Source organism: Podarcis pityusensis (genome assembly GCF_964106645.2).
Source record: "Podarcis pityusensis genome assembly, chromosome: Z".
Lineage (NCBI taxonomy): Eukaryota > Metazoa > Chordata > Lepidosauria > Squamata > Lacertidae > Podarcis > Podarcis pityusensis.
This window is the reverse complement of record NC_138044.1, coordinates 3,842,839-4,095,095: the sequence shown is the minus strand read 5'-3', so window position 1 is coordinate 4,095,095 and position 252,257 is coordinate 3,842,839. Positions and strand designations below refer to the sequence as shown.

Below are 252,257 nucleotides of genomic sequence, written 5' to 3'. Positions count from 1 at the left end.
TCAGCTCAGTCCAGTGGTACCTGGCGCCCAGGTGGGCAAAAGGCAGGTAGCCCAACAGAAAGGGGAACCAGAGCTAACGACAGGCAGAGCCAACTCATTCTAGTTCTGCAAGGGCAACACAGAGCCTAGAGAGAAAGAAGCTGAGTGGAGCAGCCACCCTCTGGGTAGCTGTAGATAAGAAGGAAAGGAGATGGGGTCTGGCTGAGGACAGGCATGAGGTTGATGGGGCAGTGCCCCTTTCACCCTGATGGACCAGCCTCCACTGATCTCATCCCTTCCCATTCACATCCTTACTCTGCAACTACCCTGTCCCAGAAACCGTACACTCCTCCCCACACTCATTTTTTCATCTGGTGGTACAGCTCTCATGTGGTAGCCCAGCCATTGTCCACAACTGTAGTTTTTAAATAGTACCCCTCCACATATAGGACACGGGTGGCACTGTGGGTTAAACCACAGAGCCTAGGACTTGCTGATCAGAAGGTCGGCGGTTCAAATCCCCGCAACGGGGTGAACTCCCATTGCTCGGTCCCTGCTCCTGCCAACCTAGCAGTTCAAAAGCACGGCAAAGTGCAAGTAGATAAATAGGTACTGCTCCGGCGGGAAGGTAAACGGCGTTTCCGTGCGCAGCTCTGGTTCGCCAGAAGCGGCTTAGTCATGCTCGCCACATGACCCGGAAGCTGTGTGCCGGCTCCCTCGGCCAATAAAGCGAGATGAGCGCCGCAACCCCAGAGTCGACCACGACTGGACCTAATGGTCAGGGGTCCCTTTACCTTTATCTTTACCCCTCCACACACCACAGCATTTATCCAAAAGCTAAAATAGGACCAGGGACCAGGAAATCAGAAGTGTCAGAAATCAACGGGGACATATGGGCTGCTTCCACAAAAGGACATTTATTGTGGAATAGCTACCCTTCGTTTGCTCACTTTTTATGGGGCATCTGCAGTGCCATCAAAGCATGCTTCGCCCAAATCTGACTTTTTAAAACACAGTGGATCAGTTCAGTCATGGACGTAGCCAAGGGGGCGCAGGGGGGCAGCTCCCCCCCAATCATTAAAATCAATACAAATTGAGGTTCTCCCCCCCTAATGAAAGCTTGCCCCCCCCCAACAAAAAATCCTGGCTATGTCCATGAGCTAGAAAGGTGCCAGTACTCACCATGAAGTTATTACAATGAATGCCACACATTTTAACAACAGCAAAAAGTGGTGCTGTTGCTGCTTACCCCTGAAAAAACACACTGGAACAGCTGTGCAAATGCACCAGGTATAGATAATTCATTGCACAACTACAGTGGTACCTCGGGTTACATATGCTTCAGGTTACGTATGCTTCAGGTTACAGACTCCGCTAACCCAGAAATAGTGGTTCAGGTTAAGAACTTTGCTTCAGGATGAGAACAGAAATCGTGCTCCGGCGGCACGGCTGCAGCAGGAGGCCCCATTAGCTAAAGTGGTGTTTCAGGTTAAGAACGGACCTCCGGAACGAATTAAGTACTTAACCCGAGGTACCACTGTACTCAGTAGCATTCCTGGCTGGTTATGGCCTGGATACAATTTGCAAAAGCCATTCCCTTCTGAATGGTATGCCTCTCCTCTCAAGGAACCAACTCTATCATGTTAACCTTTCCCTTTCCAAATATCAATGCCTTTATAACAATTTATTTCCTCCCATTTCTCTGAGGTAAGAAAGGTTATAATCTAAGGTGCAGTGAGGACTGAAGGTATTTAATCCTTTCACTACCCATAATGCTCCCAATTTTAATCCCCACAACAATTGGAACTGGGGGGAAAGGGAACTGCCCAATTGACTACAAGATGTGGTTTAGGTTTCAGAAGCCTAGGAGCACAGTTGTGATTCCAGTTCTCAGAAGCAACAATTTGGTGCTTCTGAGTCACCCATGTGTAGAAGCAGGTCCTGTGGCAGCAACTTTTCCCACTCAGCTGGTCTCTTTTGTATTTGGCATGCAGAGAGCTTGTTTCCTCAGAGTTTGGACTGGGGCAGCTTCTCCCTGCTGCCACCTTTTGATCAGAAAGCCAACAATAACCTTGATGACCTCCTTATCACACAGCAATATCTTTTTATTTGTGCATGCATGGTGTCCGTGCAGCGTGTCCACCCAGCGAGGGCAATGTGGCAATCTCATATTTTTACAAAGTGAGGAAGGGTAGCAAAGTCATCTTACCCGTAGGAAAACAGCTGTTGCTCTGTCCAGCTTAGTACTGTCCACACACAGGGGCAATGGCTCTCCAGGGTTTCAGACAGGAGTCCCTATCAGACCTAAATAGAGATGCTTGGGATGAAACCCTTGTCCTCCAACATACTGCTCCTCCACATGACACAGCAGATCAGAGAGCGCAAAGGAAGATGCATTCGTACCTTGGAAGTCAAACAGAATCCATTCCAGAAGTCCGTTCAACTTCCAAAATGTTCGGAAATCCAGGCGCAACTTCCTCCCCCCCCCCTAGTTTTTTTTAAATTGATTTTCACACTTATAAAAGAGGGGGGAAAAGAAAAATGTTACAATACACAAAAAACAAAGAAAAACACATAAAAATGAATTTTAACTTCCAAATCTTAATTTCATTACATTGATAACTGACTTCCTTGAATCCCCTCTAATTGAATTTCATTATATCACCTATTTAGCAGTTCTCCAAATTCATATTTCTAATAATATTAACTTCTTTCATTTACTAACTTCTACTCCTTTATTGATATTCTAATCCTTAATATTTATTAATAACATATTCATATTCTACCCCTAAGCCTAATTATTACTTCCGATAAATTTCTCTTTATCTTATATTACAATATAACCAAATATTCTTTAAAGTTCTTCCAATCCTCTTGTGTCTCCTCTTCTTTCTGGTCGCGGATTCTTCCAGTCAGGTCAGCCAGCTCCAAAAAGTCCATCATCTTCATCTGCCATTCTTCTATTGTTGGTATCTCTTGCGATTTCCAATTTTTGGCTTATAAAAGTCTTGCTGCTGTAGTGGCATACAAAAACAGTCTAACATCTTTTTTGGGCAATTCCAGTCCTATTATTCCAGGTAGAAAGGCTTCTGGTTTTTTAATAAATGTATTTTTCAACATTTTTTTCAACTCATTATATATCTTTTCCCAGAAGTCTTTCACTTTAGGACATTTCCACCACATATGATAGAAAGTACCTTCTTTTTCTTTACATTTCCAACATAAATTACCATTTGTATGATACCTCTTTTCTAATTTCACCGGGATTAAGTACCATTTATACATCATTTTCATAATATTTTCTTTTAATACAGTACATGAAGTAAACTTAACCCCTTTCTTCCACAGCCTTTCCCAATCTTCCAACATTATATTGTGTCCAACTTCTCTTGCCCAATCAATCATCACAGATTTAACTTGTTCGTCCTTTGTATGCCATTCTAACAACAAATTATACATTTTGGAGAGATTTTTAACATTAGCGAACCAAGGCGCAACTTCCGATTGGCTGCAGGAAGCTCCTGCAGCCAAATGGAACCCACAGAACCCAAAGAATGTTTGCAAACTGAAACACTCACTTCCAGGTTTGCGGCGTTCAGGAGCCAAAACGTTTGAGTTGCAAGGCATTTGACTTCCGAGGTACGACTGTACTGCTGAATGCAAATCCTAGATAGGCTTGTTCACCAGTTTGTGTTTAGGGTACTATCATACCCTGTAACCTGCCTTAAGCAATAATGCTCTCATGTGATTTAGCACCTATTTTTACCCAGCTGTAGATTGTACCAGTACTATAAGCTACTTGATAGCTGAAGGGTACTGGGAAGGAAGGCAAGCTATCGCTGGTCTTTGTTTTTGTCTTTTGCCCATTTCGAAGCCGATTTAAAAATGCTGGGAAGTGGCAGCAGCTATCAAGAGAGGTTGCACAGGGTAATTAAACGACACTGATTTGTGTGTTTGTATGTCACACTGATGCACAGGTCCTTGGATCTCAAATTCTGGAAGGATAGATAAGATCGAAATGATGATCTTCCATTCCTAGGCCACCCATCCTTTGAGTCACGCTTCCCTGCAGTTCTCAAAGCAAATCATGTTTGTAAAATGTGCATATTGGGGAAAACTCTATAATGAAATGCACATATTAGCAGTAGCGGAGCTTCATTCTCCAGCAACAGCAGCGGAGAGCAGGCGGGGACGTGGCTGGTGCACATCCTGGGGGGGGTGGCACACTGCCTGCAGGGTGTGGCACGTGTCCTGGGGGTGTGGCGTGCCACCTGCAGGGGCATGGCACCCAGCGCGGGGGGGGGGAGCAGCCACAATGGCACCCCACTGGAATCATGGTGCCAGGGGCGGTGTGCTCCCCTCCGCCAGTGCATATTAGTGAGTATAACATACAAAAATGCATTCTGTTAGGGGAAATTGCTTACCAACAATGTTTGTGTTAGGGGAAGCTGCGTACAAAAACTTGTATATTGCAAGGAAGCCATGCTAAAATGCAGGTGATTTTTCTGTGAGGATTGGGGGGGGGGGGCGGAATTGCAATCTGATGTGGAAATGTGCAGAGCTGAACTGAAGAATGAGAATATAAAAAAATGGGGAAATGTGAGAAACCAGAATTGGCAGATTTTTGTCTGTCCCTTTGTTGAACTCCCTCCCTTTTGGCACAGCCATGTATTTACATATTCCCCACTTGATTTCATGTATAACACCTGCTGTCAGGGCTGGCCCAAGAGATTTTGGCACCTGAGGCGAACCACAAAATGGGTGTCCTGCCCACCAGGGAAGAAGGGGTCAGTGAAGATCTACATCTGGAACAAGTGGGGAGGAATCAAATTCCTTTCCTGAAAGCTGAAGTGGGAATCAAAAGCCATTACTGGGGGGGTGGGGGTGAGGGCACTTTGAATCACTTGGTGGGAGGAGACCCCAGAGGGCAACTCCTACCACTTCCTTCCTCAGGGTGAGGAGACCAGCAGCACCTATTCGCCAAGAGGCTGTTGTGCAGGTGGCATTTGAGGGAGAAGCAAGCTGCGAAAGAGGCGCAGTGCCAAGGTGTGTGCTGCAGCCATCACAGTGGCAGCAGGCAATGCATTCCTGGGAGGCCAGATCTGCCCCTGTGGATCCTGCCGCCTGAGGTGGTTATCTCACTTTGCCTCATAGGTGGGCTGGCCCTGCCTGCTTAGGGCAGGTGAGCGTGGCTTCACCAAAACGGTATTGTGGGCTTAATGGGAAGGCCTGGTGCGTTATGTTAGGCCCATTGGCTGGTGGTTCCCCACTGCTTAGTGTTACAGAACAAGAAGATTGGTAGCTAATCCCATTGTCCCATGTATTCATGTATTTCTAAAATCTTAGGCACATACAAATCACCATGATTTATCAAAAAGCTGCTGCCTCTTGTATACACAACTGTTTCCTAGCCTTACAGAACCATCATAGAATTAGGGGCCCAAGTTCCCCTAAAGAGTAGCTACTTTTTGTCTTGGGGTTCATTTAGACTGCCCAGGTAGTCAGATGTGCTTCTCTCTTTTTTTCTTCTATTGGTCACATGTTTGGGTTGATAAAGTAGTATTCAAGCTTTCTATTCATACAGAGCTTTGCATTAGGAGATATCACTTGGCTTGATGAAGAGTTGCATACAATGCAAAAGCCTGCAGCAAAGAAATAACTGCAAAATGCGGACACTTGCAGCTTCCCCTAGGACCAAATAAGTGACTGTTGTGTCTAATGGCTTCTCACTGACAATCATACAACAGGATAATTTTAGAGTCCTGCTGCTTTTGACTACATTTGCAGACAAGAAGCACGATCAGCATGGACAATCAGGACAATAATTTGGCCAAGTCTTTCTTCCTCAAGCTTGAACAGCACTATTAGTTTATGGCCAATTGGCTCCACAAGACTTCCTATAAAAAGACTGAAGAAAAGCCCTGCTGGATGAGTCCAAGATGGGTCAAGCATATGTTTTGCACAGTGATCTATCAGGTGCCTGTGGGAAGCCCATAGGCAGGACGTGATAAAGGACATAGACCTTTAAAATGCATTGCACACTGAAGATGGCATTTGTTTGGATTTGAAGTTCCACGTTGGACCTCTGTGGGCTGAGATATCTGACACTGGCCAGCACTCTTTCAGTCATTCTTCCTTTGGCTAAGTTTGGTCAAAATTTATTGTGCCAGGTCCGGTTAAATGTTTGTAGAAGCATCTTGACTCGCATGTGCTGACTGCCAAGTAAAGAACTGCACATCAAACCAGCAAGGGTGGAAGTTTTGTAATGATTTGTATGGAAATAAATACTGCTACATCTTTGTCTTTTCTCCTTTTCTCTGTTACCAGTTTTAAGACTAAAATTAATCCATCTTAGGCTGCAATCTTAAATGCATTCACAAGCCCCACTGAGACTAAGCCCCACTGAGCACCATGGGGCTGGCTTCTGAATAAGCATACTGTATGAAGGATCACACTGGGGCTGCAACCCATGCACACTTAATTGGAAGGTTCACCCAGTGGCTGATTCTTGAGCTGATTTCTTCATCTCTGAAATGAGACAGTCAATATCAGCCGTCTCCAGCATTTTCATACAGGGGACTCACTCAGACATGCATTTGGGGGCCCATCTCTTAATTTTTCTAACCAATTCAGTTCAATATAAGTTTATTGTTCTAGCCAAAGGCCATGATAAACCTGCAGCAACAGTACTAATAAACAATACATACACCCATCATATAAGCCAACATCCATGATGTAAGAGAGAAGGTGATTTAAAACTAAACCTGTGAAGCACCACAATAACGCATAGTGATTTTATCTAACTCTTTCCCTGTTTTTTTTGTTTTTTGCAGCCAGTGCTGCACTCTGTATTAGAAAGTTATTGTCACTCAAAAGAAACCAAACAATTTATGCTGGGTTTCACCTGCTTGCTTTTGTGAATAATGTTTTCAGAAAGTGATCTCTTGGATCTCTATTTGAGGAGCAGGCTAACAGATAACGAGTAATGTCTTCCACCTGAGGTTGACCACAAACACCACCTTGCGGGACCTTGTTGCAGTAGCTGTCCAAGTCCGTGGTGGCCATCCCTTTGAAATGCAGCTCAGTAAAGGCATTTCTTAAGGAAGCTGGTGAGTTTGATCAGATAACTAGCCGAAAAATGCTCTGCTCTTGGGAGTGGATAAAGGCAAAGGTAAAGGGAGCCCTGACCATTAGGTCCAGTCGCGGATGACTCTGGGGCTGCAGCGCTCATCTCGCTTTATTGGCCGAGGGAGCCGGTGTACAGCTTCCGGGTCATGTGGCCAGTATGACTAAGCCGCTTCTGGCGAACCAGAGCAGCGAACGGAAACGCCGTTTACCTTCCCGCCGGAGCAGTACCTATTTATCTACTTGCACTTTGATGTGCTTTTGAACTGCTAGGTGGGCAGGAGCAGGGACCGAGCAACGGGAGCTCACCCCGTCATTGCGGGGGTTCGAACCACTGACCTTCTGATTGGCAAGTCCTAGGCTCTGGTTTAACCCACAGCGCCACCCGCATCCCTCGGGAGTGGATACTAAGGGGGAAATTCAGTATTTCTAATAAGTTGCAGGTCCGTTCTGGATTCTATCAAGATCCAATCCCTTAGCTGACATGTATTCAAGGTAAATGCAGAGTTCAGTTCTGGAAAATAATTATAGTCTAAAACAGCTTGACAAGCTGCTTTTCAGCACTGGTTCTCACCCAATTCCCTATAGCACAGCACAGGAAAACACTCAATTGGTATAACAGGAATTATTCTAATATACTATGAGTGCAATCAGTTCTTGCCTTAATTGTTGGCCACCTGCAGTAACACTTTTGGACAGCTTCCATCAGCTGCCCTCCCTTATTGCAATAGAACTTCATCAATGCTCCTGTTTTCTGTGTTTTGACTTTCACTGCCTCCATACAACCTTTTCAAGAGAGGGATTCACTAAAGAGCACACACAGATATCTAAATGAATGAGTTTGTTCTACAGCTTGCTGATCTAAGCACCATTTATACTTAGGACTGTGCCTGCCGAAAGTCATAATCTTGGCCCTAGAGTAATTTATAGATAGGCTTTCCTGTTTACAGTATGTGCTGAACACCTCCAAGAGATTTTTGAGGTCCAATTGCGAAAGAGAAGAGCAACGCATCATCTGCATGCATCAAGATTGAGATCTCTCTGTTCCCAATTACTGGAGAGGGGGAGCTTGCATTGCCTAAATATGGCACCAAGTCATTAATATATAAAAGTTAAAAAGAGTGGGAGTCAGAATGCAACCTCTGAAAGGCCTCAGCCATACCAACATTTAAACATACTCTGACCCTCATTTCAGTATTGCTGTATAGTTATTAGATCAATAGCAGAAATCTGCAGTCAACACTGGCAAATGACTGCAATTGCCAGTCAAAACAGTCTGTTTTGATTAAAAGAGGCAAACACAGAAAGATAAAAAAGGCTACATAAAGATTACTCTTAATGTTTTTAGACTATTTCCCTATACTATAGTTCAGAATTTGATCAATGTTACTGTGTCCTTTTCTGAACCTCACTTGTTTTCATGAATAACATTATTTTGCCACTAGTCTGATAACTTTTGAAGAAGATACCACGCATATAGTTTTGAAGAGATGTCTAACAAGCCAAGCAACCAATAGTTTTTGCCAGTGTTATAAATAAACCAGCCATGGTAGGCCTCCGCCATTATATGTATTCCTTACAAAGGAAGCCTTAAAGGTAAAGGTGAAGGAACCCCTGACCATTAGGTCCAGTCGTGGCCGACTCTGGGGTTGTGGCGCTCATCACGCTTTATTGGCCGAGGGAGATGGCGTACAACTTCCGGGTCATGTGGCCAGCATGACTAAGCCGCTTCTGGTGAACCAGAGCAACGCACGGAAACGCCATTTACCTTCCCGCCGGAGCGGTACCTATTTATCTACTTGCACTTTGATGTGCTTTCGAACTGCTAGGTTGGCAGGAGCAGGGACCAAGCAACAGGAGCTCACCCCGTTGCGGGGATTCGAACCTCCAACCTTCTGATTGGCAAGTCCTAGGCTCTGTGGTTTAACCAACAGCGCCACCCGCGTCCCCAGAGGAAGCCTTATTTTATAGTAAATAAGTGCCATGAACTCATTACAGGAGACTGGTTGCCGTTCAGGTAAGTTGATCAATATACTGTTGATACAAGCAGTTGCCCAAATTGAGCACCAAATATATTGGATAAATATTTAACCGAATCAGAGGCAGGAACTGAGGTTTCCTGTGATGATCTCATTTCTTTTCTTTTTTTATATACATTTTTATTGATTTTTTTAACATATCAGTTCCAACTGTCATTCAACATATCTTCACATCTTATACAGTATTTTTTACTTCTGTCAACACCTTTAATGATTTTCTGTTCTTTATCACTTATTCTGAATTTCTGAATTTCCTATTACATTTAATTGTCCTTAACTAATACAGTGGTACCTCGGGTTACATACGCTTCAGGTTACAGACTCTGCTAACCCAGAAATAGTGCTTCAGGTAAGGACTTTGCTTCAGGATGAGAACAGAAATCGTGCTCCGGCGGCACGGCGGCAGCAGGAGGCCCCATTAGCTAAAGTGGTGCTTCAGGTTAAGAACAGTTTCAGGTTTAATTAGGAAAGCACTTTTTAATGTTTGGTCTAGATGTCAGGATCTTTTGATAAGAAAAACACCCAAATGGATTTCACCAACTGAAGCGCAGGCACAAAAAAAGCTTAATATGGAAAATGAGTGGTTGAGATACCCAGATTTATTGGTTGAAGACGGGGAGGGATTTATGTTAAAATCATTTGAACAAATCAAAGATAAATTGGCTTCAATATTACCAAATTAATGAATTATTTAAGATTGATAAGAAAAAAGGTTTTGCAATTGAAAAAACCAAACTGGAAATGGAGTTGTTAGATACTAATGTTAAAAATCTGTCTAAAATGTATAGTTTGTTATTGGAGTAGCATACAAAAGATGAGCAAGTAAAATCGGTTATGATTGATTGGGCACAAGATGTGGGACATAATATAATGATGGAGGACTGGGAGAGACTTTGGAAGAAAGGGGTTAAGTTTACTGCATGTACAATGTTAAAGGAAAATATTATGAAAATGATGTATAGGTGGTACTTAACCCGTTAAACTGGCGAAGATCTACCACAATTGTGATAATTTATGCTGGAAATGTAAAGAAAAGGAAGGTACTTTCTATCATATGTGGTGGACTTGCTCCAAGGTAAAAGACCTCTGGGAAAAAAATTATAATGAATTAAAAAAAATGATGAAATATACATTTATGAAGAAACCAGAAGCCTTTCTCCTTGGAATAATAGGTTCTGAACTGCCCAAAAAAGATGTAAAAGTATTTTTGTATGCCACAACTGCTACACGGATTTTATTAGCCAAAAAATGGAAAACACAAGAACTACCAACGGTAGAAGAATGGCAGATGAAGATGATGGAGTTTATGGAGCTGGCTTATCTCACCGGGAGAATCCGCGATCAGAAAGAAGAGGAACATCAAGAAGACTGGAAGAAATATAAAGATTATTTGAATAAATATTGTAATATTAAAGATATGTAACCACCTGAAAGAAACAATTAGGCCTAGGATTAAAATGGAATTAAATTTATAAATAAGAAAATGTACGATAAGGAAAGCTATGTAATATGATCAGGACTGTGATATTGTCTTTTGAAACTCTGATATTGGAAACTGCTACATATAATTACTAAGAAATTTGGATGGAAGAAATTCGAGGAAGTCAAATACCATGTTTATGAAGATGGATGGTACTTAATTTTAATTAATTAAGTGGTAATACGTTGTATGTATCTTTTTTCTTTTTTCTCTTTTTTCCTATTTTTTGTTTGTCTTTCAGATAATTCATATATTTTGTTTGTCTTTCAGATAATCATATATTTTTTGTTTGTCTTTCAGATAATTCATATATTTACTCCAGTGTTCTAAGAATCTCTGATCCTGCAGGTTTCGAATCCTTCCTGTTAATTTATCTAGTTCTGCAGAACTAGATGTAATGATCTCATTTCATTGAAATCCCAGGACACCAGTTCCCAGAATTTGTTTTCTCTCTGCTCCATTACTGCTAGTTCCAATTCCTGCCACTCGGTTTTTGTATTTTCAGCTTAATTGTTTTTGAGCAGACTCTTCTATTCCAACCTACATTTGATGGATTCACTGTGAGACCATTTCAGTCTTTCACCTTCTACTTACGCTCACAGATTCGGTTGTATGTATGCATTTTATTAGAGCACACAGGGTCATTGATATTGGAATGTGGTCACTTTCTGGTCATTGTAACCCTTCAAAAGTGTCCACAAAAGTGACCATGGAATTTTATTCCAATACATGACTATGGCAGTGAGACTTTTATACACACAAAGATGGAAAGATTCATCTTTACCAACAATGGAAGAATTGTTGTTAATAATTGTTGGATATAGCTGAGATGGCAAAATTGACATGTTTAATCAAAGACACAGTTGCTGTTTACTAAAGGTTGGAAACTTATAGACTTCTTGCATGAAAAAGAAAATGGTAGTTGGGTTTGAAGACTGAAGATAATGTTGGGTTATAGAAAATGGTTTTGTTAGGTGTAATAGTGGAGTGGTGAATTGAATAATGTTTACAAATAGTGGATAGATGAGGAATCAGAAGTTATTGATTTTCCTTTCTTCTTTTTCCAATCATCTCTTCTTTCTCTCTTTCTCCTCATTTCTCTATTTTCCTTTTATTACTTTTTTTGTTGTTGCAGTTTGTGCTTATACCTAGGTTAACTTTTTACCTTTGACAAAAAATATAATTAACAATAATTTATGTATAGCTTTTTCTAAATTCCAATAAATCTATTATTTAAAAAAGTGTTCACAAAAGTGAATAATGAATGAGAGATTATAATGCAGTTAATAGCACTTCCACTGTATTTGTTCAAATAAGAATACGGACCCTTAGCAATGCCTACAGGTCTCCCATGAAGGATATATTCCTTCACAAATTCCAACAATTTCAGGCCCTGTGCATTATATTTCTTGTTCAAAGAACAAAGAGAGGTTAGGAAAATATCTTCCAAATCTAAGCGTAAAGGTAGCAAGAGACTCTCTGGCAGTTGCTTAACAGCTGGCTGACTAGAAGAGTTATAATCCTGTAAATTGGCGGCAGGCGAGCAAGCATTTTACAAACAGGGAGCCATTGAAGAAAATGCCCATTCTATCATTGAGGAGCCACACGAAGAAGGGCTTCAGAGCAGAGCCGTCTTTCCCATAGGCCTTAGTGGTGTGTCGCACCAGGGTGCCAGCCTCTCAGGGGCGCCTCAGCAAGTGGAGCAGCAGCGCGGCTTTGCTGGTGGCCTTCCCTTTCCCTGCACACCCACCAGCTGCGCCCCACCAACCATAAGGCTGGTGGGCGTGCGGCTTCCCTCCCAAGCCTCTGCGGGGATCACTCTCCTTCCGAGGAGGCTTGGGAGGGAAGCTGTGCTCTCCTCCCGTGGAGGTTTGGGAGGGGCACATTTTCACTCCCAAGCCTCTGCGGGGATCGCTCTCCCGCAGCAGCATGGGGGAGAGTTGCACCCCCCCCCCATGGCTGGCAGTGCACGGCTACGGCCACCCCAACACTACCCGTGGTAATTTGGGGGTGCTGGGCAGATATTTGCACTCTGGCACCGCATCTGCTAAAGATGGCCCTGCTTCAGAGAATGATCTTAGGGTCCAGGTAGGCAGGGGTGTAGTGGGGGGGGGCCGGGGGGCACTGCCCTGGCACATTTTTGAGAGGGAGTGCGACCAGGCGCCTGGCTCCTCGTTCCCAGCAGCAGAGCGTACACTCCGCTGCTGCAGGTTGGTTCATATGGAAAGAGGCAGTCCTGGAGGTATTGTGGTCCTGAGCCATTTAAGGCTTTGTAGGTCAATACCAGCACTTTGAGTTGGGCCTGGGAACCAATTAGCAGTCAGTACAATTGGGCCAGCATCAGGGTTATATGCTCAAGCCATTCTGCCCTGGTGAGCGGCCACTGAGTTCTGCACCAGCTGAAGTTTCCGAACCATCTTCAGAGGCAGTCTTACATAAAGCATTGCAGTAATCTAATCTAGGAGTTACCAGAGCATAGATGAAAGTAGACTGTCCCTGTCAAGGTAAGGGTGCACCTGGGCCACCAGCAGAAGCTGATGGAAAGCAGGCCATGTTGTGGAGGCCACCTGAGATCCAGGAGTACCATGGGCATAGCCAGGATTTTTTTTGGAGGGGGCAGGCCTTTTGTTGTTGGGGGGAGGGCAGAACCTCAGTTTGCTATGGCTACGTCCATGAGTACCACCGCTAAGCGACATACCTGCTCCTTCAGACGGAGTGTAACGCCATCGAGAGCAGGCCACCTCACAGCCTATCCAGATGAAACCAAACGCATCCTTGCCTTCTCTTAGCAGCACCAGCAGCACACCCACCTAGCCTTTGGCTTCCCTAGACGCTGCAATAGTTTGCCCCCCCCCCCCGGCGCGTCCCACTCTGTCTACCCTCCCACCCTCGGGGGATTCCACCAAGGACCAGGCGCTGTTCCAGCGCCATCTGCTCGACGGCACGCGCGCTGCGCAGCCTCCTGCCTCCAGTCCCCCGGCGGAGGAGTGGCCGCTCATCGCCGCAGCAAGTAGACCCGGTTGGAGGAGGAAGAAGGCGGGAGGGAGGGAAAAGAGGCAGCGGCTGGCTGGACGGACGGACCCACGAACAGGGTGGCTGTTGCTTGTCGCCGGCGCCTGCCCAGCTCAGAGACACTGCCATCGCCATGAGCGAAACAGCCGACGCCCGCGACTACGTCTCCCGCCGGGAGATCCCGCAGCTTTTTGAGGTGAGCCAGCCACTGGGATCGCCTGTGCGCTCCTTCTCTGCTGGTCTCCTTTCGGGGTGGCGTTCCCGGGGTAGCCTTGCCACCTGTTTGCCATGTGCGCGGTCGCAGCTGAAGAAGAGCGCGTCCACCACCTCCTCCTCTGAGCATGCACAAAACGCCCCTTTGCCTCGTGGTCGGGACAGGAGGGAGGCGGGCGGGCAGCTCGCCCGGTTCTCCGCTGATTTGAACGCCAGGGCTGGGTCCCCTGGAATCTGGCCACAAAAGGTAGACCTGTCGGGGGCTCAACTGAGGGCAGTGTTCAGGAAGGCTTGTTTCCGCACCCTGACAAATGATAGCCCCCAAATTAAGTCCCCGCTGGCGAGTTAAAAATTGGGTGGGAAGATTGTGCCCCATAAGCATGTCCAGAGCAACTCATGCCTCATGTTAGCCGTCGTCCCTGTTTTGTAATGGGCTAAGAGCTGGGAAAGCAGAGTTCAAATCTTTTCTTGGCCAGCCATGAAACTTCCAGAGTGACCTTTTGCCAGTCACAGCCTCTCAGCCTAACCTACCCACAGCATAGCTGTCAACTTTCCCCTTTTCTTGCGAGGAATCCTATTCGGAATAAGGGAATTTCTCTTAGAGAAAGGGAAACGTTGACAGCTATGCCCCACAGGGAGGTTGTTGTGAATAAAATGGGGAGGTTGGTAACCACGTAAACCACCCTGAGGTCCTGGGAGGGGGTGGGGGATATAAATGTAATACATAAAAAGACCCAGGAGTGATGTGTCCCATGTATTAATATGAAGAACAAGCAAGTATCTTAGCATGTGGCAAGTGCTAACGCTCCACTATGCATTTGAGGTTACAACACGACGGCTTCTGGGTCAAGAGAACCTAGCATGCGTCACCTCTGAGAAATCATTGAGCAGCATGGAAAATTCCCTTTGGCAGAGGAGAGTGAGGGATAATGCCCCACCCCCATGCCCTCAGGTGTTTGTTTCTTGACCACCTTTGCATGGAGAAGATATGTGCCTGCTTGATGCCTCGACAGCTTAGCAACCTAGCTGGCATTAACCTGTATTGATTGCTAAATGAATTGACTCAATTATTGCCCTCTTGAAAGGGAGCCTATGTGATCAAGCTGTTAAGCTGCCATTATTGTGAGACCCAGGGAGCTGTTTTTAATAAACAAGGCAGAAATCAACGTCCAGAGGGAAGTACCTTTGTTGTGAGGAACTTTCTTCATATGGCTGGTTTTGTATTTGGCTCCTTGTCACAGTCAATCAGGTCCCCGCAGAGCCAGTAATTAAAGAGGAAATGTGAGGCTCCAATCCAAAACACAGTTCCCAGGGGTGTAAGCACAGCTGAGGAACTTACAGAATGCTTTTCTTATACAGTGGTACCTGTACATACACTTCAGGATACAGACTCCACTAACCCAGAAATAAGAACTTTGCTTCAGGATGAGAACAGAAATCGTGCTCCGGCGGCGCGGTGGCAGCGGGAGGCCCCATTAGCTAAAGTGGTGCTTCAGGTTAAGAACAGTTTCAGGTTAAGAACGGACCTCCAGAACGAATTAAGTACTTAACCCGGGGTACCACCATATGTGTTGACTTGCACAAGTGCTGGTGCCCCATAAAAAAAATTCCCATAGCATTTAATAGGGAAAGACATTAGCTTTGCATGCAGGAGGTCCAAAGTTTAACCCCTGGCATCTCCAGGTAGGGCAGGGGAAAACCTTTGTCTAAAGTCCTTTTGACTTCAAAGGGGCTTACTCTCAGGTATAGGACTGCAGCCTTGCTTATTGTGGCTAGCAGCCACTGACAAATCCCATTGTGCAAATGTATCAAATCCCCTTGGGAAGCCGCAAGCCAATTCACATCATGGGGCAACAGATTTTACAATGCAGGATTGGTGCCAGCATATTGCTCTGCTTTCCTTTGGACCACCTCAGTGAAGCCAAGAGGAAGGTCTTGCCATCTGGGTCTTGCCTAAGTCCGCACACACTGCCCAGGGAGGCCACTTTAGTTTTGCCAACACAGTGGCTTGACTTCACTTGGAGGCACACTCCATTGTCTCTCACAACAGACGGATGACGACAACAACAACAACAACAGCAACAACAACAATGGGGAACTTTTTTTCAATCTGAGGGCCTTGTTGTCTTCTTCTGATGGGTAGAAGGCACTGGCCAGTGGTGGAAGGGCCAGAGACAAGAGTTGGCAGAGCAAGGAATGTAAATATTACGTTAGTCTGGTAGGCTTCTTTTCACACAATCTCACAACCAGGGGCGTAGGAAGGGGTGTGCTGGGTGTGTGGTCTGCCCCGGGTGTCTTGCCTAAGGGGGTGACAAAATGGCACACCACGGGGGGGGGCACTTACTGCGGGGTCTGACCTGCAGTGCACCCGAGCCACGCGTCTCTCCTGCGAGTGACACAGTGACTTGGGCCCCCGTGCTGCCCAAAATGGCAGCGTGGGGCTTGCGTCCGCCAGGCGGACTCTGTGGGCGGATCGCCACCCCACCCCCATGGGCAGATCGCCCCGCCCTCACCACCCTGGGTTACGGAGCAGCTAGCTACACCCCCTGTTCACAGCACCCTGCTCTGCCATACATCCAGGCAAGCATTCAACAACACCTAAGAGGGAGCAGTCATGAGTGTGGCTGGGGAGAGGCTGTAGCAAGGGGGATATCTCAAGGGCCAAACAAAAAGACTTTGGCCCCTGGATCTCAGGTTCCCTCCTCCAATGCCCCTGTTATAATGGATGATGTGATTATGTATCCCCCTTTCCACTGCTCTGTAGTAATTCAAGGTGTGTTTACACCATTGTAGCATCCCAACACAGTAACTGTCTCCATGGCTAAACCCTGGATTCCTCTTTCCCAGACACACCTCTTACCAGAGCATACAAAGTGAGGGACGGGACCATTTTATTCTGAGGCAAGGGTGAGGAACCTTTTTTCTGTAGAGGACTACATTCCCATCCACCCCTGCAGGGGTAAAACAGCAAAAGGAACCATAAGTTTTTGGCTCCATTCTTGTTTCCACATTAATTAGTCTGTGTCATTTAAATAAGCCACATGCATTCATATTTCTATATGGCTTGGGACATGTACTTAAATGCAACTTCCGTCATTAATTATGGGTTGCAAAATGTATTTAAATGCATGTTAAATACATTTAATGTGGGACGGTGGTTAAGAGTGTCACACTAGGACCTGGGAGAGATCAGGGTTTGAACCCCCACTTGGCCATGAAGCTCACTGGGTACAATCATGGGCAAGTCACTGCCTTTCAACCTAGCCTACCTCACAGGGTTGTTGTAGGGTTTAAATGAGGAGGGGGAGCACCGTGTAGGCCACCTTGAGCTCCTAGGAGAAAACATGGGACATAAATGCAATAAAATAATACTAACTAAAAATATTTTATCATAAGACGTAGTTTTAATTTCAAGTTGGTTCAAGGTGATAAACATCAGATACAGTAGAGGCTTTGGTAATACAGCGCCCTGAGCAAGGACAAAATTTGGCACACACACACCCCCAAAAAATATTTCCTTTCTCCCCACAATAATTTATTTTGGTACTGTTACTTTTTTAATGGACATCCTTGGTAGGTACCCATATAAATAGAGGTGGTATTATTATTAATAATAGTAGTATCAGCATCATTTTGTGCCCCCTCAGCTTCACACCTTGTGCAAGAGAACCAGCCAGCACCTCCAGCGCTGACATAGGGTTAGCAAGACAGCCCCAGCAGAGAAAAAACACAGTATGTGTGGACCTAGACTGTGCCAGTTATTTATTTATTTATTTATATTCCAGTACATGCATTTATAAATGTAATTTATCCTTAAAAAAGAAAGAAAGGTATATTGGTACCTCCCCCCCCCCCTTTTTTTTGGCGCTGAAATCAGCATTGCAAAATCTGGAGAAGTGGGAAATCCAAAGGATAAGTATACTGTACTCCAATCTTCAGTCTGTGAATTAGGCTGCAACCCAAACTCCATCCACAGATTTGTATGACTTTATGGAGTGGCCGGGCTGCTGCCACATCCACAGACACATGGTGGCTGTGGCAGAAGTGGGGAAACGCAGGGATCGGGTCTTGATCAGGCCCAGCGCCGTCACACAGCAATGGTGGGGCCAACTCAGGATCCGATGGATCCCCTTGGGGGCTCCCACTGGCCACTGCTGGGGAGAATCCTGCCTGTTTGGCATGCAGATGGGGAACTCTGCTCTCACTGTGGCCTCACCCCATCAGTAGCAGCTGGTGGGAGGCCTGCTTAGGTGGCACAGCTGGGAGGGGGGACACTACGGGTGTGTTGGATTGCCCTGTTCATTTGGAACATGCACATTGGGTCAGTTTGTTTACAAATGTATATGCAATTGTCCACTATTCCTACCTGCACACATATTTTGGAATCATAAATCTACAGCCTTGATTTTGATTTTTTAAGATTATTTTTTTTTGAATGACCAGTTGCAACTCACTTCAGTTCATTTCAAAGAATCACAACCTCCACAAATAATAATAATAATAATAATAATAATAATAATAATAATAATAATAATTTATTATTTATACCCCTCCCATCTGGCTGGGCTTCCCCAGCCACTCTGGGCGACTTTCAACAAAATATTAAAATACAGTAATGCATCAAACATTAAAAGCTTCTCTAAACAGGGCTGCCTTCAGATGTCATCTAAAAGTCTGGTAGTTGTTGTTCTCTTTGACATCTGAATCATAGAATCATAGAATCATAGAGTTGGAAGAGACCACAAGGGCCATCGAGTCCAACCCCCTGCCAAGCAGGAAACACCATCAGAGCACTCCTGACATATGGTTGTCAAGCCTCTGCTTAAAGACCTCCAAAGAAGGAGACTCCACCACACTCCTTGGCAGCAAATTCCACTGTCGAACAGCTCTTACTGTCAGGAAGTTCTTCCTAATGTTTAGGTGGAATCTTCTTTCTTGTAGTTTGGATCCATTGCTCCGTGTCCGCTTCTCTGGAGCAGCAGAAAACAACCTTTCTCCCTCCTCTATGTGACATCCTTTTATATATTTGAACATGGCTATCATATCACCCCTTAACCTCCTCTTCTCCAGGCTAAACATGCCCAGCTCTCTTAGCCGTTCCTCATAAGGCATCGTTTCCAGGCCTTTGACCATTTTGGTTGCCCTCCTCTGGACACGTTCCAGTTTGTCAATGTCCTTCTTGAACTGTGGTGCCCAGAACTGGACACAGTACTCCAGGTGAGGTCTGACCAGAGCAGAATACAGTGGCACTATTACTTCCCTTGATCTAGATGCTATACTCCTATTGATGCAGCCCAGAATTGCATTGGCTTTTTTAGCTGCCGCGTCACACTGTTGGCTCATGTCAAGTTTGTGGTCAACCAAGACTCCTAGATCCTTTTCACATGTACTGCTCTCAAGCCAGGTGTCCCCCATCTTGTATTTGTGCCTCTCATTTTTTTTTGCCCAAGTGCAATACTTTACATTTCTCCCTGTTAAAATTCATCTTGTTTGTTTTGGCCCAGTTCTCTAATCTGTCAAGGTCGTTTTGAAGTGTGATCCTGTCCTCTGGGGTGTTAGCCACCCCTCCCAATTTGGTGTCATCTGCAAATTTGATCAGGATGCCCTTGAGTCCATCATCCAAGTCGTTGATAAAGATGTTGAATAAGACATAAAGATGTTGAATAAGATGTTGACATAAAGATGTTGAATAAGATGTTGAATCTGATGGGAGGGTGTTCCACAGGGTGGGTGCCACTACCGAGAAGGCCCTCTGCCTGGTTCCCTGTAACTTGGCTTCTCGCAGTGAGGGAACCGCCAGAAGGCCCTCGGCGCTGGACCTCAGTGTCCGGGTAGAATGATGGGGGTGGAGACGCTCCTTCAGATATACTGGACCGAGGCTGTTTAGGGCTTTATCTGTTGTTGCAATGCAATGCAGAAGACATCTAATTAAAGAGCATTGGAAAACATTGTCCTGCCCACTTTTGCCCTCTACTGGCATGTGGCCTTTGGAAGGTTGCATGGAAGAGAACATCAGCATGGTGCTCTCTGAGTGTGGTTGGACTCCAGCTCCCATCAGCCCCAGCTACTATGGCCAGAGGTCAGGAATGGTGGGAGCTGGAAGCCTGGAGCATCTGGAGGGCACCAGGTTGGAGGCCCTGATGTACACCATTCTAAGCTCATGGTGGGGCCAGAGGCACAAGTGGGAGGAGCAATGGAGGTGACCCTTATGGCAGAGCCTCCATTCCAGCTACGCTAAAGTCAGAATCATAGAACTGTAGAGCTGGAAGAGACTATGAGGGTCATCTAGTCCAACCCCCTGCAATGCAGGAATCTTTTGCCCAACATGGGGCTCAAACCCAAACTCCTGAGATTGTGCGTCTCAGGCTCTGCCAACTGAGCTACCCCAGCTCAGAGGTTTCTGCACACACCTCTCTCCACCCAGAAAAGCCTAGAGGCATTACCACAATTCAAGGACAATTTCCAGCCGGACAATAGCACTTGAGGAGAGTGCCAATGAGAAGGGTGGTCTGGGGAGAGTTCTGAGAGCTACACAGAGGGTGGGCCACATCTGGGCTCCAAGAAGTCTCTGTCCCTGGTGCTCATGAATATCCAAACAAGCTGACAGTTTTCTGTAGAAAACTAGTTGCTCCTAGAGATAACAGACCTGAAAATAATCTATTCTCCTGTTTTCGCGCCCCTCCCCCCGCCGGAGTTTCCAGTTTCTATTGAGCCGAAATCTGTTGGTGTCACATTTGCAAATGATTCCCAACCCAGTATTAGCAGTTTTACAGTGGGGTTTCTCCTTTGGAACTCCCTTGGTTTTCAAATCTGTTGCAAAACATCGAGGGAGAATGTAATGTTCTCGCTTCCTTACCTACATACCCAGCTTCTGAGTGTTATTACCGTTAATGTTTGATTTCTGACTGCTACATAAAGGTTAGCCAAACCAGGCACTGATCAATGTAACAAGATTACATTTGGCACCACAGTGTTGGTGGTGAGCTTTAAAGCCCTAAACGGCGTCGGCCCAGTATACCTGAAGGAGGCGTCTCCACCCCCATCGCTCAGCCTGGACACGGAGGTCCTCCTCAGAGGGTCCTCTGGTGGTTCCTTCACTGTGAGAAGCGAAGTTACAGGGAACCAGACAGAGGGCCTTCTCGGTAGTGGCACCCGCCCTGTAGAACACCCTCCTATCAGATGTCAAGGAGATAAAGAACTACATAACTTTTAGAAGACATCTGAAGGCAGTCCTGTATCAGGTAGTTTTATTATGTTTTTATTTTATTATGTTTTTATATCATGGGTAGGCAGACTAAGGCCCGGGGCTGGATCCAGCCTAATAGCCTTCTAAATCCGACCCGTGGATGGTCCAGGAATCAGCGTGTTTTTACATGAGTATAATGTGTGCTTTTATTTAAAATGCATCTCTGGGTTATTTGTGGGGCATAGGAATTTGTTTAGGTTTTTTTCCAATATATAGTCTGGGCCCCCATAATGTGTGAGGGACAGTGGACCATCCCCCTGCTGAAAAAGTTTGCTGACCCCTGTGGAATCCCCTCCCCAGAGAGGTGCACCTGGTATCTTCATTGTTATCTTTCATCAGATGCTTTTTAAAGTTTAACATTTTACCATGTCTTGATGTATGCTGGAAGCCGTCCAGAGTGGCAACCCAGTCAGATGGGCAGGGTAAATAATAATAAGAATAAGAATAAGAATAAGAATAATAATACTTAAGACACACCACTTTATCTAGGACAAGAGGAATATTGTCTTTTTATATTGTGACCTGCCCTAGACCCTAATGACAAATGGGTGGGTATGTCGACTTCCTGGGAGGAAGTTTAGGTTGTGGGGACTAAGTCATTTAGGGCTTTAAACTTATGTGAGCACCTTGAACTGGGCCTGAAAATGAATTAGCAACCAGTGCTGCTGTTTTAGACCAGGGGTTTTGTGCGTTCTAAACAGAGTGAGTTGTAATTGTTACTTTCTCATTTGCTTCACCTGCTTGAGCCAGGTGAATGTGATGTGCGAGTGACTGGCCAGCTAGTGCTACTAGCCCCTGGGCCATAACTTTCTGCTATGACTTGGAGCTGGTGAGGTCAAAACATAGATCTGGGAAGAGCATTGAGACTTGGCCATGTACTCCCCCACCCCTTCTGAAATACAGATAATTTTATTTTATTTTTATAATTTTTTTTTATTAAAGTTTTAAACAACAAAAAAAAGAAAAACAACACACACAAAAAACAATACAAAACTTAACAATATAAACACAAAACAATTAAAAACAAACTCTCTTTTTCATTTCCAATTTTAAGTTACTTATTTTCTGGACTTCCTCATACCTCCCTCTTTTGTATTCCAGTCCACATTATTTGTCCAGCAGTTTCTTTTCCACTTTTTTAATCCCAATCTTTAATTTAATAAAATGTTAAAATATATAACTTCAACTTTTTTAAACCTAATCCTTGATCTTAATATCATATAACTTTAAAGTTTTCCCTTTTAAAATCAAATTTCCATTTCTTTAAACTTCTTTAATCTTAATCTTTAATCTTAATCTATCCTTAACTTTAACCTGTACAGCTGGAAACCACTTATTTTCAGTCCAACATCACTCTAACATTCCTTAATTTTGCAGTGTTTCTGAAGATAGTCTTTGAATTTCTTCCAGTCTTCCTCCATCGACTCTTCTCCCTGGTCACGGATTCTACCAGTCATTTCCGCCAATTCCATATAGTCCATAAGTTTCAGCTGCCATTCCTCCAGCGTGGGAAGTTCTTGTGTCTTCCAATACTTTGCGATGAGTATTCTTGCTGCTGTTGTTGCATACATAAAGAAAGTTCTATCCTTTTTTAACACCATTTGGCCGACTATGCCCAGGAGAAAGGCCTCTGGTTTCTTAGGGAAGGTATACTTAAATACCTTTTTTAATTCATTATATATCATTTCCCAGAAAACCTTAATCTTTGGTCACGTCCACCAAAGGTGAAAAAATGTACCTTCAGTTTCTTTACATTTCCAACATTTGTTATCGGGCAAGTGATAAACTTTCGCAAGCTTGACTGGGGTTATGTACCACCTGTATATCATTTTCATAATATTCTCTCTTAAGGCATTACATGCTGTAAATTTCATACCTGTGGTCCATAACTGTTCCCAGTCAGCAAACATAATGTTATGTCCAACGTCCTGTGCCCATTTAATCATAGCCGATTTTACCGTTTCATCTTGAGTATTCCATTTCAGCAGCAAGTTATACATTCTTGACAAATTCTTAGTCTTGGGTTCTAACAGTTCTGTTTCTAATTTGGATCTTTCCACCTGGAAGCCAATTTTCCTGTCCAATTTAAATACCTCCATTATTTGATAATAATGAAGCCAGTCTCGCACTTTGTTTTTTAGTTTTCCAAAACTCTGCAATTTCAGTCTATCTCCGTCTTGTTCCAAAATTTCCCAATATTTCGGCCATTTGACCTCCATATTGACCTTTTTCAAGGCTTTCGCTTCCATTGGTGACAGCCACCTTGGGGTTTTATTTTCTAACAAATCCTTATATCTTATCCAAACATTAAACAGCGCTTTCCTGACAATGTGGTTTTTAAATGCTTTATGTGCTTTGACCTTACCATACCATAAATATGCATGCCATCCAAATACATTATTAAATCCTTCTAGATCCAAAATGTCAGTGTTTTCAAGAAGTAGCCATTCTTTCAACCAGCAAAAGGCTGCTGATTCATAGTACAGTTTAAGGTCTGGCAGGGCAAATCCACCTCTTTCCTTTGCATCCGTTAGTATTTTAAATTTTATTCTGGGTTTCTTGCCCTGCCAGACAAATTTAGAAATATCTTTCTGCCACTTCTTGAAACAATCCATTTTGTCCACGATCTGCAAAGTTTGAAACAAAAACAACATTCTGGGCAGTACATTCATCTTTATCGCAGCAATACGACCTAGCAGTGAAAGCTTCAAATTTGACCAAATTTCTAAATCTTTTTTCACTTCTGACCAACATTTTTCATAGTTATCTTTAAATAAATTCCCATTTTTTGCTGTCATGTTAATCCCCAGGTATTTAACTTTCTTAACCACTGTTAAACCTGTCTCATTCTGAAACCTCTCTCTTTCAAACGGTGTTAAATTTTTCTCTAGAACCTTGGTTTTTGACTTGTTCAATTTAAATCCTGCCACTTGACCAAATTCTTGAATCAGTTCTAAAACCCTTTTAGTACTAGATTCTGGCTCCTGTAACGTCAATACTAAGTCATCTGCAAATGCTCTCAATTTATAGTGTTTAGTTCCGACCTGTATACCTTTAACCATCTGGTCCCTTCTAATCATATTCAACAGAACCTCCAGGACTGAGATAAAAAGAAGTGGGGAAATTGGGCAACCTTGTCGTGTCCCTTTTTCAATTTTAAGTTCTTCCGTCACAACATTATTTACAATTAGTTTAGCCTTTTGTTCTGAATAAATTGCACTTATACCATTCTCAAAACCTTGGCCTACCCCCATACCCTGTAGATTCTTCTTCATAAAATTCCAAGAAATATTGTCAAAAGCTTTCTCCGCGTCTACAAATATCAACACTGCTTTAGTGTTTATATTCACTTCTAATTTTTCCAAGATATCAATTATATTCCTCAAATTATCAGACAAATGTCTTCCTGGGAGAAAGCCCGCTTGGTCTTTATGAATCTCTTCCAACAGCACTTTTTAAAATCTCTTCGCCAAAATATCTGCAAAAATTTTGTAATCCACATTAAGTAATGATATAGGGCGGTAGTTCTTAAGTTGTGTCTTTTCAGTCTCTGTTTTTGGTACAAGTGTAATATATGCTTCTTTCCACGACTCTGGTGCCCTCTTCCCCTCCATTATTTCGTTGCAGACCTCTTTCAATGGTTGAATTAACCATTCTTTTAAAGATCTGTAGTATCTAGAGGTCAAGCTGTCTGGTCCTGGAGATTTACCCAATTGCATATTTTGAATGGCACCTTCTATTTCCTGTTCAGTTATTCTGTCATTCAAAATTAGTCTATTTTCTTGAGATATTTTTTGTAGTCCATTTGTTTTCAAAAATTGGTCTAAATCTGTTTCTTTCACTGGCCCTTGAGTATATAGTCTTTTAAAATACTTCTGGAAACACCTTCTAATCTCCGCAGGGTTCTGTATATTCCTTCCTTCCACTTCTAAATTCGTAATCGTATTTAGTTTTTGTCTCTTTTTCATTTGCCATGCCAACAATTTACCACATTTATTGGCCGATTCAAAAGTCTTTTGTCTCTGAAATACAGATAATTTTAACCTGTGCTTTCCTCCCCCACTTCTGCTTCTCCACAGAGCATGTTAACGGGCCTCATGTACTACCGACCAGAAGACCCGGTTAGTTATCTGGAGCACTGCTTGCAGAAAGTCCGGGAGCTGGGTGGACCCAAGATGGTGCAATGGGATACATTCATCACTCAGGAACGACGGGCCATGCACAGCAATGGCAGCAGTGGGCAAGGCAAGAAAACCTTCTTCTGCACAGGTTTGGATGCCCCCTCATTGAACGGCATGTTTAAGAGCTTAGGTCAGAAGTCACCAACCTTTGTGGGCACATTTGAATTTTTGATGCATGCTGTGGGTGCCACCCTGAATTGGTGTTTCTCTCCCCTTTCCCTGGATCCTCCTACTGAAGGGGAAGGATGGAAGTGCAAGTGTGCTTTCTCTCTCTCAATCTCTCTTTGCTTCTCTAAAGCATCTAGCTAAAAGTCTAATCCAGTAGGATTTATCTGAGCCTTAAACAGGAACACAGGAAGCTGCCTTATGCAGAGTTGGACCAATGGTCCATTTAATCTGCACTGATGGGCAGTGGCTCTCCAGGACCTCAGAGGAGATCTTTCTCAACCGTACCTGGAAATGCCAGCGGGTACTGAACCTGGGACTTTGTATGCAAAGCGTGTGTTCTACCACTGAGTTGTGGCCCTTTTCGTATAAAGCTGGAGGAAGTGGAAAAGAGCATCTCTTGCAACTTCATCCAACTTCAACAGTGGCTGGGAGTAGAATTCAGAGGCTGCATGGGCACCTGGGGAAGGCACCTCAAGGACACCATCGAACCCATGGATTCCATGTTGGCAACCCCTGTAATTTGCAATGACATTCTGATTTATTTTTATCCTTGCAGGACTAGGCTTGGCACCATACAACCAGTACCAGCACCTACCACCCATTGAAAGCCAGTTCTCCATTGAGAGTGACTCAGATATGACAGAATTCACAGGCCTGATCCAAGAATATGATGTATTTGTCCCTGGTCAACCTCGTCCTAAGATCATATTTGTAATAGGTGAGAAGTTAACTGGGATGAGGAAGAACGGTTCTTCGGTGGGAAGAGGGGCAAATGCTTGCTTGGAGACTTGGGTAAATTCTTTTATCTACTTGCACTGGTGTGCTTTTGAACTGCTACATTGGCAGAAACTGAGACAGAGCAATGGGAGTTCACCACTGTCAAGCAGATTTGCACCAACGACCTTCTGATCGGCAAGCCCAAGAGGTTCATTGGTTTAGACCACAGTGCCACCCGTGTCCCTAATGGACTGTACCGCCACAGGGTACAAGGAGAGGAGTGTGTATATATGTGTGTGCGTATATGGTGGGAACAGTCATTAATATGCAGATGATACCCAGCTCTACCTCTCTTTTAAATCGGAACCAGTGAGGGCAGTGAAGGTCCTGCGTGAGTGTTTGGAGGCGGTTGGAGGATGGATGGTGGCTAACAGATTGAGGTTGACTCCTGACAAGACACAAGTACTGTTCTTGGGGGACAGGGGGTGGGCTGGTGTGGAGTACTCCCTGGTCCTGAATGTAACTGTGCCTCTGAAGGACCAGGTGTGCAGCCTGAGAGTCATTTTGGACTCACAGCTGTCCATGGAGGTGCAGGTCAATTCTGTGTCCAGGGCAGCTGTCTACCAGCTCCATTTGGTACACAGGCTGAGACCCTACCTGCCTGTGGACTGTCTTGCCAGAGTGGTGCATGCTCTAGTTATCTTCCACTTGGACTACTGCCATGCGCTCTAAGTGGGGCTACCTTTGAAGGTGACTTGGAAACTGCAAATAATCCAGAATGCGGTAGCTAGACTGGTGACTGGGAGTGGCCGCTGGGACCATATAACACCGGTCTGAGAGACCTGCATTGGCTCCCAGTAAGTTTCCGAGCACAATTCAAAGTGTTGGTGCTGACCTTTAAAGCCCTAAATGGCCTCAGTGCTGTATACCTGAAGGAGTGTCTCCACCCCCATCTTTCATCCCAAACAGCTCCATCTCCGAGGGCCTTTTGGCAGTTCCCTCACTGCGAGACATGAGGTTACAGGGAACCAGGCAGAGGGCCTTCTCAGTAATGGTGTCTGCCCTGTGGAACGCCCTCCCATCAGATGTCAAGGAAATATGCAACTATCCTACTTTAAAAAGACATCTGAAGGCAGCCCTGTTTAGGGAAGTTTTTAATGTTTAATGTTTAATGTTTAATGCTGTATTGTGTCTTTAAGATTTGATTGGGAGCCGCCCAGAGTGGCTTGGGAAACCCAGTCAGATGGGTGGGGTATAAATAATAAATATTATTATTGTTCTTATTATTATTATTTCTCCAGAGCAGCCTTCTCCAATGTTGGATCTCCAAATGTTGTTGCACCACGTACCTCACCCTCCTCAGCCAGCATTGCTAGAGATTAGGAGTGTTGGAAGTTATAGTCCAACAACAAATAAGGACCCAGAGTTGGGGGAGTCTGTTCTAAAGCTTAGACCCATTTGTAGTTATTTTGGTGCACTTGATCAATTTCTTGGCTGCCCTGGAAGACCTGCCTTATAGGCCTTTTTCCACCTGGCCTGGGGGGGGGGGGTTCATTTTGGCCCTGACTGACTCCAGCTGCAGAAGCTGCGGTTGCTGAACGGGCTCATGGTCTGGGTTATTGCTTAGGGGGATATGTTTTTGTTTTTGTTTTGTTTTTTGCTGCTGTTACTGATTTTACTTTCTGTATATTTATTTTTAGATCTCATGTGGATATGGTTCCATTTGGTTGTGTACTTTGTGATGTGTTTTGGTTGTTATTGTTTATGGTTACAGCACCTGAAAAGGTTCTCTACTCCTTGCTCTACATGCATTGTTCAGCTGTCTTTTTGGATTGCAGGGGGCCCTGGGAGTGGGAAGGGGACTCAGAGCAATAGGATTGCCTCCCATTTTGGATTCACCTGCATCTCCGTTGGTGAGATCCTGCGCAAGCAGATGATTCATCATGCCAACAGCGACAGGAAGTGGGAGCTGATCGCCAAGATCATCGCCAATGGGGAGCTGGCCCCACCGGTAAGAATGATTGGCTTTCAGAATTTTAGCAACCAAAGTTGTTTCAAGACTTTCAGAGGTGGATTCAAGTCACTGAAATGTATAGGATAAGCAGCTGACTAACAGGAAGACATACAGATCAGGATGAATTCAGGGTGAATGCTAATCACTGTATAATTGCCCCACAAATCACAAATCAGAACTAACACTGAAGTCAAGACCAGACATAAGTGTAAGCTTTCTATAAGCAAATTTGGATGAATCTTCTATAAGTTTTGGAAAGTGCTTTGTCCATCTGGTTGTCCATCTGTTCTTGAGATATCAATCACCAACTTGGCACGGGGGTTCCTGAGCTGGGGGGCAGCAATCTTCCTCGATGTTTAGATGCCAGCCACCATTTTGAATCAAGATGGTGGACCAAAATGTCATTTTGATATGACTAAGTCCATTTTTGGCATAGGTTTGGCCATAGGCACCAAGTCCAAGGGCCCTGGGTGCCATGGCTTCCACAAAGTGTGGCATGGCCACGTGTGCATGCTGCGGGGCTTGGGCACAGTACATCATCAACGCCCCCGGCATGTGCGCGCTACTTCGCCATACCCCGCTATGTGCATGAGTGAAGTTGGCACACTGGGGATGTGATGATGTAGAGCACACCCCCAGTGATGATGCATGGCCCCAGGCACCTACAGTCACAAGTTGGCACCAGTAGGCTTGACTGTCTCTAAAGATAATAATTAAACTTGCTTGGAAGGGTGGAAGGGAAGATGGTGTCTTTTGAGAAAGAGGATTTTTTGGGGGTAGAATTTATCTCCCTCCCATTGCAATTGCTGGAGCAGCAGCAGGAAAGGAAATGAGTGGATGAGGGAGAAGGAAGGGCTTTGGAGGTGAGAAGGCAGATTTGCATTCTTTTCTGGCTCAGATTAAAAACTTTAGTCTGTGATGCTCAGTGTGTAATTGACTGGAACACTGGGAGTCACCGAGATTCATCTGTTTCCCAGCCAGGGCTTACAGAAACTTGGCAACTTCACCGTTTTAAAAAGGTGCTCACTTTTTGTTATTTCCCTGTTCATCTTGCTTACGCACAAGCAAGGAGCTGAGAGCCTCAGCCTTCCCAGTGATGCCTCTCTTTGCCTTTCAGGAAACAACAATCGAGGAGCTGAAGCAACAATTTATAAAGCAGCCAGATGCGAAAGGCTTTGTGGTGGATGGCTTCCCCCGAGACATTGGCCAGGTGTTAACGTTTGAGGAGCAGGTAGGAGACAAACCAGGCAGAGTGAAAGAAACTCTGGGAAAGCCATTGCCAGTCATTGCAGAGGATACTGAGCTAGATGGACCAAAGTGGAGGAACATAGAGGAGAAAATGAAGAGAAGGGAAACATTGAGAAAAAGGATGAAACCAGTGTCAATTTGTAGTGCTCCAGACATACCCTGGGCAGCGAAGAGGGTGAGAGGATGGCCGCCATGTTTAAAGCCTGACACTTGTCTCCCTTCTCTGGCAGATCGGCTCCCCAGATCTTGTCGTCTTCCTGGCCTGCCCCAGCCAGAAGCTCCGGCAGAGGCTAGAGAAGCGTGCCCAGGAGCAAGGCCGCCTGGACGACAACCCCCATGCCATTGGGCGCAGGCTGGAGACATTCAAGCAGAATGTGCCACTGATAGTGAAGTATTACCAGGAAAAGGGAACCATTGTCCGGGTAAGGACCTTCCTGAACTGAGTTGGTGGGGATGCTCTAAGGCGTTGGGAAAGAGAATTTGCTTTCATCAGGACTGGAGACAGAGCAGAAATTAATTTCAGTTGGCATTTGAAGGCGAGCTGAACTAACTCACACTTTCTGAAGCAATACACAAACTGCAGCACAGACTTCCTTCAAAATTTGCACTTTTCTGAATTTTTCAATGCACTTCCTCCAGCCAAGTAATGCATACAAAAATACATATACTAGTATAAAGCATGCATAAAATGCATATATTGATGGAAATAATGTACAAAATCCACTATACAAGGGAAGATTTCTTTGCAGAAATGTTTTATTAGAGAAAATAGCTTACCAAAAAAAATATTCATTACATTTGTATGCCATCCTTCATCCAAAGGTCACAGGTGATTCACAACATAAAAATACAAAACAAGAACACAAAATACATAATAAAACAAAAACAAGCCCAAAACATTCGTTCTCCCCAAAACACATTTTGGAGGCCATGGAATTGGCCGAATGCCTGGTTATAGAGAAACATTCTTGCCTGGCACATAAAGATATGTAAAGAAGGTGCAAGCCAAACTTTGCTGAGCAGAGCATTCCAGACTGCAGAAAAGGCCCCTTCTTGTGTTGCCACCCTCTGGACCTCTCATGGAGGAGGCACACAAAGAAGGGCCTCAGAAGATGATCTCAGGGTCTGGGCAGGTTCCTTTGGAGAGAGGCGGTCCTTGAGGTAATTGTGTCCCTGAGCCGTTTAATGCTTTATAGGTCAAAACCAGCACTTTGAATTGGGCCTGGAAACTAAGTGGCAGCGAGTGCAGTTGGGCCAGGATTGGCATTGTACGCTCAAAACATTTTGTCCCGGTGGACAACTTGGCTGCTGAAGCCCTACGTACAACACATTGCAGTCATCTAGCCTAGAGGTTACCAGAGCATACGCAACAAGAGTTAGGCTATCCCTGTCCAGATGGGGGCGTAGCTGGGCCACCAGCCAAAGCTGACGGGAGGCACTCTGCACCCTGAGGCCACCGACAGTGAAGGATCTGGGAGTACCCCCAAGCTACGAACCTGCTCCTTCAGAGGGAGTGTAACCTCATCAAGAGCAGGCGATCTCCCAGCCATCCGGTCTAGGGAACCACACACCAACAGTGCCTCAAGTCTTATCTGAATTGTGTGTCAGTCTGTTGACTCTCATCCAGTTCATTACCAAGGCAAGGCAAAGGCTGATGATGAAAAGGCTGCACTAAAAAGCTGATAAATTTTCATGGGGCCTTGTTTTTCAAAACCATTGCAAACTGATGTGGAAACAGGGAGAACTGAACTTAAGGTTGGAAAAATGAGAAACTGAGAGGAGGCTTTTTCACACGTTGTTATTTGTACAGTTTAGCTATTGTTTACATAGGTATATAGACTATTAATCTCTCTAGTGTAACCTGTGAACACCCACAGAGAAAGAGGGAGAGCATAGGATGGGGGGCAGAGTGAGGAGAGAAGCAGAAACAGGCTACAGATCTAAGAAGCAGCAATTCCTACTGTGCGCAAGAAATGGATGAATGTCTCTGCTTGGAAGAGGCATTTCCTCGAGACAGCAGGGAAGGTATCTTCTTAGATCACGGATAGGCAAATCTGCAGCCCTCTAGATGTTATTGGACTCCCATCCACCCCTGCCACCATGGCCAATAGACAGGGATGATGGGAGATGTAGTCCAGCTCCATTGGAGGGCAGCCGCTGCGATCAAGGGTGGCATCACACATCTATGCCCTGTCAGAAGCAGCTGGCCTAGACATACCGTATTTTTCCGTCTATAAGATGCCCCCATGTATTAGGCAGCCCCTATTTTTGGGGACTCAGATTTAAGAAAAGGGGGGATGTATCTGTGCATAAGACACCCCCTAATTTTTGACATTATTTTAAAGGGGGGGAAACTAGTCTTATACATGGAAAAATATGGTATCTTTGGCCTGATCCCTTAAGGTGCACCTCGCTTCATCCTGATGGGGGCCTCTCAAAATGAACACAGCAGGCCCTGTGCTCCTCCTTTGTAACCAGCCTGAGAAAGATTTAACAGCACCTCCCTCCCCCTGCTTTCCCTTTCCAGTTTGCTGCAGACAGAGAGGAGGAGGAGATTTTTGCAGACATTGGCTCCTGTGTTCAGCAGCGGCTGCACTTGGAAAGAATGGAGTTTCCAGGTGAGAGCGGGGGGGGGGGCACCTGTTTCATCAGGGTGGGGGGTCTGAAAGGTAAGGGTAACAGCACTCTGCAAAAAAAAACTTGAGTCAAGCCTGTGATTGCATGGTTGCCTTAGGGGGCAGAGCTTCCTTCTATCCAGGGCTTGCCCCCCCCCGATACTTCCAGGTGGGAGAGGGGCCTAGGTACGAGGGTCCTAGGCCGTGAAGGGGCAGAGGCAGAGCTGTGGCCTTCAGCTGTAGCCTTCAACAGCCTCCCCTCCGTGCACATAGGCAGGGCTTTCATGCCCATGAAATTAACAGAGAGATGCCTCTCATCACCTCTAGTTTGTCCCTGAGTTCTGGTGTGAGTGGGGGAGACAACACCATCAGAGAACCTGCAGAAGGGTGGGAGATGAGAGGAGATTGACCCCAACTCATAATCTCATCCCCACAATAACCCTGTGAGGTAGATTAGGCTGAGAGGCAGTGACTGGCCCAAGTTCATCCAATGAGCTTCATGACCAAGTGAGGGATTTGAACCCTGGTCTCCCAGGTCCTGGGACACAGGAGTTGCTGTGGGTTAAACCACAAAGCCTAGGACTTGCTGATCAGAAGGTCGGCGGTTTGAATCCCTGCGACGGGGTGAGCTCCCGTTGCTCGGTCCCTGCTCCTGCCCACCTAGCAGTTTGAAAGCACGTCAAAGTGCAAGTAGATAAATAGGTACCACTCCGACGGGAAGGTAAACGGCGTTTCCATGCGCTGCTCTGCTTCGCCAGAAGCGGCTTAGTCATGCTGGCCACATGACCCGGAAGCTGTACGCCGGCTCCCTCGGCCAATAAAGCGAGACGAGCGCCGCAACCCCAGAGTCGGTCACAACTGGACCTAATGGTCAGGGGTCCCTTTACCTTTTACCTCCCAGGTCCTCGGCTGATACCACACTTGTACGTGGGTGTAGCCAGTATTTGGGGGGGGGCTGAACCTCAGATTTGTACTGATTTGTATTGATGGGGGGGGCAACCACCCACCCCCTTGGCTACTGCCCGTGCACTTGTAGGCTGAGAATGAGTTGCTTTGCAGTGAGTAGGGCGTCTACTATAAATGTTTGCCTAATTTTACTCCAGCTGCAGAGTTTAAATATTTTCCTGGTCCTATACACAGTGTCCACTCTGGATGCCCGTTGCTGGGAATGGCAACGGGGTGGCGCTGCTGTGCTTCTGTGCCCTGCTTGCGGTCTTCCCCAGAGGAATTGGGTTGGCCATTTGGAAACAGGATGATGAACCAACAGAACCGTTGGCCTGATCCAACAGGGCTCTTCTCATATGAAGCTTCAGGTTGCCAGGGGACAATGGTGGACAAATTTCAAGGACTAGCTGTACAAAGACCCATGTAGCTTCTTGCTTTCCAGTATCCCAAAACGATGGCAGCTGAGACTGAGACTTGCTTTTACCACCTGGGAGGATTCTGTCAGCATCCTGGTGTGTTGTGTTGCTCCCCCTGCCACCCACCACCACATGGAACCTTCCAGGCATCTTTTGTTTCCTGTTTTCTGTCTCTTGATTCAGAGTCTCCGCTGCTGGCGTCGTTGGACAATCTGTTTAGCCCCAGCCAAGACTCTCCGAAGGAAGAACAGAACTGGGGGCAGGTAAGGTTGCAGCAGTGGCATGTCATAGGCCTGGGCTCTTGGCAGAAAGCCTCCCAACTTGCTTCCAGAGCTGAGGCTGGATTGGAGCTCCACTTCCTCTTTTCTGGGTCAAAAACAGGAACGGGAAGGGGTGGGAAGCGGGACTTCACAACGGGAAAACAGCAGAGTCAGTGGCCCAGGAGGTCAAAAACTGGCATTGGTCAACTACTGGCTGACAGTTAACCCCTGTCCATTAAGCAGAAAGTAAAGTACTGGATGCAACCAGAGGCTGCTTTTATTTTATTTTGCTTGGTTTGCTTGCTTGCAGGATTTATATACCACTTTTCAGGTGGACCTCGACAAAGTGGTTTACATAAGATTACTCTTATTTTTGGGAGGTGGGGGATGAGTTTCAAAAGAATGGGAAAGGCAACATGCTTGTTTAGAAAAAGCTATTACTGCTGCTTCTCCCCTCAGAGCAAAATGGTCCTTCAAATGCCCCTGTGGAGCAGGGAGGGGAGTTGTATCCAGTGTTAATCCTACTCAGAGTAGACCCATTTAATTTGCCTAAGTTAGTCATCCATCCATTTTGAGATGGGCCCATTAGCCCATCTAGTTCACAGTTTTTCAGGGTTTCAGATGGGGGACGTTCCCACTCCCACCTGGAGGTGCCAAGGATTGAGGACCTTTGTGAAATGTTGCCTGGTGATTGGTGCCTTTGCCCCATTGCTTCTTGAAACATTTCCCTGATCTTTTTTGTGTGGGGACCTGATTTACTATGCTCTCTTTTTCCATAAGACCCAGCTCCTATGAACACATATAGCTGCCTACATTGCACCCATCGGTCCATTTACCCTCATACTATCTGCTCTGATGGCAGCAGCTTTCTGAGGTTTACCCCCAGCCTCACCTGGAAATGTCAGTATTTGAACCCCTGACCTTCACCATGCAAAGAGTAAACTCCTACCACTGAGCTACAGCCCTTGCCCTCATAATGGTTTCCATCTTTCATCATCTGACCCCTGTTAAAGGTGTAGGGGGCTGATGGAAATCGATTTCAACCTCATTTGGAGGGTCCCAGTTTACAAACTGTGTGGGGCAGCTTTGAGAGACTTGTGGCCCCCTGGACTGCAGCTCCCATCGTCCCTGACCATTGGTCATGCTGGCTGGGACTAGTGGGAGGTGGAGTCCAACAATATCTGGAAGGCCATAGGTTCGCCATCCCTGCACTAGTACTATAGGAAGCTGCCTCTGAGAAGTTCATTTGTTCAGACAGCCTTTACCCAGACTGGCATCTTCCCAGGGTCCCAGAGACAGATGCGTCTTCCTCCGTCCCCTCCTACCTTCGCTACTCTGGGCTCACAACTGGGAAAAACAACAAATATTGCATGCAACGCAGGGGCTCTACCTTTGACCCATGATATGTCTAGCCCAGGACGTTGTGTGCTGATCAACAGTGGCTCTCTTTGCTAGCTCTGGTGTGTGAGATTTCCAGCCCCCACTCCAAACAGGAGATGCTGGGGACTGAACTTGGGCCCTTCTGTATACAAAGCAGGTGTCCTGCTACTGAGATATGGCTCATCTTCCTCCACCACCAGCAGTGTCTTCCCAGAAGCAGCCAGGCCACATGCCCTTCACTCCTCCATTGACATTCCTTTGCTTTCCATTATCCTTCACTCCTCTTTGCCCCACCCCCTGCACCTGCATAATGTAGTTTGGAAGGGCAAATCTGTCCATTTTGGTTTCTGGGTTGGATGGGAGAATCTGTTAACTCTGGTTTCTCATTTTTCCCAATCTTAATTCCAGTTCTCCGCATAAGTTTCTGTTTTTGTTTGTTTGTTTGAAAAAGACCTTTCTTCATTAGCATTTTGGTACTAATTTCTCCTAAGATAAAGATTTCTGATAACAGTTTTGAAGACCATACATTTTTCATGCACCTATTCCTCATATAATGCTTTTTTTTTTTTTTTGCAAGCTACTTTGCACAAAGACAAACCCATTTCTACACACTTTTACCCAGTTATATGAAGTTTTACGCACATGACTTGGCAGTTGGAAAGCCACCTGTCAGTTACCTGACATCATAATGGCATCAGGCAACTGACAGGTGGGATGTTCCACTCACCTGTCAAAGTTAGCCCACGGAGGTCGGGACAGGTAGCAAAAAAGGCTCCCTTACCCATAACATAAAATAGTTATAAAGATTGTCAATAAAACCAAACAAATCGAAGTGTAAATAAAGATCCAGGATCTCTAGTGAAGAGGATCTCAGACAGCATTCTTTTTTTAAAAAGACAACACCCCAAAGCCCAGATAGATATAATAACACATTAATTTGATAATGGTTCCCCCCCCATACCTTTCTTGTCATTGTGATGACATAGAAAACTCAGGGAGAGCTTCGCTTCCTTATCTGCTTATCCCTTTCGCTATCCTGCACCTTCTTGCGGTTTCCTTGCTACTCTTTTTGTGTGCCCCCCCATAGCTGTCAACTTCCAGATTTGAAAATAAGGGATCAGCAGCCTCGAAAATAAGGGATCAGCAGCCTCACCTGTCCTGGGGACAGTCTACGGGATAGCTAACAATCCGGGATAGCAGCGGGAAGTGGCGCGCTGGAATAAGGAATTTCCCGCAAAAAAAGGGGAAGGTTGACAGCTATGCCCCCCCCCCCCCATGATCCCCATAGCATTTCTATGCAGCTCAGGTCTCCGGGCATCGGGTGTCCTCCGTCGCCAACCGTGTCAGGCAGCGAGAGTGTGTGTCCCCCCCCCCCTGCTCCCAGCATGCCACGCGCCTGGCAGCCGTGTATATAGGGTGGTAAAAATAGCTGGATATCCCATGCAGGGGCAGGCTTCTGGCGAGAAAGAGCCCTCGTCTTCCTCGACCCCCCTTTCTTGTCCCCCTGCACCCCAGCGCTGAGAGGTACGTATGGATCTTTTGTTGGGGCAGGGCGTCTGGGGGAAAGGACACACCGCCACACACACACACGCAACCGCTTAATGCAGCCAGGGAAAGCACGCTGCAATTCTTGTTTTTATTGTTTTCATTCATTGGGTACCACCCGGCAGAACGAGGAAGCAGGACAGATATTTTCATTATGTTGCTCATGGTCTCTGTCGTCGTCGTTAGGGATTCAGTAGAAGGGTACAACCCTGGCTTGGCTGCTTTTGCAGCTCAGTGTTCTTGCAGACAAGTAACAATGGAACAATGCAGTGCTGTGCGCTTTTCAGAATTTGATCCCTCTGGCTGGTTTGTCAGTCGTGCGTGTTGCTGTTGTGGTGGCGCTGGTGTGTGTAATACACACACCCATGTCTTGCTTGGGTTGTGCGTCTGGGATAATCAGGAATCTCCCCTGTTAATTCGCTCAAGGTCAGTGTTCCTTCCATCTTGCATCGCTGGGATATCCACCCCACCCCCCACAAAGTCATGCCATTAAGAGAAATCGCAGTGTGTGTATGCGCTCCCCGCCCCCCCCCCCCATGGCCAGCCTCACACCTCCAGCCACAGGGAGATCCCTGTGAAAGGCACGTTCTGTTTTTTTTTACCGGAGTCTGGCTGGAAATGTTGAATCGCTTTGCTAGTTGCTAAGAAACTTCGGGCGGGGGGGGGGGGAGAGCTGCAGCCAGTGTTGGCAGCTTATTGAAATGCTAGACTGAAAAGAGCCAGCAAGAGTGGGAGGAAAGAAAGTGGGGTGCTTTGCAAGCTGGGAACCTGCAGGTGAGCATGGGCTGAAATTTCTGTTTACATAACTATAACAGGTATGTGGAGTTTTGCTGTTCAGGATGTGCAAATGCACTTGAGGTGTGCGTTTGTACAAGAAAGCTTGACTGGTTGCAATAAGTCAACAGGAGAGCAGTTGCTTTGCACGCAGAAGCTCCAGAGTTTATATCCTGTCGTCTCCGACTGAAAGGACAGGAGAAGGCTCCCTGGTCCAGGTCCTTGCAAAACAGCTGCCTCTTGGAGGATACCAAGATGGCAGAGGCTGGTCCATTAGGCTGAACAAGGTACTGCTGCATCAACCTCAGTCTGTTGTCAGCCACCTGCTTTCTTACTTACATCCTCATCATTATTCAGCTGAGGGGGTAGCCCTGCCTGCCAGCTTCTTCCTTCTCAGAGTTGCTCCTTGTAGAACACAGCAGGGAGAATGGGAACAAAACCAAAATTAGTTGGCTCCTCCAGCTATTGGATGTGGTACCACTTACTGTTGGCCTTGTCTTCTGCCCTACCGGCCCCAGTGCACACTAGTGGCAACCATATGCTTCTGGGCTACATCACTCATCATCCCGGACCATCGACCATGGTGGGAGCTGGTGTTATCTTGTCAGTCCCCAGGATAGAGGGTGCTGGGGTGGGCAGACAAACAGCCTGAGCTGGTGTAGGGCAGCTCTCTGTGTCCATAATGTAGCTGAGTAGTAGAGCACCTGCTTTGCAGTTCCCATCATCTGCAGCTGGAAGGACCCAGGAGCAACAGGTGGAAAACCCTGCCCACCCCAGACCTTGGAGACCTGCTGCAAATCAGAGTCCATAGTCAACGCTGCTTCCAGGATTAGGTGAACAAAGAGTTCGACCTTGGATATGGCAGCTGGCTATGGTTAAAGCTGCATCTGAGATAAACAAATAATAGCTTGAAAGAAGAAAAGTGCTGAATTGTTTTCTGATGGTGCGCTCATGTGTCGTAGCATCATGTTAGAAATATGCTTTCCTCCTGGGTGTGTGGAAAAAGGGAAGCTTTTAATGTTTAATAGACTATGGTATTTTAATATTCTGTTGGAAGCCGCCCAGAGTGGCTGGGGAAACCCAGCCAGATGGGCGGGGTATAAATAATAAATTATTATTATTATATTATTATTGCCACCTGTAGAGTGGTTGTTGTTTTAAAAATAGTGTGTGTGTGTGTACAAACACACACATATATATGCCTTTCATACAACTAAATTCCACTAAGTAGTCATGTCCATCAATTTCAGTGGGTCTCCTCCAAAGAGAACCAACTTTGGATCCAGCCATTTCAAATTAAGGTGCCAAAGGCTTGGCATGACAGGCTGTTGCAACCAAACCGAAACCTTTTTGGGGGAAAGCAAGAAGCTAGTGGTGAAACTCATTGCTGAGAAGAGAGGTGTGTGTGTGTGTGTGTGTGTGTGTGTGTGTGTAAAATTCCTGACTGCTGCACAAAATCCACCCAAGGCTGATTTAAGTGCATGAATCAAGGAAGAACTTCCTTGCCACAGCATTTTGTTTAGTGGTGGGCTGGCCCATTATAGCCAGTCCATAGGAGTCAACTCCCAGGGGCCGACAGGGCTTTGTCCCGACCTAAAATATTTGAGGGGGCTGGCCCCCCCAAAGTTGATGGGTATTGCCATTCAAATGGCATGCGTACAACACATCATGTGATAGATTATACAGGTCAGGGCTTACCCCCCCCCCCAATATTTTGTTCAATATTGGCACCTCTGAACCAGTCTAAGATGATCTGGCTCTTTTGAAGCCTAAGGGCATCATCCCCTTGTGGGCAGGACCAAAGCCAAAGTGGGTGGAGCAACCAATATGACTCTTAAACTTTGTACTGTAGGCTGTGCTCCACCCACTCCAAAGTCAGGTGTTTGTACGCACATTCAAAGATGGGCATCACCACCCTGGCAGGCAAGAGGCACTGTCAGCGTTCAAGGACATATTGCAACTAATCAAAAACACTCAGGGAAGGTGCAGAGCAGGACCTGTGAGGAATGTAGCCGCTGGGGTGGGGGCATGACTTGGCTGGAGTCCTAAGGGCCAAATACAGCGGCCTGGAAGGCTAAATTTGCTTTCCTCCCCACCCCCCATGCTTGAGGCTCCTCACCCCTGATGTAAGCTTTGAACATTAGGTGTCAGTTGTTAGACTCCTCTAGTCATCAAGGTGTCTTGGAGCATGTGTCCCAAATAACAGCTTTCCAGCTCACCTGAAGGTAGCCGTTGTGGGGATTTGGAAAGCATGTGAATCAAGGCACTGCAAAGTACTCTAAGGCACTTGCAAGCCCCCTATGTTTTTTTTTGGGGGGGGGGGTTAGGAAGGGCCATTTAGAGGTCTCAGTTTTTATGGAAATTTTGAGGTGACATACATTTTGGAGTCTGACTGTCAACTCCAGCCAGCATGGTTGTATGATGCTGGGGATAGCTCAGTTGGTAGAGCATGAGACTCTTATTCCCAAGGTTGTGGGTTCAAAGACCCACTTTGGGCAAAAGATTCACGCAGTGCAGGGAACCTCATGGTCTGTTCCAACTATAATTCTATGTAAAGGTGTTGTAGGCCAAAATATCTGAAGAACATCAGCTTGTGCAAGGCAATTGCATCTGACAAATCCAACTCCCTGCGAGCCAATTTGTGGATATTACCAAGCATATGTTATATTATATAATATATAATATCAGAGTGTTATTCTGAACCTACCATTGGGTTAGCGGTGGGTGCTTATAACAAAGTCAAGCACACTTCTGAGGATAGGCAGAGTTCCCGCTCCTCACCATGGAGATGGTCTCCAAGCAATTATGGGAATAATGATCCAGAGCTACCTTGTAAGGTTTACCAAGATGCGGTTGGCCCATAACTCAGTTACAGAGCTGTGTAGGCAAAGGGCCTCAGGTTCCTTCCCAGTTAAAAAGAACCAGCCGATGGGAAGGCTCTGTGCTTGTGGTTCTGATCACCTGATGCCACTGTACCCCACTATTGGGTAGATGAACAAGCAGGTGGGCTGACACTTGGACAATAAGTTTGCTAGTAGTGTGCACAGCAGGGGTAGCCAATGTGGAAAGATGGGAGTTGTAGTCCCAACAACTTATGGAGGGCACTACATTGGCAACCCCGGATAATAGAGGAGGAGGATATTCCAAATGACTCTGTTTAAATGTGTTCAGGTTACAGATGGGTAGCCGTGTTGGTCTGCCATAGTCGAAATAAAAAAATTCCTTCCTGTAGCACCTTAAAGACCAACTAAGTTAGTTCTTGGTATAAGCTTTCGTGTGCATGCACACTTCTTCAGATACACAGTATCTGTGTATCTGAAGAAGTGTGCATGCACACGAAAGCTTATACCAAGAACTAACTTAGTTGGTCTTTAAGGTGCTACAGGAAGGAATTTTTTTGTTTAAATGTGGTTAAACATGGCTTTGAAGGCGAATGAGGCAAATTCATGGAAGATGCTCAATTTATCTGTGGCCATTTAATCACGATGGCTTTATGAAGTTTCCATGTCCAGAACCAGTATATCATTCAATATCAACCCCATGGGGTGGGAAGGGGTGCTCTAGGGAGAGAAATTCCCTAGAGAGAATGTGGAGAGAAAATGGTGAGTGAAGTGAACAGGGGTGCTGCCCCATGTACGGTATTTATATATATGTTTTGTGTTGTTTATTGTCTGATTATTGCCTGTCACTTTGTTGCTTATAGTTTCTTCGTTTATTTGACACTGCCTGTGTCTCACTCTGTGTGTGATTGATACACACACACACACACACACACACACCTCGCATGTTGTTTATAATTTGTGGTGTTCTTTTTCCTGCCCTGCTATTTGTATCAATGAAGAGCTTAATTAACTAATATTTAGATATGCTTTTCCATTCATTTTTTTTTTAATGTGGAAATGAGACTGAACACATTGTGAATGAGCACATGCAGAATTGACATGGGCCAGATATAGATAGATCCATCCATCCATCCATCCATCCATCCATCCATCCATATGCACAGGTCATTTTTAACTTTAGAAAAACCTCCACTTTGCTGTACAATACCAGTGTGTCTTCTCCATTGCAAGGATGTGACCCCTCTGAGATTTATTATGGGTGCCCCATACTTAGAACTCTGAAGCCAGCAAAACCTCAAGGTCATCTGCCCTTATTAGGTGTGTCTGTTGCGGTGTGTAACTGGACCCCACTCCGTCCCTCTTCAGTCAGACCAGTGAGGTGGGTCGCAGTGATCTTTGCAAAGAACCACAGGTCTATTTTCAGTGCCTGCTCCTTTGGGACTCTTCCCAAAAGCAAGGCTGTTACTTTGGTGCAGGAATGAGGTGTGGCCACGTGTTTGCCAGCAAAACTATCTATTGTATAGTGTTCCCCCTCAGGGCATTCCCATTTTACAGATAGAGGACTGAGGCCAGAAATATTAGTGACTTGCAGAGCTAGGGACTGAAGTCAGACTTCCTAGACAGAAGGGGTTTTTTGGGAGGCTGGGTGCAACAGGGCTCCTGGAACGCTCTGGCTTATGCTTCATAAACACTGTTTGTGTTTCTATGAAAGAGAGTACGTATTTTAACCCCTGGGGGGAGAGACATTTGAATCATTGCCCCCATCGTACCATTTCCCCAGTGGTAATCAGTGCCTGAAGCTGCTATTTAATTACAGTTTTCAAATCCCGTGTCTTACCCTGAATGCAAACAAAACAGAGACAAGCTAATAAGAGAGCAGAGCCTTAGCAGGAAGGCATTGTCAGACACCGTGCTTTTTAGAGACAGGAGTTTTAATTTTTGTTGCTGCATGAGGTATTTGTTCTCCAAATCATAAAGTGTATCCCTGGAATACAGGAAGACAGAGAGGGAGAAGGGACTGTGAATGATGGCCCCTAATAATAATAATAATAATAATAATAATAATAATAATTTATTATTTATACCCGGCCCATCTGGCTGGGTTTCCCCAGCCACTCTGGGTGGCTTCCAACAGAATATTAAAATACAATAACCTATTAAACATTAAAAGCTTCCCTAAACAGGGCTGCCTTCAGATGTCTTCTAAAAGTTGTTGTTCTTCTCTTTGACATCTGGTGGGAGGGCGTTCCACAGGTCCGGTGCCACTACCGAGAAGGCCCTCTGCCTGGTTTCCTGTAACTTGGCTTCTCGCAGTTAGGGAACCACCAGAAGGCCCTCGGCGCTGGATCTCAGTGTCCAGGCTGAATGATGGGGGTGGAGACGTTCCTTCAGGTAAACTGGACTGAGGCCGTTTAGTGCTTTAAAGGTCAGCACCAACACTTTGAATTGTGCTCAGAAACATACTTACCCTTTTGGCTCCTATCTATTGCTAGAGTTGCCAAACCTTAATCTTGTTAATCACTAGGATGCCTTATTAAAAGGGTGGGGGGAAGCTTGTCATGAGTTGCTAGCTTTTGCTGTTCCTCAGGGCTTTGTCCCTTGCCCCCAACAATGGGAGCATGCGACAGATGTGCATAAAATTATGCGTGGTTTGGAGAAAGTAGATAGGGGTACATTTTTCTCCCTCCCTCATAATACTAGAACCTGGGAACAAATAATGAAGCTATAATGTTGGTGGAAGATTCAGGACAGAGAAAAAGAAGAGAAACTCTTCATAGGTTGCCTAGTTTAACTATGAAATTCACTCCCACAAGATGCACTATGACCACCATCTAGAATAGTATTAGAAGCAGATTATTCTAAGACTCCCTGGAAAAGACCCTGATGCTGGGAAAGATGGAGGGCACAAGGAGAAGGGGACGACAGAGGACAAGATGGTTGGACAGTGTTCTCGAAGATACCAGCATGAGTTTGACCAAGCTGTGGGAGGCAGTGGAAGACAGGAGGGCCTGGCGTGCTCTGGTCCATGGTGTCACAAAGAGTTGGACACGACTAAATGACTAAACAACAACAGAGGAATTCTCATAGGGGAATCAACAGAGGAATTCTCATAGGTGTATCAATTGCTACCAGCCATAATGGCTGTGTTCTGCCTCCACTGTTGGAGAGCGCTGTTGCATAACCTCCAATGTGATGCTGCCCAAATCTGGGACATCATCTTCCAGGTCTGAAATCCTGCGTGATGCACGAGACCCGCACAAAATCACAGATGTGAAAAAAGTCATGGCACCCAAAAACACACATTTTGGGGCAGTGAACGAGACCCCCAAATTCCTACTTTTTTGGGGGGTGAGATCTTGGCCAGAAATCATGCGAAAGCAGGGCACCCAAAATGGCTGCCTTGCTCACCTGGGAAAAAATGGGAAGTCCCGGTTTTTCCGGGGCAGTTGATGGGTATGCTGTTGTGTTCAGGTCCTGCTATTGGGGTTCACCTTGTAGCATCTGGTTGGCCACTTTGGGAACAGGGTGTTTGACTAGCAGGCCCTGGACTTGATTCAGAAGGCTTTTCTTGTGCTCTGAATATAGACATTAAAACTGTGAATTGTGTGGGGTGGATGCAGAAAAGGAGTGTGCCGTCAGTGGCGATCGGCTCATTGCTACCAACCGTGAACTGCATTTTAGGCAGGGATGAACTCCACTTGGAAACTCCATTCAGGAGCTCCTGAATGGAACCAATCCCAGCACCAAATTTTAAAAAGTGACAAATGCAGCATGCTAAGGAACAATCAGAAATGCTGTTAAAGGCTTGTCTACACTTACTTTTCCCCCTTTCTGGGCACAGTCCACACTGTAAAGCACTGTGTCCATGAGCTCTTCTTCTTCTTTTCCCTTGCATTTCCTCCATGAAAACCTGCTCTTTAACAGTGAATCAGAACAAATGACAATTTGGATTTTCTGTGGATTGCTGCTTGTTCCAGTTCAACGGTAAAGAATGGGTTTCCATGGGGAAAGCGCCATGGGGGGGAGCACTCTGATGCAGTGCTTTACAGCACAGACGTGTGCTTAGAAACACAGCACAAAAGGAAGTTGGGTGAGGCCTAAGTCCCCAGGTAATTACTTTCAAGCTGCATATTTACCTGCCCTACCTACTACCCCTGATGTCATGTATGATGCCAGTTATAGGGCAGGTGAGAGTGGCTTGGGGGAAATGGCCTCATGGGCCAAATGAAGTAACCCTTGCAAATAGGCAAATGATGGTGAGAAGTGCAAAACAAATATTTGCTTTTAATAATAATAATAATAATAATAATAATAATAATAATAATAATTTATTATTTATACCCCGCCAATCTGGCTGAGTTTCCCCAGCCACTCTGGGCGGCTTCCAACAGAATATTAAAATACAATAGTCTATTAAACATTAAAAGCTTCCCTAAACAGGGCTGCCTTCAGATGTCTTCTAAAAGTTGTTGTTGTTTGTCTCTTTGACATCTGGTGGGAGGGCGTTCCACAGGGCGGGCGCCACTACTGAGAAGGCCCTCTGCCTGGCTCCCTGTAACTTGGCTTCTCGCAGCGAGGGAACTGCCAGAAGGCCCTCAGAGCTGGACCTCAGTGTCCGGGCAGAACGATGGGGGTGGAGACGCTCCTTCATGTTTCGGGAAGACAACACACACGTGGGGTCAAAAGAGCTTGCTAGTTGCAGCTAGACTTGTTACTGCACCAAATTGCAAGTACTGTGTGCCATTTTCCATAGATTGTTGGTGCAGTAAGCTTTGGAATGCAGCAGAAAAGCTTCCCTATCAAAAATGTGTGATCAAAGGGGCTAACCAAACCAGAAATGTATTAGGCTGTATCTTTATTTATTATTCCATGTGGGGGAGAGCAAATAGAATACAATGAGCTCCCCCCTCCTCGAAATAGTGACAGTGGGCAAAGACCACAAATAGAAATTGTTGGGGTTAATGTCTAGGTTCGGACTTGTGGAGCCAGCATTATAATTTGCAGTTGTTGATGTCAGCAGAAAAGAATTGGGAAAGGGTATTCTCTTGCTGTCTTCAAAAGGGCAGATGCAAACCACATATTTTAACCACATGCAAAGCACATTTAAAGCCCATGACTGTCCCAAAGAATCATGGGGACGGTAGTTTTCCCCTCACAGAGTTATAGTTCCCAGCACCCTTACGGTGTGGATCTGCCCTTTGTAACAAAAGAGGGGGAAGTGCAATGCTGTTTTGTTGCTGAGCTGTTTTCTGTTTATACTTTTGCACCAGAAAGTTTCTTAATTAAAAAAGAACAGAGCAGGGACGTAGCATGGGGGGGGAGGGGGCATAGCTCTGGGTGCATGATTTTTAGGGGGCATGAGCCAGGTACCCCCACACAAGGATTCCTGTCCCGTCCTGTGAGCCCCAGAGCCTGGCCTGGCTGGCCTGGCCTTCGCGTCCCTGGCCCCCTTACTGAATGGCCACCTGGCCAGTGTTGGGGTGGGGATTTGCCTGCCCAGGGCCACATTGACTGGGCATACTCCTCCCTGCATGGGTGGCCAGGGCTGAGCTGGTACATGGGCTCCGTGCGCCCTCTGGCCCCCATGCACCCATGCACCCATGCCCAGAAGCAGGCGAGGGTTGGTCTAGTGGAGGGGATTCTGTTGGCCCTGAGCATCCTGCCCCTGCCATGCGCCAAAAAAGGATGCAACACTGCTGGTGTGGGAGCAGGGGAGGTTTTTGGCAGTGCTTTGTGGTATGTGTCTCTATTTTCATCTGTTGGAGGGGAGGCATTCATGGTCCTGGGGACTTGAGCTTGTGGTGTAATCCAAGCTGTCCTCCCTCCATTAAATATGAAGCAATTGCAGCTGCTCTCCAAGGCAACCACAGCAAGGCTTCAGGTTAAGAGACGCCACAGTAACGTATCCCAGCTTTTTCTCCAAAGAGCTCAGAGCAGCCACCATCACACACATTTTTATTTTGTCATTACAGTAGCCTTGTAGGCTAGCCTAGGCTGGGGGGTGGCAATTGAGTCTTCCAGTGGGCTTCATGGGGATTTGGAACTGAGTCTGTCCAGGTCTTAAGTCCAACACATACACACAAACACACTCAAACCCCCATGCTCTTCAAAGATTTTTTTGGACTACAAAGTTAATCAACCCTATCCAACATGGCCAATGGTCAGAGATGGTGGGCACTGTGGTCCAGCCACAAGTCCCACATCCCTGTTTATGCACATGCTGTTTTAGAGGTTAGGACTCTGATTGGCAGCCACTCTCCATGGTATTACCAGGAGTGAGGACCCTGTGCTCCTTCTGGTGTCTGACTATAGCCCCCATCATCCCTGCCACGTTGCCCAGGGCAGATGGGAGTTTGAGCCCAACCACGGCTGGAGAGCCACAAGTTCCCCACACCTTTCTTAGGCATTGGTCTTTCCCACTCCCTCAACCTCAGAGCCTATTAAATAAAGATGCTAAGGGTTTGAACTTGATACCAGTTACCTGGGAAACTGCTTCACAGCAGGTCAAACTATTTGTCCACCCAGCCCAGCATGTTCTACTCCAGGGGCAGCTAACCCGTGACCCTCCAGATGTTGCTGTGCTCCAGCTCTCACCAACTGCGGAACAAAATGTTCCCTGCTCCTCTCTTATGTCGCCTTGCTTTCTGTCTCTTTCTGCTTTCCACCTGTGGAACTGAATGTCTGCCTTTATCTTCTCTGTTTGGCTGGCTCTGCTTTGCTCTCCGTCTCCTGGCGACTGACGGTGGCAGCACCGCCGCCAGGTAATTGTTGCCACGGGAACTCCATCCTAAGGCATCTGCAATCCCCACTGTGGTGCAACCGTTTCCCCTTCCCTGCTTCTCCTAGATATGTTTGTGTAGGGCGGTTGTGTTCTCTCAGAAGCTGCAACCAGACCGGTGGGTGTCTTGCCTGTTTGCCTTTCAAAGCTGGCCACCGTTGTTGGAGACATGCCGCTTTGGGTTTGCTCCTCTGAGGCAGGAAGTCTTCACATGTCCCAGGCTAGGATCTTTAGTCCTGGATCTTTGGTGGGGTGGAAGACGGCATGTGTCAGAGCAGTGTTTCTCAAACTTGGGTCTCCAGCGGTTGTTGGACTACAACTCCCATCATCCCTGACCACTGGTCCTGCTAAGTAAGGATGATGGGGGTTGTAGTCCAACAACAGCTGGAGACCCAAGAAGAACCTCTGGGGCATCAACTGTCTTCTCCAGCTCTGGCCTCTCATCTGATGCAGAGCCAGCAAATGGTTATTTGGGTTGACGCACCAAGTCCCATGAGTGTGTTTGTGTAGGCAATCTGTAATAGGACAGCTTCTTCCCCCACCGCAGGAGTGAGGAACCTCAGGCCCAAAGGATGAATGTGGTCCTTCACTTCTGGTCCTCGTAGCTCTTCCGGATCGCATCCCCTGTCTCTGCCAGCCACACCTCTCACTGGGCCTGCTTAGCGCTGAGAACAGCCAGGCCTGGCTGGAGGGTGTCTTTGTACTCCAGTCGTGCCTCTGGATGGACGATAGGGAGGGAGGCATGGATGGGTGCAGAAACCAACCTATGTCCAAAAGTAAAATTGATATCAGTTGCTCTGCTCATTTTGCCTCTGGCCTTGCCAACCACTGGCACGTGGCCCCTGGAAGGTTGCCTAGAAAGAAGTGTGGCCCTTGGGATGAAAAATGTTCCCCTGCCCAACCACCTGTGCTGTTGATGTGGTACTTTCTTCTCTCCCTCCCTCCCCTCCATTTATCTCGCAGGAGAACAGAGAAAGAGTGAAGGAGGTTGCTCAGTAAGGGAAAAGGTTAAGAAGCAAAGCAGCAGCATCTTGATGTTTTGCAGACTAGGCCAAGCTGGGAGCTGACTGAAATTTTGCTCCCCTCAGTTGCGAAAGCGGAGACTGAAGCTTCCCCAAGGATCTCAACCAAGTGCTTTTGGGGTGGCCTTTGCCAAGCTCTGCAGCCTTCAGCCTAACTGAGCCCTTTGTTGTTGTCTTTTTTAATTTTAATTTTTTAATTCCAGGCAGAAGAACTCTTTGTCCCAGAATTTTTCAGGATGGCAGCTGGTAAGTGAATCCTCTTACTCTTTCCCTGACTTAGTCTGCCTTATTGCTCTTTCAGCCCAATTCACAGACCAGCCCACACAAACTGGATTTGAGGGGGTAGGTCTCTGAGTTTAGCTCTCTGAATACCAGTTGCTGGCAATTGCAACTGTGGAGGAGAGTGCTCTTGTGCTCAGGTCCTTTTTGGGGGGCTTCCCGTTGTTGGCCACTCTGATAGTAGGATCCTACACTAGGCGGGCCACTGGCCTGATCCAGTGGGCTCTATTATTATCCTTCAGGTCTTCTTATCCAACCTCCCTCTCTGTCCAGCTACAAGACGTTATGTCCACCAACTTGGTTTTAGAAAGGGGTTGAGAGGAGAGTAAGAGGAACAACTGAGGAACGAGGACTGAGCTTGATTGAGGCGAGCAAGAGGGTCGTAACAGAGGTGCATAAGATTCTGCATAGTGTGGAGAGGGAGAGGGAGTTTCTCTCTCGCTTTCTTACAATGCTAGGACTCAGGGCCAACCAGTGAAGTTGAATGTTGGGCTCTTCAGGACAAACAGAAGGAAGCAGCGCATGAACGATGATGTAGCAATGGCTGCAAAACTTGGATGGGGTTAGAGCAATTCATGGAGGATAAGGCTAGTAACGACAGCTATCCATGGTAGCTGTGTTTTCCCTCCACTGTTGGAGGCAGTAAGCTTCTGAACACCAATTGCTGGGAATCACAAGTGGAGAGGATGCTATTGCACTTGAGTTGCTGCTTGAGTGCTTCCCAGAAGGGGGATCCGGATGGCCCCCGTGAGAACAGGATGTAGGACTACATGAGACCCCTTTGGCCTGACTCAGCTTCAGGTCTGCAATGGAGCCCATCAACACCTGTTATGCCCACCCCACCCCATCTTTCATGGTACCCGCAAACAGCACCAGGTGACCAAGAGCTGCGATGTAATAATAATAATAATAATAATAATAATAATAATAATAATTTATTATTTGTACCCCGCCCATCTGGCTGGTTTTCCCCAGCCACTCTGGGCGGCTTCCAACAAAGATGAAAAATACACTAAAATGTCACATATTAAAAACTTCCCTGAACAGGGCTGCCTTCAGATGTCTTCTGAATGTCAGGTAGTTGTTTATCGCTTTGACATCTGATGGGAGGGCGTTCCACAGGGCGGGCGCCACTACCGAGAAGGCCCTCTGCCTGGTTCTGGTTCCCTGTAACTTGGCCTCTCGCAGTGAGGGAACCGCCAGAAGGCCCTCGGAGCTGGACCTCAGTGTCCGGGCAGAACGATGGGGGTGGAGACGCTCCTTCAGATATACTGGACCGAGGCCGTTTAGGGCTTTAAAGGTCAGCACCAACACTTTGAATTGTGCTCGGGAATGTACTGGGAGCCAATGTAGGTCTTTCACGACTGGTGTTATATGGTCTCGGCGGCCGCTCCCAGTCACCAGTCTAGCTGCCGCATTCTGGATTAGTTGTAGTTTCCGGGTCACCTTCAAAGGTAGCCCCACATAGAGCGCATTGCAGTAGTCCAAGCGGGAGATAACCAGAGCATGCACCACTCTGGCGAGACAGTCTGCAGGCAGATAGGGTCTCAGCCTACGTACCAGATGGAGCTGGTAAACAGCTGCCCTGGATACAGATTTGACCTGTGCCTCCATGGACAGCTGTGAGTCCAAAATGACTCCCAGGCTGCGCACCTGGTCCTTCAGGGGCACAGTTACCCCATTCAGGACCAGGGAATCCTCCACACATGCCCGCCTCCTGTCCCCCAAGAACAGTACTTCTGTCTTGTCAGGATTCAACCTCAATCTGTTAGCCGCCATCCATCCTCCAACCGCCTCCAGACACTCACACAAGACCTTCACCGCCTTCACTGGTTCTGATTTAAAAGAGAGGTAGAGCTGGGTATCATCCGCATACTGATGAACACCCGGCCCAAATCCCCTGATTATCTCTCCCAGTGGCTGCATGTAAATGTTGAAAAGCATGGGGGAGAGGACAGAACCCTGAGGCACCCCACAAGTGAGAGCCCAGGGGTCTGAACACTCATCCCCCCCCACCACTTTCTGAACACGGCCCAGGAGGAAGGAGAGGAACCACTGGATGACAGTGCCCCCAGCTCCCAGCCCCTCAAGACGGTCCAGAAGGGTGTTATGGTCGATGGTATCAAACGCCGCTGAGAGATCCAGCAGAACTAGGAAACAGCTCTCACCTTTGTCCCTAGCCCGCTGGAGATCATCAACCAGTGCGACCAAGGCAGTTTCAGTCCCATGATGAGGCCTGAATCCCGACTGGAAGGGATCCAAATGGTCCGCTTCTTCCAGGCGTGCCTGGAGTTGTTCAGCAGCCACTCGCTCAATCACCTTGCCCAAGAATGGAAGATTTGAGACTGGGCGATAATTGGCCATCGTGGCCGCATCTAAAGATGGTTTTTTAAGAAGCGGTTTAATAACCGCCTCTTTCAGCGGGTCTGGGAAGGCTCCGTCACAGAGGGAAGCATTCACCACCCCACGAAGCCCATCGCCCAGTCCTTCCCGGCTAGCTTTTATAAGCCAGGATGGGCAAGGATCCAGGAGACAGGTGGTTGGCTTCACTCATCCAAGCAGCCTGTCCACATCCTCGGAGGTAACAGGTTGGAATTGATCCCACGCAACTTGACTAGACAGGACTCTAGCACTCTCCCGCCCTGGCCCTGCTCCCACGGTGGAGTCTACTTCTTCCCGAATCTGAGCGATTTTATCTGCAAAAAACTTTGCAAAATCATTGCAGGAGATCATGTGGCCCGTACTGGGCCCAGATGTCGCAGGTGGTTCCGCTAAATTGTGAATCACCTGAAAAAGTCTCCTGCTGCTGTTTTCTGCAGATGCAATAGAGGCGGCGAAGAAAGTCTTCTTCGCCGTCGCTATCGCCACTTGGTAGGCTCGACGTTGAGCTCTAACCTGTGTCCGGTCAGATTCGGAATGAGTTATCCGCCACCGGCGCTCTAGCCGTCTCAACGATTGTTTCATTGCCCTCAGATCCGTGGAAAACCATGGGGCTGTCCGGGCTCCATGCAATCGGAGAGGGCGCTTCGGAGCCAAACAGTCAATAGCCCTGGTTAACTCCACATTCCAGCGGGCCACCAGGGAATCGGCTGAAAGGCCATCAACATGGGATAAAACATCTCCTACCACTCTCTGGAAATCATTTGGATCCATTAAGTGGCGGGGGCTGACCATCCGAATTGGTCCCACCTCCCTGCAGAGGGAATGGGTCGCAGAGAAGTCCAGTTGCACCAGGAAGTGATCTGACCATGGCACTTCTTTCGTTTCGCTTTTACTTAGTGTCAGATCACCAACATCCATAGAGGTGAACACCAGGTCTAAGGCATGCCTGTGGCTATGGGTTGGGCCAGACTTATTCAGGGACAGCCCCATGGCGGCCATGCTTTCCACGAAGTCCCGAGCGGCCCCTTGTAAGGTCGTGTCGGCATGGATGTTAAAATCCCCTAGGACAACCAAGCTAGGTGTCTCCAGGAGAACATCCGCCACAACCTGAAGCAGCTCGGGCAGGGAATCCTTGGTGCAGCGGGGAGGTCGGTACACCAAAAGGAATCCTGTACTGCCCCTATTGCCCAACTTCCAGAACATGCACTCGGAAAACTGGGTCTTCTCAATAGGACGCCTGGTGCAAACTAATGACTTTCTAAAAATCACTGCAACTCCCCCTCCCCGCCCACATGACCTGGGTTGCTGTGCGTAAGAGAAACCTGGTGGACAAGCAGCGGCAAGGACAGGCCCATCTGCTTCATCCAACCAAGTCTCTGTCACACATGCCAGGTCAAGTCCTCCATCCATGATCAAGTCATGGATGGCAGTGGTCTTATGAATCATTGACCTGGCATTGCACAGCAGCACCTTCAGGTCATGTGGGTATCCCTTGCTGATTCTAGTATCCGTCCGGTCAGGACCAGACCCGGAGGCAGGGATAGTCCTCAGACAACGACTAAACCTGCCTCCTCTGTAATGACATGGTCTGGTCTTAGCGTAACTCCTCCTCCTACCCGTGATCACTGAGATCGGTTGTCCCAGTGCATCCCCCCCTGTGGAACATGCCCCAGCCATTTTGTTGGCTGGGACCCACTCCCCGGCAGCCCTGACCCCTCCCCTTAAGAACAAAATAACACCTTAAAAAACAACAACAATAAAACAATACAAACAAAAAACAGTAAAAATTACAAAAACATAAAATCAAACAAATTCCCAGGCCCAATAAACATCCATCCCACCCCCACTTACAAAAAATTCAAAAGAAATTTTTTTAAAACATTTTAAAAGCACTCTGCACCCCTCCAGCAGTAACAGCAACTGTCCTAGTGAGGCCCATCAGGCCCCGCCCTGGGCCAGGTGGTAAGTGGCAGGAAGGAGCAGGGCCCTCAGACACTCACACAGGAGAGTCCTCCTGGGCAGCAGAGCGCAGCAGTCCTTACACAGGACTCTCCTGTGTGAGTGTCTGAGGGCCCTGCTCTTGCCGCTTACCACCTACCTGGCCTGGGGCGGGGCCTGAAGCCTCATAAGGACTGCTGCGCTCTGCTGCCCAGGAGGACTCTCCTGTGTTTAAAAAAAAAAAAAAAATGTTTTAAAAAATTGTCTTTTGAATTTTTTGTAAGTGGGGGTGGGATGGATGTTTATTGGGCCTGGGAATTTGTTTGATTTTATGTTTTTGTAATTTTTACTGTTTTTTGTTTGTATTGTTTTATTGTTGTTGTTTTTTAAGGTGTTATTTTGTTCTAAAGGGGAGGGGTCAGGGCTGCCGGGGAGTGGGTCCCAGCCAACAAAATGGCTGGGGCATGTTCCACGGGGGGGATGCACTGGGACAACCGATCTCAGTGATCACGGGTAGGAGGAGGAGTTACGCTAAGACCAGACCATGTCATTACAGATGTAAATTTTGCACAACATCCCATTGCGATGTTACATCAGAGGCACTGTCAGGAATCCAATGGTGGATTGGATTTGGTGGTGGACACATTTGGGCTGCACTGCTACCACACTCTGCCTCCCATACACCAGCCAGCCCTGGTGCCCCCCCCCCCACAGAAGGGTCCCCTTTGCCGTGGGATCCCCTCAAACCTGGAGTCGACTCTCATGCCTTCTGATTGGCCTTACATGTCATTTGAATAGTGATAGGACACATTTTGAAGTCCAAATACACTGTATTCCATCTTGCCAGTAGGTGCATGCCTTGCAGCGTTACTCTAGCTGCATTATGTGAGTGTCAGTGGAGGCTGGTGCATCAAGGCGAAAGGGGCATCACCCTACTCATCTCAGCTTTCCCTCGGCCAGCCTCCACCTGCCTGCCTGCCTTCTTTCTTACAACCAGGGGGTGTCTGTGCCTGCCAGATTGCTCCACTGCTGCCTTAGTCTCTGCAAGCTCAGCCATCTGATCTGCACCATGTGGGCTGAGAGTAGCATTGTTTTTGCATGCTTTTGTCATGTCTTCAAATACAATTGGCTGTATTAGCCTGTCTGTTTTTTAATGAATGAATGAATGAATGGAAACCTGGTTTGCTGACAAAAGTGAGTTCACTGCACAAACTTAGGGCTCATCCACAGTTCTGCTTTCCCCACCGCTTTCCCCTAGAAAAACTCAAATCTTTACTACAGAATTGGTGCAAATGTCTACTGGGTTTTCTCCAGATTGACATTTGCTTTTATTTAGCAATAAGGAGCAGGTATCCTGGGGGAAAGCAGAAGGGCAAAGGCTAAACCACACGGGACAAGAGGAAAGCAATGTCTCACCCACACTTCCACTTGTCCTGTGCACAGAAAGTGTGGGTCTGACTGGTTTTCCTGAGGTGGTCAGCCTGTGTCTGGGCTTTGCCGCTTCAGGAGGAGGCTCACAGGTCTGAAAGTTTCTCTATAGATATCAGTTCTTGGGCAGAGGCTCTCTCCTGGCTTTTGCATCTGAGATCCTCTTAAACAGAGATTGTACTGAGGACCCTCCATAGGAAAAGCAGCTGCTCTGTTCTGAGCTGCAGCCGCTACTAGCCATGTCCACATGTCATGATGAGCAAGGGCTGCTGGTTCCTGGTGTGCTGGTCTCGGCTGTCCAACCACACCTGGTGTGCTTCTCCTCTGCTACATGTCAGAGAAGCAACCCAGGAAGCCGCAGTTAAGTTTGGCTTCCCACAATGTCCAAACGCAGCGTCAAGGTTTGCTCCTCCCTGACAAGCTAGTGCTGCTAGCAAGCCTTAAAACTACTGGCTCATAAATCCTAGCTCATTAGGGGCAAGCAAAGAATGGCTGGTAAATTGCCTTGTTTATTTCTCCCTCTTGTGCTAGAGGAGGAGTAAGGTCAGCGGGGGGTGGTCCATTGGGACAAGAAGGCCCCTTCCCCATTGAACTCAGCTGGTCCTCAGCTGCTCATCTTCCTTTTTGCAACCAGTCCAGGGGGTGGCACTCACTGACCTCTTCCCCATTAGTGTTTCCTTTGTATATCTCAACAGGGAGGAGGATTGGAGCAAAATTAGAACTAGTCAGCTCTGTCTGCCATTGGCTCTGGCACCACCTACTGTTGGTTTCCCTGTCTTCCGCCCCACCAGTCCCAAGGGTCACTATCCTGCCTTGGGAATGACAGCATGCCCATAATCTACAACAGACCATGATAATCAGACAACTTTGTCCTTTCTTAGCTGCAAACGTGGCTTTCCTTGGAACACCCCTTCTGCGTTTTAGGTCGGTCTGCAGTACGGAAACCAGAACATAAACATCTCTGGTTCAGGCACATCAAAAGATTTCCCCAAGCCACACATGTCCCCAAGTAGGCAGTTGTAATTCTAGAAAGCTGTAATTAAAGGAGACCTCACCCTGCTGCTTGCTGATGATGCCCTGAGCTGTGGACTGCTCCAAAACCAACCCTCTTTATTTTTAGCTCTGCTGCCTTCGCTGTCAGTTAGGTTTTCACCCATCCATTGCAGCCTTCCAAGGGCCACGTGCAAACAGTGGACGGGGCCAGAGTCTAGTTTCTAGACTCCCCCACCCCACCCCCTTCTCTAACTTCTGCCCAGGCAAGGAATGGGCGCAATCAGAGATTTGGGACACATCCCAGGCAGGCAAAAGTAGGGCCAGTGAAGGACGTGGCCTGGGAAGTTCTGAGGGCCAGATAAGTAAGCCCAGAGGGCCACAATTCGCCCTGAGCCTGAGGTTCTCCACCACTGCCCTAAAATGCAAGAGATGGGGGTGAAACTGCCTGCACCCTCACAAAAACCATTACTGACTTCAGGAGGAATATAAAACAATTCCTGTACTCTGAAATCATTGGCTTGAAGGAATGTGGTTGTTTCTTAAGTGTTTCTAGAAAATTCTTCATTATATTGTTATTGCTGCCATAGGTTCCTTCAGGAGGAAGGATGCCATATAAAGGAATAAATTAAATTAAATTCAAATTAAACTTTCAGTAGTTTGAAATTTGGCTCAAGCCCAGCAAGGGACATGCAAAATCCCATCTTGATGTGGATTTGTGGCCTAGTGCCCCAAATGCCAACACTCTTGCAGTGTTGTGCTTCTAAAACACAAATCCAGACTTAATTCTGTGCATGCAGGCAGATTTGTACATCCAGGTCAGGCAGCAGGTTGGACACTGTTGGTGCCAGCAAGAGCTGCAGACTAGAAATAATACCATTCCCATAATTCCACATGCATTTTTTATTATTAAAAAAAGCACAGAAAATATGAACAGATGATAAAAAGAACAGATTCCTGAAATGTTGATGACTCCACATTTTGATAACGTGGAAATTAACAGCTGGGTACATGGGCATAACCAGGATTTATTGGAGTTGGGGCAGGACACCCCCCTGTCATCATCCTCTGTCTGGCTCAATCTAGCAGATTTGGAATGAAATGTCTCAACATCAATTGTTTTAAATTACTTTCATTTGACCCCAAGAGCTCAGAAAAATTAGTCAAAATCTTTCTACAATTTCTACTTATTAGTTAAGTATTTTTATTTATTTACTTGATTATGCCCATGGCTGGGTAAGTGCAGTCATGACAATTGTGAGAGAACATTCTTACTTTACATGCCCTGAAGGACTCTTTTTCATTCTTACTTCACATCTGAGACCTGGGGCTTACGAAAGGACTGGGCTCAGGAGTTCTCACTCCTCCTGCTCCAGCCCTAAAAAGGGTGTATGTGAGGAAAAAAATATCCTCTGCACCAACGCATTTTAAGTTAGGAGTTGGGGTCAGTCTGCGGGCAAGATTACCCTTTTAAAGGGGCTTTTTTTCCAGCAGCAGCTCAGGGGAACTCAGTTCTGGCACCTCTCAGTGAGCACCACTGCCATTCTAAGAGAACAAGGGAGGTGAGTTCCGGCACCTCTTTTTCTAGGAAAAATAGCATTGGCTACATCCAGTGTGACATTGTGGATATTCTGGGCTTTAGGGCTACAGAGACGCAAGTTCAAATCCCCACTGAGCCAAAAAAACTCACAGAGGCTAGTCATTCTCTCTAAGTCTGGACCTACCTCACAGGGCTGTTGTGAGGATACACTGGGAGGACAGAGGAAAAACCGTGTGCGCTGCCCTGAGTTCTTTGGAGAAAAGACAGCATGAAAATTAGAACATCAGAATAGCATCTTGTTTTCCACTGTGGACAACCAAATGCATCTGGGAAGCCCTGTTCTTGCTCTGGTTCCCCAACAAGCTGGTTTTCAGAAGCATGCTGCCTCTAGGTGTGATTCCTGCATTTCAGGGGGTTGGAATAGATGACCCTTGGTGTTCCCTTCCCCCCCTACGGTTCTATAATTCTGTAATGATGGAAGGAGGCCTGTATCACCCACCTTTCAGCTTCACTGAGTTGACTTCACAGGGTTCTGGCATTATGAGAGAGGGAGAAGAAGCTCTGGACCACGAGCAATTCTGTATAGCTCTATCATGCCTCACTCTTACTAGTGTGGTATAGCAGGTATGACTAGGACCTGGGAGACCTGGGTTCAAATCTCCGCTCACTGGGTCGCCTTGGGCCAGTCACTTACGGTACTCTCAACCTATCCTACCTTGCCGGGTTGTTGTGAGGTGAAATTAGAACTTTGTATGCCACCTGGAGCTCCTTGGAGGAAAGGAGGGATATAAATGCAACAAAACAAACAAGCACCAAGCCCCTAACCATCGAAACCTGTCCTTGAGGGGGAGTTTCTCCAGCTCTCTTTGCTCAGTCTCATACCATCTTACCTTATTACTAATTTTAGCAAGAGCCTCTCTTGGATTCTGAGTGCAGATTGGAGTTGAAAAAGATTCATAGTGAGACGGCCTCCTCCATTTAGATTGTTTTATTTTTAGATTTAAATTATATCCAGATTTTAAGACTGTCCGCTGTAACTGGCACTTTAGCGGGCTGTGAATGTAACGGGTCCTACTTGTGTTGGTTTCTGCTGTAGAAGTTCTGTTTCCTACTACCCCAAACAAATCAAGCTTCCCACAGCTAGTGCCGCTGGGGGTTTAGACTATAAAGAATCCGCTCTCCCCATATTTCTGGATTTTATTTTGCCTCACCTCAAGTTGCTTCCTCTTCCTGTAACTGGAATACATCTGATAAATTTTTCAAATGAGTTCAAGATTCCTCCAGCTTCTCTCAAGAGTCAAATTTGAATTGTGCTGAGGAGAGGCACTCAAAGCAACAGATCATCTTACACTAACATGGAGCAGTGCATAAGGTCCCTTCGAACTCTATGATCCTATGACTCTATGATTGTATGACTCTGGGTCCTCCTGGGCTGGATCCAGGCTCTGTTTGCAAAAAGGAGCACATCTGGAATCCTCCACCCGTATTGGATTCTTGGCCCCCTGCAGATGCTGCATGAAACAATTGAGCTCTGGCATCTACTGGGCCTTAGCAACGGTCTCCCTGGCAACCTGTGTTGGACTCTGAGCCACAAGGCCTCCCTAAAAAGCCCAGACTAAGCCCAGCCCAGTCCCAGCTGTGGAGGGCAGGGTGCCCAGAGGCTCATGGACAAAAAATGTACTAAGCAGGAAAAGAGAGGCTTTCTGGGGGGCGGGAACAAGGAGGAAGGACAGGACGGGAATCAAAGCAGCAAAAAGGAGCTACCAGTTTTGGAGGGAAGATGGGTGCCCAGTGCTCATGTGTGGAAGATCCCATAGTTAAAGCTGGCAAAGGTAATCCTGGGAGGGAAGGCAGCGATCTTTGCATCTGACGGCCTTGGGGCTTGTCTGAAATCCTTTGAAAGCTGGAAGCTGGCTTCTGTTCACATTGCCCAAAAGCAAAGGCTGAGCGCCTTCCATTTGGCAAAGGGCTGGGGTGGAGAGCAGCAGCAATAGCACGTGTGTGTGTGTGTGTGTGTGTGTGTGTGTGTGTGTGTGTCAGCACTTGCTTTCTGCTGAATATCTCTCCCTGGGCGGGCATCTGGTAAATGTCCACAAGTGCTTGCCTCCCAGAGCTTAACGTTGTCTTGTTCCTTCTTTTCCCCCTCCCAGAAAAATTGAAAAACCACAAGATCATCTTTGTAGTTGGTAAGTATAGGAGAAGTTGCTGGTCAGCCTGATGCAGAAATAGATCTCTCATCCAGCTCATAGATTTCCAAACAAACAGGAACAGGAACATTAATAAAAGTGAGGAACTTACCACTGAAGGGTTGGCTGGGGTATATTAAGGAAGGATCTGGGGCATGGGTAGGCAAATTAAGGCCTGCAGGCCGGATCTGGCCCAATTGCCTTCTAAATCCGGCCCGCGGACGGTCCAGGAATCAGCTTGTTTTTACATGAGTAGAATGTGTCCTTTTATTTAAATTGTATCTCTGGGTGATTTGTGGGGCCTGCCTGGTGTTTTTACATGAGTAGAATATGTGCTTTTATTTAAAATGCATATCTGGGTTATTTGTGGGGCACAGAAATTTGTTCATTTTCCCCCCCCCCAAAAAAAATATAGTCTGGCCCCCCACAAGGTCTGAGGGACAGTGGACTGGCCCCCTGCTGTAACATGATCTGGGGCATGTTAAAATCCCAAGGAAGAGTAACAACAATAACAAGCATAGGATTCCTGGTGCCCCCCCCCCCCAGCTGTTCAGGCTTCCATCCTTCCAGGGATCCTCAGCCTACCTCTCCCCAGTAGGCAGTCACAGTTGGAGTAGGTGTAGGGGAGTTTGCATTTAAAGGTGAACCTGTCTGACCCACACTTTCAGAAACAGTACCACGAAACGAAACGCAGCAGAGCTTTAAAACTCATTATTACCCAAGTTTTGCAATGCAGTTCTCCTGCCAAGTAATGTGTTACAAAAATGCACTTACACTCTGGGTTGGGGGTGGGCGTCCATTAAATTGCGTATATTAATGAAAGTAACATAGAGATGTGCATTATGCTAGGGGGAATTGCTTTGCAAAATAGCATTTATTTTGAAAATTTGCATACAAAAATGAGTTTATGAGGAGAAATTCACACAACAATGCTGATGAATTTTCATGAGGTTCTTTTTTTTTTCCTTTGCAAACTGATGTGGCCATGTGGCAAACTGAACTTAAGACTGGAAAAAGAGAAGCAGGGAGGAGGATGGGGGTATATAATTAGTTGGTTCTGCCTGTCTTTGGCTCTGCTTGCACCTGCCATTCCCTCCACCTCATCCGTCCCAGTGGGTACCAGGTGCCACTGCCTGAGAAGGTTTCATGATCTACCACTCCCTCCCTCAGCCATTTCTCTTCCTAGACTCTGTGGCGGAAATGTCCTGTGTTGTGTTGCAGGCGGGCCTGGCTCAGGAAAGGGGACACAGTGCGAGAGGATTGTTCAGAAGTATGGTTACACCCACCTATCCACTGGCGACCTCCTGAGAGCAGAGGTCAGCTCTGGCTCAGACAGGGGGAAGAAACTGTCGGCCATCATGGAGAAGGGAGAGTTAGTCCCACTGGTGAGTTTATGGTGGGAATAAATGGGGTTTGTTCTGACAGGGCCCGGCCTTCAATGCTCTTCTTCGAATTGTAGAGTTGGAAGGGACACCAATGTTCTCTTCCAACCCTCTGCAGTGATCTCCACTAAAGCATCCCTCTGCTTAAAAACCTCCAAAGAAGGAGAGTCCACAATCTCCTTTCTTGAAACTTGAAGCCCTTGGTTTGGGTCCTACCCTCCAGAGCAGGAGAAAGCAAGCTTCCTTCATCTTCCATGTGGCAGCGCATTAGATATTTGAAGATGGCTATCATATCTCTTCTCAATCTCCTCTTTACCAGGCTAAACATACCCAATTTCCCTCTTTTTTCTACCTAGTTAAGATCTTCCCTCTACCAGTCTGCCACCTTTCTTTTCCAATTAAACTGTTTTTATTGTGTTATATATACATATGTAATAACAAACCCATAACATAACATTCCCCATAACATAACATTTGCCTCCACCACCACCTCCAAAGCAGATATCAGGTTATACAGTAACATAATTGATTCTTATTCATCCATACAAATTATCCCAACGTCCTTGCCCTACCCAGCCACTCTGGGCAGCTTCCAACACATATAAAAACATGATATAACATCAAACTTTAAACACTTCCTGATACAGGGATGCTTTCAGGTGTCTTCTAAAAGTTGTGTAGTTCTTTATTTCCTTGACATCTGATGGGTGGGCGTTCCACAGGGTGGGTGCCACTACCAAGAACGCAGTGAGGGAACTGCCAGAAAGCCCTTGGAGCTAGATCTCAGGGTCCGGGCTGAACAATGCTATACATTCCTCCAGGTATATAGGGTTGAAGACTTTTAGGGCTTTAAAGATCAGCACCAACACTTGGAATTGTGCTCAGAAATCTACTGGGAGCCAGTGTAGATCCTTTAGGACAGGTATTATATGGTTCCAGTAGCCACTCCCAGTCACCAGTCTAGCTGCCACACTCTGGATTAGTTATAGTTTCCAAGTCACCTTCAAAGGTAGTGCACGTAGAGTGCATTACAGTATTCTTCTTCTTTGGCAATCACTCGTAGTTGAGTAAGATTGTCTTCCCTGAACATGGTCTTAAAGTGACTGTGGAGGCTAATTCTGGATCCACACCTCCTTCCTCAGTGGAGACATAGGTTTCCAGGCGGGAGTTGATCAAGGTGAGGGTTTGCCAAATGTGCCTTCCTCTTAGCACATTTCCCCCTTTCGTCCTGAGTTTGGGTGTCTTCAAAGTCCATGACACCTTTGGTAAAGGCTGTTCTCCAATTCGAGCGCTTGTGATAAATGGCCACCATATTGCATAAAATTTGCCCAGTTTTACTGTTCCATTTGTCACTTTTAAGTTATGAGTTATTTTCTCAATGGTCGTTGATTGCAAAACATTTTTACACCATCAGGTGTAAGGCCTTCCAGATTTGAGCTATAGGTAGCTGAGCAACCATTTAAAGAACAGTCAATAATTCCTTGGTCTCTATATCAGTGTTTATATCAGCTCCACCACCTGTTGAAGTAGAAGGTCCCTTGCAAATGACTCCATGCCTTATGACGGGAGCTGCCTTAAAGAATACTTGCATAAAGCCACCTTTTTTTTACTTGAGATCCCTCCAACCCATTTGTCCTCTCCTCTTATTGAAAGGAAGTCTGTATGCAACTGAAATGAATCACAGAATCATAAAGTTGGAAGGGACCTCAGAGGCCATTGACTCTGGCGCCACCTACTGTTGCCATCCTGCTTTGCCAGTCATAATGGGTACTAGCCACTGCTGGGGCACCTCTAGGTCTCCTGATCACAGGCCCCCACAGTTTGCAGAGTGCTCCTGTGGTGTTAATTTCATGGCATTTCCCTTCTCTGCTCACAGGACACCGTCCTGGACATGCTGAGGGATGCCATGGTGGCCAAGGCAGACACCTCCAAGGGTTACCTGATTGATGGCTACCCCCGGGAAGTGAAGCAGGGCGAGGAGTTCGAGAAGAAGGTAAGAGTGGAGTGGGTGGGATGAGTTTGGGAAGGGCTGAACCGGAGGATGATTGACCCAACCAGAGTGGGGTGGATGGAAAGAGAGACTCTTTATTCTGGTTGGAACCCTAAACATTCAGGATTATGAAGAGGAATGGTGTGGGGAGGTGTTTGCTACGGATTCTGATTTGAACCTACCTGGTTTCCCCTTTCTGAAATGACATGCAAACTGAAATCCAGCTATCCTTCAACTTTTGCACTTTTCCAGGCATTGCAATGCAGTTTTCCAGCCCAAGAGTGTGTACAGTGTTGTGTGTATTTGGGGAAAGCGAGCTTCCCTCTTGTGCATCAGTGGTGATGGTTTGGAAGCAGTATTATTTTGAGCATTTCCTGCCTGGGATTCCCTGAGACAGCACAAGATGGCAGCATTGTTCCCCTAGCCTGGTCTAAGCTTGGCAAATAACTGCTGGTTTATTCTACATTCCTAGAAGCCTGGGCAGATAAGACTTGAGCACAGATTGAAAAAACCTGGACAAGGTGACGAGTAGCTTGGTGTCCAAGCCACTCTCCCCAGGTGGAGCTCCCAGATTCAATCTCCTGCCATTTCCGGTGTTCTGGACTGTGACCTGAAAGACCAGGGTTCAAATTCCCACTCGACCATGAAGCTCATGGCGTGAACTTGGGCCATTCATTGCCTCTTATCCCAACCTACCTTACAAAGTTGTTGTGAGGATTAAATGAGGGTGGAGAACCACGTATGGAACTTTGAGTTAGACCAGGCCCTGAGGAGCCTGGAGCCTTCCAGATGTTGCTTAGCTGCTGTGCTGGCTAGGACTGGAGAATTTAGGCCGGCCCAGTTATCATTTCCTTCTTCTCTTCCTCTCCCCCACCCCACTCCCTGACCCCTCCATGTTGCCTCTCTGCTCAGATTGCACCCCCAACATTGCTGCTCTATGTGGACGCTGGCAAGGAAACAATGGTGAAGCGCCTGCTGAAGCGCGGAGAGACGAGCGGACGGGTCGACGACAACGAGGAGACAATCAAGAAGCGGCTGGAGACGTACTACAAGGCCACTGAGCCTGTCATTGCCTTCTATGAGAAAAGGGGCATTGTCCGTAAGGTATGTCCCATCGTCCACCCATCTGTCTCCCTCCGCTCCCAAGGACATAGGATGCAGGAGAGCAGAAAGCAACTAAGTGTTGCAAAATGGCCGCTGCTTCTCCACCGCTTCTCACTCATGGGTGATGAACTTGGATTGTCCAAATAATTTTTCTGGGGGTGGAATGATTTGTTTGTTCAACAGTTCCAGCTTGAGGAGGCACCATGAGCTGCAATGGCATCTTTTTCTCTTTTATTTTCTTTTTTTTTAGCTCAGAAACAGCAGAGCTTCTCTCTGTTTCTCTCTGTCTCTGTCTCTCTTTGGGCAACTTGGCCACCAATTTGCTTTCCCTGGTACAGGATTTCCAGTAGCCATTTCCAGTAGCCAGGGGTAGGGAGGGTGGGAGTTTTCCATGTTCCACAATACTCCCCTTTCCCATGAAAGACAGAAGCTAGAATTAAATAAAATGGATGCAGGCTGGCTTGATTTGCATCATTTTTGCAGGTTGCAGCTTTTTAAGGGAGTGGGGGTGGTATGGGTATATGGAACCCCTGATCTGGGCCCCAGTTTGTGCTTATTTAGGCTTAGTAAACCTCTAGACCAGGCATAAGCAAACTGCAGCCCTCCATTTGTTTGGGACTACAATTCCCATCATCCTTAGCTAACAGGACCGGTGGTCAGGGATGATGGGAATTGTAGTCCCAAAACATCTGGAGGGCTGAGTTTGCCTATGCCTGCTCTAGACTGTCAGTATTTTGTGAGGGAGATTCAAGCAGGTTTATATTAGACAGTCCTCACATCATTCTGCTTTGTCAGTGGTCCTGCAACACTTCCCGCAAGGTTACTGCATTATTTGAACATTATTTGAGCACGACAAAAGTGGGACAAAAAATAATAATGAACTGGACCATTTGTGCTATGAAAAGTTACAGGATTTCAGCAGGAAGTTGCAGGATATTCACTGTATGGAAACAAAGCAGCGTGTGCACCCCGAAATGTCTGCAGGTACAAACAGCATTGAAAGCCTGATGCCATCACAAGCACAAATAATCCCGAATGAGCAATAGAAAGGGTTTTTTTCTGTCTAACTACAGAGCAAGCTTTGTGCAAGCCAATCAGGATGGATGCTGAATAAACGGGTTTTCTGGAGGAGCCCTTCCTTTCAGCAGGGGGCGGTGAGGTTCTGGTTCATTTTAAAGTGAGGGCGAGGGGGAGTTCAGTCACAACATGGGATGCTTCACTGTGTCTCTTGAAGATGTCCTGGCTTCATTCATAACTCCAAAGGAAGTGTCTACCAGGCCTCCAGATGCTTGGCATAGCAAGGCAGTGAGTAATCCACAGGCCCCACGGGACGGAAGAGGGGGCGCCAGGCTGATGGAGACAGTGTGAGGATTTAGGGGCAGAAGTGGACAGAGAAGAGAGGAAGCTGTGCTTGGGCGGGGAGGAAGGTGACTCCCAAGATTCATAGCACTTTGGCACAGAGAGCTCTGGTTGCGTTTGGTGCCTTGTGCTGGAATCCTCCCTGAGAAGAGCAGCTCAAGGAGATGTCCGGCGTCTTGCTAGTGTTATTTATTACATTTGTTAGTTGCTTTATACAGAAAGCAATGAGAATGAAATAAAATGCAAACAGGCAAGTTTAGCGAGAAGCCAGATTCAAAACATGGCTTATGCCAAAGAATCAAGGGGGGTGTCGTTTGTTTTGGGGGCTGAGGGTTGTTAGGAGGCCCCCTCACAGAGCTGGAAATCCCCTGCACTGTTAACAAACTACACTTCCCAGAATTCTTTGGAGGAAGCCATGACTGTTGAAAGTGACATAAGAACACCTTGAATATTTTTTTAAAAAATTTTTTTATTGGTTTTAGAAATATTTTCATGCATGACATCATATAAACAAAGATAAATAAGACATTTGGCTTCCTGTGACTTCCCTCCTCCCCGACCGATGGCTTTCAAACCTATTCTCTATATACTGCATTTTCCTGTATTTCTTATTACTATTAAATCATAATCTTTTATGGATACTTACTTAGCTACAATGGGACGCGGGTGGCGCTGTGGGTTAAACCACAGAGCCTAGGACTTGCTGATCAGAAGGTCGATGGTTTGAATCCCCGTGACGGGGTGAGCTCCCGTTGCTCGGTCCCAGCTCCTGCCCACCTAGCAGTTCGAAAGCACGGCAAAGTGCAAGTAGATAAATAGGTACCGCTCCAGCGGGAAGGTAAACAGCGTTTCCGTGTGCTGCTCTGGTTTGCCAGAAGCGGCTTAGTCATGCTGGCCACATGACCCGGAAGCTGTACGCCGGCTCCCTCAGCCAATAAAGCGAGATGTGCGCCGCAACCCCAGAGTCGGTCACAACTGGACCTAATGGTCAGGGGTCCCTTTACCTTACTTAGCTACAGTAAATAACAAGTGATAATTTTAACCTTTGCAAAACTTCCAGTAACCCTACTAGCAATGTTAGTTCTTTACAGTTGTCTTTCAAATATAACATAAATTTATTCCAGTCTTTCAGAAAAGTCTGATCCTTATGGTTCCGAAATTTTCCCGTCAGTTTCGCCAATTTGGCATAGTCCAGTAATTTCATCTGCCACTCTTCTTTCGTTGGGAAATCTTCCTCTTTCCATCTTTGGGCTAATAACATACTCGCTACAGTTGTTTCATATAAGAACAATGTTTTATCCTGCTTATGTATTTCTCTACCTACTATACGTAATAGGAAGGCTTCTGGTTTTTTTGTAAACGTATATTTCTACTTTGAATATTTAGAAGGCTTGAGGTAAGCAATGCAAGGCAAGAAAGGTCTTAAATATCCTTTCTTTTTCTTTTTTTTAATTAATTTTTTATTAGTTTTCACATTTCTATATATCTTTACATTAACCATTTCACATATCCAAAAATAAAAATAAATAAAAGGTTCCTTTGAACCATCAGACTTCCCTCCCTCCATGGGTTCTTACTATAATACAAAATTATCTTCATCCTTTTAAATTATCCAACTACTAATTGTTCCATTAAAAAAAACCATATAATAATTTTCACATTACAAGCATCTTTACATTCCTGCCAGTGATTTTAAATGTTTACAGTGGTCCTTTAGATAGTGTAAAATTTTATTCCAGTCTTTTTCAAATACTTGTTCTTCCTGGTTTTGGATCTTTCCTGTCAATTTCACCATCTCCGCATAGTTCATCAGTTTCATCTGCCATTCTTGTTTCAATGGTACCTCTTCTTTTTTCCAATTGTGGGCTAGCAATACTCTCCCTGGTGTTGTTGCATACATAAATAGTTGTTTATCTTCTCTAGGTATCTCTTCACCTACTATATTTAACGAAAAGGTCTCTCATTTTTTTAACAAATGTCTTTTTAAACATGCCACCCAAAACTGTTGTCATAACTTTCCAGATCTATTAAATCCGTATTTTTCAACAATATCCAATCCCGTAGCAAGCAAAGACAGAAAACCTTATAATGTAAGATCTGGCAGGGAGAAGCCACCTCTTATATTTAAGTTATATATTAAAAACTTATATTTTATTCTTGGCTTCTTCCCTTTCCAGATAAATCTAGATACTACTTTTTGCCATTCCCTGAAGTGTCCCACCCCGCTCACCACAGGGATTGATTGAAATAAAAACAACATTTTCGGTAGCACATTTATTTTCACAGCAGAATTCCTTCCCCAAAATGATAATTTCATCCTTCCTCACACCTCCAAATCCCTCTTTATTTCTTTCCACATAGGTATGTAATTGTCCTTAAATATATAATTTTGGCAGTTAACCATACCCCTAAATATTTGGTCTTTGGGATTTATTTATGCGATCTGTTGAAGCTTTTCTTTCAATTGTACAGTCATATTTTTTGATCAACATTTTCGTTTTTACTTTATTAAGTCTGAAACCAGCTACTTGTCCAAATTCCTGAATTCTTTCCAGTGCTTTTGGTACAGTGGATAAAGTATCTTCTACTGTTATTACTAAATCATCTGTAAAGGCTTTCAATTTATATTCTTTCTGCCCCACCCTGATTCCTTTTACACCTTCATCTGATCTTATAGCTCTCGACAGAACTTCTAAAACAGTAATAAATAATAATGGTGACAAAGAACATCTCTGTCTCATTCCCTTTGTAACTTCACATTTTTTCAGTTATAACATTGTTAACAATCAGCATGGCTTTCTGTTCGGAGTATATAGCTCCTAGACCTGTAAGGAAGGATTGCCCTACATCCATCATCTCTAAGTTCTTTTTCATAAAATTCCAGGAAATATTGCCAAAGGCCTTTTCTGCATCAATAAACATCAATGCCGCTTGCTTATCATTCCTGGTCTCCAAATATTCTATTACACCTATTATATTCCTTATATTATCTTTCATTTGTTGACCAGGAAGAAAACCCGCTTGATCATTACGAATAATGCCTTTTAATACATCTTTTAATTTATTTGCTAATATGTTAGCAAAAAGTTTATAATGATTGTTCAGTAGTGAAATTGGCCTGTAATTTTTAACCAGAAGTAGATCAATGTCTTGTTTTGGAATTAATGAAATGTAGGTAGGCATCCATTCATGAATTTGGTAGTTTTCCTTTATTCATTATATTATTCATAACATCCTTCAATGGTAACGCTAGCTGATTATTTCGTTTTTTATAATATTTCGCAGTAAGTTCATCTGGGCCTGGCAATTTGCCTAATTTGGAATGTCCTATTGCTGATTGTACCTCCATCATTGTAATTGGTGCATTCAACTGATCCTTCTTTTCTTTTGGAATCTTGGTAGTTTATTCTCCTTAGATAGTCCTTGATTTTTTTCTAAGTCTTCTTTTCCAGCCGTATACAAGTCCTGGTAAAATCTTCAAAAAAAAATTCCTAAAGGGGCTAAATATCCTTTCAAGCTGCTACTCTGATCAAAATTATAGTCCTCCGATGCTACTTTAAAAAGTGTGTGTGTGTGTGTGTGTGAGAGAGAGAGAGAGAGAGAGAGAAGCAGTGAGAAACTTAGCTTTAAAAAGAATTTTGGAAAGATGGCTTTACAAGAGGTTTAGACAAATTCATGGGGAATAAGTCTATCAACGGCTACAGAGGCAGTATGCCTCTGAACACGAGTTGATGGGAGTCCGAGGAGGGAAGAGCAGTGTTGCACTCTGGCCCTGACTTCTTGTTGGGATTTTGTTGGCCACTGTCAGAACAGGATGATAGACCAGAGGGGCCTGTGGGCTGATCCAGCATCCAGATCTCTTGAGCAGCATATCATTTTTTGACTACACTCCCAGGACACATGGGCAGCATGAAACCGGGGCTTATGCTTGCTCTCTACTAAAAAGAACTGTTATTATTATTAAAATGGAAATTCTACACATATGCACCTCCCTACCTCCAAAGCTGCAACCTTTACAAATCATGCAAATCAAGATAACATGGATCCATTTATTTAATTCTGCTTCTGGTTTTCATGGACAAAAGCAGAGAGCATGGCAGTCAACCTTTGGCCACTGGAAATTCTGCTCAGAGCCTCCTCTGGCTTCTGAGACACCCGTAAACCATTTCAAGTGTTGAAGCTTACTTTTGCATCCTTAAGGGCTAGAAACGTTAAATTTTAAAAAGCAAGGGCAAAAGCTGGACTTCTTCAACTATTACCATACTGTTCAGAGGAAACGCAGCCCCACTGCCCAAGTTTAGTCATTATCTGAAGAGTATCCCTGCCTCCAGGTCTGGTCCTGACCAGAAGGATGCAGGTATCAACAAGGGTGTCCCACATGACCTTAAGGTGCTGCTGTGCAATGCCAGGTCAAAGATTCATAAGACCACTGCCATCCATAATTTGAACATGGATGGAAGAGTTGACCCGGCATGTGTAACAGAAAATTGGTTGGATATGGCAGGTGCTCTTGCTCCTTCTTGTTTACCAGATTTTTCTTATGTACAGCAGCCCAGAGCATGTGAGCAGGGAGAGGGGTTGCAGTGATTTTTAGGAAGTCATTAGTTATCATCAGGTGTTCTATTAGGGAGAGAGACCCAGTTTTCTGAGTTCATGTCTAGAAATTGGGCAATAGGAGCAGTACAGCATTCCTATTGGTGGACCTACGTCCCTGCTGTACCCACTGGCAGAGGAAGAGGAGTGCGGGGGGGGGGGACATGTTCCAACACCGCCCCCCTGGTGCTGGAACATGAAGCTCCGCCACTGGCTAGACTAAGGATTCCCTGCCTGAGCTGCTTTGTGTCGTGACAAATGTTCTCCTGGGTACACCAGGAGCACTACCTGGTGCAACCAGCCTTCTCTGCTACCCCCTCTGCAGGGAGGTGGGACCGATTCAAATGGTCCTCCCCCACTACTTAAAGGATCCAAATGGTTTCCAGAGAGCAATAGGAGATGTATTATCCCATGTTGATGGCCTTTTAGCTGATTCCCTGGTGGCCCGCTGGAATGCGGAGTTAACCAGGACTATCAATTGTCTGGCTCCAAAGCGCCCTCTCTGATTGCATGGGGCAAGGACAGCCCCGTGGTTTCCCCCGGAGCTGAGGACGATGAAACCATTGCTGAGACAGCTACAGCGTCTGTGGCAGAAAACTTATTCTCAATCGGACCAGACACTGGTTAGAGCTCAACGTCGAGCCTACCAGGTGGTGATAGCGACACAAAGAGGACCTTCTTCGCCGCCTCTGTTGCATCTGCAGGAAACAGCAGCAGGAGACTCTTTCAGGTGGTTTGCAAACTAACAGAACCACCTCCACCATCGGGGCCTGGTCAGGATCCCAAGATCTCTTGCAATGATTTTGCGAAGTTTTTTGCAGATAAAATCGCTCAGATTTGGAAAGAGGTAGACTGCATGATGGTAGCAGGGTCAGGGTGGAAAAGTGCCAGAGCTCTGTCTAGTTAGGTTGTATGGGATCAACTTCAACCTGTTACCTCTGAGGACATGGACAGGCTGCTTAGACAAGTGAAACTGACCACCTGTCTCCTTGATGGGGAGGACCCTCTTTTCCTTCACCCCAGTTCAGCCCTGCTTGTGACACCCTGACAATTTCCCTTATTTAAATTTTTAATAGTTTTCTTCTTTGTCTGTCACCTCCCCGCCATTTGCTATGTAACATCTAGCCTTATGAATTGTTCTGGAGGACATGAACACTTGCGTGCTATTTTGGGACTTTTTAATGATGGTCCTGATAGAGGTATTGTCTGAAGGTGGGTTTTGAATCTTTTCTTATGGACCCACCTGGTGGCTGGCTTCCTTTGCTTTTTGGGCACACGCACAGACGTTGCACATGAATCTGTATTGGAGATTTAGTGATGCACACATGCTGTCCTGTGCACTGGCAAAACACCCCTTCCTACAATTCTCTGTGCCAGGGATGGAGCACCTCCAGATATTGTGGTGCATGTTCTAGTTATCTCCCGCTTCGACTACTGCAACGCGCTCTACGTGGGGCTACCTTTGAAGGTGACCCGGAAACTGCAGAATGCGGCAGCTAGACTGGTGACTGGGAGTGGCCGCCGGGACCACATAACACTGGTTCTGAGAGATCTGCATTGGCTCCCAGTACGTTTCCGAGCACGATTCAAAGTGTTAAGGCAGCCCTGTTCAGGGAAGTTTTTAATATGTAACGCTGTACTGTTTTTAACACTTGATTGGGAGCCGCCCAGAGTGGCTGGGGAAACTCAACCAGATGGGCGGGGTATAAATGAAAAGGTAAAGGTAAAGGTACCCCTGCCCGTACGGGCCAGTCGTGTCCGACTCTAGGGTTGTGTGCCCATCTCACTTAAGAGGCCGGGGGCCAGTGCTGTCCGGAGACACTTCTGGGTCACGTGGCCAGCGTGACGAAGCTGCACTGGCGAGCCAGCACCAGCGCAGCACACGGAAACGCCGTTTACCTTCCCACTATAAAGCGGTACCTATTTATCTACTTGCACTTAGGGGTGCTTTCGAACTGCTAGGTGGGCAGGAGCTGGGACCGAAAGACGGGAGCTCACCCCGCTGCGGGGATTCGAACCGCCGACCATGCGATCGGCAAGCCCTAGGCGCTGAGGTTTTACCCACAGCGCCACCCGCGTCCCTTAGGGTATAAATAATAAATAATAAATTGTTGTTGTTGTTGGACTCCAGTTCCTATCATCTCTGCCCATTGGCCATGGCAGTGGGGGTTGATGGGAGTTAGTGTCCTGCAACATCTGGAGGGGGCACAGGTGTTTTCTACTTGTAGTCTATACAAATGCATCAAGCAGTTTAATTTTTATAGGGTTCTTGCCATGACCAGGATGCCAAAAATAAAATAAAAATCAAAGTGGGTTGGTGGGCTCCACTTTATTCTTTACCTGCCCTCCACCCTAAGGTCCCAAGGCAGGTTACAGTATTAAAAAGCAATACTGAAAACAGTTTAAAACAATTTTCACCATCACAAAATTAAGGTGGGTGCATAGTAGAATGGCTTAGAATTGCTGGCGATGCTGTCAGCTGTGCGGTGGGGGTGGTGTTAAGGTTTTGCTCAAAGTGTGATGATAGTGTTTTGTACTAGCGGCAAGGCTTTGGCTGCCCCAAATTGCTAAATGCAGCTCCCTTCTCTCCTCAGCTTAATGCCGAAGGCTCAGTGGACGAAGTGTTCCAACAGGTCTGCACTCACCTGGATGCCCTGAAGTAAAAGCGCAGGCAAGAGCACCTGTTGGTCTCCACCCCCCCTCCCCCACCCCCACAGTTCCCTCCTCTCTCACTCTCTTCCCCACCACCAGTGAATCTCCGTTCCTGATGCCTCTCCCCCTTCCCACTCAATCTTGCCTCAGATCCTTGCAGAGGAGCCCCGTCTTTGCCTCCCCACGTGAGCCTCTCTAGTCCCCCTCCTCTCGCCTGCTTCATCTCCGATTTCATCTCAGGGGTTGTGACAGCGGAAGTGGTGTTATCCTGTTTTCGTGGACGGAGCCTCGTTGGAGGAAATTTCAAGGACATTATGTTTGGCTCCCTAACCTTCTCTCCAAAGTAAAGTTCACTTTCATGAGCTGAGATGTTATTTTTTTATCTTTTACCCCCTTCCCCCTTCTCCTTCTTTAACAGGAAAAGCTCTCATGTTATGTTCAGAGGTTGATTAAGGGCAGGAAACTGCATGTTTATCCCACTGCAGAGTATTCAGAGAAGGAGATCTTATTTTCTCTGGATGAGTGGCATGTAAAATGAGGCTGCAAAGGGGACGTTCTCTGATCCTAGTAATTCAGTGGAATGCCAGAGAAAAGCTAAGGCTGGGTCATGATCTTTTAAAAACCCAGAGCCTGCTTTGAAAATGCAGCTAGAGTTTCACCCTATAATGCAGGATAACAGCATCTGTCTGTTGCAAATATAAACACAAATATTAGTCAAAATAATTTGTCACATGGAAGCTGTTACATAAGAACTTAAAGTGCTTGGCTTGCAAGTGGATGGTTATAACACGCTTTCTACCTAAGTGGATGGTTATAACACGCTTTCTACCTATTGTTTGAGATAACCATCTTTAGTGAAGACCAACACTTTATAATTCTCTGAAATGATTGGCTGATGTTACTCATCAATGGCAGGAGAGGTGCTGCTGATAATTGGGAATCTCTCTCCACCCTTTGAAATGTAACCCAATAAATCACTTTGTAAAAATATGTAATTAGGGGAAACTGCGTACAAAATGTGTGTATTGGGATAAATTTGCACTAAAATGCTGATGAATTTTTGATGGGAGCTTTAATTTAAAAACTTGCAAACTGATGTGTTGTGAAAATGAATTTGCAATGTGGTAGAGGCAGGGAATGAGAACCCAGGAGAACCAAAAGTGGCAGATTTCCCCATCCCTATTTAGTTTGTGGATCATCCTCTGAATGCCGTAATTCTGCTTCTACAAGGAAAGCTGCTCCACCCCAGGGCAAGAAACCCCTGTGATTTTTCTGTGGTTACTTGATATCAGGGCTTTTTTCCAGCTATAACTTACCAGAACTCAGTTCCAGCACCTCTCAGGTGGGCACCATTGCCATTCTAAGAGAACATGTTGAGTTCTGGCACCTCTTTTTTTAGAAAAATAGCACTGCTTGTGCTATAACATGGCATGGTGGCATAGAGGAAGGGGGTGTGGTCAGATACTTAAAGGACTTTTGCACAGGCCCATGATGGAAACTGGCACAAATTTCCCCATACACACTTGTATACGGATAGACACTTCTGGGAAATTAAGTTGGTTAGCTTGGTAACCTGCTACTCTATGAGCAAAGCTTTTTTTTAAGTTTTAAAGGTGGGAATGGGGACAGGGGACCCACTGCCTGGGGTTTGGGGACCCCTGGGCCATCTCCTAACAATGCCCCTGCCCAGAAACACAACCACAAATAAGAGACCCAGTTTTTCAGTGGAAGAAAGGTGGTCTTTTTCCTCTAGTACAATGGGAGGCTTTTAACGGCTTCGTGGGCTGCAAGTGAGATCCTTGTGACCAAATTCCCCTCTGTTCCCCACTCTCCAAACTGTACACCTAGAAAAGCAGCACATCATGAGGGAAAACTTTGTTCTGTGTACAATGGGGGTTGGAGGTCAGGCCCCATTCCTTCAAGTAAGCCCCCACCTAGAGTCTGAAGTGGTTTATCTAAGACTCCAGTTGAAGACTGCTGGGTTTCTAAAAACATAATCACAGAAAAATTAAGGGGATCTTGTGTTACCCATCTCAACAGAAAACTAATTTGCAGTGAGATTTCTTCCTTTGAAAGAAGGAGACAAACAGGCATGTAAACTTTCATCCTAGAGTGGGCTATGAAAGGAGGTGGCTGGAGGCCAGACGACCCCATGTCCCCATTTAATCCCTTACCACTTCATTCCCTTAGCAGCCATAAACTACAAATTGACAGCTTCTATGTGCCTTTTTCTTTGGTCTGCTGGTGAAAATATTTGAGTAGGAGCCCATCTCTGCCAGTCTCCCTTATTTCTCTGTCTCTGTGGAGCAGGAATGGGGGACTTGCTGGAGCCCACCTCTCATCAGCCCCAGGCAGCAAGGATGATGGGACTTGTAGTCCAGCAGTATCTAGAGAGCCACAGGTTTCCTGTGTGAGCTGTAGGGAGACTTTGAATCAAGAGTTCTTCAGCCTTGGGCCCCCAATAATGCTGGATTGCAGCTCCCATCTGCCCCAGCCAGCTTTCACCCATGGTCAGGGATTGTGGGAGTTGTAGTTCAACAACATTTGGGGACCTAAGGTTGAAGAACATGGCTCTACATCGCAGGTGGAGCCTCTGGCCGTCTTTATATTACTGAACTACAACTTCTGATATCCCTGCCCATTGGCCATGATGGCCTGGGCTGATTGAGAGTTTGAGTCCATCTGGAGGGTTGAAGGCCTCCCATCCCAGCTCCCTATGCTTCAGGGAGAGAGAGATTTGGGAGTGGGGAGGGGTGGGACACAACCGAAGCCCGGGATGGTGTACCTGAACTCGGGTGGGATTTTGTAATGTGAACACTGTGCCTCATTTTCTTTCTCTCTGATTACTGGAGCACTCCAAACTCACAGATAGCATTTCGCATGCACCCAGATGCGTTATAACGGTATCCAGTTCTTTTGTACAATGATTTCTAATATTTATATAAGTGGGGAGAGGGGGGAAGCCCCCTTGCATCCCACCCAGAGTCTTAAAGGCCCTCTGTCCGCAGGCCTAATGTCCGAATGTATTTATCATATCATTATTAAAGAGTAAAAAGAATGGCAACCATGTAACGTGTGTGCGCGCATTATGTCATCGCCAACCTTTCTGGCATTTCCTCTCTTGGTTGGAACTACTGGCCACAAAGGCTCTGTTCTCCCCCCACCGTCAGACACAGTCTGCCTCTGAACACCCGCTGTTGGGAATCACAGGTGGAGAGTGCCCTGTTTGGCACAGGCCCTGCTTGTGGGCGTCCCTTAATGGGTATCTGAGGAGACATCATAGAAGCATCTAAAGTGATGCATGGTGTTGAAGAAAGTGGGCATTTTCCTCCTCCACTCCTAATACTGGGCCTCCAGGATCTCCAGTGAAACTGTAATCTTGGGAGATTCAGGACACAAAATGAAGCACTTCTTCACACAGTGCATAAAAGTATGGAATTTGTGGTGATGGCCACCAACTTGGATGACTTCAATGAAGGATTAGACAAATTCATGGAGGATACGGCTATGAGTGGTTACTAGCCATGGTGACTATCTTCTATCTCCACTGCAATATGTCTCTGAATCCCACTTGCTGTGAATCAAAGGGGGTGAGAGAACGGTTGCGCTCAGGTCCGTTCTTTCAGGCTTCCCATTGCAGCATCAGTTGGGCCACTGTGAGAACGGGATGCTGAGCTAGATGCACCCTTTGCCTGATCCAGCAGGGTTCTTCTTATGCCTCCTCACCAGTGTGGTGTAGTGGTTAAGAGCGGTAGTCTCGTAATCTGGGGAACTGGGTTCGCTTCCCTGCTCCTCCACATGCAGCTGCTGGGTGACCTTGGGCCAGTCACACTTCTCTGAAGTCTCTCAGCCCCACTCAGCTCACAGAGTGTTTGTTGTGGGGGAGGAAGGGAAAGGAGATTGTTGGCCACTTTGAGACTCCTTCGGGTAGTGATAAAGCGGGATATCAAATCCAAACTCTTCTTCTTCTCACCTTCTCATTTCAGGAATAGGGTTATGCCCTGAAACAGTCAATGAATCTTCTAAAACTTGCACTGTGTGAAGCAGTTGCCTTAGGCGGCAGATGGGTGTGGTGGCAGCCATTCCCCCTGAATCCCCTTTAGCTATCATGCTCTGCTACTCTGGTGCCTCAGGATGGTGCAGGATGTTGTCCCATTGCCAGAGTTGAGATGAGATTCAGCTATGAGTCTTGTCAGATTCTGTAAGTGGAATATGGAGTGGGCGGCCATCTTGCCCTTTGCCTCAGGCACCAAATTTGCTGGGCCAGGCCGGCCTCATTGTGGCCATTAGCCAATTGGATCCGTCAGAGGATACTTTTCTGAACCTCCCAGGAAGGTTGCTCAAAGCAAGTCCCGAGTGCGAGAAGAACCGACCTCCTCATCGAATGCAGGCTGCTGAAGAAAAGGATGACAATGTGTGGTTGGGAGCTGTAGGGCTTTGGGGAGAAACTGGAGTTACCATGGAGGCCGGTGGTTGTATAATGAAGATTGCACACTGTATTGTAGTTGGAGTTAGAGAGACGCCGGACGGGGAAGGAAGCTGACTGTAAAAACATGCTCAGATGTCGAAGTCATCAAATGAGGTCGAGGAGCCTGAGGTGATAAACAGGAACAGGCTGTGCGTCTGTAGCAAGGAAAGAGAGCCTCTCCCCTCCAGCCAGTGAAGCCTCAGTGGGAGATGGCGCGTGCCTGGAATGTTGGGAGGGGGAAGGATATGACAGCCCTCTCCCTCCACACACACATTCCTCACCCCACATTTCAACAGGCGCTGGAAACACATCTCCTTGGGGCAGCCATCAGAGACGAGCCAAAGGGGCAGGCTTGGAAGGTGGGGGGGAGGGGGGGTTTCCTCGCACAGGGATCACCATCACTCTTATTAGGCCAGTCGGCACATTTTTATTTTGGGGAGTGATAGTAGCAAGTGCCAGTCCCTTTGGTGACTTCTACAGTTGCCAGTCTTTCCCCATCTCTTTGCCACCTGGTGCAGATGAACGACAGAAGGCCCCTACAACAAGCGCAGCACATACGTTGGAACCCCCCCCCCCCAATCCAGCCAGGTATGTTTTAGTGGCCCAGTGTGCCTGCAAAATCAGGAAGAAAAGAAGCCCCCAAATGTACTACTTTGTTCCTGAACTTCTGAAGCTGCAAGTGCTGCAATGTGAGCTGCCCTGGGGGAGTTCGGTTGGCGGGGACAAGAGGCAGAGCCTTTTCAGTTATGGCCCCCAGATTACAAAATGAACTCCCTGGAGTGGTGCATTGAGCCCCCACATTGCCCACTTCTTCTTTTATTTTATGTTTATTTATTGCAAATCTTATTGAAAACAATTACCAAACCCAAAGTGTTTGTATTCTAAGACAAATACATATGCTAAGTCTTGTATGCAGGGGCATCAAAACAATTTTGGAAAATCTTTTATGTGACAGGTTAAGCTCACATCCACAGGATATACAGACAATTCCCCATTTGCACACGATCAGCACACATGTGGCCACTGACACACAAACCATTTTTGGTGATGAAAGGGGGTGGGGCGGAACAGTGTGGGGTGGAACGGGACAGAACAGACTAGCACACTTTCCACTGATGTGGAACATGAGCAGGGATTCTGCTATGCCTCAAATGAAAGCATTAATGTACTTTCTGCATAGTGGCTGCTTTTTATTAAGTGTACAATAAACAAAACTAATGAAGCACCCCAACATTTCAAAGAAAGGAAGGAAAACAATTTAGCATGGTCACATATAAGGTAAGGAGATTATAGGGAGAATTGTTCAAAAAGTGGTACTGTAGCATTCCAAGACAAGACATAAACAATGGATCAAAAACTCACATGATCAAAAACAGCGCTGGATGAAATCATATTTAGATGGAATTTGCCATTCTTGTGACTGTTGTTAAAATAAGCTACAAAAAACCCACCAGACATCCACAAAGTCTGCTTCCCCACTGACAACCTGGAGTTGGTGGGTCAGTTTTCCTGATGTGCCTATGAATAAGGCTTTTAAAAACCAGCTCATAATAGAGTGCTTTGGGTTATATTTACTTTTTCATAGTAAAATTATAAAATGGTTGGGAGCAAAAGAGGCCCCACCACACAGTAGACGTGCGATGTCAGCTTCCCAGAAGGTGGATCACTGCTGATTCCTGGAAGGGAGAGAACATGTAGTATGGTGGCAAGGAGGACACCTGGAACAAATGCACCAGTATGTAAACTGGATTGGCTGTGTTTGCACCACGCTGACCTCCTTGCCCTTCTCCTTTCTGGGAAGCAAGAGCAACCCACCTGCCAGGAAGCTGGAGTAGTGACTCTACCCGAACCTCTTCTGAGTCTAAGCCCAGAATACAGTGATACCTCAGGTTAAGAACTTAATTCGTTCTGGAGGTCCGTTCTTAACCTGAAATAGTTCTTAACCTGAGGTACCACTTTAGCTAATGGGGCCTCCTGCTGCCGCCACACCGCCATCGCGCAATTTCTGTTCTCATCCTGAAGCAAAGTTCTTAACCCGAGGTACTATTTCTGGGTTAGCGGAGTCTGTAACCTGAAGCATCTGTAACCCAAGGTACCACTGTAATAGAATTGTAGAGCCGGAAGGGATCTAGTCCAACTCCATGCAATTGGCATTTGCATTGGGAGGGAAGGTTATAAATTCTTAGTGCATTTAATTTATTTCATCATCATTTTATTTACAAGCTATCTTTCCGTGGTTAAAACTATGCTCAAGGTGGCTTACAATATGAAAAATGAGAACTGAATCGACCCACCTTTTTCTTCTCATATGCGACAACTGAATGCAGCGCTGTATCTTCAGTAGCTTCTTGGTATTTGATCCCTCCTCTGTGTCTGTGTTTTATTTTTCTACTTTCACATTTATTTTTATTTACCATACCCATCATTTTTATTGCATTGTGTATGTGTTTATGCCAATCAACTTTTAATTTAAAAATATGAAAGAACTGCAACATAACAAAAGTAGTAACAAATTATAAAAAGCACATTAAAAAGACACAACCAAATTGATCGATTTCCACATAAATCATTAGATCTTAAAACAAAGATACAATAATAATATCAACAGCAGCAATAAACCCCCCTATAAAATACCCCAGTCTTAGAGTCTGTTCATCAGCCTCAGCTTTTGCAGCTGGAGTCAGTCAGGGTCCCACCCCCCCAGGCCAGGTGGGAAAGGCCAGCAAGGGGGGGGGGCAGGTCTTCTGGGGCTCCCAGCCAATACCTTTAACAAAAGAAAAATTGTGCCACTTAGTTGTAAGTAAAACTGCTAAGCAGTGAACAAATTAATAAATATAGCAGTTTTCCCCAGTGTTCTGACCTGAGGAGAGGGAGGAAAGTGAGATGGTGGTTGCAAGCCATGCCCTGAGGTTCGGGAGGAAGTGGGATAATGTAATTTCACGACTGACACCAGGGCTTAAACCTGTGGTTCCCACAAGGGGCAATTTGATTTTTAAGGGGGGCAATTCGAGAATGAGTTATTAACAGTGAATTTGCATTTCTTATGGTTCTAGGGGCCTCGTATACAGTATATAAATATATATTGTGACATACACATTTTTAAAATTAAAATCAGAATGTACACGGCGGTCAGCTGGTGACAATGGAGAGATTATCTAAACAGAAAATACACTGGGTGCATTCAGGGAGAGTAGCGCTCCAGGGTGGGGTGTGCACCAGGATTTTAGAGATGCTTAGGTGGGGCATGGCCAAAAAAAGATTGGTAACCACTGGCTTAAACGGAATGGTTTGCTCCTCTCACCAACACCTCCAGCCAGATTGCACCCTTCAGTGACCTCTTCAGCATATCCTTCCCCCTCTCTTGCCAGCTGGCTGAGCCAAGGAGGAAAGAGAAGGTGCTCAAAGGAACCAGTGCCTGAAAACATGATTGCCATCAAGGGAGTCCAGGAACTTCCAAGCACCTAGAGAGGCTGTTTTTTACCTCTCCAAGAAAAACAAAAACAGGGTATCCAGGAAATTCTTAGCACGATGTTAGCAAGCTCAACGGGAGATGGGGAAAGAAGCGAAGAGCTGGTTCTGGCAAGTGCGTTTAAGTGGCTGTTTTTACTCACCTCCAAAATATTTTACCTCCCCTGCTTTTCTAGCCACAATGGTTGTGGTCAGAAGCAACAGAGACCTCTGAATGCTGTTTGCTGTTTCCTATAAATGTGGTTTGGTTTGGAACCATGCATCTGATGAGCTTATGCCATAAAAGAGGGTGTTAGGAACCTATGGCACTCCATTTGTTGCTGGACTCCAACTCCCATAATCCCTGGCCATTGGCCACCAACCACTAACCGTACCTCTTATGCTGATGGGATGGGCCTGAGAGAAGGTGCTCATCTGAAGAGCCTATATACAGCGGTACCTCAGGTTACAGATGCTTCAGGTTACAGATGCTTCAGGTTACAGATTCCGCTAACCCAGAAATAGTACCTCGGGTTCAGAAATTTGCCCCAGGATGAGAACAGAAATTGTGCAGTGGCGGCGCAGCAGGAGGCCCCATTACCTAAAGTGGTGCTTCAGGTTAAGAACAGTTTCAGGTTAAGAATGGACCTCCAGAACGAATTAAGTTCTTAACCCAAGGTACCACTGTAGTCTGGGTCCAAGCCCAGCACTTTGAATTGTGCCTGGAAATGGACTGGTAGCCAGTGAAGTTGTTTTAGCAGGTGAATCACATCCTCCTTGTAAGCGGCCCCAGTCAGCAGTCTGGCTGCAACGTTATGGACCAGCTGCAGTTTCCAAACCGTTTTCAAAGGCAGCCCTACATGGAGCGGATTGCAGTAGTGTAACCCAGATGTAACTAAGGCATGCATCACTGTGGCCAGATACTGTAGTGGCGGGGGCAGGGGGCGGGGAGGGATTTGCTTGCAAATCTCTGTGCAGAAGATTCCTACTTTGCAGGGGGTTGGGACTAAATCAGGGGTTGGCAAGGTTTACTTTGCCTGGGCCAGTTCCAGCAGAGATCCTTCCATGGGCCAGATTGCACTCGCACCCACAATTTCTGGCGTCTGCGCAGACACGACTTCCGCCGTCTGTGTCTGCACAGACGTGATTTCTGGCATCTGCACAGAGGTGATTTCCGGCATCTGAGCATGCGCAGACATGATTTCTGACACCGTAGAAGTGAGTCCCCGCGCCATGCCGGTTTAGTGCAGCGTGTGGGGAAATGTCTGTGCGTGTTATGGAGCGAATGCCTACGGATGGCGGGGGGATCTGCTGCAGTCGTGAGCAGAGGATCCATGGTTCCCCTTCCTTCCCTCCTCTGTGGCTCGCTTTGAAACAGCAAAGCGGGAGAGGAGCCGCTTACACAGGTGTAAGCAGCTCCTGTCTGATTGGCTGCTTTAAAGCAACCATGCTCTCTGTCCCTCTCTCCTCCCCACTTTGCTCGCTAAATAGCAGCAAAGCTTTTCAGCGAGCCGAGCCGGGGAGGAGGGAGAGAAGCAGAGCCTGCTTGTTTTAAAGGAGCAAAGCGGGAGAGGAGAGGAGCCTTCTTCCCTTATACCCCTCTCCTGCATTATTAGCAGCATCCTTCTCCACATACCCCACATGTGTTCCTTCTCCCCTTAAACCCCTCTCCTGCATTATTAGCAGCATCCTTCTCCACACACGCCATGCGTGCTCCTTATCCCTTGAGTGCTTTTCCTTCCCTCCCCACTTAAAACGTGGTTACAAAGCACGGATCCACATGGATCCTCAGGATTTTTGCATTGGGCTACCCCAAACTCACCATCAGATCACATGTCTGTGGCTGCAGCATGAACCATAAAAATCATACATCCACTGTTTCGTTTAAAATATTTTTTTCCCTTGTTTTCCTCCTCTAAAAACTACGTGCGTGTTATGGTCAGGTGCATGTTATAGAGCGAAAAATACGGTATATATGGGAATGATGCGGTCTTTAGAAAAAAATCACAGGGCCTGGAAGAATGAAAAATAGTGAGAGATTGAAAATTTAATGGACATCTCTTTCCAGCACAAGCTCTATGTCAGGGGCGTCTTGAAGCTTGAATAGGGTGAGATACAGTTTTAATACTAATTTCTCATGTTTGGATGAGTGCATTTTTTGCACAGCGAACACTTGTGAAGTGGGACCTACATGACCATGCAATTTTTTACATGTTACTTGGCTGGAGAAATGCGCTGCGAAATTCAGACAAGTGCAAATCTCAAGGGGGTGGGGGCTGTGTTCTGGTTAATGTATTGTTTCAGAAAGTGCAAATTAGGTAGACTCGCCTTTAATTGTGAACCAAATAAAATTTCTTCCCCATCCCAAGTGGGGGTGGAACAGAATGGGATGGCATTTTGATGAGGATAACATCAGCATCAGAAGAAGAAACCCCTACCTCACATGCATGAACTGTGCCCAAGGTGGCTGCGTGTGCTAGAAAGCTCAGTGGTGGTGGGACCCCAACCATCGCACCCAGCTTAATTTGCCCAGAAGTAAATAAGTATCCTGGGTTCTGCCCTGAGTTTTCCAAGTACCTACCAGCACCCCGGCCATCAGCAGAAGCCGTGGGCCCTTGAGATCAATGGCTGGCCCAGGATCAAAGGCGAAAGGCCATTGTGAATAATACACAGGTTTACAGGCCTGTCAGATGCTCCTGAAATATTCGTGGAGCCCCAGAGACAGGAAAGGAGTCAAGAAGCATCAAGCACTATAGACACAAATAATAAACTAGAGGGGTTCAGGAATTCAACCAAAACAACATACAAAGAGGCCTCAATACAAAAGAGGCTCTGGCTGTTGTACACCCAGTTGGTTAATAACTTTAATAGTTGCACAGAAAATGGAATTTGCAAAACTGCACGTCCTGAAATTCACTCTCCTATAAGAATGGGGGCGGGGGGGGGGAGGGAAGGCTGTTCTGCTTTGCATCTGTTCACCCTACAACAGGGATGGAGAAGCAGTGTCCCTCCATGTGTTACTTGACCCCTACTCCCATCAGCCCTGCTGCCAGTGGTCAAGCCCGATTTTCTAGCTAATCTCCAGTGGAAAAAAAATCACCCTCATTCCCACAAGTTTTCCGAATACTTTATGTCCACCTTGGTGTTCACTTCGCAGTCTCTTTTCCTAAGAAAGAGAGGAAGAAACAGAGGAGTCCATGGGGAAGTCGGGGAGGCCAGTGGATCCAGCTCCAGTGATAGGCAGAGCCCAGGGCCAATGACAGGAGGAGCCAACTAATTCCAATTTTGTCCCTATCCTCCTCCCTGTTAGGGATGAATGGACTTGCCAATATCAGTTCCCTCCTTTTCTCATATTTATTAACCTCGAATTCAGTTCTCCACATTTCTCTAGCAATTTTCTATATGTTTCTTTTAAAAAGAAAAGATCCTCATTAAAAGTTGTCAGCATTTTAGTCTGAATTTCTGCATGCAATTTTGTCTGATATGCACATTTTTTCAAAGTGCTTTCCTTCAAGAACCTGTGCATTTTTACGTGCGCTTCCCCCCTAGTGTATGCAATCTTGTACACATCGCCTGACTGGAGAACTGGATTGCAAAATTTGAGGAAGTGCAGATTTTGAATGACAGCTGCCTTGCAGTTCAGTTTTGTTTCAGAATGTGTGGATTCGATAGGTTCAGCTTTAAATCATAGAATCATAGAATCATAGAGTTGGAAGAGACCACAAGGGCCATCGAGTCCAACCCCCTGCCAAGCAGGAAACACCATCAGAGCACTCCTGACATATGGTTGTCAAGCCTCTGCTTAAAGACCTCCAAAGAAGGAGACTCCACCACACTCCTTGGCAGCAAATTCCACTGTCGAACAGCTCTTACTGTCAGGAAGTTCTTCCTAATGTTTAGGTGGAATCTTCTTTCTTGTAGTTTGGATCCATTGCTCCATGTCCGCTTCTCTGGAGCAGCAGAAAACAACCTTTCTCCCTCCTCTATGTGACATCCTTTTATATGGATGACTTTCTCCCTAATCCATACCCCCCCCCCAACATTTTGGGAGGGTAATTTGGGGCACCCCAGCTGAGACCATCCCCTGCCCCCTCCATGTCACCAACCCTCCCCCACCCCACCTACCTTTCCACAGTAGTCCTCCTCCACCACCGCCTCGGGAGAAGCGGCACAGCTTGCACTGACCTTTCAGCAGGTTGCGCTGGGCCTGCACCCTATTGGGAGAAGCAGCGTGGCCCAGTGAGGCTTGCCAGAAGTCCAGCCCAGCCTGCACGGCATCTCCCGACACAGCACAGACCCAAGCGGCCTGGGGAAGGTCGCACTGGCCTGCACTGCGTCTCCTGATGTGGCACAGACTGGATATGCCTCTGCCTCCTCCTCCTCGGCACTGCAGATGAACTTCTGGAAGACGAGGTCAGGGTAAGTTTCCCTTCCATTTTTTGGTCCTGTTTGTGTACATGCGCCACAGCAGAAACTAAAATATGCCTGTATCATGCTCCCTCACTCTGGTGCAACCAGCGGGGTGGGAGGCGGGGACCAAAATTGGGACATTTGGGATTAGGAGGAGAAGCAGGGGCATCTTCTGCCAATTTGGGATGTCCCAAATAATTAGGGAGACTTGAGAGGTCTGCTTAACCCTTCTCCCTGCTGAATTGTACAAGGGGCAACCCTGAGTCTAAGGAGGAGGGCAATGCCACCCCCATGGACTGGTTTTAAGTAGGAGGTCAGTCAGGTGGGGGCAGGCTGAGGGTAGAATGAGGATGGTAGGGCAGTGCCCTGTTTGCACAAATGGGTCAGACCCCACTGGTCAGAGAAACAATGTGCCTGCTTCTGTCTCCTTGTTTCTGACTTCTCGCCCTAATTTAATTCCTTGCTCCAGATACCTTGCAAACAAGGCTTGGGCCATATTCACACCACACATTTAAAGTGCTGTGATACCACGTTAACAGCCACAGCTTCCCCCAAGGGCTTCTGGGAGTGGTTTAAACACTCAATTTCTCTTTCCAGAGAACTCTGGGATTTGTCCCATGGACTGCAAGAAGATCAAACCTATCCATTCTGAAGGAAATCAGCCCTGAGTGCTCCCTGGAAGGACAGATCCTGAAGCTGAGGCTCCAAGACTTGCGCCACCTCATGAGAAGAGAAGACTCCCTGGAAAAGACCCTGATGTTGGGAAAGATGGAGGGCACAAGGAGAAGGGGACGACAGAGGACGAGATGGTTGGATGGTGTTCTTGAAGCCACCAGCATGAGTTTGACCAAACTGTGGGAGGCAGTGGAAGACAGGAGTGCCTGGAGTGCTCTGGTCCATGGGGTCACGAAGAGTCGGACACGACTAAGCGACTAAACAACAGAGGGGGTCTCCTTGCAATTCTCAGCACCCTTAACAAACTGCAGCTCCCACTTCTCCTTAGGGCAAGCAGTGACCAAGAGCTGTGAATGTCTGGTGTGAATGTGCCCCCCCCCACCCCACAACCAGGTCAAGTCTTGATCCCCAGGCAGTCCAAAAGGTGAAGACTCTGGGTTGCTTCTCTGTAGGAAGGGGGGGGGGAGAGAGACCACATCCGAGGGTCTCCCTCTGTCAGTGAGCGATCAGCTGCTGTGTTTCGCCCCCCACCCCCCGCATCGTTTGAAGAACTTCAAAGAGAGAAAGAGAGGGAGGCGGGGGAGTGGGTGGGAGAGAGAGCCAGCAGCATTTCCTATTTGCTGTTTTGGCAGAGACGAGTTCTTGGCAAGCCTCCCTCCAAAGGGAGTCGATTTCCTGCCTCGCTTGGTCATCAAGGCTGAGCCGAGCCAGTTCCAAACATTCAAGCAGTGGGAGCTCCGAGGAGGCGCAGCGAGAGTCTCTGTGACAAAGGCATCTCGATTCCAACCCGTTTCCCTGCTGCCTCTGCCGACCCCACTGGAAACCAGGACCAAGGCTGGATTGGAGAAGGGCAGAGCTGAGCCGCCTGCTTCTCGCGTGTCCGGTCACCAAGTACCACAGCCCTGCGGACAGCGGCCCTCCATCACCCCTGCTCCTAGACACGGGCTAAGAGGAGTGAGCGAAGAGGAGAAGAAGCAAGGAGTCCAGGCGCTATGGAGACGGGACGGTGTCTGGCGGTCCTCCTTCTGACCTGGAGCGTTGTGACAGCAGGAGCGAGTAAGTGGCTCTCTTTGGCGGTGCTGAGGGGGAGACAGGTGGGAAGATCTGCTGCCGCAACTTCATAAACCAACAGGTTCTTGGGTTGCTGCCTTAACTTTGCTGGTTTGCGTAAAACTGGGGAAATAATTATTTAGGGAGAGATTTGGGGGACGACTCCAAAGTGAACGTAGGAAGCTTCTTCATACCGAGTTGAAACATAGGTTGACTTAGCTCAGTGTTTTGTTTCAGGCTGGGGACACGAGCAGCTCCACTTCTGTGTGCCATTGAACTACATCCCTTTCCCTTAGTTATCAGCCGGATAACTGTAAAGCAGGGTGGGATGGGGGGGGGGTAGAATGACCATATGACCTATTCCACAGAGGGTAGCCCTCTGCCTGAAGGACTGCTTGGTCCAAGTCTGGCTTAAAGTTAGAAAAATAAAGAAGAAGGGAATCTTCCAAGGAGGAGCTTAGGAGAAGAGGGCGAGTGCCCAGAACTTCCAGCCTTTTCTCTCAAAGGGCAAGAGGGTGCCGGTCAGAAACGGACAAATCTGTCTATTTTGGTGTCTGTTAGTTTTGCATTCTTCCCATCTTAAATCTAGTCCTCCATATTTCTGTGGTAATTTCTGGTTTTGCTTTTGTGTTTTAATTAAAAAGGTCACCAGAATTCTAATGTGAATTTCTCCTAATAAACTTTCTCTTGTATACCGTTTTGACATACTTTAATGCTAGCAGTTTCTCCTGTTAAAAGGCATGTTCTGTATGTTTTTTCTACACTTTTCATGCATGCACACTTTCTTTAATATATTCTTTTTGGCACATGGTGTTTGGTTGCATCACAGAATTCAGAGAAGTGTGAATTTCTAAAGATAACTGTGTTTCGGTTTGCATGTTGGACGGAGAAGTGCATATTAGGTAGTTTCTCATGAAAATGCAAACAAATTTGAATTTATCCCTCTCAGTCCTAGTGGATATACAGAGAGCCAGTAGAAATTGGCCCCATTCAGAAGTCTCCATGACAGTATATGGAGCATGGTTTATTCTGTTTATTGTTTACAAATTCATAATCTGCTTCACAGCCAAAGGTCATCAAAACAGGATACAATAAGAAAAAACTGAAAGGTTACAGGCCCAGTCAACTAAAAGCAATAAAACTGTCAAATAAAAGACTGTCTCTGCAATTGTACGATTTATATTCCATTTAAAAACTGGATCATATTTTACAGAGAACCTTTTAAAATAAAAATGTTTTCAGTAGCGGCCTAAATACTAAGACACATGGTGCTTGCCAAATTTTGGTTGGTAACATAATTTAGAGGGCTGGAGGTGCAACACTAAAAGCCCAGGCTCTAGTGCATGCTAAGTGTGCGTCTCTGGTGCACCATGTGATGCTCTCAGAAGTGGTCCATCAGAGGAAAACAGTTGCCAGGCAGGGATACTCAGGGTGACTTGGTTCCAAGTTGTTTAGAGCTTTATATACCAAAATTCTGAACTGAGCCAGGTAGGATATTGGTAGTTAAGAAACAGGGCTATGGAGAAGGGGACAGCTGCCTCTATAAATTCTCAGACCCCATAAAAAAGATGTTTTGGGATGTTTCCCACCCTTCTCAGTTACTTGCAACCCTCTCCTAAAAGGTGATGACTTGGAAGTCAATCACACGGAGAGTGGACGCTTCTTTCAGTCCTTGCAAAGAATTGCATTGCTGGATGCTTGGACCGATAAGACGAAAATGGGAAACTCTGTGGCTCACGGCTCGGTGCATAAGCCCCTGCTTTTCATGCATGAAGTCCTGGGTTCAAAGCCCACTATCTCCCGTATGATACAGTGGCAGGAGTGCTGAACTAGGGCTTGGGAGACCAGAGTTCAAATCCCCACTCAGTCATGAATTTCACTGAGTGGACTCTTCTTCGTTGGTCATCTAGTCCAACCCCGGTAATGCAGGAATCCTTTTGCCCCATTTGGGGCTTGAACCCATGACCCTGTGTTAAATGTCTCCTGTTCTACTGACTGAGCTATCTGCATCATTTGGCAAAGAGAAAGGTCAATAAGCTAATACATAATATACCAACTCAAGAAATTTCAATACAGCTGTTGTGGATTCTGACAACCACATAGGTGCTGCTCCTAAGCATCCTGTTTATTGAACACTCATCCGGATTTGTTTGTGGGGAGATTAGGTAGCAGTGTGTTACCCCACACTAAGGAGTGGGGATAAATTTGATTCAGTGCATTTAAAAGTGAATCCACCCAATTTGCAGTTTCCAAAAGAAGATGAGAATGGAAATTCTCAATTATCTTAATTTTACAATGCGGCGCTCCATCCAAACAATGTTTACAAAAATGTATAAATTAGGGGGAAGTGTGCATAAAAAGGTTTTTGTTTTTTTTAAAGCATACAAAAAATTATTTTATTAGGGGAAATTGCAAAAAATTGTACATCAGTCAAAACTGCACACAAACATGTTTATTAGGAGAAATCTGCACTAAAATATTGACCAATTTTCATGAGGCCTTTATAAAAATCGCGAAGTGCTGGAGAAATGTGGCCAACTGAATTTAAAGATGAAACATGGACAGAATCAAACCTGACAGATCCATACATCCCTACCCACATATTTTCAAGTGCATTTCCCCATCACTTTGGTCTAACCTTTTCGGGGGCAGCAAACTTGTTGTGCAAGGCCCCCAAAACAACTATAATTTCACAAACTGAATTTGCTGAAATTTGATGGATACCTGCACAAAAAGAGCCACACTCTGAAAGCAGCCTAAATGAGAATTAGACCATTTCCTGGAGCAAACAGCTGTCAATGGCTACTAGCTATGATGATTACTATTTGCCATGGGGAAAGTTGCTGTTGCTCTCAGATCCTGCTTACGGTGGGGCACCTTGCTGGCCACTGTGAGAACTAGTGAGGTTGAATTAGATAGGCCACTGGCTTGATCTATTAGAACTATGCTTATGAGCTGCATACTATTATTGTATCCACATGGACATAGGAATTAATCAATAGTTTCTGCCAGAAGAATGGGGAACATGTGGTCCTTCAGGTATCAGATCCCATTAAATGGTGAGAGATGATGAAAGTCAGAGTCCATAGATTATTAGAATTATGCATCTAGTGCATCATAAGGTCTTCAGTTCAGTTCATTTATCCCCTGCTGCTGGGGCTCCTCTGCAACAAGCAGAAATGTTGCATGCAGGGGCACCCTCTGGGAAGGAGGGGGCCGAGCCCCCCCCCCCCCCAATTTTCAAGGAGAGGGCTGGTCCCCCTCAATATTCCATGGCCTGCCAGGCCTTGTTGGGCCTTCTTGCAGTTAGCAGAAGGCTGCATCAAAGTGAGATTGCACCAGCCTGCACAGCATCTCCTAATGCTGCAGGTACTGGCAAAGCCTAGCAGAAGGATGCACCAGGCTGCGCAATGTTTGGACATGAGTGTGACATCACATGTGCACACTGGGGCCCCCTTCAACCTTGGGGGCAACCTGGCACCTGTGATTGCATGTCAGCTGCCCTTGTTGCTGCATGCTGAAGAAACCTTGACTTGCTGAATTTTGGCTTATCACACAGTACTTAAAAGCATCAGAGCTCTTGTTGGAGAAGAGCAAGGGTTGGCTACTCAAGGAAATCTAGGGAAGAGGGGCATTGTGCTCAAATGTATAGGGAAGTGTCACTATGGAGGACCATGTTCTGGGTATGCAGACTGCTGCAGGCTCAATCCAGTGCATCTCTCATTTAAATGATTGCCAGAGCCATTGAAGACTGCTTCCAGTTACAGTCAACAAGACTGAACAAGTTACAGGTAGGTAGCTGTGTTGGTCTGCCGTAGTCGAAACAAAATTAAAAAATTCCTTCCAGTAGCACCTTAGAGACCAACTAAGTTTGTTATTCGTATGAGGTTTTGTGTACATGCACACTTCTTCAAATACAGTGGTACCTCGGGTTAAGAACTTAATTCGTTCCAGAAGTCACCAGACCCTTATACAGTAGTACCTCGGGTTACAGACGCTTCAGGTTACAGACTCTGCTAACCCAGAAATAGTACCTCGGGTTAAGAACTTTGCTTCAGGATGAGAACAGAAATTGCGCGGCGGCAGCAGAAGGCCCCATTAGCTAAAGTGGTACCTCAGGTTAAGAACAGTTCCAGGTTAAGAATGGACCTCCAGAACGACTTAATTTCTTAACCCGAGGTACCACTGTATATAGTGAAAGGGTGGGGAGGGGTATTACTCAGAAGGGTGGTGGGAATGGGTGAATGGCTGATAGGTGTGGTAAACCTGTTAACGACTGTTAACGACTGCAATTGGTCTTACAGGAAAAAGCAATGGGTGAGATGGCTAAAAACAGCTTTATCATGTATAATGAGATAAGAATCCAATGTCTCTATTCAGACCAGATCTCTCCATGGTTTTAAGTTTGGTAATAAGTTGCAATTCAGCAACTTCTCTTTCCAGTCTCTTTCTGAAATTCTTTTGTAATACTGAGCAAGGAAGACAAATAGTCTGGCTTAATATAAAACCACTTTGCATGTTCCCATCAGCTCCAGTAAAAAACCATCCCATGGAGGCTGAACCCTATGGGCACATGAGTTGCTGCCTTGCCAACTTCAGTCTGCCCCCAGACAGCCCTCACCCTCTGCCTTCCAGGGGACAGCAGGAGCTGTCAATTTCCCCATACTCCAGGCATGCCCAAAGTCCGTTTCGGGGGCCTAACCCAGGCCACCGGCCGATTGAATTCAGCCCCTGTGGCAGTATATGTCCTGGGGTAAAATCCTAAAAAAAAATATCTCAGCAACTCTGGTCGGCCCTCACGCATGTTCACTTCATCAGATCTGGCCCTCTTTGAAAAAAGTTTGGGCACCCCTACTCAATCTCAAGGAGGGATGGGGGAGAAGGCAGTGACAGAGTGTTCCCTGCCAGTGCCCAGGGCGAGTGTGTGTGTGCCAGGGCACACGGGGCACACCGTGGGGGTGGGGCATGCTGCTGGAGTAACCTTTGAGGGGCATAGTCACGGTGCCCTGTGAGCCCAGGGTCACTTTGAGCGGCACTCGCAGGGCGCCATGAGCTGTTGTGTCCATCTCAGGCATCCTCCACCTGGAGGGAAGCTGCGAACGACACAACAGGTCGTGACATCCTGCACCCCCCCCAAAAAACCTATACCTGGGGTGAGAGCTCCCCCAGCCCCCACCATGCTACGCCTCTGGGAGGTCAATCCAGTTCACTTTTAAAGCCAAGTCTAGCAAATTCACACTTCCCAAAACAATACACAGCATGTGTGCTGGTGAAACCACAGCTTGGTTTCCAAAGAGTTGAGGGTAGGAGCAGGGTGTTTAAATTACTTTCTGAGGAGGATCACTATTCACTGAACAAGGCCTCACTCTACAGTGGTACCTCGGGTTACATATGCTTCAGGTTATATACGCTTCAGGTTACAGACTCCGCTAACCCAGAAATATTACCTCAGGTTAAGAACTTTGCTTCAGGATGAGAAATCATGCAGGATGAGAACAGAAATCATGCAGTGGTACAGATATGTGGCCCTCAGGCTAAGAAAGGATTCCCACTCTCGTACACCGGGACAACTGGAGTGAATGCAAATCAAGCAATCCTAAAACAGCCCATTAAGATAAGCCAGTGGTCATCCCCATATTATACATGGGTGGCTGAACTGGAGAGATTAAAATTGGGACTCTTGCCCAACCCACATAAGAGGCCTTGTCCAGTGAATGGTGATCCTCCCCAGAAAGTGATTTAAATGCCCTGCTCCTGCCCTCAACTATCTGACCTTTCATTCTTTGGAAACCAAGCTGTGGTTTCACCAGCACACATGCTGCCTGGTGAGGAAGGGAAGAAGAGGTTCTGCTCACAGGAAATAGTTTAAAGTTTTGGGGCTAGGAAAGCACCCAGGGTGCAAAAGAGAGAGAGAGAGAGAGAAGAGAAACTGCAAAGTTGCAGATTTTTCTTCACTTTCTGAAGGAGGAGGGGGAAGAATGGAGGAAGTGGAGCAAAGGGGAAACCACAGGGATTCCTTCTTGAAGTGTTTAGAAAGTTGAGGCGGTGAAAAATCAGCCAAGTAGTGCAAGAGCAAAGATAAACTGGGAGGGGATCTGGACTGTGAAAAGTGAGAGGCACAGCTTGTTCCCATCCATTCCTATTCCCTATAAATAATACCCCCCCAACACACACACATCCACAGAACTGGGTTAAGCACCCACAGAAAATGGCAAGGGGCAGGTGGGAACTGTACCCCAAACCATTAAAAAAGGAGACTGGGAATGAAACTTCCCGACTAGATGTTGTTTGCACCAACTGCTAGAGTAGGTGAGGGAATCTCGTTTTCAGCCAAGGGGCCACATTCCTTCCTGGGCTGCATTCCAGGGACCACATGTCTGTGATTGGCAGGGGCTTACATTTAACACATAGTGCAAACAATTTAAACAAATAAAAGTGCGTGAAGCAACTAACATGAACTTTACCTTTGTGAAGTAGACTGGTTCCTACACACACTCACATTTCCCTCTCTGCCCTCTTTCTGACTGCCAGATTCTGGGAATCACTCAGGTCCTACTTCACATCAAACTCTTTAATGTAGCCTTCCCCAACCTGGTGTCTTCCAGAAGTTTTGGAGTACAACTCCCATCAGCTCAAAACCGACAGAAATATTCATATTTGGGCAATGGCTCCTTTAGCTTTCGCTGAGCACAATGATGAAGTTGCTTATGCTCAGATCTTGTGTGGCAAAGTCCTCTTGTGAAACCTTAGATCTGAACTACCTTACCGTTAGGGATGTGGGTGGCACTGTGGGTTAAACCACAGAGCCTAGGACTTGCCGATCAGAAGGTCAGCGGTTCAAATCCCTGCAACGGGATGAGCTCCCGTTGCTCGGTCCCTGCTCCTGCCAACCTAGCAGTTCGAAAGCACTTCAAAGTGTAAGTAGATAAATAGGTACCGCTACAGTGGGAAGGTAAACAGCATTTCCGTGTGCTGCTCTGGTTTGCCAGAAGCAGCTTAGTCATGCTGGCCACATGACCCAGAAACTATACGCCGGCTCCCTTGGCCAATAAAGCGAGATGAGCGCCGCAACCCCAGAGTTGTCCGCAATTGGACCTAACAGTCAGGGGTCCCTTTACCTTACCATTAGGACAGTAAACCAAACTTAGTCAACAGCAAATGAGTTTACACTTGACAGAGCTTTTAACTGCATGTAATTGGGAGGTGTTTATTTAACCATTTAATAACAATGCTTCAGAAAACCCATGACTAGTTCCAAAAGTTTATACTAACTTCGGGCTCACTTACAAGAATGTGTTTTATAGATGCATAATATTGTACATTGTGGTGTGTATATGGGAATGCAGGTTTCCATAAAGTATTTTTGTGTATCTCCTGGGAAATAAATTTTAAAGGGGGTGGGGGAAGAAACCACACCGAGGATAAAAGCAGAGGGTTAGGCAGCAGGTATTGAGGGGATGCTCATCAAATTTGCAGATGACCCCAAACTGTGAGGGGTAGCCTATGCTGCCGAAGACAGAATCAGAATTCAAAATGACCTTAACAGATTGTAGAACTGGGCCCGAACTAACAAAATGAGTTTTAATGGGGACAAATGTAAGGTTCTGCACTTAGGCAGGAAGAACCAGATGCACAAAATAAGATGGGGGGGGGGGCACCAGGCTTACTTTCACAGTACCTGTGAAAAGGATCCGGGGGTCTTGGTGGACCACAAGCTTAACATGAGTCAACAGTGTGATGCAGCAGCCAAAAAAAGCTGACGCTGTGCATCAACAGAAGTATAGTGTCCAGATCAAGGGAAGTACCGTATTTTTCGCTCTATAAGACACACTTTTCCCCTCCTAAAAAGTAAGGGGAAATGTGTGTGCGTCTTATGGAGTGAATGCAGGCTGCGCAGCTATCCCAGAAGCCAGAACAGCAAGAGGGATCGTGAAAGCGCAGTGATCCCTCTTGCTGTTCTGACTTCGCTTCGCTGGAGAGGTGCTGCGCAGAGAGGGAGAGAATATTTTTTTCCTTGTTCTCCTCTAAAACTAGGTACATCTTATGGTCGGGTGCATCTTATAGAGTGAAAAATACTGTAATAGCACTACTCTACTCTGCCTTGGTCAGACCACACCTCGAATACTGTGTCCAGTTCTGGGCACCACAATTTAAGAAGGATGTTGACAAGCTGGAACGTGTGCAGAGAAGGGCAACCAAGATGATCAAGGGTCTGGAAACCAAGCCATATGAGGAGCGGTTGAAGGAGCTGGGTATGTTTAAAAGAGGGGACAGAGAGGAGATCTTTCATCTTCAAATATCTCATGGTCACATGGAAGATGAAGCAAGCTTTTTTATCTTGCTCTAGAGCAGGGGTAGTCAACCTTTTTATACCTACCGCCCACTAACGCATCTTTCTTGATGGTAAAATTTCTTTACCGCCCACCAGTGCTCGATGGAAGGAGGATTCAGCTTGTGCCGTAGAACCCCCTACTGCCCACCTAGAATCCTGAAACGCCCACTAGTGGGCCATAGGGACCAGGTTGACAACCCCTGCTCTAGAGGATAGGACGTGATCCAATGGATTCAAATTATAAGAAAGGAGATTCCGACTAAACATCAGAAAAAACTGTTCCACAGTGGAATGGTCTCCTTTGGGGGGTTGTGTGCTCTCCTTCCTTGGAGGTTTTTAAGCAGAGGTTGGGTGGCCATCTGTCAGGGATGCTTTAGCTGAGATTCCTGCATTGCAGGGGGTTGGAATGGATGACCCTCGGGGTCCCTTCCAACACTACAATTCTATGATTCTATGAACCCACTGCCAGAAAGCCTTCTCTGACGAAGGCCCACGCGGATCGCCTCTTTTGCTGAGCCATGCAAGGCATTAGTACCTCCCAAATTGGCATGAATAGGCCACATCTCCTGTGTGGGAACTTTTTTTACGCCAAAGGCAGACCGCTTTGGTTAATCTTCAGACGTGAGTGGTTGGTGCCGCTCTCCTGTTTGCCGCCGCGGAGCCGATCTAATCTCTTTGCTTTTGTGTGTGTGGGTCCAACAGAGATCTCGGGCCATGAATTAACATAAACAGATAAAGCTTTTGTCTGCGTGGCGCACTGCTCAGCCTTGAGGCTTCGCGGCCTTGTCCCGGCAGCATTTTCCTAGACAGGCAGTGCGGTGCAGGACCCAGAAAAGGGAAGGGTGACGCAGCCTGTAGAGCCCAGATAAGCGACTGTTTGTCTTCCTCTGGATGCTGCCGGGAGTGGGGTTGGCCTAGGTTGGTACACTGAGGAAATATGGGACAATAGGTGGGGTAGAGGACACAGCGTCATGGAAGCAGCCTGGGCCATGACCTTAGAGTAAGGGACTCGCAGGAATCTGTCCTGTGCTGGCTTGGCTTCTCCTTCATCCTGCTGTGTGCATTTGTCTTCTCAGGAGTCAGGTGTCATTTGTTGCCATTTGCCCCCCACCCACCGCATTTTGTATACATTATGCATCTCCATCAAGTGGAGTCAGGAAACTGGGATTTGACACCCTGTGAGAACACACTGAATTGTGAGTGGTGCGCCTGCATCTAAACCGTACAGCATGGAAAATATCTGTTTACTGCATTGTCCATTTAAAGGTAAAGAGTCATGGCCGACTCTGGGATTGCGGCGCTCATCTCGCTTTATTGGCCGAGGGAGCCGGTGTACAGCTTCCGGGTCATGTGGCCAGCATAACTAAGCCGCTTCTGGCAAATCAGAGCAGTGGACAGAAACGCTGTTTACCTTCCCGCCGGAGCGGTACCTATTTATATACTTGCACTTTGACGTGCTTTTGAACTGCTAGGTTGGCAGGAGCATGGACTGAGCAATGGGAGCTCACCCCATCATAGGGATTCGAACTGCCGACCTTCTGATCGGCAAGTCGTAGCCTCTGTGGTTTAACCCACAGTGCCACCCGCGTCCCAATTGTTTGTTTACACCTTGTTAAATAGGCACTATCAGGGAAATGTCTTTGCAGAGGCTGGGCAGCCAGCTGCCAGGGAGGGTGCTGTAGAATCGTGCACTGCAAGGTCTGCACTGAGCTCTGAGCTGGGCTCACGGGTGCCAACTTGAATAAAATATGCATAATCGATCACAAGATACAGCTTACACACACCATTTGAATGGCAATGCCAATCAATGTTGGGGGAGACACCTCAAATATTTTATTGGGGGGGGCCCAAAGTGACCTCGGCCCCAGGGAGTTGGTTCCTATGGCAGGGCTAGATGAACCTCCATTGCGCCAACTAAGATTCCCACATGTTTTGCAGAAGCAGATCCCATTCCAGTCCCCATATTGGGGAAGGCCACAATAGTCCAGAATTGGGGACTATTATTATTATTATTATTATTATTATTATTATTATTATTCATTACTGATACAATGGTACCTCTGGATCCAGAAGCGAACGCAACCCGTGTCCGTGCGTCTGCGCATGCGCGGGTCGCGATTCGCCGCTTCTGCGCATGCGCGTGACGTCATTTTGACCATCTGCGCTTGCACGAGCGGTAAAACCCAGAAGTAACGCGCTCCGTTACTTTTGGGTCGCCGCAGAACGCAACCCAAAAATACTTATCCCGAAGCTACTTCAACCCGAGGTATGACTATATTATTAATTACATTTCTATACCAGGGCAGTTTAGAATATAAAAGCACAAAACTGCATACATTCATGCCTGAGCATTTTTGCCAGCTTGCAATTTTGCCCTCGAAATCTGGTAACGCCACTTGCTTGCTTGCCTGGATGGAGGACAGAGAGGGGTGTGTGAGTGTGTGCAGGAACTTTTGCGACAAAGGTAAAATAAGCATTCCTTCCTCCACCTGCTTTTGCCTCTTGCCCCACCCAACCCTGGCACATGGCCCTCAGAAGGTTTCCCAGACTGGAATGCGGCCCTCAGGTTGAGGAAAAGGTTCCCAGCCCCTGGAGTAGTCTAACTGGAAGCGCTTGTGACCTCTGTGATAGCGGCCTTTGGAAAACTACCGTATTTTTCGCTCTATAGGACGCACCTGACCATAGGATGCACCTTGTTTTAGAGAGGGAGAACAAGGGGGGAAAAATTCTCTCCCTCTTTGCGCAGCACCCCTTCAGCAAAACGGCAGGAGAAATGGAGCCCCTTCCATTTCTCCTCCTGCTTTGCTGAAGGGGCGCTGCATAGAGAGGGAAGGCAGCGCAGCACCTCTCCAACAAAGTGAAGCCAGGAGAGCCAGAGGGACCGATCCCTCTGGCTCTCCTGGCTTCAGCGAAAGCAACCTGAAGCCTCCAGAGAGCAGCGGGAACTCCGGAGGCTTCAGACAGCTATCCCTGAAGCCTGGAGAGCGAGAGGTCGGTGCGCACGACCCCTCTCGCTCTCCAGGCTTCAGCGAAAGCAACGCGAAGCTTCCAGAGTGAGGCAGAAGCGCTCCCTCTACACTTCGGGGGCTTCTCATTGCTATCGCTGAAGCCAAGGAGCCTGCATTCGCCCCATAAGACGCACACACATTTCCCCTTAATTTTTGGAGGGGGAAAAGTGTGTCTTAAAGAGCGAAAAATACGGTATTTTATTTTCCTTGTGCTGAAACATTGCACTGGGGAATAATAACAAGATGGCAGGCCCCCATTTCAAGGGTGGGACAACCCAGAACTGAACACAAGGGAGTGGGATGGAGGTTAGAATAATAAAAAAGAGAGAGATTATTTGCACAACCAAACCTCTCCTGAAAACCTCTCTCTTCATGCTTCTCCTCTAGCCCACATGCATTCTTGGATTAACGTGCCATTCTGCTAATTGCCAGATTCCAAGCTATAATCGAGAGAGTCTTCATGCCCTTCCAATGTGATCAGCTACTTGTAATTAAGATTAGTATGGGTGGGATTGGTAACCTGTGGCCCTTCAGATGTTGTTGGGGCTCATCAGCCCCTGCCAGCATAAATTTATTAAAGCATGGTATTTATTCAAGGGAAAGGCTGTAGCCCAGTGGTAGAGAATCTGCTTTGCATGCAGAAGGTTCAGTCCCTTGCATCTTCAGGTAGAGATAGCAGAGACTCTGGTCTGAAAGCGTGGAGAGCCACAACCTGTCAGCATAGACCAGGGATGGGGAAACTGTGGCTGTCCAGACATTGCTGGACTCCAACTCCCATCAGCCCTTACTAGCATGACCAATGATTATGGGAGTCCAGCAAACAGCTCAGGACCACTGTTTCCCTCCCCTGTTAGCAGATGAGTTCTGAAGGGTTGTGCCAAATCAACTTGGGAATTAAGACACATTTGTGGATGTTAAAGCTATCAGTGGCTGCTAGTCATGATGGCTGTGTTACCACCAGTATCAGAGGTGGTGTGCCTCTGAGTCCCAGCAGATGGGCATCACAAATGTGAGAGTGCCATTGTGCTGGTGCCCTGCTGGCAGGCTTTCCAGAGGCATCTCATAGATCACTGTGAGAAGAGGATGCTGAACTAGAGATACCTTTGGTCTGATCAAACAGCCAGGCTCTTCTGCAGAAAGTGGGTTTGAGGAAAGGATTTGAAAGAAGAGTGGGAGGTGGCATCTTGATGCAAATTTCAGAGGACCACACTAGGAGCCTTATTACTTATAAGGCCCAGGACCTCCCTACGCACTACCCAGGCTTGGGACCCAGAGAGGTCACTTTGGTGCTGCTGACGCAGTGGTTTGACTTCATCCCTGGAGGTGCACTCCATTGTTCCTTGAGACAGAGGAGTGCCAACATCCCACCTTACCTCTAAGGAGCTTAAGGTAGAACACATGGCCTGTCCCTTCTTCATTTCATCCTCACAGTGACCCTGTGATGTAGCTTAGGCTGACAGTTTGGTGACTGGCCCTAGGTCACCTGGTGAGCTTCATGGCTGAGTGAGGATTGAAACCCTGGTCTCCCAGTTCCTAGTGCAAAATGCTAACCACTACACCCCACTGTTCTCTATGGGAAAATCAGAAGAGCCTGTTGCATTGGGCCAATGACCCATCTAGTCCAGCATCCTATTCTCACAATGGGCGGAAAGCATACGTGACCAGTAGCCATCAGTAGCCCTCTCCTCCATGAATTTGTCTAAATCCTCTTTTAAAGCCATCTATGTTAGGGTTGCCATATGTCTGGATTTTCCCAGGCATAACCAGGATTTCAAAGGTGGAATTGATGTCTGGGGAAATTTTTCCAAAGGCGGTGCTTTGTCCAAGTCAATTGAAATACGGCAAACCTGCATAGAATCATAGAATGGTAGAGATGGAAGGGGCCATAAGAGTCATCTAGTCCAACCCCCTGCAATTCAGGAATCTTTTGTCCAGTGTGAGATTGGAACCCAGGACCCTGAAATTAAGAGTCTGATGTTCTACCGACTGAGCTATGTCATCCAGCTATTCAAGTTGCTAGTTAAGCACTGACATGTAAAGGTTCTTTTCCCAGCAGCACATTTGGCTACTGAACAGAAGCCATGACCTTCTGTTGCCATTATCTTGATAAACTCACAGAGAACTGTTTTTTGAGGAATAACTCAAATAAGCAATTTAGGAGCTTTCCAATTTCCTCCTCTCAGCCCACCACAGTCCTCCCCCAGTCCTTCCCAGTCTGAGAATTAGTGGAATGGGGCCCTCCCTTGAGAAAGTTAACTTCCTCACTTGTTTCAATGGTTTGTCTGGGGCATCATGTGATTTCAAGCAGGGGTGAGTTGGGACAGGAAGTCTCCCATGCTAGGTTTCATTCAGCTCATGTGACAATTGAGGGGAAGTTTCTATTTTTATTTAAAAAAAAAAAAAAAACTTAAGCAGAAAGATACAGCCCACTACAAATCAGTGTTCTATGAGACGAGCAGAGAGATCCTGAGGTGAATTTCTCTCTGCTATTATTTGGATAGAAATAACAGATAGAAAGGCAGATGTTGCTAATTTCCCCACATTCCTTGCTTCCCCCAGGAATGAAAGGTCCTAGGGGTCTGCTGCAATGTTTAGCTGACAGAACAGCATGAACTTATCGTGACTTTGTAATATTTACTTTATTACCCAATATATAAGCAGAGCATTTGGGAAATAAATAAATACTCCTCCATCAAGCAGCAAATCCACCAACAATTGTTTAAGAGCATTATAAAGCATTGGTCTTCAGGTGAGCTCAGTATTTACAACAGGGGTAGCTAATGTGCTTCTCTGCAAATGTTGTCGGACTCTACCACCCATTGTCACTCACTATTGGCCATTTGGAGAACAATAGCTGGCAGTGGCTCTCCATGGTTGCAGGCTGGTGTCTCTCCCAACCCTACCTGGAGATAGATGCTTAGGGCTGAACCTGGAGCCTTCTGCATGCACTGGGACAGAATCCTTCTCCCAGAATAGCATTCTGGTTGTGGAAGGCATAGCTGTCAACTTTCAGATTTGAAAATAAGGGATCAGCAGCCTCACCTGTCCTGGGGACAGTCTTGTTGTTATTGTTTAGTCGTTTAGTCATGTCCGACTCTTCGTGACCCATGGACCAGAGAACGCCAGGCACTCCTGTCTTCCACTGCCTCCCGCAGTTTAGTCAAACTCATGCTGGTAGCTTCGAGAACACTATCCAACCATCTTGTCCTCTGTTGTTCCCTTCTCCTTGTGCCCTCCATCTTTCCCAACATCAGGGTCTTTTCCAGGGAGTCTTTTCTTCGGGATATCTAACAATCTGGGATAGCAGCGGGAAACGGCACTGGATTAAGGGAATTACCTGCAAAAAAAGGGAAGGTTGACAGCTATGGTGGAAGGGGAATTGTTGACATTCACATGACAAACTCATTTTGTATGGATGAAAATGCACTTAGTTGTTACAACTCCTTACTTTGCACATGCTCAGAAGAAATGTTCCCTTTATTGCTTCCCTGTGCTATTCCAGTGCTATATTCGGACCTTAAATGCCTAGGGTGAGCTTGATTATCAACATTCCTTCCACTGATAGAAATACAAGCGACTGACTGTAAGATGTAGTCTTCATTCGAAGAATCGTGACTAAACCACTTCATTAAGAGCAAAGTGTAACACACATACGAAGCCCATTAGAAATTCTTCAAACTTCCCCCAGGTCTAGTCTCTTATGCTCTCCAGCTGTCTGTAAAACAGGGACTGGAAGTGCTCTAGACCATGGCAAACTGGAACACAATGAGCATGGACTTGATTATACTGACATTACACTAATGAGGTTTCAGTTTCTTATTTTCTCTGGTTTAGATTCAGGTCTTTGCATTTCTACACCAATAAAATAAATCCTCATAAATATGTCAGCATTCTTGTGTTAATTTCTCTTGATAAACACATCTTAGCAAGCTATTTCCCTTTTTATAAGGTAATTTATTTATGTCATCTTCACACATATATGCATTATATCCTCTTTCCCCTAATATACATATGTTGTACAGTGTTGGAGAACTGCAAAATCTGCAGAAGTGAATTTTGAGAGGGAGCACTTTACATTCATGTAATGGTTCAAGTCAAATGAAATAGGTGATTTCTCATTAAAATGCTAGCTGAATCAGTTTTCTTTCTGATCCCTTTATTACATTGACCCTGGTTCTTTTTTCTTCCCTTCCTAGGCTCAGTGGATGACCCAGGCTGCACCCTTAAACCAGTCAGGAATGACCAACGGGTCAAAATGCTCTACACAACTAGCAGGGTTATGAGCGGTTGTGTGGGCCGTGGGCCCAGAGACACCAACATGGAAGTCCACATTCTTAACCTGAAGTACAGCATCTCACAGGTGAGCAGCTCATACAGCAGACAAATGCCCCCTTCTTTCTTGGGAGAGTTCCTGCTTCTAGAGATGTGGGATTATGTGGCACCTGTAGTAGTGCCAATTCTGCTTATTAAAGTGGTCAAGTGGGCACATGTGGGGTAAGGCGATCTCTCAGATAAGCTGGTTCCAAGTTGTTAAGGGCTTTATGTACTAATAGTAGCCCTTTGAACTTGACCTGGTAGCAAATTGGCAATGAGCACAGCTGTTGTATGCTGACAAGGCCTCACTCCCGTCAGCAACTGTGCTGCAACATTCTGCACTAACTGCAGCTTCCAGATCGAGTGTGAGGGAAGCCCCACACAGAGCACAGTGCAGAAATCCAGGCTTGAAGTAACCGGTGCATGAACTACGGTGGCAATTTTTATGTAAGCTGCCTCAGTAAGCTTCAAATGAATTAATAATAATAATAATAATAATAATAATAATAATAATAATAATATTTATACTCCATCCATCTGGCTGGGTTAGTTTTATTAATCTGCATCCAGATCTCTCAACCTCTTGAAAACTGATAATAGCAGTGAGGTCAGGTGATGGAGGTGTTCTTTTTCCCATCTTCAGTGTTACTGTCACCACAACCCTGTGAGTTACGGATTACCACAATCGAAATTGTTTGTTTGCATGCTACTTTTCTATGGCAAGCCATGCTTGAAACCGGTCACAGCATCAGAATTATTTATTTTTCTTTGTTTCATTCTCTTTACATTCTTCCTACAAAATATCTTGAAGCAATTTAAGAACAAAAGCATAAATGTTAAAAACAATTAACAACAATTTTGTATACAAAACAATTTAAACATTTTAATGTATAAAAGCAATTGTATTCTGTCTGTCTGTCCATCCAGCCTCCAGATTTATTGCTGGTGTAATTAATTGACTAAAAATTCATACAACGTGGCTGAAACCCTATCCCAGTTTACGTGGGAATAAGCTCAGTGGGATTTACTTCATGTAGACATGTATAGGATTGCACTGTTTTCTGGAATCAAGTTACAGCTCTAGTTAGTCACCATTATACACAGGATCCCCCAGAACAGCCACTTAAGCACCAGTCTCTTCCCCCCCCCAAAAAAAGAGGACAAGAGTATGTGGTTTTGCATAAAATGTGCCTATGTTGTATATATGCATGGATCCACATTTAGAAAGCATTTATATCATTTATATAAATAAATGCATCTCACTCTGGTAGGGAAGTCTGGGTTGACCTGCTCTGTTTGCTAAAAAAAAAAAAAAGGCTGGTTGTGGATGGGCAATTTCAAGGTTCTTAAACTTTACACTGGATATATTTATTCGCTGTTTACATGTATATCGCACCCTACTTCCAAGGTGGCATGTGTGGTTATCCCACTTGCCCGTTCATCCTCACAATGACCCGGTTTAGGTAGGTTAGGTTGAAAAAAAGTGACTTGCCCAAGATCACCCTCTGCCTCCTGGTTTCCTTCTGATCTCCTACTCCATCTCCAGTTAATGGTCTGCGCTGGCGGTTAAAATGAAATTTACAGATTTTTCAGAGAGCCGGAATCTTGTAAATTTCTCTTTGCAGCTGCTCAGGCCTTCAGCAATTGCCAGACAGGCAGCTTCTGAGGAGGAAAGGGAAGTATTGTGAGTGTGTGTGAGCCCTTCACACCATCAGGCCACAGCTGCTTCGGAAAACACAACAGATGCGGTCACGGATTTCCCAGGCCAACCCTGGCAGTTCCCCTTTTAAATCTGGAATGAACAGATCCAGAAACAGGCAGGATTCCCTTTGACTTCAAAACCTTCAACTGAAAAGCAACCTGTGTGGTGGCAGAACACACTGGGCACGGGGGGGGGGGGGGGCACAGGGATGGACAAGTGCCTCCCTGAACATTTACTGACTTACTTGTTTACAGTGTTTATAACCCATCCTGCAGCAGCTGAAAAAATCTGGTTCTAATGAAACTGCAAAAAAGGCATGGCAAATAAGGAAAAAAGAGAATGGTTGGGAAGAGTGAAATGCAAGCTTGAGCACAAGTTAATTTAGGTTACAGTTCTTAGAGTTGCAGCCTATATCAGTGGCGGTTCTGGCTGCCTTGCCCTTGATAAATAGCAGCTCTCTTACCCCCCCCCTAAAAAAAACCAACAAATTTAGGAGCAGAGCTGGTGACAATTGCTCAGGCCAGGAGGAGAGATCAGCTCCTGCCTCACACCATACATTTAAAGCACTGGGATGTCACTTTAAACCAGAGGTCGGCAACCACAAGAGGCCCATGCGGGTTGTTTAACTGGCCCATGCACCCCCGCCACCCGCTCAGGGACCCCCGCTGCCCGCTCAGTCAGCTCTCCTGCAGCCAATGGTAAACTGCGCACGCCTCCTCCGCACCGGAAGGAGCGCTGGAAATAGCGTTTGCACATGCGTGCGTGCACGCGTGTACTCCAGCCCGTCATGGGACCATGAACTGACCCAAGTCACAAAAACTTTGCTGACCCCTGCTTTAAACTGTGCTGGCTTCCCCCAAAGAACTCTGGGAGCTGTAGTTCATTAAGGGTGCAGGGAGTTGTTAGTAGGAACCCCTATTCCTCTCACAGGACTCCAGTTTCCAAAGCTCCTTGTGAAGAGGCATCAGTTGTTAATTTACTCTGGAATGTCACCGTGTGATGAGGATGGGGGGTGTCCTCCAAAAACACCTCAAATCCCTTAAATTACTGCTCTCAGAATTCTTGGGAGTTGGGAACCATGGCTGTTTAAATTGCTGTCATAGCACCTTAAATGTGTGGTGTGAATGAGGCCTGAGGCCTGATGGTAGATAAAATCCTCTCAGGAGGGGGCTTTCCCTCCTCCCTCAAAATATTGTGCATGATGCGGAGAAAGTGAATAGAGAAACATTTCCGCCCCCCCTCGCTCAGAATACTAGAACTTGAATGAAGCTGAATGTTGGAGGATTCAGCACAGAAAACAAAGAAGAAAAATTCTCACTGTGCATAGTGAAATTTGGGGATTCACTCCCACAAGAAATAGAGGTGGTCTCCAATTTGGATGGCTTTAAAAGAGGATTGGACAAATCTGTGGAGGACATCAACGACTGCTATGGAAATAGATGTTAACAGAGGAAATTGCTTGCAAAAATGGTATGTCAGGAAGAGCTGTATATAACAACATGCATATCGGGAGAAAGGCACACTAAAGTGCTCACATTTTTATGAGGACTTTTTGTTTCAGTTTAATATTCATTCTTTCATTCATTCATTCATTTATATTCTACCTTTCCTCTAAGGAGCACAAGGTGGTACACATAATCCCCCCCCCCCCCATTTTATCCTCACAACAACTTTGTCTGAGCATGAGTGACCGACTGAAGGACACTCAGCGAGCTTTGTGACCAAGAGGGGATTTGAATCCTGGTCTCCTGGGTCTTAGTCGAACACCCCAACCACTACAGCACACCATCTCTCTTGTGGGGGTGCTAAGTGTGATTCATTAACACCCCAAGCCTCTAAACAAAAGGTTGAGGGGCTATTATAGTGCTAGGGTGGCAACTAAACTTTGTACAAGACAGCTACAATATTTGTAGTCGGCATCAGAGATTTCTGTCCCACTTGAGGAAAGTGAGGAGCTGGGCCTCTGAGGTCCCTCACTGCATATCACACAGAAACAAAGACAAATCTGCTTTGATACAGGCAAGGACACACAGAATTGTTGGTTTCCTCTTCAAGCTTTGTGTTTGAAGCCTGGGTGTGATGCTTACCCCCTATATTAACTGCAGTGAGAGGGAGACAGGTTGGTGAGAACCTGAGGTCCTCTGTGCTTTTCCTGCAAATGCTTTCTCTAGGTTGCATGAGGTGCATACAAAGTTCAGCAGCATCACATGTGCTGGTTTGCTTGCTGTTTCATAGATGGCAGCACTTTTCTTTTAACTTGCAGCCACTTAAGAGGCAGAAAAGTCTCCCATGTTAAAATTTCTCTGTGACTACCGTCCAAGCACGAGGGAGAACTGCATGGGCTGCTTTGGATTTCCTGGAAATTTCCATTGCATTCATTTACAGTGCTGAAGAGGCAGCACCCATGTTGGCACTGACCTGTGATAGGGCCTTCTTGGTGGCTGCTCCCTGTTTGTGGAACGCTTTCCCATTGAGGTGTGTCTGGCCCCGCTTGTGTTACCATTCTGCAGAAAGACATGGAAGGTCACTTCTGAAATGGGCTTGAGGCAAACCATATGTACCCATTTTCATCCAGTGTGGCGTAGCGGTTAAGAGCGTCAGACTAGAGACCAAGGTTCAAATCCCCCACTCGGTCACGAAGTTCGCTGGGTGACCTTGGGCCAGCCATTGTCTTTCTGAGCCTAAACTACCCCTACAGGGTTGATTGTGGGCATTAAATGAGGAGGGGGAGAAGAACCACATGTGCTGCTCATTTTGCGCTCCTAGGAGAAAAATGTGGGACATAAATGCAACAATAAATAAACGCAATATCATATTTCCCTGCATTCTCTTCCCTCGGCCATTAAACAAGCCACCAGCCTTTGGCGACATGGACGGACAGGCCCGGAAGTGGCTGAGGCCTAGATGCGGAGGAAATGATATTCACCCTATCCTGCCAGTAAATAGGATGGGAGCAAAAATCCCCCTCCTGTGTTTACAAAGGGGTTGGTGGGAGGGTGGTTGCGTAGCAGCTGGCCCCTGATGTCACAGCTGTGGCATCCAGACAACTGGCTCCCAGCCCCGACCGAGCGTCAGGGGAGGGTAGGCCAGGGCGGGCGGTCAGGCTCCAGCCCGAAAAGAATTACTGGAAGCCGGTTTCTATAAGCAGATCCCAGTGCTCGAGCAGGCAGGAGAAAGCCTGCCGCCATTCTGGGGGGGAGAGAAAACAATGGCTTCTGAAAAAGGGCAGGGGGCTAAAAATAGATGCGGGCCTCTGCCAAGGCAGGACGGCGGAGACTCGAGGGGTCCTGTGGCCGCCCCCACAGAGCCGTGTTTATTCATTAGCTCATGCCACTGCTATGGAGCTGAATGTGTTGAGAGAGAGAGAGCACTTGGGTCTCTCTCTGGTCGTGTTTTTTGTTTTGATTTTTCCTGTGCTCCCGCCACCCACAAGCCTCCTACAAATTTCGGAGAGAACTGCTTTGGTAGCAGTGGGCCGGGCAGATCAGTCCAAGGCTACATGTGCCGCTGAGGTCACTGGCCTCCAGGTCTGACCTGAGGTTTCCAGGTTTGCCTAGACCTGTCCAAGTACGGGGAAGGCTGAATCTCCAGGTGTGTAAGAGTGATGGTGAGGAAAAGAAGACGAAGACGAAGACGACTGGCAGGATCTGGCTACAAATTATAGCATAGGCAATCTTGTAGGGTTGGAGTGTCTGCCCTCCTTCACACCCCTCTCCCAATTAACCTCCACCTCTAGGTCCCCACCCCACCATATCAACTGGGGCTGCCCCCATGTCTCAGGTCTGGGCCCTGAAATTGCAGAGTCTAGCATGCTCCTGACCTGGCAATCCTATGTACTGGGAGAGAGAGGGGGTCTCTTCTGGAGTTAGGACAGTAATGACCAGAAATAAAGAAGCAATGCTTCTCAAAGCTATTTATTGATTTCATTTGCATTCCTCCTTTTGTATGTTCATCCTTACTGTGAGATAGGCTAAAGTGAGAAACTGAGTGGCCCACAGTTACCCAGTGAGCTTCCTAGCCAAGTAGGGATTTGAACCCTGGTCTCCCACAGGTCCTAGTCCAACATTCTAGCCATTACACCACATCGGCTCTCCCTATTGGGGAAAAACTGGTAACCAGGTAACTTCTGTGCCTGTTCAGTCAGCTGTCCAGGTGGGCAACTTCAAGGTCTCCGCTGCATGCCCTTGTTTCAGGATCCTCTGCTTCATCACCTTAAAAGAACTCCTGGCCCCTAACACAAACTAAATTTTTACCTTGCCTATACTCCACAATGTCAGAATTACACAGGGGACATGTCCCGCCACCATCCTTGGCCTTCTCTGGTGCCACCAGGCAGCAGCTCCCACTGAGCTCCTGGGATGGATATATTCACTTTTATTTCTTTTGCAAAATTTATATTATTATATATTTGTTTGTTTGTTTATACCCAGTGTTTTTTTTCAGGGGGTACGCAGGGGTACGCATACCCCTAAACATTTTGTGAATCTTTGTACTTATGTCCATTTACTGTATTTATTTTCCCTGATTTGAACTATAAAATTGTGATTTTATTGAGTCAACATGAGAGTACCCCTGAACATTTTAAAAGAAAAAAAGCACTGTTTAAACCCCATCTTTTCCCCTGATGGGACTCAAGGAATCTTACAGATAAAAACAAGAACCTCTAAAAACATAGAAAAACAACAACCATATTAATAGATTTAAAACTTTATGCATATATAAAATCAGTTTAAAACAGATAAAGAATTACAATAAATGCAACACGGCATCAGCCCTTTCATCCAAAGCCATCAATTCCCAAAGGGCTGTTGGAATAGGAAGGTCTTCACTTGCCGGCAGAAGCACAGCAAGGAGGGAGCCAGTCTGGCTTCTCTAGGGATGGAGTTCCATAGTCTGGGAGCAGTCACCACTGAGAAGGCCCTCTCCCGCGTCCACACCAAGTGTGCCTATGAGGGTGGAAGGACCGAGAGAAGGGCCTCTCTTGAAGATCTAAAAAACCAGGCAGGTTCATATGAGTGAATACAGTCTTTCAGACAGCCTGGACCTAACCTGTGTAGGACTTTATAGGTCATAACCAGCACTTTGAACGGTGCCCGGAAAAATACCAATAGCCAATGGAGCATTTCTAGCAAGGGAGTCGTATGCTCCCTATAACCACTTGATATATGTCACTTGATTGTAAAAATATCAACCCTCAAATTGGTGTAGAACAAGAATAAAACAATAAAATCATTGTGTTTCTGACTGCCATCACACTCTGCCTCTTTCTCCCAGTCCAATGTCTCTTGGAGGTTCTTGCCACTCCAAACCTACCCCACATCTTAACATTTTATTTTACAAATTTATACCCCACACTTTCATAACTATACAGGGAGGCAGAGCACAACATATAAAAGGATAAAATCAACCAATGATCCTTGAAAACATCATTGAAACATCAGCAAATATTGATGGATAAAAAGAAGAAAAAAATCACGTTGTACAAGCCTGTCTAATAAAAGAGGTTTTCAAGAAACCTCTGGCAGAAGGGAGAGATCCTGCCAAGCCTTTGCTGGTTCCACAGGGCAGAGCCTGCAACACTAAAGACTACCGCTTGGGCAGGAATCTCTTCACCTGTCTTGAAACACTTGACTGATGATCCTCCTTTCCATTTCTCTGCCAGATGCCCTTGATCCAGTTCAGCGTCAATGTGTCAGCAGCAAAAGGAGGCCGGAAGGTGGTTTTTGTGGTGAACTCCAACAAGCACTCCGTTCTGAATGTAAATACAGGGGATCACCGCCTTGCCTTCGTCACGGTGAGTACCTGGGCTGAGCCACATCCTGCAGACCTTGTATAATCTACATCAGGGTGGGGAGCCATTTTCAAGCATGAAAGGAGGGGGTAAAGCAAGACCAGAGAGTGGGGTGGCCTGGGGAGAGACCTGGAGGTCAGGCAGAGAGACCTGAAGGGTTTTTGGGCCTGATGTATAAGAAGTGTGGTGATAGGCTGGAAGGGAAAGAGTGAGAGGTGATGCTCTTCCATTGCTTTGCCCTTTCAATCTTTCCCTCATTCTCGACTGGGACTTGGCAGCCAGTAGCTTGACCCACCTGGAATAACTGGGTACATGGCTTCATATGCTGTGACAGGCTCCAGAGGAGTCTGTGACCTTCTGTCTTCTTCTCCACAGCTGAAAGAAATCTCCCAAATTCCAGTTCTGTAAGGATAGTGATAAGCTACAGAAGATGGAGGGAGGGTATTAATCCTGGGGTGGTGTCTTTCTTTATCTTAGCAGTTGAGAGAAGGGGAAGGTATGTGGATTCCAGAAACTGAAGAAGACCAGTCAAATTTGTACGCTAGCAAAGGACCCTCAGCAAACAAGATCCTTGGTCATGAGTTAATCAGGGCAGGGCAGCAGGGGCCTAGGAAACACACTGCATTTTGCAGGGGGGGGGGGGACAGTTACATTTCAGGTGCTTTGAGTGTACATCAGAAACCTTTAAGTGTAGGTGTAACAATAACTTTTTCAATAATGCATATTACACAAGTTTTGCTCTCATCAGGGAGACATAGACCCTCCTGGCCCTGCTTTACTCTCCAGGTGGCTGGGAGTGGTGGGGGCCATAGACCAAAACATCTCGAGGGCACCAGGCTGGCAAAGGCTGCTGAAAAAAAAAGCAAAATCAATGGGATTGAGCACATGGCTCTGTCACGTGAAGCTTTGCCAATGAGCAGGAACACATATGTGTACTGGGGAAAACACAGTAGAAGAGTTTGGATTTGATATCCCACCTTTCACTCCCTTTAAGGAGTTTCAAAGCGGCTAACATTCTCCTTTCCCTTCCTCCCCCACAACAAACACTCTGTGAGGTGAGTGAGGCTGAGAGACTTCAGAGAAGTGTGACCGGCCCAAGGTCACCCAGCAGCCGCATGTGGAGGAGCGGAGACTCGAACCGGGTTCCCCAGATTACGAGACTACTGCTCTTAACCACTACATTACACAGAATCGCAATATAATGTGTGGTCTTGTCAACACTACTCATTTTGATGGGGGCAGTGTTTCCTCAACAGACACATGAGCATCCAGGGCAGCCCTTTCCAACTCAGTGACCTCCAGATGTTTTAGACTACAATCCCATTGGTTGCAGTCCAAAATATCTGGAGGCCACCATGTTGGAAAAGTCTGGAATAGGAAGGAGAAGCAAATGGACTGGGGGAGTCAAAAGCTGTGGCAAACTTCATATTCCAGTTCCAGGTTTAGAAATTATCCTTGTCAAAAGTGGAGTTCAAGGGGAATGGGAAGCAGGACTGGGGTAACATGGGAACTGAATGGTGGCATCCAGTGAAGCTGGATATCGGGAAATTTGAGACATATGAAAGGAGGCATGTCTTCATGGGGCATGTAGTCAGGCTGTGGAATTTGTTCCCACACAATGTGACAATGGCCACCAACTTGGTGAGAAGAATCCACTGAGGTTATGGCCACCAATGGCTACTAGTCATGATGAACATAAGGCTAACGTGCTGGATCAGGTCAGTGCCCCATCTAGTCCAGCTTCCTGTTCTCTCAGCAACTAGCCAGATGCCCTCTGGTCCCCAACAATTGATATTCAGAAGCATTTCTGCCTACAACTGGAAGCATAGTCCTCATGGCTCAGGTCTTGCTTGTGGGATTCTCACTGCGGCATCAGGTTAGCCAACTGAGAGGAGAAGATGCTGAACCAGACAAGTTTTTGTTCTGATCCAGCAGGGCTCTCCATTTGTTCTTAACCAGAGGAGCAATAAAGGAAAGCACTTTGACCACAACTCCCACTATCCCTGCTTATGGGCTATGCTTATGGGCTATGCTGGCCAGGGATTATGGGAGTTGGGAGTCCAAGAATATCTGTCGGACCACTGGTTCCCATTGATGAGCTGGAGCACGATGCTTGCTCCTGGGTATGTCAGTCCATAGGGTCAGTGGACTATTGACTGACAGATTGCTTGATTGTATTTATACCCCAGCATTCACAACAGCCCCAACCTATCTCACCCAAAGGAGTGGGTGAAGGAACCTCATATCAAGGTACCATAAAATATAAACACATACACACTCATATACCAGGCAAGCAAGAGTCATTATTGGTTTACAATTGCACAGGCTGCTCAGGTATTCTGGGAGAGGTTTGTAGAAGCATGCATACAAGCAGGAAGGGACTGCAATGTCAGTGGCACTGAATCAGGATGGCTGCTCAACACTGGCTGCAAAAAGTGTTCCCCATTGCACAGCATGCGCCAGCCTGCTCTTGCCATTGGGATGCAGAGTAGTGCATGCAGGCATCTCAAAAAACCCATGCAGGCTTACATAGTGCTATCCTGGATGTGCCGTTAACGCCGTTACCACAGGCACCTTTTTAGTGACTTAGTTACCAAACAGCTAGATGCAGGTTGACTAGCGCATGGGCCTCATGCTTGGAACAGACCAAGGATCAGTCTCAGCACACAGAAGCATAAGAAGAGCCCTGCTGGATCAGACCAGAGGCCCATCTAGTGGAGTATTCCATTCCTATAGTGGCCAGCCAGGTCCCTGTGGGAAGTCCCAAGGAGGACATAAGCACAACAGCTACATCTTAGCTCCTGCATCAGACACAGTGTACCAGATGCTGGCATGGCTGGGTGAATGTTACGCTTGATTACCTTATCCTCCATGGATTTGTCTAGTCCTATTTTTAGAGCCGTCCAAGTTGGTGGCCATAAAGACACCTTGGGGAAGCGAATAAATGTCAAGAACTTATCTGTCTGCCGCCACTGTGTGAAAAAGGACTACCTTGCGCATGTCCTGGATATCCTACACTTTTGCATTATTGGAAGACCTTGAAGGATTCCAGTACTGTATTTAGGAGAGAGGGAGGGAAACCTCTCCCTTTCCCTCTCCACTCCATGCCAAATTTTGTGCCCCTTTGTCATGTCACAACCCATGACTTTGCAAGGCCCCCACTTCCTCTGCCCATGGATCTCTCTGCCGGGAGACTCTGTGACGCAGATAACCTGGGGAAAATCTCCCATTTCCTCTGGCTGTTTGGCATAGGGTCAGGGATGGTGCTTGGCTCCAGCCAGCTCAGCCGAGCCTGTGAGCTTTGTTAGCAAAATAAAACCCTTTTCCTATTTGTGTCTAATAATAAAAAAGGGCTGACAATGGAGGCGGGATGGGGGAGGGCAGTGGCGCGAGAGGCACAATCAGATGCAGTGCGGCACCATTAGTTCAAGCTGGAGGGCAGGCCGCCACCCCCCACCCCCCGCTGCCACTGCACTGCCTTCTTGGACGTTCCATTCCGTGCCCTGTATGGGGTCAGGAGGGAGATGGAGGTGTGCAAGGCAGCTCTTAGTCACCTTTTCTCTCTCCATTCCTTGCATTGTTGGCTGGCAAAAGGGAACCTTTAGGCTGTGACAAATTGGGTGGGGGGATGAGCCACCATCTCCTGGAAAATCCCAAAGCCAGGCCAAACTAGCTTCCTGATGAGACACCCCTTCCAAAATACTGGTTTTTGAAAAGTCTGAAAGATTGAGAAGAGTTGTGTTGGTTTTTCTTTTTAAGAAAAGAAAGAAAACACACTTTTTGGAGTCTTAGTAAGTAATCTGGTTACAGGTAGGTCACAATCTGGTTACAGGTAGGTAGCCGTGTTGGTCTGCCATAGTCGAAACAAAATAAAAAAATTCCTTCCAGTAGCACCTTAGAGACCAACTAAGTTTGTTATTGGTATGAGCTTTCGTGTGCATGCACACTTCTTCAGATACCAATAACAAACTTAGTTGGTCTCTAAGGTGCGACTGGAAGGAATTTTTTTATTTTGTTTCGATCAGTTTCTCAGTTTTCCTATCTTAAATCCAGTAACCCCCATCCCACATTCTGCAGTAATTGGCAGTAATTGGCAACTGGGGGGGGGGGGGGAACCCTGTGAAAATGCACCAGCTTTTTAGTGCGCCCTGGTGTGAGAAGGACGCAACAGCTGACGACACCCTGGCAGTCCTGGCGGCTGGCTGGGCATTGTGAGGAATGCACCCCACAAAAAATTCTGCTCAGGGTGACAGCCCCCCAGCCTCCCCCCCCCCCGTGCTATACCTCTGAGTCTGATTTGTACTAATATCAGCCAAGGGAGGGCAAAGTCAGCCATGCAAACCCCATCCCATGTTTTCATCTTTCTTAACAAACGGGATTTAAAAGTAAAATAAAATGGAAATTCCCAAATATGTTGCTCTTTCTAATGTTGGTTGTGCAGCTATTCCTTCAAAGAATTCCTTTTGAGCCTGGCCAACCTCACAGGATTGATTGTTTGACGCCTGACTCTTTTCAGCTTTCAAGGCAGACAACAATAGGTTATAAAATTCCTTTGATCGTGGGGGGAGATTAGCTGTCAGCTTCTGCCTGACCTCTCTGACTTGTTCTTTCCTCTCTGTGCTGAGAAGGTGACTGGGGGGTCACAGAGAGCCTTTGTGTCATTCCTTTTCCGTAACCTACATGGGGATAGAAAGTGTAAAAATAAATTCTGAAAATTGTAGCTGACAGAAGTAACTGCACAGTTATTGGTGTGCCAAAAATCATTTCCTGTTTCCTTCTTGGATGCCCAAAAGTGTAAGTGCCATCTCATAAACAGCTTAGAACTGCAGTACCTCAAAGACCACCTCTCCCGATCTGAGCCAACCCAGACCCAGTGATTATCATCTGAGGCCTTTCTTCGTGTGCCTCCCCCACAAGGCATGCAGAGGGTGGCAATATGAGAACAGGCCTTTTCTGTGGTGGCCCCCCATTGTGGGATGCTCTTCCCAGGGAGCTTTGCCTGGTGCATCCATTCCATATCTTTAGGTGCTAGGCAAAAGATTTCCTCTTCTCACAGGCCTGTGGGACTTTGGGGTTATTATTTTATGTATTTTTGTGTTTTCATATTTTAAACTGCCCTGCGATCCCCAGATGAAGGGCTGTATAGAAATTTAATAAATAAAAATAAATAAAATAAATGTTACAGGCATCATCATGGAGCAGTGACCAAACACCCACTGTAATGACATTACAGCCTCCAGTCTTTCTCTGATAAAAAAGCAGGGATGTCCCTGAGCTAGGAAGGCATGTTGGAAGATTCAGGACAGATAAAAGAAAGGACTATGGAACTCCCTCCCACCATAAGCATTGATGGCCACTAAACCAGATGGCTTCAAAAGAGGATTAGTCAAGTTCATGCACGAAAAGGCTATCCTCTGCCTCCACAGTTGGTGGTAGAAATGCTTCCGTATCCCAGTTGCTGCAAACCACAGTGCCCTTGTGTTTAGACCCTGCTTTTGGGTTTCCCACAGGCATCTGCTTGACCACAGTAAGAACAGAATGCTGGACTACATGGGCTACTGGCCTGATCCAGCAGGATCTTCTCGTGCTCTTATGTGCCCCCCCTCCCATGTCCAAGGAGGTTGTCTAGAAGGGATGTAGCACTCAGGTTGAAAACGGTTGCCCTACCCTGCTGTATTTAAATACTACACCTCCACACAGAGACAATTGGTGTTTCTGGAAGTGAAGAAAATTTAAACAGGGCTCATGTGCAATGCACGTGGGTTCAAAGTGTACAATCACTTGCAAAATGTGTGCAGTTAAATTATGAAATTTGCTGCCCTTATTTGAGCATGATGTCTTCACATGGAGATCCAATGATGTCGAAGTAGGTGCTGCAGGTGAGGTTGGGAGGAAGGCACCCATAGGTTGTCACTCCTGCTCCTCCCTATGTAAGTGGAGCAGTTAGGGATGGGGGAGAAATTTTGTTTGGTTTGCATTTTAATGCAAACTAACAAATTGATAGTTCACAAAACAGTGTGCAAACCAACATGTACCTACCTGTCAAAACTCCCCCTTTGCAAATTTTGTGATGCAACTTTCCAACCAAAAAATGAGTACAAACATGAATTTATTAATGGGAAGTGTGCACAAAAATACATTTAATCATGAAAATAACATTTAAAATGCATTATATTAGGGGGTATAGCTTGCAAAAATGAAGGCTGGAAAAAAGGAGAAACTGAGAAGAAACCAGAAATGACTGATTTGTCCACTGCTCCGAGTGACTGGGCAATATATCACCTCATCCAGCTCCCTGTCTCCTGACCGCGTGGAACTCCCCTTTTAATAATAGAAAAGTGAGGCCAAAGTTGCAAGACCCAATACTGTCCAAGGACTATCTCTCAATGTTGTGCTTGAATCCAGACATGAAATACATGGAGGATTTATAGAGTGCAACTCTCATTGCCAAGAGGAAACACTAGGGCCCCTTTTTCAGCCAGAACTCGATGGAACTCAATTCTAGCATCTCTCAGGTCTCCATTGCTATTATAAGAAAATGAGGGAGGTGTTCATGGTGAGCTCCAGCATCTATTTTCTATAAAAATAGCACAGGGAACACTCTGCCTGATTTTATTCTGCTGTACATTTCTTTTCCAGGATGTGCATAAACTCACGGTCATGGGGTCCAACAAAGAAATCAACAAAACCGATTTGCCTTCCTCCAATGCAGAGATCCTAAATTGGGCCAAAACCTATTATGGGGGTGTCAGCACCTTTGTAGAATTGGAAGACCCTCAGAAGATTAACTTTCAAGTCAACAGAGGTCAGTTCTGTTAAGATGGTGTTTCTTAAGTCAAAGTGTAGCAGGAGTCCTCCCTATAGAGCACCCTTCCTCAATCTGTGGTCCTCCGCATGTTGTTGGACTACAACTCCCATCAATTGCTGGCTGAGGCCGATGAGAGTTATAGTTCAAAACATCTGGAAAACACCAGGTTGGTGAGGAATGCTATAGAGCCACAATGACTTGCTAAGGGGACCTTACCCCACCTGATCCAAATCATTTGCATGCAGTTACTAATGATGTGGGTGGCGCTGTGGGTTAAACCACAGAGCCTAGGGCTTGCCAATCAGAAGGTCGGCAGTTCGAATCCCCATGACGGGGTGAGCTCCCATTTCTCTGTCCCAGCTCTTGCCAACCTAGCAGTTCGAAAGCACATCAAAGTGCAAGTAGATAAATAGGTACCACTCCCGCAGGAAGGTAAATGGCATTTCTGTGCAGTGCTTTAGTTTCACCAGAAGTGGCTTAGTCATGCTGGCCACATGACCCGGAAAAACTGTTTGTGGACAGACGCCGGCTCCCTTGGCCTATAGAGCGAGATGAGCGCTGCAACCCCAGAGTTGTCCACGACTGGACCTAATGGTCAGGGGTCCCTTTACCTTTACCTTTTACTAATGAATTAAATTGAGTTCAATTGATGTTTTAATTGATTAGATCTGCATGAATTTGGATTTGACTAAAAACACTGAATGAAAAATGGGCCATATATGGGTGGCTTTACATCCACTTTGCAAATCACAATCTATCAGAAGACAGCCCTGTAGTTGAAGGGCTCTTCTCTTTGAAGCACTGACCAAGAGAAAGCAGGAGTGGTCCTGAAGTTGCCTATCCAGAGTGAACACCTGAACAGAAAAGTCAGTAGGCACACTAGTCACCTGATCGGTCTTTCCCACCAGGGTGAGATGTATTGTGCTTCTTCTTATAGTCATTTTTCTAAAATTCCATCAGTGCATTTAAATCAGCACATCCAAATTTTATGCAGACCTGTATCCTCTTTTTCTTAGTGAATGATTTCCTCTTTTTTGTTGATACATAAACAGTCAAATCATTGTATGTGTTTTTCTCTTATTGAGCATCAGCCATCTCCTGCTCTTTCTGCCTGAGCAAGTTTCCCACAATTGTTCTTTTGTCTCCTTCAGAGCCCAGCACCTCTGAGGAATGTGTACCTGAGAGCTATTTTGATGCTGAGCCGTACCTAGAGGCTGAGTTTGGCTCTGATAATACCAAGAGCTGTCTGGATTCCACCGTACACCCTGGAAGAGAGGCCCACATCATGTGGCTCCAGCAGAGTCCTCCAGACTCTGGGTAATTTGGTTGCATGGATCTAACTTCTGACTTGCGAGTAAATTATGCAAATAATAATGTTCACATTTCCACCAGTTTTGTCCTGCAATATTCTTGTGTGGCCTATGACATTTTTGGCAATGATCAGGCTGCAAAAATGGGTAAGGAAGAAGGCTTGAGTTGATAGTACAGGTCCACAATGTATAGCCATTTAAGAGACTTACCACAATAAACATTTGGTGCTTCCTGACGCTCCCCAAAAAGAAAGAAACTGTAAAGAGGAAAGATTGGTGTTAATATATGTTGGCAAGGAGGCACAGACTTGAAAAATTGGAGGGAACAGATAAGCCGATAGATATGGGAAATATTATATTCAACTCAGTAGAAAAAATAAGGACACACCCACCTTAATAGAAGTACATAAGTCTTGATAATGATCAAAAGGTTGGCCAGCCCAAGCCTGAGGTTCCCTAACTTTGAACATTAGGAATTAGATAAATTAACCTTAACAATTATAAAGGGAAGGAAACTTAGCCTTTTAGATCAGAATTCATAGTGATACACAGAAAGATCTGCCTCAATAGATACTGGAAGGTTGATAACCTTAATGAAAAAGAAAGAGCAATCAACCTTATAGGTGGGCTTTAATCAATTTTGATAAATCAGCTTAATAGCGAGGTAGCATTAGTAAAGGTAGGGAAGAAGAAAAGTCTATTCATATTCTGATCCATGGTCAACTGGGAGACTAATGGACAATTTCTGGTGTCTACCAGTTGTGGAAATTTTTGCAAAGAGGCCTTGACTAAGCTGTATCACAGTCCTGTCTTAAGCAAAAGGTGCATATTCAGGATCACTGAACACAGATTAGCTATGCCTGTTGAACCATTAGAGATCGTGAGTATTGCTTTGCCTTTGTAAATTTAAAACACACCAGGGGACCATGAGAAGTCTTGTTGAAAATAACAACAGAGCAGACTAGACAAGACCAAAGCCAGCCTTCCTCTGATGTTAATGCCTTACATGATGCAGGTGACAAACACAGGTTGAATAGCAAGGCGGGTGTCATGTTGGTGATTAACATGCTATTCCAGTCTGGTCTACCAAAGGGGGATCTGCTAGGTGTTGCATGGGCTGTTAAAAAGAAATACCTTGCTCAACAATGAGCCCTTATCATTTATCCTTGGGTTTGTTCTCCAGCACACAGGCTGTGGATCTGAACATCAACGTGACATGCAATAATGGAAAACCAGCTAAGGAGCTGACCACGCTACTAGTGCTTAAAAGCCATGAGAGGATGTTTTGGAACATTGATCAGATGCCTGAATATGTGAAATTCATGGTAAGAGTGGGAGAGAAATGCCCTCTGGCTGCTGAAGTTATGGGCTTAGAACTTCATGATTACTATTATTCATAAACGCAAAGCTAGATGTGTTGATCCAGACAAAAAGGGCATGAAGGGGGACATTCAGCTCCTGGGCCTGAGATTTTCCACCTCTGCCTTACATATAAGAAGACCATTCTGCTTCTCACAGTGGCCAATGAGAGGGTTATGGGGAGTCCACAAGTAGGGCATGAAGGCCTCTGCTATTGAAGCTCCCTGCAGGAACTTGTATTCAGAGGCAGACAGAGTGGTGCAAGGGTGAAACATCTGCCAGTCACACCAAACTGATTAGGGCTGGCCCAACACTTTTCAGCCCCTGAGGCAAACCCCAAAATGGCATCTCCCCTCCCCACCAGGGAAGAATGGGGTCAAGGAAGACCAATATCAGGAACAAGGGTGGAAGGAAGGAAGGAAAGAAGGAAGGAAGGAAGGAAGACATTGAGAGATGCTGCCCTGGTGGACCCTGCTGCCTGAGGCGGTTGCCTCATGGACATTGTAGCCAATGCTACAATAATGGGCATTGGTAAAAAGGTAAAGGGACCCCTGACCTTTAGGTCCAGTCACGGATGACTCTGGGGTTACAGCGCTCATCTCGCTTTATTGGCCAAGGGAGCAGGCATACAGCTTCTGGGTCATGTGGCCAGCATGACTAAGCCGCTTCTGGCGAACCAGAGCAGCACACGGAAATGCCGTTTGCCTTCCCGCTGGAGTGGTACCTATTCATCTACTTGCACTTTGACGTGCTTTCGAACTGCTAGGTGGGCAGGAGCTGGGACTGGACAATGGGAGCTCACCCCATCGCGGGGATTCGAACCGCCGACCTTCTGATCGGCAAGCCCTAGGCTCTGTGGTTTAGACCACAGCGCCAGCAACATTGGTAGTCATGTGCTAAAGAAACAAAATTCTTAGACACTGTTTTTCAGGAGAGGAACAACATCATAGGTAAAACTGTTACAATTCCCCAGCTATCATCACAGAATATATTCACAGAGGAAAATGAAGACGTACTCTTCTTTAATCTAAGAGGGCCTACATTACTGGTAGTGAGGATTCTGATGGCATGTTAGTGGAACGGCCAAAGGGATTCCCCAAGTTGCTCTCAAATTAAAGACTCACTCAAAAGCTTGCATATTACGTTGAAAGAAACACACTTTCACTGTGGACTGGTACAACTTTATTGTAAGAACCACAAGCCAAGCAACAACAGGAAAGTACAGGAAGCGTACATAATGATTTGGGCTATATCACTGCAAAAGGACTATTTTGTCAGAACTTGGTATTGCAATATCCCCATCTGTTAAACTTACCTTGAAGACTTTTTTTAAAATGAGATTTACAATATGTCATGAAGTCCGATCACACCCTGCAGTTCTGTATGTGACTACACATTTGATTTTGATTATGTTAAGTTTTCAAAATTTTGCTAAAGAATAAATAAGCAGAAGAAGAAAAGAGGCATGGCTAACTTAGCTCCATTCATTTCAGTAAGTTTACTTACTTGAACATGGTTGGAGATAATACTTCTGTTGGGCAACTGTGTGTACTACCATGAATGGAAACATACTCTGAAGAGGGTCCTTGTTAAACTCTCATTTCTTTTTCTCCTGTAGGTGTCAGGAAAATACTCCATTAAGAAAATAACCAAGGAGCCAATTAATGGTACTGTCCTCCCGGACAGCAAAGAAGGCTTGATCAAAGAAGCCCGTGACAAGGACTTCGCCTTCATCGCTTCTTACACAGAAATTCCAGCTGCCAAAAGCATCACCCTTGAGCTGGTCAGGGATTGTGGTGGTGAGTTTGCCCAGTTTCAAGTTGGCTACATCAGACCTAAGCATGTTGGTGGCACTTGGCTGGAACAGAGCCAGTGCAGTAAAAACCTTGCAGGATCATTTTCTGAGGGTTCCAGGTCCTACTACAGGATACTATTCATCTCTAGCATTAATAGAGAGCATGGGACTCTTAATCTCAGGGTTGTGGGTTCAAGCCCCACAATGGACAAAAAAATCCTGCGTTGCAGGGGGTTGGACTAGATGACCCTCATGGTCCTTCCAACTCTACAATTCTATGATTCACAAGCCTTCCCTCAAAAATCCTTACGCCTTAGGAACATAAAGATAAGGGTAAAAGTACCGCTGACCATTAGGTCCAGTCTCAGGCGATTCTGGGGTTACCGCGCTCATCTCACTTTATTGGCTGAGGGAGCCGTCGTTTGTCCACAGACAGTTCTTCCGGGTCATGTGGCCAGCATGACTAAGCTGCTTCTGGTGAAACCAGAGCAGCGCACGGAAACGCCGTTTACCTTCCCACTGGAGTGGTACCTATTTTTCTACATGCACTTTTTGGTGTGCTTTCAAACTGCTAGGTTGGCAAGAGCTGGGACAGAGCAACGGGAGCTCACCCCGTCACGGGGAATCAAACCGCCGACCTTCTGATTGGCAAGCCCAAGGCTCAGTGGTTTAGACCACAGCGCCACCCGCGTCCCTTAGGAACATAGGAAGCTGCTTTACACTGAGTGGTCCACCTCTGTCAATGTTTACACTCACTGTCAGTGGCAGTTAAAGGTTTGAGACAGGGTTTCCCCCCAGCCCTGTTTGAATATTGAACCTGGGACCCCTGGCCTCCCCTGAACTATGGCCTCCCCTCCCCTTTCCTTAAAGCTCAAAGTAGCAAAACAATCACCATCCTGTGAAACAAAAGCCCTATCCAGGCATTCACTACCTCATGTGATTAGAATCGCAGGAGTTAGACCAGGGGTGCCAATGTGGTGTGTTCCAGATATTGCTGGACTACAACTCCTATCAGCCCACGTCCCTATGGCCAATGGTCTGGGATGATGGGAGCTGCAGTCCAAGCACACATGGAGGACAACAGGGTGGCTATTCCTGAGTTAGACATGCTCAACATGTTCCCTTGGTCACATTAAAAAAAGCCACCCCTCACATAGAACTATAGATTATGATTGATTGATTGATTTATTGATTGATTACAGTTATACGCTGGCCTTCATCCAAAGACACAGGGTGGTTTACAGGATAAAAATGCAAAATGAAAACACAAAATATGTATCACAATAAGAACAAAAATCAAACAAACCAATACCTCCCCCCCCCAAGTTTGTTTAAGTAGCCAGAGGCCTGAGAGAAGGGGAATGTTTTTGCCTGGTTCCTTAAGATATGTAGAGAAGATGTCAAGCGAACCCCCCTGGGGAGAGCATCCCAAAAACAGGGAGCCACTACAGAAAAGGCCCATTCTCATGTTGCCACCCTCTGGACCTCTTGTGGAGTAGACACACAAAGAACGGCCTCAGGTGATTACTACTTCAGAGTCTGGGTTGGTTCATATGGAGAGAGGTGGTTAGAGAGGTATTGCGGTTCTAAGCTGTTTAGGGCTTTGTATGTCAAAAACAACGCTTTGAATTAGGGCCCAGAAACAGAGGAATCCAATCCACATTTTTTGGAGGAAAGGTGTGATGGATGGATATATATATATATATATATATCCACCTAGTTCAGGTGTGGGGACCCTTTAGATTGTGGCTAATGGATGAGCACTTTCAATATCCATAGCACTCTGCGGCATTCTGGGTTTTAAATTATTGATGCAGTGTTTTGCAAGTTTAAATATTCTATAACTTTCTTTGAGGTGTTTTGTAAAAAATGATGACCAAATATAATAAATAACTGGCACTTTATTTAGAAGGAAAGAAAACTGAGGTGACGACAGCACCACACAGCAAGATTTCAGGACCGTCCAAGGTGGTTCAAGCGCTGATGCAACTTTGGCCTCCATGGAAGTGCACAGAGAACGCCATTGAGGTAGCATTGCCCAAGTCGCTCTTGCAGGTGAGGAGATTTTCTGCTCATGTTGTGCCCTTCCAAAACCTATAAGCAATTTCCCTTAATATAATGCATTTTTGAATATTATTTTCACTGATATATCCATTTTTATGGGCACTTTCCTCTAATATATACATATTCGTACACCCTGGTTGGTTGGAAAACTACATCATAAAATTTGGAGAAGTGTTAATTTTGAAGGACAGCTGTGATTTTGGTTCACATGTTAGTATAAGAATTAGGTTAGAATTAGGTTGTTTCTTACATAATGCTTGCAAAAACATCTATATTAATAAAAACTGCGTGGAAATTTTATTAGGAAAAATTTGCACTAATTTGAGTCTGAGTTTTCATGTAGATTTACTGCAGATTGCTGCATAAATATGGAGAACTTAATTTAATTTTAATTTTTAGAAGAAGTAAAATCCTATAGACCATTACCCTAAATTAACCAGAATAATTTTTCTTTTCATATATCCTGGCCTCCTGGTTGAGAGGGGTGATTTCAAGTATTATTCATTCCAATCAAATGGGATTTATTCCTAAAAGGCGTATTTCTAACCCTGTATACTGACATTTTAATATTATTTTGCAGCTATGAAAGCAGGGTGCCCACTTGTAATATTCTTCCTAGATACTTATAAGGATTTTGACTGCATTGAGTGAGGATGCATTATGAAACCCTTAGACATCTATAAACTGGGTATCACATTTATTTTGGGTATTTCTAAATTATACACAAAAAAGTATGCTTTAGTCCAAACAAATTCATTTTCAGCGGTATCTATGGAAATCTGTGCTCTGGCTTCAAATGTTACTTTGTTTTTACTTTTTATTTTCTACACCTCTTATTCATCATTTATGGTTTTGGTTTTGCGATCTTATTAAAATTGAATATATCATATGAGATTTAGTACTGCCTCCACGGGGTCATTGCTGTACTTTCATGTTTGTTTAGTTTGTATTTATGTTTATGTCTAATAGAAGCATAAGAAAAAGAGATAGAATTCAATATAAGACTTGGAAAAATGAGAAACAAGGAGAAAACGAAACTGACAAATTTGTGTATGAGTTAGGTATGTAAGTGCACTTAGCCAAAATAACATTTGCTGGTTTTTTTTAACCCCACAGAAGACACAACTTAACATCACTGAGATGACTTTGGAGGACCCTGCCTGCAGAGCAACTGACAACGTGACTCATTTTGTCCTAAAAAGCATCATAGAAGATTGCTCTACCAACTTAGAAGGGGGCATTCATGCCAAAAATCAGGTCAGCACAGAAGCTTGCAGGATTCTCTAATGGCCTTTGGGTACCATCTTCCTGTTCAGTTTGCTTGCCACATTTTTTGATCCTGCCCTTCCTCCAAATATTTCATGGGACACTGCCCAGCACACATACACTTTTATCTAGCAACTACCCTTTGAGGTAGATTAAGCTGAAAGACAATGACCAGCCCAAGGTCACACAGTGAGGGATTCCCCCAGCAAGGTGTATGGTTGGTTTTCAGACACATGCTTGTGTGAGCATGTGGATTTGCACCACTGCTGCATTTTAAAATTGTATTTATTTAACTTAATCATGCTTTTATCTAAAGTAGCCTTTCTCAGCTTTGGGTCTCCAGTTGTTGTTGGAATACAGTTCCCATCAGCCCTGAACATTGGGCAATACTGGCTGGGGCTGATGGAAGTTGTTGTCCAACAACATCTTGGGACCCAAGGTTAGGAAAGGCTGGTGTAAAGACTCTCGATTATATGGAGACTAATAATATATATAAAGGGGGAAATTGAACTGGGGTCTCCCTAGACCAGCACTCTAACCAAGGGGTAGTCAATGTGTTGATGTTGGATTACAGCCATGCCAGCTGGAGCTGATGAGTTGGAGTCTAACAACGCTGCCTGCTGTAAGGCACTCCATTTTTCTCTTCCTCCCCTATTTCAGAAATGGCAGCAGCAAGGAGTTGGGATAAGTACCGTATTTTTTGCTCTATAAGACTCACTTTTTCCCTCCTAAAAAGTAAGGGGAAGTGTGTGTGTGTCTAACGGAGCGAATGCAGGCTGCGCAGCTATCCCGGAAGCCAGAACAGCAAGAGGGATTGCTGCTTTCGCTGCACAGCGATCCCTCTTGCTGTTCTGGCTTCTGAGATTCAGAATATTTTTTTTCTTGTTTTCCTCCTCCAAAAACTAGGTGCGTCTTATGGTCTGGTGCGTCTTACAGAGCGAAAAATACGGTACCAGTGAACTTTGCATGCCCATCCCCTCCAAAGTGCTCCCAACCTCTCCCAGTTTCATGGCCTACAAAATGTTGAAGGGCTATAACTTGGACAGCTGCTGCAAAGCAGATGTTCTACCACTGCGTTACAGTTTCCTGTGTTCCTGTGCCACCAACTGAACTTTATTGCTGAGTAATGAACTCAAGCAAGGTCTCTGCAGTCTGTCTGCAGCACCCCACCCTCCTTGCCATGAGCTCTAAAGCAAAGCCATCCAACAACATCTGCATCCATGGACTAATAGTTTACTTAACATTTCTTTTTCATTGTCCCATCAGCTGGTCCTGACCCTGGCTTCGCATCCAGATAAAATTATGGTAAGAAATACATTCCTGCTGAAAACCATCATCTTTTGTATTGTGCTATTGTGAAAAGATTGTTTTCTATTTCAGTAAGGCTGCAACTTTTAGTCAGTTAATTGGCTAGATTAAGTCTAAACCTTTTGATTGATCAACAACAGGTTCCCAATTAACCAGGCAGTGGAACTGTTCTTAAAAAAATGACAATTGTTTTTTAAATTCTAAGCTTGCAATTTATTCATGACTGGCTTAGTTATAAACTGTTGTTTTGTACTGCCATTTTCCCAGTCGAGAAGGATACTCCAAAGACAGCCTTTGAAATATTTCCTTTCCTTGTGAGTCTGTTTCTCTGTGAGGAAAAAGCATTGGAAACATACGGTGTTTTTGAAATCTCTTAGTTATTTACAAATAGGCATGTTTCTTATCTCTATGGCCCCAATATTTTGCAGGTCCTGGAAACTCATGGGCCATTTTGAGGAGCATAAAAAGTTTACTTAAAAATTGATACACCACCATATGAGGAACATCCCCCACAAAGTCAGCACCAGATTTAGGGCAGTGTGGGCCAAGGGGGTGCAAAACAGCAGCAGCAACAACAACAACATATATTTATACAGTGGTACCTACTCAAAGTCAGGCCCCGGTTAGATGGGCAGTTGAATTGCCAGAACCATAATGTAATGCACTTGAGAGCCTGTGCAGAACGGAAGGCGAGAGGGAGGAGGGCATGTAAATAAGCCATGGGGGGCAAATTTTGCCCTTGCTTAGGGCATCATATTACCAAAGTCTGTTCCCATCAAAGTTGCTTGCAATTGCCAATAAAAACCCTCCCATTGTCAGTAAAATGTCAAAATACATAACCCAATGCACTTAAACAATAAAATTGCATGCAAACATTCACAAGAGAGAATAATTTAAATTTACAACGTATGATATACTGCATACTTAGAAAGCCTCTGAAGTATGTTGAAAGCACAACCTTGTTTTGGGGTGGCCCCATTTTGCTTCCCTATCCAAGTTTGATATTAGAGAAAATGATGTGTTAATATGGGACCTGTCTGTTGCCCCTTTATCTTCTCTCATAGGTGCCATTTCAATGTGATCTCCCAGAGAAGCTCTTTCTCCATCTTTATCAAACACCTGACTTCAGCTCACCATCCACCACTGTGGTAGAAGTTAACAAAGTCACCTACGTCCAGGTACTGCTGATCCTGTACATTGGGATAAGGAATAAATTTAATATTTAAAGGCAACCCTGAACACTTTTGGGATTTCTTCTGAGTAGACATGGATAGGATTGATCTCTCCAAGTATTATTGAAGGTGGCCACGATGACTATGTGATTGAGATAACTGTGACATTAAATTACAGCTCCTGCAGATTCTTCCCCCCTTGGCCTCAGAATTCCAGTAATGTCCACTTTATAAAGTTTCAAAAAGCTGTAAAAAAACTTTCAGTCAAAAGCTGAGCTGCTTTATAGTGTCATCAAAAACCCTTGTGGGGGAGGGGGAATTACATAGTCCTGAGCTATATGGTCCAACTCCCGCAATGAAGGTATGGGAATGAAGAGTAAAGCAGCTGAGTCATTTAAATCCCAGTTCCAGATTCTCAATTCAAGGGCCAGGTTTGAACACATTCTGCCTTTTCTCTGCCTCCCTTCTCTATAGGTGTCGTTCCAGACAGCTGATGGGAACTCTCCACTTCGACTCCAGGACTGTTACCTGCAAATCCCTGACCAAGCAGCCCCACAGATGCTGATCCGCAGTGGCATGCCAAAAAGTTATTCTGTGGAGATCTTGAATTCCCCCAACACAAAGACCAACCGCTTTAGTTTCATCTACAAGGCTGAAGAACAACAACGTTCAACTTTGTCAGCCACACTCTTTTGCCAAGCAGATCGGGAGAACCAGGTCAATATTTTTATTATTTATTTATTTATTTAATTTTTATTTGCAACATAACATAACCCCCCCACTCCCCCAATACAGAAATCCACCCTCATTAAACGTGAACATAACATACAATAAGCATAGCATACAACGACCAGATAAAAGACTTCCTTTATCCTGTATCTGGCCTCCTCATTTACTTCTTGTAAGCTGTTTCCTTTATGAATAATTATTAAGATTTTTCTAATTATAACTTAAATATCCACAAAGATCAGAAAATATTCCTCTATGCCACAGGAGTGGCAAGGATCCTAATTGCTAAAAACTGGGGAAAAGAAACTGTGCCAACAAAAAAGGAATAGCAAGACAAACTGTTAGAGTAAATTGAACTGGCTAGATTAACAGAGGCAATTAGAGATAACCCTTTGGCCTACTCAGTGAAATGTTCTCTAAGGAAAGCAGAACCGCTGTGTGTTAAATGAGCTAAATATTCGCCTCGTTTTAAAGCTCTCCCCCACCTCCATTATTTTTCTCTTCTAGCATGGCTCCTATAATGCTTCCATAAAGGTGATGCTCAAGAATCTTGCCTCTCTATCTCACGGTGAGTTAATTGACCCTTATATTTAATATAAAAGGAACTAGGCTATATAGACTCAGATCAGGACCATCAGGCTAGAGTTGTGCCTGTTATGAGTACAACATTTACGTTGCTTATGGTGCCTTGTGTTTTCTCCATGCTTCACACGCAGGATTCACAGCTCATTATAAAGTACCTGTTAACCATCTAACATAAGGATAGTCAATGTGGTGGCCTTCAGAAATTTTGGACTGCAATTCTCATCATCCCTGACCATCAGCCATGCTGACTGGTGCTGATGGGAGCTGGAGTGCCATCTGGAGGACACCCCATTGGCTACCCCTGGTCTAACAGAACATTTGGGTCCATCAACAAGGATGTGGAACCTGTAGCCCATCAGATGTTGTTGGACTACAACTCCCATTGTCCTTGACTTTTGGCTGTGCTAGCTGGTGCTGACAGAACCAGGTGTAGTCAACAACACTGGGGGTGGGGCACAGATTCCCCATCCCTGCTGTTAAGGGATCTTGCATGTGATCATCACACCATTGCTTAGTACTTGATTGATTGGTGGCAGCTGCGTGGAATGGAATACACAGTGCTTCTTTTTCTGGGGGTTTGCAGGGGTACTAAACATTTTGTGAATCTAACGGGAGAAGAAACTAAAATTTTAATAGTTTCTTCTCTAGTGTGGTGAATCGTCAGTTCCGTTGCTACCCCCGATGGCGGCATCATTTCCTGTCACGGTTTTTCCTGAGTCTCAGATGGAATGAGAGTACCCCTAAACAATTTAATTTTTTAGGGGGGGGGGAAACACTGGGAATACATATCCCAGAATGCCAACCTTTAAGTTGGTGGGAAACCTAACTCTGCACATTCTCAGAGGTACAGTCCCTAGGCCCATTTCCTGCTTCCTCCCAGCAACGAAAACATTTTTTCCTATATAGTATCAGCAGAAATTACTCTATAAATGCTTTGAGGCGCTGCATGGTTGATTTTTTTTGGGAACCATGCAGAGTTTGTTTCTCAACAAAACTATGCTGCGAAACATCCTGTGAGCCGAAAGAAAGCTCCCGCTCAGAGCAGACTCAATGAAATGAATAACTTGGGCTCCTTAATTTCCATGGGTCTGCTCTGGGCAGGACTTGGCTGAATGCAACTCACACAGCCTGGATTCTTTCCTAGAGATTCCGAGCTTGCCATGTCAGTTTGAGCGCAGAGTTGGCCAAAGTCCCTGCCATTTCCCTCTGAGAAGCTGGCCGCCTATCTTCCCTCATTCGTAGCATTTCCCTTCACTCCCTATGCCCCCCCCCACACTTTAGGAAGCATTTCCTGTCACTCTGCCCCCCCTCGCACAATTATGGCTTGCTGCCACTGCTACAGCCGTGTGGTGCTTGTGTCTCCATGGTAGCAGCTGGGTAGGAGCCACAGATGGCGACTAGGCTGCACGCTCCGGAAGGTGTGTGCCATGACCTTTGTATAAGTGAAATTCTGGCAGCGGGGGGAGGGGGGAGGGGGCGCAGAAAGAGGAAGCGAAGTTGGGATATGAGTTAGAACCAACGTAAACGGACATGATAAGGGAGAGGAATGCACACAGCTGATGGCACTGGGGAATCAGTTATTTGATGCATCCCAGTGACAGCACAAGACAAAGAATGTTATCTCCCCCTTTCCTGTCCTCAAGATACAGCTTGATGGCTCTTGCCTGCTCACAACATGCAAAATACACAGTTTTTCATCCAGAAGTCTGTGCAATTTCAGATAAAGAAGACACATGGTAGGCAGAGAAGGGTGAAGGAACTGGATGTAGCCATAAGGGTATGCAAGAGATAAGGCGTCTCTTTGCACAGAGCGAGGCCAGCCCACTGCCGTCTGATCCAAATTTAGTGGGAGCTGCCTCCATTCTTGTTGTCCAGACATTTCCCCCACATGAGACAGGGAGGGAAGAAGAAAGATTTCACAAGCAAGAGTAGCAACTAACACACCAGGAGCCAGTGACTCACCAGGTGCTTCTGGGAAGCCTGCCTATGGAACCTGATCACAACAGCACTCTCCCTGCTTGCCATTTCCAGCAGCTGCCATTCAGGGCATTCAGTCACACCCTGGGCTTGTCTAGTCTCCTTTAAAGCTGTCCACGTGAGTGGGTGTCACTACCTCTTGTGGGAACAAATTCAGTTCCTTTTCTCTGCTGTGAATCTTCTGTAATTTGGCTTCATTGGATGTTACCCAGTTCTGGTGTTATAGAATGGGGTGGGTTCGTGGGAGGCTTCTTATGTACACCATGCATATTTTTATACACCTCTATCACTCTATCCCGCCTTACTCACCTTTTTTCTAAACTAACCACCCCCCACCCCCAAAAAATAATGTTACAACTTCACCACATAGGAGAGTTGGCTCCATCACTTTGATCATTTGGGCTGCCCTTTCTGGCCCAAAACTAGCTCTACAATATCTATGATGAGGTGCATGATCCACACATAGCGTTTCAAGTGTGTTTGCAGCACAGACTAATTGGAACTGCCCTAGGAACTTAATTTATATGCCAAGTTGTAGTAGTTTATATGCCAAGTTGAAGCCTAAGTCTACCTTGAGGTTGAGATGGAAATGCAGGTATCTAGATTAAAACAGACTAGTATGTCTCATGTAATATTTCAATAGCAAACTACATCTTAAGGGCAGGGGAGTAAGGCTTTGCATCCAACGTTAGGCATACTAAGAGAAGATTCATTGAAAAATTAAAGGGCATGACTAACTTTGGTCTAATGCCTTCAGTGAATCAGAGTGGAGTAAGCTTGGATATAATCCATTATATGGACATGTCTAAGGCCACATCCACACCACACATTTATAACACCATCATAACATTTTAAACAGTCATAGGTAAAGGTAGAGAGACCCCTGACCGTTAGGTCCAGTCACAGACGACTCTGGGGTTGTGGCGTTCATCTTGCTTTATTGGCCGAGGGAGCCAGCGTACAGCTTCCGGGTCATGTGGCCAGCATGACTAAGCCGCTTCTGGCGAGCCAGGTCAGTGCACGGAAATGCTGTTTACTTTCCTGCTAGAGCAGTACCTATTTATCTACTTGCACTTTGACGTGCTTTCGAACTGCTAGGTTGGCAGGAGCTGGGACTGAGCAATGGGAGCTCACCCCATTGCGGGGATTCGAACCGCCCACCTTCTGATCAGCAAGCCCTAGGCTCTGTGGTTTAGACCACAGCGCCACCCACATCCCATAGCTTCACCCAAATAATTCTGGGATGTGTAGTTTGTTAAGGATGATGATATTTGTTAGGAGACTCCTATTCCCACCACAGAGTTACAATTCTCCGGGAATTGTAGCTCTGGGAGCAGATATTTAACAAACAACAGCTTCCAGAATTCTTTGAGGGAAGAAGTAATTATTTAAATGCATGGCGTATCTTAGGTTCATTTTGATGGTCACTTTCAGACTGCAAGTGTTTTTTGGGGGGAGGGGGGCTTCAACTGCATATAGAAATTTAGGTTTGTCCAATTAAAGTGGTTTAAAGTGCTCTGTCAGCCTAGCAGAACAAATGCACTTAAAAAAAACAACAACTGCACATATATTCTCCAGTTAGAAAAGTGAAGGGAAAATGAATTAACAAGCGTAGGGTGAATGAATGATTAACAGGAAGATGTATATATGCAATGCAAGCAAATCAAAGTGAATGCTCAGTAAAAACCATGTAGAGACTACCCTCCCCATAAGTTTTATTCAAGCAAATCAGGATAAATGATCGATAAACAGGTCATCTCAAGGAACCAGGTAGATACAACCCTATCAACTAGAATTTTTGCATTCCTTGGCCAGAACAGCAGAAGGCAGGAAACAGGTTTAATTTCTACCAAGTTACCAAGCAGAATATTGTCTGTATGTTTTTACATATATCTCCCTAAGGGAAAAGGCTGCAGATTTCCAAAAAACAAAGAAAGAAAATACACAAAACAATCAGGGAACATGTCTGAAGCTGCCAGGCCCCCCTAGCCCTGGCAATGTATTTATGCTCTCCAAAGTAGCTGGACAGTTAAAACTTGTGCGTTTTCAGTTTGAATGTAGATGCTCAAGTGTTTCTGTCACAAAACTCTCTCAGGACAGCCTCTCTCTCATCCTGCTTTTCCTGCCTTGCTGCCCCTGACACCACTGAAGCCTTGTGGAAGTAATTTCTGCCAGTGATTGCATGACAGGGTGAAGTGTGTCCCTCCTTGCTTACTGTCCTTTGTCAGGCAGAATTGATTGAATTACTGGCCTCATCCAAAAATTGATGGATTCTGGTCATCCTGCTACCTTAAATCTTCTCCTTCCTGCCTCTGTTTTGCACGTCTCCCTCAGGACGGGAAAATAACAAAGCAAGGAAAAGCTTTTGACACGAACCCAGCCCCAGTGGGGACTCACCCGGCACATCACACACGTCTGCCATGCTTTCATTAGACCCTCAGTCTCTTGCTTTGTTTGTGTATGTGCTTTTTTACAACTTTATCTAGAAGCCTTGAGTGTCAGATTGGCTTTTGAGGCAGGAGAGGAGCCTTGGCGGAGGCAGCATTCACACACGAATTCTCAGCTATGGTTTGTTTGACTAGGCACCAATTGTTTCACAAATGAGCTTGCTTCGTTTTCCAGCTACTCTTGCTTCATGCATCTGTAGCTTGGAAAGCATCTGGGATGAAGTAGTCCAATCATGATTAAACAAGGGTTTTGGTTTGGACATTACAGCAAGCCACGGTTAGCGTTGCCATATTTCAAAAAGTGAAAATCCGGGCACAAAGTTGTTGAACTTTTTTGGCAAAATCACCAAAGAAATTCACCATTTTCGAACTATTTCTAAGGGAAATCGCAAAAAAACCCCCCACTGTCAGCATAGGTTTCCAGATGTCCAGATTTTCCCACACATTTTGCCGATTTCCGCCCAGACACTGCTTCTGACTGCAGTATTCCGGGTATGTCCAGGAAATTCCAGACATATGGCAACCCTAGCCATGGTTTGTAAGCCACTGATAAATCCAACTAAAGTAGATTGAGATTGGGTAGGGAAGAGGAAGAGAACAGTCATTCTACTTATGCAGTGCTATAATACCATGGCTTCACATCATGGTTTGTTTCCAAAGAAACAAACTTTGGTTGGTCTACTCTACTCGAATGGATTTGAGTATCAAAGCACACTAAATAAACCATGGCTTAACGTTGGCTTAACCAGGTCATAATTTCTTCAGGACCTTGAACACCTACCAGACCTCTTTCCAAGGGGTCTGGCAAAGCAGCCAGAAAAACAAATGATGACTAGCTCTTTAGATGAGATTTTTTAAGGCGAAATAAATCTCCTTTGAAAACCATTTATAAGAAGCAAGTCATCTAGTTACACACACACACACAGAGAGAGAGAGAGAGAGAGCGCAAATAGAAATATATTGCTTGTACTGAAGTGTTATTTACAGAGATGGCCATATCATGGCAAAGTAAACAGGGTGTTGTTGTTGTTTAGTCGTGTCCGACTCTTCGTGACCCCATGGACCAGAGCACGCCAGGCACTCCTGTCTTCCACTGCCTCCCGCAGTTTGGTCAGACTCATGTTTGTAGCTTCGAGCACACTGTCCAACCATCTCGTCCTCTGTCATCCCATTCTCCTTGCGCCCTCCATCTTTCCCAACATCAGGTCTTTTCCAGGGAGTCTTCTCTTCTCATGAGGTGGCCAAAGTCTTGGAGCCTCAGCTTCAGGATCTGTCCTTCCAGGGAGCACTCAGGGCTGATTTCCTTCAGAATGGATACATTTGATCTTCTTGCAGTCCATGGGACTCTCAAGAGTCCCCTCCAGCACCATAATTCAAAAGCATCAATTCTTCGGTGGTCAGACTTCTTTATGGTCCAGCTCTCACTTCCATACTGCACTACTGGGAAAACCATAGCATAGGGTGGCCATATGCAAAAGAGGGCAGGGCTACTGCCTCTTGGCTAGTTGTTCAGAAGAGAGAATTTCACATTTTGCCTTGGCAAACTCAGTGGCTATTTGCCATGGTTGCAAATGTTCCGTTTCCAAAGTCGGAGGCAGTGTGCCTTTGAATACCAAGCGCTGCGAAACACAAGAGGCATTTGGTTGGCCACTGTGGAAACACAATGCTGGATTAGGTGGGCCTTTGACCTGATCCAGCAGCCAAATTCTTCTTAGGTTCTTAACTTGCTAGAACTTTCTAATTGTCCTTCCCTGCAAATTTGTTTCACTGCTATGCCATTCTTTATGCAAATCTGCAATTCAGGTTGCTTCCAACCTATTTACTGAACGTACATCCTGATTTGATTACATGAAGTTTGCAGGGAGGTTAAAGGACATCGACAATTTGCTGAGCATACATTCTCATTTGTTTGCGGGGAATTTATCAAGCCATTGTTTTCTCACATTTTTCTCTTGCTTTCCTTGGGCCAAAAGTCCAGGACTAATTGCACAATCTGGATTTGCTGGTTTGTGATTCAGTCCCGCTCACAAGATGGCAACAGCCTAGAAATAGTCTCACCTGTAACTAGCTTTTTAAAATGTTTTGCCACCTTGCATTTGGTTATGTCCTAGGGCCAAAGTTCTCAAATGTGAGCAAAATTGAACAATACATGGTTATGGGTGAAATGGCAATAAAAATCTACAGTGACTGCAGGAGTCAGTGGAGGGCAGGGTGGAATTAGTCTAGATTAAGAAATGCAAAACACAGCTGTGTGGGATAGTTGAATTACTAAAACATTTTTTCCCCATAAAAAATAATATTCTGGTCAATACTTAATGTTCTGTTGTTTCAAGCTCAGCAGATAATAATGGCTGGGAGGGAGAACATTTTTAATTAACACCCAGTGGTGAGGAAGAGCAAGGCTACCCTTAACCCCACCTGGGCCCACTTGACTGTTTTGATCAGTGGAACTGGCACTACTACAAGTGCCACACAATATCCTTTCAGCATTTGTAAGAACTCAATTGCTTAGTGTGGTAGCACATATACTACGGAACTCCCTGCCTCTTGAGATCAAGCAGGAGCTTTCATTGTCCTCTTTTTGGCACCTGCTAAAAACATTTTTCTTTAGACAAGGCTACCCAGATGCTTAAAAATGCTGGCATGAGTTTTAATCTGTTTTAGTATTTTAACTTCTTTTTATGTTTTAATGTATCGTAAACTTTTCCTGATTCTATCTTTTTCTGAACCGCTTTGAGGTTTTTTGCGACCAGGTGGTGATATAAATTTCATGAAGTAAATGAATAAGTAAGGCTGCTGCATGCATGCAATGGCAAAGCCCTAATTGTTGCTTTCCTCCTGTGCAAATCAAGGCCTGGGGATCGGAACTGTGCTGGGAATAACTTTCGGTGCCTTTTTAATCGGAGTCATGCTCACCGCAACGCTGTGGTACATCTACTCTCACACTCGTAAGTACAGGTACCTCTAAGCCACTCCAGTCTTTCTGGTCCATATTTGGGGTTCGATTGAGGTGGGAGGCTCCCCTGAAGTGAAAAGCAAGCGGCCAAAAGCATACAAAGACCATTTGTATGTACATGCATGATTTGAAATTAAGGGGTGAGAGCCATATGCTCAGCCAGGCCATAGATCCATCTAGATCAGTGTTGTCTGCACTGACAGGCAGCAGCTGTCCAGGGTTTTAGACAGGGGAGATTCCCATCCTTACCTGGAGATGCCAGGGGAATGAATCTGGGACTTTCTGCCTGTAAAGCAGGTTCTCTGCCACTCAGCTACAGCTCTTCCCTTAATAAATTAAGGTTACAGTTCTCATTGTTGAGAATAAAGGTCTGGTTTAATTTAAAATATAGCTGCCTTATGCAGAGTTAAACCATTGGTTTGATCTAGCTCAGGATTCACTACACAGCAGCTGTCCTAGGTTTCTGACACAGGGCATTTCCAGCCCTCCTTGGAAATACCAGGGATTATACCTGGGCATAGCTGTCCACTTTTCCCTTTTCTTGCAAGGAATCCTATTCGGAATAAGGGAATTTCCCTTTAAAAAAGGGAAACGTTGACAGCTATGTACCTGGGACCTTCTGTAATCGAAACATGCTCTACCAATGAGCCATGTCAAATAACAGCTGGCCTTTATTATCTTTGCTCTCTCACATTCCTTCGCTCCTTTCCCACCATTCCTCCAAGTACAGTAACATCTTGTTGGAACCCAGAACGATTTCTTAATCTCTGTAAAAGAGCCAAGAGAAATCATGAAATGTTTGTCTTCCTTTTCAATTAGCTGGGCCAAGATCTCCCCGCCTTCTTGGGAAAAGGAGGCCTTAGACAACAAGGGGGATTAATCTCTGCATTGCGAGGGTGATGGCTGGTCCAAATAAGGAAGTGCCACCATGTGTTTTCTGTTCCCTTGTCAACCCCTAGTCAGGCCAGCTGTAGAGCATCCCTTTCACACCCCATCCCTCTTAACATGTTTCGCAACTTTGTGATTGAATTCCAGGTCCGATGGCCAAGATGCAACCGGTCTCAGCAAACCCCCCAGCCTCAGAGAGCAGCAGCACCAACCACAGCATCGGCAGCACTCAGAGCACCCCCTGTTCCACCAGCAGCATGGCATAGCGGGCCCCCAGACGAAGGACTGGGCACAACTGACTCTCGACACCTCCTTGTGGGCAGTGTCAGAACAGCGGACAAGTTGAACTCCTCTGGGTCAGGCACAGGAAAAGCCTTTATGAAAAGAGCTGAAAACAAGCAAAGAGGTTTCATGGTTTCCCCCCTCCCCATCCCAAAGCTCCTAATACTCAGGGGTGACTATTTTCAGCCAGCACTTTAAACCAACTCCTTGGACAGCCATCAAGATCTCCAAGAGAAGCAGAGCAATCACACAAGTAAAGACATCTGACCTGTACCTCCTGTGGCGTGAGAGTAGCCAGCCTCTGGCTGCAAAGGTTGCAAGCCTATCCCAGGAGAACCAGTGTCTACCCAGAACCATACAGTGTGAGCAAGTTGATCAATAAACAGAATGTAGCATGCCTTTGGTTTTAGAAGCTGGTTGTTCGTTCAATACCTGTGATTAAGGGGCTGAGAAATTTGGGCAAGGAAGCTGTTGGCTCATCGTCAACTTGGGGTCCGGGTGGAGACACTTCTTAATAGCTTCCAAAAATAAAAGGTAAGACTAGACAGGAACCAGTTTCTGAACAGGCTTCAGGGAGGGCTACCATTGTTGTTTAAGCTACCACCTCTGCCCATAATCTCAAATTGCATACAAGTGCGAAACTGGGAGTGTTACACATCCGCAAGACTCAGTATAAGAACCTTCTGAGAAAATGAGGGACAAGTAGAGCCAGTAAATTTGTCCCACCATCTTCTGATGAGGAAGTAGGTGGAGAGAAAAAGTTTGGACCAAAAAGGGAGAGGGAGGTAGCACTGCCTTTTACCAAAACAAAGGGCAAGGAGTCCGGACCCTTTCTATTCCAAAATATAGATATAGATATAAATATAAATAATTATACATAGAATATGTTTTGTAATCATGTATACAAGGAAATAATGCTGTGTCTAATCACTTATGGATATGTTTTATGATATTGAGATGTGGGGCAATTTGTGAAAAGACTTCTGTAACATTTTCCTGAGCTGAGTGCTTGACCCAATACAGGTCAGAAATCGGAAGAAAAGCAGCCCAGTACATTTAGACTGACAGGCAGAAGCTTCATCGGGATGTGCAGAGTGGGGAGGACATCAAACAGGCTTAGCTTCACCAGCACGGGAAGAAGGCTGTGGGTAGGAGGAGCTTTGCACAAATTGAACTGCAGAGTTATGGATGAACAGTTGCTGCAAGGCTGCAGTCCTAGGAACATTGGAAGCTGCTGCATACCAGGTCAGACCAGGGACAATCTAGCTCAGTCTAAAATGACAGGCAGCTGCTCTCCAGTCCTACCTGGAGATGCCGGGGTCTTTCTGCATTCAAAGCAGGTGCTCTGCCACTCAGCTGTGGGAATTTATTGGCCAGTGGAACCTGACCTCGATATCCCCCCCCCCCCCAATTCACATTTCTCCAAATGCAGTCCTCAAGCCCTGTAATTTGTAGAAAGAGGCATACATTAGGGTAGAAAGTGCACTAGAAAGCATATACAGTACTAGGGAAAATAACCTACAGAAGTATATTCAGTTAGGGGGAAATGTTTTGCAAAAATGTGTATATTTGGAGAAATTCACACTAAAATGCTGATGGGGATTTCATGGCCTTTTTTATATTAAAAAAAAATGCAGACATGTTGAAATGTGGATAACTGAGCTTCAGAGTGGGGTTGGAGGGGGAGCACAGAGAGAAAACAGAACTGTCAGATTTGCCCTGCAGGCGTGTGCTCTGTTGTTAGCATGCCTCCTGGGCCACATACACAGAGGAGGGCTGCTTAGAGCACAGAAGACAAGCCCAAGAGACATTGTGAGACCTTCTGCAGGGTGGTCAAAGGAAGCCCCTTCCTCAGCAACCCAGGCAGCATCAAGGCCAGTTATTCCACCAATGAAGGGGTCTATCTGTGTTTTGGTCTGTAAATATTTCTGTGTAGAACAAACCTGTAAGCTCAGTGATTGTATAAATATATATTACATGTTGAATTTGAGTTGTCACAGATCATCTTTATCTGCGGAGCACCTGTGCCATTAATTTGCCTAAGCCTCAAATAGAAACATTTCTAAAGATGGATTACGCCGTATAGATTTCCATGCTTTTTCACTTCGCTTCGCTTTCAGTTCCTATGTCAGTTTCCCATCTCATCCAAATATCTTTTGTGTTTCCTACAAAGCTGTCTAATATCATAGCATATATCATTGAAACTGCCCCTTTTGTGTCATGGCTAGGTCTATTACATAGCAAGTCAAAAGGTGTCAATGGTCTCAAGCCCTCACCCCTTCATTCCAGATACTTTGCAAAAGTGCATAGTTGGAACCAGAACTATTTTATGCCTTTCATCTTTGGCACCATGGCTAGATTTACACCGATATAAAAGACTCTGAAAATGCTCTGCAAAAAAAACCATTGTAAAGCTCACAATTGAAAATATAATTGAGTTGCGATTTCAGCTCTACAGCACCATCTGGTGTCACAGTGTCATAAGGCATTTATAACGCTGTATTTTGACTAATGTAGGTGAGTCCCAGGTCCTCTATTAAAATTGCTTTACCTTTTACAAACAGACCTCTACTTCTATAGAAAACTTTTTTTTCAAGATCTACAAATTGGTTATATTTGCGTGTATAAATAAGGGCTGATCTAGCAGAGGCAGCAGTGGTGATGGAGCCAATACTGAGTTCCAAGTCCACCAATGCCATCGATGATACTTTTAAAAATGGGTTGCCTGCGTTTTCTCGTTCCATGTAAGACAGCTCACCTCTAGGAAATTTCCCTTAAAATTATCTTTTGGTGACATGGGACCACCACATGCCTTGCAAAGATAAATTCTTTAAGCTCACCATTATGTTGGAAAGACTCTGGAGAATGAGGTTCCTATTTTCATGTTTGGTGGAGTGTACTGTGGTCCACACATTGTGCAAAAAAGTTTTTATCTGACCTCCAAAATCACAAAACAGTCTATCCCTCCTAATTTGGCACTTGCCTTATCATCACTAGACTTGACCCCCAATACTACTCTTAAAGCTAAATAATTAATTTCCTTTCTGTTCACAGCAACTAGACTAGTTGTTGCCCAACGACAGAAGGAAACCTCCAATATACCCATAGAAGCTTTGGTTATTAACATCTGGAGCACTGCTCTATCAAAACACCTCACATACCATAGATTTGTAATCAAGAGCATCTTCAAAAAAGATAACTTTGATGCAATCTGATCTCCCTTTTTCTCTTTTATTGAAGAGGAACAGGATATTTTAATGCCAGCATCACCGCAGAGGTGTCTGTGGAGGGGATGTATTGATTGAAAATGTCTAGCCAGCCAGAACGGAAGTTGGGTTCCTAGTGCAGATATTCAGCAAATAAATGTTATTAATTTAATTAAAAGGCAAAAAAATAATAGGAACATTTCTGTCTGCCTTCCATAGTGGGTGTCCCTTACGCCAGGGTGATCCAGGAGCCTGGATTCTGTTCTGGAAATTGTAATCAAACAGCAGGATTCTCTGACCAGGCAAAGCCATAGCTGTGGGTGAAGCCTCCTAGCCTCTGTGTGTGTGCCAAACTGGGTATTTCACCTGGGTGAAATAAGCCTAGTTTCACCCCTGGGCCAGGTTTCCTATCTCATTGCTCACTGGATGGCCTCGATCCCCGCCATTCACACACACTCTCTCCACTTAATCACAATAATGTACCTCACAGGGCTGCCACGAGGATTAAATGGGGAGGAGAACCTTGTGTGATACCCTGAACTCCTTGGAGGAAAAGTGGGACATGCATGTAATAAGTAATATAAATAACATTTATCTGACTAGGGATGCAACAAGGCCCTGACTTCCATTCTGGCCCATGTCCATTCATGCAGTGCCGTTTCCATTCTGCCACACTTCTAACAAAAACTGTCCACTGAGGCAGAATTTTACACAATTCATTCCACTATTCCACACCACTGGTCTCAATGCAAAGCAAGTATAATGCAAATGGGGTGGATGTGTCTCCATTTATGTATCACTTTCGGACTGAAAAACAACAAGCAATGAATGCTAATAATATTTGCTAGACTGATTTCCATCCTGTCTGGGAGACTCAGGAATCAAGAAGATAATGACTTTAAAAGAGAATGGGAGAAATTCATAACTTGGGAGACCATTGTAAACGAAACCATTGTAGCTGGACTTTAAAAATAACTTGTAAAGAAACGAAATATATGGATAATTTAGAGAGATGAAAACTGTGGAGAACGTAATGATATGTAGTCTTAGGGAAATTATTTTAAGGACTCATGCAGGGAACGGGGGGAAGTCACAAGATTCATAGAATCTCATATATGGATATGTTAAAAGTTTTTTCTTGCTTATTATTTTAAATTTGTTCTTGTAAAAACTAATAAAAATATTTTAAAAGAAAGAAAAAAGATTGATTTCCACCCTGGACATGGGACAAGTAAACACTGAGAACGTCTACTTCTGTAGCTCAGTCTGTAGAGCCTGAGAGTCTTAATCTCATGGTTATGGGCTCAAGCCCCACATTGGGCAAAAAGATTCCTGCATTGCAGGGGGTTGAGCTAGATGACCCTCAAAATCCCTTCTAACTCTCCAATTCTATGATTCAATTATTCTCAGAAATCTTTACCTCTGACTGGCAGTCAATCTCCAGGGTCTCAGGCAGAGAATCACCTGCAACCAGGAATTCCAGACTGAACCTGGGACCTTCCAGATGTAAGACGGGCCCCCTTTCTGGAAGCCAATGGGGTGATGTTATTATCGAGATGTGGTCATTGAGAACATGTCTTTGCACAGACAGCCCTTCAGATGTTTGAAGTGTATGCTCATGCTTTCATACACACCAGAAGAATCACAGCAACACCTAGTGACCATTCAAAGCTTTGCAAGTTGAAGTGCATTTAAAACTGCTGGCTGTTCCAGTCCAGGAAGTGGTGGAAGGAAACACAGCCGAGTTTTAATAAACTGAAGCAGCACAGTTAATAATGGTGGCATATCTTGTGGGTTGGTTATAAGTTCATGTGTTATTTCTTTTCCTCATGCAAAGTGGGTGAAACTCTAAACACAAAACCTCTTTGCAATGATGTCTCCTTGCATCTCCTTCCCCAACTGCACAGCAGAGAGCGGGTAGGTTAAGGCTGGCTAAGTGCTGCTTTCCCAGGGCATCCTAGGGAGAACATAATAGTGAAGCTGACTCCTATAGCCAGAGATTGAATCTTCTGCTCACCAGCTGGTGACAGGAGGGTTCAATCCTTCTCAGTTTGACTGTCTATGTGTCCCTTAAGGGAACAGTCACATGCAGCCAAAGTTCAGTGCAGGGCTGTTCAAAAGCCCTAACAAACAGCCCATTGCTCTTCTCGCCCGACACCTTGTCTCCCAACAGCCCTGGATTGCTCTGCATAGGCCAACATGGGGCTCTCTACACTGGACTCAGGTGAAGGCAGGATCCCGCCTCCTCCCCTGGAATCAGTGCAATTCAGTTCAGGATTCAGGCTTTGGCCAGACCTAGTGCACAGCCCTAGGAAGGCTGTGTGGACTTGAACTTGGGAAATCCAGGTGAATGGCTTGGGGCCAAACAAACATGCTCACCTTAAACTACCTAACATGTACACAACCTTCAGAGCCACCAGAGTTGTAGAAGGCAGAGATATATATGGGGGTGGGGGAGAGAATGATCATCTAAGGGGTCACCACAACTGGGCGCTGGCTGCCTGTCCCCATATCCAAATAGCCTGGATAGTCTTGGCAAGAATCTCCTTGGGCTGTTTATGGCCAAGTCAGCGAATGGCAGAACAACAGCTACCCAGGACTTGGTCCTGGAGGAACATGCTGACCTGGCTTGTATTACAGAGACCTGGCTGCATGAAACAGAGCAGGGGCGTTAATGTCTCTCTCAGCTTTGCCCAACAGGGTTCTTTGTACAGCAGTAGCCAAGATCTGGAGGGGGGAAAGTGGTGGAGTTGCAATCGTCTATCGTGATTGCATCCCCCTGACCAGGTGTCCTCTGCCACAGCCTGCTGGGTTCAAGAGTTTATCTGAAGACAGGTGGTCAGGACAGAATAAGAGATCCTGTTGGGTGTAACACCCACTCCATTGCTCAACAGTTTCCTTTCCTGAGCTAGCCAGGGTGGCCTGGGAGTTAGTGCTGGAGCCCCTCTGGCTTGTTACGCTGGGGGGTGGGTTTTAACATTCAATGAGGCTCCCCTGTCAGGAGTGGCTCAGGACTTCATGTCTGCCATGACAATCATGGGTCTTTCCCAAGTAATTTCTGACCCTGCTCATGGTACAGGGCACGTTCTGGACTTGGGTTTTGGTGACCTGATGAGTGGAGACACTCTCTTTAGTTCCGTTGTCCTGTCAGATCTCACGGTACTCCAAGGGCAGAGAAATAGACACAAACTGCAGAGTTCTAGTATGTCAGTTCTTTATTCAAAGCACCTGTTCCTGACTCGACATATGTCTGGCAGAAACAACATCTTTTGTTATTCCAAGACACACACACAAAGTCAGGTTTTTTTGTTTGTATAAAGGAACAAACAAGTCAAGAATCTTGAAAAACAGTTACAAGATTTAAAATGAAATCAGGGGGGGAAATCCAGTTTTAAAAGAAAAGTGTTTCTTAAGAACTATCCATTTAAGTTTCCCTCCCCTTTAGGTGGGGTTGGGGAAGAGGGGTGGAAAGCTCTGTGTTTGTATTGGGAAGCAGTACAATTACTAAAAAAGCAGGTGATCACTACCTGTAATGTGCTCTATGAAGGTCGAGAGATAACTGGACCACCACCTTCAGCAAGAATTCAGAACAAGGTTGAATTTCGGTTAGAACTAGTTTGAGTCTTTCTAGAATGCACACAGCTAAAAGGAGGGAAGAGACTTGCTTGGTCGTAAAGTAACAAAGGATGTGAGCAGTGAGCAGATCATGCTGATCAGGACAGATGCCCAAACCTGCTGCTCATGGCACTGGACCCGTTGTATTGGCTGAGTGGATCCCAGACAACAAGGACCACCAGGGGAAAATGCTCTAAGAACTCTGAAGTGCAGTACCATGGACAAAAGCGGGATAAATAAATCTCATACCCAGCTCCTGCAACTCTAGCAGGTGGTGCTTTCTGCTGCATATTTGGCTCCACGAGAGCAGGGATGGGGAAACAGAGGCAAGGCATGAATGTTAACATCAAAAGGTGGGGATGTTCTCCAGAAGGATCCGCTAGAAAAAATCTGGAGGATTATTGCTAGTTCTCAGGGGGTGGGGTTTACTAATTACTAATTTCTCATATAATTGTGCCCATTAATTTCAACAAGTCTACTTCAAGTAGGACTAATATTGAATATAACTCGTTTGTTTCGTATCACAAGCAGAGAGTAACCATTTTGGAAGAGCCCCCACTGCCACACTGAGAAGTCTGCTTTGTGTCCCCCCCCCTTCTGCTTCTGCTACCACCCCAAGAGTTCCCCAGTGGCATATTTATTCTCAACCTGCAGGCAGATGTCAAAATCACGCAGATTCCAAACAGATGTGCATAGCCATCCATCCAGCAAGGGACGGGACCTGCAGCCAGATCATAAGACTCGGGAATGCAGGAGGGACTTGACTGAAAGGCCTCCATCGAAAGCATTCCCATGCAAGAGAAGCTAAGACACCAGGGAGAAGGTGGCAAACTTCTCTCTGACAAAGAGATACTTGGCAGCAAGAAGGTCACTGAATATTCAAGGGTGGTACAACCCGAAGATTTTCAAATATGAATCAAATATTATTATTTTTTGAAGTCAAAGTCTGCTTGGAGCAGTGACCCCCTCCCTGAAACCGCTTTGCACACAATAGATTCCAGTGCCCCACTCCCCAGAAAAAAATTCTGGGCCCTTTCCTTTTTGTTCGCTGTGTGCAATTTGATGGCAGGTGGAAAGTGGTCCTCCATATGTTGCTAGACTACAAATGCCAGGATCCCTGACCCACTGGGCATGCAGGATGGAGCGGATGAAGGCTGTGAATCCAACCAGCACCAGGAGAGCCAAAAGGCCCCCACCCTGCTCCCTTTCCAGTGCAATCAGAGAAAGTACAAAGACTGCAGCTGTGCCTCTGAAACCAAGCAACAGTAAATGGCTTGCAGCGTTGACAGCATAAAACCTCTCATTTCAAACACTTAGCCCTGCTCTCCAAGAGGCGTTATTTTAAAAAGATGATGAAGAAAAAGGTTGCTCCGTCAAATCATCAGGCAGTCATTGCTCTGCACTTTGTGGCTGGACAGCACACACACAGGAGCACAGTGGTTGCTCTCCTCCCACTCCAACCCAAAGAGACAGGCACTTGTATATCCAGCACACCCTCTGGGAAGCCATCTCTGGCCATCTCATGATCCCCAGCCCTTTAACTGCCAACATCAACTGCATGGGTCAGGGTAGCCTCCCATATGGACCAGGATTTGGGGGTGTGATGTGCAGATGCACCTAACTCTGTACAAGTCAACCACTTGGGCCTCACAGCCTGCTCTCTGGGGGACACTGAATGGCTTTCCCAGAAGCCAACGGCAAGGTCAGGAGTTCCTCGCTCAAGAGGAATTGTTTAAAACCGAAAAAACCGACACAGTGTTTCAAAACCGTACCAAAATGCTGAGTTGATGCCCAGTACTCCAGAAGGAGAGATGATGAGGTGGTGAAGGAAAGAGGCTAGCAGTAAGATTCTTTTCAAAAGGCACATTGCAAGAGTCACCAGTCAAAGGCTACCAGCCATGCATTTGACTTGGTCAGACCAGTAGAGATGACAACAAAGAGCCAGCAAACCAGTGAGAACTCACACTGTGCTTGGCCCAGGATGGTGGCTGGGGGGCAGGCAGGTGAGCTCTGCTTTGTAGTGGATGGGGGCTTCGTCTGCAGCAGCCACACACAAAGAAGCAAGCAGGGGGTGAGGGAAGAGAGGAAGATTTCCAAATTGGGGAGAAAGAAGAGGAATCTCCTTCTCTGGGTGGTGGGCTGGTGGCCATTTCCCCCACCTGTAGAACTTCAGTGCTGGGGTGGGGTGGGAATTCTGGCATCTAGAATGTTGCTGGAGGAGGCATCTTCTTTGCATAGCATGTCTGACCAGGAGGATTCCATATTGCTCAGGTGTCAAGCCATGTTCCTCAGGAAAAAATTTTTAAGGAGGAATTAGAGGTTCCATGGACTCAGGAGGCAGCCCGCCATCTGCATGCTGCAGTGAAATCAGTGTGAAGGCGTGATCCAGCTTCCCAATGGCATTTCAAGTAGGCAGCAAACCCAGGCCTCAAGAGAGGGGTGTCCAACAGCACCCTCTACTCTGAAAGAGATGGGTTGAGCAGCTTTAAGACACCGCCCACCAGGTGCAAGCTCCCCGTCACCAGGACCTGGATGGTGGCCGCTTCCTTGAGCAAGACAGCCCCGCTGCTGGCTGCGGGGTGAGGGTGGAGCCCCCGGGACGCTGGAGGCTGGAAGTGAGGGTCCCTGCCTTGGGTGATCCACTGCAAGGCCTTGGAAATGCAAGGGAAGACCAAGGAGTTGGCGTTGAGTGGGCGTGCTGAGGGTGGGAAGAAGAGCTGGGGGCCGTGCAGGGGGGCCTGCTTCAGCCACCCAGCCACCCCTTCCACTTCTGGCGAGGCAGACAGCCAGGGGTCCGTGCCCTCTTTTGCTTCCATCAGGCGGTTCCAGTGGCTCTGGTTCTGCAGGCAACGGGTCAGGACATTCTCCAGGGTGACATTGAAGTTCTGCTGATCTGTAAGGCCAAACACAAGAACCATTTTGAAAAAATAGGAAGGAGGTGGAGTCACAGGGATGCCAGGGCCACCCACCCGCCCAGCCCCACACGAACGCGGCTTCGGGGCAGCCTCCCTTGGACGGTTGGCCAAAGTAGTACAGTAGTACCTTGGTTTACAGATGCTTCAGGTTACATATGCTTCAAGTTACAGACTCCGCTAACCCAGAAATAGTACCTCGGGTTAAGAACTTTGCTTCAGGGTGAGAACAGAAATCGTGCTCTGGCGGCGCGGTGGCAGCAGGAGGCCCCATTAGCTAAAGTGGTGCTTCAGGTTAAGAACAGTTTCAGGTTAAGAACAGACCTCCGGAACAAATTAAGTTCTTAACCCGAGGTACCACTGTATAGTGATTAGAGTACTGGATTAGGACCTGGGAGAGACTAGAGTTCACATCCCTACTAGGCCGTGAAGCTCACTGGGTGCGACCTTGTGGGGCAGTCACTGCCTCTCAGCCTCGCCTACCTCACGGGGCTGTTGTTCAGATTGAAAGGGGGTAACCATGAGGCCACCTGGGGCCGCTTGGAGAAAAAGGTGGGGTGCAATAAATAACTAAATAAATTCTCACGTCACCTTCCCTACATGGGCCAGCACTGACTGGTGGGCGGAACCACTTGCCTGTCAATCACCTGACTTAGCAATGGGACCTGGCGACCTTTCACCTGCACAGGGCTCTTCAAGCACCAGTGGTCAGCAGCGCCTGCTTCCGGTAGGGAGCTATACCTCCACCTGTTCCTGAACTGGACGTCATATGATGTGAGGGTCTTTGACAGGTGGGCATGGCTTGGGTGAAATAGCCTTGGATAGGCCAAACAAGGAGGCATGGTGGGTTTCATTGGCCCAGGAGATTCCCCCCCCCAACAGAAACTGAGGTGAGCTCTTATTTATGGGGAAGGGCCATAGCTCAGTGGCACAGCATGTGCACTGCATGCCACAAGGTCTCAAGTTCAGCCAACCCTGGCATGGAAGGTTCAAGTAGCTGGTGTCTCTGTCCAAGACCCTGGAGAGCTGCTGCCAAACAGAGTATGGGCTAGACAGACAAATGGCCAGCTCTAAAGGCTCGTGTGTGTGTGTGTGTGTGTGTGTGTTTCGGGCAGCACAGATGGTCCCCCACCTAAATTTTATCTTCTCAGCAGCCAGCAAGTTAGGCTCAAAGATAGCAACTGGCCTAAAGAGCTTCGTGGCTGAGTAGGGTTTCGAACCCTGGTCTCAAAGCCTTTGGCATTTCTAGCCACTACAGCACACTCTGCACGGGCAAAGGTACAGCACTCCACAAGTTGCTCTGTGGCACCTGAAACCTTTCAGCGCAGCCCCATCTTTTACCTGCCCCACACCTGGATGTCACTGCCTGTCTAAGGCAGCTGGGTGTGGCCTTGCTGGCGAAATGCAGAGGGCTGAGGGGCAGTATTTGGCCTACAGGCCAAAGGTCCACCACCACTGCCCTGCGGATCAGTAAGGATAGGACCCACTGCTTAGCCTGAAGAAAACAAGGTAACCCATTTCTCTCTCAGACAGGTCACTTTTCCCATCCTAGATTTCCTAGACAGACTGATTATATTTCTATAATCCCAAAGTGGCTTACAAACAATAAATATAACAACATGCTAGAATGTAATAGAACATCACAAATACAGCGTAAATCATATACCATAATAAACAAGCCATCGGCAAAACAATTACAATCTATAAAACACTGTTAACAAAGCAACAACTAAAAAAATAAGTAAATTAAAGCAAAAGTCATATTGTATGATTCCCAAATCAATACAGCATTTATAATCTATAAAACCCTGCACACTTAAGCTAATGAAAACCAATGAGGGGCATTTGCAGTTATTTAAATAGGAGTGGGAGAGAGATTATAATTATAGCCAGAATTCAGAGCAAAGAAGGTCTACCTTTGGCCCTCCAGATGTCCCTGGAGTACAACTCCCATCAGCTCCTGGCCAGGGGTGATAGGAGCTGCACCTCAACATTTAGAATCATAGAGTTGGAAGGGAGCCAAGGGTCATCTAGTCCAACCCCCTGCAATGCAGGGGCCAAAGGTCCCCACAACTGATCTAGCCCAACTCCATGTGGCCATATTTCACCTGTGATTTACCAACCCTGCCCTGTGACCAACCTGCATTTCCCACGGTGGACACTTCGGTGAAATTGGGGCAGAAAACGGCATAGTCAAACTGGCAAGGCTGAAAATGTAAGAGGAATAAAGATTATAAAAGCAGCCACTGTACTGATTCACACCTGCAGGGGAGAAAGCAAAAGTTGAGTCTGGCTTGGACTGTACAGACAGCATGTCTTATGTCTCAGTGAACCCCAGTACAGTATAAACAAAGCAGGGATAGGGAAACTGTGGCCCTCCAGAGGTTGCTGAATGCCAACCGCCAGAAGCAGCTTAGTCATGCTGGCCACCTGACACGGAAAAACTGTCTGCAGACAAATGCCAGCTCCCTCGGCCTATAGAGCGAGATGAGCGCCGCAACCCCAGAGTCGTCTGCGACTGGACTTAACTGTCAGGGGCCCTTTACCTTTACCTTTAAATAAAGATAGAAGCATTTCAGTTGAAACACTCAGAAGCCAGTTATGATGGCCAGGAGGAAGTTCCACACATGAGGGGGACGCCTCTTATAAGGCCCCGTCTCTGGTGCAGCCTTCACCAGCCTTGATTTACAACTCCTATCAGCCCCAAAACATCTCAAGGGCACCAGCTTGGCAAAGGCTGCATTGGCATTTTCAAATCTAGCTGATTGGCCAGAAAGCAGAGCCTCTAAAGCGGTACGTCGGGTTGAGGAAACCCCATTTGTGGAATGTTTTCCTCAAGGAGTCGTGGCTGGGGGCACACTTTATGTCCTTTTGCCACCAGGGAAGCATACACCGTACAGTGGTGCCCCGCAAGACGAATGCCTCGCAAGACGGAAAACTCGCTAGACAAAAGGGTTTTCCGTTTTTCGATGCGCTTCGCAAGACAAATTTCCCTATGGGCTTGCTTCGCAAGACGAAAACGTCTTGCGAGTTTGTTTCCTTTTTCGTAAAACCGTTAATACCCAGGGTGCATTGCTTGAAGAGGTGCAGTTGCGACTTGACCTCGAGGAGCAACACATTGCACGCGGTGTGGTAGCCTTTTCTGAGGTTTTTGAGGACTTTGCTGATTTTTGAAGCTTTTCCAAAACTTCTTTTGCAGCTGTTTGGTAAGTTAAACCTTTTAAAACTTTTTTGGGGGGTTTTGGATTTTGGGTTGGGGTGTTTGGAATTCAAGGACTTGGTGTTGGGGAGAGGTTTGCAAGAATCTGGGAGCTTGTGTGGTTTTTTTCTGCATTTTTATGATTTTTTGTGACCATTGGGGCACTCTGCTGTTTTTTTAAAAAAAAATTCTGGGTTTGAATTTCTGTGTGGTGGGTGGCTGGGGGAACAGTTGAGGAGGGGTTTGCAAGAATCTGGGAGCTTCTGTGGGTTTTTTTGAATTTTTATGATTTTCTGTGACCATTGGGGCACTCTGCTTTTTTTTTTAAAAAAAATCTGGGTTTGAATTTCTGTGTGGTGGGTGGCTGGGGGAACAGTTGGGGAGGGATTTGCAAGAATCTGGGAGCTTGTGTGGGTTTTTTTTGAATTTTTATGATTTTCTGTGACCATTGGGCCATGTTGTTTTTTTTTAAAAAAAAATTCTGAGTTTGAATTTCTGTGTGGTGGGTGGCTGGGGGGACAGTTGAGGAGGGGTTTGCAACAGTTGGGGAGGGGTTTGCAATTTCTGTGTGGTGGGTGGGTGGCTGGGGGAACAGTTGAGGTTTTTGAAGACTTTGGTGATTTTTAAAGCTTTTCCAAAACTTCTTTTGCAGCCATTTGAGGATTTTGAAGACTTTGGTGATTTGTAGCCATTTCGTAAGTTAAAGTTTTAAAACTTTTTTGGGGGTTTTTGGATTTTGGGTTGGGTGCTTGGAATTCAAGGACTTGGTTCTGGGTTTGAATTCCTGTGTGGTGGGTGGCTGGGTGCTTTTGAATTTTTTGGGTGTGCATCACTGATTTTTTTTCTTTTTTCTGAGTTTACGAAGCTAGGAGCTGTGCTGCCATGGGACCCAAGAAGACTGCTGCTGCAGAGGCCGGCGAGAGGAAGAAGGAGAAGGTAACGCTGGAAATGAAGAAGGAGATCATCCGGAAGCACGATGGTGGAATGCGTGTGACAGACCTCGCCAGGGAGTACGGCAGGAACCCATCGACCATCGGCACCATCCTGAAGATGAGGGAGAAGATCCTTGCGACTGATGCAGCCAAGGGAGTCACCAGGATCGTGAAGAACCGCCCAGCTGTTCTGGAGGAGGTCGAGAAGTTGCTCCTCATCTGGTTAGAAGAGAAGCAGTGTGCAGGGGACACAGTGACTGAGGCCGTGATTTGTAAGAAGGCCAAGGCCTTGCACGCAGACCTCATCTGGGAACAGCCAGGAACCTCAGGCGAGCCAGAATTCTTCAAGGCAAGCAGAGGTTGGTTTGACCGGTTCAAGATGAGATCTGGAATCCACAGCGTGGTCAGGCATGGAGAGGCTGCCAGTTCTGATGTTCCTGCGGCTGAAGACTTTGCCTTGGAGTTCCTGGAGGTTGTGAAGACGGAGGGCTACGTTCCACAGCAGGTCTTCAACTGCGACGAGACCGGGCTGTTTTGGAAGAGGATGCCCAAAAGGACTTTCATCACTCAGGAGGAGGCCAAGTTGCCTGGCCACAAGCCCATGAAAGACCGTCTGACCCTGCTCTTCTGTGCCAACGCAAGTGGCGACCTAAAGATCAAGCCCCTGCTGGTGTACCACTCGGAGAACCCACGGGCCTTCAAGAAACACAAGGTCGACAAGGAGCGGCTGAGTGTCATGTGGCGATCCAACAGCAAGGCTTGGGTCACACGTGTGCTGTTTGTGGACTGGGTCAATCTTGCTTTTGGCCCTGCTGTCAAACAGTACCTGCTGGACAACGACCTGCCGCTGAAGGCTTTGCTTCTGATGGACAATGCTCCTGCTCATCCTAAAGGCCTTGAGGAGGACTTGTTGGAGGAGTTCAGCTTCATCAACATCATGTTCCTGCCGCCTAACACCACGCCACTGCTCCAGCCGATGGATCAGCAGGTCATCGCCAATTTCAAAAAACGCTACACCAAGGAGCTTTTCAGGCGATGCTTCGAGGTGACTGATTGCACCACCATCACCCTGCGGGAATTCTGGAAGGACCACTTCGACATTGTCACCTGCTTGAAGATGATCACCACGGCCTGGAAAGGGATCAGCCAGAGAAATTTGAATTGCGCTTGGCGCAGCCTGTGGCCGGACTGTGTGGCACCAAGTGACTCTGATGCACCAGAGTCAACAGTGGTGCAGGACATTGTTGCCTTGGGGAGGACCATGGGCCTGGAGGTCACAGAGGAGGATGTCAGCGAGCTGGTGGAGGAGCACGACCACGAGCTGACCACCCAGGAGCTGGTCGAACTGCAGGCAGAGGCTGCACAGGAGGAGGAAGGAGGAGGAGGAAGCAACTGAGGAATGGCTGTCCTCCAAAGAACTGAGGGACATTTGCCTGAAGTGGAAGGATGTGCAGGCTTTTGCAGAGCGGAACCACCCTGACAAGCACGTGACACGTGACCTTGCGAACACTTTTGATACGAGGGTCATGTCGTCTTTCAGGGAGCTGCTGAAAAGGCGGATGAAGCAGCAGACCATGGACAGGTTCTTAAGCAAGAAGCAAAGAGTGGAAGAGGAACCTTCTTCGAGTGGTCCCCCAGAGTCTTAGAAAATGTAATGTACACTATGTTGATTTTTAAATGTTTTTTCTGTCATGTTTATAAACTTAATTTATTGTTCCTTCAATTTTTGAAATGCTCTTTACAGTATGTGTGACTTTAAAGAGCACTTAATAAACTCTTGTTGTACCAAATTTGGCTTTGTTTGGACTTTTTTTGACCATAGGAATGCATTAATTGGATTTCAATGCATTCCTATGGGATTTCGTGCTCCGCAGGACGAAAAATTCGCTAGACGAAAAAACTCGCGGAACGAATTAATTTCGTCTTGCGAGGCACCACTGTACTGTATTATTTCCCAGGCCATTCAAAGTGTCAGCAGAGGTCTTACATTTATTCTGCACATAAGTTTATGAATTTCATTTTCCCCTGCTGCTTTAATGGCTGCTGACCTTTGTTTCTAAATTCTATTCCAAATCATTTAATATTACTATTATTATTTTTGTAATGGTTTGATGGTTGTCCTGAAAGCCATGTTAAAGCAGAGCTAGGTCCTTCCCCCCTCCCTTCTTTTAAGGGGGAGGGAAGCAAACAAGAAAACTCACCAGCAGCAGCTTAAGCAGAGCGGCAGTATCACGGTCGCCTGTCACGTTGAAGAGGAGCACCCGGACTTCAGAACCGCTGCAAATGCAAGGAAAGAGTCAGGTCTCATTATCTATTCACCACCACCCCAGCTCAGTGGAAGACAGACAGACAGACACACACACACACACACACACAGAAGACCAGAAGATCTCACAAGGTATAGGGACGGCCACCAACTTGTTTAAAAGAGGATCAGACAAATTTATTCAGGATAAGGCTATTCTAAGCAGTAGAGGCTCAGAATGGAAAGAGACCCCAGCCAAACCCTCGCTTACTCTGCAGGCTTCTCCTCATTCAGGGCAGCTTTGCGAAACCAGCGGACGCAAGCCTGTATACTGCTGGTGGTGTGGGCCCCATCGATGTACCACGTCACAGGACCGTGGCGCAGCACCTGGTTTCGACCGAGCCACACGGCTTCCTGTAGCCCTGGAGAGCAAAAGAGACGGAGGTGATGGCTAAGCAGGAACAATGCCCTGTACAACAAGACCTGCACAGGCCTTTGTTTTTGTCTACGGCTACGTTCACATCTCCCCCATTTCCCCCGAGGAAAGGAGTAAATGATGAGACAGAAAAATAAATTACCGTATTTTTCACTCTATAAGACGCACCAGACCGCAAGACGCACCTAGTTTTTGGAGGAGGAAAACAAGAAAAAAAATATTCTGCATCTCAGAAGCCAGAACAACAAGAGGGATCGCTGCACAGTGAAAGCAGCAATCCCTCTTGCTGTTCTGGCTTTTGGGATAGCTGCGCAGCCTGCACTCGCTCCATAAGACGCACACACATTTCCCCTTACTTTTTAGGAGGGAAAAAGTGAGTCTTATAGAGCAAAAAATACAGTAAAAACCCCAGCCTTTCACTCCAGAGAGTACCCAAAGCCATTTGCTACCAGTGCAATAACAAAACACTAAGTAATAAAAAAAGTATAAATTACACATCCATAAAACATTAGTAAAATATTAACAATCACAGAAATCAGGGTGCTAAAAATCAGGGAATGTACTAGTGAATAGATATGTTTCCAACAGAGGCTGGAAGCACCAAAAAGGTTTGTGGCGCATGAGCTCCTGAGAGGAAGTGGTTTCATAGCAAAGGTGAAGAGTCTTTGCTGCCTCAGCCTGGACTGGTCCATGTCAGCTGACATAGAGTTAGTTTCTTACATGTTTTCCTTCATAACATTAGGACCAGAAAATGAGCTTTAAAAGTCAACCAGCCAGTCACACACAAAATACAAAATCCTTTCAAACATCTGTGTCTGTGTCTGTGTGTGGATAACCTGTGGTCCTTCAGATGTTGTTGAACTACAACAGCCATCATCCCTGAGCATTGGCCATGCTGGTTGGGCCTGATAAGAGTTGGGAATCCAAAAAATCTGGAGGGGCTGCAAGTTCGCCACTGTGGCGCTAACTGCGGATGCTGGAGACTAGGAAAAGCACGTACTCTGCACTCTTCCTCCTTTGTCTAATGTGGGAACTGACTGAACAGCAGCAGAACACACCAAGATAGGAATCGCCACCTCAAAAGCATGCATTGTTGGTTTCCTCAAGTTCTGTGGGAAGGTAAGCCATAATTCTTGCTGAGACCTTGCCTTGAGCAATTAAATATTTTTGAATTAATTTTTTTCGTATCACGCCTTGCCTTCCGCATCCATTTGCATGGGAGCTGCCTCCTTTGAGGTCATTGACAGGAAAGCCAAGGAGGCTAAACGTGTCTACATATTTTTACTTTATGTGAAAGCAAAATGTTCATACTGGGTCAAACTACTGCTTGCCAAAAGTCAGGGGTGATAGCAGTTTGGTCCATTTCAGCTGAGCCACGCCCAGTTTCCCTACACCCAACAGAATAGTTGACATTAAGTGTGGGGCACGTAAAAAACCTGGTTCAGCTGGAAGGAGTTTTGCAGGAACCGCTAAGCAGATGATCTGCAGTGTCCACAAAGTCCCATTCAAAGTGCTCCGCAAGACAGGCATTCGTTCATTCCTTTTATTTCTATACCACTTTTCCAAACACAAAAATCATGCTCAGCGGCCTACAACAAAGAAACAACCACTACAAAAAACAATTTCGTAACAACAAAGCAACATACAAAATACAAAGAAATACATTTCAATACTATAAATATTTTTTTAAATGATATTTATTGAAAATTTTTTAGAATTACAGAAAAAAACAGAGCAGAAAAAGAAAAAACAAAAAACAAAGAGAAAACAAACCACATCAAACAATACAAATTCAAAAAACAAAAATACACCACAAACAGATAAAAATAAATCCATCATTCTCAAATCCTCAAATTTCATTACCTTCTTTCTTTGACCTCCTCCTCCTCCCTTTTTTTGTATCCTAGTTAATAATTATCGCAGCAAATCCTTTCCATATTTCATAATATTCTGTCATTGCATTACCTTAATCTATTTTCATCTTGTCTTATAGAAAACCTTAAAACTTAAAACTTAAATCTTATTTTTACCAACTTCTCATAACCATAATATTCTTACCTAATTCTTTAAACATTTTTGCTAGAGCCAAGTAATTTCGTTCCAACATTTTTCTAACATTCATCAATTTTATAAAACAATCCTAGTAATAAAAAAAGAAATAAAAACAATCCAATCTTCATCCAGCGTCCCTTCCTCCTGGTCCGGGTTTTGTCAGTCCTTTTTATCCCATCGATCTAGCGCATTAACCTGGTAACCTTATAGCCGAGGCCCTTAAGTCTCTTCCATGTCCCTTCCACAGCTCTTCTTCATATTCTCCTTTCACTCGTGGGAACTCCAGCTTGGTAATGTTTTTGACCCTTTTCAACAAATCAGCCCCTTTTCCATAGTCCAGACTAAACTCCATGTGGTATTTAAAAACATGTTTCAGAATCCCTCCAAAATTGAGAGCCCCCACAGCTCCAAACATCTCATGGCCCATTGCCAGACTCGGAAAGTCCAAACATCCCTGCATAGGGGGGTCTATCCAACCCCCCATTTCCAAATCAGGCCAAATTTTATCTTTCCAGATCTGGCTTTTTCCAAGTTCATTTGTCAAATCCAAAAGCTCATGTTCCTGCAGGGCCGCAGCTCCCTCCATCTCTGGCGCCCAAGATTCAGCAATATCCTCTTCTCTCATCTGTTCTGTCAGGACACACTCCTGATTTAATTCCTGGGTGGGCTCCATGTAGTTTCCCACTGCCTGTTCAAAAATTCTGACCGCATTAGTCATCAAATCCGTCTTCTCATTTAACTGTTCCAGTAGGGCATTTGTTTTACAGAGAGCACACAACAGAGCTTCTGAATACATTGTCCTACAAGGTCACAAGTCTATTCCCACGATTGTAATCTGTGACAGCTGCAAGCTCCCGAGAATTAGTTACAGTTTCACAGTCTCCCTCTAGGGGGAAAACTTCTATTTGTTCTTGCAACAAAGTTTCCTTTTTGAGATATTTTGTCAATATTTGTTCCTTTAAAATACGAAAGGAAACAATGGAATCACTATGTTTCTCTTCTTTTAGCTATCTGTCAAAAACGTTTGTCTCTGGTCAATGAGCTCCAAACGTCAGTCCGGACACCCCGCTCCAGGATCAGGACGGTGGAAAGTTACTTTACTTTAAACTCACTTCTGCAGGTTTAAACAGTCCGAAAAAGATCCCCCTTCTTCTCCTGCTGCCGAAGGGGGGTTCAACAATTTTAAATGATGAAAGCAATCCTTTAGAAGCAATTTTCTGAGCTCTAGTTTACGTTGTCTTTGCTTTATTCTGTCTACAAAGAAACGGAAGGCTGACTTCCTGTTTAGACCTTCCCGTTTCAGTACCAAATTGAAGTAAATTTTAAAGTCCCATTCCTTTCTGCTCGCAAGTCCTTATTTAAAGTCCAATTGTTCAAAGTTTAAGTACTCACGGGTGCTTATTTTAGAAGTCAAATTGTCCCAGGAAAAAGGAGCGCTCTCCGGCAACGGCTATGCGGCTTCACTCCACGGAAATAGCAGTTGACTCACAGCACCGCACCACTTCCCCCTCTTCGCTTCTGAGCCCGTTAGTGGGTTCCTTTGCGGGTTGGGGGGGCGCTAAGGGTGCCCGCCGAGTCCCATGGTCACAGGCTTCATCCGCCTGTGATTTTTAAAAGGGTCCCCGCTTCGCCGTAGCGGAAAAGACCCGTTTCGCGTGGAGCTAGTCCCTCCAGTTCAGAGGGAGTCCACCATTGCCGATGGTGCCACCCCGGAAGTCTCCCAATACTATAAATATAACAAGATTACTTAAAGAACAGTGCTTTGAAAATGGAACAGCAAGACCTTCAGAGGCAGAGGGAGAGATCATCTGATGTCACTGTGCGGTCAGATGATTTGGGCTCTGCTCACTTGCCAGACTTGGTCCATGAGGGCTGGTGGAGATAACAACCCAGCTACCAGTTCCCTGGGCTAAGGCCCACCACAATGTAGGTTCTTTTCCATAGCATCATAAGGTGAACATAGTCTGCAGACTATGCAGCTAACAGGGCCTTTTCTATTAGCAATTCATTCTTCTTGCACTCTACTAATTTCAGGATAATCCAGAGTTTTGACAAGCTAAGAGAAGGCGCAGTTAGTAGCTGGTGCAGGCATGGGCAAACTCAGGCCCTGCAGACTACAAATTGGGACTACAATTCCCATCATCCCTCACTAACAGGACCAGTGGTCAGGGATGATGGGAATTGTAGTCCCAAACATCTGGAGGGACCGAGTTTGCCTATGCCCAAGCTAGTGAGTCTTCAAAAGCAGATCTGTGCTGCAAATGACCCCCTTCCAAGCCTACCTCCTTGGCATGGAGAGAGAAGGAAAGTCAACTGGGCTGTAACCCAGCTAGATTCTTCTCAGAGTAGACCCACTGAAATTAACGTTACCAAGTTAGCCATGCTCATCTGTTTCAATGGGTCCACTCTGAGGAGGACAACCCAATGCATGCAGAAAGTATTCTTAGAAGCTGGTCCATAGTGGTGGAACTGCCCTTTTCTTGGGAGACACAGCAAGGCCCCAACCAGGACAACTTCTGGAAGCAGGCACAATGTTTCCCTGGCTTCTGATGTTCCCAGAATACAGCAAGTGGAATGGTGGATTTAATCCCTGCCACAGATTTTGATTTCAGCACGGGTCTGGCATCAGCACACAGCGCTCTGCGGCAGCTGACAGGGCCCCAGGTGCTGAAAGTGAGCCCGATGCTGATGCCTGCCCAGTGACCATCTTCTTTGGAGGGGGCAGTGTATGGGTCCAGTAGCTGTTGCCTTAATTTCCCACAAACTTTGGAGCCAGGCTCCATGAGGATCATTGTGGAAAGTTAGAACAGTGGTTCCAGGACCCAGTCGTTTGGGCACTGCCTCCTCGGTCAGCTGGGCAAAACCCACTAAAGTAGCAAAGAGTTCACTAGAGGGAATTTTGCCCTGTACACCCTCATGCCTGAAGCCAGACCTGTTTTAGCATATTCCTGCCACCATTCCTTGAGTACAAAAGTCTGGATCACGCAGTGTAGAGGTTGTTTCTTACATGTTTTCCTTCATAACATTAGGACCAGAAAATGAGCTTTAAAAGTCAACCAGCCAGTCACACACAAAATACAAAATCCTTTAAAACATCTGTGTCTGTGTGTGAATAACCTGTGGTCTTCCAGATGGTGTTGAACAGCCATCATCCCTGAGTACTGGCCATGCTGGTTGGGCCGGGTGAGAGTTGGGAATCCAACAACATCAGGAGGGGCTACAAGTTTGCCACCGTGGCGCTAACTGCGGATGCTGGAGACTGGGAAAAGCACGTACTCGGCACTCCTTCTCCTTTGTCTAATGTGGGAACTGACGGAACAGAAGCAGAACACACCAAGATAGAATCGCCACCTTAAATACATGCATTGTTGGTTTCCTCAAGTTCTGTGGGAAGGTAAGCCATAATTCTTGCTGCGACCTTGCCTTGAGCAATTAAATATTTTTGAATTCATTCTTTTCGTATCACGCCTTGCCTTCCGCATCCATTTGCGTGGGAGCTGCCTCCTTTGAGGTCATTGACAGGAAAGCCAAGGAGGCTAAACGTGTCTACATATTTTTACTTTATGCGAAAGCAAAATGTTCACACTGGGTCCAACTATCGCTTGCCAAAAGTCAAAGGCAACAGCAGTGTGTGGGAAAACAGCCAAGAGAAAGGCCCGCGACCCCCTTTTTTAGAGCATTGGAGGAGCTAAGAGAGAAGGAGAACCTCACCTTGCAGCATGGCTTCTGCTGGCTTGAAGACAGGGGCCAATGGTGGAGATCTCTTTGCCGGCAGCTCTGAGCTCAACCAGGGGGCCTTCAGCTCACCAATATCTGTCCAGACACAGAAAAAGCCACCCTCTTCTCTGTTAGTGAACACTTAAGTGTTTGCTGCAATCCTAATTTTTTAAAATTCATTTATTTATATCCCAAAGCCTTCAGCACAAACACGCTAATGAGAAAGACAAAAACAGCAATCAAAGGCAGCAGATGAGGCTATCACTAAATTAATAGAGTTTATATCTTGAGCCCCATTTAAGTCACTGTTAAAAAGTTATTTTTAAAAATCAGCAAGGAGGAGGTCTTTGAGAGGCACAAAACTCTACAAAAACTCCAGACTTTCGCACTCTAGCTCTCAGAACCAGTGAAGGCAGTGAAAGTCCTGTGTGAGTGTCTGGAGGCGGATGGATGGCAGCTGATTGAGGTTGAATCCTGACAAACAGAAGTACTGTTTTGGGGCGACAAGGGGCGAGCAAGTGTGGAGGACTCCCTGATCCTGAACGGGGTAACTGTGCCCCTGAAGGACCAGGTGTACAGCCTAGGAGTCATCTTGGACTCACAGCTGTCCATGGAGGCGTAAGTCAATTCTGTGTCCAGGGCAGCTGTCTACCAGCTCCATCTGATATGCTGGCTGAGACCTTACCTGCCTGTGGACAGTCTCACCAGAGTGGTGCATGCTCTAGTTTTTAATGTCTGACATTTTATTATGCTTTTAATCTTCTGTTGGGAGCCACCCAGAGTGGCTGGGGAAACCCAGCCAGATGGGTGGGGTATAAATAATAAATTATTATTATTATTATTATTATTATTATTATTATTATTATTATCATCATCATCATATCAAACTTAGCCACTTTAAAGCGTTTGTGATTAAGGTAGGACCTAAATCTTTAAAATTAAAGGCATTACCTTTATAACAACCTTGCAAAGCGGACTGGTATCAGTTCGCTCTCTTCCCAACTATAGCCCCAAGGAAAGTTAGTTTCCTACACATCCAGCTATCCTCACATGTGGATGGTGCCAGTCCCAATAACCAACCAATGTGAGACCACGTGCTCTGGGGAGGCAGGCTAATGTATTGCCAAATGTCTCTACTTGCTGGACCAAACTGGGCTTAAGACCCTGACCCAGCCCCCCCACATGGCTTTTAAAAGACTGAATTCTAAAGTATTATTTCATACAGCCTATTTTTTTTGTGCTGTAAGTGAACTGCATTTTTAAAAATTATTTTTATTTCAAAATTAAAACACAACAATGTCAAGATAATAAGTCAAACTTACACATAACTGAGTTATGTAACTGAGTTATGTAAGTTATGTGTAAGGGGCTGCCTTATTCGGGTGAGACCGCTTGCCCATCCTGCCCTGTATGTAGTCAGCATTTACTGACAGTGGCTCTCAAGGGTTTCAAGCAGAGAATTATTTCCCAGCCTTACCTGGAGATGACAGGGATCGAGCCTGTGATCTTCCGCATGCCCAGACACTGAAGAACAGAAGCAGTGATGGGTGGTGTCTGTTAGAGCTGGTAGGGTGGAAGGCAGGGAGACAAACAGCAGGTGGCGCCACAGCCAACTAGTCTTAGTTTGTCCCCATTCTCCTTCTGCTCCGTTCTACAAGGTGCAACACTGAGACTAAAGGGGAGGAGGCTTGCCGTCAGCACCAACCCCTGGCCTCAATGAGAGTAGGAAGGCAAGCAGATAGGTGCTGGCAGAGAGCAGACTAAGATTGTGGGTCGTGGCCCTGCTTGCCCAGCCTCCAGTGGCCAGAAGAGAAGCATACACTCTGGTGTCTAAGGACAGCTGAGGAGCCTGGTTGCTGGATCAGGCCACAGATCCATCTACTCCAGCACCCAGTTCTCCCAGTGGCCAACCAGATGCTTCAATGCGAAGTCTACGAGTGGAGCCAGAACACAAGAACGCTTTCTCCACTTGCAATCTCTAGTAACCAGGGGTCACTGGGAGGCTATGTGCCCTTCGCTCCCAGGAGGAATAAGACCAACCAATGGCCACCACTCCAAAAGGAGAAGCTCACTTGCCCCCTCCCTATCTGAAAAAAACACTCAGCTCCAACTGCCCCCAGGGACTGTAGGAGCAAGCCTGGGCAGTGTGTATGGAGGTCCTGGGATGCCCAGACGACAAGAACCCCCCTCGGCCTTGCTGATATGGTCCAAAGGAAAGGAAAGCATATGGCCCCCACTTGGCTGCAGAGTGTTGCCAAAAGGAGGTGTACAAGGTGCCATCCAACCATCTTATGGACTCTACTCTGAATTTGTGTAGGGTTTACTCCTTAGCCTTTTCTTCTCCTGAAGATGTCCCGCAAGGCTGTGGAAGTTTAGGGTCAGAGATTTCCTCTTCCTATATGGGCTACCTTCCCAGGCTGATGAGCCCCATCTCACTTCTCTCTACAGCATGTACAGAAACCGCCTTCTTGACCGTTGGACCTACCCATCCGCTCAATCTGCTAGGGCCTGTCTTCGCATGCAGGTGATAGACAAGTCCCTAACTCACTGAGGGCTTGAGACCCATCAGCTACCCTCACCACTGTAGGAGCAAGTCAAAGTAAAGGACTCTCTGGCCCATTGACTAATGCAACAAGAGCCACCAACTGCTTTTACAACCAAGAACAACACAACATGATGGTTTCTACAAAGACTTAGCACAGGCCTCGGTCCAGTATACCTGAAGGAGCGTCTCCACCCCCATCATTCTGCCCGGACACTGAGGTCCAGCGCCAAGGGCCTTCTGGCAGTTCCCTCGCTGCGAGAAGCCAAGTTACAGGGAACCAGGCAGAGGGCCTTCTCAGTAGTGGCACCTTCCCTGTGGAACGCCCTCTCACCAGATGTCAAAGAGAAAAACAACTATCAGACCTTTAGAAGACATCTGAAGGCAGCCCTCTTTAGGGAAGCTTTTAATGTTTATTAGGTTATTGTATTTTAATATTTTGTTGGAAGCTGCCCTGAGTGGCTGGGGAAACCCAGCCAGATGGGCAGGGTATAAATAATAATAATAATAATAATAATAATAATAATAATTCTCTATCTTCCATGCAGGCAAGCGAGAGACATTATCAGAGTCCAAGAACACATTCCAGCATGGCAAGAGTAATCTTTCAAAGAGGCTGCAAGGTAGGGCTTGCAAGACATGTAGCTGGGGATGGGATGTGTCCCAGAAAGACTGCTGAGGGCCAGACAGAAGGCCTGGAGGGCCACATTCTGCTCCCAGGCCTGTGGATCCCCACCCTTGCTTTGCTGCTATGTACAGAGTCAATTCAGACACGACAGTGGAGTTGTATACTTTTCCAACATTGTAGCATGACATATTCTCACGGCTACTCCATCTTATACCTGAGCATTCCAGTTATGGATTGGAAGTTGTTCTGAGGGGCACAGCCCCGCCCCGCCCCCAAAAGTGAAAAATGATCCTTCCACTCACCCAGATACCCCTGCTGTCCAAGCCACATGTGAGAGAGCTGGAGGGCCAAGGCAGCGTTGGAGCGCTGGTGGTCACCTGCCAATCCCAGTGGAAGAGGCTTCCCATCCTCTTCGAAGGCATCCAGGTCAGGGCACAGGTACAGCTGGCACTGCATAATAATAATAATGATTTATTATTTATACCCCACCCATCTGGCTGGGTTTCCCCAGCCACTCTGGGCGGCTTCCAACAGAATATTAAAATACAATAGTCTATTCAACATTAAAAGCTTCCCTAAACAGGGCTGCAGAAGACAAAGGCTTCTACCCTCCGGTTATCCACTCCACGCCAGCCGTCCCAACCAGTCACGTAGGAAACTGGACTGCCCACGTGGATAACACCCAACATGAACCAGTGGCTTTTAACCCTAACTTCGCGTTGCCCCTGCTGCAAACATGCACTGTCCCATTGCTGAACTGGTGTTGTTGTCATTAAGCTTCTAGGTGTTCACCTGAAATCTACCTGTCCTCCCCTGGGTGATACCAGAAACAAGATCTTTCCCTATTCCAAACATGGCAGTCCTTCACTAACCTGGTTCCCTTGTTGTTTTGGGCTAAAGCTGGCTGGGGCTGGTGCGGGTTGTGGTCCAAAACATCTGGAGGACACCAGGGCTGGTGAAGGCAGCTGCACAGGAAGAGGGCTCACCTCCATGTTTACCTCAGTTTTCTCTTCTCCAAGCTAAAAGTGTCCACTCCCTTGGGCATTTCTTCATGGAACTAGGTTTCCATATCCTACCCCCTTTTCAAACACCAGGAGGGACTCATGTTCTGAGAAGGAGGCTAAGGACATAAGGGTGTGTTTTGTGTGACTTCTTACCGAGCTCTTCTCAGCTCTCTCTCTCAGGACATCTAAGGGCCGCTCTGGCTGAGGAACAGTGAAGGCCGGCACTCCAGGCTGAAAAGCAAGCCGAGAAAGAATAAATCAGCAGCCTCAGCACACTAGAAAAAGGGACACACACAGTTTCTGCTCCCAAATGCAGCCTGGCCATATTCCACCAAGTTGCACAGTGCGCCAAAGCTGAGCAGGAGGTGCCAACATACATGCTGTGTGGGCTGCTTGAGTGAGTGGGAAGTCAGGTTCTGTTCCATCAGGGATAGGAAACATTTTTCAGCTCAAGGGCCACCTTTCCTTCTGGACAACCCTCCCGAGGGCCACATGCCAGGGGTGCACAACAGGCTAGCTTACGCACACACTTGCAGAGCCCTCTCTGTCCTCCATCTATCCACAGAAGCAAAAGGAATTATGAGAGTTTAGGGATATATTCCAGCCAGGGAAAAACATTCTGCGGGCAAAGCAGGTTCAGTGGAGGTGAGTGGCCAGGGAAGCATTCAAAGGTTCAGACTCAAGAGGTGTGAATGGTGTGAAAGTGGCCTCAAACAATTAGAAAGTTCAAATGTGAAACATCAGTTTATGTGTGTGTGTGGATAGAAAGAAAGATAGATAGATAGATAGATAGATAGATAGATAGATGATATGGCAATAGACAGACGATAGATAAAGGTAAAGGTACCCCTGCCCGTACGGGCCAGTCATGACCGACTCTATGGTTTGCGCGCTCATCTCGCTCTAGAGGCCGGGAGCCGGCGCTGTCCAAAGACACTTCCGGGTCACATGGCCAGCGTGACGAAGCTGCTCTGGCGAGCCAGCACCGCACACGGAAACGCCGTTTACCTTCCCGCTAGGTAAGCGGTCCCTATTTATCTACTTGCACTTAAGAGTGCTTTCGAACTGCTAGGTGGGCAGGAGCTGGGACCGAACGGCGGGAGCTCACCCCGCCGCGGGGATTCGAACCGCTGACCATGCGATCGGCAAGTCCTAGGTGCTGAGGTTTTACCCACAGCGCCACCCGCGTCCCCTCAGACGATAGATACATCACCATTATTATTATTATTATTATTATTATTATTACCCCGCCCATCTGGCTGAGTTTCCCCAGCCACTCTGGACGGCTCCCAACCGAATATTAAAAACACAATATTTCCATAGGATTCAAAGGATAAGAAAAAGAGAAATGGACATATGTGCAAACAATGTGGCATAAGTACAGTTTATAATTTTAAAAAAATTACAAAATATGCATGAATCCAAATTACAAAAAACCTTTCACATTACACAAAATGAATATAAACACACAACCCCACATATACAATGACTCTCCTTACAATCACTACATCTCTCCATCCACTCAATTCTCATTCCGATAAAACACTCCAACATTGAAACAAGGAATAGCTAACCAATAATCTTGTACGGAAAAATAGGCCCACTAAATAAAAGCAACCCCACAGCAGCAGACCCCTCCGCATCCATTTCCTGCCCTACGTTTCACCTGAGGTAATAAAGACGTCTCACCTAAGGACATTAAGGCCTTACCTTGAAGATGCCTCCCTTCTGCCAGGCAATCTTCTCAATGGTGTCACCCAAGATGCTGGTGTGGTCGATACCCAGAGAGGAAACCCCACACACAACCGGCTTCCTACAAGGAAGAGAAGGTGTGAGAAAGACATCCCTTCTCCTTGGGCTTGGGGACTCTACTGGATCCAAACCACAGGTCTCAGTGAATGGCAATGGGGTCCAAGTGCTCACACTCACACACCTCTTTTGAGCAAACCAGAGGTCAGTGGTCCACCTCCCCTTTACTCGCCAGGCCTCGCTGAGGTAGCTCGCACGATGACAGGCCCGTACAATGAGAATAGGACTGCTGCAAGCTAGCCCACAATTCCTGCAAGTTGGTGCTATTGTGCTATATGGGGCAGGCAACCCGGCTCTAGAACTGCCTGCATTTATCCCAGTTGCACCAGAGGAAAGGTGTACCAGCTAGCATGGGACCAACTGTCCAGTTTGGTTCCTCCCTTCCCAAAACTGCCAGCATCAGCAGTCATTCTCCATCTTAAGTTACGTAATCTTGTCACACTCTGGTGACTGAACTTGCCTGTCTTTCTCTTCACATTTGTTTTGCCTTTTGTACCATGTCCCTTAAGACTGTAAGCAATTATATATAACGACAACTACTAGCTGATATGCTGAAAGCCAGTGTGATGCAGTGGGCAAAAGACTGAGAGACCTGGGGCCGTATCTCCACTCAGTCATGAACCTCAGTTGGGTGGACCTGAGGCAAGAATGGCCTCTCTGCTTAACCTACCTCACCGGGTTCTTATAAGGCTATAATGCGGAGTGGGAGGGCCATGTGCATTCATCATTAGCCCCTTGGAGAAAAAGTGGGAAAGGAAATAAATAATAGTAATAATATAAATTAAGAAATGGAGCGCACACACCAGTGGGAAACTGCTTGGTGAACTGTGCCCACTCATTAGGGAAGCAAGAAACTGCTTAATGTTCTTTTTTATGAGATAGCATTCGAAGCATTTCCCACCAAGAAGATGACGGCCATTTCACACCGCGCACAGATGCCCTACCTGATAATATTGGTGCAGTCATATGCACCACCAATGCCAACTTCCATGACTGCTAGGTCTACCTGGGAAGAAGAAAGGTGCGTATCAGCAAAGTACGTACACAGAGCATGTACACAGAGCAGGCACACTCCAGGGGAAGTTGGGCTACAGCTTTCATTGTCTCTGACCACTGGGTCATGCTGGCTGGAGCTGATGGCGGTTCAAGAGTTATGGAAATCCTCCAAGCTGGGGGAAGGTTGGCCTTAAAGACACCTTCCGGGACTAGTGAGAGTCGGTCTCCAGCAACTTCTGGAGGGTGACATATTGGTTACCCCTGCACCATAAAGTGCAGCATGGGATCTCAAGGGGCGGGGCATCCTTTATCCCTCTCTCGCTCTGAAAACTGGATAGACCTGAACAACACTGTAAGGAGGGTGGCCACATGTCCTTCTCTACAGAGGACACTTTCAAATAAAGTGTCATCTGTTGGAAGGTTGTCCAGTCAAATCTGATAACAAAGGTAGAACAGGATGGGGCCTTGAAGTTGTTCATCTATAGTTAGCACCTGGACAGCAGAGTAAGCAACCAATCACACATTCACAGTCTTCCACACTAAGGTGAGTTTTCCACTGAAATTACAGCCATTATCTCTAAAATTGCACTGACTCATATATTTGCATCTGCTAATATGTATGCATCTGTGCCCTCTTTTGTGGTGACAAAACATAAAAACAAGGCTCCTGTTCCAGGCTGTGCAAGCCCTAAGCAGAAGAACTCTTCTGAGAGGAACAGGGAGGAATGGCAATATTTTGCTGTAAATCCCATTTACCACGACCAGGAGCCATTGACAGGCTTCTATCTTCCACTGGTCAAATCTTCCAGGCTTTCTCAACCTCAGCCCTCCATGTTTTGAGACTACAATTCCCATCATCCCTGACCACTGGTCCTACTAGCTAGGGATCATGGGAGTTGTAGGCCAAAAACATCTGGAGGGGCCAAGGCTGAGGAAGCCTGCACTAATCTGTCTGATCGCCTTTTCTTTAAAGGGCCATGCGAGCAATGCCACCAAGCTCCTTAGGAACATAGGAAGCTGCCTTATACCAAGTCAGACTATTGGTCCCACCTATTTTAGTATTGTCTACAGTGAGTGGCAGCAATGTTCTCCATGATTTCTGGCAGAGTTCTCTCTCAGCCCAACCTGAAGACTAACCTGGGGTCTTCTGCATGCCTACCAAAAGCACGACCACTTCCTCCATGTCCGGCCCAGCACCTTAAAGGCTGAGATGCCATAACTGGAATGTATCCAAACACCATGCATTTAAAGCACTATGATACTACTTTAAACATGGCTTCTACCAAAGAATTATGGGAGCTACAATTCCTAGAGTTCCCTGTGAAGAAGGACTGATTTTTTTAACGACTCAGGCAACTGCAGCTCTGTGAGAGCAATAGAGGCCTCCTAACAATTCTCAAGTGGGCCTTGAACAGACTACAGCTCCCATAATTCCTTGGGTGAAGCCACGGCTGTTCAAAGCAGAGTCATAGTACTTTAAATGTATGGTGTCAATGTGGCTTAGACCCAAAGTCTAAGCCTAGTCTCACTCTGGTCAACATTAATGATTGAGTCTGCAAGGAGTACCTTTTCCTGCAAGAAGACATGGAAAGCCATGATGGTGAGGAAACGGAAGTAGGCAGGCATGGCTGGATGTTCAGAAACCTTCGGAGAAAGCAAGCTGTGGGTTAGGAGGACTGCAATTCACCAATGAGCAATCTATACCCCAAAACAAAGCCTCTCTTTGTTCACCAATAATCAACCAAACTGGGTTTCCTTGAGAGAAGTGGACACGGAGCAATGGATCCAAACTACAAGAAAGAAGATTCCACCTAAACATTAGGAAGAACTTCCTAATTAGGAAGAGCTGTTCAACAGTGGAATTTGCTGCCAAGGAGTGTGGTGGAGTCTCCTTCTTTGGAGGTCTTTAAGCAGAGGCTTGACAACCATATGTCAGGAGTGCTCTGATGGTGTTTCCTGCTTGGCAGGGGGTTGCACTTGATGGCCCTTGTGGTCTCTTCCAACTCTATGATTCTATGATTCTATGAGATGTGAACTCTGGGCTCCATAGTACAGGTGACTTTCAAACTGTTGTGCTTAGTCCAACAGCAAAGCTAGAATTATTTTTTCCCCCAGACAGTAGTCTTTTATTTTCATACAGCTATGTCAATATAAAACCACCAACCACAAATCTATCAAAGCATACAACAAAAGTTTCTATTTTATTTAAATGCTTTTACAGCAAAAACAATCACACATCAGAATTATGTGAACTATTTTCTCACTCAAACTTTATGCAACACAGTTCCAGAAATACTTTATAGCAACATTTTTGTTAACTTTTGAATACTTTTATTTGATTTTTAAAAAGAGGAATGGCTGAGAAATGTTTTAAACAAATAAACCAAGATAATTTTAAAAATATATACAAAATGGCAAAAGTGACAGCTCTGAACCCACAAAATCACAACTCTAGGCAGAAATCTACTAATGGAAAACCATCATTTTGGCTTATCATTCCTTCTATTTCTAACGTTCATGCTGTGAGTGCCGTTGAAGATGTAGCCTAAACACCACCATCCATGCACAAGACAAAGTGGATCAGCAGACCTGGGGAACCCCCAAGGTTTGCAGCAGTACCACAGGAAACCCCCAACACTCTCTTGAAACCACCCCAAAACAGGCCCACAAAGACTTTGCATGATCAGCAGCCAGAGAATGACAACCGACTTGGCAGTCTGGTAATGGAATGGGAGATTCTGGGGAAAGGCCATTGCTGGCCATCAGGGACAGTGAACAGGAGCCCCGCGCACTGCAACACTGGTGGCAAACAGGTTCTGCTGCACTCACCTTGCTCTCCTCCAACCGATTATACACCTGCCAGAAGTACTTGCTGAACAGCTCCTTGCTGATAGGCTGCCCATTAATCCGGATCCTCTCGCGTACTTGAACCAGATGTGGAGAACTTTGGAGAGAACAGACAGAGAGGATTAAGCCCTAGACTCTGTGTGAACCCACCAAGTAGAGGCCAGATATCACTGCATGCCCTGCTGCATTTGTCTTCCCTACAAACATTGGTGAAGGGCAGCGGAGGCACGAGGTTGGGCACCCTTGTGGCTGCAGTAGTGCTGTCGCACGCCAGGATGCAAAGCAGCAACAAGTTGGTAACGGGTGTGAAAGTATGCACATCTGTAGCTGCTGCCACCCCCAAAGCTCCCCTCCACTCCGCTTGCCGCTGTCCTATCCCATCCCAGTCTCAGCACGGCCACTACACATGTTGCCCCACCTGCTCCCTTAACAAAACTATGATTATAATAATAATAATTTATTATTTATACCCCGCTCATCTGGCTGGGTCCCCCCAGCCACTCTGGGCGGCTTCCAACAAAACACTAAAATACAATAACCTATTAAACATTAAAAGCTTCCCTAAACAGGGCTGCCTTTAGATGTCTTCTAAAAGTTTGGTAGTTTTTTTCTCTTTGACATCTGGTGGGAGGGCGTTCCACAGGGCGGGTGCCACTACCGAGAAGGCCCTCTGCCTGGTTCCCTGTAGCTTTGCTTCTCATGGTGAGGGAACCGCCAGAAGGCCCTTGGAGATGGACCTCAGTGTCCGGGCAGAACGATGGAGGTGGAGACGCTCCTTCAGGTATACTGGACCGAGGCCGTTTAGGGCTTTAAAGGTCAGCACCAACACTTTGAATTGTCCTTGGAAACATAATGGGAGCCAGTGTAGGTCTTTCAAGACCGGTGTTATATGGTCTTGGCAGCCGCTCCCAGTCACCAGTCTAGCTGCCCCATTCTGGACTAATTGTAGTTTCCGGGTCACCTTCAAAGGTAGCCCCACATAGAGCGCATTGCAGTAGTCCAAGCGAGAGATAACCAGAGCATGCACCACTCTGGCGAGACAGTCCGCGGGCAGGTAGGGTCTCAGCCTGAGTATCAGATGGAGCTGATAAACAGCTGCCCTGGACACAGAACTGGCCTGTGTCACAGAATTGACAGAATTAAAAAAACTATGATTCCCAGAGTGGTTTAATGATCAACCCTCCTTCCAGGGAATCCTTGGAATTGCAGCTTTGAGGGGGAATAGAGACCTCCTAACAACTCTCATCGCCCTTGACAAATTACAGCCCCCTGCATTCTTTTTTTGTGGGGTGGAAGCAATGGCTGTTTAAAACTGGTATCATCGTGCTTTTAATGTATGGTGGGAATGTGAACCAAGAGGGGCCTAGCCAGCCCAGTCCTCAACTCAGCAGCACCTACCTGTAGAAACCAGTCTTTAAGCCATAGTTGCGAAGAATGCGTTCTGTGAAGGCACATGCTGAACCCTGAGGTGGGGGAGAAGCGCGAAATAAATTAACAAGTGGACAAAGGCAAGAAGGGAGGGTATCCCTTCTTCTAGCAGGAAGGCAGGCTCAAGTTCTACCCACACGCTGCTGGTTAAAAAAGAAATCGGGACAGGGACACATCTGTCTGGCAAGGGGAATCTGGACAAAACTGCTACCCAAGACAACTCAGGTGATTTGATACAGGAGCCCAAGTAATACATATACATAGCTACTCATTCAAATGGGGGTTCATTTAGAATTGCTCATTAACTTACACTGTGGGTGGGAGGGTGGGAGAGTGAGAATACTGTGAACCATCTGGCCAGGTTAAAGCCTGCAAATCAACCACCGTCTGGATGTTTTCTAACCACCCCACCTTTCTAGGACATATCTGGTGCTTTTCCATTCATGAACTCTTCCTTTTGTTCTTTCTTCACAAGAAAAAGGATATTATTCCCATTTTTACAGTTGGAGAACTGGGAGAGATAAAGATTTTGCCCAGGACCAAACAATGGGCAGCCCAGGAAATAATAATAATAATAATAATAATAATAATAATAATAATAATGTGATTCTGGTGAAGGGCTGGCAAGAAATACAATACATAGCAACAATATTATATCCTGCCCTTTTGGCACCCTAACCATAAACCATAAACACAACTGGAAAAACTAGAAGCACTAAAAATGTTTAGAACGTTTTGCTTAAGAACGGCATTTCTTTAAAAACAGTGTCTGGATTAAAAGAGCATGTTTTGTGTCCATGTATATCAGAGATAGTCAACATGGTGTCCTCCAGATGTTGATGGTTAGACATGCTGGTTGGGACCGAGGTGAGTTGTATTTTAGCAGTGTCCGGTGGTGTCACATTAGCTACCCCTTGTATATACACACTAATGAATAAATCCAGGTCTGCATCCGATCACACAGAAAAGCCAGACTGAGTCAGCTCTTCAGACTAAGGCTGGGCGATGTTTGATTTTCAACATTGCGATATATAACCAGCTAAACATCGTTATATACCAACATATCACGATGTCTGAAATAAGAATGGAACTCTATAACAAGGAGGTAACCTGCTTTTTAATAAAGGCTTGCTTTGTAATATGAAGGGAAGCTATTCAGGGGAAACCAAACAACATAAACACAAGAAAAATAAAAACAAAAAACACTCCCCCCAACCCTGTGTAATCGCTAGTGGGGGTGGTTGGGAGGGAAGAGAAGGGAAGCGGAGGAAGCGCATAAAGCAGCATAGGGTTCGGGAACAAATGTGTGAGAAAGCAGAAGGGCTAGGGGAGAACTGAGGAGAGTTCAAGCGTAAGGGGAAGAAAATGGGAAATATACCGAGGGGGGGGCATAGACACGAGGGAGACACAGACAAAATAATCTTTCATAAAACTTTCCTGTACAGCCCCTGTATAGGAAAAGTTCCAAAGTGCCGAATCCGCCTGGCTCTGTGAAGAGCCCTTGTGACGCCTTCCCAAAACCAGACAAAAGGGATTTTGTAATTTTCCATAAAATTGACCCTGTGAGGCCAATATTTGGCGCCTCCAAGTGGATCCTCACAGTTATGCATCTTCTCAATTTTGCGGCATCTCAGCACCACTTTCAGCTTGAGGGAGGCGGTGCCAGGGCTCTGGTAGCATCCCAGAGCCCTAGAGTCGTCCTCCCAAGGCCAAACAAAATGGAAGGGCCTTTGTAATCTTCCATAAAATGGCGTCCTGTGGAGGCCAATCTTTGGCGCCCCGGCTTTGGGAAGGTGGTGCCAGGGCTCTGACAGCATCCCAGAGCCCTTGCGCTGTCCTCCCAAGGCCAAACAAAATGGTAGGGCCTTTGTAATCTTCCATAAAATGGCGTCCTGTGGAGGCCAATCTTTGGCGCCCCGGCTTTGGGAAGGTGGTGCCAGGGCTCTGACAGCATCCCAGAGCCCTTGTGCTGTCCTCCCAAGGCCAAACAAAATGGAAGGGCCTTTGTAATCTTCATAAAATGGCGCCTGTGGAGGCCAATATTTGGCGCCCCCAAGTGGATCTTCTCAATTTTACAGCACCTTAACACCACTTCCGGCTTTGGGAAGGTGGTGCCAGGGCTCTGACAGCATCCCAGAGCCCTTGCACTGTCCTCCCAAGGCCAAACAAAATGGAAGGGCCTTTGTAATCTTCATAAAATGGCGCCTGTGGAGGCCAATATTTGGCGCCCCCAACTGGAGCGTCTCAATTTCACACCACCTTACGTCAGCACCCTGTGCAGAGAAACATTCAGTACTCCAAATCCCGCACTGCGGCTAAGCAAGGCGCCTGGCTTTGGGAAGGAAGCTGCAGGGTCCCAGAGCCCTCCGCCCGTCCTTAGGAGACGCAATACACTTGCAGCAAAATAGCAGCGTGAAATGCATGCACCCCCTCCCCTCCCGCTGCTTCTGTCCAGGGAGTAAGGATTGTTTCGTCTTCACAAAGCCCTTCCACGAGAGACAGGTGTCGGTTAAAGTGAGATAAGGGATGGCTCTCCTGGGGTAACAAAACGGAAGCCCCTAAAAGCCCACAGCTGAAGGACACCTTCGTTTCTCAGAAACCATCTTTAGAAGAACCACAATAAAGCGCAGTAGTTCCATTGTACCTTTTTGTACAATTCTGGGGCTCCACCACTAGAGGTGCAGTTAGGATTTTTGGGCGGATGAAACAGCATAGTGCTGTGTAAAAATGAGAACAGAATGGTGGACTGGAAACAGCATGAAGTACCTGCAGGAAAAGCAGAGAAGGTTCTGCTACTTGAAACGGCGTGGAGAGCGACAGACTGAAATGAGCATCTGACATACACAGAGGCCAGAAATGAAAAGGGCTGCTTGAGGGCTGGGCGATGTCTGGTTTCAGGATCGTGATATATCAACAGCTAAACATTGCGATATACCGATACAGAACGATGTCTGAAATAAGGATGGAACTCTGTAGAGGCAAACTGGGTAATCCCCTGGCAACGGCTACTACTTAGGGGTCTAAAACTTACAAAATTTAACTTCCCTTTAACATATTGCTACGGCTGTTATTTTATAGTACAGGTAATTTGTAAATTAGCACATTTTCAAAAAAATTAAAGCTGTAGGAGTAATTAATAGCATAGATATCAAAGGCAAGATGAGAAAATGTTCCCTAATATACACGAGGGAGACACAAACACAGAAGGGGAGAAGGGAGGAAGGAGCCATTGGCTGTGAAATATTTTAAGCTGTTTTTAATTGTTTCAATTGTTTTAATGTAGAGTTTTAATTGGGGGTGTATTTCTTGGGGTGGGGGTAATTGTGAAATGCTCATATGTTAGTTTGCATTTGTATTTTTAGCTTAGTTATTTATGTTAGTTAAATTATAAAAGTTATTTAAGGGGAGAGGGACAGGGCTGTCCCAGGAGTGGGTCCTAGCCAACATGTCTGGGGCAGGTTCCATGGGGGGGGGGATGCATTGGGATACCCAATCTCAGTGATCGGGGCAGGAGGAGGAGTTGCTCCATGTCATTACCAAGGAGGCAGGTTTAGTCATTGCCTCCAGGTCTGGTCCTGACCAGAAGGATACAGGTATCAACCAGGGTGTCCCACATGACCTTAAGGTGCTGCTGTGCAATGCCAGGTCAAAATTCATAAGACCACTGCCATCCATAATTTGAACATGGATGGAAGAGTTGACCCGGCACGTATAACAAAAACTTGGTTAGACATAGCAGATGTTCTTGCTCCTGCTTGTCTACCAGGTTTCTCTTATGCACAGCAACCCAGGGCATGTGAGTGGGAAGGGGGGTGGCAGTGATTTTTAGGAAGTTATTAGTTATCATCAGGTGTCCTATTAGGGAGAGAGACCCAGTTTTCTGAGTGCATGTTCTAGAACTTGGGCAATAGGAGCAGTACAGCATTCCTATTGTGGACCGACCTCCTCGCTGCACCAAGGATTCCCTGCCAGAGCTGCTTCGGGTCATGACACATGTTCTCCTGGAGATGCCTAGTTTGGTTGTCCTGGGGGATTTTAACATCTATGCCGACATAACCTTACAAGGAGCCTCTCAGGACTTTGTGTAAAGCATGGCCTCCATGGGGATGTTCCTGAATAAGTTTGGCCTGACTCATAGCCATGGACATGCCTTAGATCAGGTGTTTTTACCTCTGTGGACGTGAGTGATCTGACACTAAGTTCCAGTGGAACAAAAGAAGTGCCATGGTCAGAGAACTTCCTGGTGCAACTGGACTTCTCCGCGACCCTTCCCCTACACAGAGAGGTGAGACCAATTCAAATGGTCCATCCCTGCTACTTAATGGACCCAAATGGCTCCCAGAGAGTGGGAGGGGATGTATTATCCCATGCTGATTGCCTTTTAGTTGATTCCCTGGTGGCACACTGGAATGCAAACTGTCTGGCTCTGAAGTGTCCTCTGATTGCATGGAGCCTGGAAGGCCCGGAGCTGAAGGCAATGAAACAATCATTGAGATGGCTAGAGGGCCAGTGAAGAAAAACACATTCCAAATCGGACCAAACATAGGTTAGAGCTCAATATCTAGCCTACCAAGTGGAGATAGTGATGGTGAAGAGGACCTTCTTCACCGCCTCTACTGCATCTGCAGAAAACAGTACTAGGAGACTCTTTCAGGTGGTTTGTAGCCAATTATTGCCCAATCCCATCTTTCATTCCTGGGCAAGATGATTGTGTGGTCCCTGAACAACTCCAGGTATGTCTGGAGGATGTGGACCATTTGGATCCCTTCCATTCGAGATTCAGGCCCCATCAAAGGATGGAAACCGTCTTGGTCATGCTGGTCGATGATCTCCGGCGGGCTACGGACAAGGGTGAAAGCTGTTTCCTCATTCCGCCGGATCTCTCAGCGGCTTTGATACCAATGACCATGGCATCCTTTTGGACCCTCTAGGCAGGTTGGGAGCTGAGGGCACTGTTATGCAGTGGTTCTACTCCTTCCTCTTGGGTTGTGTCCATAAAGTGGTGTTGGGGGTGAATGTTTGGACTCCTGGGCATTCACTTGTGGGGTGCCACAGGGCTCTGTCCTCTCCTGCATGATTCTTAGTATTTATATGAAGCCGTGGACAGAGATAATCTGGGGGTTGGGGCTGGGCTGTCACCAATATGCTGATGACACTCAGCTCTACCTGCTGATGGATGGCCACACCGACTCGGCCCCGGACACACTGACCAGATGCTTGGAAGCTGTGGCTGGATGGTTTCATGGCAGCCAATTGAAACTAAATCCTTCGAAGACAGAGGTCCTATGGCTGGGTCGGGATGGCATAGGGATGAGGGACCAACTCCCTTCTCTTGTGGGGGCCCAATTAGTGCCATTGCCTTCCGTTAAGAGTTTGGGTGTAATCCTTGACGCCTCCCTTTCCATGGAGGCGCAGGTTACAGCAACAGCCAAGGCGACATTTTTCCACCTTCGCCGCATCAAGCAGTTGGTCCCTTACCTTTCCCGCCCCGACCTGGCCACAGTGATCCATGCGATGGTCATCTCCAGGCTTGACTACTGTAATTCACTCTACGCAGGGCTGCCCTTGAAGCTATCCCAGAAACTCCAGCGGGTGCAGAATGCAGCAGCGAGGCTCTTCATGGGGTCTCTGCCATGGGAGCATATTCACCTAGTGCTTTTCCAGCTGCACTGGTTCCCGGTGGAGTACAGGGTCAGATTTAAGGTGCTGGTTTTGACCTTTAAAGCCCTTCACGGCCTAGGACCCTCGTACCTACGGGACCACCTCTCCCGGTATGCCCCACGGAGAGCCTCAAGGTCCATAAATAGCAACACCCTAGTGGTCCCGGGCCCTAAGGAAGTTAGATTAGCTTCAACCAGAGCCAGGGCCTTTTCAACACTGGCTCCAGCCTGGTGGAACTCTCTGTCTCGTGAGACCAGGGTCCTGCAGGATCTGATTTCTTTCCGCAGGGCCTGTAAGACAGAGTTGTTCTGCCTGGCCTTTGGCTTGGAGCCAAGTTGATTCCCTCCCCCTCTTTTTCCTTTTCCCTTTCCCCTCCTGTGATGAGGCTGCATTTTAATATTTTAATGTTTCAATATTTTAATTGTTGTACTTTAATCTTGTTTTTAAGTTGTATTCATTCAGCTTGTTTTTATTATTGCTTGTTAGCCGCCCTGAGCCTGGCCTTGGCTGGGGAGGGCAGGGTATAAATAAAAATTATTATTATTATTATTATTATTATTATTATTATTATTATTACCTCTCATATAAATCTGAACCAGGGAAGGCAGTGAACATCCTGTGTGGGTATCTGGAGACAATTGGGCGATGGATGGCAGTCAATATAATGAGGTGGAATCCCGACAAGACAGAAGTATTGGGGGACGGAGGAGGGCCAGTGTGGGAAATGCCCTGGTCATGAATGGGGTAACTGTGCCTCTGAAGGACCAGGTGCACAATCTGAGGGTCTTTCTGGATGCACAACTGTCCATGGAGATGCAGGTCAATTTTGTATCCAGGGCAGTTGTCCACTAGTTCCATTTGGTACACCAGCTGCAACCCTATCTTCCTGTGCAGTGTCTTGCAAGAGTGGTACATGTTCTGGTTATCTCCCACTTGGATTACCACTACATGCTCCATGTGGAGCTAACTTTGAAGGTGACTTGGAAACTATAACTAATCCAGAATGTGGCAGCTACACTGGTGACTGGGAGCAGCCACTGGGACCATATAACACGGGTTCCGGAGGATCTGCACTGGCTCCCAGTACGTATCTGAGCACAATTCAAAGTGTTGGTGTTGACCTGTAAAGGCCTAAATGGCCTCAACCCAGTATACTTGAAGGACCATTTCCACCCCTGTCATTTAGCCTGGACACTGGATCCAGCTCTGAGAACCTTCTCTGCGAGAACTGAGGTTACAGGGAACCAGGCAGAGGGCCTTCTCGATAATGGTGACCTCCCTAGGAATGCCCTCCTGTCATATGTCAAGACATTTGAAGGCAGTCCTGTATAGGGAAGCTTTTATATTTCTTGGAAGCCACCCAGAGGGGCTGGGGCAACTCCTTCAGATGAGTGGGGTACAAATATTATAATAATAACAACAACAGTTGTTGTTGTTGTTGTTGTTGTTAAAGAAGCTTAAAAAGAGGGCAAGGTTTATTTTTATTTTCTTTAACTCAGAAGTAAATAACCCAGTTTATTTTTCCACAGGACTAGCAGCAGCTTCCAAGAGAGCCCCAGCTGAGGGCAGCAGCAGTTCAAATGGCAGGGCTGGGCAACAACTGGGGGGGGGGTCTGGGGAGGCGAGGCCGAAAGGGCTTCCTGCACTTGTGAGGACCCCGGTATGGCTCCGGTGTCAGGGTCTTGTGGGCAGGCAGAGACAGCCGAAAGAAAGAAAGAAAGAAAGAAAGAAAGAAAGAAAGAAAGAAAAGAAAAGAAGAAGAAGAAGAAGAAGAAGAAGAAGAAGAAGAAGAAGAATTTAGATTTGATATCCCGCTTTATCACTACCCGAAGGAGTCTCAAAGCGGCTAACATTCTCCTCTCCCTTCCTCCCCCATAACAAACACTCTGTGAGGTGAGTGGGGCTGAGAGACTTCAGAGAAGTGTGACCGGCCCAAGGTCACCAAGAAGCTGCATCTGGAGGAGCAGAGATGCGAACCCGGTTCCCCATATTACAAGGCCACCGCTCTTAACCACTACACCATGCTGACTCTCAGAGGAAGGAAAGGGACTCCCAGCAAGAAGCTTGGAGCTGGCTCGGACTGCGTCTCCCTCAACTGCCTACCAGCCTGGCACCTGCGCTTAAAACAAGAAGCTCATGAGGAAAGTTCCCAGGTAGGCTGCTTTCTTCAGCTCCTGCTCTTGTGATTCGCTGCAGGAGGCAGAGGAGAGTTGAGGGGCAGCAGGAATGAGGAGAGGAGCAATGACCAAACCCACGGTTTTTCCCACATTGTGATTTTTGCAGCACATGCACGCATTGTGATTCACGATATATCACCACATCAAATACTATGAAACCATTACCACGAGGTGGACTTCAGACTGGTTTTGGACAATACCGATACATCGCCAAGCCATACGTCATTCAAACACTCTGGAACTGAGCACTCTCAATTCCCCACAGCAAACTGCCCCACATTTCCCTCATGTGTCAAGGCCTTTGGAGCTATTCCAGGTATTGCTTCCCCCCTGCAACCCCTTTCACCTTGCCCTTCGTCCCAGTGACGTGAATGATGTTCAGTTGATCCAGGTCTTCGACCTGCCGGAGAAAAAGTGAATGAACCTTTCAGTTTAGCTGTTCTGGTACACCTCATCAGTGCAGGCAGCAATGGCTGCTAATAGACAGCCCTCCCTCTCCCCCATCCCATCACTAACCCCAGAAAAATCAAGACTGCATCGCATCACGGCCAGGGGCCTCCCATAAGCTTCCCAACCTCCTCACCTTCAATCCACTTCGTTCCAAAAAACCTTTCATGGCTTCCAGTTGTGCCTGGGGGTCTCCTCGCTCCCGTTTCACTTGTTCCAGGTAGCTGGCGTTCGTCTGGAGCGTATTCAGAGTCCGAATGGCATCCTAGAAGGCATATGAGGCAGTGGTTAATTGCTTCCCCCCTTTTGGTCAGCCTTGTAAATAACCACACAGCAGTTACTAGCCTGCAAAGAAAGTTGACTAGCTGGCTGAGGAGGAAGGGGAAGCACTACTCCTTCTTCCATGGGAACAGATGGAACTGACTTGTACAGAGACCACAGGGTTCATTTACCTCAGAGTTGTCTACACTGCCCGGCAGATGCTCCCTAGGTTGTTCCCAGACCTACCTAATGATCCTAAGGACTGGACTTGGGAACCTACTACAAGCAAAGCACATGCCCTATCCACTGAGCTACAGCCCACCAGCTTTCTATGCTGGGCATAGAAGGGAATCAGAGCACCCCATCTTTCCTCCACCAACCCACTCACTCGCCTGCACACAATGCCTTTGTTGGCTATTGCAACCAGGCTAGTGCCTGAATGCAAGACCTGTTTTTCAGCCTTCTGTTATGGAAAACAAGAAATCAACCACTCCAGGTCAATGCTAACAATCTCCTCTCTGCCCCATTCCAAAAATAAACCTCGAATTGTGATGCCCCTGTCCACGGTTCCAGGTTCTCACTGCACACTCCAGTGGCTGCAAGAAAGCAGGGGACAGGAGCACCGGAACGTCTTTTCTTAACGCCCGCTTTCCAGCTGGTCCTCTGCCTTTTCATGTCTGAATTCTGCCACAGGCGGCAGATCCACTGGAGAATCTGCACCCTATCCCTCTTGAGAAAGGAATCTGCCTTCCTTGCTCCTCTGAACGCACCAGTAGTTCCATGCACGTGGTCAGTGTTTACCCCCCTCCCAACAAACAATATAATGACCTTCCTGTAGCTTATGACACATGTGCTTCTCCCTCAACAGCTCAATCACATGTCTAGGGGCGTAAAGTACCAGTTAACTGAAAGAACATTTTTTAAAAAACCCAGAAACAGAAAAAGCACAGGCTCTTCCTGCCTCCACCAAGCAAACTGTAAGGGCACTGAGGGAAGCTGGCACATTGTCAACATGGCCATCAATGAACTCAGGCCACAGAGCAGTCGAAGAGCAAGGAGCTGGGGACTCAGCAAAACGATACGAACCCAGTGGCTATTAGCAAAGCTGCTGGTGTGCTCAAAATGAGGGCACATTTTAAAAGACAGATAAGTAATCTTATGACTGCGGGGAGGAAGAGGAAATCAAGAGAAGCGTTAGAGAGGAGATCCTGACCAAAGACAAAACTTTTATCTTCCCTCCAAGGTACTTTGGAAGAGTTATGAAGATTTTTGCAGGATGTGTTTAACTTATTACGTATTTATTTAATAAGATTTATACAGTGGTACCTCGGATTACATATGGTTCAGGTTACATACGCTTCAGGTTACAGACTCCGCTAACCCAGAAATAGTACCTCAGGTTAAGAACTTTGCTTCAGGATGAGAACAGAAATCACGGCGTGGCAGCAGCGGGAGGCCCCATTAGCTAAAGTGGTGCTTCAGGTTAAGAACAGTTTCAGGTTAAGAACGGACCTCCGGAACAAATTAAGTACGTAACCAGAGATTCCACAGTACACCACTTGATTGTAAAAAAACACCAAACCCCTCAAAGCCATTTACAAAAAAAAGTAAAATCAAGAAAAAAACACAACCAAACCTTAAAAAGTATACAGAAGTTAAAATACTAAAACAGATTAAAATTACTTCTACTTTGTAAGCATCCGGATAGGCTTGGCAAGCACAAAAAAGAGTACAGTGAAGGCTCCTGCTTGAATTCAATAGGCCAGGAGTTCCATAGTGTTGGCATTGTCACACTAAGCGATTGAAAGATGGGTGTGGTTTGGCACCTCTAGCAGCACCAATTCCACTGTACAAAGCGAGTGGGCACAGGTGGGGTAAGGAAATCTCATGAGTAAACAGATCCAAGCTGTTTTGCTACCCAAGTTTTTCTTCTGTTTTACAGGGCACGATTTGCAGATTTTTGTATGCTTTTTATTGTAATACAATAAATACAATACAATAAATACCTCGGGTTAAGTACTTAATTTGTTCTGGAGGTCTGTTCTTATCTTGCCTGATACTGAGATTTGTAGTGGGACTGAGAAATTATGGTGAACAAACTCCATGAAGAAGGTGGTGTTGAATAATTGGCCCCAGGTGGACCAGAAGGAAAGCTCAGCTAGCTATTCATTCTGTCCCTTTAATAAGCCTGAAAATGACTTAAAATGTTCATAGTACAGCTTCCTTTTCTGTCAAAATGATGTACACCAGGGGTAGAAAATCAGTCCCAACTCCAACTCCCATCAGCCCCTGCCAGCATTCCCAAGATGCTGGGAGTTGTAGTCTGATAACAGCTGGGAGGTCAGTTTCCCCAGAGAACTGCCTCCTCCCACATGAATGCCAAGATCATCCTAAATTTGCCATCTTAAAAGTTAAATGGTAATGGACTGGAAGAGAGCCAACAAACTGAAGCTTGATCCAGATAAGACTGGTCACGCTGGTCGATGATCTCCAGCGGGCTAGGGACAAGGGTGAAAGCTGTTTCCTCATTCCGCTGGATCTCTCAGCGGGTTTTGATACCATCAACCATAACATCCTTCTGGACCATCTACAGGGGCAGGGAGCAGTGTTTTGCAGTGGTTCCGCTCCTTCCTCCTGGGCTGTGTCCAGAACATGGTGTTGGGGGATAAGTGTTCAGACCCCTGGGCTCTCACTTGTGGGGTGCCTCAGGTTTTGTCCTCTCCCCCATGCTTTTTAACATCTACATGAAGCTGCTGGGAGAGATCATCAGGGGATTTGGGCCGGGTGTTCATCAGTATGCAGATGATACCCAGCTCTACCTTGCCTTTAAATCAGAACCAGTAAAGGCGGTGAAGGTCCTGTGTGTCTGGAGGCAGTTGGCAGATTGATGGCAGCTAACAGATTGAGCTTGAATCTCGACAAGACAGAAGTACTGTTTTGGGGGGACAGAGGGCGGGCTGGTGTGGAGGACTCCCTGGTCCTGAATGGGGTAACCGTGCCCCTGCTCTGGTTTCGGTGTTCTGTTGCACCAGAAGTGGTTTAGTGCTGCTAGCCACACGACACGGAAAGCTGTCTGTGGACAAACGCTGGCTCCCTCGTCCTGAAAGCGAGATGAGCTCCGCAACCCCATAGTCGCCTTTGACTGGACTTAACCGTCCTTTACCTTTACCTTTTACCTTGGAGGGAAACAAGCTCCTTACCTACTTTCTGCAGAAAAGCAATTTAAGTGGACAGGGATAGAAGCATGTTCAAAAATAGGCTGCATATCTCTGCTACAAGCTGGTGAGTAACGGGCTGTCCACTGCTATAATAAGCGACTTCCTCATTTGCCTTGTATGTGAGATACTGTACTTGCTGGCACAGGGATGTGGGATTACTATACGCACGCTGAGCTCACGAGGCGAGGTGAAGATCCGGCTATTCCCGTGCTGCACTTGAAAGTGGTCGGACTGTGCACTCAGTAGAAAGGCATTGCAGGCAAAAGGACCCATGTCCAATTACTGGACTCTCAAGGTAGGGCTGTGGAAATCCCTTGCCTTAAGCTCTGGAGAGCTGCTGGTCAGTGTAGACCAGGAGTCAGCAAACGTTTTCAGCAGGGGGCCAGTCCACTGTCCGTCAGACCTTGGGGGGGGGGCAGACTATATTTTTGGGGAGGAAATGAACAAATTCCTATGCCCCACAAATAACCCAGAGATGCATTTTAAATAAAAGGACACATTCTATTCATGTAAAAACACACTGATTAGCGGACTGTCCGCGGGCCATATTTAGAAGGCGATTGGGCCGGATCCTGCCCCCAGGCCCTAGTTTGCCTACCCATGGTGTAGACCAGCGGTTCTCAACCTGTGGGTCCCCAGATGTTGTTGGACTACAACTCCCATCATCCCTGAGCTCTGGCCTTGCTAGCTAGGAGTGATGGGAGTTGTAGTTCAACATCTGGGGACCCACAGGTTGAGAAAGGCTGGTGTAGACTATGCTGAGCTAGATGGAACAAATGCCCTGGCTCAGAATATGGCAGCTTCAACCCATACAGAAGCAAGAGGGCTGGAATTTTATTTTCTCTTTAAGTGAAGGACCATAGCTCAGTGGTGGAGCATCTGCTTCCAGGCGGAAGGCCCCGGCGGGTCCCTGCCTGAAACTCCAGAGAGCCATTGCCAGTCACTAGGCTAGACTGTCAGTGGTCCGACTCAGGATAAGGTAACTTCCTGAATTCTGGGGGAAGCTATTACTCCCCCCACACGCCCTATGCAACCAAGCATGTCACTAGTGTAGTGTTCTCCTGTTTTCCTTATCTCTCCTCCCACCTCCAAATTATAGGTTATGATCAGCTGGCGTGGCCTAATAAAGAAACAGCTAGATTTAGTACAGCGGACGTTGGGTTTTGAGTTTCACCTCAGGCAGGCAGTCCTTTGGCCAGATGAGGGCATACTGAGCGCCAGGGTGCTGTTGTGTCAAGTTTAAGAGGCCCCATGGAATAACACACACTGATTTACATTTGCACTGATGCACAAGTCAGGATGGAACTAAAAACGAACCATCAAACTAAACAAACTATCTACCTTATTCTTTCTTACTTAGCTTATATGACGATGTTTAATGTACACAAGATCGTATCAGACTGATAATGGCTCTTTTAGAGTCTGTTCCTCCACCGCCCATGTCCTTTACAAAACAAAAACAAAAACCAATTATGTGAAACTTGAAATTTATCAGGCACCGCAGCCAGCTATGTAAAATGGGTACAAAGATCTCAGGCCCCAAGCACACATTATGTATTTATTATTATTTATTCAATTTATATCCTGCTCCTTCTGAAGGAGCCCCAGGTGGCAACCAGAGCATTAATAATTTTAAAGACTTTTTTAAGACTTCTAAAAACAATTAAAAACATTAGATTTCACTCAACTAAGTTTTCTTGACAGCAGACACACTGAAATTGATATACCCTAGTTAAAAAGGTAAAGGTAACGGACCCCTGACAGTTAAGTCCAGTCACGAACGACACTCATCTCGCTTTACAGGCCAAGGGAGCCGGCGTTTCTCTGCAGACAGTTTTTCTGGGCCATGTGGCCAGCATGACTAAGCCGCTTCTGGCACAACGGAACACCGAAACCAGAACAGCGCATGGAAACACTGTTTACCTTCCTGCCGGAGCAGTACCTACTTGCACTTTTTGGTGTGCTTTCAGACTGCTAGGTTGGCAGGAGCTGGGACAGAGCAACAGGAACTCACCCCGTCGCGGGGATCTGAACCGCCGACCTTCTAATCAGCAAGCCCAAGAGGCTCAGTGGTTTAGACCATAGCGCCACCCACATCCCTATACCCTAGTTTGACATATCTATTGAGTAGGGCCAATATAACTTCTATTGAGTAGTTACCATGAATATCCCAGCAGGGAGTGACATGCTTGTAAAGGCAAGTTGATAAAGATGCCTCAGGCGGCAATAGGCCAGGAGCAGGCAATGTGCTAAAAGCACTTTCGCTTCTAGTTTTGGCCACATTCATCACTTTCTCGCTTCTCCTCCACCTCACCCAACTCACATGCAGAGCCATGAGACAATGCACTTACTATACTGCTTAAGGCTGCACATTTGGAAAAACACTCAATGTTAAAAAGAAGCAGAAAATAGTTCCCCGGAAGCAGACAGGAAAGGTAGGATATAAATGTAGTAAATTAAAATAAAAATCAGTACAGTGGTACCTCAGGTTAAGTACTTAATTCGTTCCGGAGGTCCGTTCTTAACCTGAAACTGTTCTTAACCTGAAGCACCACTTTAGCTAATGGGGCCTCCCGCTGCTGCCGCCACGCCGCCAGGAGCATGAATTCTGTTCTCATCCTGAAGCAAAGTTGTTAACCTGAAGCACTATTTCTGGATTAGAATAGTCTGTAACCTGAAGCATATGTAACCTGAAGCATATGTAACCTGAAGCGTATGTAACCCGAGGTACCACTGTATAGATTTTTATTCGATGCTCTCTTACTGATGTGTGTAGTTTCTATCTGTGGGGAGATAAGACAATTAGGCCTGGACAATTTTTCTATATATTATTTAAAGTCCACCCTCTCTCACCACCAAGGAAATACAATAAGTGAATAGTAAGAGAGCCCATATAAGTAACGCTGACCCCGCCACTAAGTAGAAGAATAGAAGTATAACCACCCCACCCCACCCCACCCCACTCACCATTCCCCCCTCCCCTCTTTCTTTCTTTCTTTCTTTCTTTCTTAATTGTTTAAACCAGTGATGGCCAAATTTGCCCCTCCAGCTGTTTTGGGACTACAACTCCCATCGTCTCTAGCTTACAGGACCAGTGGTCAGGGATGATGGGAATTGTAGTCCCAAAACAGCTGGAGGGCCAAGGTTGGCCACCACTGGCTTAAGCCAATTCATGAACCAAGAACCTGCACGCGGACCACTAATAATGAAACATATGTTGTAGATACTTTTCCACATTTATCATGCTATTTTTGTGATACAGTGGTACTTCTGGTTTCGAACGGGATCTGTTCAAGAGGCCCGTTCGCAACATGAATAGAACACAACCTACAGTGGTGCGTCTGTGCACATGCAGGTTGCAATTTGCCACTTCTGCACATGAGGTCATTTTGCACGTCTGTGCATGCGCGAGCGGCGAAACCCGGAAGTAACCCTTTCCGGTACTTCCGGGTCGCCGCAGGACGCAACCTGAAAAAACATATCATGAAGCAAACGTAACATGAGGCATGACTGTATACAAATGGCATGAGAAAACTTGGTATACTTGTTTGCATAACATTATTCTTGTTTATAAAACCCAATTAAAAAATAAAAAAAAGTCCACATCATGATAGCTTTTGCATAACATTCTACCTGGAGATATATTGCTAATCATGTGGGGAAAACCGTGAAGCTGATTGTCACTTTGCTCATAATTCCCGCAAATTGTATAGCTTTGCTGGCTTAGCTCTCTCCTGCAGGGGGCAGCAAACCACAAGAGCAGGCACTCACAAATGAAGGCAGAATGACTGGGAACTACAGTATCCTTAAAGCAGACACCATAATTTTTTTGTTTTAGAACTAGGCTAGGAGCACCAGGCTGGTAGGTTATGTTGTTTAAGCCTCTTTCCCTCCCTCCTCTCTCTGTGTGTGAGAATGCATGCGCCCGCCTGTGGCACCCTTGTCATAGCTGGCTTCCTCTTCCTATTAACGCGCCTCTCCCCTTGGCAATCGTCAGTAAAGAATCGTCCGCATTGAGCTGCTCTGATGAAATCGATTAGGAAATCCCTTTCACCCTCATTCCACCTTCCCACCCTGCCTCCGACAACTTTGTGAAGGGAGTGGAGAAGCCGGTTAGGCTTAAAAACAAATAAAAAACCACAGATCTGCTGCCAGCTCCTGCTTCACAAACCAGGTTGCATGGCGAATGTTTGCCTAAGGAAGATGCAGAATCGCTTCCACCAGAACTACCCACCCAAGCTTAGGAAGCCGCACGTGAGGTGGTGGTTTTGGAAGAAAAAGTGGGGGTGGGGTGGGGGTATGTGAGATGTGGGGTGTGTCATGGGGGTGTGGGGGCTGTGGTTTGTGTAAATTACAGTGGTACCTCAGGTTAAGTACTTAATTCGTTCTGGAGCTCCGTTCTTAACCTGAAACTGTTCTTAACCTGAAGCACCATTTTAGCTAATGGGGCCTCCCGCTGCCGTCGTGAGATTTCTGTTCTCATCCTGAAGCAAAGTTCTTAACCTGGAGCACTATTTCTGGGTTAGCGGAGTCTGTAACCTGAAGCATATGTAACCTGAAGCGTATGTAACCTGAGGTACCACTGTACTTAAATAACTCTTAAATTAGCTGAAAATAATTTTTTTATCATATGCGAGTAATTAACATTATTTTACTAAATCTAATTGCCCTTAAAACTACATAGAACATTAACATATTCTCCAGAAAACTTTAATGGTTTAGCTGAAGCATGAAATCATTGAGTTTATTTTCATTTATGCATCAAACTTAATCCCCCCCAAAATATTTTCCCGGATTATATGTATCCACTATGATTAAAGGTTAGTAAAAATGTATCTGCTTTAGTAGCAGTAGTAGCAGTTGTCAGGACATTACCATGTTTGGTCTCCTTGTTTCAGACATTGTGATACATTGGAATATCGCAATGTTTAGGTAGTGATTTATCGCAATGTTGAAAACCAAATATTGCCCAGCGCTGTGGACAATGCCTAAAAAATTCAACTGACACAAGGGTGGCTAATCAGTGGCTCACCAGATATTGATGGACTCCGGCTCTCATCTGCCCCAGTCAGCTTGGGCAAAGGTCGGGAATGATTGAAGATGCGGTTTAACAATATATTGAGGACACCAGACTGGCTGTCCTCTGGGATACAGGGTTTAAAATGGATGGACGGACACACACACAAAAAGGCATTGAATGTGAACCTGAAACAAGTTAGGTGGCTACAAAAAAACCCCTATGGGGCCAACTGTGGAGTGGGAAGCATAAAATCACAACAACTGAGAACAGGGAATGCCTTCTTAGAGCACTACTATTGCCACCTGAGTCCAAAATGTGCTTGCTAGGGGCTGGTGGAAACAATTCAAAACATCTGGAGGGCACCAGTCAGTGAAGGCTGGGTTGTGGGGCCAGCCAGATCAACAAAAGAGCACACAATTTTGCATAGAAAAGCCCCCTCCCCAAGTTCAGTCCCTAGAATTGCCACCTAAAAAAAACGGACCACAGACATCTGTTGCTGAGGTCTTAAGAGCAGGGAACGTGCAACTCTCCAGGCGCTGCTGGACTCCCTTCATGCCTTGCCAGAAAAGCCAGCAGCAAAGGATGATGGGATTTGGAGTCCAAAAACATGTGGAAGCACATGCCTCAAGAGAGCCAGGTCTTCCGATCACCTGGCTATATCTCCCTCCCTTGTTTTAAAAGTGATTTGCCTCTAATTGACAAACGTGTACTCCAATTTTGCTTTCTTTTGTTTGCGGTTACTGTTTTATCTGTGGAAAAACTAATACAACTACCTATTTCAAAATAATAATAGTAGTAGTAGTAGTAGTAGTAGTAGTAGTAGTAGATTCGCCACTATAGTTTTGTTCCTTCCCTTTCTGGCTCGGAATCTACTACACAAGAAAGTACAGTATAAAGTCGGGTCCCCGTCCCCCCCCCCCCCCCCCGCAATGTGCAATACATTCAGCTTGGAATGCAATTCATTCCTCGCGTCTGCAAGTCGCCAGGGCTGAACTTGAAAAATAAAAGGTAGGGCGACAGCCTATAAAACTAACGTAAAGAAATCGAATTAATATCCAGCACTAGAATCCCCCCCCACACACACATGAACACACCAACAAAACAAAACAAAACAGGACTGCAGCCTAGAAAGCTAATGCAACGGAAAGAAATCGAATTAAAATTCGGTGCCAACGTTAGAAGTCACTAACCACACGCATACCAATGAAATATAAAACAAGGAAGCGGATCAAGCAGGCGCCCACGCCGCAATCTTTTTGGCGCGTGCAAAAAGCATTCCTGCTTACTCGTGGCTGCCCGGACGCTTAGAAATGCTGGTGCGAATTTTAAAACTGGTCTTTTTGTTTGCTTGTTTAATATCTTCAACTTTCAAAAGCGGGGTGGGGGGGGGGTTGCATGTGTGTGTTTTACTGCCTTTCTCTGAGGCTTCCGTTTGCTTGCACTCCCCCTTCACGGAACCAGCCCACCGACCAATAGCTGCAGCAGGTGCGAGAGTGGGAAGAGGATCCCTGCCTGCCCGCCGGCTGACGCAACCCCCGCCGGGCTTGCGAGGGGGTCTCCGGCGCCCCGGCGGTGCCTCACCTGGTACTCCATCCTGGGCGCGTGGGCCGGGCGGGCGCTGAGCCACCTCCGGGCGCCCAGACGGGGAGCCTGCTCGCGAGGCGGCGGAGGCGCCAGCACCTGCTGCTGGAGGAAGGCCAGGTGCAGAGCGCGGACCCGGCGCGAGCCCATCGTAAGCGCCTCCCCCCCAAGCACAACTTCCCCAAGCGGATCGTAAGCCTCGACCGCACCACGCCGCGAAACCGTCCGGGCTGCGCGCAGGCGCGGAAGCGGCCCTGAAGCCGGAGCGGCCATCTTTGCGGGTGGTAGCAGAGGGGCCCCAGGCCGTTTTGCGCAGAAGCAACCAGTAGAACCAACCCAGCCATCTTTGGGAAGGGCGATTCCCTTTCTTGCCCCGCCCCCTCCCTCGTCCCTCACTTGCCACTTTAGATCAAACCACAGGTAGAGGTAGGAAGTGGCAGAGAGGTGCCCGCACGGGCGCAGGGCTGTTTCTCCGTGAAAGGGACTGTCAACTGTTCCCTTTTCTTGCGAGGAATCCTATTCGGAATAAGGGAATTTCCCTTAAAAAGGGAAACGTTGACAGCTATGCATTTAACACAAACTGGATTTGTTTCAATCAAATTCACGGTTTCGTTCTAAAAGAACATATAGAAACACAAGGTCCTCTCAGACCCGTAACACAATTTGAAAATTTATTTAAGCACGGTGCTGGTTGGGGGAAGAAGGGATAGGTTGTACATCACATTTCTCAGTATAATTATGGAACTCCTTAAAAAGATATGGGAGCTGGATATTGGCACACAAATTATTCCCAGGGACTGAAATAAAATTTGGGAATAGCAACCCTTAAAATCCTTAGGGAAAACTCATTAAAATTATTACACAGATGGTATTATACCCCTTTGCAAATGTCAGAAATGTTTTATATCACCTAATTCTTGGAGGGTGATAATATTGGTGCATATTATCATTTACAGGAATGTCGGTTGGTGTGAGATTTTTGGGATTTAATTCTGACAGAAGTTAAACCATTGTTTGCTGCCGAAAATTAATGTTGCCAGATATTTTTGATGATATATTGTCAAAAGAATTGGTCTTATATATGATCTTGGCAGCATGACGAGTGGTTGCAACTCAGTGGAAAACAGCCCAAAATCTTACACCGGATGCTTAGTACCGCTCACTCTGGAAAATAGTTATAATGGAGAAAATCTGACATAATTTGAAATTTTACAAGGACTAGAAGCTCCAGACACATTTTAGATGATTTGGCATTCTTTTATGACATATACACCGGAACCACCACTTTCAATACAACCTTCATCACAAAATCCTGGCAAATCTGAAATTTGACTTCATGACCTGATACAAGTTGATAGTCTTCTCTTGGGCTTTGTTTTTTAAACTCATGTGCAACAACTCACTCTACATGCCTTTTGATTGTTTTTCATCTTTTAATTTTTGTCTGTTGTTATAATTGTTCTCTCTGTTTTATATACTTTATAAAATGAAATAGTAATAATAATGCTTTACCCCCCAAAAACTCACTCTCCGGTGGAGAAGAGTCCACTCCACCTTCTGAGGTAGCCAGTTCCGCAGTTTACATTGATACAGTACTGTATATCTAACATGACCAGATATATGAAGAGCTGTCATATGGAAGACAACAAGCTTGTTCTTGCTGCTCCAGAGTTCAGGACCGGAACCAAATGATTGAAATTGCAAGAAAGGAGATCTGACTAAGCATTAGGAAGACCTTTCTGAGCAAGAGCCATTTGTCAGAAAGCCCACCAGTAACTATTTATTATGACCACAATCTCTAGGGGCAGATTTCACATTAGTGAAGCTTCCTAAAAATAGATTTCACATTGTTCAGACCTCCACCTAGGTAGGACGAAGGCAAATTTACCTTGTATGTTTCTTTGAACTTTCTTCTTTCCATTATGACTCTCCAGAAGGAAGGTCTGATCATTCCTTCTGCCCTGTGGCAGAACGCATGCCGGGCAGCCTAACAGTTCCCAAAACTAGTTAAACTACAACTAAACAGAGGTCACTCGAGGCTGCATTCGGTACAGAGTCTCACTCTGGGTTTGTTTGTTTTTGTTTGGTTAGCCTATGACTCGGATATGCTTGAGCCATGTCCTACTACAATGCTACTCAGTTGTGCTTTTTAAAGACAGTCAGTCACATCCACACCATGCATTTAAAGAACTCTTGAGAGCTGCTGTCTACCTCTTCCAGAGTTCCAACTTCCAGCACCCTTAGTGAGCGGCAGTTCCCAGGACTCTTTTGGGAGAAGCCATTCAGATCATCTCACCTCAGCCACAGTCTTGTGAGAAGACCTGGTGTTGTAAACAAAAATTGCCCTTTTCCCTTATGGGGTATCCAAGAGCCCATATAGAGTCCTTACATGGGTGCCCTATTGGTAGGAGAGAATAACAGAGGCCAACCAGAGAATATTGAGAAGCAAAGCAGCTAGTAAGCTTGATCTTTATTGATCCGTTGCAACAGGGTGCTCCCCTCACTCGCAGGAAAGGAGGAGGAACCCAGAACAATGGCATGCAAGACCTTATCAAGACTTTTGAAAATGCCACCCTGTAGATCAAGACCACCCCCAGAAACATCATACATACATCACAGAAGGGGTGTAACCTAAGACCACGCCTCAGATACATCATACCTACATCACAGAAAAGGCGGTCTAAAACAGAAATTTGAATGTTGTTTTTCTCCTGTCCTTGTTTATCTCCTGTCTGGCAGATTACTTGATTGGATACTCTGCTTACTTGATTGGATTGCCTGGGGAGCCTGGCCAGTCTTTTGTAATGATAAATACTTAGTTCCTGGGCCAGGTCACAGGCTCACACCCTATTCATATCTTAAATGTGCCCTTAAGACAGGATTTGTGAGGAAAGAGACAATGGGGAGGTTTCCCACTTTGACCTTGCAGAGAAATCATTTTCTCAGTTTAGGAATCAAAATGGTTCCAGGTTGGTCTTCCTGCACTGATCTATGTACGTGCTTGGTTGGTACACTTATGAACATTACCATATATCTAAGACCTCAAAATTCCTATCACCCTAGGCAAGCCACTCTTCTCTCAGCTGCCCCACCCCCATCTACTAAGTAATAACATTGACCTACCTTACAGGACTGTTGTGGCTGTCCAGTTTGTTGCAGGAATTTATGTATAGGTGTGGGGGGGGTGCCCCTCCATCAGATATCATGCACATGCAGTCCACTACCAAAATCAGCACAATCACTTTTGTGACTTTTGTGATTTGTCCCCACAAAACACTTCATCACGGTTTCTTCCTATCTATTCAAAGGGCCTTTGCTGCACGATACCAAATGTAAGAATTCACTGATCAATCTATGTACTGGCTCACAGGGAAAACTTCAGAAATTCATATAGACATGTGAGCTTAGCTATTCAGCAGCCCCTTTGCCTGAGTGATAATTCCTGGCATCCTGATACCTGAGTGCCAGACAGGTAACGATTCCAGAAATAACAAACCCAGATGAAGACAAAAGGGTGTGATTAACTTGGGTGGGAAACAGGGAAATGTAAATATCTCTTTTGTTACACTTGATGGGTGTTTGGTGGAGGGCAAGGGGAACCATGGGGCAGAGTCCAGGATGCTCAGATTACTGCCACCAGACCTCCCCTTTCATGATGTAACCATGATATATTAGTGATGTAGTTTGGGGGAGGAGGTAACATGGGGATTAGCAGCTAATAAAAATTTGGGGGCTCTTTTGTTCGGGGCTTCCATCTTGTTCCACCTTGTGGCAGGTGGGAGTCCTTTCACGACAGTCTTCAATAAAGACCAAGCCTACTGGCTGCTGTTTTGCTCTGGTATTCCTGGCTGGTGTCCTTGTTTTTTGTCCAAGGGAGCCCTCAGATTTCTCCGTTAACAAGGTCACAAAAGCCAAAAACTGCAGCCAGGTTGTTGAGTGGATCACCTGGACAGGTACATATTACACCAGTGCTGAGGGAACTGCACACAGGACCATGTTTCAAGGTCCTGTTGTTTATGCACATAACCCTGAACAACTGGGGTCCAGGTTACCAGAAAGATCATCTCCCTCTGTATAGACCTGTAAGTTCACTTTGATCCTCCTGGGAAATTTTACTTGTGGCGCTGCAAAATATCATAGAGCATTGACCTGGGAAACAGGCATTTTTCTGCTGTTTTCCCTGAGCTACGGAAACCCTCTGCTGTATGTGAAGCAGCAACCATCATGCCCTTCAGATTTCTTGAGAAAACTTAACCTTTTTGTTCAGGCTTGGACCCTGTTTTACAGGTTTGACTCCCCTCAACTTTTATTTTAATCACTTTCATATGCTTTCATTTTTTAGCTTTTCTCTCATATGTGTGTGTGTATTGCTATCTTACTGGTTTTGATTTTGTTTTTTGTCATAGTCATAGAACCATAGATGTTGTTTTTAGCTGTATACCACTTAAATAGATTTTAAAAAAAATATTAAGCAGTTTATAAATGATGAATGAATGTGATGCTCAGATTGGACAGTCATGGTCACAGGAACCAAGTTTCCCCACTAGCACAAACACTGTGTTGTAAACAAAAATTGCTCTTTTCCCTTATGGGGTATCCATATAGAGTCCTTACAATAGGTTCCCTATTGGTAGGAGAAAATAACAGAGGCCAACCAGAGAATATTGTTGTTTATCTCCTGTCTGGCAGGTTACTTGATTGGATTTCCTGGGGAGCCTGGCCATTCTTTTGTAATGATAAATACTTAGTTCCTGGGCCAGGTCGCAGGCTCACACCCTATTCATATCTTAAATGTGCCCTTAAGACAGGATTTGTGAGGAAAGAGACAATGTGGGAGGTTTCCCACTTTGACCTTGCAGAGAAAACATTTGGTCAGTTTAGGAATCAAAATGGTTCCAGATTGGTCTTCCTGTGCTGATCTATGTATGTGCTTGGTTGGTACACTTATGAACATTACCATATATCTAAGACCATAAAATTCCTATCACAACTGCAGGAATCTACTGCGAAATTCACAGTACCCACTAAGATTGAGTGTGTGGGGTGTGTGTGTGTGTGTGTGTGAGAGAGAGAGAGAGAGAGAGAGAGAGAGAGAGATGACCCTTTATTTCTGACTTCAAAACGCTGTAGTTAAAAACCGCAAGCTGTTTCAGTGTCTAGTTCAACTTCCCTTTTTCATCTTACAGGAAACTGTTAACCAATATGACCCAGACATAAAACCTTTGGAACTCAATGGTTGAGATATATTTCAAAATTTGTTGTTGTTGTTATATTTATTTATTTATTGAATTTATATACCACCCTATACCCAGGGGTCTCAGGGTGGTTCACAAAATAAAATCAAGATATAAAACTACAGAATACCTAATAAAAATAGAAAGCTTCAAGCAAGCATTTAATATAAGAGCATATATGGCTATTGAAATTTTTTAAGGCATATCTGAATCCCTCACATTGAATGGCCAAGAAGTGAGCATGACTGAGTCAGTACTCATCAGTAAACAGGCATGTTCCTGATCTATTTATTTTATTAATTACAGTGCTTTTTTTTTCTTTAAAAAATGTTTAGGGGTACTCTCACTTTGACTCAAGAAAATCACCTGGAAAGGAAATGAAGCTGCCATCGGATGTGGTAACAATGAAACTGACCAATCACTGTGCTAGAGTCCAACTCTCACTTTACACATTAAACGCTCGCTTCCATCTGAGACTCAGGAAACACCGTGACAGGAAATGAAGCTGCCATTGGGAGTAGGAATGGAACTGACAATTCACTGTGCTAGCGAAGAAACTTTTTTTAAAAAGTTTCTTCTCCCGTTAGATTCACAAAATATTTAGGGGTATGTATACCCCTGCATCCCCCCCAGAAAAAAGCACTGATTAATTACATTTGTGTACCACTTTTCTTTCAAGCAGCATAGTTTTCCTGCTCCCCATTTTATCCTCACAACAACCCTATGAGAAAGCTTAGGCTGAGAGCGAGTGATTGGCCCAAGGATTTGAACCCTGGGTCCCTGTCCAACACTCTAACCCAGGCTTCCTCCACCTCGGCCCTCCAGATGTTTTGAGACTACAGTTCCCATCATCCCTGACCACTGGTCCTGCTAGCTAGGGATCATGGGAGTTGTAGGACAAAAACATCTGGAGGGCTGAGGTTAAGGAAGCCTGCTCTAACCACTACACTACACTGCACTTCTCTACTGCTGTGTTCTGATACCCTCTGACATACCAAGACAGTCTTCCTCTCTTGCACAAGGTGAGCACTGTCCCACATTTCTCTCCACCCTGCTCAACCTTGCAAAGCAAACCCATTTGAAACCCTTAAACTTCCCATTGACTTTGGCTGGTTTACACACATTTTAACCCTACCACCCAAAGTCCATTTAGACCATCTAGTGGCCACAATTCCCAGCTGCCTTTCCCCCCCATCTCTGGAAGTAACAGCAGCAGGGATTTGAGTAAAATGTTGAGGCACTATTCTGTCAGAGCTGTGTAAGAAACTACCCTGGTAGCTAGTTTCATGTTCTCATCCAATCTATGATTTGACATTTCAGAGAGAAGTACAAGCCACAGAGAAAATAAGCAAATGAGAAGCATTTGTCTGCCGATGGTGGTTCATTTTTATATAGATTAACAACAACAACTTTATTATTTATACCCCTCCCATCTGGTTGGGTCACTAGTGAGGAAGCGTTTGTTGCCACATAGAATAAAACCAGATTCCAAGTATATTTTAGTGCAGCAGTGTATTCTGGCAGTATCATCTCCACCCGAAAACCAAAGGTAGAAACAAAGGCAGAAATTCATGCCCTTCTAAACTAATTTCAGGCCAAAAATTTTTTTGAGAGAGAGTTAATATACATTTTACAATACCAAATAAAGTCTAGCAATATAACCATACTGTTAATGTGGGTTAACTCCTTTTAAATTATTCTAGTTGTAATTCCCTTAGAGCTGTGTGGAGGTAGGATCTGACTGTCTGAAAGCCATCATCTGAGGGCTGGCAGGTGGTTGGATGTGATACAGAGGGGAGGTTGTGTATCCCTTCCCAGCAGGCCCCCTCCCTGCCCCAATATGCCCTCTCCTTGGATGTTCCACTGGACAGAACAATCACAGTTGTAACTTCCAAGAGGAGATCAAACAATCAGCCCTCTTCGTTCCAGACCTCCTGATCAGAATGGTATTTATTTATTATTGATTTCTTTTATCCCACATTCCCTCAGAGGAGTTCAAGATGACATACATAGTTGTTCCATTTTATCTTTACATCCACCCTACAAGTGAAGTAAGCCAAGAGATAATGTGTGTGTGTGTGCGTGCGCACGCAGACATATGAGAGAAAGACAGACAGACAGACAGACAGGTCCAAAAGGGAGAATTTGTACTCCACTCTCTCCACACTTAATCTGAGACTTTTAACTACCACACTGCTGGCTAACTCTGCAATCTAAAAAATAAAGCAGCTCTTACACAGTGCCAGATATCTATGCAAGTACCTTTTATTACAGTTGAGCTATTTAGAAAAAAGACCAGAACATGATAAAAGTATAATACAGATAAGTATCCCACCCATACCCAGGGTGAAAAGTCATCAGACCTCTTGCCTTGTTAGGTCCAAGTAAGTAAGCATTTACTGCCTGCTGTTGGGATTTTTAAATAATAAAAAAAAAGCTTGAAGCCTACAAAATCCGTGGCAGAGCTACGTAGTGGTGCAGCAAAAAGATCAAAATTTGTTTGTTTGTTTCTCAAACTTGGTTCACCACCTGTTAGACTACGACTCCCATCAACCATAGCAGGACCAGTGGCCAGGCATGATGGGACTTGTAGTCCAACAGCTGTTTTATTTAAGAAACAATGGTTAGATGGCCATCCTACAGTGGCTCAAGGATGGGTCCACGTTCTTCTCTGCTACCATGGGAAGGCTACCTCTGTTACCAAAGCCTGGGAGATCTGCAGCTTCCTTCCTGGCCACCCTAACCAACCCACTGCCACAACACATGTGTGGCAGAAGTGGACAGGCCCCACGGTATGATTCAAAGTCAGCAGCAGTTCTTGGACACAAGACCCTACCCAGTCTGCTCCATCCTCCTGCACACCAGATACACACTTTCATAGCAGTGCAAATTCATAGAAACAATGAATTAAAAAAAAAAAAGTTCATCGAGATTGTTTCAGTACTTTAGAAATCAACAAGCACAGAAAAGCTGCAATTCAGTCTGTGATAGTCCAGCTAGGCAGAACTCTACACACCTTTCCAGTGTTTAATCTAGCCCTGTAGCTCTTAAAACACAGACCTACAGCTGTCTTGTTCTCTTCCTACCAGTTTTTGTTTTGTTCGTTTTGCTTTGCTTTGCAACAGTAAAAAAAAAACAACCAGCTGAAACAAATCATTTTCGTTATTCCATTGGAAACCAGTACTCCATTCTTGTTCTTGGTCCACAGCCATCAGAACACTCTGTCGAACTCTGTCTGATTGGTCGCCACAGGATTCCTGCCCTGATTGGCAGGCTGCTGTGGCATATGTCCACCCCTCCTCCTGGGAGGAGCCAGGTACTCAAACATGGATTGGTTATGGGTGGAGAGCATGTTCTTGAGATCAGAGGGCATAGGGTCGGACCAGAAGAAGTCGTGATTCAGGGCGTCATCGCTATCTATCCTTTGGGCAGGATCCAGGACCAGCAGCTTGTCTATGAGATCCAGAGCATATGGGTCTTTGACGTACGCCTTGAGCCGCTCCTTCACCTTGCGCTTTTGCCCTTTCGGCAGGTCCAGCTTCTCATACAGTTCGTACTTATCCATGTTTGGCCACACCTAAGGAGTAACCGGACAAGGATTAAATCCAGAGGAAGGAGACTGATAACCCATTTCAGTTTCCAAGTGTCAAAAAGCCCCATCAGGTCAGGCAAAAGGAAGCACTCCTTTGAACAACCAAACTATGGTTTGTTCCCACATGATGCAGCAATGGCCACCAAACTGGATGCAAGGCAGAGAGCTTAATCTGTGCCAGGTTTTTCTGATGCAGAAACAGCCACTTAGCTCTCCACCTTGCATGGCGGACAAGGCCTGCTAAGTGCACCACCTTCAAAAAGGTAGGGATGGTTGCACGGCAGTTGTTCAGACTATACAGGATTTCAGCTTTATACACAATTCCCCCAAATGTGGCCCCAACACAAGTTGTGAGTTTGTACCACAAAGTGACTTCAGCTTAGTGCTACATTGGGTATAACCTATTAGTTGTAAAGAAACTAACCGAAACACTGAAAGTGATCACTTAAGATTACTGTCCTAGCAATCCATGGGGCTTCCCTTGAAGACTGTTCAGAAACTGCAGTCTTCAAGAGCTTCAAAAGGCGTTGCTGGACTGCTAAAGGGAAACGGGAATCACGCCTTGCTAGTGCCAAAACCCAGGGTGTTGAGGATGCTGCCTCCCTCCAGGACTATAATCACCACCGTTCCTTATCACCAGCTGTGGTTGATAACAGCTGGAAGTCCATCACATCTGGAGGATACCTCATTGCCCACTCCTAACTTGAACAGCTACACTGGTCACAAGGCAAGCTTCTGAGCACATTTCAAGGTGGAGATGCCTATGTCACATGCCTGGTCCCAAGGATGACCCATCCCCATTATTAGCTTGCCTGTGAAGTTAAAACCTTCTTTGCAGACCCTCTTCCAAATGCCCCACCAGCAAAGGGGAGGCAGATGGCAAAGCACAAGAAGAGGCCCTCAGTCATGAAACCTTAACCATGATCACTCCAGAGAAGTTCACATGATATGCTGTATCGCTTCCCCAGGCCTCTATATTTTACCCTCCTTCGGATTTAATTTTAAAAACAGTACACAAAAGCATAATTAGCCTGGATGTCGCTTTGCTTTGCTGTACTGTACTGTACAACAAAGTGCTTTATCCCACAGCAGAATCTGAACATGGTTTTCTCAGTGGTAAGTTCCACTTTCCTTGGTGGAGCTTCTTCTAGGAAAGCGAGACCAGGAGGGCAGCCTTAAATGCTATGAATTATCCTAGGCTGGGAAAAACTTTTTTAAAAAACGGAAAGAGTGTATAAATCTCAGAATTAAAATAATCAAAGAGTGGGAAGTATGTGAGGGCCTCTGCTGTGCTTTGCATGGAAAAGACACCATGCTCACTCCCCGCCCCCCGCCAACAGGGGCATAACCAGCTGGAGAGACTCAGTGCAGTGAAGTAGATGAACCCTAAATAAGGCCGCTTCCCACGTTTCTAAAAACAGCAAAGATCATGCCAGCAGTTTAAATATGATCCAGAGATTCAAATGCCATACCTACTAAATCCAGCTCTTGCTCAAGCATGTGGGAAGCAATATCCCATCATGGATGGGCAGGATTTCATCACAGGTTGGGGGGGTGGGCTCATTTTCTAACCTGAAAGATTAGAGAACCTACCTCCGGGGTGATGCATCCACAAAGCTGGCTGATGAGAGTGAGCTGGTGCTGTTCTGTGTTTCCCTGCATGATGGGGCTTCGGGTCCACATCTCTGCCATTATGCATCCTGCGCCCCAGAGATCAATGGGTGGTCCATAATCTCGTTCCCCTAAACACAAGGAAACTCATTAATTAATCTCAAAGAAACCAGGGCTGGACAACACGGCTTCAAAAACACATTAGCAATTTGCTTCTAGTCTCAACTGGAAATCCCAGGGTTGCATCCAACTAAGGTGCCCAAGTTAGCCAGTGGGTCTACTCTAAGTAGGATTAACAACCCATTGTGTGGATCTTTAAAGCCCTAGAAAACTGTCTGTTGTATTGCATTTTAAATACGGTTGTTAAACTGTGCCAAGAACTTTGGTTAGTAGGCGAGGCATAGATTCCTCAGGTAAACAAAAAGCACAAGGAGGCTATCTTTCACAATATATCAGCAATTTACAATGCAAATTTTAAAAGAATCAAGATAACAGTCTTCTCTTTTTACAGATTGTCTAATCATGCTTTGTGATGAGGAATTCCATGCAGAAGATCAAGAGGAGGGGGAAGGAGAAGCATGGAAATGCAAAAGGCCAGCAGAGAATGGAGTGATGAACCCTTTTTCCCAGACTTGCTTTGCAGAAAGGCTATAGCTCAGCGGCAGGACCCCTGCTTTGCATGTAGAAGGTCCCAGGTTCTATCCCCGGCAGCATCTCCAAATAGCAGAGCCCTGCCTGAAGCCCCAGAGAGATGCCTGCCAGTCAGTGTTGCCAGTTCTGGGCTAGGTGGGGCCATTGGTCTCTCAGTAGAAGGCAGCTTCCTATGCAGAAGGCAAATCTTTCACTAGTCAATTAAGAGGCTAGTAGTAACGAGCACAATTTAGATCCCTTCTGCCAGAAACAGTAAGTGCTTGTCTGCACTACACTGCTTCATGTGGTTGTGGTTGTGCCGAGGAGAAAGGTGGCAAACAGGCATGTTCATCTTTATATTTTTTTTCAGGCCTTACCCACACAATGCTAAATGCAGGAGTAAAGTTGATTATCTTTTTTTAAATGTAATGTCCTATGAATACGCAAAAAGGAACTTGTAAACCCCATCAAACCCGGCTCCCTCCTCCCTCCCAGCAGGTCCATAGTCATGCTGTAGTCTGCAATGCTACCCGCTGGCAGCCAAACAAACTGCTGCATGACCACAGCCGTACCTTTTTATTATATGCGTAAGATCTCAGGGGTATCAAACCCTCCAGCCCTTTCTCTTTCCATCCCTTTGAACTCTGCCCAGGGCAGGCTCCCTCTCTTCAGGTCAATTCCCATACAGGCCTTGCTGTGATGGACTCCCCTGAAGTGCTTTTGCCTGACTAGAATGTGCCACTGAAATGTGATATTGCCTCTTGCTTGCCAGTATGTATGGGGAGTGCATACACACACACACACATACATATATATACATATATATATATACATATATATATATATATATACACACACACACACACACACACACACACACATATATATATATGTCTCTGGTGGCTGTGTGACTGGAATGTATCCTACTTAAAATCATATCTGTTACTCTACCTGCACCCACCTCTGTCCCTGCCCACTGGAATGCAGCCCCTGGAAGGCTGCCCACAAGGGAATGCGGGTTTTGGACACACACACACACACACACACACACACACACACACAAAAAAAAAAGCTCCTTTAAGAGGTTGAGGGGGAAAGCACAAACAGGCAATTCTCCCCCCGTACCAAATTATTGCCTACCCAGAAGGAGCTCCGGAGGACGATACCACAAAGTCACCACCCTGTTAGTGTAGCGATTGGGCTGGCTGTTCTTTGCCAGGCTGAAGGCCCGAGCCAGGCCAAAGTCGGCCAGCTTCAGAACACCATCGCGGGTGATAAGCACGTTGGCTGCTTTCATGTCCCGATGCAAGATCTGGAGAAGGAAAACAATTGGGTAGATGTAGAAAGAAGATTTATAAAAAGGTGCATCCTGAGAAGCAGGCAGAAAATTCCAAAGCTACAGTTCCCAACTTCCTTCAGGTCAAGAAGCTTAGGAGTAGGGGAAAGTCTCAACCAGAGAAGACCCCCCTCACCTTATTACGGTGGATGTAGTACAGGCCGTTCAGGAGCATTTGCATGACTTTCTTGATCTCCGAAAGTGTAAACTTGACGTGGGCATTGCTGAGGAGTCCAGCCAGGTCATGCTCGCAGAAGTCAAATACCAGGTAGATGCTGCCCTTGCAGCGGTTGTACGGGGAGGCTGTAGGAATTAAAAGGAAGCAGCTGCAATCACAGTCTTGCCTTCAAAGGCTAAAGGCAGGTTAAGGCACAAAGATGCAGTATCAAAAACCATCTGGCATAGAAGGAAATATTTAGTACTCACGGATCCACCCAAAAATGCAAAGCAAAATGTCTATCCTTCCCACCTCCCCAAATGAGAACTGCTTCTGTCCCTTCACATGCTGCTACTCTGCACAGCCCTCTCTCACAGAACCACCTCCCACAGGTGGCAGGTGTAGCCAATGTGGTGCCCCCAGAAGCTGTTGGGAATACAATACACATCAGCTCTTGCCAGTCTTACCAACAATCGAGAGGGATGCGCATGCCAGTAAAAAAAGGTAAAGGGACCCCTCACAATTAGGTCCAGTTGCGGACGACTCTGGGGTTGCGGCGCACATCTCGCTTTATTGGCTGAGGGAGCCGGCGTACAGCTTCCGGGTCATGTGGCCAGCATGACTAAGCCGCTTCTGGGAAACCAGAGCAGCGCATGGAAACGCCGTTTACCTTCCACCCATACATGATTTCTAGATCAGGCATAGGCAAACTGGGCCCTCCACATGTTCTGGGACTACAATTCCCATCATCCCTGACCACTGATCCTGTTAGCTAGGGATCATGGGAGTTGTAGTCCCAAAGCATCTGGAGGGCCCAGTTTGCCTATGCCTGTTCTAGATCATTTTTGCTTGGTTGTCCATATTTTTAACCATCATCTTGGTTTTTCCTTTATTTAATTTGAAAGCAGCTAGTTTTCCAAATCTGTCTCTCTCTTCTATCACTCCTGGTACGCTCTTGCTCAGTTGTTCTAAAGATAATACTAAGTCATCCGCAAATGCTTTTAATTTATAGTTTTGCTGCCCAGATACTGGGCAGTGTGTTTGGAGGTCCTGGCCTGCCCAGATGACAAGATACCACCATCACCCCACTCCGCTGATGTGATCCAAAGGAAAGCAGAGCAATGCGCAGAGCTTGGCTGCAGGAGCTGCTGGAAGGAGGCGTACATGCCCCATCCAACCGCCTTAGGGATTCCACTCTGAATTTGTGTCGGGTTTGCTCCTGAGCCTTTTCTGCTCCCAAATATATCCTGCAAGGCAGCGCAGTTTTAAGATCAGAGTCTTCCTTCTCCTGGATGGGCTACCTTTCCAGGTTGATGAGCCTTATCTGCACCTCACTACCCTCTACAGCACATGCAGAAACCACCAGGACCCGCTCCAAATTAATATCTTTATAGTGCTGCTGTTTTTACATTCATATATTATAAGCAGCCTTTTTTTTTTTAGTGTGGAAGGATGACATATGCCTAAATCTAACCAATCGATCCTATCATATGAGTTGTGGGATAGTGATTTCTCAATGCCTTGGATTGCGATTCTTATCTCCAGCTTTCATAAGAACTTGCAAATCATAAAAACTGCCTTTTTTGCAGCCACAATTCTTACCTTTGGTCCTGCAGATTTCAATGAGATTCACGACGTTTTCATGCTTGAGTAGTTGGAGGATTTTGATCTCCCGTAGGGCTGTGATGGGGAACTAAAAAATAACCCGGATAGTCAGTTAGAAAACTTTAATAAATGCTAGAGATCTATGCTAAACCATAGCTTATTATAAACCAGCAGTGCACTGGTTCACATTCCTAGTTTGTAACATGTTGCTCTGCCCTTCCAGGAGCAACAAACCACAAGCTTTGACTTACCACGACATGCAAACTAGAAAACCTGGCTTGTTTCTTTTCAGAAAAAGACCCAATGGTTAACAAAGTTTCTTCTCGTTTTATTTACTTTATCTATGAATCTCTTCCCTTGAGGACTTCCAAAGGAGTTTATAGTACAACTATGTACATAAAACAATCACATACATAGAAAAACAACTGCATATATTAAAACAATTATTAATATTAAAAACAGTTTTTAAAAACACCATGTAAATAAAATCAATTTGTATTCAAGACAGATGCCAACTGGGACAAAGATTTTAAAAGGCTTGTTGAAAGATTAATGTCTTTAGCAGGCTCCAAAAAGATTAGAGGAGGCTCCTGTCTGATATGAAACAAGAGGGAGTCTCAATGGGTAGGTACCACCAACCTAAAGACTCTATTCTGACACTGTGTGGAATGGACCTCCTTGCAGAATAGCATCTGCAATGTTAAGTTGGGTATGCAAGGAATAAGGCGATCCTCTAGGTACCCTGGTCCAAAGATGCATAGGACTTTGTATCCCAATGCCTGTACTCTGAACTTTATCCAGTAACTAATTTGCAGGCATTGACGGGCCTCCTATTTGGGGTTTTGGCCAAAAGATTTGTTTCTACTTCTGCAAGCCTTAGGGTTCCTGCCAAGACTCAGCCCTCTCTTCCACATGCCATTTGGGCAACACAAGTATCAACTCCTCTCAGCATGAACACCAGAAACAGAAGGAATTATGATACAGCAGAATAAATCCATTGCTGCAAGATGGTGAGACAGCAACTGGCTTAGATGGCTTTAAAAATTTATCACAAGCAGGAGATTAAGAACTGTGTGGAAATAAATTACTAATCAAAGAGAGGACTTGTGGGAACATCCGGAAAGGAAGGAAAGCTTTGTGACGCAGTTACAAATAGAGATTCGTTACGGCAGGCCTGCCCACAGGAGGACAAGGGGGAGGAGGACCATGGTTATCGGAATGTGAGTTTGACCTGGCAGGGCCCCCTGAGAAAATTGATGACAGACTGGCAGGCCTGTGGAAATCAACGGACAGACTGTGGGAATGTTTTGTACGGAGGTGTGGAAATGGCGTCTGTCCTTTATGTGATATGGCTATTGGAGAAGCATAAAATCCACACAGGATATGTTTGCTTTCAACCCGCTTGTGAAGACTATCAGAGATCACAAAGAAAGGAATATATGATAACAACAAGAAGATGAGGAAAATAACAAAGAGACTATCTGGACAGAACTGTGTAATTAAAGCAGCAGCAAGAGTGATGTTTGGATCCCTTTCGGAGCGCGAAGTATGGGTACCCCCAACAAAATTTTAAAAATTTGGCTGTGTAATTTGGAACTAATGTGATTTGGAATTAATGTGATCTGATTGGCCTGTTAATAAAAATTATTAAAAATAAATAAATAGATGGCTTTAAAAATTTGATGCCACAAGTTCACACAGTGTGCGTTTCTCAAGTGGGATCAGTTCTGAGAGCCACAACAAAACTTTCCCTTTCAGAGGCCAGGCAGGCAGTCACCTTTATTGTACATAGCCAAAGGTCTTTATAGAGGAAACATACTGCTGAATGGTAAACGCAAGGATAATAAAGGAAGACTACTGACTTGTTGCATTAGGACTTTCTGGAAACATCTGCCTGACCACTCTTTGAAACACAACACTACAACAGATGGACCCACCTCCCCCTGATCCAGGTTGCTGCACCCAATTTTGCACCCACATTCTGCTCCAAAGATGCACCTCAAAGCTACTTTACCTCCCATGCTCATAATCGCCCTTACACATGCACACACTGCCCCCCTCATCCCCCAACACAGCACAAACTTACCCCCTCTTTTTCATTCTCCATCAACACCTTCTTCAATGCAACTTTTTTGCCTGTTTGACGATGTTTTGCTTTGAACACCTCCCTGTAGAGAAAATGGAAAGTGTTAAGATTCACCAAGGACCTGGAGGTGTTTCCACCTGCAAACTCCCCAGAGACGTCTGACTAACTCTTGCTGGATAAATGCTGACTGGAACGCCTGGGTTCCAGAGCAACATCTCTCAGAACACCAGTTGCTGGGAGACGAACAACAGTGCTATCTTCACATGCTCAGCTTCAGGCCTAATCCAGCAGCACCTTCCTAATCTTCCTGTGAAGTCCTCAGGCAATTGAACAGGGAAAGTGCAGCTACCCTCTTAAAAATAAAAAAGCCCACACAAGTGGCAGAGTCTTGGGTCTTCTTCACCCAAGGTATACACACGACGAATGGCTTTTTTGGCACATGTACATGGAGTGGAGCTGCCACTTGATGAGGTACCCTTGGAAGAAACAGGCACTATTCAAAAAGTGCTCAAGTTTTGTTCTGTTTTTTTGTAAAGTATGTGCGCCCGATGTAAGAAAGTGCATGTGGGAGGGAAGCTGAATCCTACAGTATCCTGCTGATAAGAAAAGGAAGGAAGGAAAGACTTGAATCTGGCAGATGTGTTAAGATGGTATCCTGTGTCAGGCACATGGAAGGCTTTGCAGAAGGAAACAAAACAACATGAAGAATCCAAGCAAGCTGACACATGTTATTTGAGAGCAACTGGACGAAAGAACAGGAGACCACCATCAAGCAGGTACCGTCCCAACACGGCCTCAATTGGCACTTCTAGTCTAAAATTTAACTAGTTTTCCACAGGGTTTCTCAGATGCCAGGCCAGGACCCACAGCTGAACTTTTAGGGGGGGCTCAGTGGTACAGCCACTCCCCTATCTCCTCACTTACCAGTCCCACCCACTAGCTGTGGTGAAGCTTTTTGGTTTGGAAAAAGGCCTGAAAACCAGCAACTTCTTGTATGCAAAGTAAAGAATTTAGTGTTGAAAGAATTTAGAAAGCAAGATGAAAGGTTAATAATAATATCTAATTTAACAAACAAACTGGGAACAGAAAAGAAGGGGATATCAGAGGCAAGCTGCTTTAGGAGCAAGTGAAATGGAAAAGTATAAGAGAAAGGAGATTCTAAAAACTGGCAGTCTGAGTATGGGTGGGAATAAGGTGCAAGAAGTGTGAAAGGAGTCTGTTAGACAAAATTATAAGAGATAGGTAACTGAGAAGAGAGAAAAATGAAAGAAAAGGCCTTCTGCACTTAAAAGATCAGCAAATTCTGCCTAAAATGGGGAGAGCGAACTGCAATACACCCAGAACAAATGTATGTATTTGGCCTGAGGAAAGCTCAGCTTTGGAATTCCTTGTCACTAGGAAAATGCTGTGGCACCTAATTTAGATGGATCCAAAGATCAGGGGTTTTCAACCAGTGTGCCGTGGCACCCTGGGGTGCTTTTAATGATGGTCGGGGTGCCATGGGCAACACTGTCCTCTGTCCCTTTTTCCTTCCTTCCTTTCTCTGATGCCCTCTCAAGGCTCTGCCTCCCAAAGGCTTGTGCAGCTGTTGCAGCAGCCCTGGCTACAAGCTCCCCAGGGGAATGGTGCCTCTGGGGCTGGCCAGGGGATGCTGGTTGCCAGGAGCTGAGGTGGCCTTGGAGTAAGCAAGCAAGCAAGTGGGTGAAGGAGCCCAGCCTGCCAGTCCACCAGCCCTTGCTTTTGGAAATGGACAGACAAGTGGGAGGCCAGGCAGGCAGGCAGGTGCTGGGCTGGCCTTTCTTGTGCTTGCTTTATGCAAGGCCTGCCTGGGAGCTGAGTGCCCGGTGCTACCTCCCAGGGTAAGGTGCTGGCCTCACATTCACTTTTGGCCAGTCTCCGTTGGGCCACTAAGGCTGGAGGCATCCTCTTCCCAGACCCCTATGGGGCAGTGTGAGGAGGCACCTTTCTTTGGGGCAGGGTGGGCAGCTCAGAGGCCAGGGGCAGCAGCAGCAGCTGTCCAGAGGACACCCAAGGAGAGGGGAGAGGAGAGGAGGCTGAGGGAACACTCCACAAGGGAGGGTGTTTAAAAAAGGGTGGGAGGCTACCAGTTCTGCAGGCAAGGGGTGACATAACCAGGCTCCTGAGCCCCACAAGCCGCAGAAAGAATGCAGTTTGTCAAGGGAGCTGTGGACTCAAAAAGGTTGAAAACCTCTGGATTAGATGGTTGTTGTCCCTCTCTCATGCAATTTGAACCTGGGTCCCCTCAGGCCACATTCTGCCTCTTTTTATGATCTTAATCAGAGTGGAGGCATAGCAAAATGCTTTCAGAGGCAAGACTTTCTCTCCAGCTAATTTACTTCCTGGGGTTATTGAGGTGATAAAACGGGGGTGGATCTGAACCACCTATGATGCCTTGGTCTTTTCCAAGGGACAAATAATATCATAACAGTAATTAATAAAGGCTGTCTGCAATCAGCGAAGGGAGCTGATGCAGTGGAAGCAATTCAGTGTGTGAAGCAGGGGAGTTATGTAAGAGACACGAGCGAAGAAGACGACTTTTGGGGAGGGCAGCAAGGAGCTTAAGGGGGAAAGGAAGGGGCACCTCGCGCCGCCGCGGTGGGAGCTTGACTGGAGGGCATCTTGGGGAGGCAACTAATCAGGAGGGGTGGGGCTAGAACAGGAAGAACAGAGGAAGCCAACCATACAGGAGGCCAGAATGAACGCGAGGCAATGGGAGAGCCGAGGGGAGAGGAAAGGGGGCGGCCCCCCAGGGAAGCCTGCATGAAGGACGTCTGTTGGGAGCCTGTGCTAGGAGCCCATGGGGCTGGAGCAGTGGGGGAGCCTGTGGGGCCCGTGGCGCAGGGATCGGGGAGCTTTTTCGGACGTGGGGGACCCTGCTGGGGGTGGGGGGGTCCCTGGGGAGGTGGAGGGCGCAGGGCGGGGCGGGGGGCTCCCCGCAGGGGGCGACGGGCGCCCGGCAGAGCCTCACCCGAAGGTGCCTTGCCCGATCTTGGCCAGCTTCTCGTACTTGGAGACCTCGTCGCAGTAGGGACACTCCACCGCGTCGTACTGCTTGGCCATGGCGGAGCCGGCGCCCCTGATCTCTTCTGGCTGCCGCCGGCCGCCGTCCGAGGGGCGCAGCGGCACGTTTCCGGGAACGCTTCCGCCCGGCCGCTCCATTTCTTTGCAGTTCCACTCGTCCCGCCGCCACCAACGCCACTTCCGGGATACGGGGACTCGCTGCCGCGAGGCGCGCCGGGCTTTGTAGGCGGGCGGGCGGGCGGGGCGGGGCGGGGCGGGGCAAGTCCCAGGGAAAGCCCCGCCCCGCCGGGGAACATGCAGTGCAGCGCGCAGGCCTCAAGAGGGAGCCAAACCGCCGCCTTTTATCAGGAAAGGTGGGGGGTTCAACAGATGAGATGGGGTGGAATAGGGGGAGCTGACCCTGGTAAATTTCTGCTTCTATTTTAACTCGGGTTCCCCCCCCCTTGCATAATTTACAGGTGCTGTACCCTCAAAAGGCAGGTTCATCAATCCATCAGGCAACTCTTATTTCCATCTCCCAACCTGTTTACCATCCAGCCTTGATCCAGAGTTTCTGAGAATGCCAAAAGCTATTTGTGACATTTTGATGGGCTAAATAAAATGAGTTGTGTTTTGTTTTGTTTTGTTGTTGTTATTTGTTTAGCCCGAGGGCTGCATTTCTCTGTGGGCAACTGTCATCCATGGTGATCAGGGCCAGAGGCAAAAGTGGGTGTGGCCAGAGGTAGACGTGGGAGGAGCAATGAGTGAGTCATCCCCCTGCTGTAGCCAACCACGGATGGGAACTGCAGTTCAATCACACCTGGAGGGCAACATGTTAGCTGTCCCTGCTGGCCAAACAAAAGCCAGAGCCCTGAGCCATTGGCCTCGGAAGGCAGCAGTTGTACTGGACAGTGAAGCAGTAATGGATTGAGGTTGAATCCTGACAAGACAGAAGTACGGTTCTTGGGGACAGGGGGTGGGCTGGTGTGGAGGACTCTGAAATATACTCAGAGTCGCAAAGTGATTTCATGCTCTTTGTTCAGCTCATAGTGGTGAGGAGGAATGAATGAATGTCCCCTCAAATGATCTGCTTTATATACATTATTTACACAATGGGCTGCACATGATTGGCTAATTCCGGAATTCTACTGTAAGCCAATCAGGTTGTGGATTCACTTCTATCTGGAGCATGATTGGGTGGTTCCTGCCAACCAATCATAGTGCTGCATTGTTCTAGGACCAGTCAGACTGCTGCATTCTGAATCCTATTGTTCTAGGACCAATCAGACTGCTGCCTTTTGGATCCTATTGTTCTAGGACCAATCGGACTGCTGCAGTTTGGATCCTATTCAACTCAGTACATAACACCCCTCCCCTCTAAGTTCCAGTCCTGCCCAGGAGGTCGCATTCATAGTCCTCAAGGTACACCGGCGGCCTACGTGTGCGTTGCGGCCTGGGGTGTTCCCTGGTCCGGGGTTCAGGTTCTGGCTCGTGTTCCAAGGATGCTGGCTGTGATGGGGCTGTTTGGTCTGGTGCAACCGGCTCGCTCAGTCGTGGTTCTGGTTCCGGTGTCCTTTCAGCCTCATGGGTCCTCTCTGTATTTACTGATTCTGCCTCTCCTGCTGGCCCCTGCTGCTCTATGGGCCTCACTGCCCCACTGTTCCCTTGGGACTCCTCTGACCTGTCCTCCTCCTCCTGGTTTTCTCCCGGGAATCGTTGCCGTATCTGGTCACAGTGGCGGCGCCAGCATTGCCCCCCATCTGTTAGCACCTCGTACGACATGGGGCCAGTGACCCTGGTGACTGTGGCGGGTACCCATGCAGGGCCTGCCCCAAAATTCTTTGCGTACACTGGGTCCTGGGCCTCAAAGGTCTGGGGATTCCTGCTTTCCCCCACCACTACCTCATCCTGAGCTCTATTGGGGTGAAGGCGGTCCAATCTGATTGCAAGGCGCCGACCCATTAGTAGTTCAGCGGGGCTCCGGCCAGTCGTTGAGCTGGGGGTGCTGTGCTGTGCTAGAAGGAATGTGGCAAGGCGGTACTCCCAATCCCCTTGCGTCATGCGGCGAAGGGTGTCCTTGGTGGTCCGCACCATGCGTTCTGCTTGGCCATTGGTGGCAGGGTGGAATGGCGCCGAACGGATGTGGCGGATGGCGTTCTGCGCTGTGAAGGTTTGGAATTCCCCTAACTTAAATGCAGTCCCGTTGTCTGAGACAAGAGTGTCAGGGAGCCCGTGGGTTGCAAACAGCCTGCGTAGTACCCGGATGGCTGCGGATGTAGAAGTGGACGGTACCAGTGCGACTTCCAGCCATTTGGTGTAGGAGTCCACCACTATGAAGAATGTTTTCCCCTGAAAGGGGCCAGCGAAGTCCACATGCAGGCGTGACCATGGTGCTCGGGCGGACTCCCAGGACTGGACTGGGGCCCTTGGGGGATCTGGGTGGGATTCTTGGCAGGCCTGGCAGTGTTTGACCCAGGCCTCTATCTCTCCGTCAATCCCTGGCCACCACACATAACTCCTGGCAAGGGCCTTCATTCTTACTACCCCTGGGTGTGTCTCGTGTAGGGCTGTGAGGACCCTTTTGCGGAGGGGCTGGGGAACAACAACCCTGCTTCCCCATAACAGGCACCCCTTGTGAGCCGACAGTTCATGTTTGCGGGTTGTGTAGCCGGCGAATTCTGGCCTGGGGCTGCTGCTGGGCCATCCCCTCCACACCCAGTCCAGGACCCGGGAGATGACCCTATCTTTCTTGGAATGGTGTGCAATTTCTTGTGCCTGAATGGGGCGGTCGGGAAGCAGCTCCAGGCTCATAACCTCTTGTGCAGGTGCTGGGTCGGGGCCTGTTTCCGGTAGTGGTAGCCTGCTGAGGGCGTCCGCATGGCCCATTGCCTTCCCAGGGCGGTGAATCAGTGCATACTGGTAGCTGGCAAGGAAAATTGACCACCTGAGGACGCGAGGAGACAGCACTTGGGGGGTCTGCTTTTCGGGGGCAAACAAGCCAAGCAACGGCTTGTGGTCAGTCACCACGGTGAAGGGCCGCCCGTACAAGAAATCATGGAATTTTTTTACTCCCTTCACGATTGCCAGACCCTCCTTGTCGATTTGCGAGTAGTTCCGCTCGGTTGCGTTGAGTGTCTGGGAAAAGTATGCCACCGGTACCTCTCTTCCATCCGGGAGTTGGTGTCCCAGGACAGCGCCGATGCCATAGGGCGAGGTGTCGCATGCTAGCACCACCGGCAGCTTCTCGTCGAAGTGTGCCAAGACCGAGTTTGAGACAAGCAAGTCCTTGACTGCCTGGAATGCGGCCTCTTGGCGCTGGCCCCACACCCAAGGGGCCCGCTTGTCCAGGAGTCTGTGTAGGGGCTCCACTACCGCCACCTTGTGGGGAAGGAAGGAATGGTAAAAGTTCAATAGTCCCAAGAAGGCCTGGAGTTCAGTCTTGCTCTTGGGCACTGGGGCATCACAAATGGCCCGTACCTTGTCCCCAGTCGGGTGGACCCCTTCTGCATCCACCATAAATCCCAGAAAGTCCACCTGAGGCACTCCTAGTAGACATTTTTCCCGCTTCACCTTGAGACCTGCCGTCTGGAAATGGTGCAGAACGGTGCGGAGGCGGTCCTCAAACTCCTCTGGTGTGGGCCCGACAATCAACACATCATCGAAGAAGGGGGTGACGCCAGGAATCCCTTTAAGGAGCGAGTCCATTAGATTCTGGAATATGCCTGGTGACACAGTGACACCGAATTGCAGCCGCTTTAACCTGAACGCTCCTCTGTGCGTCACAATCGTCTGTGCCTCTGCTGTGGCCTCATCTACTGGCAGCTGTTGATATGCTTGGGCCAAGTCCAGCTTGCCAAAAATTTTCGACCCAGCCAGGGTGGCAAGGACATGGCTGACCACTGGCACTGGGTATGCATGGGCCGTGAGGGCCTTGTTTATGGTACATTTGTAGTCTGCGCAGATGCGGACTGAACCATTAGGCTTGACGGGTGTGACGATTGGGGTTTCCCAGGGGGCATTAGGCACCGGCTCCAGCACTCCTTGCTCCACGAGCCGGTCCAATTCCTCGTCTATACGGGGTTTCAGGGCAAACGGGACCCGGCAGGCCTTGAGCCTGACAGGTTGTACTGCGGGGTCAAGCTGTAGAGCAATGGGGGGGCATATACTGTCCCAATTTCCCATCGAAAACCCCCGGAAATTCCTTGCATATGGCATCCACGTCCACTTGTAAGCTAGTGTGGTTCACCCCGGTGACGGCTAGCCCCAGTGGTCCAAACCATGCCAATCCCAGTAAGCTAATGTAGGGGCCCTTGACCACAAGCAAGTCCAGTTGCCGCATCCGCCCTCGGTATTGCACCCTGAAGGTCCCCACACCCATTGTGGGGACCTTACATTTCTGGAAGTCCCGGAGGGTGAATGGGGCCGGCCTGAGTTTGGGACCCCCAGTAGGACACAGTTTCCATAAGGTCCTTGCCGAGATTATGGATAGAGTTGAACCCGTGTCAAGCTCCATGCGGCATGGGGCCCCCTCTATCTGTACCTCTATATAAATTTTCTCTACGTTGGGGTGGGGCAATTGGTATACCTGGAAGTCCGTGAGCTCCGTCGAGTTGCCTTGGTGCGTTGGGCCCCAGGACCTGGGGCTCTTGGATTGGTCATCTGATGCCTGGCGTCGGGTGGGCCGAGCCCGACACACCCGGGTGATGTGTCCCGATTTTTTGCACTGCCTGCACTCTGCGTTGCGGAAACGGCAGGTCCTCCTCTCGTGACTTTCCCTGCAGCTTGCGCAGTTCCCTCCTTCTCGTCGAGGCAGGTGTGGTATGTGGGCTGCTTGAGTGCGCTGCTGTACTCGGTGCACCTCCTCCCTGTCGGATCCTGAGTCGTCGGTGAGGTCTTCGTGGTGGACCCTCAGTTGGGATGGCAGGCTCGGCCGTGCCTCTTGCGTCGACCTCTCGGCAGCTTCTGTTGCCAGGGCCTCCTCCAGAGCGACCTGGAACGTTAGGTCCTTCTTAGCGTAGAGGCGTCGTTGCAGCTTCTCATCCTTCAGGCCACCGACGAGGCGGTCACGAAGCATGTTCTCTAGCTCTGAGAAGTTGCAGAACCGGGCGGCTTGGCGGAGAGAGGTCACAAACCCAGTTATGGTTTCCCCAGGGGCTTGCCGCTTTGCGCAGAAGGCATTTCGATGAGCCACCACTGAGGGCTGCGGCGAAAAGTGCCCCTTCAGCTGTTCCATTATTGTTTTGTGTGGAACAGTAGCGACGTCTTCAGGCGCAAGGAGGGCCCGGGCGATTTCAAACGTCTCCTCTCCGCAGACGCTGAAGAATATCGCCCTCTTCTTGGCGTCTTCTTCGTCGGTGACCCCTTTGGCTTCTAGGAGGAAGGTGAAACGGGAGGCGTACGCTTCCCAGTCTCCGGATACTGGGTTGAACGGCGAGAAGCTGCTGTCGGTTGCCATTCTGAGTTCCTTGTGTCCCGGAGCTGAAGCCTGGATACACGGTGCGAGGCAGCGGTGCGGCAGGTGGCGGTGCTGCGGTGCTGTGTGTGGCAGTCAGCTCAGCGGGATCCCACCTTCGTCGCCAGTGAAATATACTCAGAGTCGCAAAGTGATTTCATGCTCTTTGTTCAGCTCATAGTGGTGAAGAGGAATGAATGAATGTCCCCTCAAAGTATCTGCTTTATATACATTATTTACACAATGGGCTGCACATGATTGGCTAATTCCGGAATTCTACTGTAAGCCAATCAGGTTGTGGATTCACTTCTATCTGGAGCATGATTGGGTGGTTCCTGCCAACCAATCATAGTGCTGCATTGTTCTAGGACCAATCAGACTGCTGCCTTTTGGATCCTATTGTTCTAGGACCAATCAGACTGCTGCAGTTTGGATCCTATTCAACTCAGTACATAACAGACTCCCTGGCCCTGAATGGAGCTACTGTGCCCTTGAAGGACCAGTTGCGCAGCCTGGGAGTCGTTCTGAACTCACAGCTGTCCATGGAGGCACAGGTCAATTCTGTGTCCAGGGCAGCTGTTTATCAGCTCCATCTGGTCCGCAGGCTGAGACCCTACCTGCCTGTAGACTGTCTCACCAGAGTGGTGCATGCTCTAGTTATCTCCCGCTTGGACTACTGCAATGTGCTCTATGTGGGGCTACCTTTGAAGGTGACCCGGAAACTTCAACTAATCCAGATTGGGGGGAAAACAAAAAAAACTAATCCAGAATGCAGCAGCTAGACTGGTGACTGGGGGCAGCCACTGAGACCACATAACACCAATCTTGAAAGACCTATATTGGCTCCCAGTACGTTTGCAAGCACAATTCAAAGTGTTGGTGTTGACCTTTAAAGCCCTAAATGGCCTCGGTCCAGTATACCTGAAGGAGCGTCTCCACCTGCCATCATTCTGCCTGGACACTGAGGTCCAGCGCCGAGGGCCTTCTGGTGGTTCCCTCACTGCGAGAAGCAAAGCTACAGGGAACCAGGCAGAGGGCCTTCTCAGTAGTGTCACCCACCCTGTGAAACGCCCTCCCATCAGGTGTGAAAGAGATAAACAACTACCTGACATTTAGAAGACATCTGAAGGCAACCCTGTTCGGGGAAGTTTTTAATGTGTGACATTTTAATGTATTTTTAATCTTTGTTGGAAGCTGCCCAGAGTGGCTGGGGAAACCCAGCCAGGTGGACGGGGTACAATTTATTATTATTATTATTATTATTATTATTATTATTATTATTATTATTTTAAAAGAACCAAAGTGAGAAAAACATAAAACTATACAGTGTTGTTATGAACAGCCACTGCAAGACAAATGCAGCGTAAGTTGAAATCACACCAAAGGAGGCTTGAATTGGGTTGAGGGGAGGTGTTGGTCAAAACAGGTAGTTCGTGAAGATTTGTTGTTGTCGAGCTCTTAATCGCCCATCTATTAATTTTGTGGAGTTGGGGCAGAAGGCTAAATGGTGAAAGGCACTGCCCCTGAATAAACATATTCCCTGGCGGAGCAAGGGGGAATTTCCATTTAGAGCAACACACATGGCCAATCCTGGAATCGCTGGCCCTTCCCTGAGGTGGTTCAGGCTGCTTGCCAACTTCTTGACCCTTGGACAGACCGGTGCTCTACTCTGCTAGTTGCCTAACCAACTGGCTTCCTTTCAGGCTGGGCCCAATCTGCTCACATTTCCTCCCCACTCCATCAGATCTTTCAGCTCTGATGCGAAAACAATGGATCAGTTTGTGCCCTGGACCAAAGGAAGTCGGGAATTCCTGTCATGCCCCAGCAGCTATCCAACATCTCTGTGGCACTGTGCCACCATGAACCTCCACACATCCCAAAAAAGACTGAGGGTTGCAGAGGTACCCATATTTCAGTCTGGGGGGCCTGTCTGGTGTTAGAGCACTGAATAGACAAACTGTTTATTCTGATCCTTTGTGGAGCACGTCAGAGCATTCCAAGTCCTTGATATGCGTCACTGTTTTTCTTTTAACAGGGATAGAGGGCCTTGAGCTGAAAGCACCCCTCCAAACCTCTTTATCTGCCCAGCAAGATCCTTTCCAAGGCCATGGCCTTCATCAGCACTGTTCCTTTTTCTGAGATGTAGCTCAAAAGCTGGTGCCTCTTTGGGCTCTGCTACTACCATCCCTTCTCTTCTCACTGCTGCTCTGATTCTGCAGAAAGCAGCTTCCTGTTTTCCTTGTAAAAGGGGGTGCCAGGTGAGCCTCCCTGGATGAAACTAACAAAATGAATAACCCACACGTGACACTGACACAAAACCCCACACATACACTCAGTGGAAGAATAGAAGCATAACCACCTGACCCCTCCCCCTCTTCCCCCCTCTTTTCTTCTCAACCTAATACTGCAGGCAGCATCAATGTCCCACAGCAAATGAAACTGATCTGTAGAAAACACAAGCTGGGGGAAAAAGACAGCACACTTATTTTTGTAAACTAAGAAATCTTTAATAACAATTATAAAAAACTTAACAAAATGAATTTCAAAAGAAACAGCACAAATCTAAGATGGGGAGGCACCCGGCTTGCTAGGAGGACATGTGGGTCTTTGTGGAACACAAGCTTAACATGAGTCAATCCTGTCATTGTCATGGACTGAATGGAAACAGAGGTATGGTGGGAGGAACCAGTTGTGGAAACCCCCAGGGAAGAGCCATGGGAGTGGGGTGTAATGACAATGAGTGGTCAGAAGGAGAAGATGGGAAGAGTTGTTGGAAGCAGAAGAGGTAACAGGGTTTAGTGAGAAGGGAGAGTGTGTAGCAGAGAGCAGTCCAGAATCAGAGGCAGAAGCTGAAGCAGGAGAGGAGAGAGGCCAAGAGGCAGAGTTGAGTCTGGCCGGTGAAGAGGCACAAATGCCTCCCCTTCCTGCTGTGACAATCTCCTCTCCTACCTTGTTCCCCAGAACCAGAAGAGGCTTGAAGGACGGAGGAGAAATTAGCATCACACAGGCACAGTCTCTAATTCTAGGCTGCATCATAGAATCATAGAATCTTATACCTGGAAGGGATCCCGAGGGTCACCTAGTCCAACCCCCTGTAATTCAGGGTGAAAGAGGAGAGTGCAAAATATGGCCTGAAGCTCAACATCAAAAAAACTAAGAACCCAGCTACTGGTCCCATCACCTCCTGGCAAATAGAAGGGGAAGAAATGGAGACAGTGAGAGAATTTACTTTCTTGGGCTCCATGATCACTGCAGATGGTGACAGCAGTCATGAAATTAAAAGACGCCTGCTTCTTGGGAGAAAAGCGATGACAAACCTAGACAGCATCTTAAAAAGCAGAGACATCACCTTGCCAACAAAGATCCGTATAGTAAAAGCTATGGTTTTCCCATTAGTGATGTATATGGAAGTGAGAACTGGACCATAAAGAAGGCTGATCGCCAAAGAATTGATGCTTTTGAATGATGGTGCTGGAGGAGACTCTTGAGAGTCCCATGGACTGCAAGAAGATCAAACCTCTCCATTCTTAAGGAAATCAGCCCTGAGTGCTCACTGGAAGGACAGATCGTGAAGCTGAGGCTCCAATACTTTGGCCACCTCATGAGAAGAGAAGACTCCCTGGAAAAGACCCTGATGTTGGGAAAGACTGAGAGCACAAGGATAAGGGGATGACAGAGGACGAGATGGTTGGACAGTGTTCTCGAAGCTACCAGCATGAGTTTGACCAAACTGCGGGAGGCAGTGGAAGACAGGAGTGCCTGGCATGCTCTGGTCCATGGGGTCACGAAGAGTTGGACACGACTAAACGACTAAACAACAACAACAACTAGGTGGTCATCCAACCTCTGCTTAATAACTTCCAAGGAAGAAGAGTCCACAACCTCCTGAGATCCATTCCACTGTTAAACAGCAAAAGGGAGCATCACTACTGAAAATGCTTTCTCCCTGCTTTGCATTCTCCTTGAGATGTGCATCAAACAGAGATATCAACCCTCAGATGCTGATCTCTACTAAAAGATGGCCCTGGGCACATGCTGTATGCCCTCTGACCATCCAAGCATGCTTTGCTAACACAGAGTGAAGAGGAAGCAGGCTTGAAGTAGTGATGGGCTCAGCACAAGCATACTCTCTGCTGTGGTTTTGTGGCCAGCCTTGTGGGTTTCACACCATTCTCACAGCGTGACATAGTCATTCTGGCATAGTGTTCTGGCTGCAGTAAGGCTGGCTGAATCTGCCAGCCAGGCTCTTCTTTAAAAAATTTTTATTTTGCTTTGTTTTATAATTAGTTGCCCTGCAGGTTATACTGTTGTGAGTTTGGGTGGGTGGGTGTCAGTCTGTATGATGCCCAGAGCCCTTTCCAGTGGGAGTGGAAGACCACATTCCGTCATACAAACCTGCCTAGGTTCTGAGATCTTTAGGCGAGGCCCTTCTCTCAGTCCTGTCCCCCTTGGTGGGGATGGGGGAGAGGACCCTCTCAGTGGTGGCTACTCCCAGACTCTGGAACTCCCTCCCTAGAGAAGCCAGACTGGCTCCCTCCTTGCCATCCTTCCACATGCAAGTGAAGATCTACCTGTTCCAACAGGTTTTTGGGAACTGATGGCTTTCAATAAAAGGACTGGTGCTGTGATTTTTTTTTTATTGTACTGATCTGCATGTTTTAATAGATCATATATATTGTTTCAATTCTATTAATGTCTTAACTTTTTAAAGCTGTTTTTATTTTATCTGTAAGCCATCTTCAGTCCCTGTCATGGAAAAAGGCAGAAGAAAGAAAGAAAGAAAGAAAGCTTGCCAAACCAGCCCCTTCTCTAGGCATTGACTGTGGCTGACTAGTCAAGTGCCATCATTAGCATGACCAAATAAGTTGTTCTGTGCCATGGGACAAAGGCATGGGCCTTCTCTCCCACACGTGGCTGGTAGACAAGGAGCTAGAGACAGAAAGATGTGCAGAAGTACCAAAAATATCGTTACAAAATTTGGATGCCTCCCCCTCTCAGCTTAGTGGTGGCAAGAATCCATGGGGCTGCAGGGACTCACGCAGGGTCTGTGTTCCTTTGGAGGATCGAGAAATGACGGGGACTGTCATACGTTTGAGAAATGTGGTTTATTCACCTATTTACACCTGGAGGGAGTCCAGACCTTACTGCATAGTCATTTCAAGAGGGGCTTGTTCCCCACAGCAGTGCAGCCAGCCTTCAGCCAGCCTGCCCAAAGATGGATCCCAGTCTCCCCCACTTCGTCTTCCCAGGAACCCTTGCCCAAACCTCTCTTTTCCTGTCCCCTCAGGTCCACCCACCCTGGCAACCTTCCATTCCCCAATCTCTGTTTACACCTCAAGGCAAGGGGGGAACACAGTTCTCTTACATTTCCAATAGCCCTCAATGACTTTCACCTGTTTCTCAATGGCCTTAGCTTGGTCAGGTCATTTGGCATAGGCTAGCCCAGGAATTCCTCTTCAGTTTGCATCACTCCCTTCACATCCCAAATAATCAAAATTCTACCATTCATTAACTTCTAGGGTTTGGGGGTCTCCTCCTCTCTCAATCTATAATGCCGTTAAGGGAGGAAAAAAGAAAATTATAAGGTGGGTGGGGGAGTGAGACCAGAGCAAGTGGGTGGGCAGGGGGTGGTATGCGAGGCCAGAATCCTGAACACAGAGCATTCCATAGTGAAACATTTTGTTTCAAGTCCCATGGGTATTTATTCAGAGAGTTGGCATGATGGGGACACTGCAATCTGTAACAGCAGTGGGGTGTAGTGATCAGAGCATTTGAGTAGAAGAGGGGAGATCCAGGTTCAGCAGATCCCACTCAGTCATCTTTACTGCTCAAACCACTTGGAAAGAAAGGAAAGTGGCTTACATATGTTGACCTGTTAAAGGATCAAGAAGGAAAATGGAAATTAAGAGATTATGAAGAAATAAAAGACCATTTTCAGAGTTGGTTACACTATTGGCAACTACATGAGATCTATAAAGAAAACCAAAAGAAAGGATTTAGTTATACCACATCTAGATTTCAGAAGGAAGTTGAAGAAGGGAAAGTAAAGCTATTGAAAGGTGCATATAGTATTCTGCTAAAATGGGAAACAAAAGATCAAGAGTCATGATTAAATGGGCACAAGATATAGGTCATAATATAATGTTTGAAGACTGGGAAACATTGTGGAAAACCGACTTAAAATTTACAGATTGCTCTTTGTTGAAAGAAAACTATATGAAAATGACATATAAATGGTATATAACACCAGTGCAGATAGAAAGAATGTACAAAACTGGTTCAAACATGTTTTGGAAATGTAAGGAAAAAGAAGGGACTTTTTATCCTATGTGGTGGGGTTGCAGTAAGATTAGAAAATTCTGGGAAGTGATATATAATGAGTTGAAGAAAATGTTCCAATTAACATTTGTTAAAAAACCTGAAGCATTTTTGTTAGGGATTGTAGGAAAAGACCTGCCAAGGAAATTTAAGAACATTTTTATGTATGCAACAACAGCGGCAAGAGTCTTAATAGCACAAGGATGGAAGAATGAAGAAATCCTGACAAAAGAACTGTGGCAAGAGAAACTGGTGGATTATGTGGAACTGGCGAAACTGACACACAAACTGTGTGACAAGGACAACTGTGACTTTAAAGAAGAATGGGAACCTTTTACAAAGTATTTAAAGAAACAACAAAATGAACTGGACTCCTTGGCAGGTTTTGAATAAACATATACAAATTTATTTTTAATAACACATAGATAAATTAAGGATCTTTATAATTTTATAATATGTATATGTATTGAAAAAATCAGAGGGAGGAGCTGAGAGAAGTCTGGGGGGGAGGGGGGTTCTTTTTATGGAGAGGGAGGAGGGAAAAAATAGGGGGGGGAATTAAGGATGATAAGTGTTTTGATAAAATGTTATGTTGATATTCCTAATAAAAACCTTTAAAAAGAAAAAAAGACCCCACTCAGCCATGAAGATTACAGAGTGTTCTTGGGCTGGCCACACACCCACGTTGTGAGAATAAAATGGATAGGAATGGCAGCTACATACTGCACTCTCAACTCCTTAGAGAAGAGGCAATTTCTAAACATAATTAAGAACAGCAATGCACACAGATCCACTCATGATAATCACTCGCCCAATGTCAAGTGAAGAATAACATGAGCAAATGTTCCTACCTGTGCTAAATCCCCTACATCTCAAAATGTCAAGGACAACCTTGATTTTCTCTTTGTGTGTGTGTTTGTGGCGGGGGAGATATGAGCTGCAACCTGGTCTGCAGTCTGAAGAGGTACTGCTCTTCCCCCCTTACTCGCAGCTTATTTGTTTACAGAATTTATACCCCACCCTTACGCCGAAAAGGCTGTCCGAGTGGCTTATACACAACTCCGCTTCCCTCAGTCAGGGCTGGATCTAGATGGAGAGAGGTCCTAGGCTACTGCACTTGTGAGGGGCAACCCCAATCCCCCACGCTCACGACTAGAAGAAAATGGAAGAGTGTTATAAACAAAATTGAGTGAAGCCAAGGATGATGACAGGTATTTAAAATTTTGCAATTTACTTTTTTCTCCTCTAAAGGACATAAGATGTTCTTGTTAAATACCATGGTGATTTAAAATAAATAAATGCATAAATGTTAAAATTAACACTGAAAAACTTCTGCTGTAACTGAACTTTGTAAACCTTTTGTGGAATCAGCATTACTTTTTAGGAAAATGAAGTTGTAATGTTATTATTTTAAAAAACAACAACATTGAGTTTACAAATTATATTGCCTGAGAAGTGTAAATAATATGATCATGATTGCTTGACAGTGCGGCACTTTTAGATTCTACTTTAGGTTCTCATTAAACAGTCAGTTTTAAAATACATATTTTAAACTACAACCATCAAATACAGTAAGACTATAAATATTTTTTTCTCGCCTTCCTCATAGCAAAATCATCCAAAACTTCGTCAAAAGTTCTTTGTCTAAGTTTGTCACTTTCAATGTACAGAATGCTCAGTGCGGAACTCTCTTGAGACATGGTGGCTGTTAATTCATTTTAAATTCTTTTGAGTCTTGAAAAACTCTCTCCCAAGCAGTTAGCGACCATAAAGCTAAGAAATAGCCGCAAGATTGCTTCCACATTAGGAAAGGCCATCTGAATTTTTTTGTTGTATATAATTTGATAAAGGTCTGTATGAGGCAGAGAGTGCTCTGCTGTAAGCCTATAGGTGAAAGCGCAAAAGTTCATTGAGGGTCTTGAGAGCGGCTTTTGCCATTTGCCCTGCCAGTTTCCCCAGGACAAATCCACTGTTTGTTTATTTTATTTATTTACTGAATTTATATGGATTGCAACAAGATGACCACTGAAGGAAGTCTGATGAAAAAGTGTACACGGTGTACTGTTCTCATAGCCTGGGGGGCTGAAATTCTTTTTCAAAGACCTCCTCCACAGTTGCGTTTTCATAAGCAGGAGGGGGTGTGAGGGGCTCCAGGTGTCCCACCTGCTCTTCAACACCTTTGAGTTCATGGGTATCCGAGACAAATCGCTGCAGTTTTGGCGGTATGAGTAACCCGAGTCGGAACCTCGACTGCAGATCTGCCTCCGAGGCAGCCGTGTGCCTGGGGCCAGCGAGACACTGAATGCCTCGACCACAGTCTCTCTATGGGCTGGAGGCTCAATGACCACGCTGCACGAGGGGGCTCCTGGACTGGATGTGATGGTCCAGATCATAGGTAGGCAAACTAAGACCCAGGGGCCAGATGCGGTCCAACTGCCTTCTAAATCTGGCCCGTGGACAGTCCAGGAATCAGTGTGTTTTCACACGAGTAGAATGTGTCCTTTTATTTAAAATGCATCTCTGGGTTATTTGTGGGGCTTGCCTGGTGTTTTTACATGAGTAGAATGTGTGTTTTTATTTAGAATGCATCTGTGGGTTATTTGTGGGACATAGGAATTCGTTCATCCCCCCCCCCCCATACACAGTCATACCTCGGGTTGAAGAAGCTTCAGGATAAGTATTTTCGGATTGCGTGTTGTGCTGACCCAGAAGTAACGGAGCGCATTACTTCCGGGTTTTGCCGCTTGCGCATGTGCAGGCGATCAAAATTACGTCATGTGCATGTGCAGAATTGGCGAATCGTGACCCGTGAACGCAGGTTACATTCACTTCTGGATGCGAATGGGGCTCCAAAATGGATCCCGTCCACATCCAGAGGTACCACTGTAGTCCGCCCCCCCCCCACAAGGTCTGAGGGACAGTGGACTGGCCCCATAGCTGTCAACTTTTCCCTTTTCTTGAGAGGAATCCTATTCGGAATAAGGGAATTTCCCTTAAAAAAAGGGAAATGTTGATAGCTATGACTGGCCCCCTGCTGAAAAGGTTTGCTGACCTCTGGTCCAGATAGTTGGTCCCAATAAGTAACCTCATATGCTGGTGCCTCATAGGCCTCATTGTCTATGCTGGTAAAAGAGAGGGGAAGTAGTTAAAAACACAAATCACCATAATAGCTCCATACTTCCACAAAGGAGGATTATCTGTGCTATCAACAAACAAGGCATAATACCTATCATATTCAAGCAACGGGATCATCAAGTGCATTCTGCTATCTGGCCCCCACAATCACAGGCCTCATCTGCACCATGCATTTAAAACACTATGATACCAGATGTGTGTGGGGTATAGATAATAAAATTATTATTATTATTATTATTATTATTATTATTAAACAGTGAGAGCTTCCCCAAAAAGAATTGTGGGAACTGTAGCTTGCCATGAGAGCTGTTAGGGGACTCCTAATCTGTTCACCAGAGCTACAGTTCCCAATGTTCGCTGCGGAGGTGTGACTATTGAACCTACTGTAGAATTTGATAGACTTTTAGGGTGCTTCCAGATAGAATCCCACCCCAAAATAGGAACAAACACCTACAGTCATACTTCGGGATAAATACGCTTCAGGTTGAGCGCTTTTGGGTTGCGCTCTGCGGCGACCCGGAAGTAACGGAGTACGTTACTTCCGGGTTTCGCCGCTTGCGTATGTACAGACGGTCAAAATTATGTCATGCGCATGCACGGAAACAGCGAAATGCGACCAGCGCATGCACGGACACGTTGTCGCGTCTTATGTTCTGTTCGGGATGTGAACGGGACTCCGGAATGGATCCCGTTCGCATCCCGAGGTACCACTGTATTGGAAAATTCAAGCTGTGCAATTGTAGTTGATTGGTAGGTCTTGCGTAACAACCTTCTTCTCCAAAAGACTGGACTTTCGGCGATAAGTGAAGTGATGGGATAATGCAGTGCTTTTTTTTCTTAAGAAATGTTTAGGGGTACTCTCATTTTGACTCAAGAAAATCACCATTTTATAGTTCAAATCCGGGAAAATAAATACAGTAAATGGACAAAAGTACAAAGATTCACAAAATGTTTAGGAGTATGCGTACCCCTGCGTACACCCAGAAAAAAGCACTGGGATAATGCATTGTAAAGTGTGGTGCAAATGCCATCTAATATCTCTGCAAATATTGTCAGTATCTTTTAACTCAGTTGATGAAGATCCCTTCACTCTTACCCCTGGCTTTCTTGGAGCTGGTTCAGATGTAATGCCAACCCATGGTTTACATTGCTTTTAACAACCAGCCACAAGCAGTTTTGTTAATATGATCCTGCAGTCCTCCACTGGGAACATTTCACATAATGCATTATTTGATTCACTGACCCAAGAGGAGGTGGTAACTGGTAGCTCAGGAGGGCTTTGAAGACTTCAGGCCTAAGTCAATGGAGAATGGATCAATTATAAGCTATTTGCCATTACAGTTAAACAGCTGAGAGGTAACATGGTGTGTGCATATAAATAATAACATTATTATTATTGAATAGGTTGTCCCTATTTTCATCGAAGAAATCCTTCTGAGGTGGGGAGGTGCAGGTATTTGGGGCTTATTCTTGGTTTTTTATGTGAGAAGATAAAAGAGTAGTTTTCTCTGCCAACTGTGGAGTTGGGTTGAGGGGATCCAGATTGGGAGGGTTTGGAATAGGTAGGTTCGTTTTGGGAGTGTGATCATTTTGATCATGGCTATTTTGTCTGAGAGAGTGAAATTCATGTTATTCCATCTCTTTAGGTCTTTGTTAATTTGTCGCCACAGGGGCTTGTAGTTGTAGAGGTACAATTTATTGAGGTTTCTGGTTATTTGTACCCCTAGGTATCTGAACTTGGTGTGGCAAAGATTTATTTTGGTGACCTTCATGAGTTCTTTTTGGGTGTGAGGAGGGGTGTTGAAGCACATAGCTTCTGACTTTGTAAAATTTACCTGTAGGCCTGACACCCTTGCTTGACTGTATTCTCTTGAGCTTCAGAAAGAAAGAGTTCTGAAAGGGAAAATCACTGAGGACAATTTCAGATAAATAGCCAAAGCTTGTACAGATTATCAGCAGGGCTAAAGCTCACAATGTGTGTAAGGCTTATTAGAAGTGTTCAAAATAACCAAAAGGAGGGTAGTTTTTTTGTGTGTGTGTGTGTGTGTGTGTGTGTTTTGCTGTGTTCAGGAAATGATAGGTTCACGCTGTGAAGGACAGAGAAGTGTTAGCAGGTGACAGGGAGCAGACAGGATTGCTTCAGTCTTCTCACACAATGGAAACTGTGCTTTACCTCATAAAAGCAGATTAAGTGATAAATGGACAGAGTTGCATCCCAAGATAGGTGAAGAGGTGATAAAGGAAGCCTTAGCCCATTGAAACTAATTCAAGTCTTCAGGGCCTGGTGAATTGCACCCTAGGGTACTAAAGGAACTTGCAGATATTATGTCAGTGGTTAGTTACACTTTTTGGAAAACCTTCAAGAACCACAACCCTGGAAGTGGGCAGATGTTTATTTTATAAATTTCTATACCGCTTTATATTTTTAAGAAAAATCTCAAAGTGGTTTACAGAATATTAAATCAATAAAACATAAATAAGACAGTCTGAAGAAAGTCAAATGTAGAGAATAAAGTCAAAGCAACATAACAGAAAACTTAAATATTATCTTAAAGATTTCAAAATAGAACATTACAAAGGAGGTCAACTACAGAATACATATTTAACATTGTAGGGCTGGTGAGTGTGGGCCCAGCCCCCTAGGCCAGGTGGAAAGGGCCTTGTAGGGAGAGGCCTCCATGCCCCACAGCCGGGTGATGTTCCTCCGGCCTCATGAGGAGCCTCTTCAGTGGGGCTGGTGAGTGTGGGCCCTGCCCCTTAGGCTAGGTAGAAAGGGCCTTGTAGGGAGAGGCCTCCACACCTCGCAGCTGGGCGATGTTCCTATAGGTGGAGCGCTACAACTCAAACTTTTGACTAGGGCTGCTGTGAACATTTTTTGATCTTGATTCAGGAGATTAAGAAGGCAAAAGGAATTAAAACCGTTACTTTATTTTATCTGGGTTTGGGAATTAATCCAATACAAAAATGTTTCCCTGTACCCTGCACCTCTTCATATTGTGTTAAATAATATTTCCAATTTCGGAATTGAAAAGTCTTTGATTTTGATTTTAAAAAATAAAAGCCAAAAAGACAATTTTCTACCTGTGATCCCTTGGGAGATGTTTGTTGATGGTGCCACTTTCAATTACAACTAGGTAGAAATTATGGGAGGAACAAGAACATCTTATTATAGGGAAAGGGAAAAGCATAGACACCGCCCCCCCCCCCAAGAAAAATTGGCTATGGGAGGTTCAGGAGAATCTCCAGAAAAGCACACAGTGGAGGAGAATTTCCCATCTCCCACTCAGTGAAGAATTCGAACTAAGGCTGCAGAGTCTACCAAAATCTTTAATGCTCAGATCAGTGTGATACATGGGCAAAATGCCATTCAAAGGCACAGCAGGTGCTACACATAGCAAAGCAAGCAAAGACATTGATCCAGGAATGACATATACCCCAACTTAAGAGCTAACTCTTCTTAAGCCCCCTCCCCAATAAAATATTTGAAGGGGCTGGGACCCCCTAAAAAAGTTGATGGGTATTGCCATTCAAATGGTGTGTGTGTGCCATGTCATGTGATTGATTATGGAGGGTGGTGCTTACTGCCCCCCCCCCAATATTTTATTCAAGTTGGTACCCCAGCAACCCTGTTATTAGGGACTGGGGTGGGCACTAATACACATTTGTATCCACTGTATTAATGGGCTGAGGGACTTTTTTATGTGTCCTTATGACCAACAGGTGGTGGAAGGAGCGAGCCAGATTCTAGTGAGAGAGACTGTCCCTGGCTATAGTACTGGTTTTATTTTTTTTTTTAAAGCAATTTATTAAGTTTTACAATAAAAATAAACATAATAAACAATGTAACATTGATCTTAACATATTTTCACATTTTCTTTAGACTTCCTCACATCTCCCGCTCCCATTTTCATCGTTATAACGTTTTGTCAGCAATTTATCATCTTATTTAAAATTCTTATATCCCTTATATTTCATAATCTTATAGTTCTCAAAAGGAGCTAAGTTTCACAATCTTACTTATTTTCTTAAAAACTTCTAAATTTAGTGGTGCTCAGTTATTTTGATCTAGCGTCTTGTTTAGCATTCACTCAAATTACAATACTTTTGTAAATAGTTCTTAAATTTCTTCCAGTCCTCCTCAATCCTCTCTTCTCCCAGGTCACGGATTCTGCCGGTCATTTCAGCCAGTTCCATGTAGTCTATCAGTTGTATCTGCCATTCTTCCAGTGTGGGTAGATCTTGAGTTTTCCAATGTTTTGCGAGAAGTATCCTTGCTGCTGTTGTTGCATACATAAAAAATGTCTGGTCCTTCTTTGCCACCCCTTGGCCGACAATTCCCAAAAGGAAGGCCTCTGGTTTCTTAGTGAAGGTATATTTAAATACCTTTTTCAGTTCATTATAAATCATTTCCCAGAACGCCTTCACTTTAGGGCAAGTCCACCAGAGGTGGAAGAACGTTCCCTCACACTCTTTGCATTTCCAACACTTATTATCAGACAGGTGGTAAATTTTGGCAAGTTTGACTGGGGTCATATACCATCTATAAATCATTTTCATTACATTTTCTTTCAGAGCGTTACATGCAGTAAATTTCAATCCATTGTTCCACAACCTCTCCCAGTCCTCAAACATGATATTATGCCCAATGTCCTGTGCCCACCTTATCATAGCCGATTTAACCGTTTCATCTTGTGTATTCCATTTCAACAGCAAGTTATACATCCTTGAAAGTACCTTAATCTTTGGTTCTAACAATTCTGTTTCTAATTTCGATTTCTCCACCTGGAACCCTAGTTTTTTATCATTTTTAAAAACTTCTTTAATCTGAGCGTAATGTAACCAATCTCGCACTTTGTCTTTCATTTTCTCCAAACTCTGCAATTTCCAATTGTCTCCATCCTTTTCTAATATTTCCCAATATTTTGGCCATTTAGCCTCCATATTGGGTCTTTTTCGGGCCTTGGCTTCCAAAGGTGAAAGCCACCTTGGTGTCTTATTTTCCAGCAAGTCTTTATATTTTATCCAGACATTAAACAATGATTTTCTGACAATATGGTTCTTAAAGGCCTTATTTGCTTTAACCTTGTCATACCATAAATATGCATGCCATCCAAAAGCATTGTTAAACCCTTCCAGATCTAGCACATCAGTGTCCTCAAGAAGTAGCCAGTCTTTTAGCCAGCAGAACGCTGCGGCTTCATAATACAACTTTAAGTCTGGCAGGGCAAAGCCCCCTCTTTGTTTTGCATCAGTTAATATCTTAAACTTAATTCTGGGCTTTTTGCCCTGCCAGACAAACTTAGAAATGTCTCTCTGCCACTTCTGAAAGCACCCCGTTTTGTCCAAGACCTGAAGTGTTTGAAATAAAAACAACATCCTTGGCAATACATTCATCTTGATAGCAGCAATTCGGCCTAACAAAGAAAGTTTCAATTTTGACCAACTATCTAAGTCTCTCTTAATTTCTGTCCAGCATTTTTCATAATTGTCCTTAAATAGACTTAGATTTTTTGCTGTTATGTTTACCCCTAGGTATTTTACTTTTTTAACCACATTAAGTTCCGTCTCATTCTGAAACCGTTCTGACTCTGTATCAGTCAAGTTTTTCCCCAAAACCTTAGTTTTCTGTTTATTTAGTTTAAATCCAGCCACCCGACCAAAGTCATTAATCAGTTGTAATACTCTTTTCGTACTGGGCTCTGGCTTCTGCAAGGTCAAAACCAGGTCATCTGCAAAAGCTTTTAATTTATATTGTTTCTGACCGACCTGAATTCCTTCCACCAACCGATCCTCTCTAATCATGTTCAATAGCACTTCCAGAACCGAAATAAATAACAAAGGGGAAATAGGGCAACCTTGTCGTGTCCCTTTTTCAATTTTAAACTCTTCTGTAACCACATTATTAACTATCAGTTTAGCTTTCTGTTCTGAGTATATCGCCCCGATCCCATTCTCAAAACCCCGTCCCACTCCCATCTCTTTTAAATTTCCCATCATAAATTTCCAGGAGATATTGTCAAAGGCCTTCTCCGCGTCTATAAAGATTAAAACTGCTTTTGTATTTATGTCTGTTTGCAAAAGTTCCAAAATGTCAATAATGTTTCTTGTATTAGCAAACAGATGTCTTCCTGGGAGAAAGCCGGCCTGGTCCTTATGAATTACTTCATTTAAAACTTTTTAAAATCTATTTGCCAAAATGTCTGCAAATATTTTGTAATCCACATTTAAAAGAGAGATGGGACGGTAGTTCTTAAGTTGTGTCTTTTCAGCTTCCGACTTTGGTATTAATGTGATAAACGCTTCCTTCCACGACTCCGGTGCCCTCCTCCCCTCCATAATTTCATTGCTGACCTCCATCAAAGGTTGTATCAAATAGTCTTTTAATGTCTTATAGTACTTGGAGGTCAGCCCATCTGGTCCTGGAGATTTGCCAAGTTGCATGTTCTGGATGGCTTGTTCGATCTCCTGTCGTGTTATTTTAGAGTTCAGGATTGTCCTATTTTCTTGTGACAATTTAGATAGTCCGTTTTTTACCAGAAATTGTTTAATCTCAGCCTCATCTTGCGGCCCTTGGGTGTATAATTTTTTGAAATATCTCTGGAAACACTTTCTGATGTCCACTGGATTCTGAATGTTTTTTCCATCAACCTCTAAGTTTGTAACAGTATTTAATCTTTGTCTTCTCTTCAGCTGCCAAGCTAGCAGTTTTCCACATTTATTCGCCGACTCAAACGTTTTTTGTTTCATTAATTTAACCTTCCATTCAATTTCCTGATTTATCAATTTAGAATATTGTGTTTGATAAAGTTTAATTTCTCTCAGAGTTGGCTGTGACTTCGGATTCACTCTTAATTTTTTCTCTAATTCTTTTATTTTATCCAAAATCTTATTTTTTTTCTCATTTTGTGTTCTTTTCTTTACTGCATTCTGTTGTATCAAGAATCCCCTCATTACAGCTTTGCTTGCGTCCCAGATTATTCTTTTTTCCACCATATTATTCATATTTATCTCAAAATAGTCCTTCAAAACTTTTTGGGCCTTCTTGGTAATTTCCTGATCTCTAAACAAATTGTCATTCATCTTCCATCTAAAGGATCCAGTTGGTAATAGTGTCATATCCATCTTTACTGCATTATGGTCGGAGCAGGTCTTTGGGCAGATTTCCACTTTTCTGACCTTAGGTGCCAGGCCTCTAGAAATCCATATTTGGTCGATTCTTGTCCAGGTCAGTTGGGCTTCAGAAAAGAATGTTCCCTCTCTTCCTAGTGGGTTCTTTGTCCTCCAAATGTCAATCAAATCCATATTGTCAGTCATTTCAAAAAAGGTTTTAGGTAGTCTGCCGTCTTTTGTAACATTTTGACTTTGTGACTTGTCCATGTTAGTTGATACGACCCCGTTCATATCTCCCATCATTATGATGTTGTTGTAGTCTAGATAGTCCAGCATTGTCTCCTGCAACTTCTTGTAAAATTCCGATTTCCCTTCATTAGGTGCATAGATTCCTAATATCAGCAGTTTCTCTCCTTGATATTGTATCTCAATAGCCAAAATTCTTCCATGTTCATCTTTAAATAGGAATTTAGGTGACAGGCTCTCTTTTGCATATATCACCACACCTCTCTTCTTAACTTTGTCGGACGATACAAATTCCTGGCCCAATCTTTTGTTTATTAACACTTTTCTGTGGAGCCTCGTCACATGTGTTTCTTGTAAACAAATAATGTCCAATTGTTCTTTTTTTAATATATGAAATATTTTCTTCCTTTTTTCCGGAATGTTACAACCATTAATATTCCAGCTCAACAGTTGCAGAGACATCCTGAACTATCTGGTTATTTTTCAAGGGGTGGTATCTTCTCAGGATCTTCAGGTTCCACAGATGCTGATGTTGGTACTGGCGTTGCCTCAGGCCCAGAAGGTAGTTCAATTCCTTTTTGAAGGTCCTCTCCGTATGTAGACAGGAATTTGTCTCTCTCTTCCAGTGTTCTTACTTTAACCTTTCTCCCTCTAAAGGTAAAAGATATTCCTTGGGGAAATTCCCACCTTAATGGAATTGCGTTGCTCCTTAGTAGTTTAACAAGTTCAGAATAGGCGGCTCTAAGATCAAGCAGTAGTCTTGGGATATCTTTATAAATTTCAATTCTTCTATCCAAGACCTCCAGTGATTTTACAAAATGTAGTCCCAAAATCTTATCCCTTTCCTCCTTTGATCTCAATGTTATCAAACAGTCTCTGGGCCTCTCCTTCTTTATGAATCTTCCAAGTCTGAAAGCTGACACGATTTTAAAGTCCTTTTCTTCCAAGTTCCAGAACTTGGAGAATTCTTTGGTCAAAAACTCAGTTAGATGTCCTTCTTCTGCCTCTTGTAGTGATCTAATCCTTAAGTTGCTCTCACGGTTTCGCAGTTCTATCATGGAAAGATAAATCTGATGTTCCGCAACTTGTTTAGTGAGTGGTCTTACCTCTTGCTCTAAATTTTCTAATTTTTGTCTAGTGTCCTCAGTCAATTTCCGATTTTCTGCTGAGGCCTCCGTTAACTGTCCAATTGCTTGTGCATTCTGTGCCACTTGTGTGGTTAATTTATTTAGACATTCTGTGTTTTTGTCAATCTTTGCTGATTGCGCATCTACTTTCTTGTCCAAAGCTTCCAATTTTTCAAAAATTTTGTCTAGAACAGAAACAGATGCTCCTGAGGCCATATCTTCCAATTGTAACTGCTCTGCTTCGCCCTCTCCCTCCACTTCTGAGGGCAAAGTAGGCACAGATGATCTACGTGTCTGTGAGGCTGAGGTTAGAGTTGTTAAAGTTGTTTGTTTAGCTCTCCCTCTTTTTCTTGTGCCACTCATTCCAACGTTATCTGTCAGTCAAGGTCACACTGAGTTATTCCCATGGGAATGGAAAGGTCCAGAGCAAGCAAACAGCAAGGGAATCGAAAGTAAAAAGTGCATGTAAAGTCACTGTTTTAGTCCAATCCTCTAGAGGGAGCTTAATCTGTCTTTCAGAGTCTAATTTAATGTCCAAGAACCTTCAAGTACAAATATTTAGCAGAGTTTATAAATAGTCACTTTGTTGCAGACAGTGCTTATTTATCTCCAAAAAGAATGTTTCAAATTTAAAAGGTCTCAATACCCTCAGATTGTTTCAAGTTCCAATATACAGTATCCAAATCTGCAGTACTGACAGCTCCCTTAGTGCTCAGGCAGCTCCTGACTCTGGGTTTCACCTTCTAATTTGTAATCCAATAAAAGGAGGAAAGTCAAGTGCAAATAAAAATCCCAAATCTTTAGCTTAAAGTCTTTACTTTAAGATGCAAGTTCAATAGATGCTTAGATCTGTAAAACTTGGAATCTCTTTCTTTCAGCCTCCACTCCTCCAGCTAATTGCTTTTTTCAAGTTCAATGGCTGCGGAAGACGGACTTCCTGCTTCCACGTCTCTCCGCTTTCAGCCAAGTTCAAGCCAATTTAAATTTTCCCTTTAAAGTCTCAAATTCAAGTGACTCAGTCTTTTACTCACAAGTTAGTTGCTTTTTCGTCCAAATCCGTAATTTAGCAGGAAAAGGGATCAGCGCTCACCGACAGTAGCAGCGCGGCTTCGCTCCTCAGGCTGTGAAACAGCTCTCAGCGCCGCAACCCCCCTCCGCGCTCCGGAGCCCCTTACGGGGTTCCTTCTGCACTTGGAGGGTCGCTCAAGGCGCCAACCGAGCCTCAAGACCCCAGGCTCTTGCCGCCTGGGGTTTTCCAGAGTGGGTCTCCGCTTCGCCGTAGCGGACGACCCGTTGCCTGCGGAGCCTCCTCTCCCGTTCAGAAGAGGACCGCCATTGTCGTTCGCGCCGCCCCCGGAAGTCGCTATAGTACTGGTTTTAGCCCTCTCACTGGTCAGAGGTGAAGGAGCTAATGAGCAGAGGGATTAGGAGGGTGAAATATACTCGGAGTCAAGAAGTGATTTCACGCTCTTTATTGCAGCTTGAAAAACAGCAAATGCATTTCCCCTGAAACCTCAGGCTTATTTACATTATTTACACAATGAGTCCCATCTGATTGGTTGATTATGTTTCCCTCCTGGAGCCTGATTGGGCTGCTACTGCAGGCCAATCAGTTGTTGCATCCTAGGACCCTACCAGCCTAATAGGCTGATTAACTTCTTCCTGGAATATGATTGGGCTGCTCCTGCAGGCCAATCCAGTTGTTGCATTCTAGGATCCTACCTGCCTATTGTTCTAGGATCCAAGCTTAGTACATAACAGAGAGGGAGGCTGGGGGAATAGGTTTAAAATGGAAACTAAAACCAGCTTAGGTTAGATTTCTTTTCAAAACTATAACTAGTATTTTTTTTTTTTAAGTAAACAAAGGAATTGTAAGGCACAGAAAAATTATTATTTACAACTTTAAAAAGAGATACAAGGGAAAACTAAGAAATGAAAGAATGTGAGGGGCGAAATCAAGTTTATTTACCTTTCAGCCAACAAGTCTTTGGATGTGAAAAGGAGCACAGGAAATGACGGTAGGTGGATATGAAGTCTGCTTCAAGCAGATTGAAGAATAAATACAGAAAATAGAAGGCTGGGATTTCTGTTGCCGAAGTTGTTGTTTGTTTGTTTGTTTGTTTGTTTGTTTGTTTTCTATACCGCCCTATACTCGAAGGTCTCAGGGCTGTTCACATAAAATATTAAATACACAAAATCAAAACAATAACAACCCAATAACCCCACCCCCCAAAAAGAGCCAGCATTTTAAAAAGGGTATAGGATGTAGATCAGGTCAGGCAAAGGCCTTGTTAAAAAGGGACGTTTTTTACCTGGTGCCTAAAGTATATAGTGAAGGTGCCAGGCAAACCTCACTGGGGAGAGCATTCCACAGGTGGGGAGCCACTGCAGAGAAGGCCCTTTCTTGTGTTGCCACCCTCTGGACCTCACATGGGTGAGGCACACAAAGAAGGGCCTCAGAAGATGATCTCAGGCTCCGGGTAGGTTCATATGGGAGGAGGCTTTCCTTGAAGTATTGTGGTCCTGAGCTGTTTAAGGCTTTATAGGTCAACACCAGCACTTTGAATTGGTCCCAGAAATGAATTGGTCACCAGTGCAGTTGGACCAGGATTGATGTAATATGCTCAAACCGTCTTGCTGCAGTGAGCAACCTGGCCGTTGAATTCTGCACCAGCTGAAGTTTCCGAACCTTCTTCAAAGGCAGCCCTATGCATAACGCATTGCAGTAATCTAACCTTGAGGTTACCAGAGCATAGACAACAGTAGTTAGGCTATCCCTGTCCAGACAGAGGTGTAGCTGGGCCACCAGCTGAAGCTGATGGAAGGCACTCTGGGCCACTGAGGTGATCTAAGCCTCAAGCAACAGCAAAGGATCGAGGAGTACCCCCAAGCTACAAACCTACTCCTTAAGGGGCAGTGTAACCCCATCCAGAGCAGGCGACCTCCCAGGGTTAAACAACATGGGGGATAGAATTGAGCCCTGCGGAACCCCTGTTGGAGGTTCCACGGGGCTGAAAAGTAACACCCTCCGGGAGCGACCATCCAAGTAGGACTGGAACCACCGCAAATTGGTGCCACTTACTCCTAGTTCAGAGAGTTGCTCCAGAAGGATACTGTGGTCGATGGCATCGAAAGCCGCTGAGAGGTCGAGAAGAATTAACAGGGACATGTTTCCCTTGTCTCTCTCTTGACAGGTCATCACACAGGGTGACCAAGACAGTTTCTGTGCCAAAACCAGGCCTAAACCCTGGTTGAAATGGATCCAGAAAATCAGCTTCTTCCAAGAACACCTGGATCTGGTCTGCGACCATTCGCTCCAGAACTTCACTCCAGAAGTTAGAAAAACCAAGATTGGGAAGATTTTAACATAGGTAAGACTTAGAAGTGAGAAGGGTAGGTGGATCCAGGGGGAAAGAAGGCTGTGCATGTGATAAAGAGCAAAGCAGAGGGGGAGAAGACAACATAGTTCCTTTTAATTTTATGTTATCTCAGGTTGCCTTGTTGACAAAAATGCTTTGCAGCCATTTTGTGATAGCTTCTTGGGGACTATAGATAAGCTCCTTTGCTAATGGGCAGAACTTCATTTTATTTATAATGTGGCTTCCAAGGAATAGAATAACAAACCCTCTTGAGCAGCTGGCTTAAAAGTGGTGGCATTTGGCATGTGAAGCTAGGAAGAGGCATTATTATTATTGTTATTGTTATTATTAATACCCCACCCTTTTCCCTGATGGAAATCAAGGCAACTGAGAAGCTACTTCAGATTGGTGAAGTTAGAACAGAATGAAAGCATGAGAAGAGAAATAACTATTGAAAAGAAAAGCTTTGGAAGTCACTAGGATCAAGAATTGGTTCTGGGGCAAGCAAGAAAAGGAGGAAATAACTGAGAAAGCCAAAAGAAGCAGCAGCAAAAAGCAACCAACTAAAGGTGAGAGTATTATACCTAATTGTAGTTACTGGGCAACTGCAGAAGAGGCTCACCAAAATATTGTTGAGTTTTTGTTCCTTCAGATGTGTATAAATCCAAAAGGTTCCAAGCATGGTTTGGATCCTCACCAGTACTTCTGCTCCCAAGGTAATACATTTAGAAGAGCCATTTTAAAATCTGATGCCTCAAACTGCTTCCTTTATCTTGTAACAGTTGCCTTGCTGATTTCAGTGTGAAAAAAACAAATAACGCATTTTGAGGATGAACCTACTGATAGCAATGGTAGAGGCGGCTTGGTAGAGGCATTGGAGTGACTATCTAGATTCTAGAGGTTTTCACCATTTTGTCGGCCATTTTTAAGCAAAACTTCAGACATGCTAAAGTCCAGCAAACGTTTAAGCACATACAAATTTATAATTAGTAGGAATGAGCCTTGACCATTTTTTCCTGTACATAAAGGGCAGAAAACTTTGTCTGCTAATGGTAAGGCTGAAATATTTAAAACTCTCTGGCCATTTTCACTCATACATAAGAGGGTGGCTGAACGTTCCACTAATGACCAGATGGGGCATGCAAAATAATAACAACCCACATTTGTGAAACATTTTGGAATAGAGATCTGTAGCCCTATATCCTGTAGATAAAGGAGGCATGTAGCTCCCAATTTTCTTTGCCTGGGGTGCAAATATTTAAAACTCTCTGGCCATTTTCACTCATACATAAGAGGGTGGCTGAACGTTCCACTAATGACCAGAGGGGTGTGGGGGGGCTCACAAGATAAGGCTGAACTGACTGAGAAGTTATTGAAAGCTTAGGAATCCTGTCTGGCCATTTTCACTCGTAAATAAGAGGGTGGCTGAACGTTCCACTAATGACCAGATGGGGCATGCAAAATAATAACAACCCACATTTGTGAAACATTTTGGAATAGAGATCTGTAGCCCTATATCCTGTAGATAAAGGAGGCATGTAGCTCCCAATTTTCTTTGCCTGGGGTGCAAATATTTAAAACTCTCTGGCCATTTTCACTCATACATAAGAGGGTGGCTGAACGTTCCACTAATGACCAGAGGGGTGTGGGGGGGCTCACAAGATAAGGCTGAACTGACTGAGAAGTTATTGAAAGCTTAGGAATCCTGTCTGGCCATTTTCACTCGTAAATAAGAGGGTGGCTGAACGTTCCACTAATGACCAGATGGGGCATGCAAAATAATAACAACCCACATTTGTGAAACATTTTGGAATAGAGATCTGTAGCCCTATATCCTGTAGATAAAGGAGGCATGTAGCTCCCAATTTTCTTTGCCTGGGGTGCAAATATTTAAAACTCTCTGGCCATTTTCACTCATACATAAGAGGGTGGCTGAACGTTCCACTAATGACCAGAGGGGTGTGGGGGGGCTCACAAGATAAGGCTGAATTGACTGAGAAGTTATTGAAAGCTTAGGAATCCTGACTGGCCATTTTCACTCCTAAAGAGGGTGGCTGATTGTTCCACTAATGACCAGATGGGGCACGCAAAATCATAACAACCCACATTTGTGAAACATTTTGGAATAGAGATCTGTACCCCTATATCCTGTAGATAAAGGAGGCATGTAGCTCCCAATTTTCTTTGCCTGGGGTGCAAATAGGGCTGTTTAATGCGGGAAACACGATCCATTAACGCTGAGACTTTATTAGAAATTTAATTTGACCAAAATTGTGTTACTGGCTTTTTGGTGAAAACTTGCATGATAGGGTAGATAGCTACTGGGTTTCTTGTACTTCAGATAGTTGGACTAGGTGACCCCAGGGTCCCTTCCAACCCTGCGAATCTGTGGATGTATGGAAGGAAATGTGTCTGCAAGGATTGGAGTGGGTATTTAGGGGTTTCCACCATTTTGTCAGCCATTTGTAAGCAAAACTACAAACATGTAAAGTCCAGCAAACGTTTAAGCACCTACAAATTCATAATTAGTAGGAATGAGCTTTGACCATTTTTTCCTGTACATAAAGGGCAGAAAACTTTGTCTGCTAATGGTAAGGCTGAAATATTTGAAACTCTCTGGCCATTTTCACTCATACATAAGAGGGTGGCTGAACGTTCCACTAATGACCAGAGGGGTGTGGTGGGGCTCACCAGATAAGGCTGAAATGACTGAGAAGTTATTGAAAGCTTAGGAATCCTGACTGGCCATTTTCACTCGTAAATAAGAGGGTGGCTGAACGTTCCACTAATGACCAAATGGGGCACACAAAATAATAACAACCCATATTTGTGAAACATTTTGGAATAGAGATCTGTACCGCTATATCCTGTAGATAAAGGAGGAATGTAGCTCCCAATTTTCTTTGCCTGGGGTGCAAATATTTGAAACTCTGGCCATTTTCACTCATACATAAGAGGGTGGCTGAACGTTCCACTAATGACCAGAGAGGTGTGGTGGGGCACACAAGATAAGGCCGAATTGACAGAAGTTATTGAAAGCTTAGGAATCCTGACTGGCCATTTTCACTCGTAAATAAGAGGGTGGCTGAACGTTCCACTAATGACCAGAGGGGTGTGGTGGGGCTCACAAGATAAGGCTGAATTGACTGAGAAGTTATTGAAAGCTTAGGAATCCTGACTGGCCATTTTCACTCGTAAATAAGAGGGTGGCTGATTGTTCCACTAATGACCAGATGGGGCACGCAAAATCATAACAACCCACATTTGTGAAACATTTTGGAATAGAGATCTGTAGCCCTATATCCTGTAGATAAAGGAGGCATGTAGCTCCCAATTTTTTTTGCCTGGGGTGCAAATAATTGAAACTCTCTGGCCATTTTCACTCATACATAAGAGAGTGGCTGAACATTCCACTAATGACCAGAGAGGTGTGGTGGGGCACACAAGATTTTTTTTTTTAAAAAAATAATCTTTATTACTTTTAAAACTTACAAGAAAAGAAAAAGGAAGAAAATGGGCGAAAGAAAAAGACAAAATAGAACAGAGGGAAAAAAGAGAGAGAAAAGAAAAAACAATACAATAAACAATACAAAACACAACCTTAACACATTAACCTAAACAAAGCAAAAGAACAACAATTTAAAAACATATACCATACCATTTCATTACTCTATCTTTCATTCCCTTATTTCATCGACCTCCTCTCACCTCCCTTTTTGTATTCCACTTCTATTACTTGTTTCAGCAATTCCTTTCCATCTTTCTCTATTTTTATCATTATGAATATCTTAACATATTTTATACGTTATTTTCCATTAATACTGAAATACTTATTGATACCTAACTCCTTATAACATTTCTGCTAAAGCCATAAAATTTCATTCCAACAATTTTCTAACACTCATTAAATTTACAATATTTCTATATATAAACTTTAAACTTTCCCAATCTTCTACCACCATCTCTTCTCCCTGGTCTCGGATTCTGCCAGTCATTTCCGTCCATTCCATATAGTTCATCAACCTGGAGATCTTCTGTCCGAAGCTCTTAAATCTTTTCCAAGTCCCTTCTGCAGTTTTTCTTCATATTCTTTGATACTGAGGGTGCTGAAGCGCAAGTCTTGGGGGGGGGGCGATCCAACCATGCCCCCATTCCCTCTCGACAGACCAACCAACTCTCCACAGCTAAAACCAGTGTCCATACAATATCCCAAATCATGTTTCAAGGCTCCTCCAGATCCAAAGGCCCCCATAACTCCAATCACCTCCTGACCCAGATTCAGGACCCAAAGGTCAGTAAATCTCTGCTTGAAAGAGTCTATCCAACCTTCCTTCTTCAATCCAAGCAGGGCTCCAATCTTCAAATTCTGACTTTTTCTATATTCATTCATAAAAGGCCTCCACTTATAATCCTCAGTTTGCCTCTGTAAAACTGGGGCTTCCACTTGTATTATTTTAGGTTTAGCAAGACCAATATTCTCCTTCGTCTTCTCCCCAGTTTGTCCTATCAAGATAGGTTCCTGTGTCAAATCCTAAACAATTTCTGTATTAATGGTCACTTTTTGTTCCAAATTAGTCACTTTTTGTCCCAAGTTCTCAAGTTTGGTATTCATAGCATCCGTCTTCTTGTGGAGCTGTTCCAACGAATAGCTTATCTTACATAATACAGTCACTAAGGCTCCTTCTGTCAACATTCTCTCCAAGGTCAATCTCTATTTCACACAGTTCTTATCTTGCGACTGGAAAAACCCCAGCTCCACTCTTGTAACAGTTTCAAAAGCTCCCTCTAGAGGGAAACAGTCTCCACTTGTATCAATCCTTTCAAACACAATTTAAACTATAAAGTTAGTTTCTTTTCCTACTTTTTAAACGCAGATGAGTACAATGGAAACAATATATTTCTCTTATTGCTAGCTGTCAAAAAAGTCACTCTTTCTGGCAGCCCATTTCCAGGTTCAGAGCAGTGGTAATTTGGTTTTTCACTCTCTCCTGCAGGCTCGCTAGGTCCAAAATTTCCCCCCTCTTCTCCTGCTTCCAAGGGGGGTTTAATAGTTTTAACCGATGGAGATTTACAAAAATAAACTTTACAAAAATAAACTTTCCAAGGCTTTAACTTGCAACTTCTTTGCTTCAATCTGTTTACAAAAAAGGGAAGGCGGACTTCCTGTTTAGAACCTTCCCGTTTTGATGCCAAATTAATGAATTTAAGGATCTAATTTTCTGTTCTACTCACGGGTAATTGTTTAAAATCCAATTGTCCACAAGAAAAAGTCAGCGCTCTCCGGCAACAGCGATGCGGCTTCACTCCGTGAAAGAAGCAGTCAATTCGAAGCACCGCGCCACTCACCCCACTTCGCTCCAGATCCCCAAATCAGGGTTTCCCCGCGAGTAGGGGAGGCGCAAAGGGTGCCAGCCGAATCCCAAGTTCACAGGCTTCTCCCGCCTGTGATTTCAGTGGGTCTCCGCCTTCGCCGTGGCAGTCAGACCCTAATTTCCACGGAGCAAATTCCTCCCGATCGGAGGAACTCCGCCATTGCCTGGGGGCGCCAACCCGGAATTTTGGGGGCACACAAGATAAGGCTGAAATGACTGAGAAGTTATTGAAAGCTTAGGAATCCTGACTGGCCATTTTCACTCGTAAATAAGAGGGTGGCTGATTGTTCCACTAATGACCAGATGGGGCAGGCAAAATAATAACAACCCACATTTGTGAAACATTTTGGAATAGAGATCTGTACCCCTATATCCTGTAGATAAAGGAGGCATGTAGCTCCCAATTTTCTTTGCCTGGGGTGCAAATAGGGCTGTTTAATGCGGGAAACACGATCCATTACCGCTGAGACTTTATTAGAAATTTAATTTGACCAAAATTGTGTTACTGGCTTTTTGGTGAAAAACCGGGTTTCTTGAATTTCAGAAAGTTGGACTAGGTGACACCAAAGTCCCTTCCAACCCTGCGAATCTGTGGATGTATGGAAGGAAATGTGTCTGCAAGGATTGGAGTGGGTATTTAGGGGTTTCCACCATTTTGTCAGCCATTTGTAAGCAAAACTACAAACATGTAAAGTCCAGCAAACGTTTAAGCACCTACAAATTCATAATTAGTAGGAATGAGCTTTGACCATTTTTTCCTGTACATAAAGGGCAGAAAACTTTGTCTGCTAATGGTAAGGCTGAAATATTTGAAACTCTCTGGCCATTTTCACTCATACATAAGAGGGTGGCTGAACGTTCCACTAATGACCAGAGGGGTGTGGTGGGGCTCACCAGATAAGGCTGAAATGACTGAGAAGTTATTGAAAGCTTAGGAATCCTGACTGGCCATTTTCACTCGTAAATAAGAGGGTGGCTGAACGTTCCACTAATGACCAGATGGGGCACGCAAAATAATAACAACCCACATTTGTGAAACATTTTGGAATAGAGACCTGTACCCCTATATCCTGTAGATAAAGGAGGCATGTAGCTCCCAATTTTCTTTGCCTGGGGTGCAAATATTTGAAACTCTATGGCCATTTTCACTCATACATAAGAGGGTGGCTGAACGTTCCACTAATGACCAGAGGGGTGTGGTGGGGCACACAAGATAAGGCAGAATTGACTGAGAAGTTATTGAAAGCTTAGGAATCCTGACTGGCCATTTTCACTCGTAAATAAGAGGGTGGCTGAACGTTCCACTAATGACCAGATGGGGCACGCAAAATAATAACAACCCACATTTGTGAAACATTTTGGAATAGAGATCTGTACCCCTATATCCTGTAGATAAAGGAGGCATGTAGCTCCCAATTTTCTTTGCCTGGGGTGCAAATAGGTCTATTTAATGCGGGAAACACGATCCATTAATACTGAGACTTTATTAGAAATTTAATTTGACCAAAATGGTATTACTGGCTTTTTGGTGAAAACCTGCATGATAGGGTTGATAGCTGCTGGGTTTCCTGTACTTGAGATATTTGGACTAGGTGACCCCAGGGTCTCTTCCAACCCTGCAAATCTATGGTTGTATGGAAGGAAATGGTCTGCAAGGATTGGAGTGGGTATTTAGGGGTTTCCACCATTTTGTCAGCCATTTGTAAGCAAAACTACAAACATGTAAAGTCCAGCAAACGTTTAAGCACCTACAAATTCATAATTAGTAGGAATGAGCCTTGACCATTTTTTCCTGTACATAAAGGGCAGAAAACTTTGTCTGCTAATGGTAAGGCTGAAATATTTGAAACTCTCTGGCCATTTTCACTCATACATAAGAGGGTGGCTGATTGTTCCACTAATGACCAGAGGGGTGTGGTGGGGCTCACCAGATAAGGCTGAAATGACTGAGAAGTTATTGAAAGCTTAGGAATCCTGTCTGGCCATTTTCACTCGTAAATAAGAGGGTGGCTGAACGTTCCACTAATGACCAGATGGGGCACGCAAAATAATAACAACCCACATTTGTGAAACATTTTGGAATAGAGATCTGTAGCCCTATATCCTGTAGATAAAGGAGGCATGTAGCTCCCAATTTTCTTTGCCTGGGGTGCAAATATTTGAAACTCTGGTCATTTTCACTCATACATAAGAGGCTGGCTGAACGTTCCACTAATGACCAGAGGGGTGTGGTGGGGCTCACAAGATAAGGCAGAATTGACTCAGAAGTTATTGAAAGCTTAGGAATCCTGACTGGCCATTTTCACTCATAAATAAGAGGGTGGCTGATTGTTCCACTAATGACCAGATGGGGCACGCAAAATCTTATGACCAGATGGGGCACGCAAAATCATAGTTACCTTCAGCTGCAATACTTTTGTATTATCAGAGGCGGCGATAATAACTAACAAGTAACCTCTAAGTGGGACACGGGTGGCGCTGTGGGTAAACCACAGAGCCTAGGACTTGCCAATCAGAAGGTCGGTGGTTCAAATCCCTGTGACAGGGTGAGCTCCCATTGCTTGGTCCCTGCTCCTGCCAACCTAGCAGTTCGAAAGCCCGCCAAAGTGCAAGTAGATAAATAGGTACCGCTCCGGTGGGAAGGTAAACGGCATTTCCGTGTGCTGCTCTGGTTTGCCAGACGCAGCTTAGTCATGCTGGCCACATGACCCAGAAGCTGTACGCCGGCTCCCTCAGCCAATAAAGCGAGATGAGCTCCGCAACCCCAGAGTCAGCCACAACTGGACCTAATGGTCAGGGGTCCCTTTACCTTTACCTTTAATCTCTAACTGCTCTATTGTAATTATACCAGCAATACAGTTGTGTGTCTTCTGGATGAAGGTCAACTAGGTGAGTATCTTGTGCTTGGCTGAGGAGAAAATATGTGTTGTGTTCTGCCTGCAACTCTTTGTACAAAGATTCTTTCAGGTCGCAGTGAGGGGGACCATTCAAGCACCCTGAGCCCGTTAGAGAAAAGGTAGGCTCCAAATGGAATAATACATCAAATATGCAAACTAAATATTCCAAAGAGCTTGTATTGAGCAATGCTGGTTATTCAATCATTTTCAGAAGAGCTGCAAACTCGAAAGCCTAATGCAGTCACTCTCTGTGCTTCTACCTGGAGGGACTTCTATCTTGTCGGGACACCACTGCAAGGGAGGCCCTTTCCTGTGCCATCACCACACAATAAGGTACATCTTTTGGTGGGACAGCCAACCTTGCTTTGTTCCAGCTCTTTTTTTTACAGACCTCACAGAGCTACCTGTGCCTGAAGCAGATTGCCTGCTCAATTGACAAGTACAGTGGTACCTCGGGTTACATATGCTTCAGGTTACAGACACTTCAGGTTACAGACTCCGCTAACCCAGAAATAGTACCTTGGGTTAAGAACTTTGCTTCAGGATGAGAACAGAAATCGTGCAGTGGCGGCGCGGTGGCAGCAGGAGGCCCCATTAACTAAAGTGGTGCTTCAGGTTAAGAACAGTTTCAGGTTAAGAACGGACCTCCAGAACGAATTAAGTACTTAACCCGAGGTACCACTGTAAGGCAGTGTCAGAGCTCTTGATACATCAAGTGAACATCTGCAGCATTGGATTGAGAGATATCTGCATCTTGACTGCACTGCTTTAGGTAACCTGCTGTTTTTGCTCCTCTGTATCTGGAGGGGAGGGCTGCTGAAGACCCTAGTCTCTTCCAGGTGCATCTCAGTGACACAAGAAATAGAATTTTGCAAGCAAGTGAAGTTCACACCACAATTTAGTGATCTTTTTCAGTACAATCCTTTTGTGCTGGCTTCTCCATTTCCGTTCGCTTGATCTCTTCACAGTTCTGTCCAAGAGCCCACCACACTCGGGGAAGCCAGCTCCTCCTGCAGAAGTCAGGTTGGTAAGAACATTTCTCTGGAGTTGGTGGGAATGGGCTGGGGACAAGCTAATGAGTCCAGATTGCTTTTCACAGACCAGCAGAAGAAACTTCCAGGCCCATGAATTCAGACTTCAGAGGGACAAACAAAAAGGTGAGTTTTAAGACTGGAACCAGCCTCTCTCTGTGTTCTGCCCTGCAAATTAATGGCAGTGAAAATGACACTCTGTGACTTAAACACATCTAGGTGAATATCCCTTGCTTGGCCGGCAAGAATACAGTGGTGCCCCGCAAGACGAACGCCTCGCAAGACGAAAAACTCGCAAGACGAAAGGTTTTTTCGTTTTCGAATTGCTTCGCAAGACGAATGTCCCTATGGGCTTGCTTCGCAAGACGAAAACGTCTTGCAAGTTTGTTTCCTTTTTCGTAAAACCGTTAAAACCCAGGGTGCATTGCTGGAAGAGGTGCAGTTGCGACTTGACCTCGAGGAGCAACACATTGCACGCGGTGTGGTGGCCTTTCTGAGCTTTTTAAAGAGTTTGCTGGATTTTTGAAGCTTTTCCAAAACTTCTTTTGCAGCTGTTTGGTAAGTTAAACTTTTAAAACTTTTTTTGGATTTTTTGGATTTTGGGTTGGGGTGTTTAGAATTCAAGGACTTGGTGTTGGGGGGGGTTTGCAAGAATCTGGGAGCTTGTGTGGTTTTTTCCTGCATTTTTATGATTTTCTGTGACCATTGGGCCATGTTTATTTTTTTTAAAAAAAAAATCTGGGTTTTGAATTTTTGAATTTCTGTGTGCTGGGTGGATGGGGGAACAGCTGGGGAGGGGTTTGCAAGAATCTGGGAGCTTGTGTGGTTTTTTCCTGCATTTTTATGATTTTCTGTGACCATTGGGCCATGTTTATTTTTAAAAAAAAATAAAAAATCTGGGTTTGAATTTTTGAATTCCTGTGTGCTGGGTGGCTGGGGGAACAGCTGGGGAGGGGTTTGCAAGAATCTGGGAGCTTGTGTGGTTTTTTAAAAATTTTTATGGTTTTCTGTGACCATTGGGCCATGTTGGTTTTTTTTGAAAAAAAATCTGGGTTTTGAATTTCTGTGTGCTGGGTGGCTGGGGGAACAGCTGGGGAGGGGTTTGCAGGAACCTGGGAGCTTGTGTGGGTTTTTTTGAATTTTTATGGTTTTCTGTGACCATTGGGCCATGTTGTTTTTTTTGGAAAAAATTTTCTGGGTTTTGAATTTCTGTGTGCTGGGTGGCTGGGGGAACAGCTGGGGAGGGGTTTGCAGGAATCTGGGAGCTTGTGTGGGTTTTTTTTGAATTTTTATGGTTTTCTGTGACCATTGGGCCATGTTGTTGTTTTTTTGAAAAAATGTTCTGGGTTTTGAATTTCTGTGTGCTGGGTGGCTGGGGGAACAGCTGGGGAGGGGTTTGCAGGAATCTGGGAGCTTGTGTGGGTTTTTTTGAATTTTTATGGTTTTCTGTGACCATTGGGCCATGTTGGTTTTTTTTGAAAAAATTTTCTGGGTTTTGAATTTCTGTGTGCTGGGTGGCTGGGGGAACAGTTGAGGAGGGGTTTGCAACAGTTGGGGAGGGGTTTGCAACAGTTGGGGAGGGGCTGGGGGAACAGTTGAGTTTTTTGAAGACTTTGGTGATTTTTAAAGCTTTCCCAAAACTTCTTTTGCAGCCATTTGAGGATTTTGAAGACTTTGGTGATTTGCAGCCATTTCGTAAGTTAAACTTTTAAAACTTTTTTTGGGGGGGTTTGGATTTTGGGTTGGGTGTTTGGAATTCAAGGACTTGGTTCTGGGTTTGAATTGCTGATTTTTTTTTTCTTTTTCTGAGTTTACAAAGGTAACAGCTGTGCTGCCATGGGACCCAAGAAGACTGCTGCTGCGGAGGCCGGCGAGAGGAAGAAGGAGAAGGTGACGCTGGAGATGAAGAAGGAGATCATCCGGAAGCACGACGGTGGAATGCGTGTGACGGACCTCGCCAGGGAGTACAGCAGGAACCCATCGACCATCGGGACCATCCTGAAGATGAGGGAGAAGATCCTTGCGACTGATGCAGCCAAGGGAGTCACCAGGATCGTGAAGAACCGCCCAGCTGTTCTGGAGGAGGTCGAGAAGTTGCTCCTCATCTGGTTAGAAGAGAAGCAGCGTGCAGCGGACACAGTGACTGAGGCCGTAATTTGTAAGAAGGCCAAGGCCTTGCACGCAGACCTCATCCGGGAACAGCCAGGAACCTCGGCCGAGCCAGAAGTCTTCAAGGCAAGCAGAGGCTGGTTTGACCAGTTCAAGGCAAGATCCGGAATCCACAGCGTGGTCAGGCATGGAGAGGCTGCCAGTTCTGATGTTCCTGCGGCTGAAGACTTTGCCTTGGAGTTCCTGGAGGTTGTGAAGACGGAGGGCTACGTTCCACAGCAGGTCTTCAACTGCGACGAGACCGGGCTGTTTTGGAAGAGGATGCTCAAAAGGACTTTCCTCACACAGGAGGAGGCCAAGTTGCCTGGCCACAAGCCCATGAAGGACCGCCTGACCCTGCTCTTCTGTGCCAACGCAAGCGGCGACCTGAAGATCAAGCCCCTGCTGGTGTACCACTCGGAGAACCCACGGGCCTTCAAGAAACACAAGGTCGACAAGGAGCGGCTGAGTGTCATGTGGTGATCCAACAGCAAGGCTTGGGTCACACGTGTGCTGTTTGTGGACTGGGTCAATCTTGCTTTTGGCCCTGCTGTCAAACAGTACCTGCTGGACAACGACCTGCCGCTGAAGGCTTTGCTTCTGATGGACAATGCTCCTGCTCATCCTAAAGGCCTTGAGGTGGACTTGTTGGAGGAGTTCAGCTTCATCAACATCATGTTCCTGCCGCCTAACACCACGCCACTGCTCCAGCCGATGGATCAGCAGGTCATCGCCAATTTCAAGAAACTCTACACCAAGGAGCTTTTCAGGCGATGCTTCGAGGTGACTGATTGCACCACCATCACCCTGCGGGAATTCTGGAAGGACCACTTCGACATCGTCACCTGCTTGAAGATGATCACCACGGCCTGGAACGGGATCAGCCAGAGAAATTTGAATTGCGCTTGGCGCAGCCTGTGGCCGGACTGTGTGGCACCAAGTGACTCTGATGCACCAGAGTCAACAGTGGTGCAGGACATTGTTGCCTTGGGGAGGGCCATGGGCCTGGAGGTCACAGAGGAGGACGTCTGCGAGCTGGTGGAGGAGCACGACCACGAGCTGACCACCCAGGAGCTGGTTGAACTGCAGTCAGAGGTTGCACAGGAGCAGGCCTCGCTGGAAGAGGAGGAAGCAACTGAGGAACGGCCGTCCTCCAAAGAACTGAGGGACATTTGCCAGAAGTGGAAGGATGTGCAGGCTTTTGCAGAGCGGCACCACCCTGACAAGCACGTGACACATGACCAAGCGAACACTTTTGATACGAGGGTCATGTCGTCTTTCAGGGAGGTGCTGAAAAGGCGGATGAAGCAGCAGACCATGGACAGGTTCCTCAGCAAGAAGCAAAGAGTGGAAGAGGAACCTTCTTCAAGTGGTCCCCCAGAGTCTTAGAAAATGTAATGTACCCTTTTTTGATTTTTAAATGTTTTTCCTGTCATGTTTAGAAACTTAATTTATTGTTCCTTCAATTTTTGATATGCTCTTTAAAGTATGTGCGACTTTAAAGAGCAGTTAATAAACTCTTGTTGTACCAAATTTGGCTTTGTTTGGACTTTTTTTGACCATAGGAACGCATTAATTGAATTTCAATGCATTCCTATGGGAAACCGTGCTTCGCAAGACGAAAAATTCGCTAGACGAAAAAACTCGCGGAATGAATTAGTTTCGTCTTGCGAGGCACCACTGTACTGCTAGCCCAAAAATGGAAACAAGAAGAATTACCATCGATGGAAGAATGGAGAATGAAGTTAATGGAATACGCAGAACTTGACAAATTAACAGGAAGGATCCGAGGCCTACGAGACCACAGATTCACTGAAGACTGGAGTAAATTTGTAGACTATTTGAAAAGTATTTGCAATGAACAATTAACGTTTGTAGGTTTGCAAGAGGCTCTGTGAAAATAATATTAGAAATATTGTAAAAAAGGGAATAAGAGGGAGGAGGCTTTTAATAAAAGGCAATAATAGATTAAGAAATGCGGAAGAAGGATTAAAATGGAGGATTTGCAGAGGAGCTGAGGGAACTCCAAAAAATGTATTTGTGAAAAATTGTGTTATGTGTTTTTATATTCTTGTATTGTAAAATGAATAAAAAATAATTTTTTTAAAAAAAGAATATCCCTTGCTTGGCAAGGGATAAAACCTCGACTGTGTTCTGTCTGCAACTTCATAACTCTTAAGGGTTTTCTTTTTCCTGAGAGAACATTCAGTATTCAGAGTGTTCGCTCAGGTTTTGCTTTTCACCTTGTTGCATTGCCAAAAAAAGAAAAAGGAAAAAAAAGAAAAAGGCGCTGGTGGTTGGCACTCCTGGTTTCCAGGATGGGGTTCAAGTCCCTGCGGTGCCCTTGCTTACTTCCAATGCAACCTCTCTCTCTATCTCTTTATCTATCTCTCCCCCCCAAAAAACTAAATCAAGCAAGGTTCTCCCCTGATATATCACTGGTGTGTGTCTAAGACAAGGTAGATTACATGGATGCTTCTCATCCTAGCACTCCCAGCCACAGGGAACAAAATATTTATCTTTTATATATATATATATAGAGAGAGAGAGAGACTGTCTCTTAATTTGCATTGTTTGTTTAGGAAGTAACCTAAATATACAAATAAATGGATCCTATTTAGATTATGCAGAATGTGGAAAAGGCCGGGATGAAAGAGAAATGGCATCACGTTCACTCATCAGCAGAAGAAGAACAGCAAATATAAGATGCTCAGGTGTCCTATTTTACAGAAGACAGTTGTCAGTTTTCAGGGCTATCAGAGGATGTGGACAGGTGACCATTCTCTGTATGAAGGTGTCCTCTATTTGAATGGCTGTGCATTTCAGGTCTGGTTGATACAGAAGGAAGAGCAGGGGCACTGAAGTTGCCCATCAACAGATATCACCTTTGCAGCAGACTAAGGACAAACGCACAGGCCACAGTCTTCCCCACTACAGTGAGATGTACAGTGGTACCTCGGGTTACATATGCTTCAGGTTACAGATGCTTTAGGTTACAGACTCCGCTAACCCAGAAATAGTACCTCGGGTTAAGAACTTTGCTTCAGGATGAGAACAGAAATTGTGCTCTGGCGGCACAGCAGCAGGAGGAGGCCCCATTAGCTAAAGTGATGCTTCAGGTTAAGATCGGTTTCAGGTTAAGAATGGACCTCCGGAACGAATTAAGTATGTAACCAGAGGTACCACTGTATAATATTCCCATGTAGAATTATAGGGTGAACTAACACTTCAGTCATACTCAAGGTAATATAATATATCCAGCTAAGTCAGGGGTCAGCAAACTTTTTCAGCAGGGGACTGGTCCACTGTCCCTCAGACCTTGTGGGGGGCCAGACTATATTTTGAAAAAACAAACAAAAAAATGAATTCCTATGCCCCACAAATAACCCAGAGACGCATTTTAAATAAAAGGACACATTCTACTCATGTAAAAACATGCTCATTCCTGGACCGTCAGCGGGCCGTATTGAGAAGTCGATTGGGCCAGATCCAGCCCCTGGGCCTTAGTTTGCCTACCCACGAGATAAGTCATACATGGGGATATTACTCAAGGTAATATATATCCAGCTAAGTCTTTCAGGGAGGTTTTTTCTGGTTGCATGCTAGTACTTAGCTCAGGCTGGATAGCTTCACTGCTGGCTCTTGTTGCTTCAATGAGTGGTTGATGCACAAAAGCAGTGATTGGTCTTAACTTCATTATCATAGCATTTTCGAACCTCTAATCTCTTGAGCTTGCTAGCACCACTTTTAAATCTTTTACTCATGCTCAGATTAGAATCTAAAAATTAAAAAAATCTTCAACTGGATAAACTTGGTGGGCTTCTATCACTCTTCAGTAGCTGCCACTGCTCACTGACTTCGCTATGCCTTTCTGGAGGGGCAGTGAGACCCCTCTGGCTGACTCCTGGGGTTTGGAGATGAAAACTCCTTTGGGTTTCTCCTGGAGGGTTGGCACCTGCACATTTTTGGGCTTTCCCCCTCCCAGGACCCTTCTTAAGGCACTGGTAGTGGACAGAGCGGGGGGAGACTCCGTGGTCGGAGCACCAGACTAGGCTTTTAAACAAAGAATAAAGATTTTATTGACTATTTACAACTAACAGGATTTTAAACACAAAAAGGCACTTTAAACCAAACACAGAAAGGAAAACACCACCGGGCACAAATAAAATAAGACAAAAAAAACAGTTCCTCTGTCCCTGAACTGATCCCTCTACTTATTTTCCCTCAGGATGAGGTTCAGTTACCAACCTGCAGCCTGGCCTCCTGCCTTCTACAGTGGGATCCCTTCCCGCTGCTGCCTTCCCTGATCCCCAAGGCCTCTCTCTGCCTGTCGGCAATCTGCAGTGCATGCTGCAGGCACCAACAGGGCTCTGTGCAGCGTGAAACATAGACTTCCTTGCCTGGGAGGGGTGAGGCCAGTGCCAGTCACATGTGCTTGCCTTGCTCTGTTCAAGACAAGGAGGAGGGAAGGAATGGAAGGGACTTGGCAGAGCTTGCTTGCCTGGTCTATCTGCCCCAGCCGGCCCCCTACTCCGACTCTCCCACTGACCACTACAGACCTGACCCTTGAGCTGGGGAAGGCTGTGCAGCTGGTTGTTGACTCTGGACCTGCTAGCTCTGGAGTCCTGGAGTTTGTACTCTGAATAGTGGCACCAGGGACCTAAAGGGGCAGGACTTGTCCGTCCAACCGCTGCACAGTCTCATCAGGGCTGGCCTGAAGGCAATTGGAGCAATGGGGCCAAACTGGGCCTTGCAGGCCGCTCCTAAGGGCCCCCCTGCACCAGGGCAATCTAGATGGATTTTATTTATATCTCTAAGATTCTGCAGACTTGGGCTGTGAACTGGGGCCCCACAATTATTATTTTTTTAAGTTGGGCCCCAGAGTTCAAATTGGGCCCCACTGGCTGGCTCTGAGTCTTATAGTTGCTGGGCTGAGTTGCCCTGCCCTTGCGTGAAGTCTTGCGTTTGCATTTTTGGGAGAGGGGAGGCTGCCTGCTGGGGGGCAGGTGGGCTGGGGAGTCCCCCTAGATTTAGAGGCCCTAGGCTTCAGCCTACTTAGCCTATACATAAATCCGGCACTGAAGAAGTAAAAGAAGAATTTAGATTTGATATCTCGCTTTATCACTACCCTAAGGAGTCTCAAAGCGGCTCACAATCTCCTGTCCCTTCCTCCCCCACAACAAACACTCTGTGAGGTGAGTGGGGCTGAGAGACTTCAGAGAAGTGTGACTGGCCCAAGGTCACCCAGCAGCTGCATGTGGAGGAGCGGGGAAGCGAACCCGGTTCACCAGATTACGAGTCCACCACTCTTAACCACTACACCACACTGGCTCTCCTTACTGCTTACAGTCCTTAAAGTTGCAACCCATGCCAGTGGCTCTGGCTGCCTTGTTCCTGAGCAGTCCCTCCCCACACAAGCATCCTGTCTGCCCCCACCCACCCACCTCCACAGCTGATCAGATCCAGGAGCATCCAGTCCAGGAAGAGAGGCCAGCTCCTGCCATGATGGAGCCTGAGTCTTGAAAGCAGTTAGAATCCCCATAGGAGGGGACTTGATGGAGTTACCCTCTTGCCTCAGGGGCAGTTGTGGTTTTGCTCTGCTTCCACAGTTGGAGGCAGCAGCGCTTCTGAATACCAGTTGCTGGAGACCACAAGAGGGAAGAGAGAGGGCTCTTGCGCTCAAATCCTTCTTGCTGGTTTCCCACAGACAACTGTTCAGCCACTGTGAGAACAGGATGCTGGACTAGGTGAACCACTGGCCTAATCCAACAGGCTCTTCTGATGTTATTATGAAACCTTTGAGAGCTGCTGCCTTTCAGAGTGGACAATACTGAGGTACATGCACCAGTGTTCTGACTTGGCATAAGGCAGTTTCCTTTATAACTCCTGCCATGCAGTTGTCCTCTCACACAGCTGAGCTGATGACAGTTGGAATCATCACAAAGATAAATGCTATAATCCTGTAATGTTGGGATTCCATCCATGTTTGGGTCTAGTTCCTTTTACATCTACCAGCGCTGACGGAAAGAAGCAGAAAGGCTGTCACATGGAGGACGGAGCAAGCTTGCTTTCTCCTCCAGAGGGGAGAACCCAAACCAATGGATTCAAATGACAAAAGGGGAGATTCTGACTAAACATTAGGAAGAATTTTCTGACAGTAACAGCTGTTGGGCAGTGGAATGGACTATCTCAGAAGGCGGTGGGCTCTTCCTCATTTTAGGGTGGTTTTTTTTTTTCTAGCTGTTATTCCTGCATTTTAGGGGCATGGAAAAGATGACCCTATGGATCTCTTCCAACTCAACAGTGTTGATTCTAAGTTCTCTGGCCTGGACTTTCTGTACACTGACTGGCAGCAGCTATACAGGGTATCAGAATGCGGCAGCTAGACTGGTGACTGGGAGCGGCCGCCAAGACCATATAACACTGGTCCTGAAAGATATTCATTGACTCTCAGTACGTTTCCGAGCACAGTTCAAAGTGTTGGTGCTGACCTTTAAAGCCCTAAACGGCCTCAGTCCAGTATACCTGAAAGAGCGTCTCTACCCCTATCGTTCAGCCTGGACACTGAGGTCCAGCGCCGAGGGCCTTCTGGCAGTTCCTTCACTGCAAGAAGCCAAGTTACAGGGAACCAGACAGAGGGCCTTCTTGGTAGTGGCATCGGCCCTGTGGAACGCCCTCCCATCAGGTGTCAAAGACAAAAACAACTACCAGACTTTTAGAAGACATCTGAAGGCAGCCCTATTTCGGGGAGCTTTTAATGCTTGATGCATTATTATATTTTAATATTTTGTTGGAAGCCGCCCAGAGTAGCTGGGGAAGCCCAGCCAGATGGTTGGGGTATAAATAATAAATCATCATCATCATCATCATCATCATCATCATTAGGCAGGG

At 46.0% G+C, this 252,257-nt stretch overlaps 4 protein-coding genes, 4 long non-coding RNA genes and 1 pseudogene across 16 annotated transcripts; 7 read left to right on the top strand and 2 right to left on the bottom strand.

The window, feature by feature from the left end:
* The first annotated feature begins 13,570 nt into the window (after positions 1–13,570).
* AK1 (adenylate kinase 1) lies at positions 13,571–73,422 on the top strand. 5 transcript variants are annotated; one of them, XM_080990935.1, is made up of 15 exons: positions 13,712–13,831; positions 25,174–25,363; positions 26,000–26,161; positions 27,999–28,171; positions 29,292–29,405; positions 29,653–29,844; positions 31,950–32,040; positions 33,582–33,661; positions 48,204–48,246; positions 58,708–58,743; positions 59,965–60,128; positions 62,002–62,118; positions 63,028–63,219; positions 71,766–71,842; positions 71,974–73,422. In XM_080990935.1, the coding sequence occupies exons 1-14, from the start codon at positions 13,769–13,771 to the stop codon at positions 71,832–71,834; spliced, it is 1,686 nt and encodes a 561-aa protein (XP_080847061.1). In that variant the 5' UTR covers positions 13,712–13,768; the 3' UTR covers positions 71,835–71,842; positions 71,974–73,422. The 5 variants fall into 5 exon arrangements, with proteins under 5 accessions (XP_080847062.1, XP_080847061.1, XP_080847063.1 ...); XM_080990936.1 differs by having other exon boundaries at positions 13,571–13,831; positions 25,174–25,339; positions 71,766–73,422; XM_080990937.1 differs by lacking the exons at positions 13,712–13,831; positions 25,174–25,363; positions 26,000–26,161; ... (2 more) ...; positions 29,653–29,844; positions 31,950–32,040 and adding an exon at positions 32,330–32,381 and having other exon boundaries at positions 71,766–73,422.
* A 12,101-nt stretch (positions 73,423–85,523) lies between these two features.
* Positions 85,524–137,951, top strand: ENG (endoglin). 2 transcript variants are annotated; one of them, XM_080990903.1, is made up of 15 exons: positions 85,524–85,879; positions 101,410–101,573; positions 108,892–109,023; positions 115,660–115,825; positions 116,980–117,145; positions 118,322–118,463; positions 120,116–120,296; positions 122,205–122,347; positions 123,473–123,613; positions 124,889–124,927; positions 125,995–126,108; positions 126,577–126,819; positions 127,339–127,399; positions 134,693–134,788; positions 135,832–137,951. In XM_080990903.1, exons 1-15 carry the CDS (start codon positions 85,816–85,818, stop codon positions 135,948–135,950), a joined length of 1,971 nt encoding a protein of 656 aa, XP_080847029.1. In that variant the 5' UTR covers positions 85,524–85,815; the 3' UTR covers positions 135,951–137,951. The 2 variants fall into 2 exon arrangements, with proteins under 2 accessions (XP_080847029.1, XP_080847028.1); XM_080990902.1 differs by having other exon boundaries at positions 122,202–122,347.
* A 4,418-nt stretch (positions 137,952–142,369) lies between these two features.
* On the bottom strand, positions 142,370–189,868 carry FPGS (folylpolyglutamate synthase). 3 transcript variants are annotated; one of them, XM_080990908.1, is made up of 15 exons: positions 189,788–189,868; positions 177,956–178,084; positions 177,719–177,772; positions 169,505–169,569; positions 168,089–168,203; positions 166,826–166,903; positions 165,208–165,269; positions 164,165–164,267; positions 162,608–162,685; positions 161,753–161,900; positions 158,275–158,376; positions 152,347–152,497; positions 152,032–152,107; positions 147,840–147,906; positions 142,370–145,680 (listed from the first exon to the last, which is right to left on the bottom strand). In XM_080990908.1, the coding sequence occupies exons 1-15, from the start codon at positions 189,848–189,850 to the stop codon at positions 145,244–145,246; spliced, it is 1,728 nt and encodes a 575-aa protein (XP_080847034.1). In that variant the 5' UTR covers positions 189,851–189,868; the 3' UTR covers positions 142,370–145,243. The 3 variants fall into 3 exon arrangements, with proteins under 3 accessions (XP_080847034.1, XP_080847032.1, XP_080847033.1); XM_080990906.1 differs by lacking the exon at positions 189,788–189,868 and adding an exon at positions 187,900–188,185; XM_080990907.1 differs by lacking the exon at positions 189,788–189,868 and adding an exon at positions 178,621–178,849.
* On the top strand, positions 147,942–151,509 carry LOC308468578 (tigger transposable element-derived protein 1 pseudogene; annotated as a pseudogene). The gene is made up of 2 exons (XR_013991559.1): positions 147,942–148,905; positions 149,551–151,509. The product of XR_013991559.1 is annotated as a tigger transposable element-derived protein 1 pseudogene (transcript).
* Positions 189,869–195,380: 5,512 nt separating the features above from the next.
* CDK9 (cyclin dependent kinase 9) lies at positions 195,381–207,378 on the bottom strand. Its single transcript, XM_080990959.1, has 7 exons — positions 207,140–207,378; positions 204,151–204,232; positions 202,062–202,152; positions 200,439–200,605; positions 200,107–200,278; positions 198,319–198,467; positions 195,381–196,710 (listed from the first exon to the last, which is right to left on the bottom strand). The coding sequence occupies exons 1-7, from the start codon at positions 207,328–207,330 to the stop codon at positions 196,345–196,347; spliced, it is 1,218 nt and encodes a 405-aa protein (XP_080847085.1). The 5' UTR covers positions 207,331–207,378; the 3' UTR covers positions 195,381–196,344.
* Positions 204,240–207,806, top strand: LOC308468641. Its single transcript, XR_013981752.1, has 2 exons — positions 204,240–204,926; positions 207,651–207,806. It is a non-coding gene; the product is annotated as an uncharacterized lncRNA (long non-coding RNA).
* Positions 207,807–231,921: 24,115 nt separating this feature from the next.
* On the top strand, positions 231,922–234,281 carry LOC308468652. Its single transcript, XR_013981777.1, has 3 exons — positions 231,922–231,991; positions 232,321–233,039; positions 233,754–234,281. It is a non-coding gene; the product is annotated as an uncharacterized lncRNA (long non-coding RNA).
* A 1,687-nt stretch (positions 234,282–235,968) lies between these two features.
* Positions 235,969–240,913, top strand: LOC308468665. Its single transcript, XR_013981794.1, has 3 exons — positions 235,969–237,346; positions 239,594–239,709; positions 240,090–240,913. It is a non-coding gene; the product is annotated as an uncharacterized lncRNA (long non-coding RNA).
* Positions 240,914–241,688: 775 nt separating this feature from the next.
* LOC308468651 lies at positions 241,689–243,469 on the top strand. The gene is made up of 4 exons (XR_013981776.1): positions 241,689–242,520; positions 243,156–243,210; positions 243,287–243,344; positions 243,438–243,469. It is a non-coding gene; the product is annotated as an uncharacterized lncRNA (long non-coding RNA).
* The last annotated feature ends 8,788 nt before the right edge of the window (positions 243,470–252,257 follow it).

Bases quoted from the DNA above. Each gene is read 5' to 3' on its own strand.
- AK1 (XM_080990935.1), top strand. From the start codon at position 13,769: ATGAGCGAAACAGCCGACGCCCGCGACTACGTCTCCCGCCGGGAGATC. The intron at 25,364-25,999 runs GTTTGGATGCCC...TTATCCTTGCAG, and splicing joins GAAAACCTTCTTCTGCACAG to GACTAGGCTTGGCACCATAC. The intron at 32,041-33,581 runs GTGAGAGCGGGG...CTCTTGATTCAG, and splicing joins GGAAAGAATGGAGTTTCCAG to AGTCTCCGCTGCTGGCGTCG.
- ENG (XM_080990902.1), top strand. From the start codon at position 85,816: ATGGAGACGGGACGGTGTCTGGCGGTCCTCCTTCTGACCTGGAGCGTT. The intron at 101,574-108,891 runs GTGAGCAGCTCA...TTTCTCTGCCAG, and splicing joins TGAAGTACAGCATCTCACAG to ATGCCCTTGATCCAGTTCAG. The intron at 126,109-126,576 runs GTACTGCTGATC...CCTTCTCTATAG, and splicing joins ACAAAGTCACCTACGTCCAG to GTGTCGTTCCAGACAGCTGA.
- FPGS (XM_080990906.1), bottom strand. From the start codon at position 188,172: ATGGCCGCTCCGGCTTCAGGGCCGCTTCCGCGCCTGCGCGCAGCCCGG. The intron at 169,570-177,718 runs GTGAAAGGGGTT...CCCCCACCTCAG, and splicing joins TCACTGGGACGAAGGGCAAG to GGTTCAGCATGTGCCTTCAC. The intron at 166,904-168,088 runs GTGAGTGCAGCA...CTTTCTCCGAAG, and splicing joins ATCGGTTGGAGGAGAGCAAG to GTTTCTGAACATCCAGCCAT.
- CDK9 (XM_080990959.1), bottom strand. From the start codon at position 207,330: ATGGAGCGGCCGGGCGGAAGCGTTCCCGGAAACGTGCCGCTGCGCCCC. The intron at 200,279-200,438 runs GTGAGGGGGGTC...TTCCTTCTCCAG, and splicing joins ACTACATCCACCGTAATAAG to ATCTTGCATCGGGACATGAA. The intron at 196,711-198,318 runs GTAGGTTCTCTA...GTTACTCCTTAG, and splicing joins GTGGATGCATCACCCCGGAG to GTGTGGCCAAACATGGATAA.